General features: G+C 50.4%; 2 protein-coding genes and 1 pseudogene across 2 annotated transcripts; 1 reads left to right on the plus strand and 2 right to left on the minus strand.

Annotated features, from left to right (window-relative positions):
* The first annotated feature begins 562 nt into the window (after window positions 1-562).
* Window positions 563-5760, plus strand: DNAJA2 (DnaJ heat shock protein family (Hsp40) member A2). Its single transcript, XM_073659637.1, has 8 exons — window positions 563-720; window positions 1042-1262; window positions 1865-1945; window positions 2055-2188; window positions 2424-2620; window positions 2780-2924; window positions 3020-3147; window positions 5092-5760. Exons 1-8 carry the CDS (start codon window positions 586-588, stop codon window positions 5281-5283), a joined length of 1233 nt encoding a protein of 410 aa, XP_073515738.1. The 5' UTR covers window positions 563-585; the 3' UTR covers window positions 5284-5760.
* Window positions 5761-9052: 3292 nt separating this feature from the next.
* Window positions 9053-12463, minus strand: LOC141175925 (borealin-2-like). The gene is made up of 10 exons (XM_073659921.1): window positions 12166-12463; window positions 11727-11855; window positions 11378-11421; window positions 11234-11294; window positions 11092-11165; window positions 10823-10890; window positions 9757-9840; window positions 9562-9679; window positions 9250-9336; window positions 9053-9112 (listed from the first exon to the last, which is right to left on the minus strand). Exons 1-10 carry the CDS (start codon window positions 12302-12304, stop codon window positions 9053-9055), a joined length of 864 nt encoding a protein of 287 aa, XP_073516022.1. The 5' UTR covers window positions 12305-12463.
* A 9125-nt stretch (window positions 12464-21588) lies between these two features.
* Window positions 21589-126417, minus strand: LOC141175921 (alanine aminotransferase 2-like; annotated as a pseudogene).
* Window positions 126418-288358: the final 161941 nt, after the last annotated feature.

The raw sequence follows: 288358 nt of genomic DNA on the forward strand, positions 1-288358 counted from the left end.
CCCATGATGTCATCGCTGGCCGCGACTCTGCGGGGATTTGGCTGCATCTGTCAGATCCTAATTATACCCCGGTTCTGCCTTTGGCAGTAACATCCTGTGTCCGGACCTCCCGGGCGCTCTTCTCGTTTTCTTATTTATAATTGTGATCCAGGTTTTACATAAATTAATCCACTTCCTACAAAATAAGATCAGCGCAATAATAGGATATAATTGGCAGTTTGCAGCGCTTTGTACACCGAGCGACTGGTAATTAAGGACGTCCCGTGGTGACCTGTGAGGAGGCGGCACGTGGTGACACTCGTCATCTGTGTAATTATAAGCGTTTGATGTGGGAACATTGTGGAGATATTTGTGTTCATCGTCAGGTATCCAGCACGTCAGTCACATAGCAAATACTCGGGAGGTCACAGCTAAGCCAGGAGCTGTATGCAGTGGGGAACCCCAGGGGTGTACCCCACTATACAGGGAGCTATATAGATGTCAGCTACATAATCAGCTCAGGCACTGTACACCTCCTGTATTATACTCCAGAGCTGCACTCACTATTCTGCTGGTGCAGTCAGTACATAGGAGTCCGCTCTGGTTATGTGTATCTGCAGATCACTATGGCTTTGCATATATTGTGTAATAATCCGTGTATCTCATCTTCCTCGGATACAGGCGTACCGCAAGCTGGCCAAGGAATATCACCCAGACAAGAACCCGAATGCCGGAGACAAGGTAACTGCATCAGTCCTTGAGGTTTCCTTAATGCAGCGAGTGACTGTCTGCAGCACAGAGGACCCCCTGGTGATTGTCTGCAGCTCCGGTTGTAGTTATGTATTTACTTGCTGTCAGTGACTGTAAAATTCTTGCAGAATTACAGTACAGATAGATCGCCCGGTCTGTGAAGCCCCTGCTGCAGATTTTGCCCTGACTGCTCCTTCTGGACATCTCGTGATCATTACCTGGGGGTGGCAATGACTTTTGTGCTCCTGGTTTTGGAGGAGGGGGTGCGGGAGGGGGCAGATTTTGGCTTCACGCTGCCACTTTGATTTACAGTTCAAGGAGATCAGCTTCGCCTATGAAGTCTTATCCAATCCAGAGAAGCGAGAGCTGTACGACCGATATGGGGAGCAAGGCCTGCGTGAAGGAAGCGGAGGCGGCGGCATGGATGACATCTTCTCGCACATTTTCGGAGGTGGTCTCTTCGGCTTCATGGGTGGACAGAATCGAAGTCGCAACGGAAGACGGAGAGGAGAGGACATGATGCACCCTCTAAAGTGAGTGTCACTGCCTGTGCTGGAGGGAAACTGTGATACGCCGGACCCCCGTCCTCTCATATAACCTCACTGTGATACGCCGGACCCCCGTCCTCTTATATAACCTCACTGTGATACGCCTGTCCTCTTATATAACCTCACTGTGTTACGCTGGATCCCCCCCGTCTTCTTGTATAACCTCACTGTGTTACGCCGGACCCCCCGTCCTCTTATATAACCTCACTGTGATAACCAGGAGCCCCTGTCCTCTTATATAACAGCCCTGTTCTAACCAGGAGCCCCCCGTCCTCTTATATAACCGCCCTGTTCTAACCAGGAGCCCCCCGTCCTCTTATATAACCGCCCTGTTCTAACCAGGAGCCCCCCGTCCTCTTATATAACCGCCCTGTTCTAACCAGGAGCCCCCCGTCCTCTTATATAACCGCCCTGTGATAACCAGAAGCCCCCCGTCCTCTTATATAACCTCCCTGTGATAACCAGGAGCCCCCCGTCCTCTTATATAACCGCCCTGTGATAACCAGGAGCCCCCCGTCCTCTTATATAACCGCCCTGTGATAACCAGGACCCCTGCATTCTTTTATGATCGCTCTTCTCCTTTCTAGGGTATCATTAGAAGATTTATACAATGGAAAGACCACCAAACTTCAGCTCAGCAAGAACGTGCTGTGCAGCTCCTGTAATGGGTGAGTCCCCCCTTCCTCTCCAGGTTTTCGCTGTACTGAATAACCTGCTGTGATCTCTGAGGGTCTGTTTCAGTTTTTACAACGTCACGGAGTCATTTCTTTTCTGCAGACAAGGCGGGAAAACTGGAGCGGTGCAGAAATGTTCAGCCTGCAGAGGCCGAGGCGTGCGTATAATGATCAGACAGCTGGCTCCGGGCATGGTACAGCAGATGCAGTCCGTCTGCTCTGACTGTAACGGGGAAGGTAAGTGAGAGGTTAATGTAGAGGGTCAGATCTGGTCCCAGAAAAAGTGGTCACAACCTCTGCCACATGTCAAAAAGTTTTTAAAGTCCGTGCCCTTTATTACATGTATCGCTCTGGCACTTAGGGGGTCTCTCGGGGAGGGTCACTCTTACTTTGCACTGGATTTGTGCTTTTCATTTTATGCATCATATTTTTATCTTTTTTTTTTTTTTTTTTATATTTTTATTTTTTTTAGGGGAAGTAATTAATGAAAAAGACCGCTGTAAAAAATGCGAAGGCAAAAAAGTTATCAAAGAAGTGAAAATTCTGGAAGTTCACGTGGATAAAGGCATGAAACACGGTCAGAGAATCACATTCACCGGAGAGGCCGACCAGGCCCCTGGCGTGGAGCCCGGCGACATCGTCCTGGTCCTGCAAGAGAAAGAACACGAGGTAAGAGACGTGTCACATGGGCCAGTCCTGAAACACTCTGCACTGCTTTAGTTGTCAGCCTTTAATTATTCATTTTCATCGTGACGCCAACCTCGTCCGTGCGGCCACATCAGCGCTCTCTGTCACCACAGATAAATTAATCACTGCTGTCGTCTGCAGTCTTTTCAGAGAGACGGCAACGACCTGCACATGACGCACAAGATCGGCCTCGTCGAGGCTTTGTGCGGATTCCAGTTCACGTTCAAGCACCTCGATGCACGTCAGATCGTCGTCAAGTATCCCCCGGGAAAAGTCATTGAGCCAGGTAATGATCGCGGGGGTCAGACCTTGCAATGCTGAGTGCAAGCATAATTAGCTTAATTAATGGTAACTCCTTGTGGTGTGTTTTTGTTTTTCCAGGGTCGGTTCGTGTCGTTCGGGGTGAGGGCATGCCACAGTACCGTAATCCTTTTGAAAAGGGCGACCTCTTCATCAAGTTTGAAGTCCAATTTCCAGAAAACAATTGGATTAACCCAGAAAAACTCACGGTGAGTCCCAAAGGACTGTTAGTTCCAGACCCTGTGGTTGTAAAAGTCTAACTATCGGGTTATAGCTTATTCCTTACTCATGCGATCATCTGGTCTAAAGGGGTATTCCTACATCGGCACTGATCGCTGGGGGTCGGACCATCAGCGAGCCTGAGAATATGGCTCCTAAATCCGGAAGCCAAGTTCCCTTTAAATGGAGCAGAGGTGTGCATGCTCGATCTATGGGGCTGCTGGAGGGAACAGAGGTCGGAGGTGTGCATGCTTGATCTATGGGGCTGCCTGAGGAAGCAGAGGTCGGAGGTGTGCAACCTCGATCTATGGGACTGCTGGAGGGAGCAGAGGTCTGAGGTATGCATGCTCAATCTGTGGGACTGCCGGAGGAAGCAGAGCAGAACAGAAGTCGAAGGTGTGCATGCTCGATCTATGGGACTGCTGGAGGGAGCAGAGGTCGGAGGTGTGCATGCTTGATCTATGGGGCTGCCTGAGGAAGCAGAGGTCGGAGGTGTGCATGCTCGATCTATGGGACTGCTGGAGGGAGCAGAGGTCGGAGGTGTGCATGCTCGATCTATGGGACTGCTGGAGGGAGCAGAGGTCGGAGGTGTGCATGCTTGATCTATGGGGCTGCTGTAGGGAGCAGAGGTTGGAGGTGTGCAAGCTTGATCTATGGGGCTGCCTGAGGAAGCAGAGGTCGGAGGTGTGCATGCTCGATCTATGGGACTGCTGGAGGGAGCAGAGGTCGGAGGTGTGCATGCTTGATCTATGGGGCTGCTGTAGGGAGCAGAGGTCGGAGGTGTGCATGCTTGATCTATGGGGCTGCCTGAGGAAGCAGAGGTCAGAGGTGTGCATGCTCGATCTATGGGACTGCTGGAGGGAGCAGAGGTCGGAGGTGTGCATGCTTGATCTATGGGGCTGCTGTAGGGAGCAGAGGTCAGAGGTGTGCATGCTTGATCTATGGGGCTGCCTGAGGAAGCAGAGGTCGGAGGTGTGCATGCTCGATCTATGGGACTGCTGGAGGGAGCAGAGGTCGGAGGTGTGCATGCTTGATCTATGGGGCTGCTGTAGGGAGCAGAGGTTGGAGGTGTGCATGCTTGATCTATGGGGCTGCCTTGAGGAAGCAGAGGTCGGAGGTGTGCATGCTCGATCTATGGGACTGCTGGAGGGAGCAGAGGTCTGAGGTATGCATGCTCGATCTGTGGGACTGCCGGAGGAAGCAGAGCAGAACAGAAGTCGAAGGTGTGCATGCTCGATCTATGGGACTGCTGGAGGGAGCAGAGGTCGGAGGTGTGCATGCTTGATCTATGGGGCTGCCTGAGGAAGCAGAGGTCGGAGGTGTGCATGCTCGATCTATGGGACTGCTGGAGGGAGCAGAGGTCGGAGGTGTGCATGCTTGATCTATGGGGCTGCTGTAGGGAGCAGAGGTCAGAGGTGTGCATGCTTGATCTATGGGGCTGCCTTGAGGAAGCAGAGGTCGGAGGTGTGCATGCTCGATCTATGGGACTGCTGGAGGGAACAGAGGTCGGAGGTGTGCATGCTTGATCTATGGGGCTGCCTGAGGAAGCAGAGGTCGGAGGTGTGCATGCTCGATCTATGGGGCTGCCTGAGGAAGCAGAGGTCGGAGGTGTGCATGCTCGATCTATGGGACTGCTGGAGGGAGCAGAGGTCTGAGGTATGCATGCTCGATCTGTGGGACTGCCGGAGGAAGCAGAGCAGAACAGAAGTCGAAGGTGTGCATGCTCGATCTATGGGACTGCTGGAGGAAGCAGGGCAGAGGTCACACGCATGCACTCACTCCTTTTTGAGAAGGGTTGCAGGGGTTACCAGTAGTCATTATTTTGAGAATAGTCCTTTTAAGGAAGGGATTATACAGAGTGAGCCCCACAGTGTGGATGCAGTGGTGACCATGACTCCATACACGAAGGTCATAGAAATATCTTTTTCTTACAGGAACTTGAAGATCTGCTTCCAGCCAGACCAGAGACTACCAACGTGACCGGAGAGACAGAGGAGGTAGACCTTCAAGAATTCGACAGTACCCGCGGCTCAGCAGGGGGACAGAGGCGCGAGGCGTACAACGACAGCTCGGATGACGAGAGCAGCAGCCACCACGGCCCCGGTGTCCAGTGTGCACACCAGTAACCATTTCTATGCAGAATTGCACAACAAACAAGGATTTTGTTTCAGATAATTATAATTATTTTTTTTTTTTGCCTGTTTTATTTTTGTTATATTTTTTTGTTTGTTTCTGTGACCCAGAGAATTGCCCCAATGGTTCTGATACGACCGACATCTCAGACGCTGTACTTGTAACTTTTTTAATTGGTTCGATTTAGTATTTTCAGAGTGTTATAATTTAATCTGTTAAAACTAACCACACGGCTTTACCTGCAGTTCTGACGAGAAAAAAAAAAAAATCCTCCAAACAAAAACAAAGAAAAGGAAGACGAGGCGCAAATCTGCCGCTCTTTGTACCGACTGCTTGATTCTTATCAGTCTGTGTAGATTTTCTCTTACGTTCGGACCTGTACATGTGTATGTTTTTTTGTTCTGGAGCTGTGTATTTGGCTGCACTTATATGACCTGCTACGTATAGAATAAACAATTTTATGGTCTGTATCTCCGCCGCCGATTACTTTCCGACATGGTGACGAATAGTCCGGACTGAGCAAATATGCATCGGAACATTGCTTTTATACTAATATTATCGGGCATTTTTTTTTCTGCAAAATTTATTTTTTATCTTTGCATAATTCACGGTTTTTCATCCTCCCAGTTGAATTTGATTAATATGCAGAAAAATGCATAGTTTTTTTTGAAGTGCTACTCCAGCGCTGAAAACCTAAGATCCTTGCACTTAGTCTTATATTAACCCGGCGGCGTCTTCACCTTCAGTCCTTCTGTGGCACTATCTTGTGACCACAACTTCTGATTTTACTTCTGACTTGCGGACAAAGGGAATAGTTAGTGACGTGATAGGCCAGTCTAAAGAAATGCGTTTTAAGTCCACTCTTAAAACTGTGGGTGGTGGGAATTCATTGCATTTTCTTGGGGAGTGCATTCCTGAGAATTGCTGCAGCATTAGAGAAGTCTGGGAGGTTTGGATTATTGAAGATGTTAGCCTTAAGGTCAGATGGGACGGAGGGCACGGATAGGGTAGTTGACAGACGAGGGAGGAGATTAGGGTGGTGCCGAACTGTGTGGATGAGAGAAGTTTATATTGGATTTTGTATCGGATGGGTAACCAGTGCAATGTCTGGCACAGGGTCGAGGCATCGGTGTAGTGACTGGAAAGGCATATCATTCAGGACAGATTGGAGAGTTTAGTAAAAGGGAGGCCTTATGTACCGATTCATGAAATTATAGCTATATATTTAATTCTGTGGTTGGGATCTAATCCTAGGTGTAGCATATAGAGATGAGATGGTGCTGGCCTGAGCAATTTATTTCTTAATCAGGAGTGAGTGACCTGGAGATGCCTTATCCTAATAAGACATGCGTGATCCCTGCCGATCATGCATGTGTCTTGGTGTGAGAGTTCTCATCGGTACGGCTCACGTCCTATACGGAAGTAAGTGGGTTGGGAATCACTAGGTACCTTCAATGCGTCCTTACATAAACTAACTGGAGTCTTCTCTGCCGACTTCAGGATGACGGCAACTGCACCAAGGAAGACTCGTTCTGGCTACTAAGGGGAGGCACAATAAAAGTTGTGTGACCCCCATTTGCTGTAGACTACTTTGGCTGGCCCCACAGTTTGGATTTGATGGGAATTTCTCCACCTATTTTTTTTTTTACTTCTCATCATTCGTGGCTGGGAGCTTTCCCATCTCAATCTACATCTAGGGGGCAGTATGATTACAATATGAGCCCACAGCAGCACAGAGGCCCTCCAGCAACTTACAGGGGAAACCTTGTGATAGTCAGTCAGGTACTATACATACAGGCAGATTCCCAGAACAAGCATCAGCTCACTTTAGTGCAGGTTCCTATAGGCAAACACCAGACTGACAAGGTAATAGTTACTGATGTTTAAACTTAAAAAAAACACAAGACCCTGTTATATGCAAAATTAAACATTCAATTTCATTGTAAACTGAAAAGCCACATGTCTGCAGGGAAAGGTACATTTATCATGACAAAGCGGTCTACTGATCCTGCATTATATCCCAGAGCTGCGCTCACTATTCTGCTGGTGGAATTAGCTCTAAAGTATATTACAGGATGTAACTCAGGATCAGTAATGTACTGTAGTGTTCAAAATAATAGCAGTCCAATATGACTGAGCAGATAAATCACTGTTTTTGGTATATTATTTTACCACATGTCAGACAATTTACCAGTTGGTGTAGTAGATTGTAAGAAAACCACCAGACTGCAGGTTTGAGTCTGTGTATTAGAATAATTGTGTTCAAAATAAGTGTGGAGGTCAATCATTCTGTGAAGAAACAGGTGGCCCTTATGTAAGGGTGAAGCCAGCACATGTTGTACATGCATTTCTCCTTGAAAGCCTGAGAAATATGGGTTGTTGGCGTCACAGTACATGGTTCTTCTGAACAAAAAGTTGATTGAAGAGGGTAAAACTTAAAGAAGTGTCGACAATGATCGGCTGTTCAGCTAAAATGATCTCCAATGTTTTAAAATGGAAAGCAAAACCAGAGAGACGGGAAAGAAAGCTGAAGACTACCGTTCAAATGGATGGAAGAATAGCCAGAATGGCAAAGGCCCAGCCGATGATCACAGACAGTCTCAAGTCATCTGTGACAGGAGACGCCTGTGTGAAGCTAATCTCTTAGCAAGAAGTCCCACTGTTATAAAAAGACATGTACTAAAGCGGATACAATTTGCCAAAGAGCACATCAACTGGCCTAAAGAAAAATAGAGAAACATTTTGTGGACTGATAAAAGGAAAAAATTGTTTTTGGTTCCAAAGGCCGCATACAGTTCGTCAGATGACCCCCAAACTCTGCATTCAGCCCCAGTACATTCTGAAGACAGTGAAGCATGGTGGAAGCATCATGATATGGGCATGTTTCTCTTATGATGCCAGACCTATTTAACGCATACCAGGGATCATGGACCAGTTTGCAGATATTAAAATACTTGAAGAGGTCATGTTGCCTTGCGCTGAAGAGGATATGACCTTGAAATGGATGTTTCAACAAGACAACAAGCAAAATCTTGGTTCCAATCCAACAAAATTGGTTATGGAATGGTCGGCCCAATCCTCGGACCTTAATTTGATAGGACACTTGTGGGGTGACATCAAAAATGCAGTTTGAGGCAAAACCAACAAATACCAGAAAATTGTGGAATGTAGTCAAAGCATCCTGGGCTGGAATAACAGCTGACAGGTGCCAGAAGTTGGTTGACTCTATGCAACATAGATGTGACGCAGTTCTAACAAACTGTGGGTAACAACTAATTAGGATAGTGATTCACAGGAATGGCAAATCCTCAAAAAAAAAAAAAAAAAAAAAAAAGAACTATTGTGAGTTTGTAAAGACAAATGCAGACGCTGCTATTTTTTTTACAACAGCCCAATGTTCATTTGTTATTTTTCTGTAATTAGATAAAAATGATATACATTTCTCTTCGTATTTTGAATTAGAAAACAGTGTGCAATGTTCCCAGTGCTGGAAATAACTAGTAGAAAGATTGTGCTTAACTTGTGTTTCTGAACACACTGGTGTTATTTTGAACACTACCGTATGCATACAGTGCCTGCACCAGCAGAATAGTGAGTGCAGCTCTGGAGTATAATGCAGCTAACACTTGTTCCTTACCAGCCCTTGCTCACAGATCAACACCGTAAGATTAGTTCATAGCTTTATTAATTAGAAATACAAAGTCATTTGCATAAATAAGACATTTATTAAAATGGCCGGAGAACGCGGCTCCCAGGTCTCCATCACTCTTGGCAGCTCCCAAGATGCTGCGTTGCTTTGGTGCACAGGGTGGTGAGCTGACCCTGCGGAGACAAAGATTGAGTTGATGGTACAAGAAGCCTCCAGCTTTCTCTCTATTCCTCATTGTCGGCATTTCCGCCTGCAGCCAGTGAAGGAATACATGAGCTCTATGTATAGGCCTCCATGTAGAGCCGCTCACCACCAGTGTGTGTATGTGCTGTACAGTGTCTTGTCTCAGCAGCTCCACGTCCAGAGACTCCAGGTCGTCATATGCAGATGATAAAGTCTGCAAGGAAAGAAGAAACCATAGGATGAGGGCAGGCGGACCCCTGGAGACCTCAGAGAGGGGGCTCCCTAAAGTTCATGGATATCAAAAACTTGTGCAAGACTCCAAACTTCATAAGAGGATGAAAAATTGTGACAAAGGACATGGACTAAGCATAGGGCACCTACCAGGATGGCACCATTAGGATTTCTGTAGTTGCAGCAAGATCTGGGTACCCCACATTACCTGCCCATCCACCAATGGTATCTGTACAAGAGGAAGGCCTTCATGTAGCGTCGGGATGGCATTCACTGACAAGCCGGCGCGGCTTCTTGTGACGCGGGTAGAAGGTGCGATCACATTTCTGAAAAAAAAAAAGAAAAAGAATTTACATCGTACATTTGCAGAGAGCAACCACTCAAGGTATAAAGTCCGATGTACTTGGAGGGTCTGGATAACGTTCTGCAGGACGAAGTGGACATCATCTTCTTGGGAGCTTTATTTAATGGAGTTGCAGATATCGACCTAATGAAACAAATTAGAATTTCATGAAACCTAATATTCAGATAAATGCTGCTTTTAGCCACCACTAGGGGGAGCTCCCCACCACTCACTATAAGCTGTATACAGGCAGCTCCCTCTAGTGGTGACTGTTTAGAAGCCATGACCAGGCTCACCTGCAGCAGTTTCAGCTGGATGTCAGAGGACGAAGGTTAAACTGAAATGTATTGTGGTGCAGAGACCTACCAGATCCCTGCACCACAGTACAGACCACCAGCTGACATCAGCATGCAAGGAACTGGGGGCACGTGGCAGTGACATCATGTGCTGTCTGTCGCTCGCTGAAGTCAGCTGACTGTTTCTACCCCAGCAATACAGGAGGATGACGATCTGTGGGGGAGCAGGAGAAGGCAAGGGGAATCCATTTATTTTTTTTATATATTTGTTGGATAAGAGCAGAAGAACAGGGACTTTATTAATGGAAGAAGCCCAGGATGGAAGGACATTATACCAGGAAAGGGCCCAAGGACGGAGAGATTATACCAGGATGGGAAACCATTAATGGAGGGGGCCCAAGGATTGAGACATCACTACTAGAAGGGGTCCAGGGTGGGTGACTTTATTCCAGGAAGGGGCCAAGGATGAGACATTACATCAGGATGGAGGACATTGTTACATGAGGGTATGCACATCTTCACTGTATCTGGAACACAAGGCCAAGGGGGTTGGGGAGGTCAGTCCAAATTTTGCACTGGGGCCCCTTGGACTGTAGTTACACCACTGACTACAGCAGTGTGCATACAGCTTTATTTGCACCTGTCGCCCCCCAGTGGCAGGGGGTAGTAATTAAACCATTGCTATAAATTGAACATGATGGGTCAGCAGCATTTACCCCTCTGCTCCCCAATATCCCACATACATAGGTTTTTGGGAGTGCGATGTAAATTAACGCACGGCCGATGTTGTCCTGATGAAATGTCAACCCGGCGGAGCCCCCAGAAGTTACCTGGGTAAAGAGGCCGTTTTCTTCCCAGAATCATTAGTCAGTGAAACAAGAGATTTACTTTTTACAACCTACAAAGGAGAGAAGAGTTAGATGCAGCGTGAGTCATCACATGGCGGGATGCACGACCTGGTGAAGGCTTCTGCACCATTGCTCCAGAGTCCTGTTCCTCCAGCAATATTTGGATACCACCATCCAGGTACTGGTAGTAGTTGACCTTTGGACAGTACCCTCACCAAGCTTCTCCATTAATGAGGACCATCTGCACTCACCTTCTGCACTGTCCGGTTCTTCTGCTTCGTGGACATCACTTTAGGATCATGTTCTACAGTCGTGGTGACCTTAACTGAGAAGATAGTCTGCCGGTAACCTGACCACTACAGCCACCTCATCCAGCTCCAGACACACACTTACCTTTCTTGCTGTTCTTTCTTACTAGTTTGGCCTCTTGCAGTTCTTCATCCAGTCTGTCAGCCTGCGACCAAGGAAGACGCAAAGAACAGCCCATAAAGGAGCCAACACTAGAGACAGAACTACAAGTATCAGGATGCCCCTCACCATCAGAACGGAAGCAGTGTCAGCCTTGTCCATGTCCATCAGCTCTAAAAACAGATAAGAAGTGGGACTTCTGCTGGTGCCATGCAGTCACTATTATACTCCAGAGCTGCACTCACTATTCTACTTTCCAGAATACAAGCAGAAAGTCATGAGAGGATTTCAGCTCTGAAGCCTGCAGAATTATGAATACAGAAACCCATCCTGGATCAGTAGAAGAGAGCCTGTTATTTTATAGAAAAGCTGGGAGCTAATGTGTACGGCCTCCATCCTCCCTCTCCCCTATTCACAGCCAGTCAGGAGCCTCGCAGAGCTGGGTGACCGCCATGTTGTTGGGCAGTGTCAGACTCACTGTAGTACTCGGCAACCTTCATCTGTCGTACGGACATCGGCATCTTCAGGAGTTCCACCTCCAGGATCTGGTCTGGGAGCATGGAGAGAACCTCCAGCTCCTTCATCACCTCCGCCTTACGCTCCTTCCCTGCATAAGACAGGAAAATAGGAGCATATAGGTGACCGAGGGCCCGGGGCCCCTACTGACGTCTGACCACCCCTGCACAGACTGCTGAGAATAAGGTACAATGTATCCAGGCTACTCTACACTTAGTGGCCAGAACCCCACCCATGGTGGCCACCAGCTGCATGGCTGATACATTGGAGCAGATCAGTGGGGAATAGATCTATAACTACAACTCCCATCGTAGCCTGTGGACAGAGCATGCGGAGAGTTGTGCATTCACATCTGGGTTGAAGCTGGAGGACCCCTTAAAGCCATTTTGGCCACCACTCACCTTGCTGTATGAAGTCCTGCATGAAGAGCCGGATCTTCTCATTCTTCTGTTCCTGCAGAGGATCCACCATCCCCAGCCCAGAATCTCCACTCTCCCGAGGCCGGGACGCCATCTTCTTCCTGGTCCTCTTTGGGGGCATTCTTCCACTCTACAACACCTAAAACCTGAGAGAAGCCTGCAGAAACCCCCCTGAGAGCCGCCCTTTATATAATGAGGAGGTGAGGCTGCAATGCAACACCTGAGGCTGCTAACACAGGGGCGGAGCGCCCGTGCACAACTACAACTCCCAGCATGCCTGGACTTCCTTTATCATGTTAGGATCTCTGTTTGCTGTCAGTGAAGCACAAATTTATGACGCGTTCATGTCCAGGTGTTTTATTCTGTGACCTGCCCTAAAGATGGCGGCACAATCGTGGATTGTGATACCAGGAATAAAATACAGAATTTCTGCTCCGTATTAATCCACACGACATATATCCTCCATACTGACAGCACTCGTCCGCCATACTGGATGAAAAGTCTGCTGATAATGTGGTATTACCCCACTGCACAGCTAGGTGGCAGCAGAGAGACAGGAGCGATCCGGACTGATTTTTGGGGATTTTTTTCAAATTTTTTTCATCAGATTTGATTTTCAGTGTATTATATATGTTATTGAGCAAAAAAGCAGCCTTGCCGTGTCCTATTTATATGACTCAGTCCGTCTTACAATGTTACAGGTCTCCAACCAGTAGCCGTGACTTACGGCTTCACATAAGAAAATCATTTTGGTGAGTCCCAAAAATAATTAAAATCCTCAATTTATTACAAAATAATTTAAAAGATCATACAGGTTGGGAATACATCTCATCGTGTTTCTGGCAAAAAGCCCTTATTCACTGAGATACAGATTCCTTATGATACATGGTATAAAAACAAATGGTGACCAACCGCTGATCAATAAACACATATGTTAACAATCAATCACATTAGAGAATAATTAGCATATTCACAAGGCTAAATCACAAGGAAAACCAGAAGGAGAAAAAAAAAACACAAAAAAACAAACAACCCCCCCCCCAAAAAAAGCCAAAACCCCCCCAAAAAAACCCTGCATTCAAATCCCTAAAATGTAATATAGGTAAAGGGTATCATTCCTATGGTTCATACCGCTGGGGTATTTTGTATCAAGTTTAATGATCCAAAATAATTCTCTTAGGAGGAGTTTTTTCCTCTAACAGGAATATCCACTTTTTCTATCTCAAAGAATGATAAATTGTTTAATTCCCCTTTATGTCTCTCTACAGAATGCTTGCATGCTCCTGAATAGGATGCCTTTTTATTGTTGATGTTGGTAACATGTTCTCCATCCTTTTCTTTAATTTACGTATTGTGCAGCCAATGTATTTTATTTCACATTCTTTGCAAAATATGCAATACACAACATAGTTAGTATTGCAATTGATAAATCTTTTAATATCATTGGCTGCATCAATTCTTTGCGTTTGCAATGTATACTGGCACATGGTACATTTGGAACATGCACATTTAAAAAAAACCTTTACAACTTCGCCAGGTTTTTTTATCACTTTTTTTGTGGCATGTATAGACTTGGGGAAAGAGTAGCACCTATTCATCTCCCTTTTCTCGGCACACATACTAATCCATTTCTCAGGATTTTATTTAAGTCCCGATCTTGGAATAATACAGGGAGATATCTGTTTATAATAGTTGTTGAATCAATATGTTTTTTCTTATACCCCCTTTCCATTAATCTAGATGTTGCTACCTTTGTTCATTGAATAGTGTGATATCAGAGCTATCTCTATAAATCCTATTTAATTCCCCATAGGGGATTGAATTCACAGTACGGGCGGGTGGCCGCTGTCGGCTCTAAGTGCAGCGTTCACACTAATAGGTTTTCTATAGTTGCCATATTTAACCTTTTGTTATTTTACATCCCCCATGAGATACAAATCCAAAAAGCTGATATTATCCTGCGGTTCAGTATAAGTAAATTGTAAATTGACATCATTAGCATTGATATAGGATAAAAAATCTGGGATTTTTTCCACTTCTCCTACCCATATTAGTAAAACATCGTCCAAATATCTAACATATAGTTCAATGTCATTTTTAAAATGATTTTTGTCTGTGAAAATAGCGTTTTCTTCCCACCACGATAAAAAAAGTGCGGCCAAAGATGGGGAGAAACATGAGCCCATTGGGCAACCTTTGATTTGGAAATAATATTCTTCATTGAACATAAAAAAATTATTCTCAAGGAGATATTCAGTGCTCCGGATAATCATTTCCTTCGTTTCGTCCATATATTTTTGTAAATGGTGGAATACAGCAGTTAATGCCAGATTATGTGGAATAGATGAAAACAGATTTACCACATCGCATGACAGAAATTTACATTTTTCAGACCATTTTACATTTTTCATGTAATCAATTACTGATGACGTATCTTTTAAGTAACCCGGTGTTCTGGGAATTAATGGCTGTAGATACAAATCTACCCGTCGACTTAAATTTTCATTCAAAGAAGAAATGCTCGATATAATGGGGCGTAAAGGTGTAGGAATTATCCTCCTCCTTATACAATTCCCCAGGGACATTGAGATCATTATAAAAATGCTTTTTTACTGTCAATAATCTGGCTAGTTTATTTACGTCTAGAATCGTTTGAAATAAATCACAATCCTGATTAGGAACAAAATTACTCCCTTTATTTAAGATATTGATCTCATGTTCAGAAAGAATTGTAGGGGTGAGCACGATAACACCGGACCATGGGTTGTCTACTTTTTGTTGCCCCTCGTATTGAAGCTTGGGGATCTGGATTTCCTCCTCCTCGGTCGCTTCTCCTGTCATTTTTTGAAGCAGGATTACCACAATCTCCTCCTGTTCCATCTTTTGAGGATTCTGAGCTCTCTGCATTGATGTCTGAAAAACCTTCCTCAGATGAAAAAGTTACATTTCTGGATGGAGTTTTGTCATCTATATTATTCTTCAGGATAGATTTTAAGTCAGTTTTATCCCGGAGTTTTTCACATTTTTTCCACCAGATTTGATTTTTATTGTATTCTATATGTTACTGCCAACTCTGCTGCATCAGATTTTACAACGTACGTGACTCCCCGTTCAATATAAGCCTCCCCGGCTGAGTCCGTGCCGCCATCTCCGCCCAGCACCGGCACGGTGGCCGCATTTTCTTCTACGACTGACGGCATTGAATGAATAATGCGTTGCAACCAATCAGAGCTCAGCTTTTATTACCTAAAATGTTCCCATTAAGGCCCAGTATGACCGTGTAAACTTATGCAAAATGCATCCGGGGGGGGGGGGATCAGAAGTCAGGAACTGCCCCCGTTACACTGCATCCATGATGGGGAACGGCAGCACAGGTAGCACTTCTTAAACAATGCCGCAGTCAGGCTCGATTTTGGCCCTGAGAGGGTTAAAGGAAGTAATGCATGGTGTCTTAAAGGGATAATCCCGCTCCGCTCACTTCTGCAGCGGGAGGTGACATCACGCCTAAACATAGCAAACGTCTAGCGGGCATGAAGGTTTATAAGAGAAGGACAGGTGCACGGTACAGGTAACGCACGCCCTTTTAATTTCACATATTGGCTTTTCTTACTGTGATAATCTAGAATATCTGATAATCCAGCAGGGATCAGGGAGCCCAGGTGCCGGACTAAAGGAGGTAATCCGGAACCTCTCACTTCTGCATTTGGTGCCAGGTATCGGCACAGGTGCACAATACTGATGAGGAGGAGACCTGACGCATGCCAGAAAGGGGCCCGGGATGGGGGACGTGTATGCCGGAAAGAGGCCCGGGATGGGGGACGTGTATGCCAGAAAGGGGCCCGGGATGGGGGACGTGTATGCCGGAAAGAGGCCCGGGATGGGGGACGTGTATGCCAGAAAGGGGCCCGGGATGGGGGACGTGTATGCCGGAAAGAGGCCCGGGATGGCGGGAGAGGTATGCAGGAAAGGGGGCAGGGATGGGGGACAAGTATGCCGGAAGGGGCCCACGATGGGGGGACAGGTATGCAGGAAAGGGGCCGGGATGGGGGGAGGTGTATGCCGGAAAGAAGCCCGGGATGAGGGGACACGTATGCCAGAAAGGGGCCCGGGATGGGGGGACACGTATGCTGGAACGGAGACCGGGATGGGGGGACACGTATGCCATAAAGGGGCCCAGGATCGGGGGACACATATGCTGGAAAGGGGCCCAGAATGGGGGGGCACATATGCCAGAAAGGGGCACAGGATGGGGGACACATATACCAGAAAGAAGCCCAGGCTGGGGGACACGTATACCAGAATGGGACACAGGATGGGGGACACGTATACCAGAAAGGGGCCGAGGATGGGGGACACGTATACCAGAAAGGGGCCCAGGATGGGGGACACGTATACCAGAAAGGGGACCGGGATGGGGGGACACGTATGCTGGAACGGAGACCGGGATGGGGGGACACGTATGCCGTAAAGGGGCCCCGGATCGGGGGACACATATGCTGGAAAGGGGCCCAGAATGGGGGGGGCACATATGCCAGAAAGGGGCACAGGATGGGGGACACGTATACCAGAAAAAAGCCCAGGCTGGGGGACACGTATACCAGAAAGGGACACAGGATGGGGGACACGTATACCAGAAAGGGGCCCGGGATGGGGGACACATATACCAGAAAGGGGCCCAGAATGGGGGACACATATACTAGAAAAGGGCACAGGATGGGGGACAGGAATACCAGAAAAGGGCCCAGGATGGGGGGACACGTATACCAGAAAGGAGCCCAGGAAGGGGGACACTTATGCCAGAAAGGGGACCAGGATGGGGGGACACGTACGCCTGAAAGGGGCCCAGAATGGGGGGGACACATATACCAGAAAGGGGCCCAGGATGGGGGGACAATTATGCCATAAAGGGGCCCAGGATGAGGGGACACGTACGTCTGAAAGGGGCCCAGGATGGGGGGGACACATATACCAGAAAGGGGCCCCGGATGGGGGGACACATATGCCGGAGAGGGACTCCGGATGGGGGGACACGTATGCCTGAAAGGGGCCCCGGATGGGGGGACACGTATGCCGGAACGAGGCCTGGGAAGGGGGGACACGTATGCCGGAACTGTGCCCCGGATGGGGGGACACGTATGCCGGAACGGGGCCCGGAATGGGGGGAGACGCATGCTGGAACGGGGCCTGGGATGGAGGGACACGTATGCCGGAAAGGGGCCCGGGATGGGGGACACGTATGCCGGAAAGGGGCCCAGGATGGGGGGACAGGCATACCGGAAAAGGTCCCAGAATGAGGGACATGTATGCCAGAAAGGGATCCAGGATGGGGGACATGTATGCCGGAAAGGGGCCCAGGATGGGGGGGACAGGTATACCAGAAAGGGGCTGAGGATGGGGTACACGTATGCCGGAAAGGCGCACAGTATGGGGGTCACGTATGCCAGAAAGGGGCCCAGGATGGGGGGACACATATGACAGAAAGGGGCACAGTATCGGGGTCACGTATGCCAGAAAGGGTCCTGGGATGGGGGTACACGTATGCCGGAACAGGGCCCGGGATGGGGTACACGTATGCCGGAAAGGGGCACAGTATGGGGGTCACATATGCCAGAAAGTGTCCCAGGATGGGGTACACGTATGGCGGAAAGGGGCAAAGTATGGGGGTCACATATGCCAGAAAGGGTCCCGGGATGGGGGGACACATATGCCGGAACGGGGCCCGGGATGGGGGAACACATATGCCAGAACGGGTCCGGGATCGGAGGACACATATGCCGGAAAGGGGCCCGGGATGGGGGGACACATATGCCGGAAAGGGGCCCGGGATGGGGGGACACGAATGCCGGACAGGGGCCCGGGATGGGGGGACACGTATGCCGGAACGGGGCCCGGGATGGGGGGACACGTATGCCGGAACGGGGCCTGGGATGGGGGGACAGGTATGCCGGAAAGGGGCCGGGGATGGGGGACACGTATGCCGGAAAGGCTCCCAGGATGGGGGGACAGGTATACCGGAAAGGGTCCCAGAATGAGGGACACGTATGCCAGAAAGGGGTCCAGGATGGGGGACACGTATGCCGGAAAGGGGCCCAGGATGGGGGGACAGGTATACCAGAAAGGGGCCCAGGATGGGGTACATATATGCCGGAAAGGGGAACAGTATGGGCGTCACGTATGCCAGAAAGGGGCCCAGGATGGGGGGGACACATATGCCGGAACGGGGCCTGGGATGGGGGGACAGGTATGCCGGAAAGGGGCCGGGGATGGGGGACACGTATGCCGGAAAGGCTCCCAGGATGGGGGGACAGGTATACCGGAAAGGGTCCCAGAATGAGGGACACGTATGCCAGAAAGGGGTCCAGGATGGGGGACACGTATGCCAGAAAGTGGCCCAGGATGGGGTAAATGTATGCCGGAAAGGGGCACAGTATGGGGGTCACGTATGCCAGAAAGAGTCCAGGATGGGGTAACACGAACGCCCAGGATGGGGGGACACATATGCCGGAACGTGTCCGGATGGGGGGACATGTATGCCGGAAAGGGGCCCAGGATGGGGGGGACACATATGCCAGAAAGGGGCCCAGGATAGGGGGACACTTATGCCAGAAAGGGGCCCAGGATGGGGGGACACTTATGCCAGAAAGGGGCCCAGGATGGGGGGACACGTATGCCGGAAAGGGGCCCCGGATGGGGGGACACTTATGCCGGAAAGAGGCCTGGGATGGAGGGACACGTATTCCGGAACGGGGCCCGGGATGGGGGGACACGTATGCCGGAACGGGGCCCGGAATGGGGGGATACGCATGCTGGAACGGGGCCCAGGATGGGGGGACACATATGACGGAAAGGGGCACAGTATGGGGGTCACGTATGCCTGAAAGGGTCCCGGGATGGTGGGACACGTATGCCGGAACGGGGCCCGGGATGGGGTACACATATGCCGGAAAGGGGCACAGTATGGGGGTCACGTATTCCAGAAAGGTTCCCGGGATGGGGGGACACATATGCCGGAACGGGGCCCGGGATGGGGGGACACATATGCCGGAACGGGTCCGGGATCGGAGGACACATATGCCGGAAAGGGGCTCGGGATGGGGGGACACATATGCCGGAAAGGGGCCCCGGATGGGGGGACACGAATGCCGGACAGGGGCCCGGGATGGGGGGACACGTATGCCGGAACGGGGCCCGGGATGGGGGGACACGTATGCCAGAACGGGGCCTGGGATGGGGGGACACATATGCTGGAACAGGGTCCGAAATGGGGGGAGACGCATGCAGGAACAGGGACCGGGGTGGGGGGACAGGTATGCCGGAAAGGGGCCCGGGATGGGGGACACGTATGCCGGAAAGGCTCCCAGGATGGGGGGACAGGTATACCGGAAAGGGTCCCAGAATGAGGGACACGTATGCCAGAAAGGAGTCCAGGATGGGGGACACGTATGCCGGAAAGGGGCCCAGGATGGGGGGACAGGTATACCAGAAAGGGGCCCAGGATGGGGTACATATATGCCGGAAAGGGGCACAGTATGGGCGTCACTTATGCCAGAAAGGGGCCCAGGATGGGGGGGGACACATATGCCGGAAAGGGGCACAGTATGGGGGTCACGTATGCCAGAAAGTGGCCCAGGATGGGGGGACACGTATGCCGGAACGGGGCCCGGGATGGGGGGACACGTATGCCGGAACGGGGCCCCGAATGGGGGGAGACGCATGCTGGAACGGGGCCCAGGATGGGGGGACACATATGACGGAAAGGGGCACAGTATGGGGGTCACGTATGCCTGAAAGGGTCCCGGGATGGTGGGACACGTATGCCGGAATGGGGCCAGGGATGGGGTACATGTATGCCGGAAAGGGGCACAGTATGGGGGTCACATATGCCAGAAAGGGTCCCGGGATGGGGGGACACATATGCCGGAACGGGGCCCGGGATGGGGGGGCACATATGCCGGAACGGGTCCGGGATCGGAGGACACATATGCCAGAAAGGGTCCCGGGATGGTGGGACACGTATGCCAGAACGGGGCCCGGGATGGGGTACACATATGCCGGAAAGGGGCACAGTATGGGGGTCACGTATACCAGAAAGGGTCCCGGGATGGGGGGACACATATGCCGGAACGGGGCCCGGGATGGGGGGACACATATGCCGGAAAGGGGCCCGGGATGGGGGGACACATATGCCGGAAAGGGGCCCGGGATGGGGGGACACGTATGCCAGAAAGGGGCCCGGGATGGGGGGACACGTATGCCGGAACAGGGCCCCGGATGGGGGACACGTATGCCGGAACGGGGACTGGGATGGGGTGACATGTATGCCGGAACGGGGTCCGGAATGGGGGGAGATGCATGCCGGAACGGGGACCGGGGTGGGGGGACAGGTATGCCGGAAAGGGGCCCTGGACGGGGGACACGTATGCCTGAAAGGCTCCCAGGATGGGGGGACAGGTATACCGGAAAGGGTCCCAGAATGATGGACACGTATGCCAGAAAGGGATCCAGGATGGGGGACACGTATGCCGGAAAGGGGCCCAGGATGGGGGGACAGGTATACCAGAAAGGGGCCCAGAATGGGGTACTCGTATGCCGGAAAGGGGCACAGTATGGGGGTCACGTATGCCTGAAAGGGGCCCAGGATGGGGGGACACATATGCCGGAAAGGGGCACAGTATGGGGGTCACGTATGCCAGAAAGGGTCCCGGGATGGGGGACACGTATGCTGGAACGGGGCCCGGGATGGGGTACACGTATGCCGGAAAGGGGCACAGTATGGGGGTCACATATGGCAGAAAGGGTCCCGGGATGGGGGGACACGTATGCCGGAACGGGGCCCGGCATGAGGGGACACATATGCTGAAACGGGTCCGGGATGAGGGACACGTATGCTGGAAAGGGGCCCAGGATGGGGGGACACATATGCCGGAAAGAGGCCCGAGATGGTGGGACATGTATGTCTGGAAAGGGGCCCGGGATGGGGGGACACGTATGCCGGATAGGGGCCCGGGATGGGGGGACACGTATGCTGGAACGGGGCCTGGGATGGGGGGACACGTATGCCGGAACGGGGCCCGGCATGAGGGGACACATATGCCGGAACGGGTCCGGGATGGGGCTACACGTATGCCGGAAAGGGGCCCAGGATGTGGGGACACATATGCCAGAAATAGGCCCGGGATGGGGGGACACGTATGCCAGAAAGGGGCCCAGGACGGGGGGGACGTATATCGGAAAGGGGCCCAGGATGGGGGACATTGCTATATAATGGGAAGGGGACACGTTTGTCTTTATTGGATTCAGAACACTACAAGGGCCCATACATCTGACCAACGGGGAAATCCAGATCCAAATTTTGCACAGAGGCGCACTGGACTCTAGTGACACCACTGTGTGCCGGATCCCCCCTTTAATGAGTTTAGGAGGTTCCCGACTTCACTCCCCCTGTAGCCGTCCGCTGAGAGTTTTCTTTTTTTCTTCCGTTATTATGGCTGAAAGGTTCCAGAATGTTTTGTAAACAATTGTAACAAATCAGAAAAGTATAAAAACAAAGGAACTCGGAGCCGAAACATTGTAACAGTCCGTAAACCAAGTCCTACAGCGAGGGCCGTACCGTCCGCGGCAGATAGAGGGGGGCACTTTTTTTCTTGTGTGACCCCCTCGTCCTTGTGTTGCATCCCTCCCCCCAGAGGAAATCTTCCAAGAAACGAACATGGAAATCCTTCACGCTCTGTAGTAGGTGTCTCAGCTTCTCCATCGGGGGAAGAATAGTCATCCTGCAAAAGAAAGGAGACGCCATTATGGAGGATTGTACTCTATTGTTCTCTGGCGTCAGCCACTTCAGTCCGAGTAGTGTTGTTTAATGGGGTTAGTGCGAGGCTGACGGTTCAGACCGGTGAACACAATCTACAGCTCCCGACTATTGGAGATGCAAGCGATTACGCACTGTTATCAGCCATTTCATTCTGGAGAGGGTCTTCAATGGAGTGAGTGAGTAAAGGCAAGACATACATGCTATTGTTCTCCGCTATCAGCCAGCAGGGGGCAAATGGTGATTGTAGGATAAATTAATTCACTCTTTTACTCTCTGTTATCAGTCATTTGAGTCTAAGTAGCTTTTGTCATTGCAGTGAGAGGTTGATGGGGTAGTACAGGAGAATTCAGGTTATTACTCTCTGATATCAGCCATTTTCGTATGATTGATAGCGCCTATAAAAGCTGCAAAAAAAAAGTAATAGTATAAGTAAAAACCTCACCCAAAGGGATAAGTCCCCTCTGTCCGAACCCGCTGATCCCGGTCTCCTCCAGTAACCGCATGCAGTAAAACATGTCAGCGGCCATCTGCAATTCCTGGGAACAATGAAATGGCGCACTTATTCTTTACAGACCTATAAAACGCAGTCTTGTCTTATATTTAACCCCTGCAGTCTCGTAAAGAATACAGCAGAGGAGTTAACAGCATCTCTTTAAATGAGATGTAACAATTGGTTGGTGATGACATTGTACAGATACATTCATCATGAGAGCAGGAAAACCAGAAATTCGATTTCCTTCTGTGCAGTTCCGAGCTTTAACCACCAGGTGGCGCACGAGTCACTGCAGGCTATGGCTTGTGGCTGCAGCCACTTATCCGTCTGGATGTGGATGATGAGAGCAGTAGTGCGGATCATAAGCAAGGAGCTTTGCTTCACACTGACCTCAGCCTGGTCAGGGATGAGGAGGGATGAAGATCCGGGGGAAGGCGTACAGCGCCCCCTGCAGGGGGTTACACTGAATGCCCGGAACCTGGTTAAACAATTCGTCAGCTTCGCCTTGTGAGCGAGGGTGGAGAGGACGGCCCCCTTCTCCTGTAAGGACATTGCATGGTCAGGGGTCTTCATCTTCTCTATAATCATCAGGTAGTGGGGGCTGCACTACACATACCTGCATGAACTGCTGGTGGGACTCCTCGTCAGGCTGAGGGGGGTTCACCACGACATCCATGGCGGCCTGGCCGGACACCGGGGGGCACAGGCGCACGGACAGCATCTTCACCAGCTGCGCTTTAATGTCCGAGTGCAGGTTCACCACCTCCATGTACCCCCCGCGGTACCCGCACCTGCGAGACACGAGCGCACCTCAGAATATAATGGGTGGTACCAGAGATACCTGGTCCAGGGGGACTCACTGCAGACCACCAATAAGGTCACACAGTCCAGAGTCCGGTCTGGGGTCCCAGAGAGTTAGTTCAGGGGTCTGGTCTGGGGTCCCAGAGAGTTAGTTCAGGGGTCTGGTTTGGGCTCCCAGAGAGTTAGTTTAGGGATCGGGTCTGGGCTCCCAGACAGTTAGTTCAGGGGTCTGGTCTGGGCTCCCAGAGCGTTAGTTCAGGGGTCTGGTCTGGGCTCCCAGAGAGTTTGTTCAGGGGTCTGATCTGGGGACCCAGAGTTTGTTCAGGGGTCTGGTCTGGGGTCCCAGAAAGTTAGTTCAGGGGTCTGGTCTGGGGACCCAGCGAGTTTGTTCAGGGGTCCGGTCTGGGGTCCCAGAGAGTTAGTTCAGGGGTCTGGTCTCCCAGAGAGTTAGTTCAGGGGTCTGGTCTGGGCTGCCAGAGAGTTAGTTCAGGGGTCTGGTCTGGGGTCCCATAGAGTTTGTTTAGGGGTATGGTCTGGGGTCCTAGAGAGTAAGTTCAGGGGTCCTGTCTGGGGTCTGATCAGGGGTCCCAGTGAGTTTGTTTAGTGGTCTGTTCTGGGGTCCCAGGGAGTTAGTTCAGGGGTCCCGTCTAGGGTACCAGCAAGTTGATCCTATCTGGGGTCCGATTCAGTTTATGGGTCTGGTCGGCTGTCCGAGTGGTTTCGGGCTTGTTTCTGCGTCCTTTGCCGGAGCCCCACTTACTCTCCCATGTAGCCCTTGGACGTGGAGTGGAAGGAGGCGAGCTCCACCTGGCTGCTGTACTCTGGTCCCATCTTGTACAGGACTTTATTGAAGGAATGGAACTGACAGTCATCAGAGTAGACATTGTCCTGATAGACCTAGAGGGGCATGGTATCAGGGCGGATGAGCGCTCCCCGGTGGATCTTCTAATAAATACGTGTCCTCACCTCGTCCGACAGAAGAACAGCCCCTCCTCCCAGGCAAAGTGAATGACGTCCTCAATGTAGCAGCGGCTCTGCACCTTTCCTGTACGAGGAGCGGGTTATTACAATATTATGTACACACAGCGAACCCCGAGCCCCCCGCTCCTCACCTGTGAGGTTCCCTGGGTTTATAATGCACAGTACTTTGGGGTTGGAGTGCTCCCTGGCCTGGTAGAGCGCCCTCCGCAGCTCAGTGACGTCCAGAGCCCAGCACTGTCCCTCGTCGAGGTAGTAATTCACCTGCACGGCGTCCAGCTCAGATATGGCCGCCGAGTATAGAGGATACTGGGGGATGGGGATCATAAACCCAGTCCAAGACTTCCCCTCCCCCGACACTAGGATCTTCAGGATACTCTGGAATAGACACAGGGGGCGGTCATATAGTCAGATCACAGCCGAGGAGCAGGGGGCAGCACTGACTGTGGACATATAGTCAGATCACAGCTGAGGAGCAGGGGGCAGCACTGACTGTGGACATATAGTCAGATCACAGCTGAGGAGCAGGGGACAGCACTGACTGTGGACATATAGACAGATCACAGCCGAGGAGCAGGGGACAGCACTGACTGTGGACATATAGACAGATCACAGCTGAGGAGCAGGGGACAGCACTGACTGTGGACATATAGACAGATCACAGCTGAGGAGCAGGGGACAGCACTGACTGTGGACATATAGTCAGATCACAGCCGAGGAGCAGGGGACAGCACTGACTGTGGACATATAGTGAGATCACAGCTGAGGAGCAGGGGGCAGCACTGACTGTGGACATATAGTCAGATCACAGCTGAGGAGCAGGGGGCAGCACTGACTGTGGACATATAGTCAGATCACAGCTGAGGAGCAGGGGACAGCACTGACTGTGGACATATAGACAGATCACAGCTGAGGAGCAGGGGGCAGCACTGACTGCGGACATATAGTCAAATCACAGCTGAGGAGCAGGGGGCAGCACTGACTGTGGACATATAGTCAGATCACAGCTGAGGAGCAGGGGACAGCACTGACTGTGGACATATAGACAGATCACAGCTGAGGAGCAGGGGGCAGCACTGACTGTGGACATATAGTCAGATCACAGCTGAGGAGCAGGGGGCAGCACTGACTGTGGACATATAGTGAGATCACAGCTGAGGAACAGGGGGCAGCACTGACTGTGGACATATAGTGAGATCACAGCCGAGGAGCAGGGGACAGCACTGACTGTGGACATATAGTCAGATCACAGCCGAGGAGCAGGGGACAGCACTGACTGTGGACATATAGTCAGATCACAGCTGAGGAGCAGGGGGCAGCACTGACTGTGGACATATAGTCAGATCACAGCCAAGGAGCAGGGGACAGCACTGACTGTGGACATATAGTCAGATCACAGCCGAGGAGCAGGGGGCAGCACTGACTGTGGACATATAGTGAGATCACAGCCGAGGAGCAGGGGACAGCACTGACTGTGGACATATAGACAGATCACAGCCGAGGAGCAGGGGGCAGCACTGACTGTGGACATATAATCAGATCACAGCTGAGGAGCAGGGGGCAGCACTGACTGCGGACATATAGTCAGATCACAGCCGAGGAGCAGGGGGCAGCACTGACTGTGGACATATAGTCAGATCACAGCTGAGGAGCAGGGGGCAGCACTGACTGTGGACATATAGTCAGATCACAGCTGAGGAGCAGGGGGCAGCACTGACTGCGGACATATAGTCAGATGACAGCTGAGGAGCAGGGGGCAGCACTGACTGCAGACATATAGTCAGATCACAGCTGAGGAGCAGGGGGCAGCACTGACTGTGGACATATAGTCAGATCACAGCTGAGGAGCAGAGGACAGCACTGACTGTGGATATATAGTCAGATCACAGCCGAGGAGCAGGGGGCAGCACTGACTGTGGACATATAGTCAGATCACAGCCGAGGAGCAGGGGGCAGCACTGACTGTGGACATATAGTCAGATCACAGCCGAGGAGGAGGGGGCAGCACTGACTGTGGACATATAGTCAGATCACAGCTGAGGAGCAGGGGGCAGCACTGACTGTGGACATATAGTCAGATCACAGCTGAGGAGCAGAGGACAGCACTGACTGTGGATATATAGTCAGATCACAGCTGAGGAGCAGGGGGCAGCACTGACTGTGGACATATAGTCAGATCACAGCCGAGGAGCAGGGGGCAGCACTGACTGTGGACATATAGTCAGATCACAGCTGAGGAGCAGGGGGCAGCATTGACTGTGGACATATAGTCAGATCACAGCTGAGGAGCAGGGGGCAGCACTGACTGTGGACATATAGTCAGATCACAGCTGAGGAGCAGGGGACAGCACTGACTGTGGACATATAGTCAGATCACAGCTGAGGAGCAGGGGGCAGCACTGACTGTGGACATATAGTCAGATCACAGCTGAGGAGCAGGGGGCAGCACTGACTGTGGACATATAGTCAGATCACAGCTGAGGAGCAGGGGGCAGCACTGACTGTGGACATATAGTCAGATCACAGCTGAGGAGCAGGGGGCAGCACTGACTGTGGTCATATAGTCAGATCACAGCTGAGGAGCAGGGGGCAGCACTGACTGTGGACATATAGTGAGATCACAGCCGAGGAGCAGGGGGCAGCACTGACTGCAGACATATAGTCAGATCACAGCTGAGGAGCAGGGGGCAGCACTGACTGTGGACATATAGTCAGATCACAGCTGAGGAGCAGGGGGCAGCACTGACTGTGGACATATAGTCAGATCACAGCCGAGGAGCAGGGGGCAGCACTGACTGTGGACATATAGTCAGATCACAGCCGAGGAGCAGGGGGCAGCACTGACTGTGGACATATAGTCAGATCACAGCTGAGGAGCAGGGGACAGCACTGACTGTGGACACATAGTCAGATCACAGCTGAGGAGCAGGGGACAGCACTGACTGTGGACATATAGTCAGATCACAGCCGAGGAGCAGGGGGCAGCACTGACTGTGGACATATAGTCAGATCACAGCTGAGGAGCAGGGGGCAGCACTGACTGTGGACATATAGTCAGATCACAGCTGAGGAGCAGGGGGCAGCACTGACTGTGGATATATAGTAAGATCACAGCTGAGGAGCAGGGGCAGCACTGACTGTGGACATATAGTCAGATCACAGCTGAGGAGCAGGGGCAGCACTGACTGTGGACATATAGTCAGATCACAGCTGAGGGGCAGGGGGCAGCACTGACTGCAGACATATAGTCAGATCACAGCTGAGGAGCAGGGGGCAGCACTGACTGTGGACATATAGTCAGATCACAGCTGAGGAGCAGGGAGCAGCACTGACTGCGGACATATAGTCAGATCACAGCTGAGGAGCAGGGGGCAGCACTGACTGCGGACATATAGTCAGATCACAGCTGAGGAGCAGGGGGCAGCACTGACTGTGGACATATAGTGAGATCACAGCCGAGGAGCAGGGGGCAGCACTGACTGCAGACATATAGTCAGATCACAGCTGAGGAGCAGGGGGCAGCACTGACTGTGGACATATAGTCAGATCACAGCTGAGGAGCAGGGGGCAGCACTGACTGTGGTCATATAGTCAGATCACAGCTGAGGAGCAGGGGACAGCACTGACTGTGGACATATAGTCAGATCACAGCTGAGGAGCAGGGGGCAGCACTGACTGTGGACACATAGTCAGATCACAGCTGAGGAGCAGGGGGCAGCACTGACTGTGGACATATAGTCAGATCACAGCTGAGGAGCAGGGGACAGCACTGACTGTGGACATATAGTCAGATCACAGCTGAGGAGCAGGGGGCAGCACTGACTGTGGACACATAGTCAGATCACAGCTGAGGAGCAGGGGGCAGCACTGACTGTGGACATATAGTCAGATCACAGCTGAGGAGCAGGGGACAGCACTGACTGTGGACATATAGTCAGATCACAGCTGAGGAGCAGGGGGCAGCACTGACTGTGGACATATAGTCAGATCACAGCTGAGGAGCAGGGGGCAGCACTGACTGTGGACATATAGTCAGATCACAGCTGAGGAGCAGGGGACATCACTGACTGTGGACATATAGTCAGATCACAGCTGAGGAGCAGGGGGCAGCACTGACTGTGGACATATAGTCAGATCACAGCTGAGGAGCAGGGGGCAGCACTGACTGTGGACATATAGTCAGATCACAGCTGAGGAGCAGGGGGCAGCACTGACTGTGGACATATAGTGAGATCACAGCTGAGGAGCAGGGGGCAGCACTGACTGTGGTCATATAGTCAGATCACAGCTGAGGAGCAGGGGGCAGCACTGACTGTGGACATATAGTCAGATCACAGCTGAGGAGCAGGGGGCAGCACTGACTGTGGACATATAGTCAGATCACAGCTGAGGAGCAGGGGGCAGCACTGACTGTGGACATATAGTCAGATCACAGCTGAGGAGCAGGGGGCAGCACTGACTGTGGTCATATAGTCAGATCACAGCTGAGGAGCAGGGGGCAGCACTGACTGTGGACATATAGTGAGATCACAGCCGAGGAGCAGGGGGCAGCACTGACTGCAGACATATAGTCAGATCACAGCTGAGGAGCAGGGGGCAGCACTGACTGTGGACATATAGTCAGATCACAGCTGAGGAGCAGGGGGCAGCACTGACTGTGGACATTTAGTCAGATCACAGATGAAGAGCAGGGGACAGCACTGACTGTGGACATATAGTCAGATCACAGCTGAGGAGCAGGGGGCAGCACGGACTGCAGACATATAGTGAGATCACAGCTGAGGAGCAGGGGGCAGCACTGACTGTGGACATATAGTGAGATCACAGCTGAGGAGCAGGGGACAGCACTGACTGTGGACATATAGTCAGATCACAGCCGAGGAGCAGGGGGCAGCACTGACTGTGGACATATAGTCAGATCACAGCTGAGGAGCAGGGGGCAGCACTGACTGTGGACATATAGTCAGATCACAGCTGAGGAGCAGGGGACAGCACTGACTGTGGACATATAGTCAGATCACAGCTGAGGAGCAGGGGGCAGCACTGACTGTGGATATATAGTAAGATCACAGCTGAGGAGCAGGGGCAGCACTGACTGTGGACATATAGTCAGATCACAGCTGAGGGGCAGGGGGCAGCACTGACTGCAGACATATAGTCAGATCACAGCTGAGGAGCAGGGGGCAGCACTGACTGTGGACATATAGTCAGATCACAGCTGAGGAGCAGGGAGCAGCATTGACTGCGGACATATAGTCAGATCACAGCTGAGGAGCAGGGGGCAGCACTGACTGCGTACATATAGTCAGATCACAGCTGAGGAGCAGGGGGCAGCACTGACTGCGGACATATAGTCAGATCACAGCTGAGGAGCAGGGGGCAGCACTGACTGTGGACATATAGTCAGATCACAGCTGAGGAGCAGGGGGCAGCACTGACTGTGGACATATAGTCAGATCACAGCTGAGGAGCAGGGGGCAGCACTGACTGTGGACATATAGTGAGATCACAGCCGAGGAGCAGGGGGCAGCACTGACTGCAGACATATAGTCAGATCACAGCTGAGGAGCAGGGGGCAGCACTGACTGTGGACATATAGTCAGATCACAGCTGAGGAGCAGGGGGCAGCACTGACTGTGGTCATATAGTCAGATCACAGCTGAGGAGCAGGGGACAGCACTGACTGTGGACATATAGTCAGATCACAGCTGAGGAGCAGGGGGCAGCACTGACTGTGGACACATAGTCAGATCACAGCTGAGGAGCAGGGGGCAGCACTGACTGTGGACATATAGTCAGATCACAGCTGAGGAGCAGGGGACAGCACTGACTGTGGACATATAGTCAGATCACAGCTGAGGAGCAGGGTGCAGCACTGACTGTGGACACATAGTCAGATCACAGCTGAGGAGCAGGGGGCAGCACTGACTGTGGACATATAGTCAGATCACAGCTGAGGAGCAGGGGACAGCACTGACTGTGGACATATAGTCAGATCACAGCTGAGGAGCAGGGGGCAGCACTGACTGTGGACATATAGTCAGATCACAGCTGAGGAGCAGGGGGCAGCACTGACTGTGGACATATAGTCAGATCACAGCTGAGGAGCAGGGGACAGCACTGACTGTGGATATATAGTCAGATCACAGCTGAGGAGCAGGGGGCAGCACTGACTGTGGATATATAGTCAGATCACAGCTGAGGAGCAGGGGGCAGCACTGACTGTGGACATATATTGAGATCACAGCTGAGGAGCAGGGGGCAGCACTGACTGTGGACATATAGTCAGATCACAGCTGAGGAGCAGGGGGCAGCACTGACTGCGGATATATAGTCAGATCACAGCTGAGGAGCAGGGGGCAGCACTGACTGCAGACATATAGTCAGATCACAGCTGAGGAGCAGGGGACAGCACTGACTGTGGACATATAGTCAGATCACAGCCGAGGAGCAGGGGACAGCACTGACTGTGGACATATAGTCAGATCACAGCTGAGGAGCAGGGGACAGCACTGACTGTGGACATATAGTCAGATCACAGCCGAGGACAAGGGGGCAGCACTGACTGTGGATATATAGTCAGATCACAGCTGAGGAGCAGGGGGCAGCACTGACTGTGGACATATAGTCAGATCACAGCCGAGGACAAGGGGGCAGCACTGACTGTGGATATATAGTCAGATCACAGCCGAGGAGCAGGGGGCAGCACTGACTGCGGACATATAGTCAGATCTCAGCTGAGGAGCAGGGGGCAGCACTGACTGTGGACATATAGTCAGATCACAGCTGAGGAGCAGGGGACAGCACTGACTGTGGACATATAGTCAGATCACTGCTGAGGAGCAGGGGGCAGCACTGAATGTAGACATATAGTCAGATCACAGCTGAGGAGCAGGGGCAGCACTGAATGTGGACATATAGTCAGATCACAGCCGAAGAGCAGAGGACAGCACTGACTGTGGACATAAAGTCAGATTACAGCTGAGGAGCAGGGGGCAGCACTGACTGTGGATATATAGTCAGATCACAGCTGAGGAGCAGGGGACAGCACTGACTGTGGACATATAGTCAGATCACAGCTGAGTAGTAGGGGACAGCACTGACAGTGGACATATAGTCAGATCACAGCTGAGGAGCAGGGGGCAGCACTGACTGCAGACATATAGTCAGATCACAGCTGAGGAGCAGGGGGCAGCACTGACTGCAGACATATAGTCAGATCACAGCCGAGGAGCAGGGGGCAGAACTGACTGCAGACATATAGTCAGATCACAGCTGAGGAGCAGGGGGCAGCACTGACTGCGGACAAATAGTCAGATCACAGCCGAAGAGGAGAGGACAGCACTGACTGTGGACATATAGTCAGATCACAGCTGAGGAGCAGGGGGCAGCACTGACTGTGGATATATAGTCAGATCACAGCTGAGGAGCAGGGGACAGCACTGACTGTGGACATATAGTCAGATCACAGCTGAGGAGTAGGGGACAGCACTGACAGTGGACATATAGTCAGATCACAGCTGAGGAGCAGGGGGCAGCACTGACTGCAGACATATAGTCAGATCACAGCTGAGGAGCAGGGGGCAGCACTGACTGCAGACATATAGTCAGATCACAGCCGAGGAGCAGGGGGCAGAACTGACTGCAGACATATAGTCAGATCACAGCTGAGGAGCAGGGGGCAGCACTGACTGCAGACATATAGTCAGATCACAGCCGAGGAGCAGGGGGCAGAACTGACTGCAGACATATAGTCAGATCACAGCTGAGGAGCAGGGGGCAGCACTGACTGTGGACATATAGTCAGATCACAGCTGAGGAGCAGGGGACAGCACTGACTGTGGACATATAGTCAGATCACAGCTGAGGAGCAGGGGGCAGCACTGACTGCGGACATATAGTCAGATCACAGCTGAGGAGCAGGGGGCAGCACTGACTGTGGACATATAGTCAGATCACAGCTGAGGAGCAGGGGCAGCACTGACTGTGGACATATAGTCAGATCACAGCTGAGGAGCAGGGGGCAGCACTGACTGCAGACATATAGTCAGATCACAGCTGAGGAGCAGGGGGCAGCACTGACTGTGGACATATAGTCAGATCACAGCTGAGGAGCAGGGGACAGCACTGACTGCGGACATATAGTCAGATCACAGCTGAGGAGCAGGGGCAGCACTGACTGCGGACATATAGTCAGATCACAGCTGAGGAGCAGGGGGCAGCACTGACTGTGGACATATAGTCAGATCACAGCTGAGGAGCAGGGGCAGCACTGACTGCGGACATATAGTCAGATCACAGCTGAGGAGCAGGGGGCAGCACTGACTGCAGACATATAGTCAGATCACAGCTGAGGAGCAGGGGGCAGCCCTGACTGTGGACATATAGTCAGATCACAGCTGAGGAGCAGGGGGCAGCACTGACTGTAGATATATAGTCAGATCACAGCTGAGGAGCAGGGGGCAGCACTGACTGTGGACATATAGTCAGATCACAGCTGAGGAGCAGGGGACAGCACTGACTGTGGACATATAGTCAGATCACAGCTGAGGAGCAGGGGCAGCACTGACTGCGGACATATAGTCAGATCACAGCTGAGGAGCAGGGGGCAGAACTGACTGCAGACATATAGTCAGATCACAGCTGAGGAGCAGGGGGCAGCACTGACTGCGGACATATAGTCAGATCACAGCTGAGGAGCAGGGGGCAGCACTGACTGCAGACATATAGTCAGATCACAGCTGAGGAGCAGGGGGCAGCACTGACTGTGGACATATAGTCAGATCACAGCCGAGGACAAGGGGGCAGCAGAGACTGCAGACATATAGTCATATCACAGCTGAGGAGCAGGGGGCAGCACTGACTGCGGACATATAGTCAGATCACAGCTGAGGAGCAGGGGGCAGCACTGACTGCGGACATATAGTCAGATCACAGCTGAGGAGCAGGGGGCAGCACTGACTGCAGACATATAGTCAGATCACAGCTGAGGAGCAGGGGGCAGCACTGACTGTGGACATATAGTCAGATCACAGCTGAGGAGCAGGGGGCAGCACTGACTGTGGACATATAGTCAGATCACAGCCGAGGACAAGGGGGCAGCACAGACTGCAGACATATAGTCAGATCACAGCTGAGGAGCAGGGGGCAGCACTGACTGTGGACATACAGTGAGATCACAGCTGAGGAGCAGGAGGCAGCACTGACTGCGGACATATAGTCAGATCACAGCTGAGGAGCAGGGGGCAGCACTGACTGTGGACATATAGTCAGATCACAGCTGAGGAGCAGGGGACAGCACTGACTGCAGACATATAGTCAGATCACAGCCGAGGAGCAGGGGGCAGCACTGACTGTGGACATATAGTCAGATCACAGCTGAGGAGCAGGGGGCAGCACTGACTGCAGACATATAGTCAGATCACAGCTGAGGAGCAGGAGGCAGCACTGACTGTGGACATATAGTCAGATCACAGCTGAAGAGCAGGGGGCAGCACTGACTGCAGACATATAGTCAGATCACAGCTGAGGAGCAGGGGGCAGCACTGACTGTGGACATATAGTCAGATCACAGCTGAAGAGCAGGGGGCAGCACTGACTGCAGACATATAGTCAGATCACAGCTGAGGAGCAGGAGGCAGCACTGACTGCAGCCATATAGTCAGATCACAGCTGAGGAGCAGGGGGCAGCACTGACTGCAGACATGTAGTCAGATCACAGCTGAGGAGCAGGGGGCACCAATGACTGTGGACATATAGTCAGATAACTGCTGAGGAGCAGGGGGCAGCACTGACTGTGGACATATAGTCAGATCACAGCTGAGGAGCAGGGGGCAGCACTGACTGTGGACATACAGTGAGATCACAGCTGAGGAGCAGGAGGCAGCACTGAATGCGGACATATAGTCAGATCACAGCTAAGGAGCAGGGGGCAGCACTGACTGTAGACATATAGTCAGATCACAACTGAGGAGCAGGAGGCAGCACTGACTGCAGACATATAGTCAGATCACAGCTGAGGAGCAGGGGGCAGCACTGACTGTGGACATATAGTCAGATCACAGCCGAAGAGCAGAGGACAGCACTGACTGTGGACATATAGTCAGATCACAGCCGAAGAGCAGAGGACAGCACTGACTGTGGACATATAGTCAGATCACAGCTGAGGAGCAGGGGGCAGCACTGACTGTGGACATATAGTCAGATCACAGCTGAGGAGCAGGGGCAGCACTGACTGCAGATATATAGTCAGATCACAGCTGAGGAGCAGGGGGCAGCACTGACTGTGGACATATAGTCAGATCTCAGCTGAGGAGCAGGGGACAGCACTGACTGTGGACATATAGTCAGATCACAGCTGAGGAGCAGGGGGCAGCACTGACTGTGGACATATAGTCAGATCTCAGCTGAGGAGCACGGGACAGCACTGACTGTGGATATATAGTCAGATCACAGCTGAGGAGCAGGGGGCAGCACTGACTGTGGACATATAGTGAGATCACAGCTGAGGAGCAGGGGGCAGCACTGACTGTGGACATATAGTCAGATCTCAGCTGAGGAGCAGGGGACAGCACTGACTGTGGATATATAGTCAGATCACAGCTGAGGAGCAGGGGGCAGCACTGACTGTGGACATATAGTCAGATCACAGCTGAGGAGCAGGGGGCAGCACTGACTGTGGACATATAGTCAGATCACAGCTGAGGAGCAGGGGGCAGCACTGACTGTGGATATATAGTGAGATCACAGCTGAGGAGCAGGGGGCAGCACTGACTGCGGACATATAGTCAGATCACAGCCGAGGACAAGGGGGCAGCACTGACTGTGAACATATAGTCAGATCACAGCTGAGGAGCAGGGGGCAGCACTGACTGTGGATATATAGTCAGATCACAGCTGAGGAGCAGGGGGCAGCACTGACTGTAGACATATAGTAAGATCACAGCTGAGGAGCAGGGGAAAGCACTGACTGTGGACATATAGTCAGATCACAGCTGAGGAGCAGGGGGCAGCACTGACTGTGGATATATAGTGAGATCACAGCTGAGGAGCAGGGGGCAGCACTGACTGTGGACATATAGTCAGATCACTGCTGAGGAGCAGGGGGCAGCACTGACTGTGGACATATAGTCAGATCACAGCTGAGGAGCAGGGGGCAGCACTGACTGCAGACATATAGTCAGATCACAGCTGAGGAGCAGGGGGCAGCACTGACTGCAGACATATAGTCAGATCACAGCTGAGGAGCAGGGGGCAGCACTGACTGTGGACATATAGTCAGATCACAGCTAAGGAGCAGGGGGCAGCACTGACTGTGGACATATAGTCATATCACAGCTGAGGAGCAGGGGGCAGCACTGACTGCGGACATATAGTCATATCACAGCTGAGGAGCAGGGGGCAGCACTGACTGCGGACATATAGTCATATCACAGCTGAGGAGCAGGGGGCAGCACTGACTGTGGACATATAGTCAGATCACAGCTGAGGAGCAGGGGGCAGCACTGACTGTAGACATATAGTCAGATCACAGCTGAGGAGCAGGGGGCAGCACTGACTGTAGACATATAGTCAGATCACAGCTGAGGAGCAGGGGGCAGCACTGACTGTGAACATATAGTCAGATCACAGCTGACGAGCAGGGGGCAGCACTGACTGTGGACATATAGTCAGATCACAGCTGAGGAGCAGGGGGCAGCACTGACTGTGGACATATAGTCAGATCACAGCTGAGGAGCAGGGAATAGCACTGACTGCAGACATATAGTCATATCACAGCTGAGGAGCAGGGGGCAGCACTGACTGTGGACATATAGTCAGATCACAGCCGAGGACAAGGGGGCAGCACTGACTGTGGATATATAGTCAGATCACAGCTGAGGAGCAGGGGGCAGCACTGACTGCAGACATATAGTCATATCACACCTGAGGAGCAGGGGGCAGCACTGACTGTGGACATATAGTCAGATCACAGCCGAGGACAAGGGGGCAGCACTGACTGTGGATATATAGTCAGATCACAGATGAGGAGCAGGGGGCAGCACTGACTGTGGACATATATTGAGATCACAGCTGAGGAGCAGGGGGCAGCACTGACTGTGGACATATAGTCAGATCACAGCTGAGGAGCAGGGGGCAGCACTGACTGCGGATATATAGTCAGATCACAGCTGAGGAGCAGGGGGCAGCACTGACTGCAGACATATAGTCAGATCACAGCTGAGGAGCAGGGGACAGCACTGACTGTGGACATATAGTCAGATCACAGCCGAGGAGCAGGGGACAGCACTGACTGTGGACATATAGTCAGATCACAGCTGAGGAGCAGGGGACAGCACTGACTGTGGACATATAGTCAGATCACAGCCGAGGACAAGGGGGCAGCACTGACTGTGGATATATAGTCAGATCACAGCTGAGGAGCAGGGGGCAGCACTGACTGTGGACATATAGTCAGATCACAGCCGAGGACAAGGGGGCAGCACTGACTGTGGATATATAGTCAGATCACAGCCGAGGAGCAGGGGGCAGCACTGACTGCGGACATATAGTCAGATCTCAGCTGAGGAGCAGGGGGCAGCACTGACTGTGGACATATAGTCAGATCACAGCTGAGGAGCAGGGGACAGCACTGACTGTGGACATATAGTCAGATCACTGCTGAGGAGCAGGGGGCAGCACTGAATGTAGACATATAGTCAGATCACAGCTGAGGAGCAGGGGCAGCACTGAATGTGGACATATAGTCAGATCACAGCCGAAGAGCAGAGGACAGCACTGACTGTGGACATAAAGTCAGATTACAGCTGAGGAGCAGGGGGCAGCACTGACTGTGGATATATAGTCAGATCACAGCTGAGGAGCAGGGGACAGCACTGACTGTGGACATATAGTCAGATCACAGCTGAGTAGTAGGGGACAGCACTGACAGTGGACATATAGTCAGATCACAGCTGAGGAGCAGGGGGCAGCACTGACTGCAGACATATAGTCAGATCACAGCTGAGGAGCAGGGGGCAGCACTGACTGCAGACATATAGTCAGATCACAGCCGAGGAGCAGGGGGCAGAACTGACTGCAGACATATAGTCAGATCACAGCTGAGGAGCAGGGGGCAGCACTGACTGCGGACAAATAGTCAGATCACAGCCGAAGAGCAGAGGACAGCACTGACTGTGGACATATAGTCAGATCACAGCTGAGGAGCAGGGGGCAGCACTGACTGTGGATATATAGTCAGATCACAGCTGAGGAGCAGGGGACAGCACTGACTGTGGACATATAGTCAGATCACAGCTGAGGAGTAGGGGACAGCACTGACAGTGGACATATAGTCAGATCACAGCTGAGGAGCAGGGGGCAGCACTGACTGCAGACATATAGTCAGATCACAGCTGAGGAGCAGGGGGCAGCACTGACTGCAGACATATAGTCAGATCACAGCCGAGGAGCAGGGGGCAGAACTGACTGCAGACATATAGTCAGATCACAGCTGAGGAGCAGGGGGCAGCACTGACTGCAGACATATAGTCAGATCACAGCCGAGGAGCAGGGGGCAGAACTGACTGCAGACATATAGTCAGATCACAGCTGAGGAGCAGGGGGCAGCACTGACTGTGGACATATAGTCAGATCACAGCTGAGGAGCAGGGGACAGCACTGACTGTGGACATATAGTCAGATCACAGCTGAGGAGCAGGGGGCAGCACTGACTGCGGACATATAGTCAGATCACAGCTGAGGAGCAGGGGGCAGCACTGACTGTGGACATATAGTCAGATCACAGCTGAGGAGCAGGGGCAGCACTGACTGTGGACATATAGTCAGATCACAGCTGAGGAGCAGGGGGCAGCACTGACTGCAGACATATAGTCAGATCACAGCTGAGGAGCAGGGGGCAGCACTGACTGTGGACATATAGTCAGATCACAGCTGAGGAGCAGGGGACAGCACTGACTGCGGACATATAGTCAGATCACAGCTGAGGAGCAGGGGCAGCACTGACTGCGGACATATAGTCAGATCACAGCTGAGGAGCAGGGGGCAGCACTGACTGTGGACATATAGTCAGATCACAGCTGAGGAGCAGGGGCAGCACTGACTGCGGACATATAGTCAGATCACAGCTGAGGAGCAGGGGGCAGCACTGACTGCAGACATATAGTCAGATCACAGCTGAGGAGCAGGGGGCAGCCCTGACTGTGGACATATAGTCAGATCACAGCTGAGGAGCAGGGGGCAGCACTGACTGTAGATATATAGTCAGATCACAGCTGAGGAGCAGGGGGCAGCACTGACTGTGGACATATAGTCAGATCACAGCTGAGGAGCAGGGGACAGCACTGACTGTGGACATATAGTCAGATCACAGCTGAGGAGCAGGGGCAGCACTGACTGCGGACATATAGTCAGATCACAGCTGAGGAGCAGGGGGCAGAACTGACTGCAGACATATAGTCAGATCACAGCTGAGGAGCAGGGGGCAGCACTGACTGCGGACATATAGTCAGATCACAGCTGAGGAGCAGGGGGCAGCACTGACTGCAGACATATAGTCAGATCACAGCTGAGGAGCAGGGGGCAGCACTGACTGTGGACATATAGTCAGATCACAGCCGAGGACAAGGGGGCAGCAGAGACTGCAGACATATAGTCATATCACAGCTGAGGAGCAGGGGGCAGCACTGACTGCGGACATATAGTCAGATCACAGCTGAGGAGCAGGGGGCAGCACTGACTGCGGACATATAGTCAGATCACAGCTGAGGAGCAGGGGGCAGCACTGACTGCAGACATATAGTCAGATCACAGCTGAGGAGCAGGGGGCAGCACTGACTGTGGACATATAGTCAGATCACAGCTGAGGAGCAGGGGGCAGCACTGACTGTGGACATATAGTCAGATCACAGCCGAGGACAAGGGGGCAGCACAGACTGCAGACATATAGTCAGATCACAGCTGAGGAGCAGGGGGCAGCACTGACTGTGGACATACAGTGAGATCACAGCTGAGGAGCAGGAGGCAGCACTGACTGCGGACATATAGTCAGATCACAGCTGAGGAGCAGGGGGCAGCACTGACTGTGGACATATAGTCAGATCACAGCTGAGGAGCAGGGGACAGCACTGACTGCAGACATATAGTCAGATCACAGCCGAGGAGCAGGGGGCAGCACTGACTGTGGACATATAGTCAGATCACAGCTGAGGAGCAGGGGGCAGCACTGACTGCAGACATATAGTCAGATCACAGCTGAGGAGCAGGAGGCAGCACTGACTGTGGACATATAGTCAGATCACAGCTGAAGAGCAGGGGGCAGCACTGACTGCAGACATATAGTCAGATCACAGCTGAGGAGCAGGGGGCAGCACTGACTGCGGACATATAGTCAGATCACAGCTGAAGAGCAGGGGGCAGCACTGACTGCAGACATATAGTCAGATCACAGCTGAGGAGCAGGAGGCAGCACTGACTGCAGCCATATAGTCAGATCACAGCTGAGGAGCAGGGGGCAGCACTGACTGCAGACATGTAGTCAGATCACAGCTGAGGAGCAGGGGGCACCAATGACTGTGGACATATAGTCAGATAACTGCTGAGGAGCAGGGGGCAGCACTGACTGTGGACATATAGTCAGATCACAGCTGAGGAGCAGGGGGCAGCACTGACTGTGGACATACAGTGAGATCACAGCTGAGGAGCAGGAGGCAGCACTGAATGCGGACATATAGTCAGATCACAGCTAAGGAGCAGGGGGCAGCACTGACTGTAGACATATAGTCAGATCACAACTGAGGAGCAGGAGGCAGCACTGACTGCAGACATATAGTCAGATCACAGCTGAGGAGCAGGGGGCAGCACTGACTGTGGACATATAGTCAGATCACAGCCGAAGAGCAGAGGACAGCACTGACTGTGGACATATAGTCAGATCACAGCCGAAGAGCAGAGGACAGCACTGACTGTGAACATATAGTCAGATCACAGCTGAGGAGCAGGGGGCAGCACTGACTGTGGACATATAGTCAGATCACAGCTGAGGAGCAGGGGCAGCACTGACTGCAGATATATAGTCAGATCACAGCTGAGGAGCAGGGGGCAGCACTGACTGTGGACATATAGTCAGATCTCAGCTGAGGAGCAGGGGACAGCACTGACTGTGGACATATAGTCAGATCACAGCTGAGGAGCAGGGGGCAGCACTGACTGTGGACATATAGTCAGATCTCAGCTGAGGAGCACGGGACAGCACTGACTGTGGATATATAGTCAGATCACAGCTGAGGAGCAGGGGGCAGCACTGACTGTGGACATATAGTGAGATCACAGCTGAGGAGCAGGGGGCAGCACTGACTGTGGACATATAGTCAGATCTCAGCTGAGGAGCAGGGGACAGCACTGACTGTGGATATATAGTCAGATCACAGCTGAGGAGCAGGGGGCAGCACTGACTGTGGACATATAGTCAGATCACAGCTGAGGAGCAGGGGGCAGCACTGACTGTGGACATATAGTCAGATCACAGCTGAGGAGCAGGGGGCAGCACTGACTGTGGATATATAGTGAGATCACAGCTGAGGAGCAGGGGGCAGCACTGACTGCGGACATATAGTCAGATCACAGCCGAGGACAAGGGGGCAGCACTGACTGTGAACATATAGTCAGATCACAGCTGAGGAGCAGGGGGCAGCACTGACTGTGGATATATAGTCAGATCACAGCTGAGGAGCAGGGGGCAGCACTGACTGTAGACATATAGTAAGATCACAGCTGAGGAGCAGGGGAAAGCACTGACTGTGGACATATAGTCAGATCACAGCTGAGGAGCAGGGGGCAGCACTGACTGTGGATATATAGTGAGATCACAGCTGAGGAGCAGGGGGCAGCACTGACTGTGGACATATAGTCAGATCACAGCTGAGGAGCAGGGGGCAGCACTGACTGTGGACATATAGTCAGATCACAGCTGAGGAGCAGGGGACAGCACTGACTGTGGACATATAGTCAGATCACAGCTGAGGAGCAGGGGGCAGCACTGACTGTGGATATATAGTGAGATCACAGCTGAGGAGCAGGGGGCAGCACTGACTGCGGACATATAGTCAGATCACAGCCGAGGACAAGGGGGCAGCACTGACTGTGAACATATAGTCAGATCACAGCTGAGGAGCAGGGGGCAGCACTGACTGTGGATATATAGTCAGATCACAGCTGAGGAGCAGGGGGCAGCACTGACTGCAGACATATAGTAAGATCACAGCTGAGGAGCAGGGGACAGCACTGACTGTGGATATATAGTCAGATCACAGCTGAAGTGCAGGGGACAGCACTGACTGTGGATATATAGTCAGATCACAGCTGAAGTGCAGGGGACAGCACTGACTGTGGACATATAGTCAGATCACAGCTGAGGAGCAGGGGGCAGCACTGACTGTGGACATATAGTCAGATCACAGCTGAGGAGCAGGGGACAGCACTGACTGTGGACATATAGTCAGATCACAGCTGAGGAGCAGGGGACAGCACTGACTGTGGACATATAGTCAGATCACAGCTGAGGAGCAGGAGGCAGCACTGACTGTGGACATATAGTCAGATCACAGCTGAGGAGCAGGGGGCAGCACTGACTGCAGACATATAGTCAGATCACAGCTGAGGAGCAGGAGGCAGCACTGACTGTGGACATATAGTCAGATCACAGCTGAAGAGCAGGGGGCAGCACTGACTGCAGACATATAGTCAGATCACAGCCGAGGAGCAGGGGGCAGCACTGACTGTGGACATATAGTCAGATCACAGCTGAGGAGCAGGGGGCAGCACTGACTGCAGACATATAGTCAGATCACAGCTGAGGAGCAGGAGGCAGCACTGACTGTGGACATATAGTCAGATCACAGCTGAAGAGCAGGGGGCAGCACTGACTGCAGACATATAGTCAGATCACAGCTGAGGAGCAGGGGGCAGCACTGACTGTGGACATATAGTCAGATCACAGCTGAAGAGCAGGGGGCAGCACTGACTGCAGACATATAGTCAGATCACAGCTGAGGAGCAGGAGGCAGCACTGACTGCAGCCATATAGTCAGATCACAGCTGAGGAGCAGGGGGCAGCACTGACTGCAGACATGTAGTCAGATCACAGCTGAGGAGCAGGGGGCACCAATGACTGTGGACATATAGTCAGATCACTGCTGAGGAGCAGGGGGCAGCACTGACTGTGGACATATAGTCAGATCACAGCTGAGGAGCAGGGGGCAGCACTGACTGTGGACATACAGTGAGATCACAGCTGAGGAGCATCAGGCAGCACTGAATGCGGACATATAGTCAGATCACAGCTAAGGAGCAGGGGGCAGCACTGACTGTAGACATATAGTCAGATCACAGCTGAGGAGCAGGAGGCAGCACTGACTGCAGACATATAGTCAGATCACAGCCGAGGAGCAGGGGACAGCACTGACTGTGGATATATAGTCAGATCACAGCCGAAGAGCAGAGGACAGCACTGACTGTGGACATATAGTCAGATCACAGCCGAAGAGCAGAGGACAGCACTGACTGTGGACATATAGTCAGATCACAGCTGAGGAGCAGGGGGCAGCACTGACTGTGGACATATAGTCAGATCACAGCTGAGGAGCAGGGGCAGCACTGACTGCAGATATATAGTCAGATCACAGCTGAGGAGCAGGGGGCAGCACTGACTGTGGACATATAGTCAGATCACAGCTGAGGAGCAGGGGGCAGCACTGACTGTGGACATATAGTCAGATCTCAGCTGAGGAGCAGGGGACAGCACTGACTGTGGACATATAGTCAGATCACAGCTGAGGAGCACGGGGCAGCACTGACTGTGGACATATAGTCAGATCTCAGCTGAGGAGCACGGGACAGCACTGACTGTGGATATATAGTCAGATCTCAGCTGAGGAGCAGGGGACAGCACTGACTGTGGATATATAGTCAGATCACAGCTGAGGAGCAGGGGGCAGCACTGACTGTGGACATATAGTCAGATCACAGCTGAGGAGCAGGGGGCAGCACTGACTGTGGACATATAGTCAGATCACAGCTGAGGAGCAGGGGGCAGCACTGACTGTGGATATATAGTCAGATCACAGCCGAAGAGCAGAGGACAGCACTGACTGTGGACATATAGTCAGATCACAGCCGAAGAGCAGAGGACAGCACTGACTGTGGACATATAGTCAGATCACAGCTGAGGAGCAGGGGGCAGCACTGACTGTGGACATATAGTCAGATCACAGCTGAGGAGCAGGGGCAGCACTGACTGCAGATATATAGTCAGATCACAGCTGAGGAGCAGGGGGCAGCACTGACTGTGGACATATAGTCAGATCACAGCTGAGGAGCAGGGGACAGCACTGACTGTGGATATATAGTCAGATCACAGCTGAGGAGCAGGGGGCAGCACTGACTGTGGACATATAGTCAGATCACAGCTGAGGAGCAGGGGGCAGCACTGACTGTGGACATATAGTCAGATCACAGCTGAGGAGCAGGGGGCAGCACTGACTGTGGATATATAGTGAGATCACAGCTGAGGAGCAGGGGGCAGCACTGACTGCGGACATATAGTCAGATCACAGCCGAGGACAAGGGGGCAGCACTGACTGTGAACATATAGTCAGATCACAGCTGAGGAGCAGGGGGCAGCACTGACTGTGGATATATAGTCAGATCACAGCTGAGGAGCAGGGGGCAGCACTGACTGTAGACATATAGTAAGATCACAGCTGAGGAGCAGGGGAAAGCACTGACTGTGGACATATAGTCAGATCACAGCTGAGGAGCAGGGGGCAGCACTGACTGTGCATATATAGTGAGATCACAGCTGAGGAGCAGGGGGCAGCACTGACTGTGGACATATAGTCAGATCACAGCTGAGGAGCAGGGGGCAGCACTGACTGTGGACATATAGTCAGATCACAGCTGAGGAGCAGGGGACAGCACTGACTGTGGACATATAGTCAGATCACAGCTGAGGAGCAGGGGGCAGCACTGACTGTGGATATATAGTCAGATCACAGCTGAGGAGCAGGGGGCAGCACTGACTGCGGACATATAGTCAGATCACAGCCGAGGACAAGGGGGCAGCACTGACTGTGAACATATAGTCAGATCACAGCTGAGGAGCAGGGGGCAGCACTGACTGTGGATATATAGTCAGATCACAGCTGAGGAGCAGGGGGCAGCACTGACTGCAGACATATAGTAAGATCACAGCTGAGGAGCAGGGGACAGCACTGACTGTGGATATATAGTCAGATCACAGCTGAAGTGCAGGGGACAGCACTGACTGTGGATATATAGTCAGATCACAGCTGAAGTGCAGGGGACAGCACTGACTGTGGACATATAGTCAGATCACAGCTGAGGAGCAGGGGGCAGCACTGACTGTGGACATATAGTCAGATCACAGCTGAGGAGCAGGGGACAGCACTGACTGTGGACATATAGTCAGATCACAGCTGAGGAGCAGGGGACAGCACTGACTGTGGATATATAGTCAGATCACAGCTGAGGAGCAGGGGGCAGCACTGACTGTGGACATATAGTCAGATCACAGCTGAGGAGCAGGGGACAGCACTGACTGTGGACATATAGTCAGATCAGAGCTGAGGAGCAGGGGGCAGCACTGTCTGCAGACATATAGTCAGATCACAGCTGAGGAGCAGGGGGCAGCACTGACTGTGGACATATAGTCAGATTACAGCTGAGGAGCAGGGGGCAGCACTGACTGTGGACATATAGTCAGATTACAGCTGAGGAGCAGGGGGCAGCACTGACTGTGGACATATAGTCAGATCACAGCTGAGGAGCAGGGGACAGCACTGACTGTGGACATATAGTCAGATCACAGCTGAGGAGCAGGGGGCAGCACTGACTGTGGACATATAGTCAGATCACAGCTGAGGAGCAGGGGGCAGCACTGACTGTGAACATATAGTCAGATCACAGCTGAGGAGCAGGGGACAGCACTGACTGTGGACATATAGTCAGATCAGAGCTGAGGAGCAGGGGGCAGCACTGACTGCAGACATATAGTCAGATCACAGCTGAGGAGCAGGGGGCAGCACTGACTGTGGACATATAGTGAGATCACAGCTGAGGAGCAGGGGGCAGCACTGACTGTGGACATATAGTGAGATCACAGCTGAGGAGCAGGGGACAGCACTGACTGTGGATATATAGTCAGATCACAGCTGAGGAGCAGGGGGCAGCACTGACTGTGGATATATAGTCAGATCACAGCTGAGGAGCAGGGGGCAGCACTGACTGTGGACATATAGTGAGATCACAGCTGAGGAGCAGGGGGCAGCACTGACTGCGGACATATAGTCAGATCACAGCTGAGGAGCAGGGGACAGCACTGACTGTGGACATATAGTCAGATTACAACTGAGGAGCAGGGGGCAGCACTGACTGTGGACATATAGTCAGATCACAGCTGAGGAGCAGGGGACAGCACTGACTGTGGACATATAGTCAGATCACAGCTGAGGAGCAGGGGGCAGCACTGACTGCAGACATATAGTCAGATCACAGCTGAGGAGCAGGGGACAGCATTGACTGCGGACATATAGTCAGATCACAGCTGAGGAGCAGGGGACAGCACTGACTGTGGACATATAGTCAGATCACAGCTGAGGAGCAGGGGGCAGCACTGACTGTGGACATATAGTCAGATCACAGCCGAGGAGCAGGGGGCAGCACTGACTGCAGACATATAGTCAGATCACAGCTGAGGAGCAGGGGACAGTACTGACTGTGGATATATAGTCAGATCACAGCTGAGGAGCAGGGGGCAGCACTGACTGTGGACATATAGTCAGATCACAGCTGAGGAGCAGGGGGCAGCACTGACTGCGGACATATAGTCATATCACAGCTGAGGAGCAGGGGGCAGCACAGACTGTAGACATATAGTCAGATCACAGCTGAGGAGCAGGGGGCAGCACTGACTGTAGACATATAGTGAGATCACAGCTGAGGAGCAGGGGACAGCACTGACTGTAGACATATAGTCAGATCACAGCCGAGGAGCAGGGGGCAGCACTGACTGTGGACATATAGTCAGATCACAGCCGAGGACAAGGGGGCAGCACTGACTGTAGACATATAGTCAGATCACAGCTGAGGAGCAGGGGGCAGCACTGACTGTAGACATATAGTCAGATCACAGCTGAGGAGCAGGGGGCAGCACTGACTGTAGACATATAGTCAGATCACAGCCGAGGAGCAGGGGGCAGCACTGACTGTGGACATATAGTCAGATCACAGCCGAGGACCAGGGGGCAGCACTGACTGTAGACATATAGTCAGATCACAGCTGAGGAGCAGGGGGCAGCACTGACTGTGGACATATAGTCAGATCACAGCTGACGAGCAGGGGGCAGCACTGACTGTGGACATATAGTCAGATCACAGCTGAGGAGCAGGGGGCAGCACTGACTGCGGACATATAGTCAGATCACAGCTGAGGAGCAGGGGGCAGCACTGACTGTGGACATATAGTCAGATCACAGCTGAGGAGCAGGGGGCAGCACTGACTGCGGACATATAGTCAGATCACAGCTGAGGAGCAGGGGGCAGCACTGACTGTGGACATATAGTCAGATCACAGCTGAGGAGCAGGGGGCAGCACTGACTGTGAACATATAGTCAGATGACAGCCGAGGAGCAGGGGGCAGCACTGACTGCAGACATATAGTCAGATCACAGCTGAGGAGCAGGGGGCAGCACTGACTGTGGACATATAGTCAGATCACAGCTGAGGAGCAGGGGGCAGCACTGACTACGGACATATAGTCAGATCACAGCTGAGGAGCAGGGGGCAGCACTGACTGTGGACATATAGTCAGATCACAGCTGAGGAGCAGGGGGCAGCACTGACTGCATACATATAGTCAGATCACAGCTGAGGAGCAGGGGGGAGCACTGACTGCAGACATATAGTCAGATCACAGCTGAGGAGCAGGGGGCAGCACTGACTGCAGACATATAGTCATATCACAGCTGAGGAGCAGGGGGCAGCACTGACTGCAGACATATAGTCATATCACAGTTGAGGAGCAGGGGGCAGCACTGACTGTGGACATATAGTCAGATCACAGCTGAGGAGCAGGGGGCAGCACTGGCTGCAGACATATAGTCAGATCACAGCTGAGGAGCAGGGGGCAGCACTGACTGTGGACATATAGTCAGATCACAGCTGAGGAGCAGGGGGCAGCACTGACTGTGGACATATAGTCAGATCACAGCTGAGGAGCAGGGGAGAGCACTGACTGCAGACATATAGTCATATCACAGCTGAGGAGCAGGGGGCAGCACTGACTGTGGACATATAGTCAGATCACAGCCGAGGACAAGGGGGCAGCACTGACTGTGGACATATAGTCAGATCACAGCCGAGGAGCAGGGGACAGCACTGACTGCGGACATATAGTCATATCACACCTGAGGAGCAGGGGGCAGCACTGACTGTGGACATATAGTCAGATCACAGCTGAGGAGCAGGGGGCAGCACTGACTGCAGACATATAGTCAGATCACAGTTGAGGAGCAGGGGACAGCACTGACTGTGGACATATAGTCAGATCACAGCTGAGGAGCAAGGGGCAGCACTGACTGCAGACATATAGTCATATCACACCTGAGGAGCAGGGGGCAGCACTGACTGTGGACATATAGTCAGATCACAGCTGAGGACAAGGGGGCAGCACTGACTGTGGATATATAGTCAGATCACAGCTGAGGAGCAGGGGGCAGCACTGACTGTGGACATATAGTCAGATCACATCTGAGGAGCAGGGGACAGCACTGACTGTGGACATATAGTCAGATCACAGCTGAGGAGCAGGGAGCAGCACTGACTGTGGACATATAGTCAGATCACATCTGAGGAGCAGGGGACAGCACTGACTGTGGACATATAGTCAGATCACAGCCGAGGAGCAGGGGGCAGCACTGACTGTGGACATATAGTCAGATCACAGCCGAAGAGCAGAGGACAGCACTGACTGTGGACATATAGTCAGATCACAGCCGGGGACAAGGGGGCAGCACTGACTGTGGATATATAGTCAGATCACAGCCGAGGACAAGGGGGCAGCACTGACTGTGGATATATAGTCAGATCACAGCTGAGGAGCAGGGGGCAGCACTGACTGTGGACATATAGTCAGATCACTGCTGAGGAGCAGGGGGCAGCACTGAATGTCGACATATAGTCAGATCACAGCTGAGGAGCAGGGGCAGCACTGACTGTGGACATATAGTCAGATCACAGCCGAAGAGCAGAGGAGAGCACTGACTGTGGACATATAGTCAGATCACAGCCGGGGACAAGGGGGCAGCACTGACTGTGGATATATAGTCAGATCACAGCCGAGGACAAGGGGGCAGCACTGACTGTGGATATATAGTCAGATCACAGCTGAGGAGCAGGGGGCAGCACTGACTGTGGACATATAGTCAGATCACAGCTGAGGAGCAGGGAGCAGCACTGACTGTGGACATATAGTCAGATCACTGCTGAGGATCAGGGGGCAGCACTGAATGTCGACATATAGTCAGATCACAGCTGAGGAGCAGGGGCAGCACTGACTGTGGACATATAGTCAGATCACAGCCGAAGAGCAGAGGACAGCACTGACTGTGGACATAAAGTCAGATTACAGCTGAGGAGCAGGGGGCAGCACTGACTGTGGACATATAGTCAGATCACAGCCGAAGAGCAGAGGACAACACTGACTGTGGACATATAGTCAGATCACAGCTGAGGAGCAGGGGGCAGCACTGACTGTGGACATATAGTCAGATCACAGCTGAGGAGCAGGGGGCAGCACTTACTGTGGACATATAGTCAGATCACAGCCGAAGAGCAAAGGACAGCACTGACTGTGGACATATAGTCAGATCACAGCTGAGGAGCAGGGGACAGCACTGACTGTGGACATATAGTCAGATCACAGCTGAGGAGCAGGGGACAGCACTGACTGTGGACATATAGTCAGATCACAGCTGAGGAGCAGGGGCAGCACTGACTGCGGACATATAGTCAGATCACAGCTGAGGAGCAGGGGGCAGAACTGACTGCAGACATATAGTCAGATCACAGCTGAGGAGCAGGGGGCAGCACTGACTGCGGACATATAGTCAGATCACAGCTGAGGAGCAGGGGGCAGCACTGACTGCAGACATATAGTCAGATCACAGCCGAGGACAAGGGGGCAGCACTGACTGCAGACATATAGTCAGATCACAGCTGAGGAGCAGGGGGCAGCACTGACTGCGGACATATAGTCAGATCACAGCTGAGGAGCAGGGGGCAGCACTCACTGCAGACATATAGTCAGATCACAGCTGAGGAGCAGGGGGCAGCACTGACTGCAGACATATAGTCAGATCACAGCCGAGGAGCAGGGGGCAGCACTGACTGTGGACATATAGTCAGATCACAGCTGAGGAGCAGGGAGCAGCACTGACTGTGGACATATAGTCAGATCACAGCTGAGGAGCAGGGGACAGCACTGACTGTGGACATATAGTCAGATCACAGCTGAGGAGCAGGGGACAGCACTGACTGTGGACATATAGTCAGATCACAGCTGAGGAGCAGGGGCAGCACTGACTGCGGACATATAGTCAGATCACTGCTGAGGAGCAGGGGGCAGCACTGACTGTGGACATATAGTCAGATCACTGCTGAGGAGCAGGGGGCAGCACTGACCGTGGACATATAGTCAGATCACAGCTGAGGAGCAGGGGGCAGCACTGACTGTGGACATACATTGAGATCACAGCTGAGGAGCAGGAGGCAGCACTGAATGCGGACATATAGTCAGATCACAGCTGAGGAGCAGGGGGCAGCACTGACTGTGGACATATAGTCAAATCACAGCTGAGGAGCAGGGGACAGCACTGACTGTGGACATATAGTCAGATCACTGCTGAGGAGCAGGGGGCAGCACTGACTGTGGACATATAGTCAGATCACAGCTGAGGAGCAGGGGGCAGCACTGACTGCAGACATATAGTGAGATCACAGCTGAGGAGCAGGGGGCAGCACTGACTGTGGACATATAGTCAGATCACAGCTGAGGAGCAGGGGGCAGCACTGACTGTGGACATATAGTCAAATCACAGCTGAGGAGCAGGGGACAGCACTGACTGTGGACATATAGTCAAATCACAGCTGAGGAGCAGGGGACAGCACTGACTGTGGACATATAGTCAGATCACTGCTGAGGAGCAGGGGGCAGCACTGACTGTGGACATATAGTCAGATCACAGCTGAGGAGCAGGGGGCAGCACTGACTGTGGACATACAGTGAGATCACAGCTGAGGAGCAGGAGGCAGCACTGAATGCGGACATATAGTCAGATCACAGCTAAGGAGCAGGGGGCAGCACTGACTGTAGACATATAGTCAGATCACAGCTGAGGAGCAGGAGGCAGCACTGACTGCAGACATATAGTCAGATCACAGCCGAGGAGCAGGGGGCAGCACTGACTGTGGACATATAGTCAGATCACAGCCGAAGAGCAGAGGACAGCACTGACTGTGGACATATAGTCAGATCACAGCTGAGGAGCAGGGGGCAGCACTGACTGCGGATATATAGTCAGATCACAGCTGAGGAGCAGGGGGCAGCACTGACTGTGGACATATAGTCAGATCTCAGCTGAGGAGCAGGGGGCAGCACTGACTGCGGACATATAGTCAGATCACAGCTGAGGAGCAGGGAACAGCACTGACTGTGGACATATAGTCAGATCACAGCTGAGGAGCAGGGGATAGCACTCACTGTGGACACATAGTCAGATCACAGCTGAGGAGCAGGGGGCAGCACTGACTGTGGATATATAGTGAGATCACAGCTGAGGAGCAGGGGGCAGCACTGACTGTGGACATATAGTCAGATCACAGCTGAGGAGCAGGGGGCAGCACTGACTGTGGATATATAGTGAGATCACAGCTGAGGAGCAGGGGGCAGCACTGACTGCGGACATATAGTCAGATCACAGCCGAGGACAAGGGGGCAGCACTGACTGTGAACATATAGTCAGATCACAGCTGAGGAGCAGGGGGCAGCACTGACTGTGGATATATAGTCAGATCACAGCTGAGGAGCAGGGGGCAGCACTGACTGTGGACATATAGTCAGATCACAGCTGAAGTGCAGGGGACAGCACTGACTGTGGATATATAGTCAGATCACAGCTGAAGTGCAGGGGACAGCACTGACTGTGGACATATAATCAGATCACAGCTGAGGAGCAGGGAGCAGCACTGACTGTGGACGTATAGTCAGATCACAGCTGAGGAGCAGGGGGCAGCACTGACTGTGGACATATAGTCAGATCACAGCTGAAGTGCAGGGGACAGCACTGACTGCGGACATATAGTCAGGTCACAGCTGAGGAGCAGGGGGCAGCACTGACTGTGGACATATAGTCAGATCACAGCTGAGGAGCAGGGGGCAGCACTGACTGTGGACATATAGTCAGATCACAGCTGAGGAGCAGGGGACAGCACTGACTGTGGACATATAGTCAGATCACAGCTGAGGAGCAGGGAGCAGCACTGACTGTGGACATATAGTCAGATCACAGCTGAGGAGCAGGGGACAGCACTGACTGTGGACATATAGTCAGATCACAGCTGAGGAGCAGGAGGCAGCACTGACTGTGGACATATAGTCAGATCACAGCTGAGGAGCAGGGAGCAGCACTGACTGTGGACATATAGTCAGATCACAGCTGAGGAGGAGGGGACAGCACTGACTGTGGACATATAGTCAGATCACAGCTGAAGTGCAGGGGACAGCACTGACTGCGGACATATAGTCAGGTCACAGCTGAGGAGCAGGGGGCAGCACTGACTGTGGACATATAGTCAGATCACAGCTGAGGAGCAGGGGGCAGCACTGACTGTGGACATATAGTCAGATCACAGCTGAGGAGCAGGGGGCAGCACTGACTGTGGATATATAGTGAGATCACAGCTGAGGAGCAGGGGGCAGCACTGACTGTGGACATATAGTCAGATCACAGCTGAGGAGCAGGGGACAGCACTGACTGTGGACATATAGTCAGATCACAGCTGAGGAGCAGGGGGCAGCACTGACTGTGGACATATAGTCAGATCACAGCTGAGGAGCAGGGGGCAGCACTGACTGTGGACATATAGTCAGATCACAGCTGAGGAGCAGGGGGCAGCACTGACTGTGGACATATAGTCAGATCACAGCTGAGGAGCAGGGGACAGCACTGACTGTGGACATATAGTCAGATCACAGCTGAGGAGCAGGGGCAGCACTGACTGTGGACATATAGTCAGATCACAGCTGAGGAGCAGGGAGCAGCACTGACTGTGGACATATAGTCAGATCACAGCTGAGGAGCAGGGGACAGCACTGACTGTGGACATATAGTCAGATTACAGCTGAGGAGCAGGGGGCAGCACTGACTGTGGACATATAGTCAGATCACAGCTGAGGAGCAGGGGGCAGCACTGACTGTGGACATATAGTCAGATCACAGCTGAGGAGCAGGGGGCAGCACTGACTGTGAACATATAGTCAGATGACAGCCGAGGAGCAGGGGGCAGCACTGACTGCAGACATATAGTCAGATCACAGCTGAGGAGCAGGGGACAGCACTGACTGTGGATATATAGTCAGATCACAGCTGAGGAGCAGGGAGCAGCACTGACTCTGGATATATAGTCAGATCACAGCTGAGGAGCAGGGGGCAGCACTGACTGCAGACATATAGTCAGATCACAGCTGAGGAGCAGGGGGCAGCACTGACTGTGGACATATAGTGAGATCACAGCTGAGGAGCAGGGAGCAGCACTGACTGTGGACATATAGTCAGATCACAGCTGAGGAGCAGGGAGCAGCACTGACTGTGGATATATAGTCAGATCACAGCTGAGGAGCAGGGGGCAGCACCGACTGCAGACATATAGTCAGATCACAGCTGAGGAGCAGGGGGCAGCACTGACTGTGGACATATAGTGAGATCACAGCTGAGGAGCAGGGAGCAGCACTGAATGCGGACATATAGTGAGATCACAGCTGAGGAGCAGGGGGCAGCACTGACTGCGGATATATAGTCAGATCACAGCTGAGGAGCAGGGGGCAGCACTGACTGTGGACATATAGTGAGATCACAGCTGAGGAGCAGGGGGCAGCACTGACTGCGGATATATAGTCAGATCACAGCTGAGGAGCAGGGGGTAGCACTGACTGTGGACATATAGTCAGATCACAGCTGAGGAGCAGGGGGCAGCACTGACTGTGGACATATAGTGAGATCACAGCTGAGGAGCAGGGGGCAGCACTGACTGTGGACATATAGTTAGATCACAGCTGAGGAGCAGGGGGCAGCACTGACTGTGGATATATAGTCAGATCACTGCCGAGGAGCAGGGGGCAGCACTGACTGCGGACATATAGTCAGATCACAGCTGAGGAGCAGGGGACAGCACTGACTGTGGACATATAGTCAGATCACAGCCGAGGACAAGGGGACAGCACTGACTGTGGATATATAGTCAGATCACAGCTGAGGAGCAGGGAGCAGCACTGACTGTGGATATACAGTCAGATCACTGCTGAGGAGCAGGGGGCAGCACTGACTGCGGACATATAGTCAGATCACAGCCGAGGAGCAGTGGGCAGCAATGACTGCAGACATATAGTCAGATCACAACTGAGGAGCAGGGGGCAGCACTGACTGTGGACATATAGTCAGATCACAGCCGAGGACAAGGGGACAGCACTGACTGTGGATATATAGTCAGATCACAGCCGAGGAGCAGTGGGCAGCAATGACTGCAGACATATAGTCAGATCACAACTGAGGAGCAGGGGGCAGCACTGACTGTGGACATATAGTCAGATCACAGCCGAGGACAAGGGGACAGCACTGACTGTGGACATATAGTCAGATCACAACTGAGGAGCAGGGGGCAGCACTGACTGTGGACATATAGTTAGATCACAGCCGAGGACAAGGGGACAGCACTGACTGTGGATATATAGTCAGATCACAGCTGAGGAGCAGGGGGCAGCACTGACTGTGGACATATAGTCAGATCACAGCTGAGGAGCATGGGACAGCACTGACTGTGGATATATAGTCAGATCACAGCTGAGGAGCAGGGGGCAGCACTGATCATGGATATATAGTCAGATCACAGCTGAGGAGCAGGGAGCAGCACTGACTGTGGACATATAGTCAGATCACAGCTGAGGAGCAGGGGACAGCACTGACTGTGGACAAATAGTCAGATCACTGCTGAGGAGCAGGGGGCAGCACTGACTGTGGACATATAGTCAGATCACAGCTGAGGAGCATGGGACAGCACTGACTGTGGATATATAGTCAGATCACAGCTGAGGAGCAGGGGGCAGCACTGATCATGGATATATAGTCAGATCACAGCTGAGGAGCAGGGAGCAGCACTGACTGTGGACATATAGTCAGATCACAGCTGAGGAGCAGGGGACAGCACTGACTGTGGACATATAGTCAGATCACAGCTGAGGAGCAGGGGGCAGCACTGACTGTTGATATATAGTCAGATCACAGCTGAGGAGCAGGGGGCAGCACTGACTGTGGACATATAGTCAGATCACAGCTGAGGAGCAGGGGACAGCACTGACTGTGGACATATAGTCAGATCACTGCTGAGGAGCAGGGGCAGCACTGACTGTGGACATATAGTCAGATCTCAGCTGAGGAGCAGGGGGCTGCACTGACTGTGGACATATAGTGAGATCACAGCTGAGGAGCAGGGGGCAGCACTGACTGTGGACATATAGTCAGATCACAGCCGAGGAGCAGCACTGACTGTGGACATATAGTCATATCACAGCTGAGGAGCAGGGGACAGCACTGACTGTGGACATATAGTCAGATCACAGCTGAGGGGCCGGGGGCAGCACTGACTGCGGACATATAGTCAGATCACAGCTGAGGAGCAGGGGGCAGCACTGACTGTGGACATATAGTCAGATCACAGCTGAGGAGCAGGGGGCAGCACTGACTGTGGACATATAGTCAGATCACAGCTGAGGAGCAGGGGGCAGCACTGACTGTGGATATATAGTCAGATCACAGCTGAGGAGCAGGGGGCAACAATAACCGTGGACATATAGTCAGATCACAGCTGAGGAGCAGGGGACAGCACTGACTGTGGATATATAGACAGATCACAGCAGAGGAGCAGGGGGCAGCACTGACTGTGGACATATAGTCAGATCACAGCCGAGGAGCAGCACTGACTGTGGACATATAGTCATATCACAGCTGAGGAGCAGGGGACAGCACTGACTGTGGACATATAGTCAGATCACAGCTGAGGGGCCGGGGGCAGCACTGACTGCGGACATATAGTCAGATCACAGCTGAGGAGCAGGGGGCAGCACTGACTGTGGACATATAGTCAGATCACAGCTGAGGAGCAGGGGGCAGCACTGACTGTGGATATATAGTCAGATCACAGCTGAGGAGCAGGGGGCAACAATAACCGTGGACATATAGTCAGATCACAGCTGAGGAGCAGGGGACAGCACTGACTGTGGATATATAGACAGATCACAGCAGAGGAGCAGGGGACAGCACTGACTGTGGACATATAGTCATATCACAGCTGAGGAGCAGGGGGCAGCACTGACTGTGGATATATAGTCAGATCACAGTTGAGGAGCAGGGGACAGCACTGACTGTGGACATATAGTCAGATCACAGCTGAGGAGCAGGGGGCAGCACTGACTGTGGACATATAGTCAGATCACAGCTGAGGAGCAGGGGGCAGCACTGACTGCGGACATATAGTCAGATCACAGCTGAGGAGCAGGGGGCAGCACTGACTGTGGACATATAGTCAGATCACAGCTGAAGTGCAGGGGACAGCACTGACTGTGGACATATAGTCAGATCACAGCTGAGGAGCAGGGGACAGCACTGACTGTGGACATATAGTGAGATCACAGCTGAGGAGCAGGGGGCAGCACTGACTGTGGACATATAGTGAGATCACAGCTGAGGAGCAGGGGGCAGCACTGACTGTGGACATATAGTCAGATCACAGCCGAGGAGCAGGGGGCAGCACTGACTGTGGACATATAGTCAGATCACAGCTGAGGAGCAGGGGGCAGCACTGACTGTGGACATATAGTGAGATCACAGCTGAGGAGCAGGGGGCAGCACTGACTGTGGACATATAGTCAGATCACAGCCGAGGAGCAGGGGGCAGCACTGACTGTGGACATATAGTCAGATCACAGCTGAGGAGCAGGGGGCAGCACTGACTGCAGACTTATAGTCAGATCACAGCTGGGGAGCAGGGGGCAGCACTGACTGCAGACATATAGTCAGATCACAGCCGAGGACAAGGGGTCAACACTGAATGTGGACATATAGTCAGATCACAGCTGAGGAGCAGGGGGCAGCACTGACTGCAGACATATAGTGAGATCACAGCTGAGGAGCAGGGGGCAGCACTGACTGTGGACATATAGTCAGATCACAGCTGAGGACCAGGGGGCAGCACTGACTGCTGACATATAGTCAGATCACAATCGAGGATCAGGGGGCAGCACTGACTGCGGACATATGGTCAAATCACAGCCGAGGACAAAGGGGACTGTCATATAGTCAGATCACAGCTGAGGAGCAGGGGGCAGCACTGACTGTGGACATATAGTCAGATCACAGCTGAGGAGCAGGGGACAGCACTGACTGCAGACATATAGTCAGATCACAGCTGAGGACAAGGGGGCAGCACTGACTGCGGACATATAGTCAGATCACAGCTGAGGAGCAGGGGCAGCACTGACTGTGGACATATAGTCAGATCACAGCTGAGGAGCAGGGGGCAGCACTGACTGCGGACATATAGTCAGATCACAGCTGAGGAGCAGGGGGCAGCACTGACTGTGGACATATAGTCAGATCACAGCTGAGGACAAGGGGGCAGCACTGACTGTGGACATATAGTCAGATCACAGCTGAGGAGCAGGGGGCAGCACTGACTGTGGACATATAGTCAGATCACAGCTGAGGAGCAGAGGGCAGCACTGACTGCAGACATATAGACAGATCACAGCTGAGGAACGGGACAGCACTGACTGCAGACATATAGTCATATCACAGCTGAGGAGCAGGGGGCAACACTGACTGTGGACATATAGTCAGATCACAGCTGAGGAGCAGGGGGCAGCACTGACTGCGGACATATAGTCAGATCACAGCTGAGGAGCAGGGGGCAGCACTGACTGTGGATATATAGTCAGATCACAGCTGAGGAGCAGGGGGCAGCACTGACTGCAGACATATAGTCAGATCACAGCTGAGGAGCAGTGGGCAGCACTGACTGCAGATATATAGTCAGATCACAGCCGAGGAGCAGGGGGCAGCACTGACTGCGGACATATAGTAAGATCACAGCTGAGGAGCAGGGGGCAGCACTGACTGCAGACATATAGTCAGATCACAGCTGAGGAGCAGGGGGTAGCACTGACTGTGGACATATAGTCAGATCACAGCTGAGGAGCAGGGGGCAGCACTGACTGTGGACATATAGTCTGATCACAGCTGAGGAGCAGGGGGCAGCACTGACTGTGGACATATAGTCAGATCACAGCTGAGGAGCAGGGGGCAGCACTGACTGTGGACATATATTCAGATCACAGCTGAGGAGCAGGGGACAGCACTGACTGCAGACATATAGTCAGATCACAGCTGAGGAGCAGGGGGCAGCAATGACTGTGGACATATAGTCAGATCACAGCTGAGGAGCAGGGGGCAGCACTGACTGGAGACATATAGTCAGATCACAGCTGAGGAGCAGGGGGCAGCACTGACTGTGGACATATAGTCAGATCACAGCCGAGGAGCAGGGGGCAGCACTGACTGTGGACATATAGTGAGATCACAGCTGAGGAGCAGGGGCAGCACTGACTGCAGACATATATTCAGATCACAGCTGAGGAGCAGGGGGCAGCACTGACTGCAGACATATAGTCAGATCACAGCCGAGGAGCAGGGGGCAGCACTGACTGTGGACATATAGTCAGATCACAGCTGAGGAGCAGGGGGCAGCACTGACTGTGGACATATAGTCAGATCACAGCTGAGGAGCAGGGGGCAGCACTGACTGTGGACATATAGTCAGATCACAGCTGAGGAGCAGGGGGCAGCACTGACTGTGGACATATAGTCAGATCACAGCTGAGGAGCAGGGGGCTGCACTGACTGTGGACATATAGTCAGATCACAGCTGAGGAGCAGGGGGCAGCACTGACTGTGGACATATAGTCAGATCACAGCTGAGGAGCAGTGGGCAGCACTGACTGCAGACATATAGTCAGATCACAGCTGAGGAGCAGGGGGCAGCACTGACTGTGGACATATAGTCAGATCACAGCTGAGGAGCAGGGGGCAGCACTGACTGCAGACATATAGTCAGATCACAGCTGAGGAGCAGGGGGCAGCACTGACTGTGGACATATAGTCAGATCACAGCTGAGGAGCAGGGGACAGCACTGACTGTGGTCATATAGTCAGATCACAGCTGAGGAGCAGGGGGCAGCACTGACTGCGGATATATAGTCAGATCACAGCTGAGGAGCAGGGGGCAGTACTGACTGCAGACATATAGTCAGATCACAGCTGAGGAGCAGGGGGCAGCACTGACTGTGGACATATAGTCAGATCACAGCTGAGGAGCAGGGGACAGCACTGACTGTGGTCATATAGTCAGATCACAGCTGAGGAGCAGGGGGCAGCACTGACTGCGGATATATAGTCAGATCACAGCTGAGGAGCAGGGGGCAGCACTGACTGCGGATATATAGTCAGATCACAGCTGAGAAGCAGGGGGCAGCACTGACTGTGGACATATAGTCAGATCACAGCTGAGGAGCAGGGGGCAGCACTGACTGCAGACATATAGTCAGATCACAGCTGAGGAGCAGGGGGCAGCACTGACTGTGGACATATAGTCAGATCACAGCCGAGGAGCAGGGGGCAGCACTGACTGTGGACATATAGTGAGATCACAGCTGAGGAGCAGGGGCAGCACTGACTGCAGACATATAGTCAGATCACAGCTGAGGAGCAGGGGGCAGCACTGACTGTGGACATATAGTCAGATCACAGCTGAGGAGCAGGGAGCAGCACTGACTGTGGACACATAGTCAGATCACAGCCGAGGAGCAGGGGGCAGCACTGACTGTGGACATATAGTCAGATCACAGCTGAGGAGCAGGGGGCAGCACTGACTGTGGACATATAGTCAGATCACAGCTGAGGAGCAGGGGGCAGCACTGACTGTGGACATATAGTCAGATCACAGCTGAGGAGCAGGGGGCAGCACTGACTGTGGACATATAGTCAGATCACAGCTGAGGAGCAGGGGGCTGCACTGACTGTGGACATATAGTCAGATCACAGCTGAGGAGCAGGGGGCAGCACTGACTGTGGACATATAGTCAGATCACAGCTGAGGAGCAGGGGGCAGCACTGACTGCAGACATATAGTCAGATCACAGCTGAGGAGCAGGGGGCAGCACTGACTGTGGACATATAGTCAGATCACAGCTGAGGAGCAGGGGGCAGCACTGACTGCAGACATATAGTCAGATCACAGCTGAGGAGCAGGGGGCAGCACAGACTGTGGACATATAGTCAGATCACAGCTGAGGAGCAGGGGACAGCACTGACTGTGGTCATATAGTCAGATCACAGCTGAGGAGCAGGGGACAGCACTGACTGCGGATATATAGTCAGATCACAGCTGAGGAGCAGGGGGCAGCACTGACTGCGGATATATAGTGCGATCACAGCTGAGGAGCAGGGGGCAGCACTGACTGTGGACATATAGTCAGATCACAGCTGAGGAGCAGGGGGCAGCACTGACTGCGGACATATAGTCAGATCACATCTGAGGAGCAGGGGACAGCACTGACTGTGGACATATAGTCAGATCACAGTTGAGGAGCAGGGGACAGCACTGGCTGCGGACATATAGTCAGATCACAGCTGAGGAGCAGGGGGCAGCCCTGACTGCAGACATAAAGTCAGATCACAGCTGAGGAGCAGGGGGCAGCACTGACTGCGGACATATAGTCAGATCACAGCTGAGGAGCAGGGGGCAGCCCTGACTGCAGACATAAAGTCAGATCACAGCTGAGGAGCAGGGGGCACCACTGACTGCGGATATATAGTCAGATCACAGCTGAGAAGCAGGGGGCAGCACTGACTGTGGACATATAGTCAGATCACAGCTGAGGAGCAGGGGGCAGCACTGACTGCGGACATATAGTCAGATCACATCTGAGGAGCAGGGGACAGCACTGACTGTGGACATATAGTCAGATCACAGCTGAGGAGCAGGGGACAGCACTGGCTGCGGACATATAGTCAGATCACAGCTGAGGAGCAGGGGGCAGCCCTGACTGCAGACATAAAGTCAGATCACAGCTGAGGAGCAGGGGACAGCACTGACTGCGGACATATAGTCAGATCACAGCTGAGGAGCAGGGGGCAGCACTGACTGCGGATATATAGTCAGATCACAGCTGAGGAGCAGGGGACAGCACTGACTGTGGACATATAGTCAGATCACAGCCGAGGAGCAGGGGGCAGCACTGACTGTGGACATATAGTAAGATCACAGCTAAGGAGCAGGGGGCAGCACTGACTGTGGACATATAGTCAGATCACAGCTGAGGAGCAGGGGGCAGCACTGACTGTGGACATATAGTGAGATCACAGCTGAGGAGCAGGGGGCAGCACTGACTGTGGACATATAGTGAGATCACAACTGAGGAGCAGGGGCAGCACTGACTGCAGACATATAGTCATATCACAGCTGAGGAGCAGGGGGCAGCACTGACTGTGAACATATAGTCAGATCACAGCTGAGGAACAGGGGGCAGCACTGACTGTGGACATATAGTCAGATCACAGCTGAGGAGCAGGGGACAGCACTGACTGTGGTCATATAGTCAGATCACAGCTGAGGAGCAGGGGGCAACACTGACTGCAGATATATAGTCAGATCACAGCTGAGAAGCAGGGGGCAGCACTGACTGTGGACATATAGTCAGATCACAGCTGAGGAGCAGGGGGCAGCACTGACTGTGGACATATAGTCAGATCACAGCTGAGGAGCAGGGGGCAGCACTGACTGCGGACATATAGTTAGATCACAGCTGAGGAGCAGGGGGCAGCACTGACTGCGGACATATAGTCAGATCACAGCTGAGAAGCAGGGGGCAGCACTGACTGCAGACATATAGTCAGATCACAGCTGAGGAGCAGGGGGCAGCACTGACTGTGGACATATAGTCAGATCACAGCTGAGGAGCAGGGGACAGCACTGACTGTGGTCATATAGTCAGATCACAGCTGAGGAGCAGGGGGCAGCACTGACTGAGGATATATAGTCAGATCACAGCTGAGGAGCAGGGGGCAGCACTGACTGCAGACATATAGTCAGATCACAGCTGAGGATCAGGGGGCAGCACTGACTGTGGACATATAGTCAGATCACAGCTGAGGAGCAGGGGACAGCACTGACTGTGGTCATATAGTCAGATCACAGCTGAGGAGCAGGGGACAGCACTGACTGCGGATATATAGTCAGATCACTGCTGAGGAGCAGGGGGCAGCACTGACTGCGATATATAGTCAGATCACAGCTGAGAAGCAGGAGGCAGCACTGACTGTGGACATATAATCAGATCACAGCTGAGGAGCAGGGGGCAGCACTGACTGCAGACATATAGTCAGATCACAGCTGAGGAGCAGGGGGCAGCACTGACTGTGGACATATAGTCAGATCACAGCTGAGGAGCAGGGGGCAGCACTGACTGCAGACATATAGTCAGATCACAGCTGAGGAGCAGGGGACAGCACTGACTGTGGACATATAGTCAGATCACATCTGAGGAGCAGGGGACAGCACTGACTGTGGACATATAGTCAGATCACAGCTGAGGAGCAGGGGACAGCACTGGCTGCGGACATATAGTCAGATCACAGCTGAGGAGCAGGGGGCAGCACTGACTGCGGATATATAGTCAGATCACAGCTGAGGAGCAGGGGGCAGCACTGACTGAGGATATATAGTCAGATCACAGCCCAGAAGCAGGGGGCAGCACTGACTGTGGACATATAGTCAGATCACAGCTGAGGAGCAGGGGGCAGCACTGACTGCGGACATATAGTCAGATCACATCTGAGGAGCAGGGGACAGCACTGACTGTGGACATATAGTCAGATCACAGCTGAGGAGCAGGGGACAGCACTGGCTGCGGACATATAGTCAGATCACAGCTGAGGAGCAGGGGACAGCACTGGCTGCGGACATATAGTTAGATCACAGCTGAGGAGCAGGGGGCAGCCCTGACTGCGGACATAAAGTCAGATCACAGCTGAGGAGCAGGGGGCAGCACTGACTGTGGACATATAGTAAGATCACAGCTAAGGAGCAGGGGGCAGCACTGACTGTGGACATATAGTCAGATCACAGCTGAGGAGCAGGGGGCAGCACTGACTGTGGACATATAGTCAGATCACAGCTGAGGAGCAGGGGGCAGCACTGACTGTGGACATATAGTGAGATCACAACTGAGGAGCAGGGGGCAGCACTGAGTGCAGACATATAGTCATATCACAGCTGAGGAGCAGGGGGCAGCACTGACTGCGGACATATAGTCAGATCACAGCTGAGGAGCAGGGGGCAGCACTGACTGTGGTCATATAGTCAGATCACAGCTGAGGAGCAGGGGGCAGCACTGACTGCAGACATATAGTCAGATCACAGCTGAGGAGCAGGAGGCAGCACTGACTGTGGACATATAGTGAGATCACAGCTGAGGAGCAGGGGGCAGCACTGACTGTGGTCATATAGTCAGATCACAGCTGAGGAGCAGGGGGCAGCACTGACTGCAGACATATAGTCAGGTCACAGCTGAGGAGCAGGGGGCAGCACTGACTGCAGACATATAGTCAGATCACAGCTGAGGAGCAGGGGGCAGCACAAACTGTGGACATATAGTCAGATCACAGCTGAGGAGCAGGGGACAGCACTGACTGTGGTCATATAGTCAGATCACAGCTGAGGAGCAGGGGACAGCACTGACTGCGGATATATAGTCAGATCACAGCTGAGGAGCAGGGGGCAGCACTGACTGCGGATATATAGTGCGATCACAGCTGAGGAGCAGGGGGCAGCACTGACTGTGGACATATAGTCAGATCACAGCTGAGGAGCAGGGGGCAGCACTGACTGCGGACATATAGTCAGATCACATCTGAGGAGCAGGGGACAGCACTGGCTGCGGACATATAGTCAGATCACAGCTGAGGAGCAGGGGGCAGCCCTGACTGCAGACATAAAGTCAGATCACAGCTGAGGAGCAGGGGGCAGCACTGACTGCGGACATATAGTCAGATCACAGCTGAGGAGCAGGGGGCAGCCCTGACTGCAGACATAAAGTCAGATCACAGCTGAGGAGCAGGGGACAGCACTGACTGCGGACATATAGTCAGATCACAGCTGAGGAGCAGGGGGCAGCACTGACTGCGGATATATAGTCAGATCACAGCTGAGGAGCAGGGGACAGCACTGACTGTGGACATATAGTCAGATCACAGCCGAGGAGCAGGGGGCAGCACTGACTGTGGACATATAGTAAGATCACAGCTAAGGAGCAGGGGGCAGCACTGACTGTGGACATATAGTCAGATCACAGCTGAGGAGCAGGGGGCAGCACTGACTGTGGACATATAGTGAGATCACAGCTGAGGAGCAGGGGGCAGCACTGACTGTGGACATATAGTGAGATCACAGCTGAGGAGCAGGGGGCAGCACTGACTGTGGACATATAGTGAGATCACAACTGAGGAGCAGGGGGCAGCACTGACTGCAGACATATAGTCATATCACAGCTGAGGAGCAGGGGGCAGCACTGACTGTGAACATATAGTCAGATCACAGCTGAGGAACAGGGGGTAGCACTGACTGTGGACATATAGTCAGATCACAGCTGAGGAGCAGGGGACAGCACTGACTGTGGTCATATAGTCAGATCACAGCTGAGGAGCAGGGGGCAACACTGACTGCGGATATATAGTCAGATCACAGCTGAGAAGCAGGGGGCAGCACTGACTGTGGACATATAGTCAGATCACAGCTGAGGAGCAGGGGGCAGCACTGACTGTGGACATATAGTCAGATCACAGCTGAGGAGCAGGGGGCAGCATTGACTGCGGACATATAGTCAGATCACAGCTGAGGAGCAGGGGGCAGCACTGACTGCGGACATATAGTCAGATCACAGCTGAGAAGCAGGGGGCAGCACTGACTGTGGATATATAGTCAGATCACAGCTGAGGAGCAGGGGGCAGCACTGACTGTGGACATATAGTCAGATCACAGCTGAGGAGCAGGGGACAGCACTGACTGTGGTCATATAGTCAGATCACAGCTGAGGAGCAGGGGGCAGCACTGACTGAGGATATATAGTCAGATCACAGCTGAGGAGCAGGGGGCAGCACTGACTGCAGACATATAGTCAGATCACAGCTGAGGAGCAGGGGGCAGCACTGACTGTGGACATATAGTCAGATCACAGCTGAGGAGCAGGGGGCAGCACTGACTGTGGTCATATAGTCAGATCACAGCTGAGGAGCAGGGGACAGCACTGACTGCGGATATATAGTCAGATCACAGCTGAGGAGCAGGGGGCAGCACTGACTGCGGATATATAGTCAGATTACAGCTGAGAAGCAGGAGGCAGCACTGACTGTGGACATATAGTCAGATCACAGCTGAGGAGCAGGGGGCAGCACTGACTGCAGACATATAGTCAGATCACAGCTGAGGAGCAGGGGGCAGCACTGACTGTGGACATATAGTCAGATCACAGCTGAGGAGCAGGGGGCAGCACTGACTGCGGACATATAGTCAGATCACAGCTGAGGAGCAGGGGACAGCACTGACTGTGGACATATAGTCAGATCACATCTGAGGAGCAGGGGACAGCACTGGCTGCGGACATATAGTCAGATCACAGCTGAGGAGCAGGGGGCAGCACTGACTGCGGATATATAGTCAGATCACAGCTGAGGAGCAGGGGGCAGCACTGACTGAGGATATATAGTCAGATCACAGCTGAGAAGCAGGGGGCAGCACTGACTGCAGACATATAGTCAGATCACAGCTGAGGAGCAGGGGGCAGCACTGACTGCGGACATATAGTCAGATCACATCTGAGGAGCAGGGGACAGCACTGACTGTGGACATATAGTCAGATCACAGCTGAGGAGCAGGGGACAGCACTGGCTGCGGACATATAGTCAGATCACAGCTGAGGAGCAGGGGACAGCACTGGCTGCGGACATATAGTTAGATCACAGCTGAGGAGCAGGGGGCAGCCCTGACTGCAGACATAAAGTCAGATCACAGCTGAGGAGCAGGGGGCAGCACTGACTGTGGACATATAGTAAGATCACAGCTAAGGAGCAGGGGGCAGCACTGACTGTGGACATATAGTCAGATCACAGCTGAGGAGCAGGGGGCAGCACTGACTGTGGACATATAGGGAGATCACAACTGAGGAGCAGGGGGCAGCACTGACTGCAGACATATAGTCATATCACAGCTGAGGAGCAGGGGGCAGCACTGACTGCGGACATATAGTCAGATCACAGCTGAGGAGCAGGGGGCAGCACTGACTGTGGTCATATAGTCAGATCACAGCTGAGGAGCAGGGGGCAGCACTGACTGCAGACATATAGTCAGATCACAGCTGAGGAGCAGGAGGCAGCACTGACTGTGGACATATAGTGAGATCACAGCTGAGGAGCAGGGGGCAGCACTGACTGTGGTCATATAGTCAGATCACAGCTGAGGAGCAGGGGGCAGCACTGACTGCAGACATATAGTCAGGTCACAGCTGAGGAGCAGGGGGCAGCACTGACTGCAGACATATAGTCAGATCACAGCTGAAGAGCAGGGGGCAGCACAGACTGTGGACATATAGTCAGATCACAGCTGAGGAGCAGGGGACAGCACTGACTGTGGTCATATAGTCAGATCACAGCTGAGGAGCAGGGGACAGCACTGACTGCGGATATATAGTCAGATCACAGCTGAGGAGCAGGGGGCAGCACTGACTGCGGATATATAGTGCGATCACAGCTGAGGAGCAGGGGGCAGCACTGACTGTGGACATATAGTCAGATCACAGCTGAGGAGCAGGGGGCAGCACTGACTGCGGACATATAGTCAGATCACATCTGAGGAGCAGGGGACAGCACTGGCTGTGGACATATAGTCAGATCACAGCTGAGGAGCAGGGGGCAGCCCTGACTGCAGACATAAAGTCAGATCACAGCTGAGGAGCAGGGGGCAGCACTGACTGTGGATATATAGTCAGATCACAGCTGAGGAGCAGGGGGCAGCACTGACTGCGGACATATAGTCAGATCACAGCTGAGGAGCAGGGGGCAGCACTGACTGTGGACATATAGTCAGATCACAGCTGAGGAGCAGGGGGCAGCACTGACTGCGGACATATAGTCAGATCACAGCTGAGGAGCAGGGGGCAGCCCTGACTGCAGACATGAAGTCAGATCACAGCTGAGGAGCAGGGGGCAGCACTGACTGCGGATATATAGTCAGATCACAGCTGAGAAGCAGGGGGCAGCACTGACTGTGGACATATAGTCAGATCACAGGTGAGGAGCAGGGGGCAGCACTGACTGCGGACATATAGTCAGATCACATCTGAGGAGCAGGGGACAGCACTGACTGTGGACATATAGTCAGATCACAGCTGAGGAGCAGGGGACAGCACTGGCTGCGGACATATAGTCAGATCACAGCTGAGGAGCAGGGGGCAGCACTGACTGCGGATATATAGTCAGATCACAGCTGAGGAGCAGGGGACAGCACTGACTGTGGACATATAGTCAGATCACAGCTGAGGAGCAGGGGACAGCACTGGCTGCGGACATATAGTCAGATCACAGCTGAGGAGCAGGGGGCAGCACTGACTGTGGACATATAATCAGATCACAGCTGAGGAGCAGGGGACAGCACTGACTGTGGACATATAGTCAGATCACAGCCGAGGAGCAGGGGGCAGCACTGACTGTGGACATATAGTCAGATCACAGCTGAGGAGCAGGGGGCAGCACTGACTGTGGACATATAGTGAGATCACAGCTGAGAAGCAGGGGGCAGCACTGACTGTGGACATATAGTGAGATCACAACTGAGGAGCAGGGGGCAGCACTGACTGCAGACATATAGTCATATCACAGCTGAGGAGCAGGGGGCAGCACTGACTGTGGACATATAGTCAGATCACAGCTGAGGAACAGGGGGCAGCACTGACTGTGGACATATAGTCAGATCACAGCTGAGGAGCAGGGGACAGCACTGACTGTGGTCATATAGTCAGATCACAGCTGAGGAGCAGGGGACAGCACTGACTGTGGACATATAGTCAGATCACAGCTGAGAAGCAGGGGGCAGCACTGACTGTGGACATATAGTCAGATCACAGCTGAGGAGCAGGGGGCAGCACTGACTGTGGACATATAGTCAGATCACAGCTGAGGAGCAGGGGGCAGCACTGACTGCAGAAATATAGTCAGATCACAGCTGAGGAGCAGGGGGCAGCACTGACTGTGGACATATAGTCAGATCACAGCTGAGGAGCAGGGGGCAGCACTGACTGCGGATATATAGTCAGATCACAGCTGAGGAGCAGGGGGCAGCACTGACTGCAGACATATAGTCAGATCACAGCTGAGGAGCAGGGGACAGCACTGACTGTGGTCATATAGTCAGATCACAGCTGAGGAGCAGGGGGCAGCACTGACTGCGGACATATAGTCAGATCACAGCTGAGGAGCAGGGGACAGCACTGACTGCGGATATATAGTCAGATCACAGCTGAGGAGCAGGGGGCAGCACTGACTGCGGATATATAGTCAGATCACAGCTGAGGAGCAGGGGGCAGCACTGACTGCGGATATATAGTCAGATCACAGCTGAGAAGCAGGGGGCAGCACTGACTGTGGACATATAGTCAGATCACAGCTGAGGAGCAGGGGGCAGCACACTGACTGCGGACATATAGTCAGATCACAGCTGAGGAGCAGGGGACAGCACTGACTGTGGACATATAGTCAGATCACATCTGAGGAGCAGGGGACAGCACTGACTGTGGACATATAGTCAGATCACAGCTGAGGAGCAGGGGACAGCACTGGCTGCGGACATATAGTCAGATCACAGCTGAGGAGCAGGGGGCAGCACTGACTGCGGATATATAGTCAGATCACAGCTGAGGAGCAGGGGGCAGCACTGACTGCGGATATATAGTCAGATCACAGCTGAGAAGCAGGGGGCAGCACTGACTTTGGACATATAGTCAGATCACAGCTGAGGAGCAGGGGGCAGCACTGACTGCGGACATATAGTCAGATCACATCTGAGGAGCAGGGGACAGCACTGACTGTGGATATATAGTCAGATCACAGCTGAGGAGCAGGGGACAGCACTGGCTGCGGACATATAGTCAGATCACAGCTGAGGAGCAGCGGACAGCACTGGCTGCGGACATATAGTTAGATCACAGCTGAGGAGCAGGGGGCAGCCCTGACTGCAGACATAAAGTCAGATCACAGCTGAGGAGCAGGGGGCAGCACTGACTGCGGACATATAGTCAGATCACAGCTGAGGAGCAGGGGGCAGCACTGACTGCGGACATATAGTCAGATCACAGCTGAGGAGCAGGGGACAGCACTGACTGTGGACATATGTAGCACCCTGAGGATTCGGCTGCTACAGGGGTATTGCACCTCAACCCAGAGGTGTGATATTCCACTCCCGGGTAAGGATGGAGTGTGGGACTGAGCCCAGAAAGCTGCATGCACTACACACATCCCATTTCCGAGGAACAGACCAACGGTACTCCCACTTAGAAATGTGCAGGTACGACCGAGTCTGTTCCTGGCTGGAGTGGGAGGGGGGTGGTACATCCCAAGTAGTGTAGGGGCAGATAGGGGGAGCAGCCTGGGTAAAGATAGGAGCTCATTGGGTGCTGGTCACCTGAGCTCACACATAGAGGGAGTATTTAAGGTGGGCACCATCTAAGATCAGGGTCAGTCTGTCAGAGTGGAGTCAGTCAGCCAGTCTTTGCAGAGAAGTCAGAGGAGAAGAGCAGAGAAGCCTGAGCCAGAGAGAGAGAGAGGAGAAAGGAAGAAAGACCCAGAGGGGGTGAAAGAAAAGGACTCTGAGAACCCAAAGTCCATCATCGGGTGAAGAGTTGGCAATAGGGTACCGGATCCCAAACTGGTGGGGGCAAAAGCACACCTCAGCCAGAGACCGGAGGCCGTGGGCAGGATCTGCCACGGCCACCCACCACATCCACCCTGAAGGCAAACCACATGTAGGGTCAGGGAACCCAAGGCCAAGGGTCTCCCAACAGAAGGCCCGAGGGAGCTGGACCTAGGTGGATCACTAGTGGGGACGGCCAGAAGAAAGGACAAGAAGGAGGGCTCAGGGACACGCTCCGGACTTGCTTGGGGGTTGGCTGAATCCAGGACCTGGTGGACGCAGCACGGCTCGGGTGGGCACTTGAAGCTGGAGTGACCGGAACATCAGCAGTAAGTAAATACCCTAAACTGCACAACCCGACTCTGTCTTTAATTACCATCTATGCTGCACCACCACAACCCCCATCCTCTGCACCTGACCCCCTGAGGCTATACCCCTCCCGTTGGGGGTTATACTATCAAAAGCTGCACCAACACCATCAGCCTCAGCGGACCCTGCTGCAGCGGCGGCCGTAGTGACCGCAATACAACGGGTGGCGTAGTCGACATAAAGAACTTTATAACATCTGTAGGACTGCCACATACTCTGAGCTTGACACCCTGGGCACGGACCGGGTCACAGCCACTCGGAGACTACAACCCCCATCTGATCCGGCTCCGGGTATTCCCCTAAAGAATATGGCCCAGGGGGCGCGTCAACTTTGGCGTAGTCGGCAGGATACCGTGCCCGCAACACCCGGGTACTGCGTGCCTGAAGAAAAGAACAAGTTTACCTCAAGAAGAAGTCTCCTGCCGGTTCCGGAGGGTCCCCGCCATCGGACTCCATCACAGGTCGATTCCCGCCGGTTGTCCGCCATTAACAGCTTTTTCCCGCCATCCGCAGAGTTTCCCGCCACTGGGAAGCGATTCCCGCCATTTCCAAAGGTTTCCCGCCTTGGAAGAGCGGACGCCATTATGGACGTGCCAGAGGGTGGCAAGAGGCCACCTCCCATCGTGGGCCAGGACCGAAAATGGCGCCAAAAGTGGAAACCGCCCCCACCAACAGAGACTGTGATGCTAGAGGTGTCTGTCAGCGTGAAAGAACTGCCCCTGGAGCTGACAATCACCAAGTGGCCCCGGGACCACCCTCGAAGTGGGAGGACTGAGGAGAAGAGAACAAAGATGGGTGTCGCTTGGAGGAGTCTGGAGAGAGCGCACCCGGAGACAAGAAGCCTGGAGCTGAGTCCAGAAGAAGCTTACCCGGAGATGGGAGAAGAGCAGAGCAGCACCGGCCCGCTGGCCAGGAGCCTGCTGAAGACAACAGAAGGAGAGCAGAGCAGCACCGACCCGTTGGTCAGGAGCCTGCTATAAGCAACGACCCCACTAGGCCTAGTGGAGGTCCTGGCACAGCTCCCCCGAGACCGGGAGTGTGCGCAGACCGCTCTGGAGGGCCTCGCAAGGAGGATGGCCCGGGTGCAACGAGAGACGTTGGCGGAGTGGAGCCGTGAGATGGCCCAGCAGACCGAGACCCGTCAGCGGAGCACGCCACCCAAGACGAGGAGACAGACCGCCTCTGAGGATGGCGCAGGAGGACTGAAGGCCGGAGACGGCGCCGAGAAGGGAGCCGAACGAAAGGAGGCAGGTAAAGGGGACGTCTCTACCCCAAACCGGGAAACCGTGTACCTGCCCCAGCTCCCCGTCGCAGAGCCCGAAGTACCCCCTGCCGTGCCCGTAACCGCAACGTCACCGCCACAGACTAGGCCTCAACCGGAAGCCGCAGCCGCGACCCCTGTGATCTCACACGCCTCGACCCCGAGCGTGACCAAGCAGGAAGTACCACCAGCCTGGTCGCAAGGCCTAGTACCCCCGGGCGCCGCAATACCAACAGCGCCCCCTACCTCCGCGGAGCCCCCGGCCTGGTCGCAGGGCCAAGTAGCCCAGGGCGCCGCCGTCCTTACGGTGCCCTTCACTTTCCAGGTGCCCCAGGCCTGGCCGCAAGGCTTGGGCAACTCGGGCGCCACTTCCACCGCGCCCATAAGACCAAGAGTGCCGCACCTGGGTGAGGACCTGTTCGCCCAACATACGTGCCCGGATGGGCAGCCCTTTATTTGGCCACCGGAGTTTCACCATCCCCGACTCCGGAAGGAGAGACCTCTAGATGAACCCCTGATCCCGGCTCCAAAGCCCGTAAAGAGGATCTCGCCCCCGCTGGCAGAAGCGCAGTTTGAGTGGGACCCCACCGGAGAAGACCTCATGGGGTTCACTCAGGAGACTCGGGCAGCCGCAGCGGAGCGTGCAGAGTGCTGCCGCCAGCAGCTCGAGGTCTTTGAGAGGGAGCGGAGAGAGAGGCGGGTCCGGGAACAACAAGCCCAGATAAGGAGCGCGGAGCAGAAGAGCCGGGCAAGGAGGAATCCCCGTGCAGCTCATGGTCCCCCTTCCACCGGGACTGTGATCAAGTTCAATATGCAGCACGGGTGGGGCTTCATCCGAGACCACCGCACCCCAGGCGACGTCTTCGTGACCAGGAGAGACGTTGAGTCCCACCTACCGGAGGGACACAGAGGTCGTGACCTTTACATCGGGGACGAGGTCACCTTCACCCGGCACAAGTGTGCCAAAGGACCCTACGCCCTCCATGTGCATCGCCTGACGGAGGAAGAGCTGCGGTGTGAGGAGGAAGAACAAGAGGACCCGGACGGGTCTGAAGTTAAAGGTAACCACAAAGAAAGAGCAGGAGGACGTCGTCGTTAAGTACAGCGGAGCAGAAGCTGTATATAGTTGCCCGTCGGGGCACAGTGAACTGTTACTGCTGCTATCATAGTCCCCGTTGGGACCAGCAAGTGTGAACTGTTTACCCGTTTATCCCTTAAATCCCACTGACCGAGGACTGAGAGCGGTCATTCCTCCCTAATACCTGGCCGAGGACTGAGAGCGGCCATATCCCTTGTAAATAGTTGCGCGTCCTAAAGCGCCCCCTATTGGTTTTACAGGAAAACCACTTCCAAGAAAAGAGACTGTCGCACTTTACCCGGTCACACGTTGCACAGTGACCGGAGGAGGAGCCAGAGGCGACGAGAATGTTCTGATATATATATGATATTTTATATGTTTTTATTATGTTGTTTATATGAAAAAAAAATGTATGTTTGTGGATGTTTTATATCTTACAGCCCGAGGACGTGCTGTGATTTACCAGGGGGGAATGTAGCACCCTGAGGATTCGGCTGCTACAGGGGTATTGCACCTCAACCCAGAGGTGTGATATTCCACTCCCGGGTAAGGATGGAGTGTGGGACTGAGCCCAGAAAGCTGCATGCACTACACACATCCCATTTCCGAGGAACAGACCAACGGTACTCCCACTTAGAAATGTGCAGGTACGACCGAGTCTGTTCCTGGCTGGAGTGGGAGGGGGGTGGTACATCCCAAGTAGTGTAGGGGCAGATAGGGGTAGCAGCCGGGGTAAAGATAGGAGCTCATTGGGTGCTGGTCACCTGAGCTCACACATAGAGGGAGTATTTAAGGTGGGCACCATCTAAGATCAGGGTCAGTCTGTCAGAGTGGAGTCAGTCAGCCAGTCTTTGCAGAGAAGTCAGAGGAGAAGAGCAGAGAAGCCTGAGCCAGAGAGAGAGAGAGGAGAAAGGAAGAAAGACCCAGAGGGGGTGAAAGAAAAGGACTCTGAGAACCCAAAGTCCATCATCGGGTGAAGAGTTGGCAATAGGGTACCGGATCCCAAACTGGTGGGGGCAAAAGCACACCTCAGCCAGAGACCGGAGGCCGTGGGCAGGATCTGCCACGGCCACCCACCACATCCACCCTGAAGGCAAACCACATGTAGGGTCAGGGAACCCAAGGCCAAGGGTCTCCCAACAGAAGGCCCGAGGGAGCTGGACCTAGGTGGATCACTAGTGGGGACGGCCAGAAGAAAGGACAAGAAGGAGGGCTCAGGGACACGCTCCGGACTTGCTTGGGGGTTGGCTGAATCCAGGACCTGGTGGACGCAGCACGGCTCGGGTGGGCACTTGAAGCTGGAGTGACCGGAACATCAGCAGTAAGTAAATACCCTAAACTGCACAACCCGACTCTGTCTTTAATTACCATCTATGCTGCACCACCACAACCCCCATCCTCTGCACCTGACCCCCTGAGGCTATACCCCTCCCGTTGGGGGTTATACTATCAAAAGCTGCACCAACACCATCAGCCTCAGCGGACCCTGCTGCAGCGGCGGCCGTAGTGACCGCAATACAACGGGTGGCGTAGTCGACATAAAGAACTTTATAACATCTGTAGGACTGCCACATACTCTGAGCTTGACACCCTGGGCACGGACCGGGTCACAGCCACTCGGAGACTACAACCCCCATCTGATCCGGCTCCGGGTATTCCCCTAAAGAATATGGCCCAGGGGGCGCGTCACATATAGTCAGATCACAGCCGAGGAGCAGGGGGCAGCACTGACTGTGGACATATAGTAAGATCACAGCTAAGGAGCAGGGGGCAGCACTGACTGTGGACATATAGTCAGATCACAGCTGAGGAGCAGGGGCAGCACTGACTGTGGACATATAGTCAGATCACAGCTGAGGAGCAGGGGGCAGCACTGACTGTGGACATATAGTGAGATCACAACTGAGGAGCAGGGGGCAGCACTGACTGCAGACATATAGTCATATCACAGCTGAGGAGCAGGGGGCAGCACTGACTGCGGACATATAGTCAGATCACAGCTGAGGAGTAGGGGGCAGCACTGACTGTGGTCATATAGTCAGATCACAGCTGAGGAGCAGGGGGCAGCACTGACTGCAGACATATAGTCAGATCACAGCTGAGGAGCAGGAGGCAGCACTGACTGTGGACATATAGTGAGATCACAGCTGAGGAGCAGGGGGCAGCACTGACTGTGGTCATATAGTCAGATCACAGCTGAGGAGCAGGGGGCAGCACTGACTGCAGACATATAGTCAGATCACAGCTGAGGAGCAGGAGGCAGCACTGACTGTGGACATATAGTGAGATCACAGCTGAGGAGCAGGGGGCAGCACTGACTGTGGTCATATAGTCAGATCACAGCTGAGGAGCAGGGGGCAGCACTGACTGCAGACATATAGTCAGGTCACAGCTGAGGAGCAGGGGGCAGCACTGACTGTGGACATATAGTCAGATCACAGCTGAGGAGCAGGGGACAGCACTGACTGTGGACAAATAGTCAGATCACAGCTGAGGAGCAGGGGGCAGCACTGACTGTGGACATATAGTCAGATCACAGCTGAGGAGCAGGGGACAGCACTGACTGTGGACATATAGTCAGATCACAGCTGAGGAGCAGGGGACAGCACTGACTGCAGACATATAGTCAGATCACAGCTGAGGACAAGGGGGCAGCACTGACTGTGGACATATAGTCAGATCACAGCTGAGGAGCAGGGGGCAGCACTGACTGTGGACATATAGTCAGATCACAGCTGAGGAGCAGGGAGCAGCACTTACTGTGGATATATAGTCAGATCACAGCTGAGGACAAGGGGGCAGCACTGACTGTGGACATATAGTCAGATCACAGCTGAGGAGCAGGGGGCAGCACTGACTGTGGACATATAGTCAGATCACAGCCGAGGAGCAGGGGGCAGCACTGACTGTGGACATATAGTCAGATAACAGCTGAGGAGCAGGGGACAGCACTTACTGTGGATATATAGTCAGATCACAGCTGAGGACAAGGGGGCAGCACTGACTGTGGACATATAGTCAGATCACAGCTGAGGAGCAGGGGGCAGCACTGACTGTGGACATATAGTCAGATCACAGCTGAGGAGCAGGGGGCAGCACTGACTGTGGACATATAGTCAGATCACAGCTGAGGAGCAGGGGACAGCACTGACTGCAGACATATAGTCAGATCACAGCTGAGGAGCAGGGGGCAGCACTGACTGTGGTCATATAGTCAGATCACAGCTGAGGAGCAGGGGGCAGCACTGACTGTGGACATATAGTCAGATCACAGCTGAGGAGCAGGGGGTAGCACTGACTGTGGACATATAGTCAGATCACAGCTGAGGAGCAGGGGACAGCACTGACTGTGGACAAATAGTCAGATCACAGCTGAGGAGCAGGGGGCAGCACTGACTGTGGACATATAGTCAGATCACAGCTGAGGACAAGGGGGCAGCACTGACTGTGGACATATAGTCAGATCACAGCTGAGGAGCAGGGGACAGCACTGACTGTGGACATATAGTCAGATCACAGCTGAGGAGCACGGGGCAGCACTGACTGTGGACATATAGTCAGATAACAGCTGAGGAGCAGGGGACAGCACTTACTGTGGATATATAGTCAGATCACAGCTGAGGACAAGGGGGCAGCACTGACTGTGGACATATAGTCAGATCACAGCTGAGGAGCAGGGGGCAGCACTGACTGTGGACATATAGTCAGATCACAGCTGAGGAGCAGGGGGCAGCACTGACTGTGGACATATAGTCAGATCACAGCTGAGGAGCAGGGGACAGCACTGACTGCAGACATATAGTCAGATCACAGCTGAGGAGCAGGGGGCAGCACTGACTGTGGTCATATAGTCAGATCACAGCTGAGGAGCAGGGGGCAGCACTGACTGTGGACATATAGTCAGATCACAGCTGAGGAGCAGGGGGTAGCACTGACTGTGGACATATAGTCAGATCACAGCTGAGGAGCAGGGGACAGCACTGACTGTGGACAAATAGTCAGATCACAGCTGAGGAGCAGGGGGCAGCACTGACTGTGGACATATAGTCAGATCACAGCTGAGGACAAGGGGGCAGCACTGACTGTGGACATATAGTCAGGTCACAGCTGAGGAGCAGGGGGCAGCACTGACTGCGGACATATAGTCAGATCACAGCTGAGGAGCAGGGGACAGCAATGACTGTGGACATATAGTCAGATCACAGCTGAGGATCAGGGGGCAGCACTGACTGTGGACATATAGTCAGATCACAGCTGAGGAGCAGGGGCAGCACTAACTGTGGATATATAGTGAGATCACAGCTGAGGAGCAGGGGGCAGCACTGACTGTGGTCATATAGTCAGATCACAGCTGAGGAGCAGGGGGCAGCACTGACTGTGGACATATAGTGAGATCACAGCTGAGGAGCAGGGGACAGCACTTACTGTGGATATATAGTCAGATCACAGCTGAGGAGCAGGGGACAGCACTGACTGTGGACATATAGTGAGATCACAGCTGAGGAGCAGGGGACAGCACTTACTGTGGATATATAGTCAGATCACAGCTGAGGAGCAGGGGACAGCACTGACTGTGGACATATAGTCAGATCACAGCTGAGGAGCAGGGGGCAGCACTGACTGCGGACAAATAGTCAGATCACAGCTGAGGAGCAGGGGGCAGCACTGACTGTGGACATATAGTGAGATCACAGCTGAGGAGCAGGGGACAGCACTTACTGTGGACATATAGTGAGATCACAGCTGAGGAGCAGGGGACAGCACTTACTGTGGATATATAGTCAGATCACAGCTGAGGACAAGGGGGCAGCACTGACTGCGGACATATAGTCAGATCACAGCTGAGGAGCAGGGGACAGCAGTGACTGTGGACATATAGTCAGATCACAGCTGAGGAGCAGGGGGCAGCACTGACTGTGGACATATAGTCAGATCACAGCTGAGGAGCAGGGGGCAGCACTGACTGTGGACATATAGTGAGATCACAGCTGAGGAGCAGGGGACAGCATTGACTGTGAATATATAGTCAGATCACAGCTGAGGAGCAGGGGGCAGCACTGACTGTGGATATATAGTCAGATCACAGCTGAGGACAAGGGGGCAGCACTGACTGTGGACATATAGTCAGATCACAGCTGAGGAGCAGGGGGCAGCACTGACTGCGGACATATAGTCAGATCACAGCTGAGGAGCAGGGGGCAACACTGACTGTGGACATATAGTCAGATCACAGCTGAGGATCAGGGGGCAGCACTGACTGTGGACATATAGTGAGATCACAGCTGAGGAGCAGGGGACAGCACTGACTGCGGACATATAGTCAGATCAAAGCCGAGGAGCAGGGGCAGCACTGACTGTGGACATATAGTGAGATCACAGCTGAGGAGCAGGGGACAGCACTTACTGTGGATATATAGTCAGATCACAGCTGAGGAGCAGGGGACAGCACTGACTGTGGACATATAGTCAGATCACAGCTGAGGAGCAGGGGGCAGCACTGACTGCGGACATATAGTCAGATCACAGCTGAGGAGCAGGGGACAGCACTGACTGCAGACATATAGTCAGATCACAGCTGAGGAGCAGGAGGCAGCACTGACTGTGGACATATAGTGAGATCACAGCTGAGGAGCAGGGGGCAGCACTGACTGTGGTCATATAGTCAGATCACAGCTGAGGAGCAGGGGGCAGCACTGACTGCAGACATATAGTCAGATCACAGCTGAGGAGCAGGAGGCAGCACTGACTGTGGACATATAGTGAGATCACAGCTGAGGAGCAGGGGGCAGCACTGACTGTGGTCATATAGTCAGATCACAGCTGAGGAGCAGGGGGCAGCACTGACTGCAGACATATAGTCAGGTCACAGCTGAGGAGCAGGGGGCAGCACTGACTGTGGACATATAGTCAGATCACAGCTGAGGAGCAGGGGACAGCACTGACTGTGGACAAATAGTCAGATCACAGCTGAGGAGCAGGGGGCAGCACTGACTGTGGACATATAGTCAGATCACAGCTGAGGAGCAGGGGACAGCACTGACTGTGGACATATAGTCAGATCACAGCTGAGGAGCAGGGGACAGCACTGACTGCAGACATATAGTCAGATCACAGCTGAGGACAAGGGGGCAGCACTGACTGTGGACATATAGTCAGATCACAGCTGAGGAGCAGGGGACAGCACTGACTGTGGACATATAGTCAGATCACAGCTGAGGAGCAGGGGGCAGCACTGACTGTGGACATATAGTCAGATCACAGCTGAGGAGCAGGGAGCAGCACTTACTGTGGATATATAGTCAGATCACAGCTGAGGACAAGGGGGCAGCACTGACTGTGGACATATAGTCAGATCACAGCTGAGGAGCAGGGGGCAGCACTGACTGTGGACATATAGTCAGATCACAGCCGAGGAGCAGGGGGCAGCACTGACTGTGGACATATAGTCAGATAACAGCTGAGGAGCAGGGGACAGCACTTACTGTTGATATATAGTCAGATCACAGCTGAGGACAAGGGGGCAGCACTGACTGTGGACATATAGTCAGATCACAGCTGAGGAGCAGGGGGCAGCACTGACTGTGGACATATAGTCAGATCACAGCTGAGGAGCAGGGGGCAGCACTGACTGTGGACATATAGTCAGATCACAGCTGAGGAGCAGGGGACAGCACTGACTGCAGACATATAGTCAGATCACAGCTGAGGAGCAGGGGGCAGCACTGACTGTGGTCATATAGTCAGATCACAGCTGAGGAGCAGGGGGCAGCACTGACTGTGGACATATAGTCAGATCACAGCTGAGGAGCAGGGGGTAGCACTGACTGTGGACATATAGTCAGATCACAGCTGAGGAGCAGGGGACAGCACTGACTGTGGACAAATAGTCAGATCACAGCTGAGGAGCAGGGGGCAGCACTGACTGTGGACATATAGTCAGATCACAGCTGAGGACAAGGGGGCAGCACTGACTGTGGACATATAGTCAGATCACAGCTGAGGAGCAGGGGACAGCACTGACTGTGGACATATAGTCAGATCACAGCTGAGGAGCAGGGGGCAGCACAGACTGCGGACATATAGTCAGATCACAGCTGAGGAGCAGGGGACAGCAATGACTGTGGACATATAGTCAGATCACAGCTGAGGATCAGGGGGCAGCACTGACTGTGGACATATAGTCAGATCACAGCTGAGGAGCAGGGGCAGCACTAACTGTGGATATATAGTGAGATCACAGCTGAGGAGCAGGGGGCAGCACTGACTGTGGTCATATAGTCAGATCACAGCTGAGGAGCAGGGGGCAGCACTGACTGTGGACATATAGTGAGATCACAGCTGAGGAGCAGGGGACAGCACTTACTGTGGATATATAGTCAGATCACAGCTGAGGAGCAGGGGACAGCACTGACTGTGGACATATAGTGAGATCACAGCTGAGGAGCAGGGGACAGCACTTACTGTGGATATATAGTCAGATCACAGCTGAGGAGCAGGGGACAGCACTGACTGTGGACATATAGTCAGATCACAGCTGAGGAGCAGGGGGCAGCACTGACTGCGGACAAATAGTCAGATCACAGCTGAGGAGCAGGGGGCAGCACTGACTGTGGACATATAGTGAGATCACAGCTGAGGAGCAGGGGACAGCACTTACTGTGGACATATAGTGAGATCACAGCTGAGGAGCAGGGGACAGCACTTACTGTGGATATATAGTCAGATCACAGCTGAGGACAAGGGGGCAGCACTGACTGCGGACATATAGTCAGATCACAGCTGAGGAGCAGGGGACAGCAGTGACTGTGGACATATAGTCAGATCACAGCTGAGGAGCAGGGGGCAGCACTGACTGTGGACATATAGTCAGATCACAGCTGAGGAGCAGGGGGCAGCACTGACTGTGGACATATAGTGAGATCACAGCTGAGGAGCAGGGGACAGCATTGACTGTGAATATATAGTCAGATCACAGCTGAGGAGCAGGGGGCAGCACTGACTGTGGATATATAGTCAGATCACAGCTGAGGACAAGGGGGCAGCACTGACTGTGGACATATAGTCAGATCACAGCTGAGGAGCAGGGGGCAGCACTGACTGCGGACATATAGTCAGATCACAGCTGAGGAGCAGGGGGCAACACTGACTGTGGACATATAGTCAGATCACAGCTGAGGATCAGGGGGCAGCACTGACTGTGGACATATAGTGAGATCACAGCTGAGGAGCAGGGGACAGCACTGACTGCGGACATATAGTCAGATCAAAGCCGAGGAGCAGGGGCAGCACTGACTGTGGACATATAGTGAGATCACAGCTGAGGAGCAGGGGACAGCACTTACTGTGGATATATAGTCAGATCACAGCTGAGGAGCAGGGGACAGCACTGACTGTGGACATATAGTCAGATCACAGCTGAGGAGCAGGGGGCAGCACTGACTGCGGACATATAGTCAGATCACAGCTGAGGAGCAGGGGACAGCACTGACTGTGGACATATAGTCAGATCACAGCTGAGGAGCAGGGGACAGCACTGACTGCAGACATATAGTCAGATCACAGCTGAGGAGCAGGGGGCAGCACTGACTGTGGACATATAGTCAGATCACAGCTGAGGAGCAGGGGACAGCACTGACTGCAGACATATAGTCAGATCACAGCTGAGGAGCAGGGGGCAGCACTGACTGTGGTCATATAGTCAGATCACAGCTGAGGAGCAGGGGGCAGCACTGACTGTGGACATATAGTCAGATCACAGCTGAGGAGCAGGGGGTAGCACTGACTGTGGACATATAGTCAGATCACAGCTGAGGAGCAGGGGACAGCACTGACTGTGGACAAATAGTCAGATCACAGCTGAGGAGCAGGGGGCAGCACTGACTGTGGACATATAGTCAGATCACAGCTGAGGACAAGGGGGCAGCACTGACTGTGGACATATAGTCAGATCACAGCTGAGGAGCAGGGGACAGCACTGACTGTGGACATATAGTCAGATCACAGCTGAGGAGCAGGGGACAGCACTGACTGCGGACATATAGTCAGATCACAGCTGAGGAGCAGGGGACAGCAATGACTGTGGACATATAGTCAGATCACAGCTGAGGATCAGGGGGCAGCACTGACTGTGGACATATAGTCAGATCACAGCTGAGGAGCAGGGGCAGCACTAACTGTGGATATATAGTGAGATCACAGCTGAGGAGCAGGGGGCAGCACTGACTGTGGTCATATAGTCAGATCACAGCTGAGGAGCAGGGGACAGCACTGACTGTGGACATATAGTGAGATCACAGCTGAGGAGCAGGGGACAGCACTTACTGTGGATATATAGTCAGATCACAGCTGAGGAGCAGGGGACAGCACTGACTGTGGACATATAGTCAGATCACAGCTGAGGAGCAGGGGGCAGCACTGACTGCGGACAAATAGTCAGATCACAGCTGAGGAGCAGGGGACAGCACTGACTGTGGACATATAGTCAGATCACAGCTGAGGAGCAGGGGGCAGCACTGACTGTGGACATATAGTCAGATCACAGCTGAGGAGCAGGGGGCAGCACTGACTGCGGACAAATAGTCAGATCACAGCTGAGGAGCAGGGGACAGCACTGACTGTGGACATATAGTGAGATCACAGCTGAGGAGCAGGGGACAGCACTTACTGTGGATATATAGTCATATCACAGCTGAGGACAAGGGGGCAGCACTGACTGCGGACATATAGTCAGATCACAGCTGAGGAGCAGGGGACAGCACTGACTGTGGACATATAGTCAGATCACAGCTGAGGAGCAGGGGGCAGCACTGACTGTGGACATATAGTCAGATCACAGCTGAGGAGCAGGGGGCAGCACTGACTGTGGACATATAGTGAGATCACAGCTGAGGAGCAGGGGACAGCATTGACTGTGGATATATAGTCAGATCACAGCTGAGGAGCAGGGGGCAGCACTGACTGTGGATATATAGTCAGATCACAGCTGAGGACAAGGGGGCAGCACTGACTGTGGACATATAGTCAGATCACAGCTGAGGAGCAGGGGGCAGCACTGACTGCGGACATATAGTCAGATCACAGCTGAGGAGCAGGGGGCAACACTGACTGTGGACATATAGTCAGATCACAGCTGAGGATCAGGGGGCAGCACTGACTGTGGACATATAGTGAGATCACAGCTGAGGAGCAGGGGACAGCACTGACTGCGGACATATAGTCAGATCAAAGCCGAGGAGCAGGGGCAGCACTGACTGTGGACATATAGTGAGATCACAGCTGAGGAGCAGGGGACAGCACTTACTGTGGATATATAGTCAGATCACAGCTGAGGAGCAGGGGACAGCACTGACTGTGGACATATAGTCAGATCACAGCTGAGGAGCAGGGGGCAGCACTGACTGCGGACATATAGTCAGATCACAGCTGAGGAGCAGGGGACAGCACTGACTGTGGACATATAGTCAGATCACAGCTGAGGAGCAGGGGACAGCATTGACTGTGGATATATAGTCAGATCACAGCTGAGGAGCAGGGGGCAGCACTGACTGTGGACATATAGTGAGATCACAGCTGAGGAGCAGGGGACAGCATTGACTGTGGATATATAGTCAGATCACAGCTGAGGAGCAGGGGGCAGCACTGACTGTGGATATATAGTCAGATCACAGCTGAGGACAAGGGGGCAGCACTGACTGTGGACATATAGTCAGATCACAGCTGAGGAGCAGGGGGCAGCACTGACTGCGGACATATAGTCAGATCACAGCTGAGGATCAGGGGGCAGCACTGACTGTGGACATATAGTCAGATCACAGCTGAGGATCAGGGGGCAGCACTGACTGTGGACATATAGTGAGATCACAGCTGAGGAGCAGGGGACAGCACTGACTGCGGACATATAGTCAGATCAAAGCCGAGGAGCAGGGGCAGCACTGACTGTGGACATATAGTGAGATCACAGCTGAGGAGCAGGGGGCAGCACTGACTGTGGACATATAGTCAGATCAAAGCCGAGGAGCAGGGGGCAGCACTGACTGTGGACATATAGTGAGATCACAGCTGAGGAGCAGGGGGCAGCACTGACTGTGGACATATAGTCAGATCACAGCTGAGGAGCAGGGGGCAGCACTGACTGCAGACATATAGTCAGATCACAGCTGAGGAGCAGGGGGCAGCACTGACTGTGCACATATAGTCAGATCACAGCTGAGGAGCAGGGGACAGCACTGACTGTGGTCATATAGTCAGATCACAGCTGAGGAGCAGGGGGCAGCACTGACTGCGGATATATAGTCAGATCACAGCTGAGGAGCAGGGGGCAGCACTGACTGCAGACATATAGTCAGATCACAACTGAGGAGCAGGGGGCAGCACTGACTGCAGACATATAGTCAGATCACAGCTGAGGAGCAGGGGGCAGCACTGACTGTGGACATATAGTCAGATCACAGCTGAGGAGCAGGGGGCAGCACTGACTGTGGACATATAGTCAGATCACAGCTGAGGAGCAGGGGGCAGCACTGACTGCAGACATATAGTGAGATCACAGCTGAGGAGCAGGGGGCAGCACTGACTGCAGACATATAGTCAGATCACAGCTGAGGAGCAGGGGACAGCACTGACTGCGGATATATAGTCAGATCACAGCTGAGGAGCAGGGGGCAGCACTGACTGCGGATATATAGTCAGATCACAGCTGAGGAGCAGGGGGCAGCACTGACTGCGGATATATAGTCAGATCACAGCTGAGAAGCAGGGGGCAGCACTGACTGTGGACATATAGTCAGATCACAGCTGAGGAGCAGGGGACAGCACTGACTGTGGACATATAGTCAGATCACATCTGAGGAGCAGGGGACAGCACTGACTGTGGACATATAGTCAGATCACAGCTGAGGAGCAGGGGACAGCACTGGCTGCGGACATATAGTCAGATCACAGCTGAGGAGCAGGGGGCAGCACTGACTGCGGATATATAGTCAGATCACAGCTGAGGAGCAGGGGGCAGCACTGACTACGGATATATAGTCAGATCACAGCTGAGAAACAGGGGGCAGCACTGACTGTGGACATATAGTCAGATCACAGCTGAGGAGCAGGGGGCAGCACTGACTGCGGACATATAGTCAGATCACATCTGAGGAGCAGGGGACAGCACTGACTGTGGACATATAGTCAGATCACAGCTGAGGAGCAGGGGACAGCACTGGCTGCGGACATATAGTCAGATCACAGCTGAGGAGCAGGGGACAGCACTGGCTGCGGACATATAGTCAGATCACAGCTGAGGAGCAGGGGACAGCACTGGCTGCGGACATATAGTTAGATCACAGCTGAGGAGCAGGGGGCAGCCCTGACTGCAGACATAAAGTCAGATCACAGCTGAGGAGCAGGGGGCAGCACTGACTGCGGACATATAGTCAGATCACAGCTGAGGAGCAGGGGGCAGCACTGACTGCGGACATATAGTCAGATCACAGCTGAGGAGCAGGGGACAGCACTGACTGTGGACATATAGTCAGATCACAGCCGAGGAGCAGGGGGCAGCACTGACTGTGGACATATAGTAAGATCACAGCTAAGGAGCAGGGGGCAGCACTGACTGTGGACATATAGTCAGATCACAGCTGAGGAGCAGGGGGCAGCACTGACTGTGGACATATAGTCAGATCACAGCTGAGGAGCAGGGGGCAGCACTGACTGTGGACATATAGTGAGATCACAACTGAGGAGCAGGGGGCAGCACTGACTGCGGATATATAGTCAGATCACAGCTGAGGAGCAGGGGGCAGCACTGACTGCAGACATATAGTCATATCACAGCTGAGGAGCAGGGGGCAGCACTGACTGCGGACATATAGTCAGATCACAGCTGAGGAGCAGGGGGCAGCACTGACTGTGGTCATATAGTCATATCACAGCTGAGGAGCAGAGGGCAGCACTGACTGCAGACATATAGTCAGATCACAGCTGAGGAGCAGGGGGCAGCACTGACTGTGGACATATAGTGAGATCACAGCTGAGGAGCAGGGGGCAGCACTGACTGTGGTCATATAGTCAGATCACAGCTGAGGAGCAGGGGGCAGCACTGACTGCAGACATATAGTCAGGTCACAGCTGAGGAGCAGGGGGCAGCACTGACTGTGGACATATAGTCAGATCACAGCTGAGGAGCAGGGGGTAGCACTGACTGTGGACATATAGTCAGATCACAGCTGAGGAGCAGGGGACAGCACTGACTGTGGTCAAATAGTCAGATCACAGCTGAGGAGCAGGGGGCAGCACTGACTGTGGACATGTAGTCAGATCACAGCTGAGGACAAGGGGGCAGCACTGACTGTGGACATATAGTCAGATCACAGCTGAGGAGCAGGGGACAGCACTGACTGTGGACATATAGTCAGATCACAGCTGAGGAGCAGGGGGCAGCACTGACTGTGGACATATAGTGAGATCACAGCTGAGGAGCAGGGGGCAGCACTGACTGCGGACATATAGTCAGATCACAGCTGAGGAGCAGGGGACAGCACTGACTGTGGACATATAGTCAGATCACAGCTGAGGATCAGGGGGCAGCACTGACTGTGGACATATAGTGAGATCACAGCTGAGGAGCAGGGGACAGCACTTACTGTGGATATATAGTCAGATCACAGCTGAGGACAAGGGGGCAGCACTGACTGTGGACATATAGTCAGATCAAAGCCGAGGAGCAGGGGGCAGCACTGACTGTGGACATATAGTGAGATCACAGCTGAGGAGCAGGGGGCAGCACTGACTGTGGACATATAGTCAGATCACAGCTGAGGAGCAGGGGGCAGCACTGACTGCAGACATATAGTCAGATCACAGCTGAGGAGCAGGGGGCAGCACTGACTGTGCACATATAGTCAGATCACAGCTGAGGAGCAGGGGACAGCACTGACTGTGGTCATATAGTCAGATCACAGCTGAGGAGCAGGGGGCAGCACTGACTGCGGATATATAGTCAGATCACAGCTGAGGAGCAGGGGGCAGCACTGACTGCAGACATATAGTCAGATCACAACTGAGGAGCAGGGGGCAGCACTGACTGCAGACATATAGTCAGATCACAGCTGAGGAGCAGGGGGCAGCACTGACTGTGGACATATAGTCAGATCACAGCTGAGGAGCAGGGGGCAGCACTGACTGTGGACATATAGTCAGATCACAGCTGAGGAGCAGGGGGCAGCACTGACTGCAGACATATAGTGAGATCACAGCTGAGGAGCAGGGGGCAGCACTGACTGCAGACATATAGTCAGATCACAGCTGAGGAGCAGGGGACAGCACTGACTGCGGATATATAGTCAGATCACAGCTGAGGAGCAGGGGGCAGCACTGACTGCGGATATATAGTCAGATCACAGCTGAGGAGCAGGGGGCAGCACTGACTGCGGATATATAGTCAGATCACAGCTGAGAAGCAGGGGGCAGCACTGACTGTGGACATATAGTCAGATCACAGCTGAGGAGCAGGGGACAGCACTGACTGTGGACATATAGTCAGATCACATCTGAGGAGCAGGGGACAGCACTGACTGTGGACATATAGTCAGATCACAGCTGAGGAGCAGGGGACAGCACTGGCTGCGGACATATAGTCAGATCACAGCTGAGGAGCAGGGGGCAGCACTGACTGCGGATATATAGTCAGATCACAGCTGAGGAGCAGGGGGCAGCACTGACTACGGATATATAGTCAGATCACAGCTGAGAAACAGGGGGCAGCACTGACTGTGGACATATAGTCAGATCACAGCTGAGGAGCAGGGGGCAGCACTGACTGCGGACATATAGTCAGATCACATCTGAGGAGCAGGGGACAGCACTGACTGTGGACATATAGTCAGATCACAGCTGAGGAGCAGGGGACAGCACTGGCTGCGGACATATAGTCAGATCACAGCTGAGGAGCAGGGGACAGCACTGGCTGCGGACATATAGTCAGATCACAGCTGAGGAGCAGGGGACAGCACTGGCTGCGGACATATAGTTAGATCACAGCTGAGGAGCAGGGGGCAGCCCTGACTGCAGACATAAAGTCAGATCACAGCTGAGGAGCAGGGGGCAGCACTGACTGCGGACATATAGTCAGATCACAGCTGAGGAGCAGGGGGCAGCACTGACTGCGGACATATAGTCAGATCACAGCTGAGGAGCAGGGGACAGCACTGACTGTGGACATATAGTCAGATCACAGCCGAGGAGCAGGGGGCAGCACTGACTGTGGACATATAGTAAGATCACAGCTAAGGAGCAGGGGGCAGCACTGACTGTGGACATATAGTCAGATCACAGCTGAGGAGCAGGGGGCAGCACTGACTGTGGACATATAGTCAGATCACAGCTGAGGAGCAGGGGGCAGCACTGACTGTGGACATATAGTGAGATCACAACTGAGGAGCAGGGGGCAGCACTGACTGCGGATATATAGTCAGATCACAGCTGAGGAGCAGGGGGCAGCACTGACTGCAGACATATAGTCATATCACAGCTGAGGAGCAGGGGGCAGCACTGACTGCGGACATATAGTCAGATCACAGCTGAGGAGCAGGGGGCAGCACTGACTGTGGTCATATAGTCATATCACAGCTGAGGAGCAGAGGGCAGCACTGACTGCAGACATATAGTCAGATCACAGCTGAGGAGCAGGGGGCAGCACTGACTGTGGACATATAGTGAGATCACAGCTGAGGAGCAGGGGGCAGCACTGACTGTGGTCATATAGTCAGATCACAGCTGAGGAGCAGGGGGCAGCACTGACTGCAGACATATAGTCAGGTCACAGCTGAGGAGCAGGGGGCAGCACTGACTGTGGACATATAGTCAGATCACAGCTGAGGAGCAGGGGGTAGCACTGACTGTGGACATATAGTCAGATCACAGCTGAGGAGCAGGGGACAGCACTGACTGTGGTCAAATAGTCAGATCACAGCTGAGGAGCAGGGGGCAGCACTGACTGTGGACATGTAGTCAGATCACAGCTGAGGACAAGGGGGCAGCACTGACTGTGGACATATAGTCAGATCACAGCTGAGGAGCAGGGGACAGCACTGACTGTGGACATATAGTCAGATCACAGCTGAGGAGCAGGGGGCAGCACTGACTGTGGACATATAGTGAGATCACAGCTGAGGAGCAGGGGGCAGCACTGACTGCGGACATATAGTCAGATCACAGCTGAGGAGCAGGGGACAGCACTGACTGTGGACATATAGTCAGATCACAGCTGAGGATCAGGGGGCAGCACTGACTGTGGACATATAGTGAGATCACAGCTGAGGAGCAGGGGACAGCACTTACTGTGGATATATAGTCAGATCACAGCTGAGGACAAGGGGGCAGCACTGACTGTGGACATATAGTCAGATCACAGCTGAGGAGCAGGGGGCAGCACTGACTGTGGACATATAGTCAGATCACAGCTGAGGAGCAGGGGACAGCACTGACTGTGGACATATAGTCAGATCACAGCTGAGGATCAGGGGACAGCACTGACTGTGGACATATAGTCAGATTACAGCTGAGGAGCAAGGGGCAGCACTGACTGCGGACATATAGTCAGATCACAGCTGAGGAGCAGGGGACAGCACTGACTGTGGACATATAGTCAGATCACAGCTGAGGATCAGGGGGCAGCACTGACTGTGGACATATAGTGAGATCACAGCTGAGGAGCAGGGGACAGCACTTACTGTGGATATATAGTCAGATCACAGCTGAGGACAAGGGGGCAGCACTGACTGTGGACATATAGTCAGATCACAGCTGAGGAGCAGGGGGCAGCACTGACTGCGGACATATAGTCAGATCACAGCTGAGGAGCAGGGGACAGCACTGACTGTGGACATATAGTCAGATCACAGCTGAGGATCAGGGGGCAGCACTGACTGTGGACATATAGTGAGATCACAGCTGAGGAGCAGGGGACAGCACTTACTGTGGATATATAGTCAGATCACAGCTGAGGACAAGGGGGCAGCACTGACTGTGGACATATAGTCAGATCACAGCTGAGGAGCAGGGGGCAGCACTGACTGTGGACATATAGTCAGATCACAGCTGAGGAGCAGGGGACAGCACTGACTGTGGACATATAGTCAGATCACAGCTGAGGATCAGGGGGCAGCACTGACTGTGGACATATAGTGAGATCACAGCTGAGGAGCAGGGGACAGCATTGACTGTGGATATATAGTCAGATCACAGCTGAGGAGCAGGGGGCAGCACTGACTGTGGATATATAGTCAGATCACAGCTGAGGACAAGGGGGCAGCACTGACTGTGGACATATAGTCAGATCACAGCTGAGGAGCAGGGGGCAGCACTGACTGCGGACATATAGTCAGATCACAGCTGAGGAGCAGGGGGCAGCACTGACTGTGGACATATAGTGAGATCACAGCTGAGGAGCAGGGGACAGCACTGACTGCGGACATATAGTCAGATCACAGCTGAGGAGCAGGGGCAGCACTGACTGTGGACATATAGTCAGATCACAGCTGAGGAGCAGGGGGCAGCACTGACTGTGGACATATAGTCAGATCAAAGCCGAGGAGCAGGGGCAGCACTGACTGTGGACATATAGTGAGATCACAGCTGAGGAGCAGGGGGCAGCACTGACTGTGGACATATAGTCAGATCAAAGCCGAGGAGCAGGGGCAGCACTGACTGTGGACATATAGTGAGATCACAGCTGAGGAGCAGGGGGCAGCACTGACTGTGAACATATAGTCAGATCAAAGCCGAGGAGCAGGGGCAGCACTGACTGTGGACATATAGTGAGATCACAGCTGAGGAGCAGGGGGCAGCACTGACTGTGGACATATAGTCAGATCACAGCTGAGGAGCAGGGGGCAGCACTGACTGTGGACATATAGTGAGATCACAGCTGAGGAGCAGGGGACAGCACTGACTGCGGACATATAGTCAGATCAAAGCCGAGGAGCAGGGGCAGCACTGACTGTGGACATATAGTGAGATCACAGCTGAGGAGCAGGGGGCAGCACTGACTGTGGACATATAGTCAGATCACAGCCGAGGAGCAGGGGACAGCACTGACTGCGGACATATAGTGAGATCACAGCCGAGGAGCAGGGGGTAGCTCTGACTGCGGATATATATAATAAAATCAAAGCTGAGGAGCAGGGGGCAGCACTGACTTCGGACATATAGTCAGATCACAGCTGAGGAGCAGGGGGCAGCACTGACTGCGGATATATAGTAAGATCTCAGCTGAGGAGCAGGGGGCAGCACTGACTGCAGACATATAGTCAGATCACAGCTGAGGAGCAGGGGGCAGCACTGACTGCGGACATATAGTCAGATCACAGCTGAGGAGCAGGGGGCAGCACTGACTGTGGACATGTGGCACCCCAGGGGTCTGGTCTCCACAGTAATAGCAATGTTATGTCTGAGAGCAGGTGGGAGGACTCTTGGTCAGGAATCCTATGCATGCCACACCTCCTGCCCAGTCCTGGGAGGGGAAGAACTTCCCCTATATAAAGCTTGGGCTGATTCAGGGTTAGGGAGTAGAGTAGAGAAGAAGAGTTGAGAAGAAGAGAAGCAGCAATAGGAAAGAGAGATCAGGAGCTCTGTGGGAGCAGTGCTAAAAGGAATCAGGGGCTGGCAGCTGAAGAGCTCGCCCTGATTGAAGAGTTACCACCGGACCCGGAGTCCGAGGCTGTGGGGATTAACCCAGACCCAGCAGCAGAAACCGCCCGGCAGGGGATTTCAGGTCCTCTGGCCAAGAAACCCGAAGGCACGGTCACACGCGTGGGACCAGCACCGCCGTCGTGGAGCGGAAGCCACTAGAAGGCCCCGAGTCACCGGCCATACGGGTGAGCACCACACGGTACACTCAGGGACATGGGCTACCTTTACCCGCCTCTAGCAAGGAAGCCAGAAGAGTACAATTAGTTGGGGAGGCCTACAACTTCGCCTGGCCAAGGGGAATCCCATCTGCTCAAGGACTGACCAGGCCCCGACCGCTAGCCAGTACTCCGGGAGGGTCTATCTTTGTCACCAGTAAAGACCCTGAACTACACCGCATCGTCTCTGAGTGGTTCCTGCTACCCCCATCATCCACGTCGGCTGCCCTGAGGCCATACCCCTCCCGTTGGGGGTTATATCATCTACGCTGCACTATCCTACCACCGGCCTCAGCGGTCTGCCCTGCAGCGGCAGCTCCATAGCTGCATTCAACGGGTGGCGTAGTCGTCCTACATCTACTGCTAATATACCGCCACTCAGCTTGACTCCCTGGGCACGGACCGGGTCACCGCCACGAGACTACTACCCCTATCAGATCCGGCTCCGGGTAGGCTCCCGCGCGCGCAACGCTGCGCAACTCAGGCCCAGGGGCGCGTCAGCTTTTGGCGTAGTCGGCAGGATTACGTGCCCGCAACCACCGGGTACTGCGTGCCTGAAAAAGAGACTTTTAAACTAACCTGTGGTGAAGATTCCCGCCATCCGGCGCCATCTTCAGCCTTCTTCCCGCCATCCGCGAAGATTCCCGCCATCCGGCGCCATCTTCAGCCTTCTTCCCGCCATCCGTGAAGTTTTCCCGCCATCCAGCGCCATTTTCAGCCTTCTTCCCGCCTTCCGTGGAGTTTTCCCGCCGTTGGACGCCATCTTGAAGACGCCGCGCGGGAAGAAGAGGGGCGTGGACTCCAAAAGCGCGCGAGAACTGAAGCCCCGCCTCACGTCCAGACGTCGCGTAAAGTCCTGGAAGGAGCCCAGCAGACGCTGACGTCACAGGAGCGCGACGGAAGGTCCTCAACCCTGACGATCCACTGCGGAGCCGCGGCCTACGGAAGAGGATCATCGCAAGGTAGGCCATGGTCCACTAGGGGGGGAGAAAGATGTCGGATACGGAGGAGAGCTTCACTGCCTCAACCCCCGCCAGCGCCACCGCTGCTGCAGTCATGCCTTTCACCATGCCCTATATCCCGGGAGCAGCCTGGCTACCCCAATACTCAGGGGAGTCACATACCCTGAATGACTTTAGAGAAAAGCTGGATAGCCTCTTCCAGGTGTACCCCCTCACAGAAGAGCAAAAAGTGAGCATCCTGGTGGCCCAACTAACCGGGGCAGCCCAAAGGGAGGTAAAGTCCTGGCCACCTGGGAGGAGGACTGTCGCAGGGATACTAACCCGGCTGAGGGACACCTTTGATACCCGCACCTCAGCCGAGATTAAGCTTAGATTCTATGGGTGCAAGCAGCGAGCACATGAGAGTATAAGGGACTATGCACTAAACCTACAAGAGGCCCTGAGAGCCATTAAGCAGACCGACCCTGACGGCGTGGGAAACGAGGACAGGCTGTTGACCGAACAATTTATAGAGGGACTATATTGCAATGCCCACCGAACCCAGTTGCGGGCAATGGCCTTACAGGATCCTCATCTGGACTTTGCACAGTTCAAGGACAGAGCCATCCGGGTGCTCCGAGAACCGGCACCGGGTGGCGTTGTGACCCACAGGCACCCAGCTATCACTTACCACCAGGAGGCGGCGCCCTTGTCGGCAGGGCCTGTGGGGGCTGATGCGCAGGCTTTGAACAATGACCCGGCTCCAGACCTGCAATATCAGGTCCAAGAGCTAGCTAAAAGCGTTGCTGCGCTAACCCGAACTGTGCAGTCTTTACAGGTTTCCACTCCAGGGAAGATCCAGCTGGCATCCGGACCGGAGGACATCCCGTGGCGTCGACCAAGGAGGACCCCACAGGCCAGAGGAAGACCCAGCGACCGATACAACGAGGACGGACAACCCATCTGCCGCCGCTGCAATCAACCCGGACATATGGCAAGGTACTGTCCTTTAAACTGGCACAACCTGGGGTAGAGGGCCAACCCCCAGGAAAAAGATCACCAGGCCCATCGAGCTGGCGCGACAAATATGTGGGAGGACGTCCAGTCTTGCCTGTGGTACTGGATGGCATTCCTATGAGTGCCCTACTGGACACCGGGTCACAGGTCACCACCATCCCGTACGTGCTCTTCAAGCAGTACTGGAATGACTCGGATATAACCCGCTACCCTGACGACGACTTGAGTATCATCGCCAGCAATGGTCAACCCGTGCCACAGATCGGATTCAAAGAGATGACCATTAAAATCGGTAGAGTCGAACTGGCAGCACAGGGACTGATCATTGTGGACATTGACAAGCGCGAGAGTCACCCAAAGATAACTCTAGGAACTAATGTGATTGAAAATTGTCTTGCAGAGGTGATTTTCATTTTACAGCAGGTTGCCAAGAACGCCAGCTCCGGCCAGCAGCGAGTGCTCCAGAAAGAGATCCGGGCACTGATGCGACGGCAACAGGTGGAACTCTCCGGTGGTGAGATTGGTAGCGTAAGAATGTGTGACCCTTTCCCTATTGCCATGCCCCCGAAAAGTGAAATGATGATTTGGTGCCGGGCAGCTATTGGTCTGAGAGGTAGAGATTACCAGGCCATGGTAGAACCAGTCTACTCAGACAGTAGGCCCACCATTTTGACAGCACGGGGGGTAGTTGATGTATGCCATGGGAGGGTACCCGTTCGCATAATAAATATTGGGAAAAGGGAAGTATACCTGCCCCGGTATGCTACGCTAGCCAAATTATATACTATCAACCAAAATTCTATACAGTCTGTGGAACCCTTGCCTCCATCTCACCCGGAGGAAGGTAACGGCTCTACGAAAATAATGGAGGATTGGTGTCAGCAACTACATTTGGGTACTGACTCCACTCCCTCCCACCAGAAACAGGGAGTCTACCGGGTGGTTCAAGAGTACGAGAGAGTGTTTAGTAAACACCCGTTAGACTTCGGGCGAGTCAAGGGGGTAGAACACCACATCCCCACGGGAGACCATCCTCCCATAAAAGAGAGGTATCGGCCCGTACCCCCTGCACACTACCAACACGCCAAGGGGATGCTTAGAGACATGAAGGAGGCTGGGGTAATCAGGGATAGCTGTAGCCCCTGGGCAGCTCCACTAGTCTTGGTCAAAAAGAAAGACAACACCATGAGAATGTGTGTAGATTACCGGAAAATTAACCGTATCACACACAAAGATGCGTACCCCTTACCAAGAATAGAGGAGTCTTTGGCTGCTTTAAAATCTGCTAACTTCTTCTCCACCTTGGATCTCACTAGCGGGTACTGGCAGGTTCCTGTAGCAGAGGCGGATCGGGAGAAGACCGCATTCACCACCCCGATGGGACTTAGCGAGTTTACCTGCATGCCGTTTGGACTCTGCAACGCACCAGGAACCTTCCAGCGATTGATGGAATGCTGTCTGGGACACCGGAACTTTGAGACGGTCCTGTTATACCTGGACGATGTCATCGTCTACTCCAAGACCTACGAGGACCACCTGAAGCACCTGGCGGAAGTGTTTGAAGCTCTGGCAAGTTACGGCCTAAAGGTGAAACCTTCCAAGTGTCACCTCCTGAAGCCAAAGGTGCAGTACCTGGGACACGTGGTGAGTGCTGACGGAGTGGCTCCCGACCCTGATAAGATCACCGCAATTAAGGAATGGCCAAGCCCCTCCAGCGTAAAGGAAGTGAGGCAGTTCCTCGGGTTGGTAGGCTACTACCGAAGGTTCATTCCCGGTTTCACCAAAAAGGCAGCTCCTATGCAGGACCTCCTGATAGGCCAGTCCAGGAAGGCCAAGAACCAGAAGCCACCGTTCAGATGGGAGAAGCTGGAAGAAGAGTCCTTCCGCCAGCTGAAGATGGCCCTCACGGGGGATGAAATCCTGGCGTACCCTGATTATAACCAGCCCTTTATCCTCTACACCGACGCCAGTAACATCGGGCTAGGAGCCGTACTGTCCCAGATCCAGCAGGGGAAGGAACGGGTAATTGCTTACGCCAGCCGAAAACTGCGACCCACCGAAAGAAACCCTGAGAATTACAGCTCATTTAAGCTAGAGTTCCTGGCAGTGGTGTGGGCAGTCACCGAACGCTTTAAGCACTACCTTGCTGCTTCCCGGTTCACTGTGTACACGGATAACAACCCGTTGACACACCTGGACACTGCAAGACTCGGTGCCCTAGAGCAGAGATGGATGGCCCACTTGTCCAACTATGAGTTTACAATCAAATACCGGGCAGGGCGCTCCAATACCAACGCAGACGCCCTGTCCAGGATGCCAAACCTACCGGACGTAGGGGAAGATTCAGAGGAACTGGAAGAAGTTGAACTCCCCGCATTCCACCGTCATGGGACTATCCAGTATTCCCACCGTGTAAGAAGTAAGCAAACCGCTACGTTCAACCCCTTACCTCATTACAACTGGGTGGAGACGCAAGACAGTGACCCTGCCGTCCGTCTGGTAAAGGAGATGCTGACTCGGCCAGATGCACGCCTTGACCCAGACGCTCCGGAGGAAGCCAAGCAACTGTGGGCTGAGAAGAGTCGACTGTTCCTTTACAAGGGAAAGTTGTGCCGCAGAATGGTTAACTCCCAGACGCATGAACTAATCTGGCAAGTAGTGGTGCCAAGAAGAGACGCAGCTATGGTGATGGAGGCATACCACGACGGAGCTGGGCATTTCGGATGGAAGAAGCTGGAGTTTCTGCTGCGCGGGCGGTTCCATTGGGTAGGCATGAGAGGAACCATCGAGAGGTGGTGCAGAGACTGTGGCCCATGCAACTTAAGAAGGAGGGACCGTGCCAGCCAGAAGACTCCCCTGCGGTCCATCATCACCAGACAGCCGTTGGAACTGGTAGCCTTGGATCATGTAAAGCTGACCCCAAGCAGAAGTGGCTACGTCTACGCGTTAACCATCGTGGATCACTACTCCCGGTTCTTGGTTGTCGTCCCCGTCAAGGACTTAACGGCTCACACAGCAGCTAGAGCCTTCCAGCAGCACTTCTGCCGTCCGCATGGATACCCGGAGCAGGTGCTGACGGACCAGGGGCCTGCCTTTGAAGCGGAGGTCTTCCAGGAGTTCTGCACCCTGTATGGATGCCGGAAGATTAGAACAACACCCTATCACCCGCAAACTAATGGACTTTGTGAGAAAATGAACCAGGTGGTGATTGATCTTCTGAAAACATTGCCCCTGGAAGAACGTAGTCTGTGGCCTGAAAAGCTGCCCGACCTGGTGGACCTATACAACCACATCCCTGTAGGTTCCACCAACTGTACCCCGGCTTACCTAATGAGGGCAAGACCTGGTAAGCTGCCTGTTGATCTGGAGATGGGAGTCCTGACACCCGAGGACACTTCACCAGAAGCAGACTGGGACACAGAGAGGCAGCAGCAGTACCGGAAAGTACAGGAGAGCGTGGAGCGAAGTCTCTGTCAAGCTAGGGAAAGACAGGAGAAAACTTACAACCAGTATGCTCCCACTGTTCCCCTGGTGCCCGGAGAGCAGGTCTTGAAGAGGAAAAGACGGCTCCACAAGTTGGACGACCAGTGGGAGAAGGACCCGTACACCGTACTGCCCTCAAGCCACGACAACCCAAAGATCTGTACAATCAGTAAAGACGGAGGGGAAACCACAGCCATTGTATCCCGGGATCACCTGAAGAATTGTCCTGAACAGCTACGGAACCCTGAAGAGGAACAAGAAAACCCTCGACCCGTAGAGGAAAGGGAAGATATGGTTAGTACTGTGCTCGGAGACTTCCCTCGGTCTTGGACTCAAGTCAATGGTGCTGTTGTGGTACCCGTCCTCACGTTCCTCCAACCAGCATCCCAAGTGCCTACGGAGACACAGGTAGAACTGGAAGAACAGCCGGTCCAGGAGGCAGAAGGCCCCACACAAGCAGACCAGGAAAATCAACCCTCTGCTTATAGTGAGCCTGCCATACGCCTAGTGAGCCAAAGAGTCCGTAGACGGCTGCCCAGTTTACCCTTGACAGCTCCTATACCCTGTAGCTCAGGACCAGTCAGCCAGCTCCGTAGGTCCACTAGGGTCACTAGAGGCCAGCTGCCCATACGGTGGAGGATCTAAAATGTTCAAGCTATTTTATTAATGTTTACCTGTTTATTGTTGCTTGTGTATAATTATGTGTTTCTAGTTATTTATAGGAGTCTTTGGTGGATTTACCGGGAATCCTTTGTGTATATAGTTGGAGCGTAACCCAGGACGGACTGAAAGACTGTTAAGGACTCGGGGCAGGACAGACCCCTACCTGGTTACGTCTCCCTGTGTTGGTGAAATGGACACCCTTGTTTTCCTCAAAAGTTACACCCGGTTGCGGACACGCCGTGACCACCTTATGTGTTGTCTCTATTAGAATGTTATTGTTTGCACCTTGTTATGTTTACAAAAGTATGTTTAGTCCCGGAGTACTAACTTTCACTAGGGGGGAATGTGGCACCCCAGGGGTCTGGTCTCCACAGTAATAGCAATGTTATGTCTGAGAGCAGGTGGGAGGACTCTTGGTCAGGAATCCTATGCATGCCACACCTCCTGCCCAGTCCTGGGAGGGGAAGAACTTCCCCTATATAAAGCTGGGGCTGAGGCAGGGTTAGGGAGTAGAGTAGAGAAGAAGAGTTGAGAAGAAGAGAAGCAGCAATAGGAAAGAGAGATCAGGAGCTCTGTGGGAGCAGTGCTAAAAGGAATCAGGGGCTGGCAGCTGAAGAGCTCGCCCTGATTGAAGAGTTACCACCGGACCCGGAGTCCGAGGCTGTGGGGATTAACCCAGACCCAGCAGCAGAAACCGCCCGGCATGGGATTTCAGGTCCTCTGGCCAAGAAACCCGAAGGCACGGTCACACGCGTGGGACCAGCACCGCCGTCGTGGAGCGGAAGCCACTAGAAGGCCCCGAGTCACCGGCCATACGGGTGAGCACCACACGGTACACTCAGGGACGTGGGCTACCTTTACCCGCCTCTAGCAAGGAAGCCAGAAGAGTACAATTAGTTGGGGAGGCCTACAACTCCGCCTGGCCAAGGGGAATCCCATCTGCTCAAGGACTGACCAGGCCCCGACCGCTAGCCAGTACTCCGGGAGGGTCTATCTTTGTCACCAGTAAAGACCCTGAACTAAACCGCATCGTCTCTGAGTGGTTCCTGCTACCCCTATCATCCACGTCGGCTGCCCTGAGGCCATACCCCTCCCGTTGGGGGTTATATCATCTACGCTGCACTATCCTACCACCAGCCTCAGCGGTCTGCCCTGCAGCGACAGCTCCATAGCTGCATTCAACGGGTGGCGTAGTCGTCCTACATCTACTGCTAATATACCGCCACTCAGCTTGACTCCCTGGGCACGGACCGGGTCACCGCCACGAGACTACTACCCCTATCAGATCCGGCTCCGGGTAGGCTCCCGCGTGCGCAACGCTGCGCAACTCAGGCCCAGGGGCGCGTCAGACACATAGTCAGATCACAGCTGAGGAGCAGGGGACAGCACTGACTGTGGACATATAGTCAGATCACAGCTGAGGAACAGGGGGCAGCACTGACTGTGGACATATAGTCAGATCACAGCTGAGGAGCAGGGGGCAGCACTGACTGTGGACACATAGTCAGATCACAGCTGAGGAGCAGGGGACAGCACTGACTGCGGACATATAGTCAGATCACAGCCGAGGAGCAGGGGCAGCACTGACTGTGGACACATAGTCAGATCACAGCTGAGGAGCAGGGGGCAGCACTGACTGTGGACACATAGTCAGATCACAGCTGAGGAGCAGGGGACAGCACTGACTGTGGACATATAGTCAGATCACAGCTGAGGAGCAGGGGACAGCACTGACTGTGGACACATAGTCAGATCACAGCTGAGGAGCAGGGGACAGCACTGACTGTGGACATATAGTCAGATCACAGCTGAGGAACAGGGGGCAGCACTGACTGTGGACATATAGTCAGATCACAGCTGAGGAGCAGGGGGCAGCACTGACTGTGGACACATAGTCAGATCACAGCTGAGGAGCAGGGGACAGCACTGACTGCGGACATATAGTCAGATCACAGCCGAGGAGCAGGGGCAGCACTGACTGTGGACACATAGTCAGATCACAGCTGAGGAGCAGGGGGCAGCACTGACTGTGGACACATAGTCAGATCACAGCTGAGGAGCAGGGGACAGCACTGACTGTGGACATATAGTCAGATCACAGCTGAGGAGCAGGGGACAGCACTGACTGTGGACACATAGTCAGATCACAGCTGAGGAGCAGGGGACAGCACTGACTGTGGACATATAGTCAGATCACAGCTGAGGAGCAGGGAGCAGCACTGACTGTGGTCATATAGTCAGATCACAGCTGAGGAGCAGGGGGCAGCACTGACTGTGGACATATAGTCAGATCACAGCTGAGGAGCAGGGGGCAGCACTGACTGTGGACATATAGTCAGATCACAGCCGAGGAGCAGGGGACAGCACTGACTGTGGACATATAGTCAGATCACAGCTGAGGAGCAGGGGGCAGCACTGACTGTGGACATATAGTCAGATCACAGCCGAGGAGCAGGGGGCAGCACTGACTGTGGACATATAGTGAGATCACAGCTGAGGAGCAGGGGGCAGCACTGACTGCAGACATATAGTCAGATCACAGCTGAGGAGCAGGGGGCAGCACTGACTGTGGACATATAGTCAGATCACAGCTGAGGAGCAGGGGGCTGCACTGACTGTGGACATATAGTTAGATCACAGCTGAGGAGCAGGGGGCAGCACTGACTGTGGACATATAGTCAGATCACAGCTGAGGAGCAGGGGGCAGCACTGACTGTGGACATATAGTGAGATCACAGCTGAGGAGCAGGGGGCAGCACTGACTGTGGACATATAGTCAGATCACAGCTGAGGAGCAGGGGGCAGCACTGACTGTGGACATATAGTCAGATCACAGCTGAGGAGCAGGGGGCAGCACTGACTGTGGACATATAGTCAGATCACAGCCGAGGAGCAGGGGGCAGCACTGACTGTGGACACATAGTCAGATCACAGCTGAGGAGCAGGAGGCAGCACTGACTGCAGACATATAGTCAGGTCACAGCTGAGGAGCAGGGGGCAGCACTGACTGTGGACATATAGTCAGATCACAGCTGAGGAGCAGGGGGCAGCACTGACTGTGGACATATAGTCAGATCACAGCTGAGGAGCAGGGGACAGCACTGACTGCAGACATATAGTCAGATCACAGCCGAGGAGCAGGGGACAGCACTGACTCTGGACATATAGTGAGATCACAGCTGAGGATCAGGGGGCAGCACTGACTGTGGACATATAGTCAGATCACAGCTGAGGAGCAGGGGGCAGCACTGACTGCGGACATATAGTCAGATCACAGCTGAGGAGCAGGGGACAGCACTGACTGTGGACAAATAGTCAGATCACAGCTGAGGAGCAGGGGGCAGCACTGACTGTGGACATATAGTAAGATCTCATCTGAGGAGCAGGGGGCAGCACTGACTGCAGACATATAGTCAGATCACAGCTGAGGAGCAGGGGGCAGCACTGACTTCGGACATATAGTCAGATCACAGCTGAGGAGCAGGGGGCAGCACTGACTGTGGTCATATAGTCAGATCACAGCTGAGGAGCAGGGGGCAGCACTGACTGTGGACATATAGTCAGATCACAGCTGAGGAGCAGGGGGCAGCACTGACTGTGGACATATAGTCAGATCACAGCCGAGGAGCAGGGGACAGCACTGACTGTGGACATATAGTGAGATCACAGCTGAGGAGCAGGGGGCAGCACTGACTGCAGACATATAGTCAGATCACAGCTGAGGAGCAGGGGGCAGCACTGACTTCGGACATATAGTCAGATCACAGCTGAGGAGCAGGGGGCAGCACTGACTGTTGACACATAGTCAGATCACAGCTGAGGAGCAGGGGGCAGCACTGACTGTGGATATATAGTCAGATCACAGCTGAGGAGCAGGGGGCAGCACTGACTGTGGACATATAGTCAGATCACAGCTGAGGAGCAGGGGGCAGCACTGACTGTGGACATATAGTCAGATCACAGCTGAGGAGCAGGGGACAGCACTGACTGCAGACATATAGTCAGATCACAGCCGAGGAGCAAGGGGCAGCACTGACTGTTGACACATAGTCAGATCACAGCTGAGGAGCAGGGGGCAGCACTGACTGTGGATATATAGTCAGATCGCAGCTGAGGAGCAGGGGGCAGCACTGACTGTTGACACATAGTCAGATCACAGCTGAGGAGCAGGGGGCAGCACTGACTGTGGATATATAGTCAGATCACAGCTGAGGAGCAGGGGACAGCACTGACTGTGGACACATAGTCAGATCACAGCTGAGGAGCAGGGGACAGCACTGACTGCGGACATATAGTCAGATCACAGCCGAGGAGCAGGGGACAGCACTGACTGTGGACACATAGTCAGATCACAGCCGAGGAGCAGGGGGCAGCACTGACTGTGGACACATAGTCAGATCACAGCCGAGGAGCAGGGGACAGCACTGACTGTGGACACATAGTCAGATCACAGCTGAGGAGCAGGGGACAGCACTGACTGTGGACACATAGTCAGATCATAGCTGAGGAGCAGGGGGCAGCACTGACTGTGGATATATAGTCAGATCACAGCTGAGGAGCAGGGGGCAGCACTGACTGCGGATATATAGTCAGATCACAGCTGAGGAGCAGGGGGCAGCACTGACTGCGGATATATAGTCAGATCACAGCTGAGGAGCAGGGGGCAGCACTGACTGTGGACACATAGTCAGATCACAGCTGAGGAGCAGGGGACAGCACTGACTGTGGACACATAGTCAGATCACAGCCGAGGAGCAGGGGACAGCACTGACTGTGGACACATAGTCAGATCACAGCTGAGGAGCAGGGGACAGCACTGACTGTGGACATATAGTCAGATCACAGCCGAAGAGCAGGGGACAGCACTGACTGTGGACACATAGTCAGATCACAGCCGAGGAGCAGGGGACAGCACTGACTGTGGACACATAGTCAGATCACAGCTGAGGAGCAGGGGGCAGCACTGACTGTGGACACATAGTCAGATCACAGCTGAGGAGCAGGGGACAGCACTGACTGTGGACATATAGTCAGATCACAGCCGAGGAGCAGGGGACAGCACTGACTGTGGACACATAGTCAGATCACAGCTGAGGAGCAGGGGACAGCACTGACTGTGGACACATAGTCAGATCACAGCTGAGGAGCAGGGGGCAGCACTGAGTGTGGACACATAGTCAGATCACAGCTGAGGAGCAGGGGACAGCACTGACTGTGGACATATAGTCAGATCACAGCTGAGGAGCAGGGGACAGCACTGACTGTGGACATATAGTCAGATCACAGCTGAGGAGCAGGGGACAGCAATGACTGTGGACATATAGTCAGATCACAGCTGAGGAGCAGGGGACAGCACTGACTGTGGACATATAGTGAGATCACAGCTGAGGAGCAGGGGGCAGCACTGACTGTGGACATATAGTGAGATCACAGCTGAGGAGCAGGGGGCAGCACTGACTGTGGTCATATAGTCAGATCACAGCTGAGGAGCAGGGGACAGCACTGACTGTGGACATATAGTCAGATCACAGCTGAGGAGCAGGGGGCAGCACTGACTGTGGACATATAGTCAGATCACAGACGAGGAGCAGGGGACAGCACTGACTGTGGACATATAGTGAGATCACAGCTGAGGAGCAGGGGGCAGCACTGACTGCAGACATATAGTCAGATCACAGTTGAGGAGCAGGGGGCAGCACTGACTTCGGACATATAGTCAGATCACAGCTGAGGAGCAGGGGGCAGCACTGACTGTGGAAATATAGTCAGATCACAGCTGAGGAGCAGGGGGCAGCACTGACTGTTGACACATAGTCAGATCACAGCTGAGGAGCAGGGGGCAGCACTGACTGTGGATATATAGTCAGATCACAGCTGAGGAGTAGGGGGCAGCACTGACTGTGGACATATAGTCAGATCACAGCTGAGGAGCAGGGGGCAGCACTGACTGTGGACATATAGTCAGATCACAGCTGAGGAGCAGGGGGCAGCACTGACTGTGGACATATAGTCAGATCACAGCCGAGGAGCAGGGGACAGCACTGACTGTGGACATATAGTGAGATCACAGCTGAGGAGCAGGGGGCAGCACTGACTGCAGACATATAGTCAGATCACAGCTGAGGAGCAGGGGGCAGCACTGACTTCGGACATATAGTCAGATCACAGCTGAGGAGCAGGGGGCAGCACTGACTGTTGACACATAGTCAGATCACAGCTGAGGAGCAGGGGGCAGCACTGACTGTGGATATATAGTCAGATCACAGCTGAGGAGCAGGGGGCAGCACTGACTGTGGACATATAGTCAGATCACAGCTGAGGAGCAGGGGGCAGCACTGACTGTGGACATATAGTCAGATCACAGCTGAGGAGCAGGGGACAGCACTGACTGCAGACATATAGTCAGATCACAGCCGAGGAGCAAGGGGCAGCACTGACTGTTGACACATAGTCAGATCACAGCTGAGGAGCAGGGGGCAGCACTGACTGTGGATATATAGTCAGATCGCAGCTGAGGAGCAGGGGGCAGCACTGACTGTTGACACATAGTCAGATCACAGCTGAGGAGCAGGGGGCAGCACTGACTGTGGATATATAGTCAGATCACAGCTGAGGAGCAGGGGACAGCACTGACTGTGGACACATAGTCAGATCACAGCTGAGGAGCAGGGGACAGCACTGACTGCGGACATATAGTCAGATCACAGCCGAGGAGCAGGGGACAGCACTGACTGTGGACACATAGTCAGATCACAGCCGAGGAGCAGGGGGCAGCACTGACTGTGGACACATAGTCAGATCACAGCCAAGGAGCAGGGGACAGCACTGACTGTGGACACATAGTCAGATCACAGCTGAGGAGCAGGGGACAGCACTGACTGTGGACACATAGTCAGATCACAGCTGAGGAGCAGGGGGCAGCACTGACTGTGGATATATAGTCAGATCACAGCTGAGGAGCAGGGGGCAGCACTGACTGCGGATATATAGTCAGATCAAAGCTGAGGAGCAGGGGGCAGCACTGACTGCGGATATATAGTCAGATCACAGCTGAGGAGCAGGGGGCAGCACTGACTGTGGACACATAGTCAGATCACAGCTGAGGAGCAGGGGACAGCACTGACTGTGAACACATAGTCAGATCACAGCCGAGGAGCAGGGGACAGCACTGACTGTGGACACATAGTCAGATCACAGCTGAGGAGCAGGGGACAGCACTGACTGTGGACATATAGTCAGATCACAGCCGAAGAGCAGGGGACAGCACTGACTGTGGACACATAGTCAGATCACAGCCGAGGAGCAGGGGACAGCACTGACTGTGGACACATAGTCAGATCACAGCTGAGGAGCAGGGGGCAGCACTGACTGTGGACACATAGTCAGATCACAGCTGAGGAGCAGGGGACAGCACTGACTGCGGACATATAGTCAGATCACAGCCGAGGAGCAGGGGACAGCACTGACTGTGGACACATAGTCAGATCACAGCTGAGGAGCAGGGGACAGCACTGACTGTGGACACATAGTCAGATCACAGCTGAGGAGCAGGGGGCAGCACTGACTGTGGACACATAGTCAGATCACAGCTGAGGAGCAGGGGACAGCACTGACTGTGGACACATAGTCAGATCACAGCTGAGGAGCAGGGGACAGCACTGACTGTGGACATATAGTCAGATCACAGCTGAGGAGCAGGGGACAGCACTGACTGTGGACATATAGTCAGATCACAGCTGAGGAGCAGGGGGCAGCACTGACTGTGGACATATAGTGAGATCACAGCTGAGGAGCAGGGGGCAGCACTGACTGTGGTCATATAGTCAGATCACAGCTGAGGAGCAGGGGGCAGCACTGACTGTGGACATATAGTCAGATCACAGCTGAGGAGCAGGGGGCAGCACTGACTGTGGACATATAGTCAGATCACAGACGAGGAGCAGGGGACAGCACTGACTGTGGACATATAGTGAGATCACAGCTGAGGAGCAGGGGGCAGCACTGACTGCAGACATATAGTCAGATCACAGCTGAGGAGCAGGGGGCAGCACTGACTTCGGACATATAGTCAGATCACAGCTGAGGAGCAGGGGGCAGCACTGACTGTGGACATATAGTCAGATCACAGCTGAGGAGCAGGGGGCAGCACTGACTGTTGACACATAGTCAGATCACAGCTGAGGAGCAGGGGGCAGCACTGACTGTGGATATATAGTCAGATCACAGCTGAGGAGTAGGGGGCAGCACTGACTGTGGACATATAGTCAGATCACAGCTGAGGAGCAGGGGGCAGCACTGACTGTTGACACATAGTCAGATCACAGCTGAGGAGCAGGGGGCAGCACTGACTGTGGATATATAGTCAGATCACAGCTGAGGAGCAGGGGGCAGCACTGACTGTGGACATATAGTCAGATCACAGCTGAGGAGCAGGGGGCAGCACTGACTGTTGACACATAGTCAGATCACAGCTGAGGAGCAGGGGGCAGCACTGACTGTGGATATATAGTCAGATCACAGCTGAGGAGCAGGGGGCAGCAATGACTGTGGACATATAGTCAGATCACAGCTGAGGAGTCGGGGGCAGCACTGACTGTGGACATATAGTCAGATCACAGCTGAGGAGCAGGGGGCAGCACTGACTGTGGACATATAGTCAGATCACAGCCGAGGAGCAGGGGACAGCACTGACTGTGGACACATAGTCAGATCACAGGTGAGGAGCAGGGGGCAGCACTGACTGTGGACATATAGTCAGATCACAGCCGAGGAGCAGGGGACAGCACTGACTGTGGACATATAGTAAGATCTCAGCTGAGGAGCAGGGGGCAGCACTGACCGCAGACATATAGTCAGATCACAGCTGAGGAGCAGGGGGCAGCACTGACTTCGGACATATAGTCAGATCACAGCTGAGGAGCAGGGGGCAGCACTGACTGTGGACACATAGTCAGATCACAGCTGAGGAGCAGGGGGCAGCACTGACTGTGGACACATAGTCAGATCACAGCTGAGGAGCAGGGGACAGCACTGACTGTGGACACAGAGTCAGATCACAGCTGAGGAGCAGGGGACAGCACTGACTGTGGACATATAGTCAGATCACAGCTGAGGAGGTGGGGGCAGCACTGACTGTGGACACATAGTCAGATCACAGCTGAGGAGCAGGGGACAGCACTGACTGCGGACATATAGTCAGATCACAGCCGAGGAGCAGGGGACAGCACTGACTGTGGACACAGAGTCAGATCACAGCTGAGGAGCAGGGGACAGCACTGACTGTGGACATATAGTCAGATCACAGCTGAGGAGCAGGGGGCAGCACTGACTGTGGACACATAGTCAGATCACAGCTGAGGAGCAGGGGACAGCACTGACTGTGGACACATAGTCAGATCACAGCTGAGGAGCAGGGGACAGCACTGACTGTGGACATATAGTCAGATCACAGCTGAGGAGCAGGGGACAGCACTGACTGTGGACATATAGTCAGATCACAGCTGAGGAGCAGGGGACAGTAATGACTGTGGACATATAGTCAGATCACAGCTGAGGAGCAGGGGACAGCACTGACTGTGGACATATAGTGAGATCACAGCTGAGGAGCAGGGGGCAGCACTGACTGTGGAGATATAGTGAGATCACAGCTGAGGAGCAGGGGGCAGCACTGACTGTGGACATATAGTCAGATCACAGCTGAGGAGCAGGGGGCAGCACTGACTGGGGACATATAGTCAGATCACAGCTGAGGAGCAGGGGACAGCACTGACTGCGGATATATAGTCAGATCACAGCTGAGGAGCAGGGGCAGCACTGACTGTGGACATATAGTCAGATCACAGCTGAGGAGCAGGGGACAGCACTGACTGCGGATATATAGTCAGATCACAGCTGAGGAGCAGGGGAGAGCACTGACTGTGGACATATAGTCAGATCACAGCTGAGGAGCAGGGGGCAGCACTGACTGTGGACATATAGTGAGATCACAGCCGAGGAGCAGGGGACAGCACTGACTGTGGACATATAGTAAGATCTCATCTGAGGAGCAGGTACAGCACTGACTGTGGACATATAGTAAGATCTCATCTGAGGAGCAGGGGGCAGCACTGACTGCAGACATATAGTCAGATCACATCTGAGGAGCAGGGGGCAGCACTGACTTCGGACATATAGTCAGATCACAGCTGAGGAGCAGGGGGCAGCACTGACTTCGGACATATAGTCAGATCACAGCTGAGGAGCAGGGGGCAGCACTGACTGTGGTCATATAGTCAGATCACAGCTGAGGAGCAGGGGGCAGCACTGACTGTGGACATATAGTCAGATCACAGCTGAGGAGCAGGGGGCAGCACTGACTGTGGACATATAGTCAGATCACAGCCGAGGAGCAGGGGACAGCACTGACTGTGGACATATAGTGAGATCACAGCTGAGGAGCAGGGGGCAGCACTGACTGCAGACATATAGTCAGATCACAGCTGAGGAGCAGGGGGCAGCACTGACTTCGGACATATAGTCAGATCACAGCTGAGGAGCAGGGGGCAGCACTGACTGTTGACACATAGTCAGATCACAGCTGAGGAGCAGGGGGCAGCACTGACTGTGGATATATAGTCAGATCACAGCTGAGGAGCAGGGGGCAGCACTGACTGTGGACATATAGTCAGATCACAGCTGAGGAGCAGGGGACAGCACTGACTGCAGACATATAGTCAGATCACAGCCGAGGAGCAGGGGCAGCACTGACTGTGGACACATAGATCACAGCTGAGGAGCAGGGGACAGCACTGACTGTGGACACATAGTCAGATCACAGCTGAGGAGCAGGGGGCAGCACTGACTGCGGACATATAGTCAGATCACAGCCGAGGAGCAGGGGACAGCACTGACTGTGGACACATAGTCAGATCACAGCCGAGGAGCTGGGGGCAGCACTGACTGTGGACACATAGTCAGATCACAGCCGAGGAGCAGGGGACAGCACTGACTGTGGACACATAGTCAGATCACAGCTGAGGAGCAGGGGGCAGCACTGACTGTGGACACATAGTCAGATCAGAGCTGAGGAGCAGGGGACAGCACTGACTGTGGACATATAGTCAGATCACAGCCGAGGAGCAGGTGACAGAACTGACTGTGAACACATAGTCAGATCACAGCCGAGGAGCAGGGGACAGCACTGACTGTGGACACATAGTCAGATCACAGCCGAGGAGCAGGGGACAGCATTGACTGTGGACACATAGTCAGATCACAGCTGAGGAGCAGGGGGCAGCACTGACTGTGGACACATAGTCAGATCACAGCTGAGGAGCAGGGGACAGCACTGACTGCGGACATATAGTCAGATCACAGCCGAGGAGCAGGGGACAGCACTGACTGTTGTCACATAGTCAGATCACAGCCGAGGAGCAGGGGAAAGCACTGACTGTGGACACATAGTCAGATCACAGCCGAGGAGCAGGGGACAGCACTGACTGCAGACATATAGACAGATCACAGCCGAGGAGCAGGGGACAGCACTGACTGTGGACATATAGTGAGATCACAGCTGAGGAGCAGGAGGCAGCACTGACTGTGGACACATAGTCAGATCACAGCTGAGGAGCAGGGGGCAGCACTGACTGTGGACATATAGTTAGATCACAGACGAGGAGCAGGGGACAGCACTGACTGTGGACATATAGTGAGATCACAGCTGAGGAGCAGGGGGCAGCACTGACTGCAGACATATAGTCAGATCACAGCTGAGGAGCAGGGGGCAGCACTGACTTCGGACATATAGTCAGATCACAGCTGAGGAGCAGGGGGCAGCACTGACTGTGGACATATAGTCAGATCACAGCTGAGGAGCAGGGGGCAGCACTGACTGTTGACACATAGTCAGATCACAGCTGAGGAGCAGGGGGCAGCACTGACCGTGGATATATAGTCAGATCACAGCTGAGGAGTAGGGGGCAGCACTGACTGTGGACATATAGTCAGATCAAAGCTGAGGAGCAGGGGGCAGCACTGACTGTTGACACATAGTCAGATCACAGCTGAGGAGCAGGGGGCAGCACTGACTGTGGATATATAGTCAGATCACAGCTGAGGAGCAGGGGGCAGCACTGACTGTGGACATATAGTGAGATCACAGCTGAGGAGCAGGGGGCAGCACTGACTGTTGACACATAGTCAGATCACAGCTGAGGAGCAGGGGGCAGCACTGACTGTGGATATATAGTCAGATCACAGCTGAGGAGCAGGGGGCAGCACTGACTGTGGACATATAGTCAGATCACAGCTGAGGAGTAGGGGGCAGCACTGACTGTGGACATATAGTCAGATCACAGCTGAGGAGCAGGGGGCAGCACTGACTGTGGACATATAGTCAGATCACAGCCGAGGAGCAGGGGACAGCACTGACTGTGGACACATAGTCAGATCACAGCTGAGGAGCAGGGGGCAGCACTGACTGTGGACATATAGTCAGATCACAGCTGAGGAGCAGGGGGCAGCACTGACTTCGGACATATAGTCAGATCACAGCTGAGGAGCAGGGGGCAGCACTGACTGTGGACACATAGTCAGATCACAGCTGAGGAGCAGGGGGCAGCACTGACTGTGGACACATAGTCAGATCACAGCTGAGGAGCAGGGGACAGCACTGACTGCGGACATATAGTCAGATCACAGCCGAGGAGCAGGGGACAGCACTGACTGTGGACACAGAGTCAGATCACAGCTGAGGAACAGGGGACAGCACTGACTGTGGACATATAGTCAGATCACAGCTGAGGAGCAGGGGGCAGCACTGACTGTGGACACATAGTCAGATCACAGCTGAGGAGCAGGGGACAGCACTGACTGTGGACATATAGTCAGATCACAGCCGAGGAGCAGGGGACAGCACTGACTGTGGACACAGAGTCAGATCACAGCTGAGGAGCAGGGGACAACACTGACTGTGGACATATAGTCAGATCACAGCTGAGGAGCAGGGGGCAGCACTGACTGTGGACACATAGTCAGATCACAGCTGAGGAGCAGGGGACAGCACTGACTGTGGACACATAGTCAGATCACAGCTGAGGAGCAGGGGACAGCACTGACTGTGGACATATAGTCAGATCACAGCTGAGGAGCAGGGGACAGCACTGACTGTGGACATATAGTCAGATCACAGCTGAGGAGCAGGGGACAGTAATGACTGTGGACATATAGTCAGATCACAGCTGAGGAGCAGGGGACAGCACTGACTGTGGACATATAGTGAGATCACAGCTGAGGAGCAGGGGGCAGCACTGACTGTGGACATATAGTGAGATCACAGCTGAGGAGCAGGGGGCAGCACTGACTGTGGACATATAGTCAGATCACAGCTGAGGAGCAGGGGGCAGCACTGACTGGGGACATATAGTCAGATCACAGCTGAGGAGCAGGGGACAGCACTGACTGCGGATATATAGTCAGATCACAGCTGAGGAGCAGGGGCAGCACTGACTGTGGACATATAGTCAGATCACAGCTGAGGAGCAGGGGACAGCACTGACTGCGGATATATAGTCAGATCACAGCTGAGGAGCAGGGGAGAGCACTGACTGTGGACATATAGTCAGATCACAGCTGAGGAGCAGGGGGCAGCACTGACTGTGGACATATAGTGAGATCACAGCCGAGGAGCAGGGCACAGCACTGACTGTGGACATATAGTAAGATCTCATCTGAGGAGCAGGGACAGCACTGACTGTGGACATATAGTAAGATCTCATCTGAGGAGCAGGGGGCAGCACTGACTGCAGACATATAGTCAGATCACATCTGAGGAGCAGGGGGCAGCACTGACTTCGGACATATAGTCAGATCACAGCTGAGGAGCAGGGGGCAGCACTGACTTCGGACATATAGTCAGATCACAGCTGAGGAGCAGGGGGCAGCACTGACTGTGGTCATATAGTCAGATCACAGCTGAGGAGCAGGGGGCAGCACTGACTGTGGACATATAGTCAGATCACAGCTGAGGAGCAGGGGGCAGCACTGACTGTGGACATATAGTCAGATCACAGCCGAGGAGCAGGGGACAGCACTGACTGTGGACATATAGTGAGATCACAGCTGAGGAGCAGGGGGCAGCACTGACTGCAGACATATAGTCAGATCACAGCTGAGGAGCAGGGGGCAGCACTGACTTCGGACATATAGTCAGATCACAGCTGAGGAGCAGGGGGCAGCACTGACTGTTGACACATAGTCAGATCACAGCTGAGGAGCAGGGGGCAGCACTGACTGTGGATATATAGTCAGATCACAGCTGAGGAGCAGGGGGCAGCACTGACTGTGGACATATAGTCAGATCACAGCTGAGGAGCAGGGGACAGCACTGACTGCAGACATATAGTCAGATCACAGCCGAGGAGCAGGGGCAGCACTGACTGTGGACACATAGTCAGATCACAGCTGAGGAGCAGGGGACAGCACTGACTGTGGACACATAGTCAGATCACAGCTGAGGAGCAGGGGGCAGCACTGACTGCGGACATATAGTCAGATCACAGCCGAGGAGCAGGGGACAGCACTGACTGTGGACACATAGTCAGATCACAGCCGAGGAGCTGGGGGCAGCACTGACTGTGGACACATAGTCAGATCACAGCCGAGGAGCAGGGGACAGCACTGACTGTGGACACATTGTCAGATCACAGCTGAGGAGCAGGGGGCAGCACTGACTGTGGACACATAGTCAGATCAGAGCTGAGGAGCAGGGGACAGCACTGACTGTGGACATATAGTCAGATCACAGCCGAGGAGCAGGTGACAGAACTGACTGTGGACACATAGTCAGATCACAACCGAGGAGCAGGGGACAGCACTGACTGTGGACACATAGTCAGATCACAGCCGAGGAGCAGGGGACAGCATTGACTGTGGACACATAGTCAGATCACAGCTGAGGAGCAGGGGGCAGCACTGACTGTGGACACATAGTCAGATCACAGCTGAGGAGCAGGGGACAGCACTGACTGCGGACATATAGTCAGATCACAGCCGAGGAGCAGGGGACAGCACTGACTGTTGTCACATAGTCAGATCACAGCCGAGGAGCAGGGGAAAGCACTGACTGTGGACACATAGTCAGATCACAGCCGAGGAGCAGGGGACAGCACTGACTGCACACATATAGACAGATCACAGCCGAGGAGCAGGGGACAGCACTGACTGTGGACATATAGTGAGATCACAGCTGAGGAGCAGGAGGCAGCACTGACTGTGGACACATAGTCAGATCACAGCTGAGGAGCAGGGGGCAGCACTGACTGTGGACATATAGTCAGATCACAGCCGAGGAGCAGGGGAGAGCACTGACTGTGGACATATAGTGAGATCACAGCTGAGGAGCAGGAGGCAACACTGACTGTGGACACAGAGTCAGATCACAGCCGAGGAGCAGGGGACAGCACTGACTGTGGACATATAGTCAGATCACAGCTGAGGAGCAGGGGACAGCACTGACTGTGGACATATAGTCAGATCACAGCCGAGGAGCAGGGGACAGCACTGACTGTGGACACACAGTCAGATCACAGCTGAGGAGCAGGGGGCAGCACTGACTGTGGACATATAGTGAGATCACAGCCGAGGAGCAGGGGACAGCACTGACTGTGGACATATAGTAAGATCTCAGCTGAGGAGCAGGGGGCAGCACTGACTGCAGACATATAGTCAGATCACAGCTGAGGAGCAGGGGGCAGCACTGACTTCGGACATATAGTCAGATCACAGCTGAGGAGCAGGGGGCAGCACTGACTGTGGACATATAGTCAGATCACAGCTGAGGAGCAGGGGGCAGCACTGACTGTGGACACATAGTCAGATCACAGCTGAGGAGCAGGGGACAGCACTGACTGCGGACATATAGTCAGATCACAGCCGAGGAGCAGGGGACAGCACTGACTGTGGACACAGAGTCAGATCACAGCTGAGGAGCAGGGGACAGCACTGACTGTGGACATATAGTCAGATCACAGCTGAGGAGCAGGGGGCAGCACTGACTGTGGACACATAGTCAGATCACAGCTGAGGAGCAGGGGACAGCACTGACTGTGGACACATAGCCAGATCACAGCTGAGGAGCAGGGGACAGCACTGACTGTGGACATATAGTCAGATCACAGCTGAGGAGCAGGGGACAGCACTGACTGTGGACATATAGTCAGATCACAGCTGAGGAGCAGGGGACAGCACTGACTGTGGACATATAGTCAGATCACAGCTGAGGAGCAGGAGGCAGCACTGACTGTGGACATATAGTCAGATCACAGCTGAGGAGCAGGGGACAGCACTGACTGTGGACATATAGTCAGATCACAGCTGAGGAGCAGGGGACAGCACTGACTGTGGACATATAGTCAGATCACAGCTGAGGAGCAGGGGACAGCACTGACTGTGGACATATAGTCAGATCACAGCTGAGGAGCAGGGGACAGCACTGACTGCGGATATATAGTCAGATCACAGCTGAGGAGCAGGAGGCAGCACTGACTGTGGACATATAGTCAGATCACAGCTGAGGAGCAGGGGACAGCACTGACTGTGGACATATAGTCAGATCACAGCTGAGGAGCAGGGGACAGCACTGACTGTGGACATATAGTCAGATCACAGCTGAGGAGCAGGGGACAGCACTGACTGTGGACATATAGTCAGATCACAGCCGAGGAGCAGGGGGCAGCACTGACTGCAGACATATAGTCAGATCACAGCTGAGGAGCAGGAGGCAGCACTGACTGCAGACATATAGTCAGATCACAGCTGAGGAGCAGGGGACAGCACTGACTGCAGACATATAGTCAGATCACAGCTGAGGAGCAGGGGCAGCACTGACTGCGGACATATAGTCAGGTCACAGCTGAGGAGCAGGGGGCAGCACTGACTGTGGACATATAGTCAGATCACAGCTGAGGAGCAGGGGGCAGCACTGACTGTGGACATATAGTCAGATCACAGCTGAGGAGCAGGGGACAGCACTGACTGCAGACATATAGTCAGATCACAGCCGAGGAGCAGGGGACAGCACTGACTGTGGACATATAGTGAGATCACAGCTGAGGAGCAGGGGACAGCACTGACTGTGGACATATAGTCAGGTCACAGTTGAGGAGCAGGGGGCAGCACTGACTGTGGACATATAGTCAGATCACAGCTGAGGAGCAGGGGGCAGCACTAACTGTGGACATATAGTCAGATCACAGCTGAGGAGCAGGGGGCAGCACTGACTGTGGACATATAGTCAGATCACAGCCGAGGAGCAGGGGACAGCACTGACTGCAGATGTAGCACCCTGAGGATTCGGCTGCTACAGGGGTATTGCACCTCAACCCAGAGGTGTGATATTCCACTCCCGGGTAAGGATGGAGTGTGGAACTGAGCTCAGATAGACTGCATGCACTACATACATCCCATTCCAGAGGAGCAGGCCGACGGCACTCCCACTTAGAAATGTGCAGGTGCGACCGAGCCTGTTCCTGGCTGGAGTGGGAGGGGGGAGGAACATCCCATGTAGTGTAGGGGCAGATAGGGGGAGCAGTCTGGGTAGTGGTAGGAGCTCATTGGGTGCTGGTCACCTGAGCTCACACATAGAGGGATATATAAGGTGGGCACCAACTAGAATCAGGGTCAGACGCAGAGAGTAAGTCAGATGCAGAGGACAAGCCTGCAGAAAGAAACAACAGCCCTGGAGAGAGAGTGGAGTAAAGAAGGAGACCCAGAGGGGGACAAAGAAGGGACCCAAGAACCCAAATAAGAACACCGGGTGAGGAGTCAGCAGAAGGGTACCGGAACCCAAGCTGGTGGGGGTAAAGACATTCCCCAGCCAGAGACCGGAGACCGTGGGCAGAGTCTGTCACGGTCACCCACTACATTCACCCTGAAGGCACACCACATGGAGGGTCAGGGAACCTGAGGCCAAAGGTTGCCCAACAGAAGGCCCGAGGGAGCTGGATTTAGGTGAATCACTGGTGGGGACGGCTGAAGGAAGGACAGAGGGAGAGCTCAGGGCCACGCTCCGGACTTGTTTGGGGGTTGGCCGGATCCAGGACCTGGTGGACGCAGCACGGCTCGGGAGGTCACTTGGAGCTAGAGTGACCAGGAACATCTGCAGTAAGTAAAGACCCTTAACTGCACTACCCGAGTCTGTCATCATTACCGGCTGCACCGCACCACCACAACCCCCATCCTCTGCGCCTGTCCCCTCTGAGGCTATACCCCTCCCGTTGGGGGTTATCCCACCAAGCTGCGCATTCACCATCAGCCTCAGCGGACCCTGCAGCAGCGGCGGCCACAGTGACCGCATCACAACGGGTGGCGTAGTCGACACAACGAACTTTAATAACATCAGTAAAGACTGCCACATAACCCTGAGCTTGACGCCCTGGGCACGGGACCGGGTCACAGCCGCTCGGAGACTACAACCCCCCCCCCATCTGATCCGGTGCCGGGTATTCCCCTCAAAACGGAATATGTCCCAGGGGGCGCGTCAACTTTGGCGTAGTCGGCAGGATTACGTGCCCGCAACACCCGGGTACTGCGTGCCTGAAGAAAAGTGCAAGTTTACCTCAGAAAGAAGACTCCTGCCGGTTCCGGAGGGTCCACGCCATCGGACTCCATCACCAGTCGTTTCCCGCCGATTGTCCGCCATTTCCAGCTTGTTCCCGCCATCTGCAGAGTTTCCCGCCACTGGGAAGCGATTCCCGCCAAAACCGCAGATTTCCCGCCTTGGAAGAGCAGCGGACGCCATTATGGGCGTGCCAAAGGAGAGCAAGAGGCCACCTCCCATCGTGGGCCGGGACAGAAAATGGCGCCAAAAGTGGAAACCGCCCCCACCAACAGAGACTGTGATGCTGGAGGTGTCTGTCAGCGTGAAAGAACTCCCCCTGGAGCTGACAGTCACCAAGTTGCCCCGGGACCGCCCTCGAAGTAGGAGGAGACGAAAGAAAAGAGAAAAGATGGGTGTCGCTTGGAGCAGTCTAGAACGAGCGCACCCGGAGGCAAGGTGTCCAGAGCAAGAGCACCCGGAGTCGAGGAGAGAAAGAGTAGACCCGGGAATGGAGCGGCAGCAGAGCAGCACCGGCCCGCTGGCCAGGAGCCTGCAGAAGGAAGAAGGAGGAGAGCAGAGCAGCACCGGCCCGCTGGCCAGGAGCCTGCCGGAAGAAGAGCAGAGCAGCACCGACCCGATGGTCAGGAGCCTGCTAGAGTCAACAACCCCGCTAGGCTTAGCGGAGATCCTGGCGCAGCTTCCCCGAGATCGGGAGTGCGCGCGGAGTGCCCTGGAGGGCCTCGCGGGAAGGATGGCCCGAGTGCAGAGGGAGATCCTGGCGGAGTGGGGCCGGGAGATGGCCCAGCAAGCTGGAATCCGCCCACGGAACCCGCTCCCTTGGAAGAAGACACCGACTACCTCTGCGGATGACGCGGGAGGACCCAAGGCCGGAGACGGCGCAGAAGAGGGAGCGAGACGCATGGCAGCAGGTAAGGGGGACGCCTATACCCCATACCGGAAGACCACCCACCTGCCCCAGCTCCCCGTCGCAGAGCCCGAAAGTCCCCCTGCCGTACCCGAGACCGCCATGACACCGCCACCGACTAGGCCCCGACCGGAAGCCGCCGTCGCGACCCCAGTGACGTCACGCGTCGTGACCCGGAGCGTGGCGCAGGAAGAAGAGCCTCCGGCCTGGTCACAGGGCCTAGCGTTTCCGGGCGCCGCATCCAAAGCAGAGCCATCTACCTCCGCGGAGCCTCCGGCCTGGTCGCAAGGCCAGGTAACCCAGGGCGCCGCCGTCCTAACGGTGCCCTTCACCTTCCAGGTGCCCCAGGCCTGGCCGCAAGGCCTGGGCAACCCGGGCGCCATCACCACCGCGCCCGCGCCCGTAATACCAAGGGTGCCGCACCTGGGGGAGGACCTCTTCGGCCAGCTCACATGGCCGGACGGGCGGCCCTTCATCTGGCCCGAAGGGTACCCTGAGCTAGAGCGGCAGCAAAGACTAGGGCCCTTGTGTGAGCCCCTGATCCCGGCTCCAAAGCCCGTGACTCGGGTCTCGCCTCCACTCGAGGAAGCCCAGTTCGTGTGGGACCCCACGGGAGAAGATGTGATGGGGTTCACCGGAGAGACTCGGGCAGCTGCAGCAGAGCGTACCGAGTGTTGCCGTCAACAGCTGGCAGAGTTCAAGAGAGAGCGGGAGGAGAGACGGGCCAGAGAGCAATGGGCCCGGACCCGCAGCGCGGAGCAAAAGAGCCGGACCAGAAGGGACCCCCGTGCAGCAGATCGTCCCCGTACCATCGGGACGGTAATAAAGTTTAATGCGCAGCATGGGTGGGGCTTCATAAAGGACCAGAACACCATGGGTGACGTCTTCGTTACCCGACGGGATGTCGAGTCTCACCTGCCAGAGGGTCACAAAGGCCGTGACCTCTACGTCGGTGACGAGGTAACGTTCACCCGGCACAAGTGTGCCAAGGGACCTTACGCCCTCCACGTGCATCGCCTGACAGAGGAGGAGTTGCGGTGTAGGGAGGAAGAGCCAGAAGACCCGGACGGGTTCAAGGCTAGGAGGTACTACGATTAAGAACAGTAGTAAAGAAAAACTGTATATAGTTACCCGTCGGGGTACACAAGAAACCGTGGCTGCTTTAACGTTTAGTCCCCGTTGGGACCAGTGAACAGTTTAACCCGTGTGTCCCTTACCCAAACCAGGCTGAGGACTGTGAGCAGCCATCCCTTTCCCTTACCTGGCCGGGGACTGAGAACGGCCAAAACTTCCCTGTACATAGTTGCGCTTCCTAAGGCGCCCCCTACTGGTTTTATGAGAAACTGCTTTTCAAAAGACTGTCGCACTTTACCTGGTCACGAGTTGCACGGTGACCAGAGGAGGAAGAAAGAAAGAGACGACGAGAATGTTATGATGATGTTTATATGAAAAAGTTTATATATATATAATATTTTATATGTTTTATATGTTTATAAAAATTTGTATGTTTGGTGTTTTTGTCTTTGCAGCCCGAGGACGTGCTGTGATTTACCAGGGGGGAATGTAGCACCCTGAGGATTCGGCTGCTACAGGGGTATTGCACCTCAACCCAGAGGTGTGATATTCCACTCCCGGGTAAGGATGGAGTGTGGAACTGAGCTCAGATAGACTGCATGCACTACATACATCCCATTCCAGAGGAGCAGGCCGACGGCACTCCCACTTAGAAATGTGCAGGTGCGACCGAGCCTGTTCCTGGCTGGAGTGGGAGGGGGGAGGAACATCCCATGTAGTGTAGGGGCAGATAGGGGGAGCAGTCTGGGTAGTGGTAGGAGCTCATTGGGTGCTGGTCACCTGAGCTCACACATAGAGGGATATATAAGGTGGGCACCAACTAGAATCAGGGTCAGACGCAGAGAGTAAGTCAGATGCAGAGGACAAGCCTGCAGAAAGAAACAACAGCCCTGGAGAGAGAGTGGAGTAAAGAAGGAGACCCAGAGGGGGACAAAGAAGGGACCCAAGAACCCAAATAAGAACACCGGGTGAGGAGTCAGCAGAAGGGTACCGGAACCCAAGCTGGTGGGGGTAAAGACATTCCCCAGCCAGAGACCGGAGACCGTGGGCAGAGTCTGTCACGGTCACCCACTACATTCACCCTGAAGGCACACCACATGGAGGGTCAGGGAACCTGAGGCCAAAGGTTGCCCAACAGAAGGCCCGAGGGAGCTGGATTTAGGTGAATCACTGGTGGGGACGGCTGAAGGAAGGACAGAGGGAGAGCTCAGGGCCACGCTCCGGACTTGTTTGGGGGTTGGCCGGATCCAGGACCTGGTGGACGCAGCACGGCTCGGGAGGTCACTTGGAGCTAGAGTGACCAGGAACATCTGCAGTAAGTAAAGACCCTTAACTGCACTACCCGAGTCTGTCATCATTACCGGCTGCACCGCACCACCACAACCCCCATCCTCTGCGCCTGTCCCCTCTGAGGCTATACCCCTCCCGTTGGGGGTTATCCCACCAAGCTGCGCATTCACCATCAGCCTCAGCGGACCCTGCAGCAGCGGCGGCCACAGTGACCGCATCACAACGGGTGGCGTAGTCGACACAACGAACTTTAATAACATCAGTAAAGACTGCCACATAACCCTGAGCTTGACGCCCTGGGCACGGGACCGGGTCACAGCCGCTCGGAGACTACAACCCCCCCCCCATCTGATCCGGTGCCGGGTATTCCCCTCAAAACGGAATATGTCCCAGGGGGCGCGTCACAGACATATAGTCAGATCACAGCTGAGGAGCAGGGGACAGCACTGACTGTGGACATATAGTGAGATCACAGCTGAGGAGCAGGGGGCAGCACTGACTGTGGACATATAGTCAGATCACAGCCGAGGAGCAGGGGGCAGCACTGACTGTGGACATATAGTGAGATCACAGCTGAGGAGCAGGGGACAGCACTGACTGTGGACATATAGTCAGATCACAGCCGAGGAGCAGGGGACAGCACTGACTGTGGACATATAGTCAGATCACAGCTGAGGAGCAGGGGGCAGCACTGACTGTGGACTTATAGTCGGATCACAGCTGAGGAGCAGGGGACAGCACTGACTGTGGACAAATAGTCAGATCACAGCTGAGGAGCAGGGGGCAGCACTGACTGTGGACATATAGTCAGATCACAGCTGAGGAGCAGGGGACAGCACTGACTGTGGACAAATAGTCAGATCACAGCTGAGGAGCAGGGGGCAGCACTGACTGTGGACATATAGTCAGATCACAGCTGAGGACAAGGGGGCAGCACTGACTGTGGACATATAGTCAGATCACAGCTGAGGAGCAGGGGGCAGCACTGACTGCGGACATATAGTCAGATCACAGCTGAGGAGCAGTGGACAGCACTGACTGTGGACATATAGTCAGATCACAGCTGAGGAGCAGGGGGCAGCACTGACTGTGGACATATAGTGAGATCACAGCTGAGGAGCAGGGGGCAGCACTGACTGCGGACATATAGTCAGATCACAGCTGAGGAGCAGGGGCAGCACTCACTGCAGACATATAGTCAGATCACAGCTGAGGAGCAGGGGGCAGCACTGACTGTGGACATATAGTCAGATCACAGCTGAGGAGCAGGGGGCAGCACTGACTGTGGATATATAGTCAGATCACAGCTGAGGAGCAGGGGGCAGCACTGACTGTGGACATATAGTCAGATCACAGCTGAGGAGCAGGGGGCAGCACTGACTGTGGACATATAGTCAGATCACAGCTGAGGAGCAGGGGGCAGCACTGACTGTGGATATATAGTCAGATCACAGCTGAGGAGCAGGGGGCAGCACTGACTGTGGACATATAGTCGGATCACAGCTGAGGAGCAGGGGGCAGCACTGACTGTGGACATATAGTCAGATCACAGCTGAGGAGCAGGGGCAGCACTGACTGCGGACATATAGTCAGATCACAGCTGAGGAGCAGGGGGCAGCACTGACTGCGGACATATAGTCAGATCACAGCTGAGGAGCAGGGGGCAGCACTGACTGTGGACATATAGTCAGATCACAGCTGAGGAGCAGGGGGCAGCACTGACTGTGGACATATAGTCAGATCACAGCTGAGGAGCAGGGGGCAGCACTGACTGTGGACATATAGTCAGATCACAGCTGAGGAGCAGGGGCAGCACTGACTGCGGACATATAGTCAGATCACAGCTGAGGAGCAGGGGGCAGCACTGACTGCGGACATATAGTCAGATCACAGCTGAGGAGCAGGGGGCAGCACTGACTGTGGACATATAGTCAGATCACAGCTGAGGAGCAGGGGACAGCACTGACTGTGGACATATAGTCAGATCACAGCTGAGGAGCAGGGGGCAGCACTGACTGTGGACATATAGTCAGATCACAGCTGAGGAGCAGGGGACAGCACTGACTGTGGACATATAGTCAGATCACAGCTGAGGAGCAGGGGGCAGCACTGACTGCGGACATATAGTCAGATCACAGCTGAGGAGCAGGGGACAGCACTGACTGTGGACATATAGTCAGATCACAGCTGAGGAGCAGGGGGCAGCACTGACTGTGGACATATAGTCAGATCACAGCTGAGGAGCAGGGGACAGCACTGACTGTGGACATATAGTCAGATCACAGCTGAGGAGCAGGGGGCAGCACTGACTGTGGACATATAGTCAGATCACAGCTGAGGAGCAGGGGGCAGCACTGACTGCAGACATATAGTCAGATCACAGCTGAGGAGCAGGGGGCAGCACTGACTGTGGACATATAGTCAGATCACAGCTGAGGATCAGGGGGCAGCACTGATTGCGGACATATAGTCAGATCAAAGCCGAGGAGCAGGGGCAGCACTGACTGTGGACATATAGTGAGATCACAGCTGAGGAGCAGGGGGCAGCACTGACTGTGGACATATAGTCAGATCACAGCTGAGGATCAGGGGGCAACACTGACTGCGGATATATAGTCAGATCACAGCTGAGGAGCAGGGGGCAGCACTGACTGTGGACATATAGTGAGATCACAGCTGAGGAGCAGGGGACAGCACTGACTGCGGACAAATAGTCAGATCAAAGCCGAGGAGCAGGGGCAGCACTGATTGTGGACATATAGTGAGATCACAGCTGAGGAGCAGGGGGCAGCACTGACTGTGGACATATAGTCAGATCACAGCTGAGGAGCAGGGGACAGCACTGACTGTGGACATATAGTGAGATCACAGCCGAGGAGCAGGGGACAGCACTGACTGTGGACATATAGTGAGATCACAGCCGAGGAGCAGGGGGCAGCACTGACTGTGGACATATAGTGAGATCACAGCTGAGGAGCAGGGGGCAGCACTGACTGTGGACATATAGTCAGATCACAGCCGAGGAGCAGGGGACAGCACTGACTGTGGACATATAGTCAGATCACAGCTGAGGAGCAGGGGGCAGCACTGACTGCGGACATATAGTGAGATCACAGCCGAGGAGCAGGGGGCAGCACTGACTGCAGACATATAGTGAGATCACAGCTGAGGAGCAGGGGCAGCACTGACTGCGGACATATAGTCAGATCACAGCTGAGGAGCAGGGGGCAGCACTGACTGCGGACATATAGTGAGATCACAGCCGAGGAGCAGGGGGCAGCACTGACTGCGGACATATAGTGAGATCACAGCTGAGGAGCAGGGGCAGCACTGACTGCGGACATATAGTCAGATCACAGCTGAGGAGCAGGGGGCAGCACTGACTGCAGACATATAGTCAGATCACAGCTGAGGAGCAGGGGACAGCACTGACTGTGGACATATAGTCAGATCACAGCTGAGGAGCAGGGGGCAGCACTGACTGCGGACATATAGTCAGATCACAGCTGAGGAGCAGGGGACAGCACTGACTGTGGACATATAGCCAGATCACAGCTGAGGAGCAGGGGGCAGCACTGACTGTGGACATATAGTCAGATCACAGCTGAGGAGCAGGGGGCAGCACTGACTGTGGACATATAGTCAGATCACAGCTGAGGAGCAGGGGGCAGCACTGACTGTGGACATATAGTCAGATCACAGCTGAGGAGCAGGGGGCAGCACTGACTGTGGACATATAGTCAGATCACAGCTGAGGATCAGGGGGCAGCACTGATTGCGGACATATAGTCAGATCAAAGCCGAGGAGCAGGGGCAGCACTGACTGTGGACATATAGTGAGATCACAGCTGAGGAGCAGGGGGCAGCACTGACTGTGGACATATAGTCAGATCACAGCTGAGGATCAGGGGGCAGCACTGACTGTGGACATATAGTGAGATCACAGCTGAGGAGCAGGGGACAGCACTGACTGCGGACATATAGTCAGATCAAAGCCGAGGAGCAGGGGCAGCACTGATTGTGGACATATAGTGAGATCACAGCTGAGGAGCAGGGGGCAGCACTGACTGTGGACATATAGTGAGATCACAGCCGAGGAGCAGGGGGCAGCACTGACTGTGGACATATAGTGAGATCACAGCTGAGGAGCACGGGGCAGCACTGACTGTGGACATATAGTGAGATCAGAGCTGAGGAGCAGGGGGCAGCACTGACTGTGGACATATAGTCAGATCACAGCCGAGGAGCAGGGGACAGCACTGACTGTGGACATATAGTGAGATCACAGCCGAGGAGCAGGGGGCAGCACTGACTGTGGACATATAGTGAGATCACAGCCGAGGAGCAGGGGGCAGCACTGACTGTGGACATATAGTGAGATCACAGCCGAGGAGCAGGGGGCAGCACTGACTGTGGACATATAGTCAGATCAAAGCCGAGGAGCAGGGGGCAGCACTGATTGTGGACATATAGTGAGATCACAGCTGAGGAGCAGGGGGAAGCACTGACTGTGGATATATAGTCAGATCACAGCTGAGGAGCAGGGGGCAGCACTGACTGCGGACATATAGTGAGATCACAGCCGAGGAGCAGGGGGCAGCACTGACTGCAGACATATAGTCAGATCACAGCTGAGGAGCAGGGGGCAGCACTGACTTCAGACATATAGTCAGATCACAGCTGAGGAGCAGGGGGCAGCACTGACTGTGGACACAAAGTCAGATCACAGCTGAGGAGCAGGGGACAGCACTGACTGTGGACATATAGTCAGATCACAGCTGAGGAGCAGGGGGCAGCACTGACTGCGGATATATATAATAAAATCAAAGCTGAGGAGCAGGGGGCAGCACTGACTTCGGACATATAGTCAGATCACAGCTGAGGAGCAGGGGGCAGCACTGACTGCGGATATATAGTAAGATCTCAGCTGAGGAGCAGGGGGCAGCACTGACTGCAGACATATAGTCAGATCACAGCTGAGGAGCAGGGGGCAGCACTGACTGCGGACATATAGTCAGATCACAGCTGAGGAGCAGGGGGCAGCACTGACTGTGGACACATAGTCAGATCACAGCTGAGGAGCAGGGGACAGCACTGACTGTGGACATATAGTCAGATCACAGCTGAGGAGCAGGGGGCAGCACTGACTGTGGACATATAGTCAGATCACAGCTGAGGAGCAGGGGGCAGCACTGACTGTGGATATATAGTCAGATCACAGCTGAGGAGCAGGGGGCAGCACTGACTGTGGACACATAGTCAGATCACAGCTGAGGAGCAGGGGCAGCACTGACTGTGGACATATAGTGAGATCACAGCCGAGGAGCAGGTGGCAGCACTGACTGCGGACATATAGTCAGATCACAGCCGAGGACAAGGGGGCAGCACTGACTGTGAACATATAGTCAGATCACAGCTGAGGAGCAGGGGGCAGCACTGACTGCGGACATATAGTCAGATCACAGCCGAGGAGCAGCACTGACTGTGAACATATAGTCAGATCACAGCTGAGGAGCAGGGGACAGCACTGACTGTGGACATATAGTGAGATCACAGCTGAGGAGCAGGGGACAGCACTGACTGTGGACATATAGTGAGATCACAGCTGAGGAGCAGGGGACAGCACTGACTGTGGACAAATAGTCAGATCACAGCTGAGGAGCAGGGGACAGCACTGACTGCAGACATATAGTCAGATCACAGCTGAGGAGCAGGGGGCAGCACTGACTGTGGACATATAGTCAGATCACAGCCGAGGAGCAGGGGGCAGCACTGACTGCGGACATATAGTCAGATCACAGCTGAGGAGCAGGGGACAGCACTGACTGTGAACATATAGTCAGATCACAGCTGAGGAGCAGGGGACAGCACTGACTGTGGACATATAGTGAGATCACAGCTGAGGAGCAGGGGATAGCACTGACTGTGGACAAATAGTCAGATCACAGCTGAGGAGCAGGGGACAGCACTGACTGCAGACATATAGTCAGATCACAGCTGAGGAGCAGGGGGCAGCACTGACTGTGGACATATAGTCAGATCACAGCCGAGGAGCAGGGGGCAGCACTGACTGCAGACATATAGTCAGATCACAGCCGAGGACAAGGGGTCAACACTGAATGTGGACATATAGTCAGATCACAGCTGAGGAGCAGGGGGCAGCACTGACTGCGGACGTACAGTAAGATCACAGCTGAGGAGCAGGGGGCAGCACTGACTGTGGACATATAGTCAGATCACAGCTGAGGAGCAGGGGACAGCACTGACTGTGGACATATAGTCAGATCACAGCTGAGGAGCAGGGGGCAGCACTGACTGCAGACATATAGTGAGATCACAGCTGAGGAGCAGGGGGCAGCACTGACTGTGGACATATAGTCAGATCACCGCTGAGGAGCCAGGGGGCAGCACTGACTGCAGACATATAGTCAGATCACAATCGAGGATCAGGGGGCAGCACTGACTGTAGACATATAATGAGATCACAGCGAAGGAGCAGGGGGTAGCACTGACTGCGGACATATAATCAGATCACAGCTGAAGAGCACTGACTGCGGACATATGGTCAAATCACAGCCGAGGACAAAGGGGACTGTCATATAGTCAGATCACAGCTGAGGAGCAGGGGGCAGCACTGACTGTGGACATATAGTCAGATCACAGCTGAGGAGCAGGGGACAGCACTGACTGTGGACATATAGTCAGATCACAGCTGAGGAGCAGGGGAAGCACTCACTGCGCACATATAGTCAGATCACAGCTGAGGAGCAGGGGAAGCACTGACTGCAGACATATAGTCAGATCACAGCCGAGGACAAGGGGGTAGCACTGACTGCAGACAGGTCACATCAGCGGAGACCCACGTGGACCTCCAGGGGAGAAGCTGAACCAGCAGGAGATCCTTATACCACATCATATACATGGTCCCGAATCCATCTACATCCGCAGAACTTACCGCGATGCCGTCACTGGCTCCAGTGGTGAGATATATATTGTCTGGGTCTGCGGGGACCCTTCCTTCCCACCGCTCGATATACCGGGGGAAGAAAAGCGAGGAAGTGTCGTGTGTGCAGAACTGCTTTGTGCGTACGCCATCCCTCCCTGCACCATCGTTCCCTCCCTGCCTGCACCATCGCTCCCTGCCTGCACCATCCCTCCCTCCCTGTACCATCCCTCCCTCCTTGCATCATCCCTCCCTGCCTGCACCATCGCTCCTTTCCTGCCTACACCATCCCTCCCTTCCTGCCTACACCATCCCTCCATGTTTGCCCCATCCCTGCCTCCCTGTACGAACCCTCCCTCCTTGCACCATCCCTTCCTGCCTGCACCATTTCTCCCTCCTTGCAGGGCCGGCATCAGCAGCCGGCGTACCCGGGCAAGTGCCGGGGCCCTGGAAAATCAGAGGGGCCCAGCCGCCCACTCACTGTCGGGGCCCGGGCCCACACACCCACCCACCCACTCACTGTCGGGGCCGGGCCCACACACTGTCGGGGCCGGGCCCACACACCCATCCGCCCACTCACTGTCGGGGCCGGGCCCACACACCCACCCGCCCACTCACTGTCGGGGCCGGGCCCACACACCCACCCGCCCACTCACTGTCGGGGCCGGGCCCACACACCCACCCGCCCACTCACTATCGGGGCCCTGGCCGCTTCCTCGGCACCTGTTCAGGGACGCAGGCGCTGCTTGATTGCCGGCACTTCCCCCAGACATGGCCACGCGCTGTCCGGCTGTGTCTGCTAGTAATGACACGGCAGGGTCGACGGCACTGCACCTTTAATTGTGCTTGTGTGTCGCTCCTGCCGCGTCATTACTAGCAGACACAGCCGCACAGCGCGCGGCCATGTCTGGGGGAGTGCCGGCAATCAAACACCGTCGGAGCGGAGGTCCTGCACAGATGGGCGGGAGGGGCCCGGACCCGACCGCAAGTGGGCCCCTCTGATGTTCCAGGGCCATGAAGTCTGTGACACGCCGGGGGCCCTGCACTGCCCCATACCCAAGGAGCTGCTGGACTGGACACTGGACCGGGGACAGGTGAGTGAGGCTTCCCCAATCCCCATATTAAAAATATTAGTAATGGGTCTGTGTGAGTGCATGTATGTGAATGTCAGTGTATATGACTGTGTATATATATTTGTCTGTTTTATCTATGTGTATGTCTGTATGTGTACATATGTCTGCGTACCGTGTGTGCGCGCTCATATGTCTGCGTACCGTGTGTGCGCACGCATATGTCTGCGTACCGTGTGTGCGCACGCATATGTCTGCGTACCGTGTGTGCGTGCATATGTCTGCGTACCGTGTGTGTGCGTGCATATGTCTGCGTACCGTGTGCGCGCGCGCATATGTCTGCGTACCGTGTGTGCGCACGCATATGTCTGCGTACCGTGTGTGCGCACGCATATGTCTGCGTACCGTGTGTGCGCACGCATATGTCTGCGTACCGTGTGTGCGCACGCATATGTCTGCGTACCGTGTGTGTGCGTGCATATGTCTGCGTACCGTGTGTGCGCGCGCATATGTCTGCGTACCGTGTGTGCGCGCGCATATGTCTGCGTACCGTGTGTGCGCACGCATATGTCTGCGTACCGTGTGTGCGTGCATATGTCTGCGTACCGTGTGTGCGTGTGCATATGTCTGCGTACCGTGTGTGCGCGCGCATATGTCTGCGTATGTGAAGGATGAGGGGGCAGGCTGGGCCATGTGTAATAAATAAATATATATATATATATATATATATTTTTATATATTTATTTCTCCGCCGTATCTGTGCATCATGAATCGTGTATGTGTTAAAAGGGCCCACTGAGACTCTTTCGCCCGGGGCCCAGAAAAACCTGGAGCCGGCCCTGCCTCCTTGCATCATCCCTCCCTTCCTGCACTATCCCTCCCTCCCTGCACCAAACCTCCCTGCCTATACCATTTCTCCCTCCTTGCACCATCCCTCCCTGCCTGCACCATCACTCCCTCCCTGCCTGCACCATTTCTCCCTCCTTGCATCATCCCTCCCTGCCTGCACCATCCCTCCATGCCTGCCCCATCACTCCCTCCCTGCCTGCACCATCTATGGGACTGCCGGAGGAAGCAGAGCAGAGATCGGAGGTGTGCATGCTCGATCTAAGGGGCTTCTGGAGGGAGCAGAGCAGAGGTCGGAGGTGTGCATGTTCAATCTATGGGACTGCCAGAGGATGCATAGGTCGAAGGTGTGCATGCTTGATCTATGGGACTGCCAGAGAAAGCAGAGCAGAGGTTGGAAGTGTGCATGCTCGATCTATGGGACTGCTGGAGGAAGCATAGGTCGGAGGTGTGCATGCTCGACCTATGGGACTGCCGGAGGAAGCAGAGGTCGGAGGTGTGCATGCTCAATCTATGGGACTGCAGAAGGAAGCAGAGGTTGGAGGTGTGCATGCTCAATCTATGGGGCTGCCGGAGGAAGCAGAGGTCAGAGGTGTGCATGCTCGATGTATGGGGCTTCCGGAGGGAGCAGAGCAGAGGTCGGAGGTGTGCATGTTCGATCTGAGACTGTCAGAGGAAACTGAGCAGAGGTCTGAAGTGTGCATTCTCAATCTATGGGACTGCCGGAGGAAGCAGTGCAGAGATCGGAGGTGTGCATGCTCGATCTATGGTGCTTCCGGAGGGAGCAGAGCAGAGGTCGGAGGTGTGCATGTTCAATCTATGGGACTGCCAGAGAAAGCATAAGTTGAAGGTGTGCATGCTCGATCTATGGGACTGCCAGAGGAAGCAGAGCAGAGGTTGGAGGTGTGCATGTTTGATCTATGGGACTGCCAGAGGAAGCATAGGTCGGAGGTGTGCATTCTCGATCTATAGGACTGCCGGAGGAAGCAGAGGTTGCAGGTGTGCATGCTCGATCTATGGGACTGCTGGAGGAAGCAGAGCAGAGGTTGGAAGTGTGTGTTACGCTCGCGCCTGGACTGACTGGCGTGAGCGTGATTAGTGATCCCACTGTACCATGAACCGAGGAGTGCCCGGAGGGGCGTAACTAAGTATCAACCCGATCCGACCAAGGTCACACGGCGGCTTAGTCGACTCCGTGGACCAAGGAGGAACTGAGCAGAGGGACCAGGTCTGACTCCAGGTCAGACCCCGGTCACAGTTGTTGACCCAGACCGGGGAATGCAGGAACAGGCAGGTAGACTGGCATACAGGCAGGTGGGTATTGGCAAGTACGGCTGGTATGCAGACAGGTGGGTACTGGGAAGTACTGCTGGTATGCAGACAGGTGGGCACTGGCAAGCACGGCTGGTATGCAGACAGGTGGGTACTGGGAAGTACGGCTGGTATGCAGACAGGTGGGCACTGGCAAGCACGGCTGGTATGCAGACAGGGAGATACTGGCAAGCACGGCTGGAGTGCAGACCGGGAGGTACTAGCAGGTTGGAGCGCAGGCTGGATAGGGTCTAGTACAGACTGGGAGACAGGTACAGAGCCGCAGATGCGGTAGACAAGCAGAGTAAAGCGAAACCGCCGGAGCGGAGGACAAGGCCGAGCAGAGAGAAGCCGCCGGAGCGGTGGGTAGGGCAGAGCAGAGGGAAACCGCCGGAGCGGTGGGCAAGTCAGAGTAGAGAGAAACCGCCGGAGCGGTGGGCAAGTCAGAGCAGAGAGAAACCGCTGGTGCGGTGAGCAAGGCAGAGCAGAGAGAAGCCGCCGGAGTGGTGGGCAAGTCAGAGCAGAGAGAAGTTGCCGGAACGGTGGGTAAGGCAGAGCAGAGGGAAAGCCGCCGGAGCGGTGGGCAAGTCAGAGCAGAGAGAAACTGCCGGAGCGGTGGGTAAGGCAGAGCAGAGGGAAACCACCAGAGCGGTGGGCAAGTCGGAGTAGAGAGAAACCGCCGGAGCGGTGGGCAAGTCAGAGCAGAGGGAAACCGCCAGAGCGGTGGGCAAGGCAGAGAGGACAGGGCTCTGTTCACATGGAACAGACTGGAAAATACAGGAAGATACGGAGGAAGGGAAAAGGGATAAGCAGAACCAGATACACTCAAGGTACTCCCTATGAAGTAGCGAGTGGACACAAAACTCACAAACAGAAGTACAGAGACAACGAGTTGGAGTTAGGTGCAGGTTCAGATACTGCAGGAAAAGGGAAGGTACGGACATAGAGACAAACAGTTAACAGGCTAGGATACAGTTCAGACTGGAACTGCTACTGCAAGAGATACAAGAACGAGCCTGGAAATACAGCCCCCAGAGTGGCGGAAACAGACTAGAAGGCACAGGTAACAGGCCTGGGAATACAGACCCCAAAGTAGCAGAAACAGACTAGAAGTCAGAGATAACAGGTCTGGGAATGCAGCCCCCAGAGTGGCGGAAACAGACTAGAAGTCAGAGATAACAGGACAGGACCTGGCAATACAGTTGCAAAGACAAACTGAGTGAAGTGAAGGAGTTGCTCAGGCACCTCCTACTGGGTGGAGGGGGGTTAAATATCCAGTGACTCTCAGCAATAGGCTGGAGACGCATTAGGGGTGCGCCCACAGCAGCTATAAGAATCAGGAAGGCCCGGCTGGCGAGTACTCAATGGCCCTGGGGGCGCGTCACATGCTCGATCTGTGTGGCTGCTGGAGGAAGCAGAGGTCAGAGGTATGCATGCTCGATCTTTGGGGCTGCGGGAGGAAGCAGAGGTCAGAGGTGTTCATGCTCGATCTATGCTGCTGCCGGAGGAAGCAGGGTTCGGAGGCGTGCATGCTCGATCCATGGACTGCCGGAGGAAGCAGAGGTTGAAGGTGTGCATTAGAGATGAGCGGTGTTCGAATCGAACTGTTCGCCAATCTCAAATTCGAGCAGTTTTGGGCGGTGTTCGAGCCGTTCGACGAACCTGAACGATTTGAAAAAAATCCGGCTGTTCGAGGTTATGTTCGATAACTGTTCGTGCACCCAAATCGTAACTGGATTTTTTCACAGTAATGCTGATAATCAATGTTAATACTCAGTTTGAGTGTACAGCGGGGCGGGGGAGGGGCATGGGATGGATCTCTGCAGAAATTATGAAGTTCTCCATTTTTTTTTCTCTTTCCCCCATTTACAGTGGGGAGGTGCAGTCTGTCAGCCTATCAGCAGTGCACACACGGAGCGAAGTGCTTTTCTTCACACAAGCAAGGGCATGCCTGCAAAATTATTTTGGGCATATTAACAGTTTGTGGTACTCATTCTATTAGGCCATCTATACTAAGCTCCACCAGCTTTCAAATTACTAATAATTTTTAGCTGCATCTTGCCTGGAAAATAATTTTGGGCCTAGTAGTAGTGTGTGGTACTCATTGTATTAGGCCATCTATACCAAGCTCCACCAGCTTTGAAATTAATAATAATTTTTAGCTGCATCTTGCCTGTAAAATAATTTTGGGCATATTAGCAGTGTGTGGTACTCCTTCTATTAGGCCATCTATACTAAGCTCCACCAGCTTTCAAATTAATAATAATTTTTAGCTGCATCTAGCCCGGAAAATAATTTTGGGCTTAGTAGCAGTGTGTGGTACTCATTGTATTAAGCCATCTATACCAAGCACCACCAGCTTTGAAATTAGTAACAATTGTAACGGGTCTGGGAGGCGGAACCTCTGAGCAACTATACTAGGGGCGGTCCTTGTAAGGAAGCAGGTGGCTCCCAGGGAAGATGGGCAAGTAATCACGGCAAGTGACAGGGACAGTCTCTGGGTAGAAGGGCAGGTAGTCACGGCAAGTGACAGGGACAGTCTCTGGGTAGAAGGGCAGTTAGTCACGGCAAGTGACAGGGACAGTCTCTGGGTAGAAGGATGGGTACTCACGGCAAGTGACAGGGACAGTCTCTGGACAGGCAGGTGGTCACGGCTAGTGACGGCAGAGCCTCCAGGTAGGCTAGCAGGCAGGTAGCAGGTGAGCGCACCTAGGTGAGCAGGCGAGAGTCTCTGAACAGGCAGGTGGTCACGGCAAGTGACGGCGGAGCCTCCAGGTAGGCTAGCAGGCAGGTAGCAGATGAGCGCTCCCAGGTGAGCAGACTAGAGTCTCTGGACAGGCAGGTGGTCACGGCAAGTGACGGCGGAGCCTCCAGGTAGGCTAGCAGGCAGGTAGCAGATGAGCGCTCCCAGGTGAGCAGACAAGAGTCTCTGGACAGCCAGGTGGTCACAGCAAGTGACGGCGGAGCCTCCAGGTAGACTAGCAGGCAGGTAGCAGACGAGCGCTCCCAGGTGAGCGGGCAGGCTGGTCCATAGACAGACTGACAGGTGTCGGAAGGCAGACCGTCGGACCGCAGGCTTGCAAGCAGGTAAACGGATATCTGGCAGGTATCAAGCAGGAATCTGGCAGGTGACTGGCAGGTAACAGGCAGGAATCTGGCAGGTGACTGGCAGGTAACTGGAAACGGGACCTGAGGGCTGAAGCAGAGTGAAGGCTTTGCAACAACATTGCTCGGGCACCTGAATTTTGGAGGAGGTGCCTTATATATGGTGAAGTCCTCCGGCCATTGGCCGGGGACTCCTTAGGACGGCGCGCGCGGCCCCTTTAAGAGAGGGGGAGTGCGCGCGCACCCTAAGCACCGTGGCCGGGAAGCAGCGCGCGCTGCCAGCAGAGCGGGAGGAAGGCGCCGGGCACAGAGCGGAGAGGTGAGGGGAACAGCGTCCCTGCCTCCTGCTAGGCACCTCTCCGCTACAGTACCCCCCCTTTGGGCCCCCCCTTTTTTAGGCCAGAGAGAAATTTATCAAGGATGAGAGGGGCATGGATGTTCTCCCGGGGCTCCCACGTTCTCTCCTCAGGACCAAACCCCTTCCAATCTACCAGAAAAAAGGTTTTTCCTCTTACCCTTTTGGTGGCCAGAATGTTCTCTACCTCAAACTCGTTCTCAACGGAAACCGGAGCAGGAGGCGTACCTGTAGACTTGGAAAAAGAGTTAAGCATCACGGGTTTGAGGAGAGATACAGTACAGACCAAAAGTTTGGACACACCTTCTCATTTAAAGATTTTTCTGTATTTTCATGACTATGAAAATTGTACACTCACACTGAAGGCATCAAAACTATGAGTTAACACATGTGGAATTATATACTTAACAAAAAAGTGTGAAACAATTGAAAATGTGTCTTATATTCTAGGTTCTTCAAAGTAGCCACCTTTTGCTTTGATGACTGCTTTGCACACTCTTGGCATTCTCTTGATGAGCTTCAAGAAGTAGTCACCAGAAATGGTCTTCACTTCACAGGTGTGCCCTGTCAGGTTTAATAAGTGGGATTTCTTGCCTTATAAATGGAGTTGGGACCATCAGTTGTGTTGTGCAGACATCAGGTGGATACACAGCTGATAGTCCTACTGAATAGACTGTTAGAATTTGTATTATGGCAAGAAAAAAGCAGCTAAGTAAAGAAAAACGAGTGGCCATCATTACTTTAAGAAATGAAGGTCAGTCAGTCCGAAAAATTGGGCAAACCTTGAATGTGTCCCCAAGTGCAGTTGCAAAAACCATCAAGCGCTACAAAGAAACTGGCTCACATGAGGACCGCCCCAGGAAAGGAAGACCAAGAGTCACCTCTGCTTCTGAGGATAAGTTTATCCGAGTCACCAGCCTCAGAAATCGCAGGTTAACAGCAGCTCAGATTAGAGACCAGGTCAATGCCACACAGAGTTCTAGCAGCAGACACATCTCTACAACAACTCTTAAAAGGAGACTTTATGCAGCAGGCCTTCATGGTAAAATAGCTGCTAGGAAACCACTGCTAAGGACAGGCAACAAGCAGAAGAGACTTGTTTGGGCTAAAGAACACAAGGAATGGACATTAGACCAGTGGAAATCTGTGCTTTGGTCTGATGAGTCCAAATTTGAGATCTTTGGTTCCAACCACCGTGTCTTTGTGCGACGCAGAAAAGGTGAGCGGATGGACTCTACATGCCTGGTTCCCACCGTGAAGCGTGGAGGAAGAGGTGTGATGGTGTGGGGGTGCTTTGCTGGTGACACTGTTGGGGATTTATTCAAAATTGAAGGCATACTGAACCAGCATGGCTACCACAGCATCTTGCAGCGGCATGCTATTCCATCCGGTTTGCGTTTAGTTGGACCATCATTTATTTTTCATCAGGACAATGACCCCAAACACACCTCCAGGCTGTGTAAGAGCAATTTGACCAAGAAGGAGAGTGATGAGGTGCTACGCCAGATGACCTGGCCTCCACAGTCACCAGACCTGAACCCAATCGAGATGGTTTGGGGTGAGCTGGACCGCAGAGTGAAGGCAAAAGGGCCAACAAGTGCTAAGCATCTCTGGGAACTCCTTCAAGATTGTTGGAAGACCATTTCCAGTGACTACCTCTTGAAGCTCATCAAGAGTGTGCAAAGCAGTCATCAAAGCAAAAGGTGGCTACTTTGAAGAACCTAGAATATAAGACATATTTTCAATTGTTTCACACTTTTTTGTTAAGTATATAATTCCACATGTGTTAATTCATAGTTTTGATGCCTTCAGTGTGAATGTACAATTTTCAAAGTCATGAAAATACAGAAAAATCTTTAAATGAGAAGTTGTGTCCAAACTTTTGGTCTGTACTGTACATGGAAGGAGTTAGTGATCCGTAAGTTGGCCGGGAGTTTTAATTTATAGGCCACCGGGTTGATCTGTTTGATAACTTCCAGTGGGCCGATGAACCGAGGCCCTAACTTGTAGGAGGGAATCTTGAGCCGGACATATTTGGACGAGTGCCAGACTTTATCTCCAGGACGGAATTGTGGAGGATCCAGGCGTTTCTTGTCAGCGTGTTTTTTCATCCGTTCGGACGACTGAAGGAGTGCGGATCGGGTACTCTCCCAAATGGAGGAGAATTCCCGAACGAGAGATTCCGCAGCCGGATTGTCCACCGAGGTGGAGACGGGAAATGGGATCCGAGGATGCTGACCGAAGACTACAAAAAACGGGGATTTGGAGGAAGATTCGCTCTCGTGATTATTGTAAGAGAACTCGGCCCATGGTAGGAGATCCACCCAGTCCGAATGGTGGGCATTAACGAAGTGCCGGAGGTAACTGGTCAGGTTCTGATTGATCCGCTCCACTTGACCATTGGACTGTGGATGGTAAGCGGAGGAGAAGTCCAGAGTGACGTCAAGCAACTTACATGTGGCTCTCCAGAAGCGTGAGGTGAACTGAACCCCATGATCTGACACGATGTGGAGGGGCAGGCCATGGAGACGGAAGATGTGGCGGATAAAGTCTTTAACCAGTTCGGGTGCAGACGGGAGACCCGGCAGTGGAATGAAGTGCGCCATCTTGGAGAAGCGATCAGCGACCACCCAAATGACCGTACAATGGGCAGAGACAGGAAGATCCGTTATAAAGTCCATAGCAATATGCTGCCACGGGGCAGCAGGTACTGGAAGAGGAAGAAGGCGACCGGCTGGCAGGTGTCTCGGAACTTTGTTGCGGGCGCAGGACACACAGGCAGAAACAAAGTCTATTACATCCTTGTGCAGGGTAGGCCATCAGTAATGCCGGGTAATGAGCTGGAGGGTCTTTTTCTGACCGGCGTGGCCAGCTAGCTTAGACGAATGACCCCAGTGTAGGACCTTCTTCCGATCAGGTACAGTTACAAACGTCTTACCGGGAGGGAGACGATTTAGATTCACGGGAGCCACTTGCATTACTCTGGCGGGATCAATGATGTGCTTAGGTTCCTCCTCTAGATCAGACACCAGGAAGGATCGGGACAAGGCGTCAGCTTTGATGTTTTTGTCTGCCGGGCGAAAATGAAGAACAAAATCAAAGCGGGCAAAAAACAAGGACCACCGGGCTTGGCGCGGGTTAAGTCTCTGGGCGCTCTGAAGGTAAGCCAAGTTCTTGTGGTCCGTGTAAATTATTACCGGGTGAAGACCCCCCTCGAGCAGGTAACGCCACTCCTCCAGTGCCAGCTTAATGGCTAACAATTCACGGTCTCCAATAGAATAGTTGCGCTCAGAAGAGGAGAAGAGTTTGGAGAAAAAACCGCAGGTTACCATTCTTCCGGAAGATGACTTTTGGGTAAGTACCGCCCCGGCTCCGGAGGAGGAAGCGTCAACTTTTAGGAAGAATTGTTTGTTGCCGTCCGGACGATGCAGCACCGGGGCGGAGGAGAAGGCCTGTTTTAAGGAAAGAAAGGCCTCCTCAGCTTCGGGCGGCCATCTTCTGGGATTAGTACCCTTACGGGTGAGCGCAGAGATAGGGGCAGTCCGGGAAGAGAAGTGCGGTATGAAGAGGCGGTAATAGTTGGCGAAGCCCAGGAACCGCTGAATAGCCTTCAACCCCTCTGGTCGGGGCCACTTCTGGATGGCAGACAGTTTCTCAGGATCCATTTGTAGGCCGGTCTGAGAGATTATGTAGCCCAGAAATGGAAGAGAGGTCTGCTCAAAGATGCACTTCTCATATTTAGCGTAGAGGTGGTTCTGCCTGAGCCTGAGCAGGACCTGACGAACATCCCTCCGGTGAGTAAGAAGGTCCGGAGAGAAGACTAAGATGTCGTCCAGGTACACCACCACGCAGGAGTAGAGAAGGTCACGGAAGATGTCATTGACCAACTCTTGAAAGACGGCAGGAGCGTTACAGAGACCGAAGGGCATTACAAGGTCCCGGGTGTTGAATGCCGTCTTCCACTCATCCCCCTGATGGATACGGACCAGGTTATACGCCCCACGGAGATCCAGTTTGGTGAAGATTCTAGCCCCCCTCAGGCGGTCAAATAATTCAGGAATGAGCGGGAGGGGGTATTTATTCTTCACTGTAATCTGGTTAAGGCCTCTATAATCTATACATGGACGGAGTGAGCCGTCCTTCTTTTTTGACGAAGAAGAAGCCTGCTCCCGCCGGGGAGGTAGATTTCCGGATAAATCCCCGGGCCAGATTCTCCTCAATATATTCTGACATGGACCGGGTCTCCGCTGCGGACAAAGGGTAGATACGCCCACGGGGAGGAGTAGAGCCGGGTATCAGGTCGATTGGACAATCGTATGGTCTATGAGGGGGTAATGTCTCCGCTTCTTTTTTATTGAAGACATCCGCATAAGACCAATAGGGAACCGGTAGACCGGGTAGACTGATTGGGGTAGGAGAAGGACGAGCAGGATGAACGGGAACTAGACAAGTCCTATGGCAGTCCTGTCCCCAGCGAAGGACTTCTCCGGTCTGCCAGTCAAGCACGGGTGCATGTTTCTGGAGCCAAGGTAGACCTAACAAGAGTGCGTGAGAGAGGCCAGGCAGAACATGAAAGGAGATGCCCTCAGAATGCAGCATTCCCACCTGCAGAGTTATGGATTCGGTGATGAGTTGGATGGGATGTGGTAAGAGGCCCCCATCCACGGCGGCGACAGATAAAGGTACGACCAGAGGTTTGGTGGGAATGCGGTATTTCTCTACCAGAGACTGAGAAATGAGATTTCCAGCAGCTCCTGAGTCAAGTTGAGCCAGTTCGAAATAGCGGTTCTCTCCGCAGGTGATAGAGACTGACAGCATCAGAGATGGAGAGGGTTTACTTTTGTCTAGGGCAACCTCTCTGAGCGATCCTAGACACAGGCGTTTCCCGACCTCTCTGGGCAGGAACGGATCCGGTGCTCCTTACTGCCACAGTAGAAGCAGCTCCCCTCGGCACGGCGTAAATCTTGACGGGTTTTGACCATCTTGGTCTGGTCGACCTGCATAGGCTCAGGTGAGTGTGCCTGGGGAGTAACGGAGGGAGTGACGGGTTTCTGGAAGGTGGGGGCTAGACGTGGAAACCTCCTCTCACGGGTGACCTCTTTGGCGCGCTCCTGGAATCGGATGTCAATTCGGGTGGCAAGTGTTATTAAGTCGTCGAGAGTGGTAGGAATGTCCCGACCAGCGAGTTCATCTTTAATACGGCTGGACAGACCCTCACAGAAGACAGACTCCAGAGCGTCGTTATCCCAGGCCAGCTCCGAAGCAAGGGTACGGAACCGTATGGCATATTGGCCCACGGTGAGATCTCCTTGACGGAGGCGTAGCAGAGACGATGCGGATGAGGTCTTCCGTCCGGGTTCGTCGAAGACTTTCCGGAAAGCCGTGAGAAAGGCTGGCAGGTCGGACACCAGGGGATCTCCTCTCTCCCACAGAGGATTTAGCCAAGCCAGAGCCTCCCCCGTGAGGTGGGACATGATAAAGGCTACTTTGGACCGGTCGGAGATAAACTGGTGGGACAAGAGTTCAAAGTGCAGGGTGCACTGGTTTATGAAGCCCCGAGCTTGAGCGGAGTCACCTCCGAAACGAGGAGGTGCAGAAAACCGGGGTCCGGGACAGGATACCATGGTATTGGGGGGTAGCGGCACTGCCGGGTTGCGAGTCATGACACTAGCGGTGGTTGCAGGTGGAGCAAACAGAGTGTCCAGGCGAGAGTTGACACTCTGCAGGTGACTCAGGATGGACTCCTGTTGGGACCTCTGACGGGACAGTTCATGACATAGGTCCGAGAGCGAGGGAGCTTGGGTGCCACCGGATTCCATGGCCCGAGCAAACTGTAACGGGTCTGGGAGGCGGAACCTCTGAGCAACTATACAAGGGGGCGGTCCTTGTAAGGAAGCGGGTGGCTCCCAGGGAAGATGGGCAGGTAATCACGGCAAGTGACAGGGACAGTCTCTGGGTAGAAGGGCAGGTAGTCACGGCAAGTGACAGGGACAGTCTCTGGGTAGAAGGGCAGGTAGTCACGGCAAGTGACAGGGACAGTCTCTGGGTAGAAGGATGGGTACTCACGGCAAGTGACAGGGACAGTCTCTGGACAGGCAGGTGGTCATGGCTAGTGACGGCAGAGCCTCCAGGTAGGCTAGCAGGCAGGTAGCAGGTGAGCGCTCCTAGGTGAGCAGGCGAGAGTCTCTGGACAGGAAGGTGGTCACGGCAAGTGACGGCGGAGCCTCCAGGTAGGCTAGCAGGCAGGTAGCAGATGAGCGCTCCCAGGTGAGCAGACTAGAGTCTCTGGACAGGCAGGTGGTCACGGCAAGTGACGGCGGAGCCTCCAGGTAGGCTAGCAGGCAGGTAGCAGATGAGCGCTCCCAGGTGAGCAGACAAGAGTCTCTGGACAGGCAGGTGGTCACGGCAAGTGACGGCGGAGCCTCCAGGTAGACTAGCAGGCAGGTAGCAGACGAGCGCTCCCAGGTGAGCGGGCAGGCTGGTACATAGACAGACTGACAGGTGTCGGAAGGCAGACCGTCGGACCGCAGGCTTGCAAGCAGGTAAACGGATATCTGGCAGGTATCAAGCAGGAATCTGGCAGGTGACTGGCAGGTAACAGGCAGGAATCTGGCAGGTGACTGGCAGGTAACTGGAAACGGGACCTGAGGGCTGAAGCAGAGTGAAGGCTTTGCAACAACATTGCTCGGGCACCTCCATTTTGGAGGAGGTGCCTTATATATGGTGAAGTCCTCCGGCCATTGGCCGGGGACTCCTTAGGACGGCGCGCGCGGCCCCTTTAAGAGAGGGGGAGCGCGCGCGCGCGCGCCCTAAGCACCGTGGCCGGGAAGCAGCGCGCGCTGCCAGCAGAGCGGGAGGAAGACGCCGGGCACAGAGCGGAGAGGTGAGGGGAACAGCGTCCCTGCCTAGCAGGAGGCAGGGACGCCGACGCTACAATAATGTTTAGCTGCATCTTGCTTGTAAAATAATTTTGGGCATATTAGCAGTGTGTGGTACTCATTCTATTAGGCCATCTATACTAAGCTCCACCAGCTTTCAAATTACTAATAATTTTTAGCTGCATCTAGCCGGAAAATAATTTTTCTTCCCAATAGTGGTAGCAATAGAAATATGGGGCGCGCGCCTGGCTAACAAAAATATACGCTTCATAACAAAAAACACCAGCCTAGCGCACTGCATTAATAAGATGGCATCATCGTCTCTCCCAGTGCTAGGCCTACTATGCCGGCTAGCATTCCTGTGCCTAAAACACAATGTATGGGTCCGCGCTAGCCACGATGCTGAGGGGTCTAAAGCTGCTGCTAACGCTTTATCACAATTCAATTGGCAGATTTTCACAGAGCTCCTCCCCAACGCCCACCCATCGGGCAACAGTTGCCCACCCTCCCTATAGGATCTAGTGGCGAATAGTTGATGCCATTAATCAGAGCGTCAGTTGCCCCGTCGACGTGGCAAGCATACGGTAAGGCATGGGAAGAGTGGACACGACTAGTAGCAGGCAGACGGGTTGACCAATGTGAACAAGCCAGATTACAAGTCACCATAGAATTTCTCCACCAGCTAATGATGAGGGGCATATCAGGGGCGTCAGCGCAGCGGTGTCTGACCGGAGTAGCATTTCACTTCCAACTACTGAATTGGGGAGATGTGACAAAGAGATTCATCATCAGACAATCCATAAAAGGGTGGAAAAGGGGTCAGCCAAGTCTGGAGTGTAGACGTCCCGTCCCGTGTAACTAAAACTGATTTCTCACATCATATCCCTAACACCATTAACATGACACTCACAATTTGAAGCAACACTACTGTCTACTGTATTTGCGATCGCCTTCTTCGGGGCGCTATGCATAAGCGAATTAGTCCCTCAATCCAAAATTACCACCAGTGGAGGCTTATTACACCAGGACGTAGTCATAGCCAATAATGCAATACGTCTACGCATACGCCAATTGAAAACGGTTCCAGCGGGCAGGGGCACTTGGGTACTTCTACAACCCACAAACGGTACACTGAGTCGGGTAACAATAGTAAAAACATATATAACCATCAGATCACAAAGTAATTTCTTCCTATCACACATTGATGGAATGCCATTATCAAGATACCAGTTCCAAGCTATATTTAATAAATGCATAACATCGGCAGGGAACCACCCCAAAGATTACGGGACACACTCATTCCGCATAGGCGCGGCCACGGAAGCAGGAAGAGCAGGACTGTCAGAAACGGAAGTTCAGAGGATAGGGAGATGGCGATCCACGTGTTTGGCGAGATACATAAGACCGGACTTGTTATCCTAACGTGGTTTGTTTCTTTTACAGGTGACGCTAAGCCAACATTGTGGGTGATAGGCCACTTGTATATATATTGGGCAGAAAAAAGGCCGAAAGTCCGCTCAGGGAGTAAATTAGAGTTTCATAACACATATTTCTACTGGAGAGGTATTAGAGGCCTGCTATGGCCACAGGTACTAATAGAGGTAATCAAGGTAGGGAGAGAGGCAAGAGTTCCGGTCATCTTAGTTATACTGGCCGGGGGAAATGACCTAGGTCATCACAAGAGCGCATAACTAATGGCAATAATGAAACTAGACACTGAGCGCTTCAGAGAATTTTTCACAAAACTAACTATAGTATGGTCAGAGATTGTGCCGATAGCGGTATGGCAAGGTGCGCGAGACATCACGGCCATCGAACGGACAAGACGGGTAATAAATATTCGGATGGCAAAATTTAGAAGAGACAGAGGTGGTGTAGTGATACAATACCGACAACTGGAAGGAGATAAAGCAGGCCTCATACGGCCCGACGGTGTTCACTTAATGGATATTGGACTGGGCAAATTCCTGTCAGGACTCCAGGACGGAGTGGAACAAGCGCTAAGAATGATGGATGGGGGTCAGAGTCCTGCATACGAGTACGCAGGATCCTCCGTGGCCTGGAAATAGAAAGGACATGTTGGAGAGTTACACTTGTTGGCCAACTTGCCGGTGTGGAGACCCAGGGCATGCTGCAACAAGCTGAATTATTTTAGAAATAAAATGCCTTTCTAATGAAATGAGTATAAAGAGTTAATAAAGCTGTGACCGATCCTCACCCATCCAGTTGTAAGAGTTACATTATTGTATTGTCAAGGAAAGGGGGGCGGTAGGGGGGCTGAGCGTCTGGGTTTGGTTTGGGGTCCCCACAGTCTGCCTAGGCTAGATGCATTTAAAAATTCTACGCTGACTAGCAGACACTGAAGCTTTGGAGCAGACCTCTGAGTAAACTGCTCTTCAGACTCAACCATCTGTGTTACCCCAAGCCATAGTGTATGTAGTTTCTTACAGTTAAAGGGGGGGGGGGCGACCCAACCCACCTGGAATTGACGATGCCAACGTCACGTAAAACACAGCAAGGGGACTCCAAAAAGAGTCTCCGTTTTTTTCAAAAATTGTGGCACAGACACCACTTAAGTGGCATCAATTGCCACAGAGTTGCTTAAAACGGTTGGTGAGGTGATTTTACCAAATCCTCAAGCTTTTAGTCTCCCCAGGATGACACAGGGGTAGAAAAGTCCTTGCGGATCCATGATTTGTTCATCTTTATGAACGTGAGTCTGTCTACATTCTCAGTGGACAGCCGCGTGCGCTTATCTGTCAGCACACCACCAGCGGCGCTGAACACACGTTCAGACAGAACGCTGGCTGCAGGGCATGACAAGATCTCCAAGGCGTGAGTGGTGAGCTCCGGACATTTTTCCAGACTGGAATCTCAAAATGAGCAAGGGGCCAGTGACACAGTCATGGCTTCGATGTTCACTTGGAGATATTCCTGTACCATCTTCTCTAGGCGTTGACTATGTGTCAGACTTCTTGTCTCCTGTGGCCTTGCAAAGGATGGTCTAAAAAAGTGGTGAAACGATTCCACAAAATTGCTGTTACCAGCAGATACTGTGTTACTGTTACGGTTTGAGTGATGAAGACTCGACGGTCCCACGGTTTGCAAGTTAGAACTGTGAGATTCACTACGTGCACCACTGGTGTTTTGTGGAAAAGCACATGTAAGATTCTGCAACAGCCTCTGCTGATACTCCTGAATGCGTGAATCCCTTTCTATGGCAGGAATTATTTCGGCAAATTTACTTTTGTACCGGGGATCTAAGAGTGTGGCAACCCAGTAGTCGGGATTACTTTGAATTCTGACAATCCAAGGGACATGTTGCAGGTAGTGCAGCAAGAAGGCACTCATGTGTCTTGCGCATCCAGGAGGACCAAGTCCTTGTTGTGTTGGTAGCGAGGTAAGAATCATGCTTCCTTCCTCTGCCCTCTCCCCCCAACCTCACACAACAGAAATGTGATCAAGGTCTCTCTCATCTGATGAGTCTTACATGCCCATCGCCAGTTCGTCCTCCACTTCTTCCTCGGCTCCTGCACCTTCCTCAACAGTTTGGCTACTACCATGCGCCCTGGTTAATCCCTCTCCCCCACCCTCCCATGCCTGCCGCCTTGGTGCTGCCGACCGTCTGGACCTTGGAGATGTTATCCCTTCCGCATACGACTCCTCCTCTACTTCCTCCCCCTCCTCTTGTCCCACCACCTGACTCTGAATTCTGTTTAACATGTGCTCCAGCATGTAAATCACCGGAATAGTCATGCTGATAATGGCATCGTCAGCACTAAACATCTTCGTCGCCATTTCAAAACTGTGCAGAAGGGTGTGTGGCGCCCCTGAGGGTTCAGTCGCCACAGAGGTACTGCATCTCACCCAGAGGTGTGTTATCTCATCCTCAGATAAGGAAGGAGTATGGCTCGGGACCCTAATGACTGCATCCAACACATACCCGCAGTGGGGGTAGGGCGAGATTGCTCCTAAGGGAGAGCACAGTCCCAGGTCCCTAGCTGGTGGGAGGGTCCTATGTAGTGGATGTGGGTGGAGAAAGCAGCTTAGGGGAGCACATGACAGGGAGAGTATAAATAGGAAGCCATCTTAGAAAGAGCAAGCCAGTCAGAGGAGGAGAAGTGACAGGAGCAGAGGCTCTGCATGAGTTCTGCTCCGGAGGCGGGCCTAGCCTGGGAGGCCCAGGACTGAAGGAGAGAAGAGAGGAGTGGGAGCAGGAAGGCTCCAGGAACCGAAGGGACCCTAGGGGTACGGGCCGTGCAGAAGGCCACCCGTACGCCCGCTGCTACCAGGAGGTAGAGGGGTCAGGCCAGATAAGGGGAACCGGTCCCTCAACTAGCGGAGAAACAGCAAGGCTCAACTAGAAACCGGAGGCTTCAGCTTTTCATGTACTGCAGGAAAAAGTCCACACCAGTCTCACTAAGAAGGTAGCCACATAGGACCCAGGGGACGGAACACACGTCGCCCACCAAGGCCCGAGGATATCGGATAGAAGTGTCACTAGGTGTGAGGTGCTGGGAGAAGGCCAGAGAAAGGACACACAGAAGGGGGTCCTGCTAAGTACTCCGGAGCTATCTGGGGGTGGACTGAGCCCCTCACTGAGTACGCACAGCATGACGGGGGAGATTGCTCTGGTACCTGTATTCTGGACGGCAACAACTGTGAGTAAAGATCTTGGGACTGCATCACACTGACTCTGTGTTCATTACTGACTCCCTGCTAGTGTTGAGCCACCCCCGTAGTGTTCGAGTTCGGTTCGGTTCGTCGAACACCCGTGTGTTCGCCGAACTGTTCGTCGAACTGTTCGTCGAACACCTTCGAACACCGTTAAAACCAATGGCAGGCAAACAAAAACACATAGAAACACATAGAAAACACCTTCAAAGTTGTCCAAAAGCTGACAAACTGCTCAGAAGACATAACTAACACATGGAAAAGTGACAAGTACATATAGTCATGCGAAAATAAAAGAGGTGGAGGAGTAAAAGGAGGGGGAGACACAGATATAGGCATGTCATGCCCTTCTAAAATCCAAAAAGTGAGAAGCCGACACGGCCAGTCCGCTCCTGCCCGTGCCACCTCCGTGTCGCCGGGTTTGTGCCAGAGCCGCGGTGAAGCCTGACGGCCAGCCCCCCTCTCCCAATACTGGTGCCTGTCCGCTGGTGGGTCGAGCGAGCCCCCCTGTGGTGGAGGCAGCTCTAAGCTTTTTAATTTAAATTGTTTCTCTAATTTGAATGAATACACTTTAAATCCATTTACAAGGATCTATTGGAGGGCAAGTCTCATGCCAGCAGCCGCGGTAATTCCAGCTCCAGTAGCGTCCACTAAAGCTGCTGCGGTTAAAAAGCTTTTATAAGGATCGAGCTCGGCTGTCCACCGCAAGGCATCCTACTGCCAGTCCCAGCCCCTATGCCTTGGGGTGCCTCCTGATGCTCTTCACTAAGTATCCCATGGTCCCGAAGCATTTCCTTTGAAAAAATTAAGTGTCTAAACTACAGGTGGTGTAGCTTGCTTAACAGCCGGGATAATCCGCTGACTAGCAGACACTGCTACTAGGCACAAAGTATTTCCTGGGCTAGATGCAGTTAAAAATTTGTAATTAGATACTCTCGTTGGATGCTGAGAAAGCATTCCATAGAGTCTCCTGGCACGCCATATATGATTCTCTTAAAAAGCTTGGGGTAGGGGTCTAGGGGACCCTTTTATAGCCAAAATCACGGCCCTGTATCGCAATACGTCACCTAGGCTGAAGATAAATGGAATTGTAGCACCCTGAGGGCTCGGTTGCTACAGACGTATTGCACCTCACCCAGAGGTGTGATATCTCACTCTCAGGTAAGGATGGAGTGTGGATCAGGACCCGACACCTGCATGCATTACACCACATTGCCGTGGGGCAGGGCGACCAATATGCCCCTGAGATGGGCACGACAGTCCCTGTCCCTGGCTGGAGTGGGGGGAGGGAACACTGAGGAAGGGGAACCCTGTAGTGCAGGAGCAGGGAGGAAGCAGTTCCTGGGTGCATTGAGAAGGGAGTATAAAAGTTGGGCACCATCTTAGTTCAGTGCAGAGAAGTCTGAGCAGAAGTGGCAGGGAGCAGGGGCTCTGCATGAGCTCTGCTCCGGAGGCGGGCCTAGTAACAGAGGCCCAGGCCTGGAAGAGGGAGAAGGAAGGAAGAGGAGCGGAGAAGGCTCCAGGAACGAGGAATGAAGGGATCCCAGGGGTGCGGACGGGCGAGTCGCCACCGCACGCCCGAATCCACCTGCGTGGAGGGGTCAGGCCAAAGGGGGAGACCGGTCCCCGAACTAGTGGAGGCAGGAAACGACCCTCAGCTAGAAACCGGAGGCTCTGACATTTTATGTGGCGCAGCCCCTCGCTACACCCGCTAGGAAGGCACCACATAGGGTCAGGGAAACTGGCGCCAAGTTTACCAAGAGGAGGCCCGAGGCAGCCGGACAGAAGTGTTGGTAAGAAAGGCCAGACAAAGTACACACAAAGGGGGTCCTGTGAAGTGCTCCAAAGTTATCTGGGAGTTGTCTGAGCCCCTCACCTGGTGAGCACAGTACGACGTGGGCAGCCGTTACCTGCAGACGTGGTCTGGATAATAAGAACTGTGAGTAAAGGCCCTGGACTGCATCACTGACTCCGTGTCGTTACTGCTGCTGCCCTGCACCATCACCCCCATCCTCCGCATACACTGCCCTGAGGCTATACTCCTCCCGTGGGGAGTTATGCTACGCTCTGCTGCACCCACAACACCAGCCTCAGCGGTCTGCCCTGTAGCGGCGGTTCACTCTGACCGCAATCCACGGGTGGCGTAGTCGAACATTTAAACATCAAAACCACATAAATAGTTCCGCCACTGGTTTGACCGCCCTGAGCCACGGAACCGGGTCGCCGCCACGAAGACTACAACCACCAGCATCCACCAAAAAGGGTCCGGCTCCGGGTGTCCAAAGGCCCAGGGGGTGCGTCAGAACATTTTCATCACCTTTCACAATCACCAATGGGACAAGGCAGGGATGTCCTCTGTCCCCTCTCTTATACATCCTAGTGACGGAGCACCTGCTCTCATCAATTCGCCATAACCCCAATATTAGGTGGATTGAGGTGGGAGGCACCGAGTACAAGTGCTCTCTATTTGCTGATGATGTCCTAGTATATATCACTCAATCACATATATCCATCCCTGCTGTTATGGCTGAAATAGATCACTTTGTTACATGGTAAAATTTTAAAATCAATGCAGCGAAGTCTGAGGCCCTCGATGTCTCCCTCCCCAAATCCATATAGGATTCCATCCAGTCCAACTTTCCCTTTGCCTGGCCCTCACAGGGTATCAAATACTTAGGAATTCCTATTCATAGAGACCTCTCCCATCTATGTTATCTTAATTTTGGGCCCTTTATTGAACAATTCCATACAGACCACGGTTGGCAAGTTAGAACTGTAAGATTCACTACGTGAACCACTGGTGTTTTGTGGAAAAGCACATGTACACTGCGTTCCAAATTATTATGCAAAAAGTGTTTAGGAGTGATAAGGGAAGAATTTGTTTGTTTGTCAGTTAAACTCATTGATGGTGATGTGTGTCAGGGCTCTTTATATCACTGTAAGCAATTGCAGACACCTGTGCTAATTAGTTTGGCAGGTGTGTCCAATGAAAGGCAAGACTACTTAAGAAGGCTCTCTCACATTATTAAGCAGCCTACATTTTCTGCCAAAATGGGAAAGAAAAAGGATGTGTCGGCTGCTGAGAAGCAACAAATTGTGGAGTGTTTAGGTCAAGGCATGACTACAATCAACATTGTGCGATGATCAGGATGAAGTGTCTTGGCAATCAAGAAGTATGTAGCTGATTCACAGTACACACGTGTGCGTGCTGATAAGGGCAAATTGAGGACTCTTTCCTACAGGCAATTACGTCAGGTTAAAAGAGCAGCGGCAAGAAAGCCTTGTCATAGCAGCAGACAAGTTTTTGAAGCTGCTGGTGCCTCCAACGTCCCCCGAACAACAAGATGTAGGGTCCTTCAGAGGTTTGCAGCTGTGCATACGCCATCCTGTCGACCTCCTCTATCCACTTCACACAAGCAGAAACGGCTCCAGTGGGCCAAACATTACATGAAGACTGATTTCAAAACTGTTTTGTTCACGGATGAGTGCCGTGCAGCGCTCGATGGTCCAGATGGATGGAGTGGAGGATGGCTGGTTGATGGACACCCCACGCAAACACGGCTACAGCGCCAACAAGGAGGAGGTGGAGTAATGTTTTGGGCTGGAATCATGGGGAGAGAGATTGTCGGCCCCTTTAGGATCCCTGAAGGCGCTAAAGATGAACTCCATAATGTATGTGGATTTTCTCAAACAGCACTTCCTGCCATGGTTCAAGAAGAAGAACCGTGTATTTCACAGCAAGATCATTTTTCTGCATGATAATGCACCATCTCATGCTGCACATAAAACATCTGCATCTCTGGCTGATATGGGCATAAAAGGGGACAAACTTATGGTGTGACCCCCATGCTCCCCTGACCTCTACCCCATTCAGAACCTTTGGAGCATCATTAAAAGGAGTGTCTATGATGGCGGGAGGCAGTTCACATCTAAGCAACAGCTCTGGGAGGGTATTCTGTCCTCATGCAAAACAATTGAAGCAGAAACCATCCAAAACCTGACAAATTCAATGGACGAGAGAGTTCAGAAGCTCCTTTCGAACAAGGGGTCCTATGTGAAAATGTAACATCACCTACAATAAAGTTTTGAGTTGAAAACTGTTTGATTTCAGTTTCTAACAACCTGCTAATGCTTATAATTTCAAAAATGACCATTTTTTTGGTCTTTATTAAAATGAAAAGGTTGATCGAAAAGTTTGGGGGATCTAAGAGTGTGGCAACCCAGTAGTCATAATTACTTCGAATTCTGACAATATGAGGGTCATGCTGCAGGTAGTGCAGCAAGAAGGCACTTATGTGTCTTGCGCATCTCGGAGCCCCAAAATTATTTTCCGGGCTAGAGGCAGCTAAAAATTATTTTTAATTTTAAATCTGGTGGAGCTTATTATAGATGGCCTAATAGGATCAGTGCTGCACACTGCTACAAAGCCCAAATTATTTTCCAGTCAAGATACAGATAAACATGATTAGTAATTTGAAAGCTTAAAACGGTTGGTAGGGTGATTTTAACCAATCATCAAGCTTTTACTCTCCCCAGGATGACACAGGGGTAGAAAAGTCGTTTCGGATCCATGATTTGTTCATCTTTATGAACGTGAGTCTGTCTACATTATCAGTGGAGAGCCGCGTGCGTTTATCTGTCAGCACACCACCAGCAGCGCTGAACACACGTTCAGACAGAACGCTGGCTGCGGGGCATGACAAGATCTCCAAGGCGTAAGTGGCTAGCTCCGGCCATTTATCCAGATTGGAAGCCCAAAAAGAGCAAGGGTCCAGTGACACAGTCGTGGCTTCAATGTTTACTTGGAGATACTCCTGTACCATCGTCTCTAGGCGTTGACTATGTGTCAGACTTCTTGTCTCCTGTGGCCTTGCAAAGGATGGGCCAAAAAAGTGGTGAAATGATTCCGCAAAATTGATGTTACCAGCAGATGCTGTGGTTCTGTTACGGTTTGAGTGCTGAACACTTGACGGTCCCACGGTTGGCAAGTTGGAACTGTGAGATTCACTACGTGCACCACTGGTATTTTGTGGAAAAGCACATGTAAGATTCTGCAACAGTCTCTGCTGATACTCCTGCATGCGTGCATCCCTTTCTATGGCAGGAATAATTTCTGCAAATTTACTTTTGTACCGGGGATCTAACAGTGTGGCAACCCAGTAGTCAGGATTATTTCTAATTCTCACAATTCGAGGGTCATGTTGCAGGTAGTGCAGCAAGAAGGCACTCATGTGTGTTGCGCATCCAGGAGCACCAAGTCCCTGTTGTGTTGGTGGCGAGGTAACAATCATGCTTCCTTCCTCTGTCCTCTCCCCCCAACCTCGCACAACAGAAATGTGATCAAGGTCTCCCTCATCTGATGAGTCTTCCATCAGTTCTTCCTCCACTTCTTCCTGGGCTCCTGCACCTTCCTCACTAGTTTGGCTGCTACCATGCGCCCTGGTAAAACCATCTCCCCCACCCTCACATGCCTGCCGCCTTGGTGCTGCCGACCGTCTGGACCTTGCAGATGTTAGCCCTTCCGCATACAACTCCTCCTCCTCTACTTCCTCCACCTCCTCTTGTGCCACCACCTGACTCCGAATTCTGTTTAACATGTGCTCCAGCATGTAAATCACCGGAATAGTCATGCTGACAATGGCATCGTCAGCACTAAACATCTTCGTCGCCATTTCAAAACTGTGCAGAAGGGTGCATAGGTCCCTGATCTGAGACCACTCCTCCACCGTGATTTGCCCCACCTCTGAATCTCGTTGGCCCAGGCTATACGTCAGAACGTATTGCACCAGGGCTTGTCGGTGCTGCCACAGTCGCTGCAACATGTGCAGAGTTGAATTCCACCGGGTAGGCACATCGCATTTTAGCCGGTGAAGTGGCAGGCCCAACGACTTCTGTAGAGATGTAAGTCGTTGAGCTGCGGGATGCGAACGGCGGAAGTGAGCACACAGCGACCGTGCCCTCTGCAGAAGGCCATCTAGTCTGGGATAGTGGGCTAAAAATTGCTGGACAACCAGGTTCAACACGTGAGCCATACAAGGCACGTGTGTGACATTGCCCCGGCGAAGGGCCGCACCCAGGTTTGCAGCATTGTCGCACACGGCCTTCCCTGGTTTCAGGTCCAGTGGAGACAACCATTCATGAAATTGGTTCTCCAGAGCTGACCACAACTCCTCAGCTGTGTGACTCACATTTCCCAGACATTTCAAAGTAAAAACCGCCTGATGACGTTGAGCCCTAATGCCAGCATAGTAAGGAGGTGTGCAGGATCCCTTCTGCGCAGTTAGAAAGCTTGTGGCATGACCAGACAGGCTTTGGGTGCAGGTGGAAGACCGAGAGGAGGTTGAGGAGGCAGAAGCAGTGGAGGAACTTTGACATAAAGAGGATTGACGCACAACTCGTGGGGACGGCAAGACTTGGACAGCAGCCCCTTGTCCTGCTGTCACCATAGTTACCCAGTGCCCAGTCAGCGACATGTAACGCCCCTGTCCATGCCTACTCATCCAAGTGTCTGTGGTGAAATGCACCCTGTCACACACAGAGTTTCTCAAAGAAGCGGTGATGTTGTGTGCGACATGCTGGTGGAGCGCAGGCACACCTTTCTTTGAGAAGTAGTGCCGACTGGGCATCTGGTACTGGGGCACTGCGACGGACATAAGGTCTCGAAAATCCTCTGTGTCCACCAGGCGGAAAGGCAGCATTTCTGTAGCCAAGAGCTTGCAGATGGTGAAATTCAACCTCTTAGCTTTCTCATGGCTAGGAGGAAATGATCTTTTACTTGTCCACATCTGAGGGACCGAGGGCTGGCTATTGTGCTTAGACGGGGTTGATAAGGGTGTCCCCGGCAAACTGCCAGTCTGTGAGGAAGATGCAGGCGGACATGTTAGGTTGCCTTGATCCAAAGGTGGTGCTATCGATGTCGGACAGCGCTCAACACCAGCTGGTGTTACCACCTCCAAAGAAAATGATGACCTGCCAATCACGCTGGCTGTTGCGGGTAAAGAGGTGGCAGGTCTGCGCCCCAAAACAGGTGTGACTGCTGTCCCCCCAGTCACAGAGGATGAAGAGGCCGCGGATGCACAAGATATGGCAGACGGTGGTTGGCCCGGCCGGCTAGGCCGCATTGTAGCACACTGAGCTTCCCACTGCAACTTATGCTTCATGTCCATGTGCCGGTTCATGCATGAAGTACTCAAACTATGTATTTTTTGGTCTCTACTTAGCTTTTGCTGACAAATGTTACAGATAACACGAGTTGGGTCATCTTTATCGATCTGAAAAAATGCCCAGGCTATGCAAGGCTTAGCACCCATGCGACCTGAAGAGCCACCACGACTTGTGGTGAGAGGCAGAGTTGTGTTTGAGGATGCAGTTGTTGACGTGCTTCCAGTACTACGTCTCTGTCCAGGAAGGCGCAACCTGACCTCGTCGTCACTAGCATCTTCCTCCACCTCCTCTGCTGACCTCATCTCTTGGCTGACTGTGGGTTGACAGTAAGTGGGATCTCCAACCTCATCATCATCACCCTGTGTGTTATCACACCCGTCGTCCTCAGAGCCAACCTGTTCCTGCCCTGACAAAAAACTAAAGTTGTCGCTCCAATCAGGTATTTGAGTCTTATCATCGTCTTCCTCATTGTCTCCACCAACAGGAGTTACAGTTTGGGAATGAGGGTCTACATTATGGTCAGAACCTTCTGCGTTTGGTCCTGGATCCGACTCATAAAGATTCTGGGCATCAGTGCAGATCATTTCCTCGTCTGGATTCACAGAAGCGCTGGAGTCGACCTCTGATTCCCAGGCTATAGTATGAGTAAACAGCTCTGCAGACTCAACCATCTGTTCTACCTCATACTCAGACGGGCAGCTGGAGATTTGGGAGCTGTGAGGAAGCAAGTGCGATTTGGGTGACACCTTTGAGGACTGGAGTATTTGTGATGTTGAAGTTGATGTGGAGGAGAGCCCACTTAAAGGAGCACTTGATATCCATTGAAGCACCTGCTGTTTTTGTGCCTCATCTGGAATTTGTAGCGATTGGCGTGGCCGTAAGAAAGGGATCTTATCACATTGTCCGCTAAAAGAAGTAGACATTTTAGTTTGGCTGGAAGATGGTCTTTCTTCTGCAGATGTTACTGTTGCTTTAACACCTACCCCACGGACACAACCTTTTTTCCCCTTCCCAACACGCCTATTCCCCTTTCCACCAGCAGCAGGCCTTTTTCCACTCATTTTGGTGGTTAACTAATTCACAACTCTGGAGTTGTTTGCACAAAAAAACAATGGATGGTAACCGAGCAGAGCTGAGTGGCCAAACTGTGGTATTAGGCCAAAACTATTGGCTGGGTTAGATGCAGAAAAAAATTATATTCAATTTGCAACCTGATGGAGGTCAGTATAGATGGACTAATACAACAAGTCCCACACACAGCTAGAAGCCCAATATTTTTTCAGAGGTAGATGCAGAAAAAAATATATTCAGTTTGCAACCTGATGGAGGTCAGTATAGATGGACTAATACAACAAGTCCCACACACAGCTAGAAGCCCAAATATTTTTTCAGAGGTAGATGCAGAAAAAATATATATTCAGTTTGCAACCTGATAGAGATCAGTATAGATGGACTAATACAACAAGTCCCACACACAGCTAGAAGCCCAATATTTTTTCAGAGGTAGATGCAGAAAAAAATATATTCAGTTTGCAACCTGATGGAGGTCAGTATAGATGGACTAACAGAGAAAGTCCCACACACTACTAGAAGGCCAAATATTTTTTCAGAGCTAGATGCAGATATAAATTATTTTGAATTTGCAACCAGATGGAGGTCAGTATAGATGGACTAATAGAGAAAGTCCGACACACTGCTAGAAGGCCAAATATTTTTTCAGAGCTAGATGCAGAAAAAAATTATATTCAGTTTGCAACCTGATGGAGGTCAGTATAGATGGACTAACAGAGAAAGTCCCACACACTACTAGAAGGCCAAATATTTTTTCAGAGCTAGATGCAGATAAAAATTATTTTGAATTTGCAACCAGATGGAGGTCAGTATAGATGGACTAATAGAGAAAGTCCGACACACTGCTAGAAGGCCAAATATTTTTTCAGAGCTAGATGCAGAAAAAAATTATATTCAGTTTGCAACCTGATGGAGGTCAGTATAGATGGATTAATAGAACAAGACCCACACACAGCTAGAAGCCCAATATTTTTTCAGAGGTAGATGCAGAAAAAAATATATTCAGTTTGCAACCTGATGGAGGTCAGTATAGATGGACTAATACAACAAGTCCCACACACAGCTAGAAGCCCAAATATTTTTTCAGAGGTACTGTAGATGCAGATAAAAATTATTTTGAATTTGCAACCTGATGGAGGTCAGTATAGATGGACTAATATAGAAAGTCCGACACACTGCTAGAAGGCCAAATATTTTTTCAGAGGTACTGTAGATGCAGATAAAAATTATTTTTAATTTGCAACCTGATGGAGGTCAGTATAGATGGACTAATAGAGAAAGTCCGACACACTACTAGAAGGCCAAATATTTTTTCAGAGCTAGATGCAGAAAAAAATTATATTCAGTTTGCAACCTGATGGAGGTCAGTATAGATGGACTAATACAACAAGTCCCACACACAGCTAGAAGCCCAATATTTTTTCAGAGGTAGATGCAGAAAAAAATATATTCAGTTTGCAACCTGATGGAGGTCAGTATAGATGGACTAATACAACAAGTCCCACACACAGCTAGAAGCCCAATATTTTTTCAGAGGTAGATGCAGAAAAAAATATATTCAGTTTGCAACCTGATGGAGGTCAGTATAGATGGACTAATACAACAAGTCCCACACACAGCTAGAAGCCCAAATATTTTTTCAGAGGTACTGTAGATGCAGATAAAAATTATTTTGAATTTGCAACCTGATGGAGGTCAGTATAGATGGACTAATAGAGAAAGTCCGACACACTGCTAGAAGGCCAAATATTTTTTCAGAGCTAGATGCAGAAAAAAATTAGATTCAGTTTGCAACCTGATGGAGGTCAGTATAGATGGACTAATAGAATGATGCTATGCCCAAAAGATTTTACTTCACTAGGTGCAGTAAAAAAATTGGTATTCTATACACAGGTGGTATATCTTGCAACACAGATAGGCTACTCCACTGACTAACACACTCTGCAATAGGCCAAAAAGGATTAGCTTTGCTAGATTCAGCCAAATGCTGTGAAAAAAACTTGCACAGCACTGGCACAGACCTGCCTGGCAAAAACTGATAGGAACTGATGTAACCTAGTCCTGAAAAGGACTCCAATTACAATTAGTCTTTACTCCCACAACCTATCTATTTAAGAGCACAGACCTGCCTGATAAAAGTCGTAGGAAATGCTGTAACCTAGTCCTTAAAAGGACTGCAATCACAACTATTCCCTACTCCCAAGCTATCTGTATATTTGTGCGAAAATTGGCTTGAAATTAACAAGGTATAGCGCACACAGCAACAGCGGTGCCGTCTAACACGCAGCTGCAGCAGTGAGAAAATGGTGGCTACGGGGAAAATGGCTTGGTCTTATAGGGCAAGGACATGTGACATACACTGCCAATGACACATGCCCTTGCTTGTGTGAAAAAAAGCAGTTCGCTCCGTGTGTGCGCTGCTGATAGGCTGACAGATTGCACCTCCCCACTGTAAATGCGGGAAAGAGAAAAAAAAATGGAGATCTTCATTGTTCCTGCAGAGATCCATCCCCTGCCCCTCCCCCCACCCCGCTGTACACTCAAACTGCGTATTAACATTAATTTTCATCATTACTGAGAAAAAATCCAGTTATGATTTTGGTGCACGAACAGTTATCGAACATAACCTCGAACAGCCGAATTTTTCTCAAATTGTTCGTGTTCGCCGAACGGCTCGAACACCGCCCAAAACAGCTCGAATTTGAGATTGGCGAACAGTTCGAGTAGAACAACGCTCATCTCTACTCCCTGCACTACAACCACCATCATCCACCCACACTGCCCTGAAGCTACACTCTTTCTGTGGGGAGTAATAATACCATTGCTGCAAAACCACCAGCTTCAGAGGACTGTTCCGCAGCGGCGGCCCTTTGGCCGCACTCCACAGGTGGCGTAGTCGGACATTATAAAACCCATATATACAAATTACCCTTGGATTGACTGCCCTGGGTCACGGACCGGGTCACCGCCACAGTGACTACAACCCCCAGCGTCTACCGGCCCGGCTCCGGGTACCCCACGGCCCAGGGGGCGCGTCAACTTCATAGGTCCCTGATCTGAGACCACTCCTGCAGTGTGATTTGCCCCACCTCTGGATCCCGTTGGCCCAGGCTATACGTCAGAACGTATTGCACCAGGGCTTGTCGGTGCTGCCACAGTCGCTGCAACATGTGCAGAGTTGAATTCCACCGTGTCGGCACATCGCATTTCAGCCGGTGAACTGGCAGGCCCAACGACTTCTGAAGAGATGTAAGTCGTTGAGCTGCGGGATGCGAACGGCGGAAGTGAGCACACAGCGACTGTGCCCTCTGCAGAAGGCCATCTAGTCCGGGATAGTGGGCTAAAAATTGCTGGACAACCAGGTTCAACACGTGAGCCATACAAGGCACGTGTGTGACATTGCCCCTGCGAAGGGCCACACCCAGGTTTGCAGCTTTGTTGCACACGGCCTTCCCTGGTTGCAGGTCCAGTGGAGACAATCATTCATGAAACTGGTTCTCCAGAGCTGACCACAACTCCTCAGCTGTGTGACTCACATTTCCCAGACATTTCAAAGTAAACACCACCTGATGCCGTTGAGCCCTGCTGCCAGCATAGTAAGGAGGTGTGCAGGATTCCTTCTGCGCAGTTAGAAAGCGGGTGGCATTACCAGACAGGCTTTGGGTGCAGGTGGAGGACCGAGAGGAGGTTGAGGAGGCAGAAGCAGTGGAGGAACTTCTAGATAAAGAGGATTGACGCACAACTCGTGGTGACGGCAAGACTTGGACAGCAGCCCCTTGTCCTGCTGTCACCATAGTTACCCAGTGCCCAGTCAGCGACATGTAACGCCCCTATCCATGCCTACTCGTCCAAGTGTCTGTGGTGAAATGCACCCTGTCACACACAGAGATTCTCAAAGAAGCGGTGATGTTGTGTGCGACATGCTGGTGGAGCGCAGGCACACCTTTCTTTGAGAAGTAGTGCCGACTGGGCATCTGGTACTGGGGCACTGCGACGGACATAAGGTCTCGAAAATCCTCTGTGTCCACCAGGCGGAAAGGCAGCATTTATGTAGCCAACAGCTTGCAGATGGTGAAATTCAACCTCTTAGCTTTGTCTTTGCTAGGAGGAAATGGTCTTTAACTTGTCCACATCTGAGGGACCGAGGGCTGGCTGTTGTGCTTAGACGGGGTTGAGTAGGGTGTCCCCGGCAAACTGCCGGCCTGTGAGAAAGATGCAGGCGGAAAAGTTAGGTTGCCTTGATCCAAAGGCGGTGCTCTCGATGTCAGAGAGTGCTCAACACCAGCTGGTGTTTCCACTTCCAAATGAAATGATGACCTGCCAATCACACTGGCTGTTGCGGGTAAAGAGGTGGCAGGTCTGCGTCCAAAAACATGTGTGACTGCTGTCCCCCCAGTCACAGAGGATGAAGAGGCTGCGGATGCACAAGATGGGGCAGACGGTGGTTGGCCCGGCCCACTAGGCCGCATTGTAGCACAGTGAGCTTCCCACTGCAACTTATGCTTCATATCCATGTGACGGTTCATGCATGAAGTACTCAAACTATGGATTTTTTGGCCTCTACTTAGCTTTTGGTGACAAATATTACATATAACATGAGTTGGGTCATCCTTATCGATCTGAAAAAATGCCCAGGCTATGCAAGGCTTAGCACCCATGCGACCTGAAGAGCCACCATGACTTGTGGTCAGAGGCAGAGTTGTGGTTGAGGATGCAGTTGTTGACGTGCTTCCAGTACTCTGTCTCTGTCCAGGAAGGCGCAACCTAACCTCGTCGTCAATAGCATCTGTGACGCCCAGCTGCGCTTGGTATCACAGATCCTAGAAGAGTGCATTGATGGAATCCTCCACAAGAGGCCCCCATAAACATTCACACATCTCCACCTTCCACCTCAGACCAGCAGATGGAGCCCGTTAGGGATATAAATAGGGAAGGTGGAGCTAGGCAGTTCAGTTCCTCTGAGGAGTTCCTGCAGTAGAGAAGCCGAAGAGAGGTCAGTCTGCAGTGGAGCTCAGTCTAGTCTAGAGAACTCAGTTAATAGTTCAACAGTGGAGCACGAGGCTCCTGCTAGCTAGATTCAGGGAGCCCAGTAAGAGCTTAAGGTGTGCCGGCGCCATAAGATCAGTGAAGCGCGGCAAGCTGCCATTAGTGTGTATGGCCTAGTGAGGGCCCGAGTAGGCCAAAGGTGAGTGGAGAGTTAGTACATAGGGGGCAGAGGAGCTTATCCAGCTCACCCCAAAGTATTTACCTGACACCGGATCTGAGCTTACCGGGATCTCTATGACCCAGTAAGGCATAACCGGAATCCCTGGAGAACTACAAGTCCCAGGATTGCTAATGTGCTAATACTTAACAGAGCCAGGAGACGCTTAGGCCCCGCATACTGGGAGCATGAACTCCAAGACAAGGCCCTACCACAAGGTCAGCCAGCGCAGGACAGAGACAAAGTTAGGCCTAGCTCCAGGCAGGTCAGAAACTTAGTTCACAGAGGCAAGAAAACGGAGGCCCTACACCCGCTCATTGGGGAGGATCCTGATATGCACCCTTCACCCTACAGTGCTCCGGGATGTGCCTGAATTTCCACCAGTAAAAGGTACTGAAGTGACCACCGTATCCGTTCCCGTTCTTGCTCTGACCCAGCTGGGTCTCGCCTGTACTGCATTCCCTCTGCATACGCTGCCCTGAGGCCTAGCTCCACCTGTGGGGAGCTATACCATTGAGCTGCCTTATCACCGGCCTCAGTGGACTGCTGCAGCGCTGGTGCTTCTCACCAGATACCACAGGTGGCGTCACAAACTCTTATAAAATTACCAATTATCCACCCTTTTAAAGAGTAACCCCAGGGTACGGGCCCGGGAGCCGACCACCGCGACATCCCGAAGGCCAGGCAAAGGCCCGCGTACCGAGTCATCCCCATCCCCTGGGCTAGTCACATCCTCTTCCACCTCCTCTGCTGACCTCATCGACTGGCTGACTGTGGGTTGACAGTAAGTGAGATCTCCAACCTCGTCATCATCACCCTGTGTGTTCTCACACCCGTCGTCCTCAGAGCCAACCTCCTCCTGCCCTGACCGAAAAGTCAAGTTGTCGCTCCAATCAGGTATTTGAGCCTCATCATCGTCTTCATCATTGTCTCCACCAACAGGAGTTACAGTTTGGGAACGAGGGACTACATTATGCTCAGAACCTTCTTCATCTGGTCCTGGATCCGACCCCTAAAGATTCTGGGCATCAGTGCAGATCATTTCCTCGTCTGTATTAACAGAAGCTCTGGAGCAGACCTCTGTTTCCCAGGCCATAGTATGAGTAAACAGCTGTGCAGACTCAACCATCTGTGTTACCCCATACTCAGACGGGCAGCTGGAGACTTGGGAGCTGTGAGGAAGCAAGTTCGATTGGGGTGACACCTCTGAGGACTGGAGTATTTGTGATGTTGAAGTTGAGGTGGAGGAGAGCCAACTTGAAGGAGCACTTGATATCTGTTGAAGCACCTGCTGTTTTTGTGCCTCATCTGGAATTTGTAGCGATGGGCGTGTCCGTAAGAAAGGGATCGTATCACATTGTCCACGAAAAGAAGTAGACATCTTAGCTTGGCTGGAAGATGGTCTTTCTTCTGCAGATGTTACTCCCCCCCACCGCGGGGGGGGGGCTCGACCCACCAGCGGACAGGCTCCAGTATTGGGAGAGGGGGGCTGGCCGCCAGGGTCCACCGCGGCTCTGGCACAAACCCGGCGACACGGAGGTCGCACGAGCAGGAACGGACTGGCCGTGTCTGTTTCGCACTCCAGCGTAGTCCCTCTGCCCACTCGCGCACGTAACCTCAAAGGGATGCGCAAGCGGCTTTTCTTCCCAGGGCTGTTCCCCGCCCAGCAAGAACATGGGGGAGCTCAGGTCGATGTTCCACTGTACTCCCTTACCTCCCCCTCGCCCTCTTTCCTTCTTTCGTTCTCCATCTAACCCCTTGGCTCTGTGGTGTCCGCTCTCCCTCCAGCTCTCTCCTTCTCACAGGTGGACTACCGCGTGTATTCACACTGTGGCAAATCTTTTGGGCCCAGGCATAAGAAGTTGTCGAGGTAATGGATAATATGTGCCCCCTTAGAAACGTCCATTACAACCCATTCTAGGAAGCAACTAAACGCCTCAAATAGTGAGCAGGATCTGGACCACCCCATGGGCAAACAGCGATCTATATAGTATGCTCCTTCCCAGAAGCAGCCCAATAGGTGGACACTATTCGGAGGCGCAGGTAGTAAGTAACCGGAACGCCGCATCAATGTCTGTTTTGGCCATTATGGTGACCCTTCCCAACTTCTTGATCCGCCTGATTGCCTTGTCAAAGGATGTACAGTATATACTACTGTACTTGGTTCCGCTTCGATGTTGTCGTTTACTGACCTGCCCCTTGGATATGACAAATGGTGGATTAGTCCGAATGTATTGGGTTTCGTTTTTGGCACAACTCACAACAGGGATACCACTACGTCTTGTAAGGAAAGTGTTCTGAATGGAACCGCCATTCTACCTAAAGATATTTCTTTTTTTAATTTTCTTGTCACGACGTCTGGGTGTTGGTAGGCTGATTTTAGATTTTTACTCCAGCCTTTCTTGATTTTAGAAGGGCATGACATGCCTATATCTGTGTCTCCCCCTCCTTTTACTCCTCCACCTCTTTTCTTTTCGCATGACTGTATGTACTTGTCACTTTTCCATATGTTAGTTGCGTCTTCTGAGCAGTTTGTCAGCTTTTGGACACCTTTGAAGCGTTTTCTATGTGTTTTCTATGTGTTTCTATGTGTTTTTGTTTGCCTGCCATTGGTTTTAACGGTGTTCGAAGGTGTTGGACAAACAGTTCGATGAACAGTTCGGCGAACAAACGGGTGTTCGACGAACCGAACCGAACTCAAACACTACGGGGGTGGCTCAACACTAGTGTGCATGCTCGATCTATGGGACTGCCAGAGGAAGCAGAGCAGAGGTCGGAAGTGTGCATACTCGATCTGTTGGACTGCTGGAGGAAGCAGGGCAGAGGTCGGAGGTGTGCATGCCTGATTTATGTGACTGCTGGAGGAAGCAGGTCAGAGGTCACACGCATGCACTCACTCCTTTTTGAGAAGGGTTGCAGGGGTTACCAGTAGTCATTATTTTGAGAATAGTCCTTTTAAGGAAGGGATTATACAGAGTGAGCCCCACAGTGTGGATGCAGTGGTGACCACGGCTCAATACACGAAGGTTATAGAAATATCTCTTTTTATTACAGGAACTTGAAGATCTGCTTCCAGCCAGACCAGAGACTACCAATGTGACCGGAGAGACAGAGGAGGTAGACCTTCAAGAATTCGACAGTACCCGCGGCTCAGCAGGGGGACAGAGGCGCGAGGCGTACAACGACAGCTTGGATGACGAGAGCAGCCTTCCACAGCCCCGGCGTCCAATGTGCACACCAGTAACCATTTCTATGCAGAATTGCACAGCAAACAAGGATTTTATTTCAGATAATTATAATAATTATTTTTTGCCTGTTTTATTTTTTTGTTTGTTTCTGCGACCCAGAGAATTGCCCCAATGGTTCTAATACGACGGACATCTCAGACGCTGTACTTGTAACTTTTTAAATTGGTTCGATTTAGTATTTTCAGAGTGTTATAATTTAATCTGTAAAAACTAACCACACGGCTTTACCTGCAGTTCTGCCGAGAAAAAAATAATCCTCAAAAAAAAAAAGAAAAGGAAGACGAGGCGCAAATCTGCCGCTCTTTGTACCGACCGCTTGATTCTTATCAGTCTGTGTAGATTTTCTCTTACGTTCGGACCTGTACATGTGTATGTTTTTTTGTTCTGGAGCTGTGTATTTGGCTGCACTTATATGACCTGCTACGTATAGAATAAACAATTTCATGGTCTGTATCTCCGCCGCCGATTACTGTCCGACATGGTGACGAATAGTCCGGGGTGAGCAAATAGGCATCGGAACATTGCTTTTATACTAATATTATCGGGCATTTTTTTTCTGCAAAATGTGAATTATGCAAAAAAACCTATGTTTTTCACCCTCCAGTTGAATATGATTAATTTGCAAAATAATACAATTTTTTTTTCTTTAAAGCGCCACTCCAGCGTTGAAAATCTAAGATCCTTGCATTAAGTCTTATATTAACCCGTCGGCATCTTCAGCTCCAGTCCTTCTGTGGCACTATCTTGTGACCACAACTTCTGAATGTCCGCAAGTCAGAAGTAAAAAGGGAATAGTTAGTGACGTGATAGGCCAGTCTACAGTAATGCGTTTTTAGACCACTCTTAAAACTGTGGGTATTGGGAATTAATTGAATTTGTCCTGCGTAGTGTGTGGCGCCCCTGCGGGTTCAGTTGCCACAGAGGTACTGCATCTCATCCAGAGGTGCGGTATCCCACTCTCAGGTAAGGAGGGGGTACTGCCCGGGACCCACCCACCTGCATCCAACACTACACCACTCCAGACCAGCAGTCGGGGCAAGATGCACTGGCTTATGCTGAGCCCTGTCCCTGGTTGGAAGTGGGGGGAACCGAGAGAGGGGGAACAATGTAGTGGGTGTGGGTGGAGGAAGCAGGACAGGGGAGGACTTTGAGTAGGAGTATAAAAAAAGGAAACCATCTTGGGAGAGAGAATCCAGTCTGAGAGGAGAAGGAGTGGGAGCAGGAGCTCTGTAGGAGCTCTGCTCAGAAAGAGAGGGGAGAGGAGCGGGCCTAGACTGAGGGACCCAGGAGGACAGGCTGGAAGAGGACGGGAGCAAAGGGAAGGCTCCAGGAACAGAGGGGACCGGTCCCTAACTAGTGGAGAACTACAAGGCTCAGCTAGGAACCGGAGGCTACTGTAATTTCAGGGTGCAGCTGCTCACTACCGCAACTATATCGCCAAAAAGGTGGCCGCATAGGATTCAGGGGACAGCACGTTGCCCACCAAAATTCGAGACTACCGGCTTGGGACACTGGTTGCGAGGCGCAGGGCAGGAGGGTGAGAGCCAGCGCAGGAAGATGACCGAGGAAGGCACACAGAATGGGGTCCCGTTAAGTATTCCTGAGATACCTGGGAGATTGCTGAACCCCTCCCTTGGTGAACACAGGACGGCGTGGGAGGTTACCCTGGTGCTGGAACCTGGAGTCTGACAACTGTGAGTAAATCTGAAGACTGCACTCCACAGTGTCCTAGAATTATTATCTGCGCCATCACCTGCATTACACTGCACCAACCACAGCTACCTCTTAGCATTACTACATCCTGCCCTGGAGCTAAGCTCTGGCTGTGGAGAGCTGAACCAACTCTGCTGCGTCACCATCAGCTCCAGAGGATCTTCACCGCAGCGGCGGCCCTATATAGCCGCATACCACAGGTGGCGTCACGAACATTATCTATAAAAACGTTATTCCCTTTTAATTTTCCCCTTTAATTGACCTCCCTGGGTCATGGACTGGGTCACCGCCACCGTGGCATCCCCCACCATTGACCGGCACGGCTACTGAGTACCCCACGGCCCAGGGGGCGCGTCATAGTGCATTCCAGAAAATTGGTGCAGCATGAGAGAAGTCTGGGAGGTTCGGATTATTGAAGATGTTAGCCTTAAGGTCAGATGGGACGGAGGGCACGGATAGGATAGTAGACAGACGAGGGAGGAGATTAGGGTGGTTCCGAAATGTGTGGATGAGAGAATTTTATATTGGATTGTGTATCGGATGGGTAACCAGTGCAATGTCTGGCACAGGGTCGAGGCATTGGTGTAGTGGCTGGAAAGGAATATCATTCAGGACAGATTGGAGAGTTTAGTAAGAGGGAGGCCTAATGTACCGATTCATGAAATTATAGCTATATATTTAATTCTGTGGTTGGGATCCAATCCTAGATGTAGCATACAGAGGTGAGATGGTGCTGGCCTGAGCAATTTATTTCTTAATCAGGAGTGAGTGACCCGGAGATGCCTTATCGTAATAAGACATGCGCGATCCCTGCCGATCATGCACGCGTCTTGATGTGAGAGTTATCATCTGCAAGGTTCTCCTGGCCTAAAGAGAAATAGAGAAACACTTTGTGGACTGATGAAAGTAAAATTGTTCTTTTTGGGTCCAAGGGCCACAGACAGTTCGTCAGACGACCCCCAAACTCTGCTTTCAGCCACAGTACATTCTGAAGACAGTGAAGCATGGTGGAAGCATCATGACACGGGCATGTTTCTCTTACTATGGTGCCAGACCTGGACCAGTTTGCATATATTAAGATACTTGAAGGGGTCATGTTGTCTTATGCTGAAGAGGATATGCCCTTGAAAGACTTAGTTACTTACCGGTAATGGGATTTCTCAGAGCCCATGACAGCACCATGGAGAGAGGGGGTCCGCCCTTCAAGGACAGGAAATCTACAGATAAAAGGTCGGTACCTCTCTCCCGTACCAGTTGTTTACAGAGCATGAGAGGACCACCAGGTTAGTAACACAAAATATAACATTTTAAGAACTTATCAGAAACACCATGTGGCTACAAACAGGCAACTAATATGTGTGTGCACCAACACGTGAAGGGAGGGAATGTACGGCTGCCGTCATGGGCTCTGAGAAATCCCGTTACCGGTAAGTAACTACGTCTTTCTCCTTCCCCCATGACGGCACCATGGAGAGAATTACAGAGAAGTGACTCATTGGGGGGGGGGCACAGCTTCCTGAAGTAAGCCTGTAGTGATTGAAGAAAGTAGAGGGAGAAGACCAGGTTGCCGCTCTACATATCTGCTCTATTGTGGCACCGGCCTTCTCCACCCAGGAGGCTGCCACCGCTCTTGTTGAGTAGGCCTTTCAGTTTCTCCGGGGCAGCTTCCCTGCGTGAGGAGTACGATAGTGTGATGGCTTCCCTTATCCATCTGGCCATCGTGCCCTTAGAAGCTTTTTTGCCTTTACGAGGACCCTGAAAGCAAACAAAAAGAGAACTTTCCTCCCTACACTCTTGTGTCGCCTCTAGGTAACGGATTAGGCACCTTCTGACGTCTTGCGTATGCAAGTCTCTCTCTTTCATGTTCCTAGGATTGGGGCAGAAAGAAGGGAGGGTGATTTCCTGAGACCTGTGGAATCTTGACGCCACTTTTGGTAGGTAGGCAGGGTCAGTTCTCAGAGTAACCCTATCCTCAAAGATTTGTGTCAAGGGAGGGCCTGCAGAAAGGGCCTGAATATCCTACGTGCGGATGTGAGAGCTTCTAAAAGTGCTGTCTTGAGGGATAGGATTTTTAGGGACGCTCCTGACAGAGGTTCAAAGGGGCCTTTGTTAAAGCTGAAGGGACCAAGTATAAGTCCCAAGGGGCAGTATTTCGAGAGGGGATGGGTCAGGATCTGGATGATGTTTTAATGAACCTAGATACCCATCTAGCCCTAGCCAGATCGAAGTTGTAAAGGGCTCCCAGGGCTGCAACTTGGACTTTTAAGGTACTTGTGGCCAGGCCCTGTTCCAAACCCCTCTGTAAGAATTCTAGGATAGCTGTTAATGGAACCTCCCCTCCTAGCCTGGAACCTGAGACTGAAAGAAAACTTCCTCCAAGTTTTCCCGTAAAGTTTGGTGGTCACAGGTTTTCCTACTTTGAACTAGTGTGGTGATGAGATTTGGGGAAAAAACTTTGTCCTTCAGAAGAGCCCTCTCAAATTCCAGGCTGTCAAGTGTAAGCCTGAGGATGAAGTACCGGACCCTGTGAAAGAAGGTCCGGAAGCTCCGGAAGAACCCATGGGTCAGAGATTGACATCATCCTCAGCCACGAAACCACGTCCTCTTTGGCCAGAAGGGGGCTATCCAGATTACTCTCACTTTCTCTTCTCTTATTTTCCTCAGAACAACTGGAATCAGGGCGGTCGGAGGAAAAGCGTAAGCTAGAGGGTGACTCCATGGGATCATAAAGGCATCTAAAGCTATGGGGTTTCCTTTGGGATCTAGAGAGCAGAATGAGTGCGTTTTCTTGTTCCAACTGTTGGCGAACAGGTCTATGGAAGGACGTCCCCACATTTGTACAATCTGACGAAAAACTGACTGATTTAACTCCCATTCGCCCTGCTTTAGCTGTGTCCGACTCAGGAAGTCTGCGGTGCGATTTTCTATCCCTTTTATGTGTAGGGCTGATAGGGATTGTAAGTTTTCCTCATCTAAATGAAAGATGACCTCTGTTGCCTGCATCAGAGAATGGGACCGGGTACCCCCCTGGTGGTTCAGGTACGCTACTACTACTTGGTTGTCCGAGAACACCCTCACGTGATGGCCTTGTAGTGTGTGTATGAATTCCCAGAGTGCCCACTCTACTGCTAGAAACTACTTCATGTTTGAGGAAACTGGCTTCAGAAATTCTGTCCAGACCACCTGAGATACAACATTGTTGAGGTGAGCCCCCCAGCATCTGGGGCTTGCTTCTGTGGTCAGGATTTGAGGTGTAGGGATTGTCCATGGAATACCCCAGGTTAGATTGTCTATCTTCCCCCACCACTCTAGGGAAAGTGTGGTTTCTGCAGATAGCATTAGCTGCCCTTCTAAATGCCCTTTTAGGGATTTTTCTGCCTTTAGGATTTCCCACTGCAGGGCCCTGGTGTGTATTTGGGCCCATTGGACGGCCGGGAAACATGCCGTCAGGGAGCCTAGAAGGGACATGGCTTTCCGTAGGGACATAGACGGGTGGGTCCCTTGCCCGCGATATTTGGTCTATGATTATGTGAATTTTCCCTGTGGGGAGATGACACTCTTGTCTTTTTGAATCCAACACGATGCCTAGGTATTCCTGTATCTGGCATGGTTCTGTTTTGGATTTTTTCAGATTCAAAAGCCATCCTAAGTGTGTCAAGGAATCCATGACTTTTTCCAGATGGGTTCTGCAGTTTAGGAAGGAACTGCCTATTATCAGAAAGTCGTCCAGGTATGGAACGACTAGGGTGTTCTGTTCTCTTAGATGTGCCATCACCTCCGCAATAACTTTGGTGAATACCCTTGGGGCTATGGGAGGGCCATGTATTGATAGTGTTTGACCTCTCCACGTATGGGAACTGCTACTCTGAGGAACTTCTGGTAATCTTTGTGTATTGGGACATGATAATAGGAGTCTTTTAAATCCAGAACGGCCATGAAACAAATGGGAAACAGCATTTTTACTGATGATTTTATTGTCTCCATTTTGAAGGCTTCCACCTTCAAAAGCCTGTTCAGATTTTTTAAATTTATAATCGTCCTGTAAGTCCCATCTGGTTTTTTACTTAGGAATAGCGGAGAGTGGAAGCCTTCGCCTTCCTCCCCCTTCGGGACCTCCGGAAGGACCGCTTTCCCTACCTGTCCCCGGATTTCTTGCTCTAAGGCCAGTTGCTCCTCGTTTGAGGACCTTTTGGGGTTTAAAACCAAAGTTTGGCTGTGGAAATGAGAGGAACTGGAATTTCAGGCCTGATTGTATTAGGCTCAGAATCCATGAGCTGTTGGATATTGTTTCCCAGGCTGGGAGAAAATCTGATAGCCTTCCCCCCACCTGGGGCCAATTCTCATTGGGAGGGCTTTCTGCTATCGTTGGGGGGTTTGTTGAATAGGAACTAGTGATGAGAGAGCACTAAAATGCTCGGGTACTCATTGCTCGGGTCGAGCAAATTGGAATACTCGGGTGCTTGACCCGAGCAACGAGCCCAATGTAAGTCTATGGGAAACGCGAACATTTTTCAGGCGGCTCCCACCGGCGGTCTGCAGAGGGCCTAAAAATTGACCAAATCGATGGGAACAGTGCTCAAATGACATGGGGACAGCATGGGGAAGACCCCTGGAAGCATTTCTGACTCCCAGATCACTTCTGTCAGCAACGTGGTCAGAGTATTACGTCACTTTTACGGACTCACAATAAAACATACAAAAACTAAACCAAAATGGATTTTCCTGGGAAATATGTTAAGGAACATCCTTTCCAGGGTAATGAATTGTATAGAAGGCAAAATAAATAACCAAAACCAAAAATACTCCTCCACACCTTTCTTAGCCAGGACTGCTTCTCGGCAGGGTTGGACGGTCCCACCAGAGAATCCTCTGGTGTGCTTTGGCTTCTACCTCAGGAAAGTTCATGATAGCGCTAACTTTGCTGCTGCTATGGGGCTCTTGAGCGGGGGAGAAAGGTTAGGCCTCAGAATCAAATTGTCAGGATGCCAGGTTTAATTTTACTTTGCCAGTAGTTTTTCCCTTAGCCAAGATGGCTTCCACTGCCTCACTGGGGTCATGTGATTCCTGCCTGTGGATCTACTTAAACTGCATGTGTTGCAATCATGCCTTGCCTGAGTATTGTGTGCCTGTAGCTTGCTACTCACCTGTGCTAGCCCTCTGAATAGAGTCTTGCTGACTTTGTGTTTACTTCTAGTCATCCGCTGAAAGGATTGCTGCCTGAATCCTCCACTAAAGGGACTTCTGCTGAAAGGAACTGCTGGCTGTTGTTTCACTCTCTCTGGGATCTCAGAACTTTGTCTTCCTGAAGTGGACTTCTTCTGGATCTTCACATTTCCGGTAAAGTCACCATCTTTGCTCAGTGTTTAATACCCGGCTCCAGCTCTGCCTAAGACATCGTTGCTTCCACCGCTGCACCTCCTGCATTCCTCAGCATCAAGGTCCATATTCCAGTTTGTCTTCTCTACTTACTACGTGAGTCCACAATCAACTGAGGAATACCTACGCCTGCTTATTATCCTTATTTCTGCTTGCATATTACTGTACCTAAGTAAACTTGGACTATTGTTAGCGTTTACATTCCTCAAAGTAAGGAAGCCTGTGCCTTACAGATTATGTTCTGAGAAGTATTGTTTGGAATGAACTTACCTTCATAAACTGTTTGCTGTGATCTTTTGCACTTGCGTTTAAAATAGACCTTCACACTACTCTTGTCTCAGTCTCTTCCTTGGCCCACGCCATTGGACTTCAGGGTATCTACTAACATCGTAACAGGATACTCAGGCCTAAAGATGGAGTCCGCGGGGTCTGAAACTCTGGAGACACGTGTTAAGAGACTATGTACAGTTACTAATGCTTTACATACTGATGTGCAGAACCTGAAGACAAAGATGGAGGCTTTGGAGGCTCAGACAAATCATAACACGCAAGTGTGGGGGCAGTCTCTTCAGGAACTACGGGCACGGCTATCAAATCTAGAGACTCAAAACCTGGTTCAGCCCCCTTCTGCCGTCAGTCCAAAACTGCCACCGTTTAAATTCAATGGTGACCGTGACAAGTTTCGTGGGTTTATCAATCAATGTACCTTGCATTTTGATGTTCATGCAGCTCAGTTCCCGACTGATAGATCGAAGGTGTTGTGCATTATTATGCTGCTTACTCATCGAGCTCTGGCCTGGGCAAATCCAATGATTGAAACTCGTGATCCGCGTTTGAATAATTTCAACGATTTCGTGGCAATGATGGCGCAAATGTTTGATGATCCCAATCGTCGCGCCACAGCTGAGGCTGCCTTGTTATCACTACGCCAGGGTAAGCACTCTGTAATTGAGTATGCAACAGACTTTAGAAGACTGGCAGTGGACACGACTTGGGACAGTAATGCTCAACTGCCCATTTTTAGAAGAGGATTATCTAGTACCATCAAGGATGAGCTCGCCCGAACAGAGTCTCCCCAAGGGCTAGAAGCTTTTATTAATCACTGTGTACGCATAGATATTCGCCTCACAGAGCGTAAGCAGGAAAGATGGACTGCATTGAATCGTTCAAGTGTCTTCCTCTCTTCCTCCTCTAAGGAACCTGTCAGCAGAACTGTTCGAGATGCAGAACCGATCCCTATGCAAGTCGACGCATTACAGAGACGCGGGAGTGATGAGCGACGGGAATACCGACTCCGAGAGAGCCTGTGCTTTTACTGCGGTAAATCAGATCACTTCCTCATCAACTGCCCAAGTCGGCCCCGCAAGTCCATAGCTGCCATCGCTGAGTGTGATATTTCCGACTCGGAATCAGTTGCATCAGAATCCAGTCTGCCTCTTAATGCGGTGATCCGCTCGTTATCGGCGGCTGCTCCTTCTAGGGGGCGAAAAGAGAAGAACTCACACCTTTCTCTCCCCATCAAGATTTTGGTTGCAGGACAATGGATCACCAGTTCAGCAATGATTGATTCAGGTGCCGGTGGTAACTTTATGGACCTTGCATTCGCCACAAAACATGACATTAAAATACAAAAGAGGGCCACTCCAGTAACAATGGAGACAGTAGATGGTTCCCTTCTAGCCTCAGGGCCCGTGGATCAGGAGACGGTTCCCCTTGAGATATTCATGGAACCCAACCATCAGGAGTCGCTCACCTTTATGTTAATTTCTTCTCCTCATTTTCCCCTAATTCTAGGAATACCCTGGCTGCAGTCACAGAATCCCATTATAGACTGGGAGACCAAGGAGATTTCTTTTCCACTCAAGGGGAGCCCAACCTCAACACTACCGACTCAGGAGCCTCAGGAGCCGAGACATCTGATACAGGTATTATCTTTCCCATCTATTTACAAGGAGTTCACTGATGTTTGTGATAAACAGAACGCAGATCAGCTTCCTCCACATAGACCTTACGATTGTCCTATAGAACTTCTTCCAGGTGCAGGGATACCTTTTGGTCACATCTATCCCCTGGCAGGACCAGAACTGCAAGCTTTAAAAGAATATATTGATGAAAACCTGGCCAAGGGCTTCATTCGACACTCTTCTTCGCCAGCAGGAGCTCCCATCTTCTTTGTGAAGAAAAAGGATAGGTCTCTCAGACCCTGTATAGACTATCGGGAACTCAATAAAATTACCATTCGAAACCGGTATCCGTTACCCCTGATACCCGAACTGCTTGAAAGAGTACGACACGCTAAAATCTTCTCTAAACTAGACCTCCGCGGGGCCTACAATTTACTTCGTATTCGACCAGGCGACGAATGGAAGACGGCGTTTAGGTGTCGCTATGGACATTTTGAATACCTGGTGATGCCTTTCGGGCTCTGCAATGCGCCTGTTTCGTTCCAGCATTTAGCTAACGACATTTTCAGGGATTTGTTGGACCATTTTGTTGTGATCTACTTGGATGATATTTTGATTTTTTCTGATTCTTTACAAGAGCATCAAGAACATGTCAAGACTGTGCTAAGGCGACTTAGGGAGAATCTCCTTTATATCAAACTTGAGAAATGTGAGTTCCACAAGACAGAGATTCAGTTTTTGGGCTACGTAATTTCCCCACAGGGAATAAATATGGACTCTAGCAAGATCCAGGCGATTCAGGACTGGCCCATCCCAAGGAGTGTCAAGGAGGTGCAGCGCTTCATCGGCTTTGCCAACTTCTACAGACGATTCATTCGTAACTTCTCGGAAGTCGCCCTACCCATTACACAACTTACAAAGAAGGGAAGAACCTTTTCATGGTCTCCGCAAGCCCAACAGGCTTTTGAAGGCCTCAAGGATCATTTCACCTCTGCACCAGTACTGATTCATCCAGATCCTGCATTTCCATTTGTCATTGAAGTGGATGCTTCTGATTGCGCTTTAGGGGCAATACTCTCTCAGAGAACCAGAGAGAAGAGTCTGCTACATCCCTGTGCTTTCTTTTCACGAAGACTTTCTTCAGCAGAGCAGAATTATGACATTGGGAATAAGGAGTTACTGGCGATTATCGCTGCCTTTAAAGAATGGAGGCACCATCTTCAAGGAGCTGCACAACAAATAACGGTACTCACAGATCACCGTAACCTGGAGTTTGTCAGATCAGCTAGATGTTTGTCTCCACGTCAAGCTCGATGGAGCTTATTCCTAAACCAATTTAATTTCATCATCTCCTACCGTCCAGGTTCCCGCAATGGTAAAGCAGACGCATTATCTCGAATGTACGCTACAGATGCTATATCTGATGCCCCGTCTAAGACAATTCTGTCCGATGCCAATTTTGTTGGAGTAATCCAGAACCAGGATTTATGGAAAGACATTAAGGAGGCCTACAGTTCGGATTCGTTTCTATCTCAGCCTACTGAAGACGTAAATCTGACCTTCAAAAATGGGATGTGGTCTCGAGATCTACAACTATACATTCCTGAAGCCATGAGGCTGCAGATCCTGAAGTTTGTGCATGACTCAAAGATTGCTGGCCACAAAGGAGTACAAAAGACACAGGAATTTCTGAGCCGTTTCTTCTGGTGGCCTAATTGCCTGAAGGATGTGAGGGATTATGTCCGTTCTTGTGAAGTCTGTGCCCGTTGTAAGACCCCTCGTTCACCACCAACTGGATTGTTACAGGCTCTACCGATCTCGTCTCGTCCCTGGGGGTCTATCTCAATGGACTTCATTGTGGAGTTGCCCACCTCCAAGGGAAAAAATTCGATCTTTGTAGTAGTAGATCGTCTAACTAAGGCAGCCCATTTCATTCCATGCACAGGCCTTCCATCGGCTAAGGACACGGTAGATCTGGTGATACAAGATATTTTCAGGCTACATGGGGTTCCGGATGAAGTTATCTCAGACCGGGGGGTACAATTCACTTCCAAATTCTGGAAGGGGTTTTGTTCTGCATTAAATATCAATGTCTGTTTATCCACAGCCTTCCATCCCCAGATGAATGGACAAACAGAGCGGACTAACCAGACGCTAGAGCTTTATCTTCGGTGCTACGTTGGCCATCTACAGGATGATTGGGTAGATCTGCTTCCCTTGGCAGAATTCTCCTACAACAACTCCCAAAGTGCATCCACAAAGGTAACACCCTTTTTTGCCAATCTTGGTTATCATCCACATATTCTACCTAGATTCCCAGTTGAGGCTCCTGTACCAGCGGTCGCAGAGAGGTTAACCGCCCTGAAACGACATCTAGAACTCTTAAAGGAAACATTGACGTCAGCACAAGAGAGGTATAAAAGGACTGCTGATAAGTTCCGGAAGCCAGCACCTATTTTCAAGGTAGGAGACTCGGTTTGGCTGTCAACCAAGAATATGAAGTTAAATGTTCCCTCACAGAAATTGGGACCAAAATTCATTGGCCCTTTTAAGATCAGTGGTATCGTGAGTTCAGTTGCATGTCGCCTGAAGTTACCGAGGACCATGAGGATTCACCCTGTTTTCCATGTATCATTACTAAAGGCCACGATATCGAGTACTTTTCAGGGACGCACAGCACCTCCTCCTGATCCTGTGGTGGTTGATGGGCAAGAACAATTTGTGGTGGATAAGATTCTGGACTCCAGGATTCACAGGAACCGGCTTCAGTATTTGATAAAATGGCAGGGCTATTCAGCAGAGGAGAACTCTTGGGAACCTGTGGAGAACATCAACGCCTCTCGACTGATAGCCGAATTTCATGAAAGATATCCTGAAAAGCCTGGTTTGGGGACGTCCGGAGGCCACCCCTGAGGAGGGAGTAATGTCAGGATGCCAGGTTTAATTTTACTTTGCCAGTAGTTTTTCCCTTAGCCAAGATGGCTTCCACTGCCTCACTGAGGTCATGTGATTCCTGCCTGTGGATCTACTTAAACTGCATGTGTTGCAATCATGCCTTGCCTGAGTATTGTGTGCCTGTAGCTTGCTACTCACCTGTGCTAGCCCTCTGAATAGAGTCTTGCTGACTTTGTGTTTACTTCTAGTCATCCGCTGAAAGGATTGCTGCCTGAATCCTCCACTAAAGGGACTTCTGCTGAAAGGAACTGCTGGCTGTTGTTTCACTCTCTCTGGGATCTCAGAACTTTGTCTTCCTGAAGTGGACTTCTCCTGGATCTTCACATTTCCGGTAAAGTCACCATCTTTGCTCAGTGTTTAATACCCGGCTCCAGCTCTGCCTAAGACATCGCTGCTTCCACCGCTGCACCTCCTGCATTCCTCAGCATCAAGGTCCATATTCCAGTTTGTCTTCTCTACTTACTACGTGAGTCCACAATCAACTGAGGAATACCTACGCCTGCTTATTATCCTTATTTCTGCTTGCATATTACTGTACCTAAGTAAACTTGGACTATTGTTAGCGTTTACATTCCTCAAAGTAAGGAAGCCTGTGCCTTACAGATTATGTTCTGAGAAGTATTGTTTGGAATGAACTTACCTTCATAAACTGTTTGCTGTGATCCCTTTTGCACTTGCGTTTAAAATAGACCTTCACACTACTCTTGTCTCAGTCTCTTCCTTGGCCCACGCCATTGGACTTCAGGGTATCTACTAACATCGTAACACAAATCCTCTGGTGAGCACAATGTTTTTCAATCTGAAACAGCTTCTCACTGGGAGTTGTATTTCACCACAGTCATATTCTTTAGCTCGGTGAAAGGACTGGCATAGAGGGAAACCGTATCTACCCCGGCTGTCATTTCTCCGTCACCAGGTTCCGCCCATTGTCACACACGACCATGCCTGGCTGTATGTTCAGACGTGAGAGCCACAGATCAAGCTGCTGTGTTACAGCTTTCAACAACTCTGCAGTGCTGAGCGGTTTGTCAATTAAGCATTAAGCATGTTATCTTCAGCACAGCCTGTTGCCGCTTGGCCAAGGCAGTGCTGCCAGCTTGTGACTGATGTGCTCATTTTGGAGATGGAGGAGGAGGTGCATGAGCTGAACAATATGATTACATTGTTGTTAAATTGGTGACGCTGTTTTTTATACTAAAGAAAGATTCTATTGTTTTGTTTTTTTTTAAGTTTTTTTTAGACAAATGCATTCACCGGGAAATGTCATTTTAACATTTTCCAACCTTAGCTAGCAATGTGGTGTGTGACACATCATCAGACACTTCCTGTTTTATTTATGATGGAGGGACTCTGAAAGTCATAAAGCCTATTTTTATAGGGCCATCAGCCGGCCCTTACTTTTCTTAAAAGGCCAGCAGTTTGCCCTAGCTATTGTTAGAGAGCCATCAGCCAGCTATGCTTTGTTGTTCCCATTATTAACAAGTGGGTCTCCTATACTGTTATTGCGTATCCAGTGACTGCAAGGGCTGCCAAAAATTTGGACGCAACCCAATACCCCTTTGAAGAGACATAGAGGAGGGTCTCAGTAAAAAAAATGTTCCCATTATAAAGGAGCGGGTCTGCTATAAGTGGTAATGCCCATGCTGTGACTGCAAGGGCTGCCAAAAATTTGGACGCAACCCAATACCCCTTTGAAGAGACAAAGAGGAGGGTCTCAGTAAAAAAAATGTTCCCATTATAAAGGAGCTGGTCTCCTATAAGTGGTAATGCCCATGCTGTGACTGGAAGGGCTGCCAAAATTTGGGAAAAACCCCACTAAGAATTTAAAGACACATAGAGCAGGGCCACAGTAACAAGGTACGACATGTTCCCATTAGAAAGGAGAGGGTCTGCTATACAGTTATATGGTATGCAGTGAGTCCAAAGGCTGACAATTTTAGGAAAAACCCCCACTAAGAATTTAAAGACACACAGAGCAGGGCCACAGTAACAAGGTACGACATGTTCCCATTAGAAAGGAGAGAGTCTCCCATAGTATTGGCCTATGCAGTGAATGCAAGGGCTGCCAAAAATTTGGAGGCACTTCAATGCCCCTTGGAAGAGACGTGGAGGAGGGCCTCATAAAAAAAAATGTTCCCATTAGAAAGGAGCGGGTCTCCTATACTTGTAATGCCCATGCACTAAGTGTATGGGCTGACAAACATTTACCCTTGGGGGGTACACATGAACATACTGTATCAAAATTTTTTCTTACGGGCATCATAAACACCCTTTAAAAAAATTATGTGGGTGTTGCATCACGGACCACGGTCACCTTGGTGATATGGTGGTGGAGGATGAGAAGGAGGCGGACAAGAGCAAATAGCCAAAATCAGGAAGCGTATACCCATGTGTGGGTGTGAAAAGGTGCATGGGAATACACCTCTCAAGAAAAGACACTGGATTGGAGTTTATGTTACGCTGCTATCATTCGGTGGTGTTGAGAAGTCTGGCCCAATCCAGCCCTTGTTCATTTTTATAAGAGTCAGCCTGTCAGCATTTTCAGTTGACAGGAGGATGCGCTTATCAGTTATAATTCCACCAGCGGCACTAAAAACCCGCTCTGATAAAACGCTGGCGGCAGGGTAGGCCAGGACCTCCAAGGCATAGGGAGCCAGTTCATTCCACGTATCCAGCTTGGATACCCAATAATTATAAGGCACAGCGGAATCACGGAGGACGTTGGTACGGTCGGCAAGGTACTCCCTCAGCATCTTCCCAAACTTTGCACTCCTTGTGAGAGTACCCCGCGCCTCAGGGCCTGTCCAATGGGAGGGTATGAGAAAACTCTCCCAGAACTTTGACAATGTTCCCCTGCCTCTGCTGGATTGAAGTTGTGTCTCTCTCGCCGGTACTCCTTGGTTGTCCAAGGAAGTGTGCCCTCTGCCGCCAGCGTTTTCAGATGGGAATTTTTTTAATAGTTCCGTAACAAGGGCCTTCTGTTACAGCCCCATTTTTGTAGACCTGTCCGCCTCAGGAATAAGAGATATAAAGTTCTCCTTGTAGCGTGGGTCTAGAAGTGTCACCAACCAGTAATGGCTGTCACCCAAAATTTTGAGAACGCGAGGGTCATGGGAGGGGCAGTGTAACATAAACTCAGCCATGCGTGCCAGACTGCTAACAGGCAGGACTTCCGTGTCCTCACCAAGAGGATGACTGACCATGCTCTCCTCCTCCTCCTCTCTGTCCTCTGGCCATCCACGCTGAACAGACGGTATGACAGCTGTGCAGGTAGTACCGTCTATAGTGCATGAAACTAGCTCCTGTCCTTCCTCCTCCTCTTCCTCATTGTCACCCAGTCCACGCTGGGATGAGATGAGGCTTGGCTGTGTGTAATCACCCTATATGGTTCCTTGCTCCATCTCATCGTGCTCCGCCTGCAATGTATCCTCTTTGATCGTGAGCAGAGAGCGTTTCAGAAGACAGAGAAGCGGGATGGTGACGCTAATAATGGCGTCATCGCCGCTCACCATCTTGGTGGAGTCCTCAAAGTTTTGGAGGATGGTACATATGTCTGACATCCATGTCCACTCCTGAGGTCTTATGTGTGCAGTCTGAACGGAATACCGAAGGCCTTGTTGATGCTAGTACTCAACAACTGCCCTCTTCTTCTCACAAATCCTTCCCAACATCTGCAGTGTAGAGTTCCAACGTGTGGGGACATCACACACCTGTCTGTGAGCCGGAAGCTGCAAACGCTGCTGAAACACGGCAAGGGCGGCGGAAGCTGTAGGTGACTTTCTAAAATGGGCACACAGGTGGCGTACTTTAACAAGCAGATCCAGCAGCTCCGGGTAGGATTTAAGAAACCGCTGAACCACGAGGTTAAGCACATGGGCCAGGCATGGTACGTGTGTGAGCTCGCCTCGCCTCAGAGCTGCCACCAGGTTCCAGCCATTGTCACACACGACCATGCCTGGATGTAGGTTCAGCGGTCTCAGCCACAGATCTGCCTGCTCTTTCACAGCTGTCCACAACTCACAAGCAGTGTGAGGTTTATCACCTAAGCATATTAGCTTAAGGCAAGAATATCATATTACAGGAGCAAATCCTGCCTCAAAATCCATCAGGTTATCAGGTCTCTCCAAACATTTCAGGGAGGTACATGCATAGAAGCATAGAGAGAGCACCACGTCCCCATCGTGGCGGTAATTGGGAAAAAATGCTCCATAACAAAGAAAAATTGTGGATATTGAAATGAAATGCACGGATACCGCAAGGTATGAATTATAGATCAGATCTAATGTTTTTTATTGAATTATACATATATGCTTGCATTTACAATATTATATACATGTTCTGTTCTGTGCATTTATATGGCAAATTTCTTACCAATTTTTTTTTTTTCTCCTAAGTTTATATCTGAATATTCTATGAGAATTCGTTGCACGCAAATCTTGTCTAAGTAGGAGTTAATATCCTAATGTGTATACTAATCTGTCAAACATGTTTAGGGGTGGTCACAGTTTTTATTATAAATGTGTTGTTTTTTAATTCATTTGTATACTGACGAATAAGGGGCTGTGTCCTCGAAACGCGTCCAGTTGTTCCCCTCCTAGGGACATGTTGTGATTTTTAATTTTGGAATAAAAGGCTTTATCGCATGTGGCACTGGATTTTACCTTCTCTATATACAGTGGTGGCCAAAAGTATTGGCACCCCTGCAATTCTGTCAGATAATACTCAGTTTCTTCCTGAAAATGATTGCAATCACGAATTCTTTGGTATTATTATCTTCATTTAATTTGTCTTCAATGAAAAAACACAAAAAGCCAAATTGGATATAATTCCATACCAAACCTAAAAAAGGGGGTGGACAAAAGTATTGGCACTGTTTGAAAAATCATGTGATTCTTCTCTAATTTGTGTAATTAACAGCACCTGTAACTTACCTGTGGCACCTAACAGGTGTTGGCAATAACTAAATCACACTTGCAGCCAGTTAACATGGATTAAAGTTGACTCAACCTCTGTCCTGTGTCCTTGTGTGTACCACATTGAGCAAGGAGAAAAGAAAGAAGACCAAAGAACTGTCTGAGGACTTGAGAAACCCAATTGTGAGGAAGCATGAGCAATCTCAAGGCTACAAGTCCATCTCCAAAGACCTGAATGGTCCTGTGTCTTCCGTGTGCAGTGTCATCAAGAAGTTTAAAGCCTATGGCACTGTGGCTAACCTCCCTAGATGTGGACGGAAAAGAAAAATTGACGAGAGATTTCAACGCAAGATTGTGCGGCTGGTGGATAAAGAACCTCGACTAACATCCAAACAAGTTCAAGCTGCCCTGCAGTCCGAGGGTACAACAGTGTCAACCCGTACTATCCGTCAGCGTCTGAATGTAAAGGGACTGTATGGTAGGATACCCAGGAAGACCCCACTTCTTACCCCGAGACATAAAAAAGCCAGGCTGGAGTTTACCAAAACTTACCTGAGAAAGCCTAAAACGTTTTGGAAGAATGTTCTCTGGTCAGATGAGACAAAAGTAGAGCTTTTTGGGAAAAAAGCATCAACATAGAGTGTACAGGAAAAAAAAAGAGGCATTCAAAGAAAAGAACACGGTCCCTACAGTCAAACATGGCGGAGGTTCCCTGATGTTTTGGGGTTGCTTTGCTGCCTCTGGCACTGGACTGCTTGACCGTGTGCATGGCAATATGAAGTCTGAAGACTACCAACAAATTTTGCAGCATAATGTAGGGCCCAGTGTGAGAAAGCTGGGTCTCCCTCAGAGGTCATGGGTCTTCCAGCGGGACAATGACCCAAAACACACTTCCGAAAGCACTATAAAATGGTTTGAGAGAAAGCACTGGAGACTTCTAAGGTGGCCAGCAATGAGTCCAGACCTGAATCCCATAGAACACCTGTGGAGAGATCTCAAAATGGCAGTTTGGAGAAGGCACCCTTCAAATATCAGGGACCTGGAGCAGTTTGCCAAAGAATACTGGTCTACAATTCCAGTAGAGCATTGTAAGAAACTCATTGATGGTTACCGGAAGCGGTTGTTCGCAGTTATTTTGGCTAAAGGTTGTGCAACCAAGTATTAGGCTGAGGGTGCCAATACTTTTCTCTGGCCCATTTTTGGAGTTTTGTGTGAAATGATCAATGATTTTATTTTTGCTTCATTCTCTTTTGTGTTTTTTCCTTGCAAGCAAATTAAATGAAAATAATAATACCAAAGAATTTGTGATTGCAATCATTTTCAGGAAGAAACTGAGTATTATCTGACAGAATTGCAGGGGTGCCATTACTTTTGGCCACCACTGTATCCTTGCAAGTGTATGCTGGACACTAATCCGTGAGCCTGGGATTCCTGTGAGTATCAGGTGATATGAGCTAATCATCCTTTTTTCAGTCTACTAGTACTCAGCATAGCTCTCACCTCTCACATTTTGAAGACATTGCTCTTTTCATTTGGGCTGGTTAAATCTGACCCATGGAATCCACGCGAGACTACCTAGCATTATGCCGGGATTTGCGTGCAAGAAAACTGGACTCTATTTTCTCTGGTGTTGGAAAAATGCACATGAGTAGTGTTGAGCGAGCACTAAAATGCTCGGGTGCTCGAAGCTCGGGCCGAGCTTGCCGTGATACTCGGGTGCTCGACCCGAGCAACGAGCCCAATGTTAGTCTATGGGAGACTCGAGCAGTTTTGCGGTGGCACCCCCGGCAGTCTTTTAAAAGCCTAACAAGTGCCCAAAACGATAGTGACAGTGCTCAAATGACATGGGGACAGCATGGGGATCGCCCCAGGAAGCATTTCTGACCCCCAGGTCACTGCTGTCAACAACGTGGTCAGAGGTATTAAGCCACTTTTACAGGCTCACAATAAAACGAAAGTGAAACTTTTTTCCTGTGAAATATGTTAAGGAACATCCTTTCCAGGGAAAAGACTTGTGTATAAGTTAAAATAAATGACCAAAAACAAAAATACTCCTCCACACCTTCGGCTATGTTCACAAGTAGCATTTTTTATGCGTTTTTGCACTTTTGTATTGCTTTCAACTATGACAAATGCATTCACCGGGAAATGTCATTTTAACATTTTACAACCTTATCTGGCCATGTGCTGTGTGACACATGCATAAAGTGCTGAAAAGACATGGGAACAGCATGGGGAAGACCCCTGGAAGCAACTCTGACTCCCAGGTCACTGTCTAAAAGTGTGCCCATCATAAGTGATCCTTGCCGCATCAGAAGATGCAGACTTGCAACTATCCCCATGCAAGTTCTAGTCCCAGGGCAGTGTTCAATTGTACCTCCCCCATTCCTTCCAATACAAGCGCAAGTATGCAGCCTGCCACCCACCAACCCCCAGGCTGCAATACCATACTGCTTGCTTGCTTGAACTTGAAATTGGGCCTTTTAGGCATGTGGAGGCGGAATCTGGCCACCACGTCATGGCTGTGTTGGCGGCCTGGAATCCATACTCAGTCCCCAGCCGCCCGGCGGCCGGGTGTCCATACTCAGTCCCCAGACGCCCCGCGGCCGAGTGTCCACACGGTCCCCAGCCGCCTGGGGGTAGTCGGGTGTCCATAAACGGTCCCCAGCCGCCCCTATTTCTCCTTGGAACATCCCCCCACACACTTTTATTAGCCCGGCCTGCTTTAGGCAGCATTGGACAAGCCCACCAGAGAACCAGACTCCTCCGGTGGGCCCTGACTTCTCCATCGGTGGAGTTGAGAGTGCCAAGGTGAGGAGCATGATGATGATGACAGAAGTTAGCATCTGCTATGTTTTCTTTTAATGCAAGTGTAAGTGTGCAGCCTGCCACCCACCCACCCCCAGACTGCAATTCATACTGCTAGTTTGCACTTGAAATGGGGCCTTTAAGTTTAGAGGAGGCCGAAGCTGGCCACTACCTCATGGCTGCTTCGGCAGCGAGGTATCCATACTCAGTCCCCAGCCGCCCCTATTTGTCCTGGTGTGCTTTATACATAAGATTAAGCGCGTATACCAAAACATTACTTGTGCCCTCCCCAGTGCATTTAGTGGGAAGGAGAGTCAATTCCGCTGTAGTGTGTGCATGCCAAACCCCTGTTCATGGTACATGCGAAGATGCCTCCCACCTTGCACCTGTCGTTGCAGACTTGCAACTATCCCCATTCAAGTCCTTGTCCCAGGGCAGTGTTCAATTGTACCTCTCCCATTCCTTGCAATGCAAGCGCAAGCATGCAGCCTGCCACCCACCCACCCCCAGGCTGCAATACCATACTGCTTGCTTGCTTGCACTTTAAATTGGGCCTTTTAGGCATGTGGAGGCGGAATCTGGCTACCACGCCATGGCTGTGTCGGCGGCCTGGTATCTATACTCAGTCCCCAGCCGCCTGGTGGCCGGGTGTCCCCGCTTGCTCCCCAGCCTCCAGGGGGTGGCCGGGTGTCCATACTCGGTCCGCAGCCACCCCTATTTGTACCGGTAACCTTTCCCACACTTTTCTTAGCCTGGCCTGCTTTAGGGCAGCATTGGCCGAGCCCACCGGACTATCAGACTCCTCCGGTGGGCCCTGGCTTCTCCATCAGGGGAGTTGAGAGTGCCAAGGTGAGGAGCATGATGAGGATGATAGAAGCTAACATCTGCTTTGTTTTGTTGTAATGGAAGCGCATGTATGTAGTAGCGGCTAGGCCTGAGGAGGTCAGCGTTTTGGCGCATATCCTACCTCCTCCGAGGATTGCTGGATGTTTTCCTGCTACTATCCAAGTTCTATGACTCCCGTTAAAACAAAGCTTCAGGTGATAAATGATGGATGAGGTAGCGGCAAAGGAGAAAGAGCAGGAGGAACAGGGACCATTCACATCAATATCAGGCCAGTCAACCAGATATGTCTTGTAGGATATGTTTCTGTAACAAAAGGAGCGGTTCGGCTACACAGTTATAGGGCATACAGTGAGTGCAATGCCTACCAAAAATTTTGAGGCACTCCAATGCCCCTTGGAAATGACATGGAGGTCAGAGGGCATTAACTAAACCTTTTTTTCCATTTATAGCAACTGGGTCTCCTGTGCACTGTTGGCCTAAGCAGTGAATGGAATGCTTTCCAAAAATTATGAGGTACTGCAATGCCCCTTACAAGAGCCATGTGTGGCACCCCAGGGGTCTGGTCACCACAGTAATAGAGATTACTTCGGAGAGCAAGTGGGAGGTTTCCTGGTCAGGATCCCTTAAACATGCAACATCCTCCTGCCCCAGTCCTGGGAGGGGAGAATTCTGCCCTTATAAACTGGATCTGGGGTGGGGTTGAGTGAGTCAGAGAACAGAGAACAGTCAGAGTCAGAGTGAGAGCAAGGGAAAGTAACAGCAAGGAGCTCTGTAGGAGCTAGGAGCTAAAGACGAGGGGCTGGAAGCTGAGCAGAGCTCGCCCTGGCAGAAGACAATAGGAACCGGACACAGGAGTCCGAAGCTGTGAGGACTTATATATCCAGCAGCAGAAGCCAGCCGGCAGGGGATTTCAGGTCCTCTGGCCATAGAAGCCCGGAGGCTCAGTCACAAGCAAGGGACCAGCACCGCCGTCGTGGAGCGGAGGCTAACAGAAGGCCCCAAGTCACCAGCCATACGGGTGAGCACTACACGGTACACTCAGGGACGTGGGCTACTTCTACCCGCTTACAGCAAGGTAGCCAGGAAGAGTGCAGACAGACGGGGAGGCCTACAACTCCACCTGGCCAGGGGAACTCCTGCTTGCTCACAGACTGACCAGGCCTCTTATGCTAGCCAGTACTCCCGGGAGGGTCTACCTTATAATCATCAGTAAAGACCCTGAACTGCACTGCAAAGACTCTGAGTCATTCCTGCTGCGCTCGCGCACCATCACCCCCATCATACACACTCACTGCCCTGAGGCTATACTCCTCCCGAGGGGAGTTATCCCATTTTATGCTGCGCACACAACACCAGCCTCAGCGGTCTGCCTCGCAGCGGTGGTACTCCCTGACCGCAATCCACGGGTGGCGCAGTCGGACAATTAACCTCAAAACCTAAGAAAGATTGCCACTGGTTTGACCAGCCTGAGCCACGGGACCGGGTCACCGCCACGGAGACTACAGACCCCAGAGACCCGGCACCGGGTATCCCACACACGTGTACACACGGCCCAGGGGGCGCGTCACATGCAGTACAGCATATTACAAACATAAGTCCCATTATTGGGGAGTGGGTGTCCCATAGTATTTGCTTATGCCTTGCAAGCAAAAGCTGCCAAAAATTTGGACGGAGCAACTTGCAATGCCCCTTACAAGAGCCATGCAGTACAGCATATTACAAACATAAGTCCCATTATTGGGGAGTGGGTCTCCCATAGTATTTGCTTATGCTTTCCCAGCAAAAGCTGCTAAAAATTAGGACGGAGCAACTTGCAATGCCCCTTACAAGAGCCATGCAGTACAGCATATTACAAACATAAGTCCCATTATTGGGGAGTGGGTCTCCCATAGTATTTGCTTATGCTTTCCAAGCAAAAGCTGCCAAAAATTAGGACGGAGCAACTTGCAATGCCCCTTACAAGAGCCATGCAGTACAGCATATTACAAACATAAGTCCCATTATTGGGGAGTGGGTCTCCCATAGTATTTGCTTATGCTTTCCCAGCAAAAGCTGCCAAAAATTAGGACGGAGCAACTTGCAACGCCCCTTACAAGAGCCATGCAGTACAGCATATTACAAACATAAGTCCCATTATTGGGGAGTGGGTGTCCCATGGTATTTGCTTATGCTTTCCCAGCAAAAGCTGCCAAAAATTAGGACGGAGGAACTTGCAATGCTGGCACCCTGGTGGTATAGTGGTGGTGGAGGCTGAGGATAAGGAGAAGAAGATTAAACAGCCGAAACGAGGAAGCGTATACCCATGTGTGGGTGTGAAGCGGTGCATGTGAATACACCTCTCGAAATAACACAGTGGATTTGACTTTATGTTACTCTGCTGTCATTTGGTGGTGATGAGAAGTCTGGCCCAATCCAGCCATTGTTCATTTTGATAAGGGTCAGCTTGTCAGCATTGTCAGTTGACAGGCGAGTGCGCTTATCAGTTATAATTCCCCCAGCGGCACTAAAAACACGCTCCGATAACACGCTAGTGGCAGGGCAGGCCAGGACCTCCAAGGCGTACAGAGGGAGTTCATTCCAAATGTCCAGCTTGGATACCCAATAATTAAAAGGCACAGAGGAATCACGGAGGATGCTGGTACGATCGGCAAGGTACTCCCTCACCATCTTTTGAAACTTTCCACTCCTTGTGAGAGTACCCCGCGCCTCAGGGCCTGTAAGCTGGGTGGCTGTCAGAAAACTGTCCCAGAATGTTGACAGTGTTCCCCTGCCTCTGCTGGATTGGAGTTGCATCTCTCTCGCCTGTACGCGTTGGTTGGGCAACGAACTGTGACCTCTGCTGCTAGCGTGTTCAGATGGGAATTTTTTTAAGAGTTCTGCAGCAAGGGCCTTCTGGTATTGCCCCATTTTTGTAGACCTCTCCACCTCAGGAATAAGAGAGTGAAAGTTCTCCTTGTAGCGGGGGTCTACAAGTGTCACCAACCAGTAATGACTGTCACCCAACATTTTGACAACGCGAGGGTCACGGTTAAGGCAGCGTAACATAAAGTCAGCCATGCGTGCCAGACTGGTAACGGGCAAGATTTCCGTGTCCTCACCAAGATGACGACTGACCATGCTCTCCTCCTCCTCCTCTTCCTCCTCCCCCCTGTCCTCAGGCCACCCACGCTGAACCGACGGTATGACACTTGTACAGGTACTACCGTCTACAACGCATGATAGCAGCTCCTGTTCTTCCTCCTCCTCCTCCTCCTCCTCCTCTCCCTCATTGTCCCCCAATGCACGTTGGGATGAGATGAGGCTGGGCTGTGTGTAATCGCCCGCTACGGCTTCTTGATCCATCTCATCATACTCTGGCTGCAATGCCTCCTCTTTAATTCTCTGCAGAGAGCGTTGCAAAAGACAGACAAGTGGGATGCTGACACTAATGATGGCGTCATCGCCACTCACCATCTTGGTGGCCTCCTCAAAGTTTGTCAGGATGGTACATATGTCAGACATCCAGGTCCACTACAGAGGTCTTATGTGTGGAGTCTGACCTGAATATCGACGGCCTTGTTGCAGCTGGTACTCCACAACTGCTCTCTTCTGCTCACAAATCCTTTGCAACATGTGGAGGGTAGAGTTCCAACGTGTGGGGACATCACACACCAGTCGGTGTGCCGGAAGCTGCAAACGCTGCTGAAACACAGAAAGGGCGGCGGAAGCTGTAGCCGACTTGCGAAAATGAGCTGACAGGCGGCGTACTTTCACGAGCAGATCTGGCAACTCGGGGTACGATTTAAGAAACCGCTGAACCACGAGGGTAAGCACATGAGCCAAGTATGGTACGTGTGTGATCTCACCTCGCCTCAGAGCCGCCACCAGGTTACGGCCATTGTCACACACGACCATGCCGGGATGTAGGTTCAGCGGTGTCAGCCACAGATCTGCCTGCTCTTTCACAGCTGTCCACAACTCACAAGCAGTGTGAGGTTTATCACCTAAGCTTATGAGTTTCAGCACAGCCTGTTGTCGCTTGGCGGAGGCAGTACTGCAATGCTTCCAGCTTGTAACTGATGTGGTGATATCTGAGATGGAGGCTGAACACGAGAAGGAGGAGGAGGAGGAGGATGCGCAGGAGCTGTACTCTGTGGGGGCAACTCTGACTGACATAGGGCCCGCAATCCTCGGTGTGGGGAGGATGTGTTCCGTCCCAAGGTCCGACTGGGTCCCGGCTTCCACTATGTTTACCCAGTGTGCCGTCAGAGAGATGTACCGTCCCTGGCCACAAGCACTTGTCCACGTGTCCGTTGTCAGGTGGACTCTCCCAGTAACTGCGTTGTTGAGGGCACGGCAGATGCTTTGGGACACGTGCTTGTGTAGTGCGGGGATGGCACACCGGGCAAAATAGTGTCGGCTGGGGACCGAGTACCGAGGGACGGCCACCGCCATAAGATTGCGGAAGGATTCCGTCTCCACCAGCCTAAAAGGCAGCATTTCCAATGCAAGCAGTCGTGAAATGTGCGAATTTAGGACTGTGGCCTGTGGGGCGTTAGCTGCGAATTTCCGCTTCCGTTCAAAGGTCTGGGATATGGACAATTGAACGCTGCGGTGGGACGTGGACGTTGATGCTGTTTCTTGAGAAACTGCCATAACAAGTGAAGACTGAGAGGAGGGGGCATCTTTACAAGCAGTATGGACAGGGGATTGCCTTGCACACACAACAGGGGGTTCTATTGCACGCACAACAGTGGAAAAAGCAGTGGTGACACCCGCTGACACTGGTCGTGGACCCTGGGTTTCGCCCCACAAAGTCGAGTGCTTTGCTGCCATGTGCCTGATCATGCTGGTGGTGGTCAGGCTGGTAGTTTTGTCACCCCTGCTGATGCTGGCATGGCAGGTGGAACATATGGCCTTTTTGGGGTTATCAGCAGAGTCTTTAAAAAAATTCCAGACTCTGGAAGACCTACCGCTTGTACTGGCAACGTCCCTCGTGTTGGTGTTACGGGGAACGGTTGCCTGCCTTCTGTCTGCGGCCACCACACTGCTTCTTCCTGCCTGTTGGGGTACTCTGCCTCCCTCCCCCTGTGTGCTGCTGGCCTCACTCTGCATGTCCTCCTTCCACGTTGGGTCAGTTACTAGATCATCCACCACCTCCTCCTCTTCCACTTGCGCACCACGATCCTCCTCCTCACTTCCTGGCAATTGTGTCTCGTCATCGTCCACCTCTTATGACAGATTGCCAACGTCGACTTCCTGTGGCCGTGGCTGTTCAAATATTTGGGCATCGCATTGGAAGTGCATTGGGGTGAAGGGTACATTGCTGGAAAAGGAAGAAAAAAAAAAAAACTCTTTAAATCTCTTAGTTTGCGAGTGTGAACGAACTGCGTGTGTCCGGAGCGTAAGTGCGAACGAAAGTAAGTGTGTGACTTGTTTTTCAGTGACTTTGGATTCAGGGAGTTTGGAAGGGAGGACTTAGGACTGAATTGCTGACTGTATTTCATTCTTTCTTTACTTTACTTTTTACTTAATTAATCTACCTGACCTACTTATCTGATTCCCCCGTCCATACTTGATAGTTAATTGATCCCCCGTCCATACTTAACTGATCCCCCACCGATATCTAATTGATACACTTGCACATCCCTAGTTGATCCCCGTCCATACACCTATATATAAATAATTGTGTTTTGTACTTGTATATATATACTGACTGTATCCCCATATTTAGAATGACGTCCATCTTGGCCGAAGCCGTGCAGTGTACATCTTGCGCAATGTATGCATTCCGTGAGCAACCGCTCGAGGATCCATACTGCTGCGAGAGATGTGAGCATATCGTGCACTTGGAAGCCCAAATTCTGGATCTAAGTGCTCAGATAGCGGTACTGAGGAGCATCGACAACATGGAACGGAGTTTGCTGCTCACCGAGCAGACACTCAATGGGTCAATACTGGGGGTGGAGCATAGAGGGGAAGTGCAGGCTGAACAGGCAGGGAGCTGGATAACAGTTAGGAGGGATAGAGGGAAGAAGTATAGGAAGGCTGGTTCAGAACCGGCATTATTGGAGCACGACAGATCCTCTGATCGCCGGGGGAGTGTATGCTCCAGTAATGAGGGGGAGGGGGGAAGTGTAGGGCAGGCAAGACAGGTTCTGGTAGTGGGTGACTCTATTATTAGGGGGACAGACAGGGCAATCTGTCACAAAGACCGGGATCGCCGAACGGTGTGCTGCCTCCCTGGCGCTCGAGTCCGGCACATCGCGAATCGGGTTGACAGGTTACTGGGTGGGGCTGGCGAAGACCCAGCGGTCATGGTCCACATCGGCACCAATGAAAAAGTGAGTGGTAGATGGAGGGTCCTTAAAAATGATTTCAGGGACCTAGGTAGGAAGCTTAGGGCAAGGACCTCCAAGGTAGTTTTCTCAGAAATACTACCAATCCCGCGAGCCACACAGGAGCGCCAACGGGAAGTTAGGGAGGTGAATAAGTGGCTAAAGAGTTGGTGCAAGGCAGAAGGGTTTGGGTTCATGGAGAACTGGGCCGACTTCGCGGTCGGCTACAGGCTCTACCGTAGGGACGGGCTGCACCTCAATGGGGAGGGTGCAGCGGTGCTGGGGAAGAAGATGGCTAATAGGTTGGAGGAGTTTTTAAACTAGAGACGGGGGGGGGGAAACCAAGGAAATAGGTGGGATGTGAGGCAAGCAAGGGGGAAGGGGAGAAGTGAATATAATGAGGGTGGAGAGGGGGGTGGGGATAGTACAGTTAGATCGTTAGAGAAGAATAGGATGCTAAATAACCTCAAAGTTTTATCTTGCATGCTGACCAACGCAAGAAGCCTGACCAATAAGGCGGATGAGCTGCAGGCGCTTATATCGGAGGAGAGGTATGACATCGTAGGTATAACAGAGACTTGGCTAGACGATAGCTACGACTGGGCGGTAAATTTATTAGATTATAGTTTATTTAGAAGGGACCGGAAACAGGGGAAAGGCGGAGGAGTCTGCTTATATGTAAAGTCATGTCTAAAACCCAGACTAAGGGAAGATATAGGAGAGGGAGAAGAGGGGGTCGAGTCCATGTGGGTAGAGATAGAGGGAACTAAAAATAATAATAAAATATTACTGGGGGTCTGCTATAAGCCACCCAATATAACAGAGGAGAATGAGAATCTGCTATTAGGACAAATAGACAAAGTAGCAAAACATAATGAAGTGAATGTAATGGGGGATTTCAATTACCCGGATATTGACTGGGAAACAGAAACCTGTAGATCTCAGAAAGGAAAAAGGTTCTTGACAAATATTAAGGATAACTATCTCTCCCAACTAGTGCAGGAACCAACGAGAGGGAAGGCCGTGTTGGACTTAATATTGACTAATAGGCCTGATAGAATAACTGAGGTACAGATAGGGGGGCACCTAGGTAATAGCGACCATAATATTATCGACTTCAAAATGCCCTTCAGTAGGGTTATCAATAAGGGAACAACAAAAACATTAAACTTTAGGAGGGCGAAGTTTGATCAGCTGAAAGAAAGCCTTCAACTTATTGACTGGGACAAAGTACTTAATCAAGGAAATACGAATAGTAAATGGGAAACCTTCAAAAGAATTCTGAATACTCAGTGCGAGAGGTATATACCGTATGGGAATAAAAGGGCCAGAAATAAGAGGAAACCAATATGGTTGAACAAGAACGTAAAAGGGGCGTTAAATAGCAAAAAAGAGGCATTCAAGAGATTAAAACAGGAAAACAGTAAGGAGGCACTAATGTGTTACAAGGAAAAAACGAGAACCTGTAAAAAACAAATTAAAATAGCGAAGGAGGAAACAGAGAGACGTATTGCTAGGGAAAGTAGATCAAATCCCAAACTGTTCTTTACGTATATAAATAGTAAAAGGATTAAATCGGATAATATTGGACCGATAAAAAGTGAGGAAGGCAAAATCATAGAGAAAGATGAGGATAAAGCTAATCTATTAAATAATTTTTTTTCGACAACTTTCACAAAGGAAATAGAACTAACAGGAGAAATGAGAAGTGACAAGCTTAATCCTCCACTAAGTATGACTAATCTAACCCAAGTAGAGGTACAGAAACGCCTCAGTAACATTAAAATAAACAAATCACCAGGACCTGATGGCATACACCCACGGGTACTAAGGGAACTAAGTAATGTGATAGACAGACCGTTATATCTTATATTTAAGGACTCTGTTGAGACTGGGTCTGTGCCACTTGATTGGCGACAGGCGAATGTAGTGCCAATATTCAAAAAGGGAGCGAAAAGTGATGCCGGAAACTATCGGCCGGTGACTCTGACGTCCGTTGTGGGCAAAATTTTTGAAAGCTTCATTAAAGAGGCAATTACGGAGCATCTTGATGCTAATAATCTTTTAATCCCGAACCAACATGGATTCATGAGGAATCGCTCCTGCCAAACAAACCTGATTGACTTCTACGAGGAGGTTAGCTCTCGAGTAGATCAGGGGGAACCAGTGGATGTCGTGTATCTCGACTTCTCAAAAGCGTTCGATAGCGTGCCACATAATAGGTTGGTATACAAAATGAGAATGATGGGGCTGGGGGAAAATGTCTGCAAGTGGGTAGCGAACTGGCTAAAGGATAGAAGGCAGAGGGTGGTTATAAATGGAATATACTCAGATTGGGTAAGCGTCACTAGTGGGGTACCACAGGGGTCTGTACTAGGCCCAATGTTATTTAATATCTTTATTAACGACATAGTCAACGGGATAAATAGTAAAATATCAATATTTGCAGATGACACAAAGTTATGTAAAACAATTAATACAAAAGAGGACAGTGCAGACCTACAGAGGGATTTGGATAAGCTGGGTAGGTGGAGCATTAAATGGCAAATGAAGTTTAACGAGGAGAAATGTAAGGTCATACATATGGGAAGGAAAAATGGAAGTCACCAGTACTCACTGAATGGGAAATCATTGGGGAATTCAGAGATGGAGAAGGACTTGGGCATCTTGATTGATAGCAAACTAAATTGGAGTGCCCAAAGTCAGGCCGCTGCTGTAAGGGCAAACAGGGTAATGGGATGTATCAGAAGAGGTATAGCTGCAAAGGATGAGAACATTGTTCTTCCACTGTACAAAGCACTGGTCAGACCACACTTGGAATACTGTGCTCAGTTATGGGCCCCAATATATAGAAAGGATATAAATGAGCTTGAAAAGGTACAAAGGAGGGCAACAAAATTAATAAAGGGAATGGAGGGACTGCAATACCCAGAGAGGTTGGCAAAACTAGGACTATTCAGCCTGGAAAAGAGAAGGTTGAGGGGGGACATAATAAATGTGTACAAATATGTTAGGGGACAGTATAGAGATCTTGCCCGGGATTTGTTCAAAAGGAGGGATATTACGGTAACAAGAGGGCACTCACTAAGACTGGAAGAGAAAAGGTTTCAGCACCAGCATAGGAAGGGGTTCTTTACGGTAAGAGCAGTGAGAATATGGAATTCACTGAGTGAGGAGACGGTAATGTCGGATTCACTACACCAGTTCAAGCGGGGACTGGATGCATTTCTAGATACCAGGCAGATTTCAGCATATACTTAAAAATAAAATAAAATAGTAGGTTGATACAGGGATTTATTCTGACTGCTGGTTTCAGAGTCGGGAGGGAATTTTTCCTCAGGTGAAGATTGGCTAAATCATTTGGGGTTTTTGCCCTCCTCTGGATCAACTTTAGCAAGTACAGAACTAACAGGTCGAACTTGATGGACGCAAGTCTTTATTCGGCTTTACAAACTATGTTACTATGTTACTATGTAACATGGGATCTCCTCTTCCACCACTTCAAGCGTATCAGGCGAGGGGCCCAAATATGGAAATGGACCAGTGAACAGCTCTTCAGAGTGTCCAAGTGTGGGATCACTTGCTGTCTGACGACACTCGGCATGGTGGGAGGAAGGAGCATCAGGGTGAAGAGGAGTATGCGGTCGAGACTCACGGCTACTAAGAGTTGACCGTGTGGAAGACAGACCGGAGGTGGTGGTGCCCAGGTAACTGGAAGTATTGTCTGCTATCCAATTAATAACCTGTTCACACTGATCAGTTCTCAATACTGGTGTTGTTCTGTGCTTCCCTAGTAATTCGGTCAAGAAGTGGGAGCGAGAAGATGTCGCTGTTGGTTGTGGCACATTTTCACCTTGGCCACGGCCCCGTCCTCTGCACGAACCATCTCCAGAACGTCCACTTCCACGTCCCTTGCCACGCGCCTTGCCCATTGTAAATGAAGTAAAATAGCTTACACTTGCACTATCAATGGACAAAGGGTAATAAAGAGTAGATTAGAACCGTGGAAGAGGAAAACCACAGTTATTGTTTACTGGGGTATACCACACTTTTTAAAATAGAGATATTTGCGGCTGAACAGTGAGCGACACACTCAAACTGCTTTTTTTTTAGATACCAAAGGCCCAAAACTGGATCGTATAGCGATTTGACCCGTGGAACTGCGAAACCACACTGGGATGTCGGACCTACACAAGACTATTTTCAACAGATATATTTTTGTGTCACAACAGTCAGGAGACACTACTGTTTTTCTTTACGGAAAAAACTACCAAAACCTGAATAATAGAGATTTTTTACCGTGGAACAGCAAAACCACAGTTATAATTTACTGGTATATACCAGGCTTTTTAAAATGTATATACAGTGCCTACAAGTAGTATTCAACCCCCTGCAGATTTAGCTGGTTTGATAAGATGCAAATAAGTTAGAGCCTTCAAACTGCAAACGAGAGTAGGTTTTATGAACAGAAGCATAAATCTTACAAACCAAAAAGTTATGTTGCTCAGTTGAATTTTATTAAATTTTAAACATAAAAGTGTGGGTCAATTATTATACAACCCCTATGTTTAATATTTTGTGGAATAACCCTTGTTTGCAATTACAGCTAATAATCGTCTTTTATAAGACCTGATCAGGCCAGCACAGGTCTGTGGAGTTATCTTGGCCCACTCCTCCATGCAGATCTTCTCCAAGTTATCTAGGTTCTTTGGGTGTCTCATGTGGACTTTATTCTTGAGCTCCTTCCACAAGTTTTCAATTGGGTTAAGGTCAGGAGACTGACTAGGCCACTCCAACACCTTCACTTTTTCCCTCTTGAACCAGGCCTTGTTTTTCTTGGCTGTGTGCTTTGGGTCATTGTCTTGTTGGAAGATGAAATTACGACCCATCTTAAGATCCTTGATGGAGGAGCGGAGGTTCTTGGCCAAAATCTCCAGGTAGGCCGTGCTATCCATCTTCCCATGGATGCGGACTAGATGGCCAGGCCCCTTGGCTGAGAAACAGCCCCACAGCATGATGCTGCCACCACCATGCTTGACTGTAGGGATGGTATTCTTGGGGTCGTATGCAGTGCCATCCAGTCTCCAAACGTCAGGTGTGTGGTTGGCACCAAAGATCTCGATCTTGGTCTCATCAGACCATAGAACCTTGAACCAGTCTGTCTCAGAGTCCTCCAAGTGATCATGAGCAAACTGTAGACGAGCCTTGACATGACGCTTTGAAAGTAAAGGTACCTTACGGGCTCGTCTGGAACGGAGACCATTGCGGTGGAGTACGTTACTTATGGTATTGACTGAAACCAATGTCCCCACTGCCATGAGATCTTCCCAGAGCTGCTTCCTTGTTGTCCTTGGGTTAGCCTTGACTCTTCGAACAAGCCTGGCCTCGGCACAGGAGGACACTTTCAAAGGCTGTCCTGGCCGTGGAAGGCTAACAGTAGTTCCATAAGCCTTCCACTTACGGATGATGCTCCCAACAGTGGAGAAGGGTAGGCCCAACTCCTTGGAAAGGGTTTTGTACCCCTTGCCAGCCTTGTGACCCTCCACGATCTTGTCTCTGATGGCCTTGGAATGCTCCTTTGTCTTTCCCATGTTGACCATGTCTGAGTGCTGTTCACAAGTTTGGGCAGGGTCTTAAATAGTCAGAAAAGGCTGGCAAAGAGATCTTTAATCCACACATGTGAAGCTCATTATTCTTGGTGCCTGAACTACGTCTTAATACTTTAGGGGGACCAAACAGAATTCTTGTGGTTTGAGGGGTTGAATAATAAATGACACTCTGAATTAACTTTTTACGTTTAAAAAAAAAAAATAAATAAATAAATTTGCTGCAGTGCATTTCCCACTTCCAGGCTGATCTACAGTACAAATGTCACAATGCCAAGTTAATTCCGCATGTGTCAACCAGCTAAATCTGCAGGGGGTTGAATACTGCTTGTAGGCACTGTATATTTGCGGCTGAACAGTGAGCGACACACTCAAACTGTTTTTTTTAGATACAAATGGCCCAAAAGTGGATAATACAGAGGTTTGCACCGTGGAACTGCAAAACCACACTTGTATTTATCGGGCCTACACCAGACTATTTTCAACAGATATATTTGTGTCTGAAAAATCAGGGAGACACTATTTTTTTTTTTTACAGCAAAAAATACAAAAAGCAGGATAATAGAGATTTTTTACCGTGGAACAGCAAAAGCACACTTCTGTCTCTCTGGCCTACACCAGATTATTTTCAACAGATATATTTGTGTCTGAAAAATCAGAGAGACACTAATATTATTTTTATACAGCAAAAAATGCCAAAAACAGGATAATAGAGATGTTTACCGTGGAACATCAAAACCACAGTAATAATTTACTGGTGTATACCAGGCTTTTTAAAGTATATATATATTTGCGGCTGAACAGTGAGCGACACACTCAAACTGTTTTTTTTAGATACAAATGGCCCAAAAGTGGATAATACAGAGGCTTGTACCGTGGAACTGCAAAACCACACTTGTATTTCTCGGGCCTACACCAGACTATTTTCAACAGATATATTTGTGTCTGAAAAATCAGGGAGACACTATTTTTTTTTTTTTACAGCAAAAAATGCAAAAAGCAGGATAATAGAGATTTTTTACCGTGGAACAGCAAAAGCACACTTCTGCCTCTCTGGCCTACACCAGACTATTTTCAACAGATATATTTGTGTCTGAAAAATCAGGGAGACACTATTATTATTTTTATACAGCAAAAAATGCCAAAAACAGGATAATAGAGATGTTTTACCGTGGAACATCAAAACCACAGTAATAATTTACTGGTGTATACCAGGCTTTTTAAAATATATATATATTTGCGGCTGAACAGTGAGCGACACACTCAAACTGTTTTTTTTAGATACAAATGGCCCAAAAGTGGATAATACAGAGGCTTGTACCGTGGAACTGCAAAACCACACTTGTATTTCTCGGGCCTACACCAGACTATTTTCAACAGATATATTTGTGTCTGAAAAATCAGGGAGACACTATTTTTTTTTTTTTTTTACAGCAAAAAATGCAAAAAGCAGGATAATAGAGATTTTTTACCGTGGAACAGCAAAAGCACACTTCTGTCTCTCTGGCCTACACCAGACTATTTTCAACAGATATATTTGTGTCTGAAAAATCAGGGAGACACTATTATTATTTTTATACAGCAAAAAATGCCAAAAACAGGATAATAGAGATGTTTTACCGTGGAACATCAAAACCACAGTAATAATTTACTGGTGTATACCAGGCTTTTTAAAATATATATATATTTGCGGCTGAACAGTGAGCGACACACTCAAACTGTTTTTTTTAGATACAAATGACCCAAAAGCAGGATAATACAGAGGTTTGTACCGTGGAACTGCAAAACCACACTTGTATTTATCGGGCCTACACCAGACTATTTTCAACAGATATATTTGTGTCTGAAAAATCAGGGAGACACTATTTTTTTTTTTTTTACAGCAAAAAATGCAAAAAGCAGGATAATAGAGATTTTTTACCGTGGAACAGCAAAAGCACACTTCTGTCTCTCTGGCCTACACCAGACTATTTTCAACAGATATATTTGTGTCTGAAAAATCAGGGAGACACTTATTATTTTTATACAGCAAAAAATGCCAAAAACAGGATAATAGAGATGTTTTACCGTGGAACATCAAAACCACAGTAATAATTTACTGGTGTATACCAGGCTTTTTAAAATATATATATATTTGCGGCTGAACAGTGAGCGACACACTCAAACTGTTTTTTTTAGATACAAATGGCCCATAGAACTGCAAAACCACACTTCTATTTCTCTGGCCTACACCAGACTATTTTCAACAGATATATTTGTGTCTGAAAAATCAGAGGCACACTTTTTCTTTTGGGGGGGGGTGGGGCACCAAAAGGTTAATAAGATGGATATTTGTACATTGTGAAGGAGGAAAAAAAAAAGAGGATTTAGATAAAAAAAAAGGATTTTTCCTGGCCCCCGGGACCTGGAGCTAAGTCCAGCAATTTCAGCAACAGGAGCAGCACACAGGACTGTAATGCAGCGTTTGCTGGTATAACCACTGCGTCTCCTATACAGCCTGCCTGCCTGCCTGCCTGATATACCTGGGATGGATATTAGTCCTGAGAAGGACTGTTTGTTTGATCTGGCAGCCTTTACAGACCCTACACTAACTATTTTGCAGGATATATCTCTCCCTAAATCAGCAGCGCTGTCCCTACACTGTCTGATCCGGAGCGACTGTGTCCAAGATGGCGGCGCCCGGTTTTAAATACTCGAGGTGACGCTGTGCGGCCAGCCAATCAATGTAATGCCCACAAACAACATGGCTGCGGCATTACAGTGACTGGCTGGCAATCCCTGCATGTTCATTGGCTCTGTAAAGAGCGCCAAACATGCAGGGCGGAGACCCGAGCTCCCTCCCGAGTAACCCGGAAATGCTCGGTGCTCGCCGAACATCCCGAGTAGCGTTATGCTCGGGCGAGTACCGAGCAGTGTCGAGCATGTTCGCTCAACACTAGACATGAGTGCTCCTGAAATTCGTGAGGCATTTTTTACTTTGGAGAAAGCTTTGATTCAGCATCTAAAGGTTTGGTGGGATCATGCCACCTTGAAAAAATACGTCTTGAAAAAGATGATTCCTCGAGGCCTTCGTATTAAAAAGATTGCAACTACTCCGTTCAGTGATGAATTTACAAGTAAATGGAATGATGTTCTTTCGGAATGTTCTTTTAAATTAATGAATCTCATCATAATGGAGGAGGAAAATAAATTGGAGTCTTTAGAGAATGATATTAAGGTTTTGCAAGATGCAGCGGATACGTTTATTTCTCAGAATGTATATGAATCACTATATGAGAATATGCATAAAAAAAAATCGATGAACTTGAAAAGACTATCATCGATTTAAAAAGTTCCAAGTATAAACGAGATCTAAAAGACTATGAGAGTGATTCTGTCTACGTATGGAAACATCATACTCCTGGAAAAACTTGTTTTTCATCTACCGCTAGCACACCTAAAACTCCTAAAAATTCCACTAAATCAGACAACATAAAATCCATTTTGAGAAATCCACCTGGACAAGTGAGCAACCGTAATGTGAGCATTTCTTCACCTATCTCATCAGCAAGCACCGATGAATCAGATGTGTCGGTTTCCGGTCAGGATGGGAATGGCTCTCGTAGAGCATACAATACCAGATATGCCTCCACATCTGCTGTTTCAAAAAACTGCAACAAAGGCTGAAGCGGCGCTCATGGAGAAGGAGGAAAAGAGAAATACAGGAAATAAATAACATAGATATAGTCTCTGTTCACAATATATCTGCTTGCATTTTTTCTGAACATGAACTTAAAGTTTTGGAGACAGGTTTAAATTTTGTACCTAACAAAAATGCTGATCTATTTCAAACATTGAAGGATGTGAACAAGTTCACAAGAAATTTAGCAGTTAAAGACATTTTTATGATAGAAACATCCTTCAGGTCTCTACGGATCATGATTGAGTCCCTCCTATATTGCCTGACTGTTACCCATTACATATGGGGTTACAGGAAATCATGTGCATCAAGGATTTACATCATTTAGAAAATAATGTTGAGATCAAAAAATGTATGAAATTTAGAAATGACTTGGAAATATCCAATTTTACTACATCCAACGAAAATTATTATCCCATTGCGGCGAGGATACCAGCTATGGATTCCTTTCAAGCCGCAATGGAAAGGGATTTAAATAATCTTTTGGATGATGGAAAATTGAGAGTATCCAATAATCTCTCCAGAAGGGAAAGGGAAGCAATAATTTCCCTAAGGGCTAATTCTAACATTGTCATTAGACCTTTAGACAAGGAGGGGTCGGTGGTGATTCTGGATTCAGGATTATATAAAAACTGGTAGAGGATATATTATCTGATTCCACCACCTACCGCCCCTTAGTCTCTGATCCCACAAAAAATTTTACATTAAAATTAAAAAAGCTACTGGAGGAAGGAGTAGCTCTTGGAGCCATTGATTCCAAGATGAAGGATTTTTTGTCTCCTGATCAGCCTGTTATTCCGATTTTTCATGCCCTCCCTAAGACGCATAAGTCTGTGTTTCCGCCTCCCCTAAGGCCAATCGTGGGGGGTATACACTCCCTCCATGAGAGACTTTCAGGGTGGGTGGATTCCAGATTGCATGTCTTACTGGAGGGATCACCAGGTATGATAAAAGATCCAAAGCATCTAATGCAGGCCATTAATCATATGTCTTGGCATGAGGACTGTAATTGGATAACATGTGATGTTGTCCAGCTATATTCCTCAATACCTCACGATAAGGCATTGAGGGTTGTGCAATATTTTTTTAATCAAATTGACGTTTTCACTGATGGTGTCAAGGAATTTTTGTTATTGAGTTTGGAATTTCTTTTGAAGAGTAATTTTTTCATCTTCAATGATAAATTTTACCTACAGCTTTGCGGTTGTCCGATGGGCTCTAAGTTTTCCCTTTCACTGGCCAATGTTTATATGAAGAGATGGGAGGAAGAATATATTTTCAGCGAATGTTGTCCATATAGGAACAATATTTGGTGGTGCGGGAGATTCATTGATGGCATGCTCCTCATATGGGGTCTGTCGTCGGGCTCTCCCGCACCACCTGTTACAGAATTTTTAAATTATCTGGAGGATAACAACTAGAACTTAAAATTCACTATGGAGATTCACAAGGAGTCAACTCCATTTTTGGATGTCGTATTAACTGGTTGTGTGAGTACAGGGAAAATTACCTCTAAACTTTACCGCAAGCCCCTCAGCGGTAATTCTCTCTTGAGAGCTGAAAGTAGTCACCCAAAACATGTTATAAAAAACTTACCAGTGGGTGAGTTCATTAGAGCGAGACGCAATTGCAGTGAACAAGAGGGTTTTGAGGAGGAAACTAAAACCATGTCAGCGAGACTAAAATCTAGGGGATATGAAAAATGGATGATCGATAGGGCTGTATCTATAGCTACATCTAAAGATAGAGAAGGTTTGTTGACACAATCAGAAAAACATGGTTCCAATAAGGCGAAATCGTCATTAACTTTCTCTGCGCCATATAGTGATCATTTTTATAACATTAAACAAATTTTTCTCAAGAATTTACCCATATTATATCAGGATGACAAATTGTCTAATATATTGGAAGCAGGTTGTAGGGTGGTTTCAAGGAAAGGTAAGGATCTACGTAATATGTTGTCGCCCAGCGTATTTTTGAATAATAAAGTACAAAGTCCCACCTGGCTGAAATATGTCGGCATGTATAAATGTGGTGAGAATAGATGCTGTATGTGCAAATATGTCGCTTTGGGTTCAAGTTTCTCTGATCTACACACGGGTAGAAAATATGACATAGAGTCTTATATAAATTGTAACACCTCCTATGTTGTCTATATGGCAACTTGTGTCAGCTGTTCAAAATATTATATAGGCCGTACTATCAGAGCCCTTAAAGCAAGAATATCAGAACATATTACAGGAGCAAATCCTGCCTCAAAATCCATCAGGTTATCTTATCAGGTCTCTCCAAACACTACAGGGAGGTACATTCGGGCAATATAAGTACATTAAATATTAGAGGCATAGAGAGAGTACCACGTCCCCATCGTGGCGGTAATTGGGAAAAAATGCTCCATAACAAAGAAAAATTGTGGATATTGAAATTAAATGCACGGATACCGCAAGGTATGAATTATAGATCAGATCAAATTTTTTTTATTGAATTATACATATATGCTTGCATTTACAATATTATATGCATGTTCTGTTCTGTGCATTTATATGGCAAATTATTACAATTTTTTTTTTTCTCCTAAGTTTATATCTGAATATTCTATGACAATTCGTTGCACGCAAATGTTGTCTAAGTAGGAGTTAATATCCTAATGTGTATACTAGTCTATCACACATGTTTAGGGGTGGTCACAGTTTTTATTATAAATGTGTTGTTTTTTAATTCATTTGTATACTGACGAATAAGGGGCTGTGTCCTCGAAACGCGTCCAGTTGTTCCCCTCCTAGGGACATGTTGTGATTTTTCTTTTGGAATAAAAGGATTTATCGCATGTGGCACCGGATTTTACCTTTTCTATATATTGTAAATGTTGTGGTCAGTCATTCCAGAGTATTGTATAACTACTGTGCTCAGTCAATGCACACCTCGTGTAAATGCTGTGTTCTGTCAGTCTCTGGTCTAGGGTGAATGCTGTGGTCAGTCTCGCGTAATCATGGTATTGATTGTGTCACCGCTGAGAGCAGGTGTGTTATGAAATAAAAGACGGAGGATAATGAGAAGAAATGTTCCTTATCTTTGTACCTGAGATATGGTGGTGTTATACTAGGATTTGTGTATAGAAGATATACATTTGAAAAAACACAGTTTATTGTAAAAGCTGTAGTCAGTCAGTCCACAGTCTACTGTAAATGTTGCGGTTAGTCAGTCCACAGTGTAGTGTAAATATTAGAATGAATCGGTCCTTAGTTCAGCATAAATACTGTGGTTAATAAGTCCACAACTAGTGTTAGTGCTGGGATGAGCCGGTCTATAATCTATTGTGAATGGTGTGGTCAGTTAGTCCACAGACTAATGCAAATGATATAGACAGTCAGTCCACAGTATGGTATTATTACTGTGCTCGGTTGGTCCCCACCTAGTGTAAATAGTATGGTCAGTCGGTGCACAGTCTATTGTAAATGTTGTTGTCAGTCATTCCAGAGTATTGTATAACTACTGTGCTCAGTCAATGCACACCTCGTGTAAATGATGTGTACTGTCAGTCCCTGGTCTAGGGTGAATGCTGTCGTCAATCTCGCGTAATCATTGTATTGATTGTGTCACCGCTGAGAGCAGGTGTGTTATGAAATAAAAGACAGATGATAATGAGTAGAAATGATACTTATCTCTGTGCCTGAGATATAGTGGTGGTATGCTAGGAGTTGTGTATAGAAGATATACATTTGAAAAAACACATACAGTATATTGTCATGTATCAGGAAGGTGGGTGTTATTACACCTCCGCCAGTCTAGAACTTAAGCCTAGACCAACGATTATCAGTAATTAATACGAGAATTAGTTACCTGTTATGTGATTCCTCTGATTCTCTTCTTTAAGTTCAAAAACAAAAATTTCACGTTCTAATATCTCATTGGGATTCAGTCACCTGTAAAAAGACAAACTATATGATAATATGTTCCTGCTACATGCTATACACACCAATAACACACTAGGGCCAAAATTACTTATCTCAGGGATAATGACTGTGGTTAGTCTATCCACAGTTTATTGTAAAAGCTGTAGTCAGTCAGTCCACAGTGTAGTGTAAATATTAGAATCAATCGGTCCTTAGTTCAGCATAAATACTGTGGTTAATAAGTCCACAACGAGTGTTAATGCTGGGATGAGCCGGTCTATAATCTATTGTAAATGTTGTGGTCAGTTAGTCCACAGACTAGTGCAAATGATATAGACAGTCAGTCCACAGTATGGTATTATTACTGTGCTCGGTCGGTCCCCACCTAGTGTAAATACTATGGTCAGTCGGTGCACAGTCTATTGTAAATGTTGTGGTCAGTCATTCCAGAGTATTGTATAACTACTGTGCTCAGTCAATGCACACCTCGTGTAAATGCTGTGTTCTGTCAGTCCCTGGTCTAGGGTGAATGCTGTGGTCAGTCTCGCATAATCATGGTATTGATTGTGTCACCGCTGTGAGCAGGTGTGTTATGAAATGAAAGACAGAGGATAATGAGAAGAAATGTTCCTTATCTCTGTGCCTGAGATATGGTGGTGTTATACTAGGATTTGTGTATAGAAGATATACATTTGAAAAAACACATACAGTATATTGTCATGTATCAGGAAGGTGGGTGTTATTACACCTCCGCCAGTCTAGAACTTAAGCCTAGGCCAACGATTATCAGTAATTAATACAAGAATTAATTACCTGTTATGTGATTCCTCTGATTCTCTTCTTGGAGTACAGAAACAAAAATTTCACATTCTAATATCTCATTGGGATTCAGTCACCTGTAAAAAGACAACCTATATGATAATATGTTCCTGCTACATGCTATACACACCAATAACACACTAGGGCCAAAATTACAAATCTTAGGGATAATGACTGTGGTTAGCCTATCCACAGTTTATTGTAAAAGCTGTAGTCAGTCAGTCCACAGTCTACTGTAAATGTTTTCATCAGTCAGTCCACAGTGTAGTGTAAATATTACAATCAATCCATCCTTAGTTCAGCATAAATACTGTGGTTAATAAGTCCACAAATAATGTTATTGCTGCGATGAGCCGGTCTATATTTTACTGTGAATGTTGTGGTCAGTTATTCCACAGACTAGTGCAAATGATATAGACAGTCAGTCCACAGTATGGTATTATTACTGTGCTCGGTCGGTCCCCACCTAGTGTAAATACTATGGTCAGTCGGTGCACAGTCTATTGTAAATGTTGTGGTCAGTTATTCCAGAGTATTGTATAACTACTGTGCTCAGTCAATGCACACCTCGTGTAAATGCTGTGTTCTGTCAGTCCCTGGTCTAGGGTGAATGCTGTGGTCAGTCTCGCGTAATCATGGTATTGATTGTGTCACCTTTGAGATCAGGTGTGTTATGAAATAAAAGACAGAGGATAATGAGAAGAAATGTTACTAATCTCTGTGCCTGAGATATGGTGGTGTTATACTAGGAGTTGTGTATAGAAGATATACATTTGAAAAAACACATACAGTATATTGTCATGTATCAGGAAGGTGGGTGTTATTACACCTCCGCCAGTCTAGAACTTAAGCCTAGACCAACGATTATCAGTAATTAATACGAGAATTAATTACCTGTTTTGTGATTCATCTGATTCTCTTCTTGGAGTCCACAAGCAAAAATTTCACGTTCTAATATCTCATTGGGATTCAGTCACCTGTAAAAAGACAAACTATATGATAATATGTTCCTGCTACATGCTATACACACCAATAACACACTAGGGCCAAAATTACTTATCTCAGGGATAATGACTGTGGTTAGCCTATCCACAGTTTATTGTAAAAGCTGTAGTGAGTCAGTCCACTGTTAGAACTCTCCTGTTAGTTTTTTTCTATTTTGGTCACGTGATCTGCTGTCTATTTATTCCAGCTCCGCCCATCTGGCTTTGCTGGACTTCAGTGTTATTTGACTCTCTATCTAGCCAGGTGCTTTTGTACCTATCTCTCTAGTTCGTTTGGTCCTTTGGACCTCTAAGTACTTATTTTCTGTTTGTCTTTTTGCTCCACTACAATATCTGCTAGGAGGTGTCCAATTTTGTCCCAGTTCTTAGCTTTTTTAGGGAACCCACCCTTTATTCTATAGGTCTGCGTTCAGACTAGCTGAGGACGAAGGCAGGTCTGTTCACAAGGAACAGGTCGCCCGCTGCAACGTAGGGAATCAGCTTAGTCTTATTGTAGGGACAGATCCCTTTCTTTCCTTAGTTCTTGTAGCAGATCATAGCAGTAAGTCCAGACAAAACTAAACTTGGAAAGAAATCCTCGGATCAGTATGGTGTCTGTTCAAGAGTTGGCTCAACGCCTGCAGGGATTGTCTCTAGAGGTGGCCGATCTCCAGCAACACGTGAGTAGCTGTCCTGGAGCGCATTTTGTGGAACCAAAGGTAGGACTGCCTGATATTTTTGATGGTAAACAACAAGATTTTTTTTCTTTTAAAAATGCTTGTTTATTATATTTTCGTTGGAGACCGAGGTCCTCTGGGAATGAATCACAGCACATTGGGTTTATCATGTCGCTTTTGCGCAAGGAACCACAGGGGTGGGCCTTTTCTCTCTAACCTAATGATCCATGTTTTAGATCAGTGGAGGATTTTTTTTCTGCTATGGGGTTATTGTATGACGATCCTGATCGAGTCTCATCGGCTGAGACAGAACTGAGACGTTTGAAGCAGGGGTCAGGTGATGTTGAAAATTATTGTACACACTTCAGAAGGTGGTCTTCAGAAGTGAAATGGAATGATTCGGCGTTAAAATGTTCGTTTCTTGCCGTTCTAAGTGAAAGGGTTAAAGATCTGCTGATTGCATTTCCTGCACCTGTGACATTGCAAGAGGCCATGCAATTAGCTATACCTGTGGACAGGAGACTGCGTGCCAGGGCTAATGATGAGAAAATTCCTGCAATGGCAGCTCCTAGTCCTCAGAGTGTCTGCTCGGACGGCGGAGAACCGATGGAGGTTGGGGCGATGTCACACCGCTCTCAGGAAAGAGACCGCAGGTTTTCCAAGGGATTGTGTTTTTACTGTGGTAAATCTGACCATTTAATTAAGAACTGTGAGCTTCGTTTAAGCAAAGAAAAAAAAAAGGTCAGTTACGCCCGTATTGCTTGTTTGAATTCTAAGGGAGTATTTCTTTCAGGGAGTACCTTATTGCAGGAAGATTTGATTGAATTTCAGGTATTTGTGGATTGTGCTTCAACACTTGATGTGATTGATAAGGGTTTTTTGGAAAAACTTAAATTGGAATCCAAACCTTTGTCATCACCTATTTCTGTGATTGCTATTGACAACACTCTTTTGAAATGTATTACTCACAAGGTTGCTGAATTCCCCTCACTATCAATGGTATTCACCAGGAAAATTCGGATTTGGTGGTATTAAATAATTTACCTTCTCCAGTAGTTTTAGGTTTGCCTTAGTTAAAACTGCACAATCCTTTACTGGACAGGTCTACTAATGAGATTAAGTCATGGAGTCCTAAGTGCTATGATAAGTGTTGTAACGGTCGCATTGCGGCTGTGGAAAAAGGGGAATTACCTGTACCTATTCAGGATTTTTGGAAGTTTTTTTCAGAGGAGCAGTCGCAAGTTTTACCTCCTCATAGGGACTATGATTCCACCATTGAGTTTGTTCCTGGAGATACTCTTCCCAAGAGTCGCTTATTTAATCTGACAATCTCTGAGAGAAAGGCCTTGGAGGAATACATACAGACGAGCTTGGCTGCTGGTCACATTAGACCTTCTAAGTCACCTGTGGCAGTTGGATTTTTTTTTGTAAAAAAAAAGGACGGCGGTTTACGTCCATGTCTGGACTTTCGCGAAATTAATAAAATTACCGTACGCAATTCCTACCCATTGCCGTTAATTCCTGACTTGTTTAACCAGTTAGTGGGGGCCAAGTGGTTCTCTAAAATTGATCTCCGGGGGCCATACAATTTGTCACGAATGAAGGAGGGTGATGAACGGAAAACTGCTTTTAACACTCCGGTAGGTCATTTTGAGAATCTGGTGATGTCTTTTGGTCTTATCAATGCACCCGCGTTTTTTCAGAACCTTATTAATGATATCCTGAGACCTTTGATTTGTAAGAATGTGGTGGTGTATTTGGATGACATTTTGATTTATTCGCCTGATCTGGAGTCTCATTGGCGGAGCGTACGTGAGGTATTGCAGTTATTAAGTGACAATTCACGTTTTGCTAAGCTGGAGAAATGTGAGTTCGCTGTGCAGAGAATTAGTTTTTTGGGCTAAATTATCTCCAGTGAGGGCTTTGAGATGGACCCAGTGAAGGTTCAGGCTATGCAGGAATGGCCTAGGCCTATTGGTTTGAAATCGATACAGAGATTTTTGGGTTTCGCCAATTATTACAGAAAATTCATTAAGAATTTTTCTATAATTGTTAAGCCGCTGACTGATCTCACCAGTAAAGGTGCGAATACTGTCCAGTGGACTACTGAGGCCATTGAAGCTTTTGTGTATCTCAAGGAGAGGTTCAGTTCTGCCCCTATCCTTATGAAGCCTGATGAGACCAAGCCTTTTTTGGTCGAGGTTGATGCTTCTTCAGTGGGGGTCGGTGCGGTTTTGTCACAAGAGAACAAGGATGGAGTACATGCCTGTGCTTTTTTTTCGAAAAATTTTTCAGAAACCGAACTTAATTACGATGTTCGTAATCGGGAATTGCTGGCTATTAAACTCGCGTTTGAACATTGGCGGCATTTCTTGGAAGGTGCTAAATTTCCGGTCCAGGTTTTCACTGATCATAAAAATTTGATTTATCTGGATGCTGCCAAGCGCTTGAATGCCCGTCAGGCTAGGTGGGCACTTTTTTTTTCTCGGTTTAATTTTTCTGTTACTTACATCCCTGGTACCAAGATTGTTAAAGCCGATGCTTTATCTCGCAGTTTTCCTCCCATGGTTGGTACCGAGGAGGAGGAGAGCATTTTACAGGAAGGAGTTGTGGTAGCCGCATTGGACTCCGTTTTGGAAGATGAGATTCTGAAAGCCCAGGAGGATGCCCCATCTAACACTCCCCATGGGAGGTTGTTTGTGCCTAGAACCTTTAGGAAAGATTTGTTTGTGGAATATCATGAGTCTCGGTTGGCAGGTTATCCAGGAATTTCTGAGACTAAGAGACTTATAAGTCACAGTTTTTGGTGGCCTGGGTGGCAGAAGGAAGTCATCAAGTGGGTGCGTCAATGTACGGTGTGTGCTAGGTCAAAGGCTTTGCATACCCCTGCTGCGGGGTTGCTTTGCCCTCTGGAGGTTCCTAGTGTGCCTTGGACGCATCTTGCAATGGATTTTATTAGTGACCTTCCTGTGTCCGAGGGTTTCACTGTCATCTGCGTGGTCGTGGACCGTTTTAGCAAGATGTGTCATTTGGTTGCTTTCATTAAACTACCCTGTGCTAAGACACTCGCTAAGGCGTTTATTAAGGAAATTGTCAGACTCCATGGCGTTCACACCGACATTGTTTCTGATAGGGGACCTCAGTTTGTGGCTCGCTTTTGGCGTGCTTTTTGTGACAGGTTGGGAGTTCATTTGTCATTTTCATCTGGGTATCATCCTGAGTCTAATGGACAGACAGAAAGAAAGAACCAGGATGTTGAACAGTTTTTGCGTTGTTTTGTGGCAGACAATCAAGAGGGGTGGTCTGAGTTTCTGCCACTCGCTGAATTTGCTCTTAACAACCATACATCCTCTTCTGCTGGGTGTTCTCCTTTTTTTTGTTGTACTGGGAGGCATCCGTCGTTTGCTTCGTTCTCCAAATTGGTGTCGGCTGTGCCGGAGGAGGAGAATTTTTCCGGTGATTTGAAGAGAGTTTGGACTGACGTACGTTGTAACCATCAAGAGGCTAACAAAAAGTCCAAGATGTATTTTAACAGGAAACGTAAAGACGTTTTGTTTACGGTGGGTGACATGGTTTGGATGTCTTCAAAGAATCTGCGGTTGAGGATTCCCTCTAAAAAATTGGGTCCGAAGTTTGTGGGGCCATTTAAGGTGCTTCAGGTGGTTAATCAGTCTGCTGTTAGGTTGGAGGTCCCCACCTCCTGGAAGATTAATCCTGCGTTTCATGCTTCCTTGTTGAAAAAGTCTGATGTATCGGATAGGGATGCTACTGTCACAGTTCCTCCGGTGGTGGAAGACGGCGAATATGAAATTTCTCGTATCCTGAATTCCAGAAGACATAGAGGGAGATTGCAGTATCTCGTCGCTTGGAAAGGTTTCGGTCCTGAGGATAACTCCTGGGTAGGGGCGGATGATGTCTCTGCCCCTAGACTTGTCAGAGCGTTCCACAGGAGGTTTCCTGATAGGCCTGGGCCTGGAGGATCCGGAGGATCCTCATAGAAGAGGGGGTACTGTTAGAACTCTCCTGTTAGTTTTTTCTATTTTGGTCACGTGACCTGCTGCCTATTTATTCCAGCTCCGCCCTTCAGGCTTTGCTGGACTTCAGTGTTATTTGACTCTCTTTCTAGACAGGTGCTTTTGTACCTATCTCTCTAGTTCGTTTGGTCCTTTGGACCTCTAAGTACTTTTTGTCTGTTTGTCTTTTTGCTCCGCTACAACATCTGCTAGGAGGTGTCCAATTTTGCCCCAGTTCTTTTAGGGACCCTCCCTTTATTCTATAGGTCTGCGTTCAGACTAGCTAAGGACGAAGGCGGGTTTGTTCACAAGGAACAGGTCGCCCGCTGCAACGTAGGGAATCAGCTTAGTCTTATTGTAGGGGCAGATTCCCTTTCTTTCCTTCGTTCTTGTAGCAGATCATAACATCCACAGTCTACTGTAAATGTTGTGGTCAGTCAGTCCACAGTGTAGTGTAAATATTAGAATCAATCGGTCCTTAGTTCAGCCTAAATACTGTGGTTAATAAGTCCACAACTAGTGTTAATGTTGGGATGAGCCGGTCTATAATCTATTGTGAATGTTGTGGTCAGTTAGTCCACAGACTAGTGCAAATGATATAGACAGTCCGTCCACAGTATGGTATTATTACTGTGCTCGGTCAGTCCCCACCTAGTGTAAATACTATGGTCAGTCGGTGCACAGTCTATTGTAAATATTGTGGTCAGTCATTCCAGAGTATTGTATAACTACTGTGCTCAGTCAATGCACACCTCGTGTAAATGCTGTGTTCTGTCAGTCCCTGGTCTAGGGTGAATGCTGTCGTCAGTCTCTCGTAATCATGATATTAATTGTGTCACCGCTGAGAGCAGGTGTGTTATGAAATAAAAGACAGAGGATAATGAGAAGAAATGTTCTATCTCTGTGCCTGCGATATGGTGGTGTTTTACTAGAAGTTGTGTATAGAAGATATATATTTGAAAAAACACATACAGTATATTGTCATGTATCAGGAAGGTGGGTGTTATTACACACCCGCCAGTCTAGAACTTAAGGCTAGACCAACGATTATCAGTAATTAATACGAGAATTAATTACCTGTTATGTGATTCCTCTGATTCTCTTCTTGGAGTCCACAATCAAAAATTTCACGTTCTAATATCTCATTGGGATTCAGTCACCTGTAAAAAGACAAACTATATGATAATATGTTCCTGCTACATGCTATACACACCAATAACACACTAGGGCCAAAATTACTTATCTCAGGGATAATGATTGTGGTTAGTTAATCCACAGTTTATTGTAAAAGCTGTAGTCAGTCAGTCCACAGTCTACAGTAAATGTTGTAGTCAGTCAGTCCACAGTGTAGTGTAAATATTATAATCTATCGGTCCTTAGTTCAGCATAAATACTGTGGTTAATAAGTCCACAACTAGTGTTAATGCTGGGATGAGCCGGTCTATAATCTATTGTGAATGTTGTGGTCAGTAAGTCCACAGACTAGTGCAAATGATATAGACAGTCAGTCCACAGTATGGTATTATTACTGTGCTCGGTCGGTCCCCACCTAGTGTAAATAGTATGGTCAGTCGGTGCACAGTCTATTGTAAATGTTGTGGTCAGTCATTCCAGAGTATTGTATAACTACTGTGCTCAGTCAATGCACACCTCGTGTAAATGCTGTGTTCTGTCAGTCCCTCATTTAGGGTGAATGCTGTCGTCAGTCTCGCGCCATCATGGTATTGATTGTGTCACCGCTGAGAGCAGGTGTGTTATGAAATAAAAGACAGAGAATAATGAGAAGAAATGTTCCTTATCTCTCTGCTTGAGATATGGTGGTGTTATACTAGGAGTTGTGTATAGAAGATATACATTTGAAAAAACACATACAGTATATGGTCATGTATCAGGAAGGTGGGTGTTATTACACCTCCGCCAGTCTAGAACTTAAGCCTAGACCAACGATTATCAGTAATTAATACGAGAATTAATTACCTGTTATGTGATTCCTCTGATTCTCTTCTTGGAGTCCACAAACAAAAATTTCACATTCTAATATCTCATTGGGATTCAGTCACCTGTAAAAAGACAAACTATATGATAATATGTTACTGCTACATGCTATACACACCAATAACACACTAGGGCCAAAAGAACTTATCTCAGGGATAATGACGGTTGTTAGTCTATTCACAGTTTATTGTATAAGCTGTAGTCAGTCAGTCCACAGTCTACTGTAAATGTTGTGGTCAGTCTGTCCACAGTGTAGTGTAAATATTAGAATCAATCGGTCCTTATTTCAGCATAAATACTGTGGTTAATGAGTCCACAACGAGTGTTAATGCTGGGATGAGCCGGTCTATATTCTATTGTGAATGTTGTGGTCAGTTATTCCACAGACTAGTGCAAATGATGTAGACAGTCAGTCCACAGTATGGTATTATTACTGTGCTTGGTCGGTTCCCACCTAGTGTAAATAGTATGGTCGGTCGGTGCACAGTCTATTGTAAATGTTGTGGTCAGTCATTTCAGAGTATTGTATAACTACTGTGCTCAGTCAATGCACACCTAGTGTAAATGCTGTGTTCTGTCAGTCTCTGGTCTAGGGTGAATGCTGTGGTCTGTCTCGCGTAATCATGGTATTAATTGTGTCACCACTGAGAGCAGGTGTGTTATGAAATAAAAGACAGAGGATAATGAGAAGAAATGTTCCTTATCTCTGTGCCTGAGATATGGTGGTGTTATACTAGGAGTTGTGTATAGAAGATATACATTTGAAAAAACACATACAGTATATTTTCATGCATCAGGAAGGTCGGTGTTATTACACCTCCACCAGTCAAGAACTTAAGCCTAGACCAACAATTATCAGTAATTAATACGAGAATTAATTACCTGTTATGTGATTCCTCTGATTCTCTTCTTGGAGTCCACAAACAAAAATTTCATGTTCTAATATCTCATTGGGATTCAGTCACCTGTAAAAAGTCAAACTATATGATAATATGTTCCTGCTACATGCTATACACACCAATAACACACTAGGGTTAAAATTACTTATCTCAGGGATAATGACTGTGGTTAGTCTATCCACAGTTTATTGTAAAAGCTGTAGTCAGTCAGTCCACAGTCTACTGTAAATGTTGTGGTCAGTCCACAGTGTAGTGTAAATATTAGAATCAATCGTTCCTTAGTTCAGCATAAATACTGTGGTTAATAAGTCCACAACGAGTGTTAACGCTGGGATGAGCCGGTCTATAATCTATCGTGAATGTTGTGGTCAGTTAGTCCACAGACTAGTGCAAATGATATAGACAGTCATTCCACAGTATGGTATTATTAATGTGCTTGGTCGGTCCCCACCTAGTGTAAATACTATGGTCGGTCGGTGCACAGTCTATTGTAAATGTTGTGGTCAGTCATACCAGAGTATTGTATAACTACTGTGCTCAGTCAATGCACACCTAGTGTAAATGCTGTGTTCTGTCAGTCCCTGGTCTAGGGTGAATGCTGTGGTCAGTCTCGCATCATCATGGTATTGATTGTGTCACCGCTGAGATCAGGTGTGTTATGAAATAAAAGACAGAGGATAATGAGATGAAATGTTCCTTTCCTCTGTACCTGAGATATGGTGGTGTTATACTAGGAGTTGTGCATATGTAGCGCCCCGAGGGTTCGGTTGCTTCAGGGCTATTGCACCTCAACCAGAGGTGTGGCATTCCACTCCCAGGTAAGGATGGAGTGTGGACCAGGGCTCAGTTAGCTGCATACACATACTCACCCCATTTCCGGGGGACAGCTCTACGGTGCTCCCATTTATATATTTATGCATTCACATCTGACTATGTCCCTGGCTGGAGTGGGGAGGGGGGAGAAAACCCAGTGGTGTAGTAGCAGATAGGGGTTGGGTTCTGAGCATAGGTAGGAGCTCATTGGGTGCTGGTTATCTGAGCTCACACACAGAGGAGGAGGTATAAAAGGTGGGCACCATCTTAGTTCTGGGAGAAGTTCAGTGGAGAAGTGACAGGGAGCAGAGGCTCTGTAGGAACTCTGCTCAGAAGGCAGGCCTAGAGAAAAGGCCGGGGCCAGAGAGGAGGAAGGAAGGGGAAGTAGGCCTGGAGAAGAGGCTGAGGGAAGGGGGAGAAGAAGGAACAGGAAAGAAGGAGAAGAGACAGAGAAGTAGAAAGGCTCAGAAACAAGAAGTCCCTGGATTAGGGTGAATGCTGTGGTCAGTCTCGCGTAATCATGGTATTGATTGTGTCACCTTTGAGAGCAGGTGTGTTATGAAATAAAAGACAGAGAATAATGAGAAGAAATGTTCCTTATCTCTGTGCCTGAGATATGGTGGTGTTATACTAGGAGTTGTGTATAGAAGATATACATTTGAAAAAACACATACAGTATATTGTCATGTATCAGGAAGGTGGGTGTTATTATACCTCCGCCAGTCTAGAACTTAAGCCTAGACCAACGATTATCAGTAATTAATACGAGAATTAATTACCTGTTATGTGATTCCTCTGATTCTCTTCTTGGAGTACACAAGCAAAAATTTCACGTTCTAATATCTCATTGGGATTCAGTCACCTGTAAAAAGACAAACTATATGATAATATGTTCCTGCTACATGCTATACACACAAATAACACACTAGGGCCAAAATTACTTATCTCAGGGATAATGACTGTGGTTAGCCTATCCACAGTTTATTGTAAAAGCTGTAGTCAGTCAGTCAACTGTTAGAACTCTCCTGTTAGTTTTTTTCTATTTTGGTCACGTGACCTGCTGTCTATTTATTCCAGCTCCGCCCTTCTGGCTTTGCTGGACTTCAGTGTTATTTGACTCTCTATCTAGCCAGGTGCTTTTGTACCTATCTCTCTAGTTCGTTTGGTCCTTTGGACCTCTAAGTACTTATTGTCTGTTTGTCTTTTTGCTCCACTACAATATCTGCTAGGAGGTGTCCAATTTTGTCCCAGTCCTTAGCTTTTTTAGGGAACCCTCCCTTTATTCTATAGGTCTGCGTTCAGACTAGCTGAGGACGAAGGCAGGTCTGTTCACAAGGAACAGGTCGCCCGCTGCAACGTAGGGAATCAGCTTAGTCTTATTGTAGGGACAGATTCCCTTTCTTTCCTTAGTTCTTGTAGCAGATCATAGCAGTAAGTCCAGCCAAAACTAAACTTGGAAAGAAATCCTCGGATCAGTATGGTGTCTGTTCAAGAGTTGGCTCAACGCCTGCAGGGATTGTCTCTAGAGGTGGCCGATCTCCAGCAACACGTGAGTAGCTGTCCTGGAGCGCATTTTGTGGAACCAAAAGTAGGACTGCCTGATATTTTTGATGGTAAACAACAAGATTTTTTTTCTTTTAAAAATGCTTGTTTATTATATTTTCGTTTGAGACCCAGGTCCTCTGGGAATGAATCACAGCACATTGGGTTTATCATGTCGCTTTTGCGCAAGGAACCACAGGGGTGGGCCTTTTCTCTCTAACCTAATGATCCATGTTTTAGATCAGTGGAGGATTTTTTTTCTGCTATGGGGTTATTGTATGACGATCCTGATCGAGTCTCATCGGCTGAGACAGAACTGAGATGTTTGAAGCAGGGGTCAGGTGATGTTGAAAATTATTGTACACACTTCAGAAGGTGGTCTTCAGAAGTGAAATGGAATGATTCGGCGTTAAAATGTTCGTTTCTTGCCGTTCTAACTGAAAGGGTTAAAGATCTGCTGATTGCATTTCCTGCACCTGTGACATTGCAAGAGGCCATGCAATTAGCTATACGTGTGGACAGGAGACTGCGTGCCAGGGCTAATGATGAGAAAATTCCTGCAATGGCAGCTCCTAGTCCTCAGAGTGTCTGCTCGGACGGAGGAGAACCGATGGTGGTTGAGGCGATGTCACTCCGCTCTCAGGAAAGAGACCGCAGGTTTTCCAAGGGATTGTGTTTTTACTGTGGTAAATCTGACCATTTAATTAAGAACTGTGAGCTTCGTTTAAGCAAAGAAAAAAAAAAGGTCAGTTACGCCCGTATTGCTTGTTTGAATTCTAAGGGAGTATTTCTTTCAGGGAGTACCTTATTGCAGGAAGATTTGATTGAATTTCAGGTATTTTGGATTGTGCTTCAACACTTAATGTGATTGATAAGGGGTTTTTGGAAAAACTTAAATTGGAATCCAAACCTTTGTCATCACCTATTTCTGTGATTGCTATTGACAACACTCTTTTGAAATGTATTACTCACAAGGTTGCTGAATTCCCCTCACTATCAATGGTATTCACCAGGAAAATTCGGATTTGGTGGTATTAAATAATTTACCTTCTCCAGTAGTTTTAGGTTTGCCTTAGTTAAAACTGCACAATCCTTTACTGGACTGGTCTACTAATGAGATTAAGTCATGGAGTCCTAAGTGCTATGATAAGTGTTGTAACGGTCGCATTGCGGCTGTGGAAAAAGGGGAATTACCTGTACCTATTCAGGATTTTTGGAAGTTTTTTTCAGAGGAGCAGTCGCAAGTTTTACCTCCTCATAGGGACTATGATTGCACCATTGAGTTTGTTCCTGGAGCTACTCTTCCCAAGAGTCGCTTATTTAATCTGACAATCTCTGAGAGAAAGGCCTTGGAGGAATACATACAGACGAGCTTGGCTGCTGGTCACATTAGACCTTCTAAGTCACTTGTGGAAGTTGGATTTTTTTTTGTAAAAAAAAAGGACGGCGGTTTACATCCATGTCTGGACTTTCGCGAAATTAATAAAATTACTGTACGCAATTCCTACCCATTGCCGTTAATTCCTGACTTGTTTAACCAGTTAGTGGGGGCCAAGTGGTTCTCTAAAATTGATCTCCGGGGGGCATACAATTTGTTACGAATGAAGGAGGGTGATGAACGGAAAACTGCTTTTAACACTCCGGTAGGTCATTTTGAGAATCTGGTGATGCCTTTTGGTCTTATCAATGCACCTGCGTTTTTTCAGAACCTTATTAATGATATCCTGAGACCTTTGATTTGTAAGAATGTGGTGGTGTATTTGGATGACATTTTGATTTATTCGCCTGATCTGGAGTCTCATTGGCGGAGCGTACGTGAGGTATTGCAGTTATTAAGTGACAATTCACGTTTTGCTAAGCTGGAGAAATGTGAGTTCGCTGTGCAGAGAATTAGTTTTTGGGCTAAATTATCTCCAGTGAGGGCTTTGAGATGGACCCAGTGAAGGTTCAGGCTATGCAGGAATGGCCTAGGCCTATTGGTTTGAAATCGATACAGAGATTTTGGGTTTCGCCAATTATTACAGAAAATTCATTAAGAATTTTTCTATAATTGTTAAGCCGCTGACTGATCTCACCAGTAAAGGTGCGAATACTGTCCAGTGGACTACTGAGGCCATTAAAGCTTTTGTGTATCTCAAGGAGAGGTTCAGTTCTGCCCCTATCCTTATGCAGCCTGATGAGTCCAAGCCTTTTTTGGTTGAGGTTGATGCTTCTTCAGTGGGGGTCGGTGCGGTTTTGTCTCAGGAGAACAAGGATGGAGTACATGCCTGTGCTTTTTTTTCGAAAAATTTTTCAGAAACCGAACTTAATTACGATGTTGGTAATCGGGAATTTCTGGCTATTAAACTCGCGTTTGAACATTGGCGGCATTTCTTGGGAGGTGCTAAATTTCCGGTCCAGGTTTTCACTGATCATAAAAATTTGATTTATCTGGATGCTGCCAAGCGCTTGAATGCCCGTCAGGCTAGGTGGGCAATTTTTTTTTCTCGGTTTAATTTTTCTGTTACTTACATCCCTGGTACCAAGAATGTTAAAGCCGATGCTTTATCTCGCAGCTTTTCTCCCATGGTTGGTACCGAGGAGGAGGAGAGCATTTTACAGGAAGGAGTTGTGGTAGCAGCATTGGACTCTGTTTTGGAAGATGAGATTCTGAAAGCCCAGGAGGATGCCCCATCTAACACTCCCCATGGGAGGTTGTTTGTGCCTAGAACCTTTAGGAAAGATTTGTTTGTGGAATATCATGAGTGTCGGTTGGCAGGTTATCCAGGAATTTCTGAGACTAAGAGACTTATAAGTCACAGTTTTTGGTGGCCTGGGTGGCAGAAGGAAGTCATCAAGTGGGTGTGTCAATGTACGGTGTGTGCTAGGTCAAAGGCTTTGCATACCCCTGCTGCGGGGTTGCTTTGCCATCTGGAGGTTCCTAGTGTGCCTCGGACGCATCTTGCAATGGATTTTGTTAGTGACCTTCCTGTGTCCGAGGGTTTCACTGTCATCTGCGTGGTCGTGGACCATTTTAGCAAGATGTGTCATTTGGTTCCTTTCATTAAACTACCCTGCGCTAAGACACTCGCTAAGGCTTTTATTAAGGAAATTGTCAGACTCCATGGCGTTCACACCGACATTGTTTCTGATAGGGGACCTCAGTTTGTGGCTCGCTTTTGGCGTGCTTTTTGTGACAGGTTGGGAGTCCATTTGTCATTTTCATCTGGGTATCATCCTGAGTCTAATGGACAGACAGAAAGAAAGAACCAGGATGTTGAACAGTTTTTGCGTTGTTTTGTGGCAGACAATCAAGAGGGGTGGTCTGAGTTTCTGCCACTTGCTGAATTTGCTCTTAACAACCATACATCCTCTTCTGCTGGGTGTTCTCCTTTTTTTTGTTGTACTGGGAGACATCCGTCGTTTGGTTCGTTCTCCAAATTGGTGTCGGCTGTGCGGGAGGAGGAGAATTTTTCCGGTGATTTGGAGAGAGTTTGGACTGACGTACGTTGTAACCGTCAAGAGGCTAACAAAAAGTCCAAGATGTATTTTAACAGGAAACGTAAAGACGTTTTGTTTACGGTGGGTGACATGGTTTGGATGTCTTCAAAGAATCTGCGGTTGAGGATTCCCTCTAAAAAATTGGGTCCGAAGTTTGTGGGGCCATTTAAGGTGCTTCAGGTGGTTAATCAGTCTGCTGTTAGGTTGGAGGTCCCCACCTCCTGGAAGATTAATCCTGCGTTTCATGCTTCCTTGTTGAAAAAGTCTGATGTATCGGATAGGGATGCTACTGTCACAGTTCCTCCGGTGGTGGAAGACGGCGAATATGAAATTTCTCGTATCCTGAATTCCAGAAGACATAGAGGGAGATTGCAGTATCTCGTCGCTTGGAAAGGTTTCGGTCCTGAGGATAACTCCTGGGTAGGGGCGGATGATGTCTCTGCCCCTAGACTTGTCAGAGCATTCCACAGGAGGTTTCCTGATAGGCCTGGGCCTGGAGGATCCGGAGGATCCTCATAGAAGAGGGGGTACTGTTAGAACTCTCCTGTTAGTTTTTTTCTATTTTGGTCACATGACCTGCTGCCTATTTATTCCAGCTCCGCCCTTCAGGCTTTGCTGGACTTCAGTGTTATTTGACTCTCTTTCTAGACAGGTGCTTTTGTACCTATCTCTCTAGTTCGTTTGGTCCTTTGGACCTCTAAGTACTTTTTGTCTGTTTGTCTTTTTGCTCCGCTACAACATCTGCTAGGAGGTGTCCAATTTTGTCCCAGTCCTTAGTTCTTTTAGGGACCCCTCCCTTTATTCTATAGGTCTGCGTTCAGACTAGCTAAGGACGAAGGCGGGTTTGTTCACAAGGAACAGGTCGCCCGCTGCAACGTAGGGAATCAGCTTAGTCTTATTGTAGGGGCAGATTCCCTTTCTTTCCTTATTTCTTGTAGCAGATCATAACATCCACAGTCTACTGTAAATGTTGTGGTCAGTCAGTCCACAGTGTAGTGTAAATATTAGAATCAATCGGTCCTTAGTTCAGCCTAAATACTGCGGTTAATAAATCCACAACTAGTGTTAATGCTGGGATGAGCCGGTCTATAATCTATTGTGAATGTTGTGGTCAGTTAGTCCACAGACTAGTGCAAATGATATAGACAGTCCGTCCACAGTATGGTATTATTACTGTGCTCGGTCGGTCCCCACCTAGTGTAAATACTATGGTCAGTCGGTGCACAGTCTATTGTAAATGTTGTGGTCAGTCATTCCAGAGTATTGAATAACTACTGTGCTCAGTCAATGCACACCTCGTGTAAATGCTGTGTTCTGTCAGTCCCTGGTGTAGGGTGAATGCTGTGGTCAGTTTCGCGTAATCATGGTTTTGATTGTGTCACCGCTGAGAGCATGTGTGATATGTAATAAAAGACAGAGGATAATGAGTAGAAATTATCCTTATCTCTGTTCCTGAAATATGGTGGTTTTATACTAGGAGGTGTGTATAGAAGATATACATTTGAAAAAACACATACAGTATATTGTCATGTATCAGGAAGGTGGGTGTTATTACACCTCCGCCAGTCTAGAACTTAAGCCTAGACCAACGATTATGAGTAATTAATACGAGAATTAATTACCTGTTATGTGATTCCTCTGATTCTCTTCTTGGAGTCCATAAACAAAAATTTCACGTTCTAATATCTCATTGGGATTCAGTCACCTGTAAAAAGACAAACTATATGATAATATGTTCCTGCTACATGCTATACACACCAATAACACACTAGGGCCAAAATTACTTATCTCAGGGATAATAACTGTGGTTAGTCTATCCACAGTTTATTGTATAAGCTGTAGTCAGCCAGTCCACAGTCTATTGTAAATGTTGTGGTCAGTCAGTCCACAGTGTAGTGTAAATATTATAATCTATCGGTCCTTAGTTCAGCATAAATACTGTGGTTAATAAGTCCACAACTAGTGTTAATGCTGGGATGAGCAGGTCTATAATCTATTGTGAATGTTGTGGTCAGTTAGTCCACAGACTAGTGCAAATGATATAGACAGTCAGTCCACAGTATGGTATTATTACTGTGCTCGGTCGGTCCCCACCTAGTGTAAATAGTATGGTCAGTCGGTGCACAGTCTATTGTAAATGTTGTGGTCAGTCATTCCAGAGTATTGTGTAACTACTGTGCTCAGTCAATGCACACCTCGTGTAAATGCTGTGTTCTGTCAGTCCCTGGTCTAGGGTGAATGCTGTGGTCAGTCTCGCGTCATCATGGTATTGATTGTGTCACCGCTGAGAGCAGGTGTGTTATGAAATAAAAGACAGAGGATAATGAGAAGAAATGTTCCTTATCTCTGTACCTGAGATATGGTGGTGTTATGCTAGGAGTTGTGTATAGAAGATATACATTTGAAAAAACACATACAGTATATTGTCATGTATCAGGAAGGTGGGTGTTATTACACCTCCGCCAGTCTAGAACTTAAGCCTAGACCAACGATTATCAGTAATTAATACGAGAATTAATTACCTGTTATGTGATTCCTCTGATTCTCTTCTTGGAGTCCACAATCAAAAATTCCACTTTCTAATATCTCATTGGGATTCAGTCACCTGTAAAAAGACAACCTATATGATAATATGTTTCTGCTACATGCTATACACACCAATAACACACTAAGGCCAAAATTACTTATCTCAGGGATAATGACTGTGGTTAGTTAATCCACAGTTCATTGTAAAAGCTGTAGTCAGTCAGTCCACAGTCTACTGTAAATGTTGTAGTCAGTCAGTCCACAGTGTAGTGTAAATATTAGAATCAATCGGTCCTTAGTTCAGCATAAATACTGTGGTTAATAAGTCCACAGCGAGTGTTAATGCTGGGATGAGCCGGTCTATAATCTATTGTGAATGTTGTGGTCAGTTAGTCCACAGACTAGTGCAAATGATATATACAGTCAGTCCACAGTATGGTATTATTACTGTGCTTGGTCGGTCCCCACCTAGTGTAAATACTATGGTCAGTCGGGATTTTTGGAAAAACTTAAATTAGAACCTAAACCTTTGTCATCTCCTATTTCTGTGGTTGCTGTTGATAACACTCCTTTGGAATGTGTTACTCACAAGGTTTTTGAATTTCCCCTCACTATTAATGGTATTGTGACACCCCAGGGGTCTGGTTGCCACAGTAATAGAGATATTATGTCTGAGAGCAAGTGGGACGTTCCTCTGGTCAGGAGCCCTACGCATGCAACACGGCCCACCCAGACCTGGGAGGGGAGGAATCTGCCCTGATAAACTGGGTCTGGGGCGGGATTAAGTCAGTCAGAGCCTGGAGTTCAGTTCCAGACACAGGGAAAGGAAGAACTAGGAGCTCTGTAGGAGCAGGAGCGAGTGCCAGAGGCTGGAAGCTAGAAAGCTCGCCTTGGCTGAAGACACTAACCCGGACACAGAGTCCGAGGCTGTGGGGACATCCAGGTCCAGCAGCAGAATCCAACCGGCAGGGGATTCCATGTCCTCTGGCTTTAGAAACCCGAAGGCACGGTCACAAGCAAGGGACCAGCACCGCCATCGTGAAGCGGAGGCTAACGGAAGGCCCCAAGTCACTGGCCATACGGGTGAGCACCACACGGTATACTCAGGGACGTTGGCTACTTCTACCCGCATAGAGCAAGGTAGCCAGGAAAGAGTGCAGATAGTCGGGGAGGCCTACAACTCCACCTGGCCAGGGGAGATCCTGCTTGCTCACAGACTGACCAGGCCCCTACTGCTAACCAGTACTTCCGGGAGGGTCTGCTTTATACCATCAGTAAAGACCCTGAACTGCACCACACGTCTCTGTGATTCCTTGCCGCACCAGCACCATTACTACTGGGACGCTCACACCATCACTCCCATCATCCACATTAACTGCCCTGAGGCAATACTTCTCCCGTGGGGAGTTATCCCATACTCGGCTGCGCAAACAACATCAGCCTCAGCAGTCTGCAGCGCAGCGGCGGTCCCCACTGACCGCAATCCACGGGTGGCGTAGTCGGACATTTGCTATTACATTAAGACTGCCACTGGTTTGACCGCCCTGGGCAAGGACCGGGTCACCGCCACGGACAACTACAACCCCCAGCGATCCGGCTCCGGGTATCCCCCTGCACAGCACAGGCCCAGGGGGCGCGTCAATTTTGGCGTAGTCGGCAGGATTTCGTGCCCGCAACCACAGGGTACTGCGTGCCTGAAAAATAGACTTTTAAACTTACCTGTGGTGAAGTTTCCCGCCGTCCGGAGTCGTTTCCCGCCATCCGGAGCCGATTCCCGCCATCAGACGCCATCTTGGACCGTTTCCCGCCGTCTTCTGCCTTCTTCCCGCCATCCGCAGCTGCTTCCCGCCTTCGGACGCCATCTTCGGGACGCCGCACGGGAAGAAGAGGGGCGTGGACGCCGAAAGCGCGCTAGATACGAAGCTCCGCCTCACGCTCCGCCCCACGCTCTGACGCTGCGTAAGGTCCTGGAAGGAAGGAAGAGCGACGCTGACGTCATCGGAGCGCGACGCCAGGTCCTCAACCCCGACGATCGACTGCGGAGCCGCGGCCTACGGAAGAAGAGCATCGCAAGGTAGACCACGGTCCACTAGGGGGGAAGGAGGATGTCAGACACCGAGGGGAGCTCTACTGCCACAGCCACCACCAGCGCAACCGCTGCAGCAGTCATGCCATTCACCATGCCCTATATCCCGGGGGCAACCTGGCTGCCCCAGTACTTAGGAGAGTCACATACCCTGAGTGACTTTAGGGAAAGACTTGATAGCCTCTTCCAGGTATACCCCCTCACAGAAGAGCAAAAAGTGAGCATTCTGGTGGCCCAGTTAATCGGGGCAGCCCAAAGGGAGGTAAAGTCCTGGTCACCTGGGAAGAAGAGGACTGTCAGAGAGATACTAGCCCGGCTGAAAGACACATTTGATACCCGCACCTCAGCTGAAATAAAGCTCAGATTTTACGGGTGCAAACAACGAGCACATGAAAGTATAAGAGACTATGCTCTAAACCTACAAGAGGCCCTGAGAGCCATTAAGCAGGCAGACCCTGACAGCGTGGGAAATGAAGACAAGCTGCTGACCGAACAATTTATTGAGGGTCTACTGTGCCATGCCCACCGAACCCAGTTGCAGGCAATGGCCTTACAGGACCCTGACCTGGACTTTGCACAGTTCAAGGACAGAGCCATCCGGCTGCTCCGAGAACCAGCACCAGGTGGCGCTGTGACCCACAGGCGCCCTGCTATCACTTATCACCAGGACGCGGCGCCTTTGTCTACAGGGCCTGTGGGAGCTGATGCGCAGGCTTTGAACAATAACCCGGCAACAGACCTGCACCATCAGGTCCAAGAGCTGACTGAGAGTGTTGCCGCGCTAACCAGAACTGTGCAGTCTTTACAGGTCTCTTTTCCAGAAAAGATCCAGCTGGCATCCGGACCGGAGGACGTCCCGTGGCGCCGACTGAGGAGGACCCCACCGGCCAGAGGAAGACCCAGCGACAGATACAACGAGGACGGACGACCCATCTGCCGCCGCTGCAATCAACCCGGACATATGGCAAGGTACTGTCATTTAAACGAGCACAACCTGGGGTAGAGGGCCAACCCCCAGGCTTAAGATCATCAGGCCCAACAAACTGGCGTGACAAATACGTAGGGGGACGTCCGATCTTGCCTGTGGTACTGGATGGCATTCCTATGAGTGCCCTACTAGACACTGGGTCACAGGTCACCACCATCCCGTACGTGCTCTTCAAGCAGTACTGGAATGACTCGGACATAACCCGCTACCCAGATGACGACCTGAGCATTATCGCCAGCAATGGTCAGCCCGTGCCACAGATAGGGTTTAAGAAAATGACCATCAAGGTCGGTAAAGTTGAACTGCTGGCACAAGGACTTATCATTGTGGACATTGACCGTCGCGAGAGTCACCCAAAAATCACCCTAGGTACTAACGTAATTGAAAATTGTCTTGCAAAGGTGATTCTTATTTTGCAGCAGGTTGCCAAGAACGCCAGTTCCAGCCAGCAGCGTGTGCTCCAAAAAGAGATCCGGGCACTGATGAAACGGCAACAGGTGGAACTATCTGGTGGTGAGATAGGTAGCGTGAGAATGTGTGACCCGTTCCCTATTGCCATGCCCCCGAAAAGTGAGATGATGATTTGGTGCCGGGCAGCTATTGGTCTAAGAGGTAGAGACTACCAAACAATGGTAGAACCCGTCTACTCAGACAGTAGGCCCACCATTTTGACAGCACGGGGGGTGGTCGATGTACGCCATGGGAGGGTGCCCGTCCGCATCATCAATATCGAGGAGAGAGAAGTATACCTGCCCCGGTATGCCACGCTAGCCAAATTGTTCACCATCAACCAGAACTCTGTACAGGCCGTGGAACCCTTGCCTCTATCTCAACCGGAGGAAGGTAGCGGCTCTAAGAAACCAATGGAGGACTGGTGTCAGCAACTGCATTTGGGTACTGACTCCACTCCCTCACACCAAAAACAGGGAGTCTATCGGGTGGTTCAAGAGTACGAGAGACTGTTTAGCAAACACCCGTTAGACTTTGGGCGAGTAAAGGGGGTAGAACATCACATCCCAACGGGAGACCATCCTCCCATAAAGGAGAGATACCGACCCGTACCCCCTGCACACTATCAACATGCCAAGGGGATGCTAAAAGACATGAAGGAGGCTGGGGTAATTAGGGACAGCTGTAGCCCCTGGGCAGCTCCACTAGTCTTAGTGAAAAAGAAAGACAACACCATGAGAATGTGTGTAGACTACAGGAAGGTCAACCGTATCACACACAAAGATGCGTACCCGTTACCAAGGATAGAAGAGTCCTTAGCTGCATTAAAATCTGCTAACTTCTTCTCTACTTTGGATCTCACTAGCGGGTACTGGCAGGTTCCTGTAGCAGAGGCGGACCGGGAGAAGACCGCATTCACCACCCCGATGGGACTCAGCGAATTTAACTGTATGCCGTTCGGGCTCTGCAACGCGCCAGGAACCTTCCAACGGTTGATGGAGTGCTGTCTGGGACACCGGAACTTCGAGACGGTCCTATTATACCTGGACGATGTCATCGTCTATTCAAAGACCTATGAGGACCATCTAGAACACCTGGCAGAAGTGTTTGAAGCCCTGGCAAACTATGGCCTAAAGGTAAAACCCTCGAAGTGTCATCTACTGAAGCCAAAGGTACAGTACCTGGGACACGTGGTGAGTGCTGACGGAGTGGCCCCCGACCCTGACAAGATCACCGTGATTAAGGACTGGCCAAGACCATCCAGCATAAAGGAAGTGCGACAGTTCCTCGGGTTGGTAGGCTACTACCGAAGATTCATTCCCGGTTTTACCAAGAAGGCAGCTCCTATGCAGGACCTCCTGATAGGCCAGCCCAGGAAGGCCAAAAACCAGAAGCCACCCTTCAAATGGGAAAAGCTGGAAGAGGAGTCCTTCCGCCAGCTGAAGATGGCCCTCACGGGGGATGAAATCCTGGCGTACCCTGATTACAGCCAGCCCATTATCCTCTACACGTACGCAAGCAACATCGGGCTAGGAGCCGTACTGTCCCAGATCCAGCAGGGGAGAGAACGGGTAATTGCTTACGCCAGCCGAAAACTGCGACCCACGGAAAGAAACCCTGAGAATTACAGCTCGTTCAAGCTCGAGTTCCTGGCAGTGGTGTGGGCAGTAACCGAACGTTTCAAGCATTACCTTGCCTCTTCCAGGTTCACCGTATACATGGACAGCAACCCGTTGACACACCTGGACACTGCAAGACTGGGTGCCCTGGAGCAGAGATGGATGGCCCGCCTGTCCAATTTTGAGTTCACGATCAAATACCGGGCAGGACGCTCCAATACCAACGCGGACGCCCTGTCCAGGATGCCAAACCTACCGGACGAAGGGGAGGATCCAGAAGAATTGGAAGAGATCGAACTCCCTGCGTTTCACCGTCATGGGATTACCCAGTATTCCCACCGTGTAAGGGGCAAGCGATCTGCTACGTTCAACCCCTTACCCCACTACAACTGGGCGGAGACGCAAGACAGTGACCCCGCAGTCCGTCTGGTGAAGGAGATGCTGACCCAGGCTGACGCCCGCCTAGACCCAGACGCTCCGGAAGAGACCAAGCAACTGTGACGGAGAAGAGCAGACTGTTCCTCTACAAGGAGAAGTTGTGCCGCAGAATGGTCAATTCCCGGACACATGAACTGATCTGGCAGGTTGTGGTACCGAGATGGGACGCAGCTATGGTGCTGGAGGCCTACCACAATGGGGCAGGGCACTTCGGATGGAAGAAGCTGGAGTTCCTGCTGCGTGAATGGTTCTACTGGATAGGCATAAGAGGAGCCATTGAGAGGTGGTGTAGAGACTGTGGCCCGTGCAATCTAAGAAGAAGGGACCGTGCCAGCCAGAGGACTCCCCTGCAGCCCATCATCACCAGGCAGCCGCTGGAACTGTTCACTCTGGACCATGTTATACTGGCTCCAAGCAGAAGCGGGTATGTCTACGCCCTAACCATCGTGGATCACTACTCCCGGTTCCTAGTGGTGGTCCCCGTCAAAGACTTAACAGCACAGACAGCAGCTAGAGCCTTCCAGGTGCACTACTGCGGCCCACATGGGTACCCGGACCAAGTGCTGACGGACCAAGGACCAGCCTTCGAAGCGGAGGTCTTCCAGGAGTTCTGCAACCTGTATGGCTGCAAGAAGATAAGAACAACGCCCTATCACCCCCAAACCAATGGACTCTGCGAGAAGATGAACCAGGTGGTGATAGATCTGCTAAAAACATTGCCCCTGGAAGAACGCAGTCTGTGGCCTGAGAAACTGCCCGATCTGGTGGACCTGTATAACCACATCCCGGTAGGTTCCACCAACTGTACCCCGGCTTACCTAATGCGAGCAAGACCTGGTAAGCTGCCTGTTCACCTGGATATGGGAGTCCTGATACCCGAGGACACCTCACCAGAGACAGACTGGGATACAGAACGGCAGCAGCAGTACCGGAAAGTACAGGAGAGCGTCAAACGAAGTCTCTGTCAATCAAGAGAAAGGCAGGAGAGGACTTATAACCAACATGCTCCCGCTGTTCCCCTGGTACCTGGAGAGCAGGTCTTGAAAAGAAAAAGGCGGCTCCATAAGTTGGACGACCAGTGGGAAAAGGACCCGTACACCGTACTGCCCTCAAGCCACAATAATCCAAAGGTGTACGTCATCAGTAGTGTTGAGCGATACCTTCCGATATCGGGAAATATCGGATCGGATTGGATCGGACCGATACCGAAAAAGTATCGCCGATTCCGATACCGGAAACCAATGCAAGTCAATGGGACATAAATATCGGAATTAAAATAAACCCTTTCTTTCCTTGTAGGTTATTTCTACATGAAGGAAAACAACTAAGAATAATGTAGAATGTATTGGGGGAGGTGGGGGAGACAATAAAGGCATAGAGGTTTAGCCCAGTCAAAAGGAATAGCAGGAATTACTATTTTTTTATTATGTTCTGAGTTACGGAAATATTAACTATGTTAAGTATTTTTATATTTTGTCAGATTTATGTTTCACTACTTCCATGCTCTTCACCTTCTTTATTACTTCTCCCACACTTTCTCCTTCATCATCCTCAGCATCTTTTTCATCCACTTCTTCTTCACCTTCTTCTTCTTCACCTTCTTCGTATTATTCTTTTTTTTACATTCTTCATATTCTACTTCTTCATCTTCTTCATATTCTTCTTCTTCATCATATTCTTATTTGTGACAGGCATTCCTGTAGTTGTTATCTATAAAAGGTTGGACATTACACCTTTCGTTCTGCCCGTCACAAAAAATTTACAACAGGATTTGTCCGCGTTCAGTTTGGCCTGCAGCAGCAGGTCTTTTCCAGGGGCACCACGAGGAGGAACGGACTCACCCCCATACACTGCTTAGTCATCTTCTGCTTATAATTTAGATATTATCTTTTGCTCTGATTTTTAGTCTTATGCTTAATGTTCTTCCGCTCTTTGTTCTGCAGCTTCTTGTATTTCTGCTTCTTGGTTTTCTGTCTCTTGTTCTTCTGTATCTTGGTGCTTGTCTTCTCTTCTTTGTCTTCTTGGTCAACTTCTTCAGGGTCATCTTCTTGGTCTTCTTCGGGGTGGTCTTCAGGGTCGTCGTCTTCGGGGGTCCTCGTCTTCGGGGTCCTCGTCTTCTTCGGGTTGGTCTTCTGGGTCCTCGTCTTCGGGGTCCTCGTCTTCTTCGGGGTGGTCTTCAGGGTCCTCGTCTTCTTCGGGGTGGTCTTCAGGGTCCTCGTCTTCAGGGTCATTGTCTTCGGGGTCCTCGTCTTCTTAGGGTTGGTCTTCAGGGTCCTCGTCTTCAGGGTCCTCGTCAGGGAGATCCAGAGTGATTACCAAGAACCATTTCAAAAAGCTTGAACTTGGAAATGTAGCAGAAGGTACAAGAAAGCTGAGGAACTACCGAGGACCAGCTGACGGTACTGGAACCCAGATGGGTAGCAGAAGGTACAAGAGCCAATGGAACTACCGAGGACCAGCTGATGTTACTGGAACTCGGTTACTAAGCAGGAGGTACCTGTGCCAGAAAGCACTACCAAGGACCAGCAGACGTTGGTGGAACTTGGATACCGAGAAGGAGGCACCTAATCCAAAGGCACTGCCGAGAACCAGCTGACGGTACTGGAACCCGGATGGGTAGCAGAAGGTACCCATGTAAAAAAAAGTTCAAGGCCGCGAGCCGGCCGCAGTTACCAAAACCCACAGTCCTACAGGCGGTGCTTGTCCTATTGGCACTATGGAACCAGCCTTCATTGCCAGATCCCGCAGCCCACATAGGAGTCACCTAAACTGCAGGCACCATAGAGTCGGCTAACCCGACCGCAACATGACAGGACAACGCATTGGAGGCAAAGTGACGTTGACACTACCCGGAAACAGCTGGCGTGCTGGAACCAGGCTGGGCAGGAGGGAGTACCCGTGCCAAAGACACTGCCGAGAACCAGCTGACGGTACTGGAACCCGGATGGGTAGCAGAAGATACAAGAGCAAATGGAACTACCGAGGACCAGCTGACGGTACTGGAACCCGGATGGGTAGCAGAAGGTACAAGAGCCAATGGAACTACCGAGGACCAGCTGATGTTACTGGAACTCGGTTACTAAGCAGGAGGTACCTGTGCCAGAAAGCACTACCAAGGACCAGCAGACGTTGGTGGAACTTGGATACCGAGAAGGAGGCACCTAATCCAAAGGCACTGCCGAGAACCAGCTGACGGTACTGGAACCCGGATGGGTAGCAGAAGGTACCCATGTAAAAAAAAGTTCAAGGCCGCGAGCCGGCCGCAGTTACCAAAACCCACAGTCCTACAGGGGGTGCTTGTCCTATTGGCACTATGGAACCAGCCTTCATTGCCAGATCCCGCAGCCCACATAGGAGTCACCTAAACTGCAGGCACCATAGAGTCGGCTAACCCGACCGCAACACGACAGGACAACGCATTGGAGGCAAAGTGACGTTGACACTACCCGGAAACAGCTGGCGTGCTGGAACCAGGCTGGGCAGGAGGGAGTAACCGTGCCAAAGACACTGCTGAGAACCAGCTGACGGTACTGGAACCCGGATGGGTAGCAGAAGATACAAGAGCAAATGGAACTACCGAGGACCAGCTGACGGTACTGGAACCCGGATGGGTAGCAGAAGGTACAAGAGCCAATGGAACTACCGAGGACCAGCTGATGTTACTGGAACTCGGTTACTAAGCAGGAGGTACCTGTGCCAGAAAGCACTACCAAGGACCAGCAGACGTTGGTGGAACTTGGATACCGAGAAGGAGGCACCTAATCCAAAGGCACTGCCGAGAACCAGCTGACGGTACTGGAACCCGGATGGGTAGCAGAAGGTACCCATGTAAAAAAAAGTTCAAGGCCGCGAGCCGGCCGCAGTTACCAAAACCCACAGTCCTACAGGGGGTGCTTGTCCTATTGGCACTATGGAACCAGCCTTCATTGCCAGATCCCGCAGCCCACATAGGAGTCACCTAAACTGCAGGCACCATAGAGTCGGCTAACCCGACCGCAACACGACAGGACAACGCATTGGAGGCAAAGTGACGTTGACACTACCCGGAAACAGCTGGCGTGCTGGAACCAGGCTGGGCAGGAGGGAGTACCCGTGCCAAAGACACTGCCGAGAACCAGCTGACGGTACTGGAACCCGGATGGGTAGCAGAAGATACAAGAGCAAATGGAACTACCGAGGACCAGCTGACGGTACTAGAACCCGGATGGGTAGCAGAAGGTACAAGAGCCAATGGAACTACCGAGGACCAGCTGATGTTACTGGAACTCGGTTACTAAGCAGGAGGTACCTGTGCCAGAAAGCACTACCAAGGACCAGCAGACGTTGGTGGAACTTGGATACCGAGAAGGAGGCACCTAATCCAAAGGCACTGCCGAGAACCAGCTGACGGTACTGGAACCCGGATGGGTAGCAGAAGGTACCCATGTAAAAAAAAGTTCAAGGCCGCGAGCCGGCCGCAGTTACCAAAACCCACAGTCCTACAGGGGGTGCTTGTTCTATTGGCACTATGGAACCAGCCTTCATTGCCAGATCCCGCAGCCCACATAGGAGTCACCTAAACTGCAGGCACCATAGAGTCGGCTAACCCGACCGCAACACGACAGGACAACGCATTGGAGGCAAAGTGACGTTGACACTACCTGGAAACAGCTGGCATGCTGGAACCAGGCTGGGCAGGAGGGAGTACCCGTGCCAAAGACACTGCCGAGAACCAGCTGAGGGTACTGGAACCCGGATGGGTAGCAGAAGATACAAGAGCAAATGGAACTACCGAGGACCAGCTGACGGTACTGGAACCCGGATGGGTAGCAGAAGGTACAAGAGCCAATGGAACTACCGAGGACCAGCTGATGTTACTGGAACTCGGTTACTAAGCAGGAGGTACCTGTGCCAGAAAGCACTACCAAGGACCAGCAGACGTTGGTGGAACTTGGATACCGAGAAGGAGGCACCTAATCCAAAGGCACTGCCGAGAACCAGCTGACGGTACTGGAACCTGGATGGGTAGCAGAAGGTACCCATGTAAAAAAAAGTTCAAGGCCGCGAGCCGGCCGCAGTTACCAAAACCCACAGTCCTACAGGGGGTGCTTGTCCTATTGGCACTATGGAACCAGCCTTCATTGCCAGATCCCGCAGCCCACATAGGAGTCACCTAAACTGCAGGCACCATAGAGTCGGCTAACCCGACCGCAACACGACAGGACAACGCATTGGAGGCAAAGTGACGTTGACACTACCCGGAAACAGCTGGCGTGCTGGAACCAGGCTGGGCAGGAGGGAGTACCCGTGCCAAAGACACTGCCGAGAACCAGCTGACGGTACTGGAACCCGGATGGGTAGCAGAAGATACAAGAGCAAATGGAACTACCGAGGACCAGCTGACGGTACTGGAACCCGGATGGGTAGCAGAAGGTACAAGAGACAATGGAACTACCGAGGACCAGCTGATGTTACTGGAACTCGGTTACTAAGCAGGAGGTACCTGTGCCAGAAAGCACTACCAAGGACCAGCAGACGTTGGTGGAACTTGGATACCGAGAAGGAGGCACCTAATCCAAAGGCACTGCCGAGAACCAGCTGACGGTACTGGAACCCGGATGGGTAGCAGAAGGTACCCATGTAAAAAAAAGTTCAAGGCCGCGAGCCGGCCGCAGTTACCAAAACCCACAGTCCTACAGGAGGTGCTTGTCCTATTGGCACTATGGAACCAGCCTTCATTGCCAGATCCCGCAGCCCACATAGGAGTCACCTAAACTGCAGGCACCATAGAGTCGGCTAACCCGACCGCAACACGACAGGACAACGCATTGGAGGCAAAGTGACGTTGACACTACCCGGAAACAGCTGGCGTGCTGGAACCAGGCTGGGCAGGAGGGAGTACCCGTGCCAAAGACACTGCCGAGAACCAGCTGACGGTACTGGAACCCGGATGGGTAGCAGAAGGTACAAGAGCCAATGGAACTGCCGAGAACCAGCTGGCGGTGCTGGAGCCCAGGGTAAATACTAAATACAGAGGAGCCAGAGGTGTATTTGGAGGAGGTTTTAAATCCGTAGTACAGTGGATGTGGACAAAGCAGGAGAATTTGCCGGACACACAGCTGGGGATCAGCTGACGTTACTGAACCCCAATAACACTGGAGCAAGCGTTGACTGTGCAGACGGCACTTCTGAGCAGCAACTAGCGGTATTGGAGCCCAGGGTAAATACTAAAAACGGAGGAGCCAGAGGTGTAATTGGAGCAAGTTTTAAATAAGTAGCACAGTGAATATGGACAGAGCAGGAGAAATTGCCGTGAACACAGCAGGGGAACAGCTGACGTTACCGAACCCCAATAACACCGCAGCAAGTGTTGACTGTGCAGACGGCACTTCCGAGCGCCAACTGGCGGTGCTGGAGCCCAGGGATAAGAATGAAAACAGAGGAGCCAGAGGTGTAATTGGAGCAACTTTAAAATGTGTAGTACAGTGGATGTGGACAAAGCAGGAGAAATTGCCGTCCGTACAGCAGGGGAACAGCTGACGTTACCGAACCCCAATAACACGGCAGCAAGTGTTGACTGTGCAGACAGCACTTCCGAGCGCCAACTGGCGGTGCTGGAGCCCAGGGATAAGAATAAAAATAGAGAGGAGCCAGAGGTGTAATTGGAGCAAGTTTTAAATAAGTAGCACAGTGAATATGGACAGAGCAGGAGAAATTGCCGTGAACACAGCAGGGGAACAGCTGACGTTACCGAACCCCAATAACACCGCAGCAAGTGTTGACTGTGCAGACGGCACTTCCGAGCGCCAACTGGCGGTGCTGGAGCCCAGGGATAAGAATGAAAACAGAGGAGCCAGAGGTGTAATTGGAGCAACTTTAAAATGTGTAGTACAGTGGATGTGGACAAAGCAGGAGAAATTGCCGTCCGTACAGCAGGGGAACAGCTGACGTTACCGAACCCCAATAACACGGCAGCAAGTGTTGACTGTGCAGACAGCACTTCCGAGCGCTAACTGGCGGTGCTGGAGCCCAGGGATAAGAATAAAAATAGAGAGGAGCCAGAGGTGTAATTGGAGCAAGTTTTAAATAAGTAGCACAGTGAATATGGACAGAGCAGGAGAAATTGCCGTGAACACAGCAGGGGAACAGCTGACGTTACCGAACCCCAATAACACCGCAGCAAGTGTTGACTGTGCAGACGGCACTTCCGAGCGCCAACTGGCGGTGTTGGAGCCCAGGGATAAGAATGAAAACAGAGGAGCCAGAGGTGTAATTGGAGCAACTTTAAAATGTGTAGTACAGTGGATGTGGACAAAGCAGGAGAAATTGCCGTCCGCACAGCAGGGGAACAGCTGACGTTACTGAACCCCAATAACACGGCAGCAAGTGTTGACTGTGCAGATGGCACTTCCGTGCGCCAACTGGCGGTGTTGGAGCTCAGGGATAATACTGAAAACAGAGGAGCCAGAGGTGTAATTGGAGCAACTTTAAAATCTGTAGTAGTGAGAATGTGGACAGAGCAGGAGAAATTGCCGTCCGCACAGCAGGGGAACAGCTGACGTTACTGAACCCCAATAACATGGTAGCAAGTGTTGACTGTGCAGACGGCACTTCCGAGCGCCAACTGGCGGTGTTGGAGCTCAGGGATAATACTGAAAACAGAGGAGCCAGAGGTGTATTTGGAGGAGGTTTTAAATCAGTAGTACAGTGGATGTGGACAGAGCAGGAGAAATTGCCGTCCGCACAGCAGGGGAACAGCTGACGTTACTGAACCCCAATAACACGGCAGCAAGTGTTGACTGTGCAGACGGCACTTCCGAGCGCCAACTGGCGGTGTTGGAGCTCAGGGATAATACTGAAAACAGAGGAGTCAGAGGTGTAATTGGAGCAACTTTAAAATCTGTAGTAGTGAGAATGTGGACAGAGCAGGAGAAATTGCCATCCGCACAGCAGGGGAACAGCTGACATTACTGAACCCCAATAACATGGTAGCAAGTGTTGACTGTGCAGACGGCACTTCCGAGCGCCAACTGGCGGTGTTGGAGCTCAGGGATAATACTGAAAACAGAGGAGCCAGAGGTGTATTTGGAGGAGGTTTTAAATCAGTAGTACAGTGGATGTGGACAGAGCAGGAGAAATTGCCGTCCGCACAGCAGGGGAACAGCTGACGTTACTGAACCCCAATAACACGGCAGCAAGTGTTGACTGTGCAGACGGCACTTCCGAGCGCCAACTGGCGGTGTTGGAGCTCAGGGATAATACTGAAAACAGAGGAGCCAGAGGTGTAATTGGAGCAACTTTAAAATCTGTAGTAGTGAGAATGTGGACAGAGCAGGAGAAATTGCCATCCGCACAGCAGGGGAACAGCTGACGTTACTGAACCCCAATAACATGGTAGCAAGTGTTGACTGTGCAGACGGCACTTCCGAGCGCCAACTGGCGGTGTTGGAGCTCAGGGATAATACTGAAAACAGAGGAGCCAGAGGTGTATTTGGAGGAGGTTTTAAATCAGTAGTACAGTGGATGTGGACAGAGCAGGAGAAATTGCCGTCCGCACAGCAGGGGAACAGCTGACGTTACTGAACCCCAATAACACGGCAGCAAGTGTTGACTGTGCAGACGGCACTTCCGAGCGCCAACTGGCGGTGTTGGAGCTCAGGGATAATACTGAAAACAGAGGAGCCAGAGGTGTAATTGGAGCAACTTTAAAATCTGTAGTAGTGAGAATGTGGACAGAGCAGAAGAAATTGCCGTCCGCACAGCAGGGGAACAGCTGACGTTACTGAACCCCAATAACATGGTAGCAAGTGTTGACTGTGCAGACGGCACTTCCGAGCGCCAACTGGCGGTGTTGGAGCTCAGGGATAATACTGAAAACAGAGGAGCCAGAGGTGTATTTGGAGGAGGTTTTAAATCAGTAGTACAGTGGATGTGGACAGAGCAGGAGAAATTGCCGTCCGCACAGCAGGGGAACAGCTGACGTTACTGAACCCCAATAACACGGCAGCAAGTGTTGACTGTGCAGACGGCACTTCCGAGCGCCAACTGGCGGTGTTGGAGCTCAGGGATTACAGTTCAGGTGGTAGAAACATGAACAGAACAGGAGACCTGGATACTGTTGCCAACCAATTATTTATTCTGGAAGAGGACTGGCAAATTCATGAGAGATCCAGGCCTTGTTCATTTTGAGAAAAGTAAGCCGGTCAACGTTATCGGAGGATAGTCGCATGCGACGGTCTGTTAGTACACCACCTGCGGCACTAAAGACGCGTTCCGATAATACACTAGCAGCAGGGCAAGCTAGCACCTCCAGTGCATACTGACTAAGCTCTGGCCATGTATCCAGCTTACAGACCCAAAACTTGAAGGGAGAAGAGCCGTCTGGGAGTACACTAAGAGGGCAAGACATGTAGTCTGTCACCATCTGACGGAAACGTTGCCTCCTGCTGACTGGAGCCGTCTGTGATGGTGTAGACATTTGTGGCGTCGGGGACACAAAACTTTGCCACATTTCGGCCATACTGGTCTTGCCTTGTGCTGAGGCGCTGCTTCTGCTCCCTCTTTGTGCAGAGCTTCCTCCACTGCCTCGATGCACTGAGCTGCTTTGTAAAGCACTAGCAGCACTGCTCTCGGTTGGAATGGAGAACATGATGGAATGCACCAGTGCGTCTTGGTACTCCCGCATTTTACGCTCCCGGTTCAACGGTGTTATGAGGCTTTGTAAGTTGTCCCGGTAGCGAGGATCTAGGAGGGTGGACACCCAATAATCAGCCGTGTTGAGAATGTGGGCGATGCTGCGGTCGTTTCTCAGGCACTGCAGCATGAAATCAACCATGTGCTGCAGACTGCCAACTGGCCAAGAAACGCTGTCCCCTGCTTGAGGCGTGATCTCTGCCTGCTCTGCATCACCCCACCCTCGCTCTAGATACTGACTACTAGAGCATTGTGTACCTCCCTCCTCTGGACAGATGTCTTCCTCATCCATTGACTCCTCCTCATCCTCCTCACAAAGTGTCCCCTGCCTAGGCCTTTGTGAGGAACCACGTTGCGCAGACTGTAGAGAAGCAGATGGCATTTGTGACTCCTCATCCTCCACCTCTTCCAAAACCTCGTCCCTTAGTGCTTGCAGTGTTTTTTCAAGCAGGCAGATAAGGGGGATAGTCATGCTGACTAGTGCATCATCTGCACTCGCCATCCGCGTGGAATAATCGAAGGCACGCAAAACGTAGCAAATGTCCTTCATAGAGGCCCACTCAGTGGTGGTGAAGTGTGAACGGCGCGCACTGCGACTTGTTTGCGCCTGCTGCAGCTGGTACTCCATTACTGCTGCCTGCTGCTCACACAACCTCTCCAACATATGTAACGTTGAATTCCACCTGGTGGGTAGGTCACATATGATGCGATGTTCCGGAAGACATAATCGGCGCTGCAGAGCTGCAATGCGTGATCTTGCATTGCTGGAACGCCGCAAGTGAGCGCACTCTATGCGGACCTTGTGAAGCAGTGCATCAAGATCCGGATAGTCCCTCAAAAAACTCTGCACGACCAAGTTGAGCACATGTGCCAGACATGGGATGTGAGTGAGGTTGCCTAGGCCCAGAGCTGCCACCAGATTTCGGCCATTGTCACACACTACCATGCCTGGCTGGAGATTCGCTGGCACAAACCACACGTCACCCTGCTGCTTGATGGCATTCCAGAGCTCCTGCGCTGTGTGGCTTCGATTCCCCAAAGAAATTAATTTTAATACGGCCTGTTGACGTTTGGCCACGGCTGTGCTCATATCGGTCATCATAACAGGTAACCGTTCACGGGTCGATGTGGAGGTAGACCGTGACGGCTCCTGCAGCGCTGATTCAGAGGAACTGGAGTATGAGGAGGATTCAATGTGTACAGACTGGATTCCTGCAATCCTTGGAGTTGGCAGAACACGTACAGCGCCACTCTCAAGATCTGTACCCGGCTCCACAACATTTACCCAATGGGCAGTGAGGGAAAGGTATCGTCCCTGTCCATGCTTACTGGTCCACGCATCAGTGGTCAGGTGGACCTTGCTACTGACGGCGTTTTGTAGCGCATGTTTAATTTTTCCCTCCACATGATGTTGCAGGGCAGGGACGGCTTGCCTGCTGAAATAAAAGCGGCTGGGCACGTTGTATTGTGGGACTGCCAATGCCATAAAGTTACGGAATGTGTCAGTCTCCACCAGCCTGAATGATAGCATTTCAAGGGCCAGTAGTTTAGCAATGCCAGCATTCAGAGCCTGTGCTCGGGGGTGGTTTGCCGAGTATGGGCGCCTTTTCTCCCATGCCTGTGCTAACGATGGCTGTAGACTGGCCTGGGAGTGTGAGGATGACTGGGAAAGTGGTGCTGTGGGTGGAATTACACTGTGTCTCTGTACAACAGTGCCAGAGGTTCTTCCATGGCGATCCTGTGAGGAAGCCGAACCAGCTGTGTGTGAGCTGGAGGAAGAGGCTACAACACGAGCTGAAGAGGTGGTAGGTGGCGCTGTAGGTTGGCCTAGGTCTTCAGTGTGTTTGTGTAACTCCACCACGTGCTTGGTCCGCACATGTTTCCACATATTTGTGGTATTGAGGTTGCTGACACTTTTCCCTCTTTTCACCTTCGGATTACACAGCTTGCATTTGACAAAGCAAATGTCATCTGCAACTGTGTCAAAAAAGGACCAGGCACTGCAAGTCTTGGGAGCGCCCGCTTTGGATTTTGGAAGAGCCATGCTCCTAATGGGTGCCGAAGTGGAGGCTACAGGCAACCAAGTCTGCCCCCTCCCTCTCCCTCCTTTTTGGGCCGTTCGGGGAATCTCTTCCTCAGAGCTGCTCCCACCACCTTCCTGTCCCTCACGCCATGATGGGTCAAGGACCTCATCATCTACACCACCCTCTTCAAACAACTGCTTCTCCTGGGTAGTCTCGACAGCACAGTACGCACCAGAAAGTGGCACCTGAGTCTCATCATCAGATGCGTACTGAGGTGTGCTGCTGACCATAGGCACTGGCCCACCCGCCTCTTCAGATTCAGAGAGACAAAACGGTTGCGCATCACTGCATACTACCTCTTCTTCAAATTCTCGAATTCTGCTTGGCTGGCCCCCTCTTTCCAAGCCAAGAGATTCAGAGAACAGAAGTAGAGATGGCTCCTGTCCAGGGCTCTCTGACTGCCTGGGCAATTTGGCAGGTGGTGAAGAGACAGATGGGTGCTCTTCAGTGCTCAGGACCTGAGAGGATCTGGAACTAATTGAAGTCGATGCGTTAGCTGCCATCCATCCGACAACGGCTTCAATTTGGTCCTCGCGCAGCAGTGGGGTACGGCTAGCTCCTACAAAGCTGCGCATAAAGGACTGTTCCCTGGTAAAACTGGGGGATGCTGAGTCACTGGTGCCCGCAGCAGGCACAGAATCCCCACGTCCTCTCCCTGCAGGCACAGAATCCTCACGTCCTCTCCCTGCAGAAACTCCACGCCCACGCCCATGCCCACGACCACATGCCTTACTCCCTGCCTTCTTCATCTTGGTAGACTGATAAAGATAGGCAGAAAAGTACTAAGGGCTTAGTGTGCTTATTCCTGAACAGCTGCTAACAGGTATAAGAAACACTAATTTTATAAAGTGTGGACTAGACTTTAATATGAGCTAATGTGGCCTACACAACTGTAAAGTGGAGTGTTTGGTGAACTTTATTTAGGTTTTTTTTTGTCACAAAAAGACACTGGATGTGCCTAAAGATGTAATAACGATAGTATCACAAACTTTTTGTAGCTATTACAATGTAGGAAGGTAACCTACAATGCAATAGATGAGGCTGCAAAAAATAGGCTAATACTAATCTGGCTGGGGCTGCAGGGCCCAAGGCTGCAGAAAGGCTCCTCTATCTACTCCTATATAGTGTGTTTGGAATCAATTTAGCTGAATACGGATGGAACCACCACACTAATAGGAGATATCAGGAAAAATTATGAATTGGCAATAAAGGACAATGTATGAGGCAGTGACACACACTGAGTGCACTACAACCAGACGTGGCTGAAGCACACACTACAGGGTGAGCTGCACTCACACACCAGACCTTGCAGACAGCGGTGAACAGTACAGATGCAGAGCACTGTGCACTAGCGCTGCAAGACCAAAAAAATTTCTCTATCTACTCCTATATAGTGTGTTTGGAACCAATTTAGCTGAATACGGATGGAACCACCACACTAATAGGAGATATCAGGAAAAATTATGAATTGGCAAAAAAGGACAATGTATGAGGCAGTGACACACACTGAGTGCACTACAACCAGACGGGGTTGAAGCACACACTACAGGGTGAGCTGCACTCACACACCAGACCTTGCAGACAGCGGTGAACAGTACAGATGCAGAGCACTGTGCACTAGCACTGCAAGACGGAAAAAAAATTCTCTATCTACTCCTATATAGTGTGTTTGGAACCAATTTAGCTGAATACAGATGGAACCACCACACTAATAGGAGATATCAGGAAAAATTATGAATTGGCAAAAAACGACAATGTATGAGGCAGTGACACACACTGAGTGCACTACAACCAGACGGGGTTGAAGCACACACTACAGGGTGAGCTGCACTCACACACCAGACCTTGCAGACAGCGGTGAACAGTACAGATGCAGAGCACTGTGCACTAGCGCTGCAAGACCAAAAAAATTTCTCTATCTACTCCTATATAGTGTGTTTGGAACCAATTTAGCTGAATACGGATGGAACCACCACACTAATAGGAGATATCAGGAAAAATTATGAATTGGCAAAAAAGGACAATGTATGAGGCAGTGACACACACTGAGTGCACTACAACCAGACGGGGTTGAAGCACACACTACAGGGTGAGCTGCACTCACACACCAGACCTTGCAGACAGCGGTGAACAGTACAGATGCAGAGCACTGTGCACTAGTGCTGCAAGACGGAAAAAAATGTCTCTATCTACTCCTATATAGTGTGTTTGGAACCAATTTAGCTGAATACAGATGGAACCACCACACTAATAGGAGATATCAGGAAAAATTATGAATTGGCAAAAAAGGACAATGTATGAGGCAGTGACACACACTGAGTGCACTACAACCAGACTTGGCTGAAGCACACACTACAGGGTGAGCTGCACTCACACACACAGACCTTGCAGACAGCGGTGAACAGCACAGGGAACTGTGCACTAGCACTGCAAGGCACAGTGATTTAGAAAGTAGCTTGGGTAAAGCAGTATAGAGCAAATAGGTAGCTAAAACTGTCCCTCAGAACAACAGCGTCCTATCCCTAACTGAATTCACAGCAGAGTGAGCTCAAAATGGCGGCGGTGGCTTTTATAGTGCATCATGACATCATTTCAGCAGCCAATCACAGCCATGCCATTAGTTAAGATGCCTACATGCCTAACAGGATGTGCCCACACTTCTTAGGATCCTCATTGGCTGAATAAAATGAAAATGTCTCATTGCATTATGGGAACTTCCGATTCCGGTATACGATATTGCAAAAGTATCGGAATTAAGTATCGGAATTCCGATACCGCGAATATCGGCCGATACCCGATATTTCAGTATCGGAATGCTCAACACTAGTCATCAGCAAGGATGGAGGAGAGACCACAGCCACTGTCTCCAGAGACCACCTGAAAAAGTGCCCCGAGAAGTTGCAAAGCACGGATGAAGATCAGGAAGACCCTCAACCCGTAGAGGAAAAGGAGGAAATGATCACCACCATACTCGGAGACTTTCCCCGGTCCTGGACACAAGTAAACAACGCTATCGTGGTGCCCGTCCTCACCTTTCTCCAGCCAGCCCCTCAAGTGCCTACAGAAGACCAGGTAGAGCTGGAAGAGCAGCCGGCCCAGGAGGCAGAAGAATCCACACCAGCAGCACAGGAGAATCAACCCTCTGCTAGTAGTGAGCCTGCCGTGCCCCTAGTGAGCCAAAGAGTGCGCAGACAGCTGCCCAGCTTACCTATAACATCCCCTACACCCTGTAGTGCAGGACCAGTTAGTGAGCTCCGTAGGTCCACTAGAGTCACTAGAGGTCAGATGCCCGCTCGCTGGAGAATATAACTAATGCACTGTGAATTAATCTGTTTCTTGAAAATGTTTATGGTTTATGTTTGTTGCCTGTTATTAATTATGTTTCTCAGTTACCCTACAGATTTCTATGGACTAACAGGTTATGGACACTGGATAACCGGAACATTCTTGTAGATAGTTGCACCTTGGTGCCTCTTGCGAAGACGGCTGCGGAAGAGAAAACCTGTCTGGCGTGGCCTACTTGCGGCCCAAAGTAGCTAGCTCCACCCTTGCAGCCATGCCCAAGGCGAACGCAAGGGGTTTGCTTTGGACAGGTCCCCTACTTCGCTTAAAACTTCACCCTGGGTGATATGGACACCCGGTTGCGGACACGCCGTGACCTTTAAAGAACTAAAGCTTCTTGTAAATATGTTATTGTATTATTGTTATACCCTGTATTTATGTTTCTTTAAAAAATGTGTTTAGTCCCGGAGTACTAAAATTTACTAGGGGGGAATGTGACACCCCAGGGGTCTGGTTGCCACAGTAATAGAGATATTATGTCTGAGAGCAAGTGGGAGGTTTCTCTGGTCAGGAGCCCTAAGCATGCAACACGGCCCACCCAGACCTGGGAGGGGAGGAATCTGCCCTGATAAACTGGGTCTGGGGCGGGATTAAGTCAGTCAGAGCCTGGAGTTCAGTTCCAGACACAGGGAAAGGAAGAACTAGGAGCTCTGTAGGAGCAGGAGCGAGTGCCAGAGGCTGGAAGCTAGAAAGCTCGCCTTGGCTGAAGACACTAACCCGGACACGGAGTCCGAGGCTGTGGGGACATCCAGGTCCAGCAGCAGAATCCAACCGGCAGGGGATTCCATGTCCTCTGGCTTTAGAAACCCGAAGGCACGGTCACAAGCAAGGGACCAGCACCACCATCGTGAAGCGGAGGCTAACGGAAGGCCCCAAGTCACCGGCCATACGGGTGAGCACTACACGGTATACTCAGGGACGTGGGCTACTTCTACCTGCATAGAGCAAGGTAGCCAGGAAAGAGTGCAGATAGTCGGGGAGGCCTACAACTCTACCTGGCCAGGGGAGATCCTGCTTACTCACAGACTGACCAGGCCCCTACTGCTAACCAGTACTTCCGGGAGGGTCTGCTTTATGCCATCAGTAAAGACCCTGAACTGCACCACACGTCTCTGTGATTCCTTGCTGCACCAGCACCATTACTACTGGGACGCTCACACCATCACTCCCATCATCCACATTAGCTGCCCTGAGGCAATACTTCTCCCGTGGGGAGTTATCCCATACTCGGCTGCGCAAACAATATCAGCCTCAGCGGTCTGCAGCGCAGCGGCGGTCCCCACTGACCGCAATCCACGGGTGGCGTAGTCGGACATTTGCTATTACATTAAGACTGCCACTGGTTTGACTGCCCTGGGCACTGACCGGGTCACCGCCACGGACAACTACAACCCCCAGCGGTCCGGCTCCGGGTATCCCCCTGCACAGCACAGGCCCAGGGGGCGTGTCAGTATTCACATAGAGAATTTGGATTTAGTAGTATTAAATAATTTACCTTCTCCAGTAGTGTTAGGTTTGCCTTGGTTAAAATTGCAGAATCCTTTACTGGACTGGTCTACTAATGAGATTAAATCTTGGAGTCCTAAGTGTTATGATAAATATTGTAAGGGTCGCATTGCTGCTGTGGAAAGAGGGGAATTACCTGTACCTATTCAGGATATTTGGAAGTTTTTTCAGAGGAGGAGTCGCAAATTCTACCTGCTCATAGGGACTATGATTGCACCATTGAGTTTGTTCCTGGAGCTACTCTTCCCAAGAGTCGCTTATTTAATCTGACTGTCCCTGAAAGAAAGGCCTTGGAGGAGTACATACAGACTATCCTGGCTGCTGGTCACATTAGACCTTCTAAGTCGCCTGTGGCTGTTGATTTTTTTTTGTAAAAAAAAAAGACAGCGGTTTACGTCCATGTCTGGACTTTCGTAAAATTAATAAAATTACCGTACGCAATTCCTACCCACTGCCGTTAATTCCTGACTTGTTTAACCAGTTAGTGGGGGCCAAGTGGTTCTCTAAAATTGATCTCCGGGGGGGCATACAATTTGTTGCGAATGAAGGAGGGTGATGAATGGAAGACTGCTTTTAACACTCCGGTGGGTCATTTTGAGAATCTGGTTATGCCTTTTGGTCTTACCAATGCACCAGCGATTTTTCAGAACCTTATTAATGACATCCTGAGACCTTTGATTGGTAAGAATGTGGTGGTGTATTTGGATGACATTTTGATTTATTCACCAGATCTGGAGTCTCATTGGCAGAGCGTACGTGAGGTATGGCAGTTATTAAGTGACAATTCACTTTTTGCTAAGCTGGAGAAATGCGAGTTCGCTGTGCAGAGAATTCGTTTTTTGGGCTACATTATCTCCAGCGAGGGCTTTGAGATGGACCCGGTGAAGGTTCAGGCTGTGCAGGAATGGCCTAGACCTATTGGTTTAAAATCGATACAGAGATTTTTGGGTTTCGCCAATTATTACAGAAAATTCATTAAGAATTTTTCTATAATTGTTAAGCCGCTGACCGATCTCACCAGGAAAGGTGCGAATACGGTCCAGTGGACAACTGAGGCCATTGAAGCTTTTGTGTATCTCAAGGAGAGGTTCAGTTCTGCCCCCATCCTTATGCAGCCTGATGAGACCAAGCCTTTTTTGGTCGAGGTTGATGCTTCTTCGGTGGGGGTCGGTGCGGTTTTGTCTCAGGAGAACAAGGATGGGAGTTCATCCCTGTGCTTTTTTTTCGAAAAATTTTTCTGAAACCGAACTTAATTACGATGTTGGTAATCGGGAATTTCTGGCTATCAAACTTGCATTTGAACATTGGCGTCATTTCTTGGAAGGTGCTAAATTTCCCATTCAGGTTTTCACTGATCATAAGAATCTGATCTATCTAGATGCTACCAAGCGCTTGAATGCCCGTCAGGCTAGGTGGGCACTTTTTTTTTCGCGGTTTAATTTTTCTGTTACTTACAGCCTGGGTACTAAGAATGTTAAAGCTGATGCTTTATCTCGCAGCTTTTCTCCCATGGTTGGTACAGAGCAGGAGGAGAGCATTTTACAGGAAGGAGTTGTAATAGCAGCATTGGACTCCGTTTTGGAAGATGGGATTCTGAAAGCCCAGGAGGATGCCCCATCTAACACTCCCCATGGGAGGTTGTTTGTACCTAGAACCTTTAGGAGAGAGTTGTTTGTGGAGTATCATGAGTCTCGGTTGGCAGGTCATCCAGGAATTTCTGAGACTAAGAGACTGGTAGGTCGCAGTTTTTGGTGGCCTGGGTGGCAGAAGGAAATCATAAATGGGTGCGTCAATGTACGGTGTGTGCTAGATCAAAGGCTTCACATGCTCCTGCTGCGGGGTTGATTTGCCCTCTAGAGGTTCCTAGTGCACCTTGGATGCATCTTGCAATAGATTTTATTACTGACCTTCCTGTGTCTGAAGGTTTCACTGTCATCAGGGTGGTCGTGGACCGTTTTAGCAAGATGTGTCACTTGGTTCCTTTCATTAAACTACCCTGCGCTAAGACACTCGCTAAGGCCTTTGTCAAGGAAATTGTCAGACTCCATGGCGTTCCCACCGACATTGTTTCTGAAAGGGGACCTCAGTTTGTGGCTAGTTTTTGGCGTGCTTTTTGTGACAGGTTGGGAGTCCATTTGTCATTTTCATCTGGGTATTATCCTGAGTCTAATGGACAGACAGAAAAAAAGAACCAGGATGTTGAGCAGTTTTTGCGTTGTTTTGTGGCAGACAATCAAGAGGGGTGGTCTGAGATTCTGCCACTTGCTGAATTTGCTCTTAACAACCATGCATCCTCTTCGGCTGGGTGTTCTCCGTTTTTTTGTTGTACTGGGAGACATCCGTCGTTTGGTTCGTTCTCCAAATTGGTGTCGGCTGTGCCGGAGGAGGAGAATTTTTCCGGTGATTTGGAGAGAGTTTGGACTCATGTACGTTGTAACCTTCAAGAGGCTAACAAAAATTCTAAGAAGTATTTTAACAGGAAACGTCAAGATGTTTTGTTTACGGTTGGTGACATGGTTTGGTTGTCCTCAAAGAATCTGCGGTTGAGGATTCCTTCTAAGAAATTGGGTCCGAAGTTTGTGGGACCATTTAAGGTGCTTCAGGTGGTTAACCAGTCTGCTGTTAGGTTGGAGGTTCCCTCCTCCTGGAAGATTAATCCAGTGTTTCATGTTTCCTTGTTGAAAAAAGCTGATGCATCGGATATGAATGCCACTGTCACAGTTCCTCCGGTGGTGGAAGACGGTGAATATGAAATTTCTCGTATACTGAATTCCAGAAGGCATAGAGGGAGATTGCAGCATCTCGTCATTTGGAAAGGTTTCGGTCCTGAGGATAACTCCTGGGTAAGGGCAGATGATGTCTCTGCGCCTAGACTTATCAGAACATTTCACAGGAGGTTTCCTGATAGGCCTGGGCCTGGAGGATCCAGAGGATCCTCATAGAAGAGGGGGTACTGTTAGAACCCTCCTGTTAGTTTTTTTCTATTTTGTGGTCACGTGACCTGCTGCCTATTTATTCCAGCTCCACCCTTCTGGCTTTGCTGGACTTCAGTGTTACTTTGACTCTTAATCTAGCCAGGTGCTTTGTACCTATCTCTGTAATTTGCTTGGTCCTTGGACATCTAAGTATTTCTGTCTGTTTGTCTTTTTGCTCAGCTACAACTTCTGCTAGGAGGTGTCCAATTTTGTCCCAGTCCTTCGTACTTTTAGGGACCCCTCCCTTATATCTATAGGTCTGCGTTCAGACTAGCTGAGGACGAAGGCGGGTCTGTTCACAAGGAACAGGTTGCCCGCTGCATCGTAGGGAATCAGCTTAGCCCTATTGTAGGGACAGTTTTCCTATCTTTCCTTAGTTCTTGTAGCAGATCATAACAACTACTGTGCTCAGTCAATGCACACCTAGTGTAAATGCTGTGTTCTGTCAGTCCCTCATTTAGGGTGAATGCTGTCGTCAGTCTCGCGCCATCATGGTATTAATTATGACACCGCTGAGAGCAGGTGTGTTATGAAATAAAAGACAGAGAATAATGAGAAGAAATGTTCCTTATCTCTCTGCTTGAGATATGGTGGTGTTATACTAGGAGTTGTGTACAGAAGATATATATTTGAAAAAACACATACAGTATATTGTCATGTATCAGGAAGGTGGGTGTTATTACACCTCCGCCAGTCTAGAACTTAAGCCTAGGCCAACGATTATCAGTAATTAATACGAGAATTAATTACCTGTTATGTGATTCCTCTGATTCTCTTCTTGGAGTCCACAAACAAAAATTTCACGTTCTAATATCTCATTGGGATTCAGTCACCTGTAAAAAGACAAACTATATGATAATATGTTCCTGCTACATGCTATACACACCAATAACACACTAGGGCCAAAATTACTTATCTCAGGGATAATGACTGTGGTAATCTATCGACAGTTTATTGTAAAAGCTGTAGTCAGTCAGTCCACAGTCTACTGTAAATGTTGTTGTCAGTCCACAGTGTAGTGTAAATATTAGAATCAATCGGTCCTTAGTTCAGCATAAATACTGTGGTTAATAAGTCCACAACGAGTGTTAATGCTGGGAGGAGCCGGTCTATAATCTATTGTGAATGTTGTGGTCAGTTAGTCCACAGACTAGTGGAAATGATATAGACAGTCAGTCCACAGTATGGTATTATTACTGTGCTCGTTTGGTTCCCACCTAGTGTAAATACTATGGTCAGTTGGTGCACAGTCTATTGTAAATGTTGTGGTCAGTCATTCCAGAGTATTGTATAACTACTGTGCTCAGTCAATGCACACCTCGTGTAAATGCTGTGTTCTGTCAGTCCCTGGTCTAGGGTGAATGCTGTGGTCAGTCTCGCATAATCATGGATTTGATTGTGTCACCGCTGAGAGCAGGTGTGTTATGAAATAAATGACAGAGGATAATGAGTAGAAATTATCCTTATCTCTCTGCCTGAAATATGGTGGTGTTATACTAGGAGTTGTGTATAGAAGATATACATTTGAAAAAACACATACAGTATATTGTCATGTATCAGGAAGGTGGGTGTTATTACACCTCCGCCAGTCTAGAACTTAAGCCTAGACCAACGATTATCAGTAATTAATACGAGAATTAATTACCTGTTATGTGATTCCTCTGATTCTCTTCTTGGAGTACACAAACAAAAATTTCACATTCTAATATCTCATTGGGATTCAGTCACCTGTAAAAAGACAAACTATATGATAATATGTTCCTGCTACATGCTATACACACCAATAACACACTAGGGCCAAAATTACTTATCTCAGGGATAATGACTGTAGTTAGTCTATCCACAGTTTACTGTAAAAGCTGCAGTCAGTCAGTCCACAGTCTACTGTAAATTTTGTGGTCAGTCCACAGTGTAGTGTAAATATTATAATCAATCGGTCCTTAGTTCAGCATAAATACTGTGGTTAATAAGTCCACAACTAGTGATAATGCTGGGATGAGCCGGTCTGTAATCTATTGTGAATGTAGTGGTCAGTTAGTCCACAGATTAGTGCAAATGATATAGACAGTCAGTCCACAGTATGGTATTATTACTGTGCTCGGTCGGTCCCCACCTAGTGTAAATACTATGGTCAGTCGCTGCACAGTCTATTGTAAATTGTTATGCACACGCCCGGGCTAAGCGGCGTGTGCGTGTGATTGTAGTGATTCCACTGGACCGTGCCGGAGAGTGAATGCCTGGAGGGGCGTGACTAAGTATTCACCCGATCCGACCAGGGTCGCACGACGGCATACGACGCCAGTGCACCAAGGAGGAACCGAGCAGAGGGACCAGGTGCTACTCCAGGACAGACCCCGGACACGGCTGTTGACCCACACAGGGGAATACAGGAACAGGCTGGTAGGCTGGCACACAGACTGGTGGGTATAGGCAGGCACGACTGGTATGCAGGCAGGGGGGTAAAGGCAAGCACAGCTAGAGTGCAGACTGGGAGGCACTAGCAGGTAGGAACACAGGCGGGATAGGACCCAGTACACACCGGGACTCAGGAACAATACAGGCAGAGGGTTACAGGCAAGCACAGCTAGAGTGCAGACAAGGCTGAGCAGGGAGGACAGGGCTCTGTTCACACGGAACAGACAGGAAGGGAAAGACAGAGCCAGATACTCACACAGTACTTGCAGAGACAACAAGCAGGAGTTAGGTACGAGTTCAGACTCTGCAGAAAAAGGAAGGGTACGGACATAGAGGCAAAACAGGTAAAGGACAGGAGAGAGTTCAGACTGGAACTGAGTGTACGGAGGAGACCGACACTGCAGAGGGATACAGGAGCGGGTCTGGGAATACGGCCCCCAGAGAGGCGGAACGAACAGGCAAGGAGCGTGTTCAGACAGGACAGACCAGACGCAGGAGCGGGTCTAGGAAATCGGCCACTAGAAGGCGGGACGAACAGGCAAGGAGCGTGTTAAGACAGGACAGACCAGACACAGGAGCGGGACTAGGAAATCGGCCACTAGAAGGCGAGAGGAACAGGCTAGGAGCGTGTTCAGACAGGACAGACAAGAGAACACAGAAAGGAGTCAGTTCAGACACGGGAGCTGATACCGCAAAGCAGGAGACATACAGGACTCAGTTCAGACACGGGAGCTGATACCGCAAAGCAGGAGACATACAGGACACAGTTCAGACACGGGAGCTGATACCGCAAAGCAGGAGACATACAGGACTCAGTTCAGACACGGGAACTGATACAAAAAGCAGGAGACAAGAGACGGGACTCAGTTCAGACACGGGAACTGATACAAAAAGCAGGAGACAAGAGACGGGACCTGGCACCTTCAGAGTGCAAGCACACACTGAAGGAAACACTATGCTCAGGCAGGGATAGAAGGGAGCTGCTGAGCTATATACCAAGTGACAGACAGCAATAGGCTGAGGACGCACAAGGGGTGTGACCCACAGCAGGTACAAAAGGCAGGAAGTGATCGGGCGCCGCCCTTAAGCAGCAGAAACAGACACAAACAGACAGCATGGAGGGAAGCCAGAGAGACATTCTGGACAGGAGATCAAGTGCGCCCTCTTGCACAGTGGGAGATGGACCACCATGCAAGGACGCCGCCAGGTATGTTACAGTACCTCCCCCCTTACGCCCCCTCTTCTTCAGGCCTGCCAGAATCTTCCGCAGGGAATTCGAGGGCCAGTCGTTCACTGGGTTGGAGGGGGACAGAGACTTAAGGGTAATCTCTGCTTCGAGGTACATCTTGTCAAGCTCACAGGAAGAAATAGACGGGTTATCACGTACATAATGAGGAAAAGTCACTGTCTCTTTGTTATCTGGTGGTATCCCGGAGGATTCAGGAAACAACTGGAGGTCCTCCGCCGGGTCAGAAGAGTGCAGAGGCTCAGAGAAAACAACTGCTTCAGAGTACACTAGGTCGGACTCACTGGAGGAAGCAGGCGAGGTATCGGGTACCGAGTATAGGAAAGTCTCTGTCCATTCACCACCAGGTGGCACCCCGAAGGGTTCTGGAGACAGCTGGCGGTCCTCCGCCTGGTCAGAGGGGTGTAGAGACTCACGGGTAACCTCTGCTTCAGAGTACACTAGGTCGGACTCACTGGAGGAAGCAGGCGAGGTATCGGGTACCGAGTATAGGAAAGTCTCTGTCCATTCACCACTAGGTGGCACCCCGAAGGGTTCTGGAGACAGCTGGCGGTCCTCCGCCTGGTCAGAGGGGTGTAGAGACTCACGGGTAACCTCTGCTTCGGAGTACACTAAGTTGGACTCACTGGACGAAGCGAGCGAGGTATCAGGTACAGAGTATAGGAGAGTCTCTGTCCTTTCGCTACCAGGTAGCACCCCGAAGGGTTCAGGAGACAACTGGAGATCCTCCGCCTGGTCGGAGGGGTGTAGAGACTCGGAGGTAACTACCACTTTGGGGTACCCATTGTCAGGCTCACAGGACGAAGCGGACAAAGTATTGAGTACCGGGTGTAGAGAAGTCTCTCTCCATTTGTCATCGAGTGGTATCCCGGAGGGTTCAGGAGGCAACAGGGGATCCTCCGCCAGGTAGTAGAGGTGCACAGACTCTGAGGTAACCACAGCTTTGGAGCATCCTTGGACATGCACACCGGTTAAAGAGAAAGAAGCATCTGATGCCGGGTGCAGGAAGTTCTCCTGTGTGGAGTCTGGATGGGCAGAAGTCTCTTCGGCCAGGAGAACTGGTGCACTACCCACGCACATTACCCATTGGGGTTTCTCCGGGATACAGGGAGATGAAGCTTCAGTAGGGACTTCAAGGTTGGGGTCAGGAGGTCTCAGGGAGGACAGACACTGGCGTGACGGCTTGCCTCTAAGTCTAGCACGTCTGGACTGCCTCTTAAGGTTGAGAGAAGTATTCCGGAAAGCGTAGTCACCCTGTGAGGATTCTGGGTGGGCAGTAGTCTCATTGGGCTGGAGGACTATTGTGCTACCCACACACATTACCCGTCGGGGCTGCTCCGGGATATTGGGAAGTGAAGCTTCAGCAGGGACTTCAGAGTTAGGGTCCTCGAAGACCATACGAAAGGCCACCAGGAAGGCCTGCAGGTCAAGGATGACAGGATCCCATGCTTCCCATAGGGGGGTGACCCATTTCAAGGCATCACCCGCTAGGTAGTCAATCATAAAGGCCACTTTAGCCCAATCGGAAGGAAAATAGAGAGGGTAGGCCTTAAAGTGTAGCATGCATTGCTCCACAAATGCACGACACTGTCTTGGATCCCCATAGTAACGTGGCGGATCCGCAGGAACGAGGGCTGATAGATCCATCTGGACGGGTGCGTAACTCGCCTGGAACTCAGCTAAAGGGGGGAAAAAAAAATTTATTTATTTTATTTTAATGCATGTATTCGCTGGAAAAACTTCTCAAAGAGCGAAGGCCGTGGGGCTCAACGGGAACCATGGCCTGAGCATGCTGTTATGCACACGCCCGGGCTAAGCGGCGTGTGCGTGTGATTGTAGTGATTCCACTGGACCGTGCCGGAGAGTGAATGCCTGGAGGGGCGTGACTAAGTATTCACCCGATCCGACCAGGGTCGCACGACGGCATACGACGCCAGTGCACCAAGGAGGAACCGAGCAGAGGGACCAGGTGCTACTCCAGGACAGACCCCGGACACGGCTGTTGACCCACACAGGGGAATACAGGAACAGGCTGGTAGGCTGGCACACAGACTGGTGGGTATAGGCAGGCACGACTGGTATGCAGGCAGGGGGGTAAAGGCAAGCACAGCTAGAGTGCAGACTGGGAGGCACTAGCAGGTAGGAACACAGGCGGGATAGGACCCAGTACACACCGGGACTCAGGAACAATACAGGCAGAGGGTTACAGGCAAGCACAGCTAGAGTGCAGACAAGGCTGAGCAGGGAGGACAGGGCTCTGTTCACACGGAACAGACAGGAAGGGAAAGACAGAGCCAGATACTCACACAGTACTTGCAGAGACAACAAGCAGGAGTTAGGTACGAGTTCAGACTCTGCAGAAAAAGGAAGGGTACGGACATAGAGGCAAAACAGGTAAAGGACAGGAGAGAGTTCAGACTGGAACTGAGTGTACGGAGGAGACCGACACTGCAGAGGGATACAGGAGCGGGTCTGGGAATACGGCCCCCAGAGAGGCGGAACGAACAGGCAAGGAGCGTGTTCAGACAGGACAGACCAGACGCAGGAGCGGGTCTAGGAAATCGGCCACTAGAAGGCGGGACGAACAGGCAAGGAGCGTGTTCAGACAGGACAGACCAGACACAGGAGCGGGACTAGGAAATCGGCCACTAGAAGGCGAGAGGAACAGGCTAGGAGCGTGTTCAGACAGGACAGACAAGAGAACACAGAAAGGAGTCAGTTCAGACACGGGAGCTGATACCGCAAAGCAGGAGACATACAGGACTCAGTTCAGACACGGGAGCTGATACCGCAAAGCAGGAGACATACAGGACACAGTTCAGACACGGGAGCTGATACCGCAAAGCAGGAGACATACAGGACTCAGTTCAGACACGGGAACTGATACAAAAAGCAGGAGACAAGAGACGGGACTCAGTTCAGACACGGGAACTGATACAAAAAGCAGGAGACAAGAGACGGGACCTGGCACCTTCAGAGTGCAAGCACACACTGAAGGAAACACTATGCTCAGGCAGGGATAGAAGGGAGCTGCTGAGCTATATACCAAGTGACAGACAGCAATAGGCTGAGGACGCACAAGGGGTGTGACCCACAGCAGGTACAAAAGGCAGGAAGTGATCGGGCGCCGCCCTTAAGCAGCAGAAACAGACACAAACAGACAGCATGGAGGGAAGCCAGAGAGACATTCTGGACAGGAGATCAAGTGCGCCCTCTTGCACAGTGGGAGATGGACCACCATGCAAGGACGCCGCCAGGTATGTTACATAAATGTTGTGGTCAGTCATTTCAGAGTATTGTATAACTACTGTGCTCAGTCAATGCACACCTCGTGTAAATGCTGTGTTCTGTCAGTCCCTGGTCTAGGGTGAATGCTGTGGTCAGTCTCGTTTAATCATGGTATTGATTGTGTCACCGCTGAGAGCAGGTGTGTTATGAAATAAAAGACAGAGGATAATGAGAAGAAATGTTCCTTATCTCTGTGCCTGAGATATGGTGGTGTTATACTAGGAGTTGTGTATAGAAGATATACATTTGAAAAAACACATACAGTATATGGTCATGTATCAGGAAGGTGGGTGTTATTACACCTCCGCCAGTCTAGAACTTAAGCCAAGACCAACGATTATCAGTAATTAATACGAGAATTAATTACCTGTTATGTGATTCATCTTATTCTCTTTTGGAGTCCACAAACAAAAATTTCATCTTCTAATATCTCATTGGGATTCAGTCACCTGTAAAAAGACAAAGTATATGATAATATGTTCCTGCTACATGCTATACACACCAATAACACACTAGGGCCAAAATTACTTATCTCAGGGATAATGACTGTGGTTAGTCTATCCACAGTTTATTGTAAAAGCTGTAGTCAGTCAGTCCACAGTGTAGTGTAAATATTAGAATCAATCGGTCCTTAGTTCAGCATAAATACTGTGGTTAATAAGTCCACAACTAGTGTTAATGCTGGGATGAGCAGGTCTATAATCTATTGTGAATGTTGTGGTCAGTTAGTCCACAGACTAGTGCAAATGATATAGACAGTCAGTCCACAGTATGGTATTAATACTGTGCTCGGTCGGTCCCCACCTAGTGTAAATAGTATGGTCGGTCGGTGCACAGTCTATTGTAAATGTTGTGGTCAGTCATTCCAGAGTATTGTGTAACTACTGTGCTCAGTCAATGCACACCTCGTGTAAATGCTGTGTTCTGTCAGTCTCTGGTCTAGGGTGAATGCTGTGGTCAGTCTCGCGTCATCATGGTATTGATTGTGTCACAGCTGAGAGCAGGTGTGTTATGAAATAAAAGACGGAGGATAATGAGAAGAAATGTTCCTTATCTCTGTACCTGAGATATGATGGTGTTATACTAGGAGTTGTGTATAGAAGATATACATTTGAAAAAACCCATACAGTATATTGTCATGTATCAGGAAGGTGGGTGTTATTACACCTCCGCTAGTCGAGAACTTAAGCCTAGACCAACGATTATCAGTAATTAATACGACAATTAATTACCTGTTATGTGATTCCTCTGATTCTCTTCTTTGAGTCCACAAACAAAAATTTCACGTTCTAATATCTCATTGGCATTCAGTCACCTGTACAAAACAAACTATATGATAATATGTTCCTGCTACATGCTATACACACCAATAACACACTAGGGCCAAAATTATTTATCTCAGGGATAATTACTGTTGTCAGTCTAGCTACAGTTTATTGTAAAAGCTGTAGTCAGTCAGTCCACAGTCTACTGTAAATGTTGTGGTCAGTCAGTCCACAGTGTAGTGTAAATATTAGAATCAATCGATCCTTAGTTCAGCATAAATACTGTGGTTAATAAGTCCACAACGTTAATGCTGGGATGAGCCGGTCTGTAATCTATTGTGAATGTTGTGGTCAGTTAGTCCACAGACTAGTGCAAGTGATATAGACAGTCCACAGTCTGGTATTATTACTGTGCTCCGTCGTTCCACTCCAAATGTAAAAGCTGTAGTCAGTCAGTCCACAGTGTTCTGTTAATGTTGCGGTAAATCAGTCCTCAGTGCTGTGGAGATATTATACAGCATGGAGCACTATGTGGGGCCCACTATACTGTATGTTTGACTATGTGGAGCCCATTACACTGTATGAAGCACTATATGGAACCCATTACACTGTATGGAGCACTATGTGGGGCCCATTACTCTGTATAGATTACTATGTGGGACCCATTACACTGTATGAAGCACTATGTGGGGGCCATTACACTTTATTGAGCATTGAGTGGGGCCATTAAACTGTATGGAGCATCACGTTGGGCCATTACAATGTATGGAGCATCATGTGTGGCCATTATACTTTATGGAGGACTGTGTTGGGCCCACTACATTGTATGAAGTACTATGTGAGTTCATTATACTGTATGGTGCACTATGTGGGACCGATTACACTGTATGGAGCACTATGTGAAGCTGAGTAACCTGTATGGAGTACTTTGTGGGGCCCATTACACTGTATGAAACACTATGTAGAGCCCATTACACTGTATGGAGCACTATGAGGGGCCCATTACACTGAATTGAGCACTGTGTGGGACCCTTTGCACTTTATGAAGCCCTATGTGGGACCCTTTAAACTTTATGGAGCACTATGTGGGGCCCATTACACTGTATGGAGCACTATGTGGGGCCCATTGGACTGAATGGAGCACTATATGATGCCCATTGCACTGTATAGAGCACTATGTGAGGCATATTACACTGTATGGCGCGCTGTGAGAGGCCCATTACACTGTATGGCGCACCATGTGGAGCCCATAAAACTGTATGGAGCACTGTGGGTGGCCCTTTACACTGTATGGAGCACTATGTGGGGTCCATTTCACTGTATGGAGCACTATGTGAGGCCCATTACACTGTATGGAGCACTTTGAGGGGCCCGTTACACTGTATGGAGCACTATGAGGGGCCCATTACACTATTTTGAGCACTGTGTGGGGCACATTACACTGTATAAACCCTATGTGGAGCCATTATACAGTGCGGAGCACTATGGGGCTATTATACAGTATAGAGCACTATCTGGGACCATTATATAGTATGGAGAACTATGTGGTGACAGCTATACTGTGTGGAGCAATATGTTGGGCCCATTATACTTTATTGAGGAGTATGTGGAGCCCATTACATTGTATAGGGCATGATGTGGGGCAATTACACTTTATGGAGCACTATGTAGGACCCATTATTCTGTATGGAGGACTATGTGTTGCCATTATACTGTATGGAGAACTATTTGCGGCCATTATACAGTATGGAGCATCATGTGGGGCCATTGCACTGTATGGAGCATCATGTGGGGCTATTATACTGTATGGAGGACTATGTTAGGCCCATTAAGCTGTATGGAGGACTATGTGGGGCCATTATTCTGTATGTAGCACTATGTGGGCCCATTACACTGTATGGAGCACTATGTGGGGCCAATTACACTGTATGAAGCACAATGTGGGGCCAATTACACTGTATGGAGAACTATGTGGGGCCCTTTATTCTGTATGAAGGACTGTGGGGCCCATTATTCTCTATGGAGGACTATGTGGGATGCACTTTACTGTATTGAGAACTATATGGGACCCATTATTCTGTATGGAGGACTATGTGGGCCCATTATACTGTATGGAGGACTATGTGGGACCTATTATACTGCATGGAGGACTATGTTGGACCCATTATACTGTATGGAGGACTATATGCGACCCATTATAGTGCATGAAGCACTATGTGGGGCCAATTACACTGTATGGAGCACTGTGTGGCGCCCTTTACACTGTATGGAGTACTATGTGGGGCCCTTTACACTGTATGGAACACTATGTAGGGCCCATTGCACTGTATGGTGCACTATGTGGGACACATTACACTGTATGAATCAATATGTGGGGCCTATTACACTATATGGATCTCTGTGTGGGACACATTACACTGTTTGGAGCATTATGTGAGGCCATTATACATTATGGAGCACTATGTGGGGCTATTATAAAGTATGGAGCATTATGTGGGGCCATTATACAATATGGAGCATTATGTGGGGCCTATGACACTATATGGAGGACAACTTGGGGCCATTATACTGTATGGAGCACTATGTGGGGCTCATTACACTGTACTGAGCACTATTTAAGGCCAATTACACTGTATGGAGCACTATGTGGGGCCCATTGCACTGTATGAGCACTATGTGGGGCCCATTACACTGTATGCAGCGCTATGTGAGGCCCATTACACTGTATGGATCATTGTGTGTGGCCCTTTCCACTGCATGGAGCACTATGTGGGGCCCATTAGACTGTATGGAGGACTATGTGGGGCCCATGGCACTGTATGGAGGACATTGTGGGGTCCACTACACTGTATGTAGCACTATTTGGGGCCCATTTCAATGTATGGCGCATTATGTCTTGCCCATTACACTGTATGGAGCATTATGTGGAGCCCATTGCACTGTATGGAGGACTATGTGGGGCCCATGGCACTGTATGGAGCACTATGTGGGGCCCATTACACTCTATGGAGAACCGTGTGGGGCCCATTACACTGGATGGAGGACATTGTGGGGTCCACTACACTGTATGGAGCACTATGTGGGGCCCATTACACTGTATGGAGGACTATGTGGGGCCCATGGCACTGTATGGAGGACATTGTGGGGTCCACTACACTGTATGTAGCACTATTTGGGGCCCATTTCAATGTATGGAGCATTATGTCTTGCCCATTACACTGTATGGAGCATTATGTGGGGCCCATTACACTCTATGGAGAACCGTGTGGGGCCCATTACACTGTATGTAGCACTATTTGGGGCCCATTTCAATGTATGGAGCTTTATGTCTTGCCCATTACACTGTATGGAGCATTATGTGGGGCCCATTAAACTCTATGGAGAACTAAGTGGGGCCCATTACACTGTATGGAGCAATGAGTGGTGCCCATTCCACTGTATGAGCAATATTTTGGGCCCATTATACGGTATGCAGCATTATGAAGCACTATGTGGGGCCCATTACACTGTATGGAGCACTATGTTGGGCCCATTAGACTGAATGGAGCACTATATGAGGCCCATTATACTGTATAGAGCACTATGTGAGGCATATTACACTGTATGGCGCACTATGAGAGGCCCATTAGACTGTATGCCGCACCATGTGGGGCCCATGATACTGTATGGAGCACTGTGTGTGGCCCTTTACACTGTATGGAGCACTATGTGGGGCCCATTTCACTGTATGGAGCACTATGTGAGGCCCATTACACTGTATGGAGCACTTTGAGGGGCCCATTACAGTGTATGGAGCACTATGAGGGGCCCATTACACTATTTTGAGCACTGTGTGGGGCACATTACACTGTATAAACCCTATGTGGAGCCATTATACAGTGTGGAGCACTATGGGGCTATTATACAGTATAGAGCACTATCTGGGACCATTATATAGTATGGAGCACTATGTGGTGACAGCTATACTGTGTGGAGCAATATGTTGGGCCCATTATACCTTATTGAGGAGTATGTGGAGCCCATTACACTGTATAGGGTACGATGTGGGGCAATTACACTTTATGGAGCACTATGTGGGGCCCATTATACTGTATGGAGCACTATGTGGGGCCATTATACTCTATGAAGGACTATGTTGGGCCCATTGCACTGTATGGAGGATTATGTTGGACCCATTATTCTGTATGGAGGACTATGTGTTGCCATTATACTGTATTGAGAACTATTTGGGGCCATTATACAGTATGGAGCATCATGTGGGGCCATTGCACTGTATGGAGCATCACGTGGGGCTATTATACTGTATGGAGGACTATGTTAGGCCCATTAAGCTGTATGGAGGACTATGTGGGGCCATTATTCTGTATGTAGCACTATGTGGAGCCCATTACACTGTATGGAGCACTATGTGGGGCCAATTACACTGTATGAAGCACTATGTGGGGCCAATTACACTGTATGGAGAACTATGTGGGGCCCTTTATTCTGTATGAAAGACTGTGGGGCCCATTATTCTCTATGGAGGACTATGTGGGACGCATTTTACTGTATTTAGGACTATATGGGACCCATTATTCTGTATAGAGGACTATGTGGGCCCATTATACTGTATGGAGGACTATGTGGGACCTATTATACTGTATTGAGGACTATGTTGGACCCATTATACTGTATGGAGGACTATATGCGACCCATTATAGTGCATGAAGCACTATGTGGGGCCAATTACACTGTATGGAGCACTGTTTGGGGCCCTTTACACTGTATGGAGAACTATGTGGGGCCCTTTACACTGTATGGAACACTATGTGGGGCCCATTGCACTGTATGGCGCACTATGTGGGGCCCATTACACTGTTTGAATCACTATGTGAGGCCATTATACATTATGGAGCACTATGTAGGGCTATTATAAAGTATAGAGCTTTATGTGGGGCCAATTACACTGTATGGAGGACTATGCGGGGCCCATGGCACTGTATGGAGGACATTGTGGGGTCCACTACACTGTATGTAGCACTATTTGGGGCCCATTTCAATGTATGGAGCATTATGTCTTGCCCATTACACTGTATGGAGCATTATGTGGGGCCCATTACACTCTATGGAGAACTATGTGGGGCCCATTACACTGTATGGAGGACTATGTGGGGCCCATGGCACTGTATAGAGGACATTGTGGGGTCCACTACACTGTATGCAGCACTATTTGGGGCCCATTTCAATGTATGGAGCATTATGTCTTGCCCATTACACTGTATGGAGCATTATGTGGGGCCCATTACACTCTATGGAGAACTATGTGGGGCCCATTACACTGTATGGATCAGTGAGTGGTGCCCATTCCACTGTATGGAGCAATATTTTGGGCCCATTATACGGTATGCAGCATTATGTGGGGCCCATTACACTGTATGAGCACTATGTGGGTCCCATTACACTGTATTGTGCACTATGTGGGGCTCATTACACTTTACAGAGCCCTGAGTGGGGCCCATTACACTGTACGGAGTACTATGTTGGGCCCATTACACTGTATTGAGCACTATGTGGGGCTCAATACAGTTTATAGAGCCCTGAGTGGGGCCCATTACACTGTACGAGCACTATGTGGGGCCCATTACACTGTATGAGCACTATGTGGGGCTCATTACACTTTATAGAGCCCTGAGTGGGGCCCATTATACTGTATGGAGGACTATGTGGGGCCCATTACACTGTATTGGAGCACTATGTGGAGCCCATTACACTGTATGAACGACTATGTGGGACCCATTACACTGTATGGAGGACTATGTGGGGCCCATTACACTGTATGAGCTCTATGGGGGACCCATTCCGCTGTATTGAGCACTATGTAGGGCCCATTAAACTTTATCGAGCACTATATTGGGCCCATTACATAGTATGGAGCACTATGTGCTGCTCATTACACTGTATGGAGCACTATGTGGGGCCCATTACACTGAATGGACGACTATGTTGGGCACATTACACTGTATGAATCAATATGTGAGGCCCAAAACACTATATAGATCTCTGTGTGGGGCACATTACACTGTTTTAAGCAATATGTGGGGCCATTATACAGTATGGAGCACTATGTGGGGCTATTATAAAGTATGGAGCATTATGTGGGGCCATTATACAGTATGGAGCACTATGTGGGGCTATTATAAAGTATGGAGAATTATGTGGGGCCATTATACAGTATGGAGAATTATGTGGGGCCTGTTACACTATATGGAGGACTACTTGGGGCCATTATACTGTATGGAGCACTATGTGGGACCCATTACACTATATGGAGAACTATGTGGGGCCCATTACACTGTATGGAGCACTATGTAAGGCCAATTATACTGTATGGAGCACTATGTGGGGCCCATTACACTGTATGAGCACTATGTGGGGCCCATTACACTGTATGGAGCATTGTGTGTGGCTCTTTCCACTGTATGGGGCCTTTTACACTGTATGGAGCACTATGTGGACCCATTACACTGTATGGAGCACTGTTTGGGGCCTGTTACACTGTATGAAGCACTATGTAGGGTCCATTACACTGTATGGAGCACTATGTGGGGCCCATTACACTGTATGGAGGACTATGTGGGGCCCATGACACTGTATGGAGGACCATGTGGCGTCCACTACACTGTATGTAACACTATTTGGGCCAATTACACTGTAAGGAGCATTATGTGGGTCCCATTACCCTCTATGGAGGACTATGTTGGGCCCATTACACTGTTTGTAGATCTATGTGGGGCCCATTACACTGTATGGAGCACTTTGTGGTGCCCATTCCACTGTATGGAACACTATGCTGGGCCTATTATATGGTATGCAGCATTATGTGGGGCCCATTACACTGTATAAGCACTATGTTGGGCCCATTACACTGTATTGAGCAATATGTGGGACTCATTACACTTTATAGAGCCCTGAGTGGAGCCCATTACACTGTATGGAGGACTATGTGGGGCCCATTACACTGTATTGAGAGCACTAAGTGGAGCCCATTATACTGTATGAAGGACTATGTAGGGTCCACTACACTGTATGTAGCACTATGTGGGGCCCATTTCACTGTATGAAGCATTATGTCTGGCCCTTTATGCATTATGTGGCGCAATTACACTGTATGTAGCACTGTGTCAAGGCAATTATACTATATGGAGGACTATGTTGGGCCCATTAAACTGTATGGAGGACTATGTGGGACCTATTCCGCTGTATGAAGCACTATATGGGGCCTATTATATGATATGGAAGATTATGTGGGGCCCATTACACTGTATGAGCACTTTGTGGGGCTCATTGCACTGTATTGAGCACTATGTGGGGCCCATTACAGTTTATGGAGCACTATGTTGGGCCCATTACATAGTATGGAGCACTATGTGCTGCCCATTACACTTTATGGAGCACTGAGTGGGGCCCATTACACTGTATGGAGCACTATTTGTGTCCCATTACACTGAATGGAGGACTATCTGTGGCCCATTACACTGTATGGAGGACTATGTGGGGTCCACTTCAATGGATGTAGCACTATTTGGGGCCCATTTCACTGTATGAAGCATTATTTGGGGCCATTACACTCTATGGAGCACTATGTGGATCCTATTATACTGTATGGAGAACTATGTTGGGCCCTTAATACGGTATGGAGCATTATGTGGGGCCCATTACACTGTAAGAGCACTATGAGGGGCCCATTACACTATATTGAGCACTATGTGGGGCCCATTACACTTTATGAGGCACTTTGTTGGGCCCATTACATAGTATGGCGCACTATGTGCTGCCCATTACACTGTATGGAGCACTGAGTAGGGCGCATTACACTGTATGGCGCACTATGTGGTGCATATTACACTGTTTGAAGCACTATGTGGGGCCATTATACAGTATGGACCACTATGTGGGGCTATTATACAGTATGGAGCATTGTGTGTGGCCCTTTCCACTGTATGGGGCCCATTACACTTGTGGAGCACTGTTTGGGGCCTATTACACTGTATGGAACACTATGTGGGGCCCATTACACTGTATGGAGCACTGTTTGGGGCCTATTACACTGTATGTATCACTATGTGGGGCCCATTACACTGTATGGAACACTATGTGGGTCCCATTACACTGTATGGAGGACAATGCAAGGCCAATTACACTACATGGAGCACTATGTGGGGCCCAATACACTGTATGAACACTATGTGGGTCCCATTACACTGTATGAAGCACTATGTAAGGCCAATTACACTGCTTTGAGCACTATGTGGGGCCCATTACACTGTATGGAGCACTATGTGGGGCCCATTACACTGTATGGAGGACTATGTAAAGCCAATTACACTGCATGGAGCACTATGTGGGGCCCATTACATCACATGGAGCACTATGTGGGGCCCATTACACTGTATGAGCACTTTGTGGGGCCCATTACACTGTATGGAGCAGTATGTGAGGCCCATTACACTATATGGAGCATTGTGTGTGGCCCTTTCCACTGTATGGGGCCCATTACACTTGTGGAGCACTGTTTGGGGCCTATTACACTGTATGTATCACTATGTGGGGCCCATTACACTGTATGGAGCACTATGTGGGGCCCATTACACTGTATGGAGGACTATGTGGGGCCCATGGCACTGTATGGAGGACTATGTTGGGTCCACTACACTATATGTAGCACTATTTGGGGCCCATTTCACTGTATGGAGCATTATGTCTTGCCCATGACACTGTATTTAGCTTTATGTGGGGCCCATTACACTCTATGGAGGTCTATGTTGGGTCCATTACACTTTATGGAGAACTATTTGGGCCCATCACACTGTATTGGAACACTATGTGGAGCCCATTATACTGTATGAAGGACTTTGTGGGACCCATTACACTGTATGGAGGACTATATTGGGTCCACTACACTGTATTGAGCACTATGTGGGGCCCATTACACTTTATGGAGCACTATGTAAGGCCAATTACATTGTATTGAGCTCTAATTGGGGCCCATTACACTGTATGGAGCACTATGTGAGGCTCATTACACTGTATGGAGCATTGTGTGTGGCTCTTTACACTGCATGGGGCCTTTTACACTGTATGGAGCACTATGTCGGGCCCATTACACTGTATGAAGCACTGTTTAGGGCCTATTACACTGTATGCAGCACTCTGTGGGGCTGATTACACTGTATGGAGCACTTTGTGGGGCCCTTTACACTGTATGGAGGACTATGTGGGGCCCATGGCACTGTATGGAGGACTATGTGGGGTCCGCTACACTGTATATAGCACTATTTGTGGCCCATTTCACTGTATGGAGCATTATGTCTTGCCCATTACACTGTTTGAAGCATTATGTGGGGCCCATTGCACTCTATGGAGAACTATGTGGGGCCCATTACACTGTATGGAGCACTGTGTGGTGCCCATTCCACTGCATGGATCACTATGTTGGGCCCATTATACGGTATGCAGCATTATGTGGGGCCCATTAAACTGTATGAGCACTATGTGGGGCCCATTACACTGTATTGAGCACTATATGGGGCTCATTACACTTTATAGAGCCCTGAGTGTGGCCCAGTACACTGTATGGAGGACTATGTGGGGCCCATTACACTGTATTGAGGACTATGTGGGGCCCATTACAATGTATGGAGAACTATGTTGGGTCCACTACATTGTATGGAGCACTATGTGGGGCCCATTTCACTTTATGAAGCATTATATCCTTTATGCATTATGTGGCGCCATTACACTATATGTGGCACTATGTCAAGGCCATTATACTGTATGAAGGACTATGTTGGGTCCATTAAACTGCATGGAGAACTATGTGGGGCCCATTACACTGTATGGAGCACTGTGTGGTGCCCATTCCACTGCATGGATCACTATGTTGGGCCCATTATACGGTATGCAGCATTATGTGGGGCCCATTAAACTGTATGAGCACTATGTGGGGCCCATTACACTGTATTGAGCACTATATGGGGCTCATTACACTTTATAGAGCCCTGAGTGTGGCCCAGTACACTGTATGGAGGACTATGTGGGGCCCATTACACTGTATTGAGGACTATGTGGGGCCCATTACAATGTATGGAGAACTATGTTGGGTCCACTACATTGTATGGAGCACTATGTGGGGCCCATTTCACTTTATGAAGCATTATATCCTTTATGCATTATGTGGCGCCATTACACTATATGTGGCACTATGTCAAGGCCATTATACTGTATGAAGGACTATGTTGGGTCCATTAAACTGCATGGAGGACTATGTGGGGCACATTACACTGTATGAGCCACTGAGTGGGACCCATTACACTGTATGAAGCACTATGTGGGGCCCATTACACTGAATGGAGAACTATGTGTGGCCCATTAAACTGTATGGCGCACTATGTGGGGCACATTACACTGTATGAATCAATATGTGGGGCCCATTACACTATATAGATCTCTGCGTGGGGCACATTAAACTGTTTGAAGCACTAAGTGGGGCCATTATACAATATGGAGCACTATGTGGGACTATTATAAAGTATGGAGCATTATGTGGGGCCATTATACAGTATGGAGCATTATGTGGGGCCTATTACACTATATGGAGGACTGCTTGGGGCCATTATACTGTATGGAGGACTATGTGGGACCCGTTGCACTGTATGGAGCACTATGTGGGGCCCATTACACTGTATGGAGCACTATGTGGGGCCCATTACACTATATGAGCACTATGTGGGGCCCATTACACTGTATGGAGCACTATGTGAGGCCCATTACACTGTATAGAGCATTGTGTGTGGCCCATTCCACTGTATGGGGCCTTTTACACTGTATGGAGCACTATGTCGGGCCCATTACACTGTATGGAGCACTGTTTGGGGCCTGTTACACTGTATGGCGCACTATGTGGGGTCCATTACACTGTATGGAGCACTATGTGGGTCCCATTACACTGTATGGAGGACTATGTGGGGCCCCTGGTACTGTATGGAGGACTATGTGGGGTCCACTACACTGTATGTAGCACTATTTCTGGCCCATTTCACTGTATGGAGCATGACGTCTTGCCCATTACGCTGTATGAAGCATTATGTGGGGCCCATTACCCTCTATGGAGGACTATGTTGGGCCCATTACACTGTTTAGAGAACTATGTGGGGCCCATTACACTGTATGGAGCACTGTGTGGTGCCCATTCCACTGTATGGAGCAATATGTTGGGCCCATTATACGGTATGCAGCATTATGTGGAGCCTATTACACTGTATGAGCACTATGTGGGGCCCATTACACTGTATTGAGCACTATGTGGGGCTCATTACACTTTATAGAGCCCTGAGTGGGGCCCATTACACCGTATGGAGGACTATGTCGGGCCCATTACACTTTATTGGAGCACTATGTGGGACCCATTACACTGTATGGAGGACTATGTGGGGTCCACTACACTGTATGTAGCACTACGTGGGTCCCATTTCACTGTATGAAGCACTATGTCTGGCCCTTTATGCATTATGTGGCGCCATTACACTGTATGTAGCACTATGTCAAGGCCATTATACTGTATGGAGGGCTATGGGAAGGCCCATTATATGGTATGGAGGATGATGTGGGGCCGATTACACTGTATGAGCACTATGTGGGGCCCATTACAATGTATTGAGCACTATGTGGGGCCCATTACAGTTTATGGAGCACTATGTTGGGCCCATTACATAGTATGGAGCACTATGTGCTGCCCATTACACTGTATGGAGCACTGAGTGGGGCACATTACACTGTATGGCGCACTATTTGGGGCACATTACAATGTTTGAAGCACTATGTGGGGCCATTATACAGTATGGAGCACTATGTGGTGCTATTATACCGTATGGAGCATTATGTGGGGCCATTATACAGTATGGAGCATTATGTGGGGCCTATTGTACTGTATGGCGCACTATGTGGGGCCCATTATACTGTATGGAGGACTATGTTGGGCCTATTACACTATATGGAGGACTACATGGGGACCATTATACTGTATGGAGCACTATGTGGGACCCATTACTCTGTATGAAGCACTATGTGGGGCCCATTACACTGTATGGAGCACTATGTAAGGCCAATTACACTGTATGGAGCACTATGTGGGGCCCATTACACTATATAAGCACTATGTGGGGCCCTTTACACTGTATGGAGCTCTATGTGAGGCCCATTGCACTGTATGGTCCCTTTTACACTATATGGAGCACTATGTCGGGCCCATTACACTTTATGGAACAATATGTGGGGCCACTTACACTGTATGGAGGAATATGTGGGGCCCATGGCACTGTTTGGTGGACTATGTGGGGTCCACGACACTGTATGTAGCACTATTTGGGGCCCATTTCACTGTATGGAGCATTATGTCTTGCACATTACACTGTATGGAGCATTATGTGGGGCCCATTACACTCTATGGAGGACTATGTTGGGTCCATTACACTGTATGGAGAACTATGTGGGGCCCATTACACTGTATGGAGCACTGTGTGGTGCCCATTCCACTGTATGGAACACTATGTTTGACCCTTTATGCATTATATGGCGCCATTACACTGTATGTAGCACTATGTCAAGGCCATTATACTGTATGGAGGACTATGTTGGGCCGATTAAACTGTATGGAGGACTATGTGGAGCCCATTACACTGTATGAGCTCTATGTGGACCCATTCCGCTGTATGAAGCACTATGTGGGCCCATTGCATAGTATGGAGCACTATGTGCTGCCCATTACACTGTATGGAGCACTGAGTGGGGCACATTACACTGTATGGAGAACTATGTGGGGCCATTATACAGTATGGAGCACTATGTGGTGCTATTATACAGTATGGAGCATTATGTGGGACCATTGTACAGTACGGAGCATTATGTGGGGCCTATTATACTGTATGGAGCACTATGTGGGGCCCATTGTACTGTATGGAGGACTATATGGTGCTATTATACAGTATGGAGCATTATGTGAGGCCAATTATACTGTATGGAGCACTATGTGGGGCCCATTATACTTTATGGAGGACTATGTTGGGCCCATTACACTAAATGGAGGACTACTTGGGGCCATTATACTGAATGGAGCACTATGTGGTACCCATTACACTGTATGGAGCAGTATGTGGGGCCCATTACACTATATGGAGCACTATGTAAGGCCAATTACACTGTATGGAGCACTATGTGGGGCCCATTACACTATATGAGCACTATGTGGGGCCCATTACACTATATGGAGCTCCATGTGAGGCCCATTACACTGTGTGAAGCATTGTGTGTGGCCCTTTCCGCTCTTTGGTCCCTTTTACACTGTATGGAGCACTATGTTGGGCCCATTACACTGTATGGAGCACTGTTTGGGGCCTATTACACTGTATGGAGCACTATGTGGGGCCCATGGCACTGTATCGAGGACTATGTGGGGCCCATGGCACTGTATGGAGGACTATGTGGGGTCCACTACACTGTATGTAGCACTATTTGTGGTCCATTTCACTGTATGGAGAATTATGTCTTGCACATTACACTGTATAGAGCATTATGTGGGGCCGATTACACTCTATGGAGGACTATGTTGGGCCCATTACACTGTATGCAAAACTATGTGGGGCCCATTACACTGTATGGAGCACTATGTTGAGCCCATTACACTGTATGTAGAACTATGTGGTGCCCATTCCACTGTATGGAACACTATTTTGGGCCCATTGTACGGTATGGAGCATTATGTGGGGCCCATTACACTGTATCAGCACTATGTGCGGCTCATTACACTTTATAGAGCCCTGAGTGGGGCCCATTACACTGTATGAGCACTATGTGGGGCCCATTACACTGTATTGAGCAGTATGTGGGGCTCATTACACTTTATAGAGCCCTGAGTGGGGCCCATTACACTGTATGGAGGACTATGTGGGGCCAATTACACTGTATGAAGGACTTTGTGGGACCCATTACACTGTATGGAGGGCTATGTGGGGTCCACTACACTGTATGGAGCACTATGTGAGGCCCATTTCACTGTATGAAACATTATGTCTGGTCCTTTATGCATTATGTTGCGCCATTACACTGTATGTAGCACTATGTCAAGGCCATTATACTGTATGGAGGACTATGTTGGGCCCATTAAACTGTATGGAGGACTATGTGGGGCCCATTACACTGTATGAGCTCTATGTGGACCCATTCCGCTGTATGAAGTGCTATGTGGGGCTCATTATATGGTATGTAGGATTATGTGGGACCCATTACACTGTATTGAGCACTATGTGGGACCCATTACACTTTATGGAGCACTATGTTGGGCTCATTTCATAGTATGTAGCACTATGTGCTGCCCATTACACTGCATGGAGCACTATGTGGGGCCCATTAACTGAATGGAGGACTATGTGGGGTCCACTACACTATATGTAGCACTATTTGGGGCCCATTTCACTGTATGGAGCACTATGTGCATCCTATTACACTGTTTGAGCACTATGTGTTCCCATTACACTGCATGGAGAACTATATGGGGCCCATTCCACTGTATTGAGCACTATGTGGGGCCCATTCCACTGTATGGAGCACTATGTTGGACCCATTATATGGAATGGAGGATTATGTGTGGCCCATTACACTGTATGGAGGACTAGGTGGGATCCACTACACTATATGTAGCACTATTTGGGGCCCATTTCACTGTATGGAGCACTATGTTGGTCCTATTACACTGTGTGAGCACTATGTGTTCCCATTACACTGTATGGAGAACTATATAGGGCCCATCACACTGTATCGAGCACTATGTGGGGCCCATTCCACTGTATGGAGCACTATGTTGGGCCTATTATACGGAATGGAGCATTATGTGGGGCCCATTACACTGTATGAGCAATATGTGGGGCCCATTACGCTGTATTGAGCACTATATCGGGCTCATTACACTGTATAGAGCACTTTATAGGGCCTATTACACTGTATAAAGCACTGTCCTCTGCACGCACACCATCCCATCAGTCCATGCGCCCTCTCATCAGTCTGCGCGCGTGAAGGGGAGGACTGTGATATATGAAGAGACTAGATCAGCGTTGCAACTGGTAGAGGTGGGTAGTTATTTTTATTTTTTAATTTGGGCCATTATACAGTATGGAGCATCATGTGAGGCTATTATACTGTATGGAGCATCATGTGGGGCCATTATACTGTATGGAACATCATTTGAGACCATTATACTGTGTGGAACATTATGTGGGGCCATTATACAGTATGTAACATCATGTTGGGCCATTATAGTGTATGGAGCACTGTGGGGCCATTATACTGTATGGAGCACTATGTGGGGCCCTTTATACTGTATGGAGCACTATGGGGTCCCATTATACTGTATGGAGCACTATGAGTTGTTTTTCTAAACTAAAACCTCAGTATTAAGGATAAATTACCGTGTTGGCACTTTGCGATAAATGAGTGAGTTGTGGATTGCAGTTTGGGCACTTGGTCTCTAAAAGGTTCGCCATCACTGATATAGACAATCGTTCCACAGTCTAGTATAAATACTGTGCTCGGTCAGTCCACACCTAGTGTAAATGCTGGGGTCAAGCAGTCTATAGTGTCCTGTGAATGTTGTGGTCAGTCATTCCACAGACAAGTGCAAATGATGTAGACATTCAGTTTACAGTCTGATGCTCGGTCGGTCCATAGTCTAGTGTAAATACTGTAGTCACTTGGTCCACGGTGTATTGTTAATGCTGCGGCCAGTCTCATGTAATTGCGGCATTAATTGTTATATCACTAATAGCAAGTGTATTCTATTACTTTGGAAGACAGAGTATAATGAGAAGAAATGTTCCTTCTCTCTGTACCTGAGATATGGTGGTGTTATACTAGGAGTTGTGTATAGAAGATATACAGGTGAAAAACCCAAACAGTACTGTATATTCTCATGTATCAGGAAGGTGTTATTACACCTCTGCTGGTCTGGAAATCATGCCTAGACCAACAGTTATTATCAGTAATTTATATTAATTACCTGTCTTTTGATTCTTGTGATTCTTTTTGCAGTCGACAAGAAATATTGTCACGCTTCACGTTCCACCATCACACTGGGCGTGAGAGGTACAATAATACGTTTCTGAAATTCAATAAAAATGATTGACTAAAAAATAAAAGATGATTCATTTTATTGTGCTTGTTACACTACAGTATTTCTTATTCATGTGAAGTCACATTTAATCAATCGAAAATATTTTTGTTTAATTTTTGTACTATTATGTGACATTAACACATTTATTGTAGTTAAATCCCTACCTTCCTCTCACCTTCCAATCCCCTTCCAAAAATCAGGATGAAGAGAGAAGGAAAAAAGAAAATCCAAAAAAGAAAACAATATCTGCCATAGCGGCAGACCACGATGTGGGGCCCCTGAGTCGGGCTCCCCCTTGCCTGGTATCGCACTTTCTATTTTATTGTACAGTTGAAAGCGATGATGGAAGAGAGAGCTGTCAGGTCCCTCCTCTATCCTTCTCCCTCTGCGTCTGAGCTCTGACATCTCAGGGCAGCGGGGTCGATGATATCATTACATCATGCCAGCTCTGCCAAGCAGTGCAGAGCTGCAGACCCCAAACTGAGGAAACCGGAGCAGCGGGGGAATGAGGAGAGGTCAGTATTCTTTTTTTAATTAGTGGAGGCTATATTACTGTTTGGAGAGCTTTGAGGGGCCCTAAAAGAGTTTGCAAGCCTATGTAGGGACCATTATACAGTTTTCAAGGCTATGTAGGGGTCGTGATACAGTTTGAAGGGCTATATGGGGGACATTATACAGTTTACAAGGCCATATAGGGGGGCCATTACACAGCTTGCAGGGTTATATTGGTACCATTGTACAGTTTGCAGGGCTGTGTACGGGCCCAAAAACAGTTTGCAAGGCTATGTGGGGGCCATTATACAGTTTGCAGGGCTATATGGGGAACATTTATACAGTTTGCTATGTGGGAACCCTAAAACAATTTTTGCAGGGCTATGTAGGGGCCACTATACAGTTTGCAGGGCTATATGGGGGTCATTATACAGCTTGCAGGGCTGTGTGGGGGTCATTATACTGTTTGAAGGGCTATGTGGGGGTCACTATACAGTTTGCAGGGCTGTGTGGGGGCCCTGAAACTATTTGCAGGGCTATGTGGGGGTCATTATACAGTTTGCAGGGCTGTGTGGGGGTCATTATACAGTTTGAAGGGCTATGTGGGGGTCACTATACAGTTTGCAGGGCTGTGTGGGGGCCCTGAATCTATTTGCAGGGCTATATGGGGAACATTTATACAGTTTGCTATGTGGGAACTCTAAAACAATTTTTGCAGAGCTATGTAGGGGCCACTATACAGTTTGCAGGGCTATATGGGGGTCATTATACAGCTTGCAGGGCTGTGTGGGGGTCATTATACAGTTTGAAGGGCTATGTGGGGGTCACTATACAGTTTGCAGGGCTGTGTGGGGGCCCTAAACCTAAACCTTTGCAGGGCTATGTAGGACCTTTATAGAATTTACAGGGTTATATAGGGGACATTATACAGTTTGCAGGGCTGTGTAGGGGCCCTAAAACAGTTTGCAGTCTGTGTAGACCATTATACTATTTGGAGGGCTATGGGGGGGGGCAATTATTCTGCTTGCAGGGCTATATGGGAGCCATTATAATGTTTGGAAGGCTAGTAAGGTCCATTATACTGTGTACCAGCCATTATAGAATTTGGAGGTTTGTGTTGCGGCCATCATATTGTGTATAGCGTTGTGTAGGGGCCATAATACTGTGTGGAGTGGTGTAAGAGCCATTATACTATATAGTGGGCTGTTATACTGTATGGTGTACTGTGTTGGGGCCATCATACTGTGTTGGGGTCACTGTGGAGCTATCATACTTTGCAGGAGTGGAGGGTAATATAGAGTCATCACACTATGATTTTAGGGTGATATGTAGGAATTCACTGTGGGAGTATCATACTGTGTTTGGGGGCACTATGGTTGGCATCATACTTTATGGGGACCATGAAAGGGGTATTTTAATGCTTGGGAACACTAAGGGTCTTCAATAGTGAGAAAATTACTTTTTAAGTTCTGAGTTATGCTCTTCTATGACCCTGTCAAATTTTTTTTTTCATACTTTGGTGGAGTAATTTGGGACTTATGCTATGGGGCCCCATGATTTCTATGTACGCCCCTGTGTGCCATATTAACTTTCCTTTTCCTATTTCTTCCTTCTGTTATCCTAATGACCCACTGCATAGTTAAGTTTCTTTCAGCTCTGATTATTTTTCTATGCAATTGAAATTGAGACCTGGATCTGAAATCTATTCTGATGAATAATTAGCAATTACTTACCTCTTCTGTGTCATCTTGACCTGTTTCACCCCTCCTGTTTGTGGGGGCTCCCTCCGCCCCAAGGTTTGGCAGTATTATTACAGAAATGTTGGTCATCAAAGTGACGCGCCCCTGGGCCTGTGTCGCGCTGCGTTGCGCACGCGGGAGCTTACCCGGAGCCGGATCTCTTGAGGGTTGTAGTCTCGTGGCGGTGATCCGGTCCGTGCCCAGGGAGTCAGACTCGTGGCGCTGTATTAGCGGTAGATGTTGGACGACTACGCCACCCGTTGAGTACAGCTAAGGAGCTGCTGCTGCAGGGCAGACCGCTGAGGCCGGTGGTAGGATTGTGCAGCGTGATAGTATAACCCCCAACGGGAGGGGTATGGCCTCAGGGCAGCCGACGTGGATGATGGGGGTAGCAGGAACCACTCGGAGACGGTACGGTGTAGTTCAGGGTCTTTACTGGTGACAACGATAGACCCTCCCGGAGTACTGGCTAGCGAATGGGGCCTGGTCAGTCCTTGAGCAGATGGGATCTCCCCTGGCCAGGCGGAGTTGTAGGCCTCCCAAACTAACGATACTCTTCTGGCTACCTTGCTAGAAGCGGGTATAAGTAGCCCACGTCCCTGAGTGTACCGTGTGGTGCTCACCCGTATGGCCGGTGACTCGGGGCCTTCTAGTAGCTTCCGCTCCACGACGGCGGTGCTGGTCCCACGCGTGTGACCGTGCCTTCGGGTTTCTGGGCCAGAGGACCTGCAATCCCCTGCCGGTCGGTTTCTGCTGCTGGATAGGAGTTAGTCCCCACAGCCTCGGACTCCGGGTCCGGTGATAACTTCTCAGTCAGGGCGAGCTCTGCAGCTGCCAGCCCCTGACTCTTTGTAGTACTGCTCCCACAGAGCTCCTGTTGTTCTTCCTATGCTGCTTCTCTTCTCTGTCTCTACTTCTTTTCTACTCACTAACCCTGCCTCAGCCCTAGGTTTATATAGGGGAAGTTCTTCCCCTCCCAGGACTGGGCAGGAGGTGTGGCATGCACAGGATCCCTGACCAAGAGACCTCCCACCTGCTCTCAGACATAACATTGCTGTTACTGTGGAAACCAGACCCCTGGGGTGCCACATTCCCCCCTAGTGAAATTTAGTACTCCGGGACTAAACATATTTTTAGAAAAACATAACAAGGTATAAACAATAATAGTACAATAAGAAAAACATATAAAGATGGTCACGGCGTGTCCGCAACCGGGTGCAGTTTTTGAAGAAAAGCAAGGTGTCCATTTCACCAAAACAGGGAGACGTAACCAGGTAGGGGTCTGTCCTGCCCCGAGTCCTAACAGTCTTTAGTCCATTCCTAGGTTACGCTCCAACCATGTACAAGGATTCCCGGTAAATCCACCAAGGACTCCTATAAATAACTAGAAACACATAATTATACACAAGCAACAAGAAAAACAGGTAACCACAAATAAAACAATTTATACACTTCAAATCCTCCAACGTGCGGGTAACTGGCCTCTAGTGGCCCTAGTGGACCTACGGAGCTGACTGTCTAGCCCTGAACTACAGGGTGTAGGAGCTGTCAAGGGTAAACTGGGCAGCTGTCTACCGGCTCTTTGGCTCACTAGGGGTACGGCAGGCTCACTATAAGCAGAGGGTTGATCCTCCTGTTCTGCTTGTGTGGAGTCTTCTGCCTCCTGGACCGGCTGCTCTTCCAGCTCTACCTGTTGCTCCGTAGGCCCTTGGGATGCTGGTTGGAGGAACGTGAGGACGGGTACCACAACTGCACCATTGACTTAAGTCCAGGACCGAGGGAAGTCTCCGAGCACAGTACTAACCATATCTTCCCTTTCCTCTACGGGTCGATGGTCTTCTTGTTCCTCTTCAGGGTTCCGTAGCTGTTCAGGACACTTCTTCAGGTGATCCCGTGATACAATGGCTATGGTCTCCCCTCCGTCTTTACTGATGGTACAGACTTTCGGGTTCTCGTGGCTTGAGGGCAGTACGGTGTACGGGTCCTTTGGCACATTGGTGCCGGGTAAAGGTGACCTCGTCACCCAGGTATAGGTCACGACCTCTGTGTCCCTCCGGCAGGTGGGACTCGACATCTCTGCGGGTCACGAAGACGTCGCCTGGCGTGTGGTGATCCCGGATGAAGCCCCAACCGTGCTGCAGTTGGAATTTGATTACAGTCCCGGTGGCACGGGGACCGTGGGCTGCACGGGGGTTCCGTCGGGTCCGGCTCTTCTGCTCTGCACTCTTCACTTGCAGCCGCTCCTCGCGGACCCGCCTCTCTCGCCGTTCCCGGTCGAAAACCTCTAACTGCTGCCGGCAGCACTCTGCACGCTCAGCTGCAGCCGCCCGGGTCTCTTGAGTGAACCCGATGAGGTCTCCTCCAGTGGGGTCCCACGCAAACTGCGCTTCCTCCAGCGAGAGTGGGGTGATCTTAGCGGGCGCCGGAGCTGGGATCAGGGGCTCATCCAGGGGCCTCTCCTTGCGGAGTCGGGGATGGTAGTACTCCGGTGGCCACTCAAAAGGCTGCCCATCCGGGCAAGTGTGCTGGGCAAACAAGTCTTCACCCAGGTGCGGCACTGTGGAGGTTGAGGGCGCGGTGGTGGCAGCGGCGCCCGGGATCACTAGGCCTTGCGACCAGGCTTGGGGTACCCTGAAGGTAAAGGGCACCGTGAAGACGGCGGCGCCCGGGGGTACTTGACTTTGCGACCAGGCCGGTGGCTCAGTAGAGGGCGCTGTTGGTACTGCGGCGCCCGGGGGCACTCGGCCCTGCGACCAGGCCGGTGGCGTCTCCTGCTTGGCCGCGCTCAGGGTTGAGGCGCGTGACGTCACAGGGGGCGTGGTCGCGGCTCCTGCTTGGGGCCTAGTCTGGAGCGGTAGCGGTGCGGCAACGGGCACGATCGGTGGGATTTCGGGCTCTGCGACGGGGAGCGGGGGTAGGCTTACGGTGGCTGGGCTTGGGGTAGTAACGTCCCCTTTACTTACCTCCGTCTCTTCAGCTCCCTCTGCGGCGTCGTCTCCGGCCTCCGTCCCTTCTGCATCCTCTTCAGGGGCAGGCGTGCTCCTCGTTGCGGGTGGTGTGCTCCGCTGGCGGGTTCCAGCCTGCTGGGCCATCTCCCTGCTCCATTCCGTCAGCGTTTCTCGCTGCACCTGGGCCATCCACCTTGCGAGGCCCTCCAGCGCGGTCTGTGCACGCTCCCGGTCTCGGGGGAGCTGTGCCAGGATCTCCACCAGGTCTTGTGGGGTGGTTGCTTGCATCAGGCTCCTGACAACAGGGTCGGTGCTGCCTGCCTCTCCCTCCATCTCCGGGTACGGCTCCTCCAGACTCCTCCAGGCTGCACCCATCTTCGCTCTTTTGTTCTGTCTCCGCCCCCATTGAGGGTGGTCCCGGGGCAACTTAGTGATTGTCAGTTCCAGGGGCAGCCCTCTCACACTGATGGACATTTCTATCATTGCAGTCTCTGCTGGTGGGGGCGGTTTCCGCTTTTGGCGCCATTCCTGGACCTGGCCCACGATGGGAGGTGGCCTCTTGCCACCCTCTGGCACGCCCATAATGGAGTCCGCTCTGCCAGGGCGGGAAACTGTCCAAGATGGCGGGAATCGCCTCCCAGTGGCGGGAAACTCTGTGGATGGCGGGAAAAAGCTGCAGATGGCGGGCAACCGGCGGGAAACGACCCGTGATGTCGTCCGATGGCGGGGACCCTCCGGAATTGGCGGGAGACTTCTTTTTGAGGTAAATGTGAACTTTTCTTCAGGCACGCAGTACCCGGTGGTTGCGGGCACGGAATCCTGCCGACTACGCCAAAGTTGACGCGCCCCCTGGGCCATGTGTCGCGCTGCGTTGCGCACGCGGGAGCTTACCCGGAGCCGGATCTCTTGAGGGTTGTAGTCTCGTGGCGGTGATCCGGTCCGTGCCCAGGGAGTCAGACTCGTGGCGCTGTATTAGCGGTAGATGTTGGACGACTACGCCACCCGTTGAGTACAGCTAAGGAGCTGCTGCTGCAGGGCAGACCGCTGAGGCCGGTGGTAGGATTGTGCAGCGTGATAGTATAACCCCCAACGGGAGGGGTATGGCCTCAGGGCAGCCGACGTGGATGATGGGGGTAGCAGGAACCACTCGGAGACAGTACGGTGTAGTTCAGGGTCTTTACTGGTGACAACGATAGACCCTCCCGGAGTACTGGCTAGCGATTGGGGCCTGGTCAGTCCTTGAGCAGATGGGATCTCCCCTGGCCAGGCGGAGTTGTAGGCCTCCCAAACTAACGATACTCTTCTGGCTACCTTGCTAGAAGCGGGTATAAGTAGCCCACGTCCCTGAGTGTACCGTGTGGTGCTCACCCGTATGGCCGGTGACTCGGGGCCTTCTAGTAGCTTCCGCTCCACGACGGCGGTGCTGGTCCCACGCGTGTGACCGTGCCTTCGGGTTTCTGGGCCAGAGGACCTGCAATCCCCTGCCGGTCGGTTTCTGCTGCTGGATAGGAGTTAGTCCCCACAGCCTCGGACTCCGGGTCCGGTGATAACTTCTCAGTCAGGGCGAGCTCTGCAGCTGCCAGCCCCTGACTCTTTGTAGTACTGCTCCCACAGAGCTCCTGTTGTTCTTCCTATGCTGCTTCTCTTCTCTGTCTCTACTTCTTTTCTACTCACTAACCCTGCCTCAGCCCTAGGTTTATATAGGGAAAGTTCTTCCCCTCCCAGGACTGGGCAGGAGGTGTGGCATGCACAGGATCCCTGACCAAGAGACCTCCCACCTGCTCTCAGACATAACATTGCTGTTACTGTGGAAACCAGACCCCTGGGGTGCCACAAAAGCAAACAGATTTTAGCTTAAGGCCACGTTCAAACATTTAGTATTTTGTCAGTATTTTACATCAGTATTTGTAGCCAAAACCAGGAGTTGGTGAAAAATACAGACGTGGTGACGTGTTTCTATTATACTTTTCCTTTGATTGTCTCACTCCTGATTTTGGCTTACAAATACTGATGTTAAATACTGATCAAATAATGAACGTGTGAATGTGGCTTTAGAAGAGATATGGGAACACAGGCACAGTCATCAATTTATGAGCATCTTTAACATTGATATGATGCATTGTGTGGATTTCTAAAAACACAGAGAAAAAAGCCTGCTGGCCGCCATGTATCAAATGTGTCTGCGACAAAAAGTAGTGTTCTTTCCCAAAATCAGCAAATAAGTCCACTCAGCTCCATTCATTCTCTATGGGACTGCTGGATATAAATGAATACAACGGTATCTCAGGCAGTCCCTTTGACAATGAATGAAGCAGTGATCTCAGCTCGGCATTGTCGAGATCGATGGTGATTCTTGTTGTTGGATCCCCAGTGATCAAAACGTTATCATCTATCATATGGTAAAAAATGAATGATGATATTTGGATGCAATTTGACCAAAGGACATTTTTCTTTAGATATATACGAGTCCTTAATTACATTAGTTTTAACTTGCTGGCTTAGAATTAGCATGTATTCTGATAATTACAATTATTTTTAGCGATTACCTGTGCTGTGTCACCTCTTCCACATCTTCATGCTTCACCACAATGACATCAACTGCACAAGTGATAGGAATGTAGCGAGCTGAAAGTTCTAAGTGTTTGTGACATCATCAGTGAGGACCAGCAGAGGATGCAGGAAAGGACATTATCATCTATCCTATGGTAAAAAATGAATGATAATATTTGGATGCAATCTGACCCAAGGAAATTTTTCTTCAGATATACGAGTCCTTAAAGGGAATCTGTCACTCCCTGGCACTTATCTGACCTACTAATATGGGCATACAGGTGATAGAAATGTAAATCTATACCTACCTGTATGCCTCATATTAGAGGTCTGGTTGCTGGGAAATTGCTTGTTATTCTGTCAGATTTCTGATGCTTGCAGGCTCGGGGCCCGTTATAAATCCCTGCCCCCTATACTAATTATAATGTTTCCCCCCTCTCCTGCATGCTCCACTGACCTCCGGCGTGCGCAACACTAAGGTGCTCTCCCCACTTCCTCCCTGCATCATCATAGTTAGGAACCATATGTATATGCATATGGTTCCTAATGATGACGATGCAGGGAGGAAGTGGGGAGAGCACCTTAGTGTTGCGCACGCTGGAGGTCACTGGAGCGGAAGTCAGAGTGACTCGCCGGCGCACAAGATCCCTCCTGTACGATAAGCATAGAAGGGAGGAAGAAGTGTGTAGGCACTGTGACGTGCAGGGGAGGGGGGAAATATTATAATAAATACAGGAGGCGGGGATTTCCTGGGGGCCCCGGGCCTGCAAGCATCAGAAACCTGAAAGAATAAAAAGCTATTTCACAGCACCCAGACCTCTAATATGGAACATACAGGTAGGTATAGATTTACATTTCTATCACCTGTATGCCCAGGTCAGATAAGTCCCAGGGATGAGAGATTCCCTTTAACTACATTCGTTTAACTTGCTGGCTTAGAATTAGCATGTATTCTGATAATTATAATTATTTATAGTGATTACCTATGCTGTGTCACCTCCACATCTTCATGCTTCACCACAATGACATCAACTGCACAAGTGATTGGAATGTAGAGAGCTGAAAGTTCTAAGTGATTGTGACATCACTTCTCTATGACATCATCAGTGAGGACCAGCATAGGATGCAGGAAAGGACGTTATCATCTATCCTATGGTATAAAATGAATGATAATATTTGGATGCAATCTGACCCAAGGACATTTTTCTTTAGATATACGAGTCCTTAATTACATTCATTTGACTTGCTGGCTAATAATTAACATGTATTCTGATAATTATAGTGATTACCTGTGCGGTGTTACCTTAGCCATATCTTCATGCTTCACCACAATGACATCAACTGCACAAGTGATTGGAATGTAGAGAGCTGAAAGTTCTAAGTGATTGTGACATCACTTCTCTATGACATCATCAGTGAGGACCTGCAGGGGATGCAGGAAAGGAAATTAGATAATCACATAAAGTGTCACAATGGTGGAGAATGCGCAAGACATTATAAAGGCAGATATTTAAGGGGTAATAAAACCCACCTGACCACAAACCTTCCCTTATAATAACAACCATACACACAGTTTCTTTATTGGAGAGGTGTCTGATCATAGCATTATTGAGTGCTGTTTTCAACATGTTATAGGAATTAATAAAAAGATAGGTGTAAGTTCCCCTGTAGGCAAAGTCCTTGGCAATGATGGCTCCTTCATGAAATGCCAAAATCAGAAAAATCAGGTTTAGATTTCTATATATTCGAACCACATGCGCAGATATATGCAATGTTACCCTCCACTACTACCCGATAGAGCCACAACCAGCTTCAGAGATGTACAATGGCTCCTGCTCCCATAGTACCAAAACTTCACCCATTACCTTGTTAACTCTAATTGAATTAACTGGTCACTGACTTGGAAAACTGCTTCTTTTTTGACTACTGCAGCATGTCAATTCTTTCAGTGTTTTTTCACCCATAGAGAGCTATGAGTAAGAGCAAAAAAAGCAGCAATAATGCAGCAAAAAAACTGCCACCAGGTTTTGCAGCATTTTTAGTGAAACAAAAGCAGGTATAGCAGTATGTGAAAGTTAAAACCCATTTATTTTTGTGATTTTCCCAAGTTTAAACCAAAATGTCTTGGTCTCCTCACATGAGCATGGCTGTTAGTACTAATACAGTTTAATGAATCCCTTCCCAACCTTCCACATACTGGGTACGCAATGGCGATTTTGGGTGCACAGTAACTGTACGCACACAATCACCGCTGGGTGTTCAGCTAACATCATAGCTGACACCCGGCTCTCACTGCCATGAGCGGGGCCCTCACTGCTCACGGCAGTTTAACCCCCTAAATGCTCAAATGCTCCGATCGATATCGATCACAGCATTTAGAAGGCAGGGAGATCGGCGTCCCTGTGACGCCATCGCGGGGGCCCGATCGTTAACTTGGTGACCCAATGTCGTCATGGGGCTATGGCAAGCCCTTTAGACCATGCGCAGTGCATGGTCTAAGGAGCTTGTATTAGTGCAGCACTGACAGTTATAAACCATTGCAATGCTTGTGCACAGCATTTCAGCATTTCAGGCACATGAAAGTGAAAGAGTCACGGGTGTGTCAGAACTGACAGAAAGTCTCTCTGCAGGTGGTTGCAGAAGTTCTCTTCGTTTGGCATTACAGACACCTTCTTAGGTGCTACCTCCCTCCGACTAATTGACACTCAGGCCTGGGTGATTAAATACTTGCTGTTTGCTAGAGGGAGGTACTGGCGATATTCACTTGACCCCTTGTGAAGGCTTGGAGCTAATGCAGTCTGCTTACTTCCTCTTTGGTGCTAAGAGGTCGTGTGTGTAGTCTCTCTGAAGTCGGCTCAAGCTAAGTTATTTCCCTGTGTCTGTCTCCCCTTGCTGTCTTTAATTGTTAGTGGGGACTGACTAGCGCTCACCCCCCCCCTTCCCTAGCCAGGGTCTAGCTCTAGAGAAATACAGGGTTTTAGGTTCCTGTTCATGAGTAACTAATATAGGGATGGTAAGTAGAGATGAGCGTTGTTCTACTCGAACTGTTCGCCAATCTCAAATTCGAGCTGTTTTGGGCGGTGTTCGAGCCGGTCGGCGAACACGAACAATTTGAGAAAAATTCGGCTGTTCGAGGTTATGTTCGATAACTGTTCGTGCACCAAAATCATAACTGGATTTTTTCTCAGTAATGATGAAAATTAATGTTAATACGCAGTTTGAGTGTACAGCGGGGCGGGGGGAGGGGCAGGGGATGGATCTCTGCAGGAACAATGAAGATCTCCATTTTTTTTTCTCTTTCCCGCATTTGCAGTGGGGAGGTGCAATCTGTCAGCCTATCAGCAGCGCACACAAGGAGCGAAGTGCTTTTTTTCACACAAGCAAGGGCATGTGTGATTGGCAGTGTATGTCACATGTCCTTGCCCTATAAGACCAAGCCATTTTCCCCGTCGCCACCATTTTCTCACTGCTGCAGCTGCGTGTTAGACGGCACCGCTGTTGCTGTGTGCGCTATACCTTGTTAATTTCAAGCCAATTTTCGCACAAATATACAGATAGCTTGGGAGTAGGGAATAGTTGTGATTGCAGTCCTTTTAAGGACTAGGTTACAGCATTTCCTACGACTTTTATCAGGCAGGTCTGTGCTCTTAAATAGATAGATTGTGGGAGTAAAGACTAATTGTAATTGGAGTCCTTTTCAGGACTAGGTTACATCAGTTCCTATCAGTTTTTGCCAGGCAGGTCTGTGCCAGTGCTGTGCAAGTTTTTTTCACAGCATTTGGCTGAATCTAGCAAAGCTAATCCTTTTTGGCCTATTGCAGAGTGTGTTAGTCAGTGGAGTAGCCTATCTGTGTTGCAAGATATACCACCTGTGTATAGAATACCAATCTTTTTACTGCACCTAGTGAAGTAAAATCTTTTGGGCATAGCATCATTCTATTAGTCCATCTATACTGACCTCCATCAGGTTGCAAACTGAATATAATTTTTTTCTGCATCTAGCTCTGAAAAAATATTTGGGCTTCTAGCAGTGTGTGGGACTTGGTCTATTAGTCCATCTATACTGACCTCCATCAGGTTGCAAATTAAAAATAATTTTTTTCTGCATCTAGCTCTGAAAAAATATTTGGGCTTCTAGCAGTGTGTGGGACTTGGTCTATTAGTCTATCTATACTGACCTCCATCAGGTTGCAAATTAAAAATAATTTTTTTCTTCATTTAGCTCTGAAAAAATATTTGGGCTTCTAGCAGTGTGTGGGACTTGTTCTATTAGTCCTTCTATACTGACCTCCAGCAGGTTGCAAATTGAATATAATTTTTTTCTGCATCTAGCTCTGAAAAAATATTTGGGCTTCTAGCGGTGTGTGGTACTTGGTCTATTAGTCCATCTATACTGACCTCCATCAGGTTGCAAATTAAAAATAATTTTTTTCTGCATCTAGCTCTGAAAAAATATTTGGGCTTCTAGCGGTGTGTGGGACTTGGTCTATTAGTCCATCTATACTGACCTCCATCAGGTTGCAAATTAAAAATAATTTTTTTCTGCATCTAGCTCTGAAAAAATATTTGGGCTTCTAGCAGTGTGTGGGACTTGGTCTATTAGTCCATCTATACTGACCTCCATCAGGTTGCAAATTGAATAAAAAAAATTTCTGCATCTAGCTCTGAAAAAATATTTGGGCTTCTAGCGGTGTGTGGGACTTGGTCTATTAGTCCATCTATACTGACCTCCATCAGGTTGCAAATTAAAAATAATTTTTTTCTGCATCTAGCTCTGAAAAAATATTTGGGCTTCTAGCAGTGTGTGGGACTTGGTCTATTAGTCTATCTATACTGACCTCCATCAGGTTGCAAATTAAAAATAATTTTTTTCTTCATTTAGCTCTGAAAAAATATTTGGGCTTCTAGCAGTGTGTGGGACTTGTTCTATTAGTCCTTCTATACTGACCTCCATCAGGTTGCAAATTAAAAATAATTTTTTTCTGCATCTAGCTCTGAAAAAATATTTGGGCTTCTAGCGGTGTGTGGGACTTGGTCTATTAGTCCATCTATACTGACCTCCATCAGGTTGCAAATTAAAAATAATTTTTTTCTGCATCTAGCTCTGAAAAAATATTTGGGCTTCTAGCAGTGTGTGGGACTTGGTCTATTAGTCCATCTATACTGACCTCCATCAGGTTGCAAATTGAATAAAAAAATTTTCTGCATCTAGCTCTGAAAAAATATTTGGGCTTCTAGCGGTGTGTGGGACTTGGTCTATTAGTCCATCTATACTGACCTCCATCAGGTTGCAAATTAAAAATAATTTTTTTCTGCATCTAGCTCTGAAAAAATATTTGGGCTTCTAGCGGTGTGTGGGACTTGGTCTATTAGTCCATCTATACTGACCTCCATCAGGTTGCAAATTAAAAATAATTTTTTTCTGCATCTAGCTCTGAAAAAATATTTGGGCTTCTAGCAGTGTGTGGGACTTGGTCTATTAGTCCATCTATACTGACCTCCATCAGGTTGCAAATTGAATAAAAAAATTTTCTGCATCTAGCTCTGAAAAAATATTTGGGCTTCTAGCAGTGTGTGGGACTTGGTCTATTAGTCCATCTATACTGACCTCCATCAGGTTGCAAATTAAAAATAATTTTTTTCTGCATCTAACCCAGCCAATAGTTTTGGCCTAATACCACAGTTTGGCCACTCAGCTCTGCTCGGTTACCATCCATTGTTTTTTTGTGCAAACAACTCCAGAGTTGTGAATTAGTTAACCACCAAAATGAGTGGAAAAAGGCCTGCTGCTGGTGGAAAGGGGAATAGGCGTGTTGGGAAGGGGAAAAAAGGTTGTGTCCGTGGGGTAGGTGCAGAAGAAAGACCATCTTCCAGCCAAACTAAAATGTCTACTTCTTTTAGCGGACAATGTGATAAGATCCCTTTCTTACGGCCACGCCAATCGCTACAAATTCCAGATGAGGCACAAAAACAGCAGGTGCTTCAACGGATATCAAGTGCTCCTTTAAGTGGGCTCTCCTCCACATCAACTTCAACATCACAAATACTCCAGTCCTCAAAGGTGTCACCCAAATCGCACTTGCTTCCTCACAGCTCCCAAATCTCCAGCTGCCCGTCTGAGTATGAGGTAGAACAGATGGTTGAGTCTGCAGAGCTGTTTACTCATACTATAGCCTGGGAATCAGAGGTCGACTCCAGCGCTTCTGTGAATCCAGACGAGGAAATGATCTGCACTGATGCCCAGAATCTTTATGAGTCGGATCCAGGACCAGACGCAGAAGGTTCTGACCATAATGTAGACCCTCATTCCCAAACTGTAACTCCTGTTGGTGGAGACAATGAGGAAGACGATGATAAGACTCAAATACCTGATTGGAGCGACAACTTTAGTTTTTTGTCAGGGCAGGAACAGGTTGGCTCTGAGGACGACGGGTGTGATAACGCACAGGGTGATGATGATGAGGTCGGAGATCCCACTTACTGTCAACCCACAGTCAGCCAAGAGATGAGGTCAGCAGAGGAGGTGGAGGAAGATGCTAGTGACGACGAGGTCAGGTTACGCCTTCCTGGACAGAGACGTAGTACTGGAAGCACGTCAACAACTGCATCCTCAAACACAACTCTGCCTCTCACCACAAGTCGTGGTGGCTCTTCAGGTCGCATGGGTGCTAAGCCTTGCATAGCCTGGGCATTTTTTCAGATCGATAAAGATGACCCAACTCGTGTTATCTGTAACATTTGTCAGCAAAAGCTAAGTAGAGGCCAAAAAATACATAGTTTGAGTACTTCATGCATGAACCGGCACATGGACATGAAGCATAAGTTGCAGTGGGAAGCTCAGTGTGCTACAATGCGGTCTAGCCGGCCGGGCCAACCACCGTCTGCCATATCTTGTGCATCCGCAGCCTCTTCATCCTCTGTGACTGGGGGGACAGCAGTCACACCTGTTTTGGGGCGCAGACCTGCCACCTCTTTACCCGCAACAGCCAGCGTGATTGGCAGGTCATCATTTTCTTTGGAGGTGGTAACACCAGCTGGTCTTGAGCGCTGTCCGACATCGATAGCACCACCTTTGGATCAAGGCAACCTAACATGTCCGCCTGCATCTTCCTCACAGACCGGCAGTTTGCCGGGGACACCCTTATCAACCCCGTCTAAGCACAATAGCCAGCCCTCGGTCCCTCAGATGTGGACAAGTAAAAGACCATTTCCTCCTAGCCATGAGAAAGCTAAGAGGTTGAATTTCACCATCTGCAAGCTCTTGGCTACAGAAATGCTGCCTTTCCGCCTGGTGGACACAGAGGATTTTCGAGACCTTATGTCCGTCGCAGTGCCCCAGTACCAGATGCCCAGTCGGCACTACTTCTCAAAGAAAGGTGTGCCTGCGCTCCACCAGCATGTCGCACACAACATCACCGCTTCTTTGAGAAACTCTGTGTGTGACAGGGTGCATTTCACCACAGACACTTGGACGAGTAGGCATGGACAGGGGCGTTACATGTCGCTGACTGGGCACTGGGTAACTATGGTGACAGCAGGACAAGGGGCTGCTGTCCAAGTCTTGCCGTCCCCACGAGTTGTGCGTCAATCCTCTTTATGTCATTTTTCCTCCACTGCTTCTGCCTCCTCAACCTCCTCTCGGTCTTCCACCTGCACCCAAAGCCTGTCTGGTCATGCCACAAGCTTTCTAACTGCGCAGAAGGGATCCTGCACACCTCCTTACTATGCTGGCAGTAGGGCTCAACGTCATCAGGCGGTTTTTACATTGAAATGTCTGGGAAATGTGAGTCACACAGCTGAGGAGTTGTGGTCAGCTCTGGAGAACCAATTTCATGAATGGTTGTCTCCACTGGACCTGAAACCAGGGAAGGCCGTGTGCGACAATGCTGCAAACCTGGGTGCGGCCCTTCGCCGGGGCAATGTCACACACGTGCCTTGTATGGCTCACGTGTTGAACCTGGTTGTCCAGCAATTTTTAGCCCACTATCCCAGACTAGATGGCCTTCTGCAGAGGGCACGGTCGCTGTGTGCTCACTTCCGCCGTTCGCATCCCGCAGCTCAGCGACTTACATCTCTACAGAAGTCGTTGGGCCTGCCACTTCACCGGCTAAAATGCGATGTGCCTACCCGGTGGAATTCAACTCTGCACATGTTGCAGCGACTGTGGCAGCACCGACAAGCCCTGGTGCAATACGTTCTGACGTATAGCCTGGGCCAACGAGATTCAGAGGTGGGGCAAATCACGCTGGAGGAGTGGTCTCAGATCAGGGACCTATGCACCCTTCTGCACAGTTTTGAAATGGCGACGAAGATGTTTAGTGCTGACGATGCCATTATTAGCATGACTATTCCGGTGATTTACATGCTGGAGCACATGTTAAACAGAATTCGGAGTCAGGTGGTGGCACAAGAGGAGGTGGAGGAAGTAGAGGAGGAGGAGTTGTATGCGGAAGGGCTAACATCTGCAAGGTCCAGAAGGTCGGCAGCACCAAGGCGGCAGGCATGTGAGGGTGGGGGAGATGGTTTTACCAGGGCGCATGGTAGCAGCCAAACTAGTGAGGAAGGTGCAGGAGCCCAGGAAGAAGTGGAGGACGAACTGATGGAAGACTCATCAGATGAGGGAGACCTTGATCACATTTCTGTTGTGCGAGGTTGGGGGGAGAGGACAGAGGAAGGAAGCATGATTGTTACCTCGCCACCAACACAACAGGGACTTGGTGCTCCTGGATGCGCAACACACATGAGTGCCTTCTTGCTGCACTACCTGCAACATGACCCTCGAATTGTGAGAATTAGAAATAATCCTGACTACTGGGTTGCCACACTGTTAGATCCCCGGTACAAAAGTAAATTTGCAGAAATTATTCCTGCCATAGAAAGGGATGCACGCATGCAGGAGTATCAGCAGAGACTGTTGCAGAATCTTACATGTGCTTTTCCACAAAATACCAGTGGTGCACGTAGTGAATCTCACAGTTCCAACTTGCCAACCGTGGGACCGTCAAGTGTTCAGCACTCAAACCGTAACAGAACCACAGTATCTGCTGGTAACATCAATTTTGCGGAATCATTTCACCACTTTTTTAGCCCATCCTTTGCAAGGCCACAGGAGACAAGAAGTCTGACACATAGTCAACGCCTAGAGACGATGGTACAGGAGTATCTCCAAGTAAACATTGAAGCCACGACTGTGTCACTGGACCCTTGCTCTTTTTGGGCTTCCAATCTGGATAAATGGCCGGAGCTAGCCACTTACGCCTTGGAGATCTTGTCATGCCCCGCAGCCAGCGTTCTGTCTGAACGTGTGTTCAGCGCTGCTGGTGGTGTGCTGACAGATAAGCGCACGCGGCTCTCCACTGATAATGTAGACAGACTCACGTTCATAAAGATGAACAAATCATGGATCCGAAACGACTTTTCTACCCCTGTGTCATCCTGGGGAGAGTAAAAGCTTGATGATTGGTTAAAATCACCCTACCAACCGTTTTAAGCTTTCAAATTACTAATCATGTTTATCTGTATCTTGACTGGAAAATAATTTGGGCTTTGTAGCAGTGTGCAGCACTGATCCTATTAGGCCATCTATAATAAGCTTCACCAGATTTAAAATTAAAAATAATTTTTAGCTGCATCTAGCCCGGAAAATAATTTTGGGGCTCCGAGATGCGCAAGACACATAAGTGCCTTCTTGCTGCACTACCTGCAGCATGACCCTCATATTGTCAGAATTCGAAGTAATCATGACTACTGGGTTGCCACACTCTTAGATCCCCCAAACTTTTCGATCAACCTTTTCATTTTAATAAAGACCAAAAAAATGGTCATTTTTGAAATTATAAGCATTAGCAGGTTGTTAGAAACTGAAATCAAACAGTTTTCAACTCAAAACTTTATTGTAGGTGATGTTACATTTTCACATAGGACCCCTTGTTCGAAAGGAGCTTCTGAACTCTCTCGTCCATTGAATTTGTCAGGTTTTGGATGGTTTCTGCTTCAATTGTTTTGCATGAGGACAGAATACCCTCCCAGAGCTGTTGCTTAGATGTGAACTGCCTCCCGCCATCATAGACACTCCTTTTAATGATGCTCCAAAGGTTCTGAATGGGGTAGAGGTCAGGGGAGCATGGGGGTCACACCATAAGTTTGTCCCCTTTTATGCCCATATCAGCCAGAGATGCAGATGTTTTATGTGCAGCATGAGATGGTGCATTATCATGCAGAAAAATGATCTTGCTGTGAAATACACGGTTCTTCTTCTTGAACCATGGCAGGAAGTGCTGTTTGAGAAAATCCACATACATTATGGAGTTCATCTTTAGCGCCTTCAGGGATCCTAAAGGGGCCGACAATCTCTCTCCCCATGATTCCAGCCCAAAACATTACTCCACCTCCTCCTTGTTGGCGCTGTAGCCGTGTTTGCGTGGGGTGTCCATCAACCAGCCATCCTCCACTCCATTCATCTGGACCATCGAGCGCTGCACGGCACTCATCCGTGAACAAAACAGTTTTGAAATCAGTCTTCATGTAATGTTTGGCCCACTGGAGCCGTTTCTGCTTGTGTGAAGTGGATAGAGGAGGTCGACAGGATGGCGTATGCACAGCTGCAAACCTCTGAAGGACCCTGCATCTTGTTGTTCGGGGGACGTTGGAGGCACAAGCAGCTTCAAAAACTTGTCTGCTGCTATGACAAGGCTTTTTTGCCGCTGCTCTTTCAACCTGACGTAATTGCCTGTAGGAAAGAGTCCTCAATTTGCCCTTATCAGCACGCACACGTGTGTACTGTGAATCAGCTACATACTTCTTGATTGCCAAGACACTTCATCCTGATCATCGCACAATGTTGATTGTAGTCATGCCTTGACCTAAACACTCCACAATTTGTTGCTTCTCAGCAGCCGACACATCCTTTTTCTTTCCCATTTTGGCAGAAAATGTAGGCTGCTTAATAATGTGAGAGAGCCTTCTTAAGTAGTCTTGCCTTTCATTGGACACACCTGCCAAACTAATTAGCACAGGTGTCTGCAATTGCTTACAGTGATATAAAGAGCCCTGACACACATCACCATCAATGAGTTTAACTGACAAACAAACAAATTCTTCCCTTATCACTCCTAAACACTTTTTGCATAATAATTTGGAACGCGGTGTACATGTGCTTTTCCACAAAACACCAGTGGTTCACGTAGTGAATCTTACAGTTCTAACTTGCCAACCGTGGTCTGTATGGAATTGTTCAATAAAGGGCCCAAAATTAAGATAACATAGATGGGAGAGGTCTCTATGAATAGGAATTCCTAAGTATTTGATACCCTGTGAGGGCCAGGCAAAGGGAAAGTTGGACTGGATGGAATCCTATATGGATTTAGGGAGGGAGACATCGAGGGCCTCAGACTTCGCTGCATTGATTTTAAAATTTTACCATGTAACAAAGTGATCTATTTCAGCCATAACAGCAGGGATGGATATATGTGATTGAGTGATATATACTAGGACATCATCAGCAAATAGAGAGCACTTGTACTCGGTGCCTCCCACCTCAATCCACCTAATATTGGGGTTATGGCGAATTGATGAGAGCAGGTGCTCCGTCACTAGGATGTATAAGAGAGGGGACAGAGGACATCCCTGCCTTGTCCCATTGGTGATTGTGAAAGGTGATGAAAATGTTCTGACGCACCCCCTGGGCCTTGGGACACCCGGAGCCGGACCCTTTTTGGTGGATGCTGGTGGTTGTAGTCTTCGTGGCGGCGATCCGGTTCCGTGGCTCAGGGCGGTCAAACCAGTGGCGGAACTATTTATGTGGTTTTGATGTTTAAATGTCCGACTACACCACCCGTGGATTGCGGTCAGAGTGAACCGCCGCTACAGGGCAGACCGCTAAGGCTGGTGTTGTGGGTGCAGCAGAGCGTAGCATAACTCCCCACGGGAGGAGTATAGCCTCAGGGCAGTGTATGCGGAGGATGGGGGTGATGGTGCAGGGCAGCAGCAGTAACGACACGGAGTCAGTGATGCAGTTCAGGGCCTTTACTCACAGTTCTTATTATCCAGACCACGTCTGCAGGTAACGGCTGCCCACGTCGTACTGTGCTCACCAGGTGAGGGGCTCAGACAACTCCCAGATAACTTTGGAGCGCTTCACAGGACCCCCTTTGTGTGTCCTTTGTCTGGCCTTTCTTACCAACACTTCTG

Source organism: Phyllobates terribilis, unplaced genomic scaffold (assembly GCF_046119375.1).
Source record: "Phyllobates terribilis strain yellow unplaced genomic scaffold, ASM4611937v1 Scaffold_14__1_contigs__length_39327217, whole genome shotgun sequence".
NCBI classification, from domain to species: domain Eukaryota; kingdom Metazoa; phylum Chordata; class Amphibia; order Anura; family Dendrobatidae; genus Phyllobates; species Phyllobates terribilis.

Excerpts from the sequence above, each read along its gene's own strand:
- DNAJA2 (XM_073659637.1), top strand. The coding sequence starts at position 586 with ATGTGTATCTGCAGATCACTATGGCTTTGCATATATTGTGTAATAATC. Across the intron at positions 1,946-2,054 it reads CTGTGCAGCTCCTGTAATGG|ACAAGGCGGGAAAACTGGAG; the intron begins GTGAGTCCCCCC and ends TCTTTTCTGCAG. Across the intron at positions 2,621-2,779 it reads TGCAAGAGAAAGAACACGAG|TCTTTTCAGAGAGACGGCAA; the intron begins GTAAGAGACGTG and ends TGTCGTCTGCAG.
- LOC141175925 (XM_073659921.1), bottom strand. The coding sequence starts at position 12,304 with ATGCCCCCAAAGAGGACCAGGAAGAAGATGGCGTCCCGGCCTCGGGAG. Across the intron at positions 10,891-11,091 it reads AGAACCGGACAGTGCAGAAG|GTTGTAAAAAGTAAATCTCT; the intron begins GTGAGTGCAGAT and ends TCTCCTTTGTAG. Across the intron at positions 9,841-10,822 it reads AAAACGGCCTCTTTACCCAG|GTCGATATCTGCAACTCCAT; the intron begins GTAACTTCTGGG and ends TTGTTTCATTAG.